This window comes from Salminus brasiliensis, chromosome 21, assembly GCF_030463535.1.
Source record: "Salminus brasiliensis chromosome 21, fSalBra1.hap2, whole genome shotgun sequence".
Taxonomy (NCBI): domain Eukaryota; kingdom Metazoa; phylum Chordata; class Actinopteri; order Characiformes; family Bryconidae; genus Salminus; species Salminus brasiliensis.
The window spans coordinates 25,374,979-25,661,923 of record NC_132898.1 but is presented as its reverse complement, the minus strand read 5'-3'; the positions used below and the strand labels follow the sequence as shown (position 1 = coordinate 25,661,923).

General features: G+C 41.4%; 16 protein-coding genes across 22 annotated transcripts in view; 6 read left to right on the top strand and 10 right to left on the bottom strand.

Moving 5' to 3' along the window:
• dnah1 (dynein, axonemal, heavy chain 1) overlaps window positions 1-29,405 on the bottom strand; it is a 54,456-nt gene extending 25,051 nt beyond the window's left edge. Inside the window, exons 1-49 of the mRNA XM_072665445.1 lie at window positions 29,328-29,405; window positions 28,662-28,874; window positions 27,529-27,601; window positions 26,974-27,148; window positions 26,405-26,624; window positions 25,927-26,056; window positions 25,335-25,472; window positions 24,988-25,234; window positions 24,442-24,599; window positions 24,148-24,359; window positions 23,726-24,024; window positions 22,760-22,910; window positions 22,468-22,661; window positions 21,926-22,151; window positions 21,523-21,642; window positions 21,319-21,401; window positions 20,793-20,934; window positions 20,371-20,526; window positions 19,070-19,268; window positions 18,707-18,960; window positions 17,629-17,841; window positions 17,345-17,509; window positions 17,147-17,268; window positions 16,503-16,608; window positions 15,912-16,091; window positions 15,603-15,743; window positions 15,082-15,245; window positions 14,882-14,995; window positions 13,737-13,925; window positions 13,215-13,320; window positions 13,011-13,124; window positions 12,732-12,881; window positions 12,502-12,588; window positions 11,586-11,772; window positions 10,847-10,938; window positions 10,475-10,629; window positions 9,787-9,964; window positions 9,079-9,273; window positions 8,812-8,931; window positions 8,512-8,670; window positions 7,624-7,728; window positions 7,349-7,489; window positions 6,522-6,682; window positions 6,272-6,429; window positions 5,882-6,055; window positions 4,434-4,612; window positions 4,053-4,283; window positions 3,591-3,787; window positions 57-192 (exon numbers count right to left, since the gene is read on the bottom strand). Of these exons, the coding sequence (XP_072521546.1) occupies window positions 57-192; window positions 3,591-3,787; window positions 4,053-4,283; window positions 4,434-4,612; window positions 5,882-6,055; window positions 6,272-6,429; window positions 6,522-6,682; window positions 7,349-7,489; window positions 7,624-7,728; window positions 8,512-8,670; window positions 8,812-8,931; window positions 9,079-9,273; window positions 9,787-9,964; window positions 10,475-10,629; window positions 10,847-10,938; window positions 11,586-11,772; window positions 12,502-12,588; window positions 12,732-12,881; window positions 13,011-13,124; window positions 13,215-13,320; window positions 13,737-13,925; window positions 14,882-14,995; window positions 15,082-15,245; window positions 15,603-15,743; window positions 15,912-16,091; window positions 16,503-16,608; window positions 17,147-17,268; window positions 17,345-17,509; window positions 17,629-17,841; window positions 18,707-18,960; window positions 19,070-19,268; window positions 20,371-20,526; window positions 20,793-20,934; window positions 21,319-21,401; window positions 21,523-21,642; window positions 21,926-22,151; window positions 22,468-22,661; window positions 22,760-22,910; window positions 23,726-24,024; window positions 24,148-24,359; window positions 24,442-24,599; window positions 24,988-25,234; window positions 25,335-25,472; window positions 25,927-26,056; window positions 26,405-26,624; window positions 26,974-27,148; window positions 27,529-27,601; window positions 28,662-28,865 (7,800 nt within the window). The 5' untranslated portion in view covers window positions 28,866-28,874; window positions 29,328-29,405. The remainder of the gene's footprint in view (window positions 1-56; window positions 193-3,590; window positions 3,788-4,052; window positions 4,284-4,433; window positions 4,613-5,881; window positions 6,056-6,271; window positions 6,430-6,521; window positions 6,683-7,348; window positions 7,490-7,623; window positions 7,729-8,511; window positions 8,671-8,811; window positions 8,932-9,078; window positions 9,274-9,786; window positions 9,965-10,474; window positions 10,630-10,846; window positions 10,939-11,585; window positions 11,773-12,501; window positions 12,589-12,731; window positions 12,882-13,010; window positions 13,125-13,214; window positions 13,321-13,736; window positions 13,926-14,881; window positions 14,996-15,081; window positions 15,246-15,602; window positions 15,744-15,911; window positions 16,092-16,502; window positions 16,609-17,146; window positions 17,269-17,344; window positions 17,510-17,628; window positions 17,842-18,706; window positions 18,961-19,069; window positions 19,269-20,370; window positions 20,527-20,792; window positions 20,935-21,318; window positions 21,402-21,522; window positions 21,643-21,925; window positions 22,152-22,467; window positions 22,662-22,759; window positions 22,911-23,725; window positions 24,025-24,147; window positions 24,360-24,441; window positions 24,600-24,987; window positions 25,235-25,334; window positions 25,473-25,926; window positions 26,057-26,404; window positions 26,625-26,973; window positions 27,149-27,528; window positions 27,602-28,661; window positions 28,875-29,327) is intronic.
• A 14,910-nt stretch (window positions 29,406-44,315) lies between these two features.
• LOC140542966 (netrin-4) lies at window positions 44,316-57,483 on the top strand. Its single transcript, XM_072665932.1, has 10 exons — window positions 44,316-44,672; window positions 47,474-47,919; window positions 48,587-48,910; window positions 50,415-50,541; window positions 52,273-52,461; window positions 53,230-53,446; window positions 54,089-54,216; window positions 54,361-54,429; window positions 56,071-56,241; window positions 56,323-57,483. The coding sequence occupies exons 1-10, from the start codon at window positions 44,615-44,617 to the stop codon at window positions 56,457-56,459; spliced, it is 1,866 nt and encodes a 621-aa protein (XP_072522033.1). The 5' UTR covers window positions 44,316-44,614; the 3' UTR covers window positions 56,460-57,483.
• Window positions 57,484-57,772: 289 nt separating this feature from the next.
• chchd4a (coiled-coil-helix-coiled-coil-helix domain containing 4a) lies at window positions 57,773-63,784 on the bottom strand. The gene is made up of 3 exons (XM_072665868.1): window positions 63,665-63,784; window positions 62,154-62,252; window positions 57,773-61,226 (listed from the first exon to the last, which is right to left on the bottom strand). Exons 1-3 carry the CDS (start codon window positions 63,684-63,686, stop codon window positions 60,886-60,888), a joined length of 462 nt encoding a protein of 153 aa, XP_072521969.1. The 5' UTR covers window positions 63,687-63,784; the 3' UTR covers window positions 57,773-60,885.
• A 4,283-nt stretch (window positions 63,785-68,067) lies between these two features.
• On the bottom strand, window positions 68,068-78,115 carry ldlrad2 (low density lipoprotein receptor class A domain containing 2). Its single transcript, XM_072665875.1, has 5 exons — window positions 76,770-78,115; window positions 73,909-74,409; window positions 73,308-73,454; window positions 73,064-73,201; window positions 68,068-70,930 (listed from the first exon to the last, which is right to left on the bottom strand). The coding sequence occupies exons 1-5, from the start codon at window positions 76,864-76,866 to the stop codon at window positions 70,662-70,664; spliced, it is 1,152 nt and encodes a 383-aa protein (XP_072521976.1). The 5' UTR covers window positions 76,867-78,115; the 3' UTR covers window positions 68,068-70,661.
• A 1,191-nt stretch (window positions 78,116-79,306) lies between these two features.
• On the top strand, window positions 79,307-94,589 carry usp48 (ubiquitin specific peptidase 48). Of its 5 annotated transcripts, none has more exons than XM_072666052.1 (28): window positions 79,313-79,453; window positions 79,961-80,095; window positions 80,336-80,456; window positions 81,935-82,076; window positions 82,439-82,566; window positions 82,762-82,886; window positions 83,368-83,476; window positions 84,655-84,788; window positions 84,908-84,990; window positions 85,118-85,297; window positions 85,550-85,684; window positions 85,957-86,106; window positions 86,479-86,679; window positions 86,764-86,878; window positions 87,069-87,214; window positions 87,331-87,402; window positions 89,315-89,439; window positions 89,852-89,974; window positions 90,088-90,149; window positions 90,766-90,876; window positions 91,075-91,205; window positions 91,321-91,427; window positions 92,364-92,468; window positions 92,766-92,957; window positions 93,270-93,395; window positions 93,488-93,536; window positions 93,628-93,654; window positions 93,851-94,589. In XM_072666052.1, the coding sequence occupies exons 2-28, from the start codon at window positions 79,962-79,964 to the stop codon at window positions 93,871-93,873; spliced, it is 3,156 nt and encodes a 1,051-aa protein (XP_072522153.1). In that variant the 5' UTR covers window positions 79,313-79,453; window position 79,961; the 3' UTR covers window positions 93,874-94,589. The 5 variants fall into 5 exon arrangements, with proteins under 5 accessions (XP_072522157.1, XP_072522155.1, XP_072522156.1 ...); XM_072666053.1 differs by lacking the exon at window positions 79,313-79,453 and adding an exon at window positions 79,476-79,687; XM_072666054.1 differs by lacking the exons at window positions 92,766-92,957; window positions 93,270-93,395; window positions 93,488-93,536; window positions 93,628-93,654; window positions 93,851-94,589 and having other exon boundaries at window positions 79,308-79,453; window positions 91,304-91,427; window positions 92,364-92,452.
• A 2,366-nt stretch (window positions 94,590-96,955) lies between these two features.
• zbtb40 (zinc finger and BTB domain containing 40) lies at window positions 96,956-109,645 on the top strand. The gene is made up of 15 exons (XM_072665978.1): window positions 96,956-97,574; window positions 98,593-98,714; window positions 99,800-99,983; window positions 100,635-100,780; window positions 101,447-101,609; window positions 101,965-102,083; window positions 103,022-103,199; window positions 103,352-103,699; window positions 104,321-104,527; window positions 104,613-104,777; window positions 105,876-106,090; window positions 106,776-106,935; window positions 107,964-108,008; window positions 108,157-108,368; window positions 108,709-109,645. Exons 1-15 carry the CDS (start codon window positions 96,956-96,958, stop codon window positions 108,907-108,909), a joined length of 3,084 nt encoding a protein of 1,027 aa, XP_072522079.1. The 3' UTR covers window positions 108,910-109,645.
• Window positions 109,646-113,882: 4,237 nt separating this feature from the next.
• Window positions 113,883-120,673, bottom strand: cyb561d1 (cytochrome b561 family, member D1). The gene is made up of 3 exons (XM_072665905.1): window positions 120,122-120,673; window positions 117,419-117,456; window positions 113,883-114,960 (listed from the first exon to the last, which is right to left on the bottom strand). Exons 1-3 carry the CDS (start codon window positions 120,327-120,329, stop codon window positions 114,457-114,459), a joined length of 750 nt encoding a protein of 249 aa, XP_072522006.1. The 5' UTR covers window positions 120,330-120,673; the 3' UTR covers window positions 113,883-114,456.
• A 1,255-nt stretch (window positions 120,674-121,928) lies between these two features.
• atxn7l2a (ataxin 7-like 2a) lies at window positions 121,929-136,878 on the bottom strand. Its single transcript, XM_072666327.1, has 10 exons — window positions 136,747-136,878; window positions 134,505-134,573; window positions 133,426-133,762; window positions 131,887-132,134; window positions 130,341-130,423; window positions 125,863-126,074; window positions 125,305-125,482; window positions 124,259-124,380; window positions 122,602-123,508; window positions 121,929-122,310 (listed from the first exon to the last, which is right to left on the bottom strand). The coding sequence occupies exons 1-10, from the start codon at window positions 136,874-136,876 to the stop codon at window positions 122,293-122,295; spliced, it is 2,304 nt and encodes a 767-aa protein (XP_072522428.1). The 5' UTR covers window positions 136,877-136,878; the 3' UTR covers window positions 121,929-122,292.
• A 1,532-nt stretch (window positions 136,879-138,410) lies between these two features.
• sypl2a (synaptophysin-like 2a) lies at window positions 138,411-152,905 on the bottom strand. The gene is made up of 6 exons (XM_072666312.1): window positions 152,749-152,905; window positions 152,433-152,507; window positions 142,973-143,091; window positions 142,086-142,281; window positions 141,497-141,670; window positions 138,411-141,020 (listed from the first exon to the last, which is right to left on the bottom strand). Exons 1-6 carry the CDS (start codon window positions 152,761-152,763, stop codon window positions 140,898-140,900), a joined length of 702 nt encoding a protein of 233 aa, XP_072522413.1. The 5' UTR covers window positions 152,764-152,905; the 3' UTR covers window positions 138,411-140,897.
• Window positions 152,906-156,356: 3,451 nt separating this feature from the next.
• psma5 (proteasome 20S subunit alpha 5) lies at window positions 156,357-163,842 on the top strand. The gene is made up of 10 exons (XM_072665801.1): window positions 156,357-156,414; window positions 157,045-157,089; window positions 157,223-157,289; window positions 157,977-158,103; window positions 158,346-158,413; window positions 158,542-158,649; window positions 159,447-159,505; window positions 159,616-159,718; window positions 161,566-161,652; window positions 163,441-163,842. The coding sequence occupies exons 2-10, from the start codon at window positions 157,061-157,063 to the stop codon at window positions 163,516-163,518; spliced, it is 726 nt and encodes a 241-aa protein (XP_072521902.1). The 5' UTR covers window positions 156,357-156,414; window positions 157,045-157,060; the 3' UTR covers window positions 163,519-163,842.
• Window positions 163,843-165,337: 1,495 nt separating this feature from the next.
• On the top strand, window positions 165,338-193,373 carry sort1a (sortilin 1a). The gene is made up of 20 exons (XM_072666043.1): window positions 165,338-165,755; window positions 176,288-176,347; window positions 179,976-180,049; window positions 181,108-181,210; window positions 181,310-181,471; window positions 182,527-182,600; window positions 182,944-182,993; window positions 183,121-183,248; window positions 183,340-183,484; window positions 183,927-184,082; window positions 184,417-184,523; window positions 185,580-185,682; window positions 185,879-186,050; window positions 187,171-187,361; window positions 187,633-187,822; window positions 189,046-189,162; window positions 189,287-189,395; window positions 190,197-190,309; window positions 190,667-190,787; window positions 190,920-193,373. Exons 1-20 carry the CDS (start codon window positions 165,495-165,497, stop codon window positions 190,932-190,934), a joined length of 2,451 nt encoding a protein of 816 aa, XP_072522144.1. The 5' UTR covers window positions 165,338-165,494; the 3' UTR covers window positions 190,935-193,373.
• Window positions 193,374-196,258: 2,885 nt separating this feature from the next.
• Window positions 196,259-199,772, bottom strand: cav4a (caveolin 4a). The gene is made up of 3 exons (XM_072666204.1): window positions 199,465-199,772; window positions 197,041-197,228; window positions 196,259-196,794 (listed from the first exon to the last, which is right to left on the bottom strand). The coding sequence occupies exons 1-3, from the start codon at window positions 199,681-199,683 to the stop codon at window positions 196,644-196,646; spliced, it is 558 nt and encodes a 185-aa protein (XP_072522305.1). The 5' UTR covers window positions 199,684-199,772; the 3' UTR covers window positions 196,259-196,643.
• Window positions 199,773-207,350: 7,578 nt separating this feature from the next.
• Window positions 207,351-217,791, bottom strand: LOC140542972 (probable G-protein coupled receptor). Its single transcript, XM_072665941.1, has 3 exons — window positions 217,702-217,791; window positions 210,503-211,310; window positions 207,351-209,045 (listed from the first exon to the last, which is right to left on the bottom strand). The coding sequence occupies exons 2-3, from the start codon at window positions 211,220-211,222 to the stop codon at window positions 208,443-208,445; spliced, it is 1,323 nt and encodes a 440-aa protein (XP_072522042.1). The 5' UTR covers window positions 211,223-211,310; window positions 217,702-217,791; the 3' UTR covers window positions 207,351-208,442.
• A 1,351-nt stretch (window positions 217,792-219,142) lies between these two features.
• rrp9 (ribosomal RNA processing 9, U3 small nucleolar RNA binding protein) lies at window positions 219,143-227,703 on the top strand. 2 transcript variants are annotated; one of them, XM_072665958.1, is made up of 15 exons: window positions 219,143-219,342; window positions 220,746-220,831; window positions 220,926-221,044; window positions 221,323-221,390; window positions 221,489-221,530; window positions 221,629-221,755; window positions 222,836-222,960; window positions 223,732-223,824; window positions 224,369-224,469; window positions 224,592-224,726; window positions 225,064-225,126; window positions 225,667-225,812; window positions 226,311-226,390; window positions 226,780-226,853; window positions 227,462-227,703. In XM_072665958.1, the coding sequence occupies exons 1-15, from the start codon at window positions 219,262-219,264 to the stop codon at window positions 227,553-227,555; spliced, it is 1,434 nt and encodes a 477-aa protein (XP_072522059.1). In that variant the 5' UTR covers window positions 219,143-219,261; the 3' UTR covers window positions 227,556-227,703. The 2 variants fall into 2 exon arrangements, with proteins under 2 accessions (XP_072522059.1, XP_072522058.1); XM_072665957.1 differs by having other exon boundaries at window positions 225,667-225,821.
• An 862-nt stretch (window positions 227,704-228,565) lies between these two features.
• On the bottom strand, window positions 228,566-263,591 carry grm2b (glutamate receptor, metabotropic 2b). Of its 2 annotated transcripts, none has more exons than XM_072665480.1 (6): window positions 263,154-263,591; window positions 254,532-255,166; window positions 239,397-240,234; window positions 237,414-238,477; window positions 232,476-232,656; window positions 228,566-231,484 (listed from the first exon to the last, which is right to left on the bottom strand). In XM_072665480.1, exons 2-6 carry the CDS (start codon window positions 255,042-255,044, stop codon window positions 231,411-231,413), a joined length of 2,670 nt encoding a protein of 889 aa, XP_072521581.1. In that variant the 5' UTR covers window positions 255,045-255,166; window positions 263,154-263,591; the 3' UTR covers window positions 228,566-231,410. The 2 variants fall into 2 exon arrangements, with proteins under 2 accessions (XP_072521581.1, XP_072521582.1); XM_072665481.1 differs by having other exon boundaries at window positions 231,395-231,484; window positions 232,435-232,656.
• A 9,500-nt stretch (window positions 263,592-273,091) lies between these two features.
• Window positions 273,092-286,945, bottom strand: part of tex264b (testis expressed 264, ER-phagy receptor b) — a 61,294-nt gene continuing 47,440 nt past the window's right edge. Inside the window, exons 3-4 of the mRNA XM_072665506.1 lie at window positions 283,558-283,729; window positions 273,092-275,831 (exon numbers count right to left, since the gene is read on the bottom strand). Of these exons, the coding sequence (XP_072521607.1) occupies window positions 275,521-275,831; window positions 283,558-283,729 (483 nt within the window). The 3' untranslated portion in view covers window positions 273,092-275,520. The remainder of the gene's footprint in view (window positions 275,832-283,557; window positions 283,730-286,945) is intronic.

Below are 286,945 nucleotides of genomic sequence, written 5' to 3'. Positions count from 1 at the left end.
AGGGAAGTCATCACCTGTGTGTAGATGGTGTACTGATAGCAAAGATAAAACCATACCTGCGTATCAACAAACAGGAAAGTGATCTGAACGTTTTGCAGGCCGGCCTTCATCATAATGCTCTTAATGTCTTCCCTCCACTCAGCTACGCCATAGTTCTTAGACAGCTCGATCTGGAAGCACTCGTACTCAGATCTGATGAAGCAACATGACAATGATGACGACAACAACAACAGGGACAGCAGAAAGTACACATTAGTCAAGCTCTGAAACCAGATAGAGCAATGTTCATAAAAATAAAAAAAAAACAATATATTTTAGTTATACACTATATGGACAAGAGTATTGGGACACCTGCTTATTTATTATTTCTTCCAAAATCAAGGGTATTAAAAAGAGTTTATTCTGCTTTTGTTGGATTAACTGCCTCTACTGTCCAGTGAAGAAGGCTTTCTACTAGATTTTAGAGCTCTGCTGTGAGGATTTGACTGCATTCAGAGTGTTAGTGATGTCAGGATTTTGGATGATCTCCACCCCATCTCATCTCATCCCAAAAGTTTTAGGTGGAGCACTATTGTTTGAGTGAACACAGTTATAGCTCTTAGTCCTAACCTCCCGTTTTAGAGACTGTAATCAGCAAAGCTTGAGAACTTTATATCATTTCTGGCATGCAAAACCTTGTATCTAAATTTCCAACTTCAATTCGATTTAATTCAAATGTATTTTTATGGTGCTTTTCAACAACAACGAATGTTGTCACAAAGCAGCTGTACAGAGATTCGGGTTCAAGCCTCTTTTAAGCAAGGAAAAACTCCCTCAGATCAAGAGGAAGAAACCTTGAGAGGAACCAAGAATCGAAAGGGGAACCCATCCTCCTCTTTTCGACACCAGATAGCACAAAACAACTTTACAGGAAAAAAAAAAAAAACTTAACTTAATTGGAAGTCAAAGTAAAAAGAATTCAGTTAAGGGCAAAAGAAATAGAGATACGATGCTCTTGCGTGGCAGTGACAAAATATTAGTAACGGCACATGAATCTTTAGTTCTAGATAACTTAATGGTCAATTTTAACATCAGATATTGAGTTCTACTGAATGCTTCCAATTCACCCCAGCTTCTGTTTGCCATGTGGCCAATATAAGAGCAGACATGCTAACGATAAGCTGCTGTACATGCCTGCCTTATAAGACCACCACTTTTCTCTCATGTGGTGGGAAATGCTGAGAAAAATCCCCCTGGTGTGTGGCAAGCGCTGATAGTGTGCATCATTGGGGGGGCACTTTTGTGTGTGCGAATGACCCGTCATGTGCTAAAACCTTTAATGTCCAACATGTGTGGCCACATTATGCGCATGCACTGTTTCATGAGCTCTGCTTTGTATTTATGACACTAATTGATGGCTTCGATTTCACGTGTATGGTTCTGTACTAAGTATTATGATCACTAGCACATGTTCTGAGTGCTCAGATATGGAACTTTTTCATTTATAATGACAGGTTGGTTTTCATGGTGCGGTCAATGTGCTTCGGCTTTGAGGCGTACATGCTGGGGGGCCAGTGCTGCATGTGTGTTCTGACCCTAGTTTACTAGAGTGTGCTGACTGGAATTGGAAATTTTGACAGTATTAGCGCAATACTAACCAGAGGTGTGTTAGATAGATAGTTCTCTAGATGATCCTTAATCCAAAAAAACACCTGAGAAAGCTGCTTTTAAAGAGACTTAGATAAAATAAAAAATATGAAATATGATTTATGAAGCTTTGATGTAGTTTTAAATCTTGAGCTCTGTTTTATCTCGCACACAAATGCAGCAAGGTAATATGTTCAATATTGGGAAACATTGCTAAAGCTCTGCCTCTTCTGTCATAGAGTGACATAGAAATTTGTACATGCAATGGTCTTTTAACTGGGATTATTAAGAAATACATTTTCAGCAACTTCGCCCCATTCAGAAAAAAACATCTGCACATCTGTAAAGGTAAATCTCTTCACTTTACCTTTTTTGGTTTTGTTTTATTTTTGCATCAGTTTCTCCCAAATTTACTCATTTTAAACTCCCACTCACTAGCTAGGACTCTCCCTTCACATGATGCTACCAGAACTGAGGGGCACTTGTTTAGCTAGGACTAGCTAGGACTTTAGCAGTGTTCTCCCTCCTGCCATCAGGAAGAAGGTACCGCAGCATCCGGTCCAACACGACCAGACTCTGCAATAGCTTCTTTCCCCTAGCCATCAGACTTCTCAACTCAACTCAACTTCTGAACTGATGTCTTTTTCTGTTACATCTCTCTCTCTCTCTCTCTCTCCAACCGTTTACCCCAGATAAAATGGGAAGCATTTTTGCACAAAGCATTTGCACTAATAACTTTACTACCTCACTGGACTCAATATTTATTACACACTGCATAATTTGCACACTACCGGCAATTCTTTATTATTCTCTGTCTGTACTGTGTTGTGTTGTCTGTCCACACTTGTATTGTGTTGCACTTGTGTTCTGTATGCACTGTCTATGTTGCACCATGGTCCTGGAGGAACGTTGTTTTGTTTCACTGTGTACTCTGTATGTAGTTGAAATGACAATAAAACCCACTTGACTTGACTTGACTTCTACTTTCTGTTCAGGAATTCTGTTACTTCAGCTAACAGATGACCACGCTGGCAAGCACTGAGCTGAGAGATAGGGGAGAAGGAGGGTCGTCCTACCCACCCAGAGAGAGCGAGTTATGTTCTCTTAATCCTTACAGCCATAGCCACATGGCTGTGGCTTCACTGTGGATTGAACCTGATGATAAGGTCAGTGCATAGACGGCTGTGCCACCAGGAGCCCCTAATTTAGATTTAATTAAATTTCTACCTTTTTACCATTTATATTTTTTATGAATATTGTAAATGAATATATCATAGTTTTGAACACTAATACATTTAGTACAGTCATTCATATCTAACTCAACATATATTAGAATATAATAAAAATAATTCAAATAATACAATAAAATTGAGAAATTAAGGCTGACTGAAACAGATCCCTACTACTTCATTAGCATTGCACTAAATAGGGGGAAACTATGTAGTTTACTAAGTACCGCTAGAAATACAGATCAATTCGGGCACTTCCTCATCATCGACATGCGTTGTGAACCGGTCGCACGTGAGTGTCTGAGCCGTGTTTAAAGCTTCATACACACACTAACTGAATTCAGAATTAAAGTTTGCAAAGGAATTGTCATGGAATAATCCACCTATTAATGAACTACATGGGAAAATATCTGAAATGAGCAAATGTCATCGGCTTTACTGTCTGTTGCTTAGTAACGAGACACAATGCATTTTGGTCCACATTCAGCTACTGTTGTGAGCTATACATTACAAGGGCATTTTGGGAGCCCTCAAAATCACGCTCAAATACCACTTCATGATTCGGACACTCTGAAAAAAGGCTGACCTAAAACATAAATAATGACCATTTTGGTCACAGCTAGAATTTCTATTTCTAGATAACAGAATTCAAATTACAATTCTAATTCTACAAATCTAATTCTAATCCTAATCTGATATCTCTGATTTATCTGCAGGCCCCATGATGTGCCTTACATGTATGTGGCGAGTTTCGTGAGGGACTGGCGTCCGCTGCCCCCGACCCCCAGCAGCAGAGCGTTCCCCAGCGGCTGACGAAGGATCCGACTTATCCGGCACACGTGCTGGATGGCGTCCATGAAAAGCACCAGCTTCATCTTAGTGGTGCTGACCTGATTGTAGTCCTCCATATACTCTTCCATAACCTGTACCAGCTGCAGGAGAAGTGGAGAGAGAGAAAAAGAGAAGGTGATTAGAACATGTCAAATGTATTGTGTTTAAAAAGCCTAACTACAGATTTAGAGCATTATCTGCAAGACCTGCTGTCTAACTGAACGAACTCTCAGAAAATTGTTTTGATATGTGCTCAAGTTTTTAAAATGTCTACCACCGGCTTCTATGGACAGTGTGAGAATGTGCAGTACATTTTGTGTATAAAGAGAAAATGTGGGGTTAAATTAGGCAAAAAAGGCCTCACACCTTCTCTCTGTCTTTAATAAGTTGGTAGACTTTGTTGTCAGCACTGGGGATCATAAAGTCTCCGAAGAGGAGCGGCTGGTGGAGCACCACCTCCTGAAAGCTGCAGCCAAACTCCTGGATGCACTGCTGGAGGAGCTGGTCAAACCAGTCCCGGTCCTCTGCACTGACCAGCCGGTCCTGGAACACACGGCAGCTCTCGTGGTACCACAGCTGCAGCAGCTGGACCTTATCCTGGGGGACATACAACAGGGTCAAACACTAACAGAGCTTCATAATGCTTCACTGGTGTCCAATCTGCAATGTCTCAGTACATAATCTGATACACTTTGTGCCATTTGTCCTTCCATCCTTATTAAGATGTATCATATTTGCCTCAAATACCTCTATCTTTCCAGCCTCAGCCATGAGAAGGCCCTGGAACACCTTAGAGAGGTCACGTAGATTGAAAGTGTAGTGGGATTTGGCAGGGGTGGGCAGGAGTCCAGAGCTGATGGTAGAGTACACCTTAATGGTGGCATCCACCAGTGGCTCATTCAGCGGAAGCAAATGAGAAACCTTTTCTGCAAAAATAAGATGTAGAAACGTGTCACACAGTTTCTGGTTCCAAAACGCCTGATGTATACCATCAGGATTAGGTCAAGATTTATCCAACAAGTTCATCCAACACCAAGTAAGTAAGTAAGTTATTGAAAACTTCAATTTCTCTTTCTTTATGTCTTTTGAACATATTGTCATCTCTCTCATCTCTCTCTCTCTCTCTCTCTCTCTCTCTCTCTCTGTCTTTTGAACATATTGTCATCTCTCTCATCTCTCTCTCTCTCTGTGCTGTAACTTACTGCCTGGCTCCTTTTTGCTCATGTTGCCATCTGTAAAAAAGCAAAACAACATTTGCAAATGCCTCTAGAAACCACCACCAAGTCCAAAGGAACCATCAAGAGATTCAAAACAAAAGTGTAAGGGCTATTGCACAAACTCTCAAGGTTTAGAGAGACAATATTAACTAAACAATAGTAGTAGTTTTGCTCATTTTAGGTTCATTTAAACATTCACAGCTGAAATCTTTCTTGAGCACAGTTCTTTTTTTGAAAACTTAAAACATTTATAACTAAAAAATGTATTTGGAGTTCAATATTGGAATGTTTGCTTATTTTAAACTTTCATAACTAGAAAAGTATTTAGTAGGTTTTAAATGTTCTCAAATGCTCACTTTTATTCCTATTTTATTGTTTGCTCAACTTTATTTAGAGCACAGTTCAGAATTTTTGCTAATTGAAAACATTTACAACTGATTTGGACCACATAAGACAATATTTTGACAATATTTGACGCAGTTTTAAATGTTTTTACATTTTACGCATTTGTGACCAAACATTTTATATTTCTAACAAAAGCAACCACTGAAAATGCATTTTAGACATTTTTGCTACTTTACTTTAGTACTTGTTATTTTTTAGTACAAAAAATTTGCAGTATACCTGTGAAGCTTTGCATAGCTGTGTTAGCTTAATGGAAGCTTTTGCTTTTGTATGATTAATGGAAATTCATGAAATAACCTGATCTGATGTGATTTGGTGGGAAATAACCAGTAAACAAAGCAGAAAAAAATGGTTGTGCTTAAAAGCTATAATGACAGTCCAGGGGGAAAACTGCACTGCCTATTTTTGTTTTGTTTATGCTTTAATACACCTACACCAACTCACAAAGAGAATGACAATTAGCTGATGAATTGAATGAAGTGGTCGAACTTAGAAATAATTCTCTGTGCAATAACATAGGACTAGCACCTGAACTACTCTTCCCTTAGATACTCTCAAATGGCTTCAGCTCACCCATCCAGCTGCCTAGGATGGTTGAGAAGATTCTCCTCTTGCTGGAGTCCTCCATCTCTGTGAAGGAGAGGATGTTAAAGTGGCGGGTGAAACGCTGGGTGATGGGGTTTCTGCCTCCACCGGGGGGACCCATGGCACATGCAAAATTGATGTCCACCAACTGCTTAAACATTCCTGGTGAAGGAGAATGTGTGTTGTTAAATCACTTGGTTAAACTGCGTAGGAGAATCATACAGCATAAAAAAGCTCATTTGAAGGCTGACATGGCTTATAGTATTTTCCAGTAGTGAAGGTGCATGGACGTGTATGTTTATTATTTAAAAACACTTATATCCAGTGTAATAGAAGTACATATTATATATTGTAAATGTTACATATTAAAAGACCAACCTATCTGCTTCCTGTCATACCAGCCCCCGTGGTCCATCCACTGGCGCAGGAGCTCAATAGGCGGCTGAGCTCCATATGTCTCCAGCATAGGCATATTAAGGTCATCAATGAAGAAAATGAAGTACTTTCCCAGAGGAGGTCCAAATACACCCTTTCGCCTGGTACACACAAGCACAATGGGTATGACCAGAATATTCATTACCAAATAAAAAAATGTATAGATGAATTTGAAGTTGAAACTGAGGCTCACCTTTTGTCCAGCTTGCTGTCGATGTAATCCTGTGTCTGGTTAGCAGAAGTGCGAGCAGAGAACATAAGGAAATGTGTGATGTATTCAGCCGACATGTTGTTCAGCAACTTGTTAGACATGGTCAGGGTCTTCCCTGTGCCTGTGGGCCCAACACACAGCACCTAAAACACACAGGGCAGATGGAAAGATTACCACAAGATATCCACTGTTGCAAACAAAATATTATAAATATGTTGCACAAAGTCAGTAAAAGCATCTGCTAAACTGATGCTACTGTCACTATGGATAAATGTGGAAAATCACATTGTGCCAGAATTCTAAAACGCACAACCAGATTTACTGTGACATTAAGATCAAATAGCACTGCAGTAACTCTCATTTTGCTCATTTATAACCAAGAATTACCAGCAGTTTTAATAGAGGTTTTACCATTTTGGGCATTCCAATTTCCTTTCCCACATTTGCATGGGCCAATAGTAAATCTTATACCATCCGGTCACAAAAACATATATTTCAAGGATGAGCCCGATGGTAAACATTATGGTACAAAGCTGAATAGCATTTAATCACATTTTCTGATCACACCAGGACAGTCCTGATTCATGATCACATACTCAGCTGACTAATCCATATATTTTGAAAAGCGGTTAAGCTCACCCTAACTTTCTTGAGAGGATTTCAAAGCATATTAATACAGAGTTTGAGTATTTTACAGCTTCAATGTGGCTCTACTGTAACGTTTTAAATATTAGAATTTCACAGAAAACGTGCTACCAAAAATACATGCTGATTGATGTATTAGTATTATACATGTAATCTATACATACTGGCTTCTTATTGGCCAGAAGCATGTCCATCAAGAAGGACATGCGCACAGTGTCTGCTGTGGGCACAATGATGTCAGAGTAGCTGGTTTCTGGGGTGATGACAACATCTGCAGCGTACTTCATCCAGTTGACCCATTGTACCTAACAAGACACAACAGTGAATGTATAAATGACCTCAGATTAACAAACCAATCACAACACAATCAATGCCCGAATATGTCTTAAACAAGCTCTCAAACCCATTTAACACAAATAGCAGAAAACACTGTCTGCACCTTCCTCCTTTTGGCATCCTCCTCATCCTCATTCAGGTTACTGATGCCTGCATCGTCCAGTTGGTAGTCATACACCAGCCCCTCCTCTGGGAAACACAACTCTATCTGTGTGACAAACACAACTGTTTTTAAGCTATGTTACTACACTAAATGTAGTAATGTAACAGTGGCATTTTAAGAATGACAAAAAGCATGAACATACAAGTTATTATTTTTACTTTAATAACTAAACTTATACATTTATATAGTAGAAATCTGCTGCCCCAAGGTCAGCGTATGCCCTAAGTGGGCTATATGGAGTGGTGGCTCTACTGGGAAGTGACAGGTGGAGGTTTTAAACAGTAGATGTTGAAATGAATTGGTCTCTCAGTCAGGGAATATGTAAATAAAAGCAGACTAAGCAGAGTGTGATCTCTTTTGTGTTTTAGGTTTGTATAGAAATATGGTCTTATTATGGAGCTCAGTGAGGCAGTATGTAGTTGTGTTTGTATAGAAGTATGGGCTTATTGTGGAGCTCAGTGAGGCAGTATGTAGGTCAGGTTACTAGAGCAAACCGCTGATGGTCAGAGGGTCGGAATACTTTCCGAGATTCTGCTGATCTGGTAGCCCTGTGGATCCATTAGCTAGTCAGTTCAGTCAACATATGTACTGAGCATATGAGATGCAGAATCAGCAGAATCAGGGAAAGAATACAGAAAATAAAAGGACAGTGAGGTATTCTGACCGTACCGAGTTTATGGTGAATCTGGAGGTTGTGTCTAGTGTGTTGTGGAGTTTAAAAATGGTGCAATTTCTTTAATCTGTTTAGAATGTATTATCAGCTCTAACGAATAATGTAATTTTATTCAATAACATCCCTAATGGCAATGATCTGTCTGGACTAAGCACCTTCTCCTGGACCATCTTGGCCTTGAGCCAGGTGCTGAAGCGTTGACGGCTGGCGGCATTTCCGGTGGCCCCAACACTCCATACCAGAGAGAAGATAAACCACGGCTCAATCAGCTCACACACGCGCTCCAGCTTCTCTTGAGAAGGAGGCCTCTCTCCCTGCACACAAAATACAAAAATATATTCATTCATCTCACATGCAAACGTGTACAGATATACACAGTAACTCCATCAACACCAAGGTTATTTTGTTGGTGTTGTGCCAATGAATTGTAATGAAAATCACAATGTGTCCCAGACCTCTTGTGGAATGAAGGGCTGGAAGAAGCAATCCAGGAGTTTGAGCAGAGAGCAGGTCAGGTTACTGTCCATTGAGGTGATCACCTCAGTCACTGATTTCCGCACAAACGTGATAGAGTCCTAAAACCACATACAAGCATACATACTCATAGACTCATTTGGGCACATATAATATTCTAAGACTGAAATTTACCAGGCTCTACCCTAAGACTAGGTTTGTCTCTGCAGGGGAGACTCTCTCTTTGTATTCAAACCACTAAGACTGACCTGCAGAAATCTGGTGAAGAGTGAGTCCAGCAGCTGAGTGTGAGGCTGTAGCAGAGTAGGGATGGTGCGTAGCCAGCACTCAGTGAATGGGGAGAACCCCAGTATACTGGGCTCCAAATACACCATCCCACACCGAGACACTGTGGCCGGGGAGGCCACGGCCAGGTCCTGCACCTCGAACATCAGCGTCATTACCTGCAGACAAAGACAGAGCCTGAATCCTGTATTTGTGCTGTCTATATTCTACTATAGTGCAAATTCACCCTGTTACTTTAGTGGTTTTTTAGTGTATATTATTAAAAATCTGAATTGAATCAAAACAGTCTAATCACCCTGCTTTAGTTCAAGACCAGATTTTGTTGGTATATGATTTCAGATGGCCTAAACTGGTTGGATTATCAGGGTTGTTGAAAAGCTGGTCATCAAGATAAAAACATACCCTAGATTGGCCCAACAAGCCAACAATCTTGGTCATGCTGTTTGACCAGCTTCGTCATATTGGTCATGCTAGTTAACTAGCTTAAAGTAGCTTTGTTGAAGTTGTTCACACTGGTAGACCAGGCAAACCATCAAACTCTTACGAAAACATAAACTTAGTTTAACAAGCTTAAGTGGACCTTAAGTTGGTTTAAAGCCATTCACTCATCCAACAGAAATAGGTATAACATATACACACACACACATGCACAAGTCAGTGTCAAAACTCACGTCGCTAAGTTTGATGATCTCCCCTGAACTCAAGCACAGCTTCTTATTGTCATCCAGCACTGTGTTCATGTTCTCAATCCACACAGCGTCCACTGGACCATCAAACATGTACCACTTCTTCTCCTCATCCATTGCGGCGGCCCCAGCGCGGATCAGAGATGACAGAATACCATCAGTCCTGATCACACACACCCACACCACAGTCAGTAATCCCACCTTGATCATTTCACTGCGATAAATGGGGATGCTCTGGTAGGATTTCTACTTTGGTCAACCTGATGATTAGACAAGACCACTAATGGTGTGCAGTGATACCATGTTAGCAGCAGATCTTTTAAGCCCTGTAAGTTATGAGGTGGGACCTCCATGGACCACATCAATGAGCCTTGGATACCCATAATCCTGTCGCTGGCTCACCAGTTATCCTTCCTTGGAGCTTTTTGTAGATACCAACCACTGCATACTGGGAACACCACACAAGACCTACTTTAGGTTTTGGAGATGTTGTGAAGTCATCTAGACATCCCAATTTTATTTCTGCTGCCAACACAACAACTTCAAGAAGTGACTGTTTACTTGCTGGTTAATAAACCCACTCTCTGACAGGTGCCATTGCAACCAGATAATCAATGTTATTCACTTTGATCTGTGCTTGTCTGCTCCTGTGAAATGTTAACCAGCAACTCACCACTCATGGGTCAGAAGGTCAAACTCCCCATACAGCTGCCCCATGGTGATGGACTTTGGGTTAAGGACGTACGTCTGCACAGCCTCGTACACACCGCCGCTGACCGAGGGCTGACCCTGCAGAGCGGTCATGGCTGTCCCCAGCACCTCGTAACACTGACAGACACCGACAAAAATCATGAGACAATGGGGTGAGTGATCATCACTGCCTGGATAGTTTTAATGATCAGTTTGTATCTTAAAACTGCAACCAGACAGACTTGAGAGCTGCAGTAAGATCAAACATGATTACCAGATAAACAATGAACGGCTTTGCTAAAGCACTTGCAAAAGAGTATGACACTGGTTATATGGGTGTGTCTAAAGTCCTTACCTTAGTTTTACCTGAGCCAGATGGCCCCACCAGCATCAGGCCATGCCTCACCACTGTGGTCTCATATAGCTGAATAATCTTTGTGATGTAGCCTGAGAAACAGCACAAAACTCAGATGTCACTAAAAGAAAGCATGTTATATCTTCGCTGTCACACAAAAACATTATATCTCAATTTTTGCCGTTTTTCACGTTTTTACATAATGTGAATCTGGCAACTACTCCGTACAGTGTTTCAGAATTTTATGATGAATGACAACCAGAAATGCTCCAAAATGACTGAAGGTCATGAAGGTTTTTCCTTCTTCTGTAAACATGCCGTGTTGGAGAAACAAGGTTTTAGCATGACAGCAACTATATGACGTTGAAGGGCCTATACAGTCATATGCATGGATATGGATATTTGGAGGGTTTCTTTTTTTTTTCGGATGTTTGGTTCACATCCTCTACAAAGACACAATTCTGCAAATTGTAAAGCAGAATTACTGGGGTTTTTTTATTAAACATTGAAAAATAATAATAATAATAACAAAAATAAAAATGTCAAGCAAAATAATCGAAACTGTGTCTAAAATGTGCAGAATATTTAAGTGTGCTACTCATAGAGGAATTGTTTGCTTATTTTCAATCAACTTCATTTGAACAGTGGTGTCCAAACCTTTGCACAATTTTAACTGTATAATTACAGCAATTTCTGGCTGGAGTTTCATCCTGAATTCAAAACAGCCCACGGGTCTTACCGTCAACATCTTTTAGACATTTGTCATTGCAGACATTGCGGATTGACTTCTCCAGGCTGCCGTAGTCGATGGGTTCCTCACGGATTTTGGGGAAGAGGTCAGACACAATGCCATTAAAGAGCTTGAGGTCGTCCTGCAGGAACTTGGGCACGTTTACGTCTCTGATTGCACGCAGACAGATTAGCTCCTACAGCAGAAGAATCCTTTCATCAAAACTAGAATTGTACCTTAAATATGGATCCACTGTGTTTGTTTTCTTGTTTGTTTGTTCAAATTACACTTAAAGAGCCAATATCCTACATTTTACCTGTATTTTATTTTTGTATCTCAAAGACATTTATGTGGGTTTGTGTATAAAAGGATGTCATAATTCTTTTTTACAACCTCTCTGTTTTAATTGGAATTAAACAGGCTGTTTTTGTTCGTTTACATATATACATACTCTACGCCAATCTTGGTTTGGAATGAAGTCTGCCCTTTATATCAGCTCCAATTAGTATATATAAGCACTTTGTAGCTTCTGTCTCCGACTTTACATGCACAAGGGGGACCAATTATGTTGGGGTGTCTAATAGAGTGGACAGTGAGTGGAAAAAGTGTTTAAAAAAAACAGCAATTCGTACTAGTAATAGTACTAACACAGACTAACACATCACCCAAATAATACTTGCTCTGTGGTGGTCTTCTGGGGCCCTGGTCATTGAAGTACAGGGTGAAATGAGGCTAATAAAGTATGCAGGGAAACAGATGTCCTACAGTCCAGCAATTACAGAACTACAAAGTGGTTCTATGTGCTAAGTGGAGCTGATATAATGAGCCAAGTTCATTCCAAACCGTAATATAGTGGTCATCATATTCTGATATGCATATAACATACAACACCTAATGTTACAGTTATATTAAGTGTGACCATAACCTCATTCATCTCAGGATTCTCCCTCTTTAGGTTTCCCGCAGCAGAAATAACAGTTTTCACAGCTCTCATGCCAAAGTCATAGTGATCCTGCTCAACAAAGCACACAACAACATACGCACACAGTAAATGGATCAGAGCTGCTGGGAGTGTGCTAAAGCAAAAGGTCCACATAAAATGTGGGACAGGACACTGTACTAGTCTATACATACTTGAACACATAGAAAAGATACCTGAGAGCTGAGCTGCTCAGAGGACAGCTTGAAGGTACTGGTGATTTTTTTGGACAGCACTTTGGCATCACTGAAGCCGAAGGAGTACAGTGAAATCTCGGCAATCATGGCATAGTCAGGAACCATCATAGCAACAGGACGGAACAGAGCCTGAAAGTCAGAGCGCATCATTAACAACACAGCAAATAGTCAACATAATGCATCATTCCAGGTGGAAGCCACTCTAGACGCTCATACTATGATTCAAATATCATGGTGGCCTCAACGTGCAATGTTTACCTTTAAGTTGTCAGGCAGTTCGGTTCGGCCGGCATACCCTGGGTTCATAGTGATGAAAACGGCACATGAAGGAACCAGTGGGATCTCTTTTCCTTCAAACACAAATCTCTCTGCCTAAACACATTAACCAGTAACAGTTCAAAACTGAGCAAATCATCGAAATCTAAAAAATATTAGAGTTTTAGTGATTGTGTACACGCTCACTCTTTGCTGCTGGGCCTTCTGAATGGTGGTAATCTGTTGGGCCACCACGGACAGCACCTCCACATCAATGCGGTTAAATTCATCAAAACATGCCCATGCACCAGAGCTGCAAACCCACACACACACAAGAGTATTAATATAGAATTTGACTGACTTTGCAGTCTGATGTTGAATACTGCAGGTACTGATGTTGGATGAATAGCTCTGGATCAACACCACTCCAGTTAATCCCAAAGGTATCGAATAGAGCTCTGTCACTTCAGAGAACGCAGCTCCAATGCTCCACAGCCCAACGCTTGGAGGCTTTATACCCTCTATCCCTTTAGCATTGGGCATGATGACCTTAGGCAAGTGTGTAACTGCTCCAAAACACCCCATTCTGTTGGTCAGTGCTTTACTAAGAAGATTACACAAACAGTGAGTGCACACCTTCTCTAGTACATCTGCGTTTAGAGCGTAGTGAGCATCAGTTCAAGAAAAGCCTTCATCAGTGTCTTGGTGTGCTGTTTGTGCAGGTCTCACCTAGCCAGACCCTTGAGAAACTTGCCCATGGCGAGGAAGTCGAGCTGATCAGAGCAGTTGAAGACGACAGTCTGGATGGCCAGTGCTTTGCCCAGGTCCTTGGTAGTCTCAGTCTTGCCTGTGCCTGCCGGACCCGCTGGGGCTCCTCCAAACTTCAGGTGCAGAGCGCCCGTCAGGGTGAGATAACACCTGAGTGAGAAATTACAAAAAACAAAACAACAAAAGAGTCTACTTTAAATGTTTGCCTTAGGTTTTACCCCTATAGTGTCTGCTTTTCTGCAGGGGCGGATAGGCACACAGATTAAAGGAGTAGTTCATCAAAAAATCAAATGAACATGATTTATCACTTATCCCAGATGCATCCGGTCAGCCATGACAATTTTGAAATCTGGAGTTTGCTTTTTTAGTTTAGAACAGAAGATGCTAGGCTAAAGTTGCTAACAAACACAGGACTTGAACTGTCACCATCTTTGGTCAATGTGATTTAGAGTCCTTAAGACACATTGTACCCCATTCACACCTGTAGTTTGTGCTGGCCACTTATGATCAGATCACCCAGGACACATGTAATGCCAGGTGTAAATGTGGTCAAAATTTGTGTTATTCATATGTGGCATTATTCCTCACATCGTGGTCCAGTGTCAAAGAAAAATATTATTACAAAACAGAACATTATGCAGATGATAATGTAGTTTCCAATCTAAGCTTAAATGGTAAAATAATATAATACTAAATAGTGTATGGGAAAAATTGTTTATGTAAAATTATGTTAAGCAAATAAATAAATAAATAAGATTTGAGGTTTATATGTACCAAGATGAGCAAGGTGACAGTTCAGTGTTTGTTAGCAACATTAGCCTAGCATATACCATTGTAAAGAAGCAAATTAAAGATATTAAACATGTTTTGGCTAATCGACAGCATTTGGGGTCAGTTATTAATCATAGTCACATTTTAGGACCAATTATTCCTCTAATACAAAAACCTATTTATGATTTGTGTTTCAAGTTGCTGTATTTAAGTTTTTTTATATTTTATAAGATAATATTTTACTGGTATGAATAAGATCACATGTCAATCAAGTTAAAATTCAACTAATTTACAATAACTTTCACTTTAGAACCATATGTTCCCATTGGTTTTACCGGTCTGTCAGTGGGGTGATGACCAGTCGCCCTGAGTTACCCAGGTACTCGTAACCATAGAGAAACTCTGCATTCACTGCCCTGATGTACAAGTCATCTCTCGTCCAGTAATATCTATAAACACACACATATAGACACATGCTCTGTATGCTGTCAAATCATAAGACAGAAAAACATTTTAGGAGTTAGGCTCTCCTCACCTGAGCTGGCTAATCCACTCAAAGTCATTGACACTGGCCACACCCTCCTCTACCAGCTTGGCAGCCACGTCTTTAGCATGCACCTCGATCACAATAAGAGCAGAGAGGACAGCCCGCTGCATTTTAGACAGACGACCCCGCACCAACTGCACAAGGTCACTCAGCTACACACAAACACAAAGACACACACAAATATACATGATATGGACAAAAGTATTCAGACACAGGATTGTTCATTGTTTCTTCCCAACTCATTCCAAAAGTATTAAATGGAGCACTATCTTTCCAGAACACAGTTCCACTGCTACACTGCTCAATGCTGGGAGCCCTCTAGCCCATGCCTGGCATTAGGCATGGTGCCAACAGGTTCCTGTTTATCTGCTTCATAGTGCAACTATCTGAAATGATTCACTAGAAGGCATATAGTCTATACTAGAGCTGTAATCAAGACCATTATTGTCTATAAGTACGAAACAAGCCATCGCATGCTATCCTACACATTAACATGCATAAGACAGAACCTGTATCTGGAGCTGAGGGTAAAGGCTCTCGGCCAGATCTCCTCTCTCCAGAGCCTCTGAGACTTCTGTGGTCCAGAATGTCTGACACCCTGCGATCACCACCTGCCCAGGCCAGGACAGCACCCAATTTGTGCGAGGTTCCTACAAAGAAGTGTGAAAAAATATATGGTCATATTTGATTATACAAAACACTTTATATCTACATTTATTTATATTGATTATTATGTATTTATTAGTTCATCCTGAGTGAGAAAAGTGAGGAACAGCGCTGGCATAGCTCTGGCAGTTCCCTTGAAATGGCAAACAGACCTCGGGGTAGACCCTCAGGGATCGGTCAATGCAATCCCGTAGACTGAGCTTCATGGACTTCTCCACATCACGCAGCCAGTCCTCCACATTCCCAGAAGGCCACACAGGGAGGAACAGCTTGACCTCCTCTCCTTCTGCAGAGTACATGTGTGTGATCTGCAGGTCCGACTGGAAATGGAGCTGTATGGTACAATAGGAACAAGTCATGTAATTTGTGAGGTGGGGCCTCCACAGATTGCATCAATGAGACCTTGGGTGTCCAAAAGCCTGTCGCCAGTTCACTGGTTGTCTTTTCTTGGACCACTTTTGGTAAATACTGACCACTTCATATCGAAACACCCCACAAGACCTGCCTGATGTCCTGGAGATGTTCTGAGCTATCATCTAGCTGTCATAATTTGGCTCAGATTCTTATGCTTGTCCATTTCCCACCCCTTGACAGATGCCATTGTAGATGGCAATGTTTTTCACTTCACCTGTCAGTGGTAGTAATGTTATGGCTAATCTGTGTATATAGATGCGCTAAATTAGAGAAAATAGGGTCTGCGTCTACTTATGTTTGTGTGTGTGTAAGAGTATATGTTGACTGACCCGGGCAACATTCTCAAAGCATTTGCGCAGGTGAGGCTGCACAGCTGTTGGGTCTTTGGTTTGAGACAGAATCTCCAAAAGCTCATCATCAGACAAGAAGTAGAATCTAAAAGCCAAGAATAAACAGCAGTGTCAAATATACATTCATATATAAGTCTATTATATAGAATATTACATAATATGCTGTTCATTACAATATTTCCTGTACTGTAAGAACTAAATGATGACTAATTTGCTCTTATAATGACTTTCAATTTTACTTAATTGGAACTTATCGGTGTTATCAAAATATAAGTTCTTTAAGGAGAAGTTATCTCACATTTGAGTGCTTCGAATGACTTACTGGACAACCTTTTGGCACCTTAGACAGATTGTCTGCTTAATTAATTTATTTATTAAGTGAAATACAAACATCCTCCCAGTCCCATACAACTCCATTCAAAGGCAAAGTTAATATTATGTCACATCGTAGATGACATTGTTATATCTCATAGTCATATCTAACTTAATGTTGTCTTTGCTGGGACACAATTCTGTGATTTTGGGTGAACCGCCCCTTTAAAATCATTTTAGCTATTTAAGTAACATAATCTCAATTCATTGCAATTGTAAATACGTGTGTTAATGATTAGTGAATTGCTGACCTGGGAAAAGCTCCGCGTTTGGTCTCCAGGTATTCACTCAGTCCTTTCTGTACCTGCTCCAGAAGCTTGTTACAGTCCCTGAGGCTGTCCAACAGACGAGTGTCCGGGCACAGTTCAATCACCTGTAAGTTAGAGGTTGCACACACTGTCAATAATGTACATGTATCCTTTCGTTTTAAACAGAAGCTGTTCGCTCACCTGTCTGTTGTCATTAGCCCCCTTCATCACCTTCCTCCAGGTGCGCTCCATGGTTTGGTACCTCCTCCCCTCCAGGGGCAGCTGCCTGTTGATGTCATCTGAGCTGAAGATCGGCTCCAGGTAGAGCCAGGAGCGCTGGCACGTCAGCCACTCTTCCAGAACATCCTGCCAGCAGGGGGCAATGAACATGCACACAGGCAGTTTACAGTAAACACACTCAATAATATGTTTTCATAAAACCTCACATTTAGCTATCAAGTATTCTAACTGCATCCTGTTTGTACCTGAGTCATCCTCAGCTTGCTCTCCCAGGAGTTGATCCTGTCCTCAAATGGCTTCTTGTATGGAGAGAAGGACATACTCTGGGTCATCACAATGTGGTCATCCAGCAGCTGAGAGGCCTCTTCAGGACTCTTTAGGATGTAAGTGCCAGTCTCCTTATATGGCAACACCTCGAATTCCACTGATGACCACTCTTGTTGCATCTTGTCCAGAGCCTAATCACACATACACACACGTGATTGCTTAATATGCATTGCTTTGTATTACAATTCATTTTATTACATATTACAGAGATTGTTTGAGTTAATTTAGCTTATTTGAGTCATTTTTTTATTGCTGCAGTTTGGCCAACAATACATATTGAGTTCAGCTTCAAAAACATTATTAAACAAGCTACAGCTGATGTTTGGTCTATGTTCTTCCCCCTCAATTCATTTACTGTTTATTTCCATCTGCAGATTGGAACCCCTATCACATGAGGCGAGCATCCCATTCTCAGATTCCTGATCTTGGAGGACTGTGGTGTTGATGGCATTCAAACTTAAGAACTCCTGTCTCTTGACAGGCTGGCAGTTAGATGATTGTGCCACTCTAGAGCTGTGAAGCCATGTACAGTTCTGTGCCCAAGAAAGAACAGAAAGGTAAATTTACTCAAACCTGTGTTCTGATGTAGTGTAATTTCACAGTACTAGAGTGGCGCTACGGTCTAACTGCTGCTTATCAAGTGTGAGGAGTTCACAAGTTCAAATCCCAACAAGGGCTCAGAGATCCTTTGTCAAAAGATTCCCAGGCTGAGGATGTCATGTCACTGAGGGGGTCTTAACCTGGAGACGGTAATGAACAGTAAATAATTAAGTTACAGACTAAACAACTTACTCAACATTCAATCACTTCCAACTGCAGCTCATTAACTAATGTTTTGAGGCTCAATTCAGTGTGTATTGTTGACCAAACTGAGTAAGCTAATGTAAATTAACTCAAATAAAGCTCTGTAATCAGTTACTGCATCATTTTAAGTTGGCCTGCCTTCAAACTATGTGGCTTTGTGCCCTACACACATCTGCGTATCATGTGCTGCACCTGCTCGATGCCGTACTCTTTGCCGGCCACCTCAGCAACGTGGGCAATCTCGTCCACATGCTGCTGCAGGCCGAGCTCCAGACAGCGGGAAAACGTAAGACTGGCCTTGGGCTTCACATTCATCTGAATGCGCTCTGACAGCAGCTCCCAGTGACGGCTACGCATACCCGGGTTCCGCAGGCCCTGAAACAGCGGGATGAACGGACGGAAGTTCTCGATAATGCCACGAATATAGGACGCCATGTCCTGACAGGCTGGGAGAGAAAGAAAGGAGAAGAGTGGAGAGGTGATAAGAGGAGAATTATGTGAATATCTTGTAATAAGGCGCCTGTAATTGCATTGTAATACTGATGTTCTATCTACCTGGTATGTCTTTGAACAGTTTGACACACTTGTGCATAGTTTTATAGGCATCGTTGACATTGCGCTCTAGCTGTTCTGCGTCAATAGTGGACAGTGGGTCATTTAGCCAGCTCTCATGCCACCGTAGCCAATCCGAAGCGGTCAACCACAGCTCCTGAAATGGCTGGAAGTCTCGGATAAGTTTCTGAAGCCGCTCGTACTGAAGAGATCAGAAAAATGGTGCAAACAATTATAGTGTGATGTTTCTATAGATGCTACACAGTGTATTATATAGTATTCATGTGTTCATTATTTTTGGTATTTTTTTAAAAACAAACCCAACACAACAGCCATCATAGAGGTAGTTTTCATTAATAATGGGCACAGAACACTGATGTACAGTGCTGTGCAAACGTTACTGAGAAATTAAAATTATCTGGGCAGTAGGTGTTTATTTACTCAGTTAAGCACTGATATTAGAATAAACACAATTAACATTCATTAAAAAATTGTTATTTTTTATCACTGTATTCAATACAACATCTCTAAAGCTCTCCTCATGGGTGTCTAGTATTATTTAGCGTTCGCATCCAACACCTGGTTTGGTAAATCAGTGCTTAATGATGGTAAATCAAGGGAGCTGGTGATGGAATTGAACACATCTACACTGTGCTGGCTGGGGCCGTCCAGGAGAAATCTTGAACCAAACTTTATTCTTTATCAGAATCAGAATCAGAATCAGAATCTCTTTATTTCACCAAGTATGTTACCCATACAAGGAATTTGTCTTGGTGAGAGCAACACGCATGACAAGTAACAAAGAAACACAGAACACAGTCTTAAACTAAAGGAAAATGACACTAAACAATAAATAGGGTAGGGGATAAATTAAAAAAAGTAGAAAGTACTAAAGGTAATAAAGGTAATAAAGAGCTGAAAAATATATTTACAGAAAAGAAAAGGACATCTGTACAGGTGTGCAAATAGTCATAGTGCAAAATAGGCAGAGTGCAAATAACTGTTCAGTCCGGTTTGGTTTTAGACTAGCTTACAAGATCTCAACTACTTTCTTCACAGAATGTCACATGAGAAATTCTTCCCTTTTACTGTATTTGTGCTCAGGTGCCTAAAACTAACCTTTTTGGTTTTAGTGCCAAAAAATACACAGCATTTTATAAGACCACTAATTAGTGTCGTATGTCAAGTATAGAAGTGTGTGGTTTGAGGCACACCCAGAATCCAAGTGAGAGAGTAAGACACCGATCAGCCCAGTAAAATGTGTTGTCCAATGTGTGTGTGTGTGTTAGGGTTTGAACACGTACGTTGGTGACAGGGATGCCGAAGAGGCGTTCGCGGTTGTTGTAAACCTGTGCCATTGTCTGAGACTCCTTCAGCTGCTTTCCGATGCGCCGCACTTCATTCGCTACCTCATGTGCTCGATTAACATCTGAGTAGGCAGAGAATCCTGCAACCACCATCTGAAACACACACACACACACACACACACACACACACACACACTATGACAAGCAAAAGAATGTAGTGCTATTCCTTAAGCTGCCACTAGGTGGCCATTAGGTACTTCCATTAGGTACTTCTAAAACATGGAACCACTGTATTTAAAAGCAGCCCTTACTTGTCATATTAAGTTCAGTTGCTTGTGTTTGATGGCACTCTTACTTTCAGTAACAGACTGTTTCACACACCTGCAGATGTTTACAGGTAAACTGAGAGAGGCTCTGACCTGTAAGGACTCCAGGCGCTCCTGGAAGTTGTTCTGGTCGACCAGCTGGATCTTATGGAAGCGGTCCTCATCTTCTTCATGCTTTACTCGCACACTTTCCATCTGAGTGAGGATCTTATGGGGCCAAGCCATCGCCGTCCACCTCCACACAACACAAACACACCATTATTTCCTGTGTATATGCTTATCTACAACCAGCTTCTGCAGTTTTATGGCATTAAGGACTTTTGCAGTGTCCTGTAAACACATTATTTTATTTAATTATTTAAGCACTCATCTCAGCAAGTTATGAAAAGTTAACATTAATTTTACTCTAACTCTAGATCACAATAAAACAGATGCTTGTAAACATAAATACAGTAAAAAGGAACAAGAATTTCTCATGTTCAAGAAAGTATCTTGTGAGTCTGAAGAACTAAGCTTGGTTCCAGAATGGATGAGAACTATAAATAACACTAGACTCCCATAAAGAGAGCTTTAGAGATGTTTAAATTAACACAGTGATCAACAATGCTGTTTGACCTACTTTGCAGCAAAATCATCTTTGGAGAGATTGTAGAAAAAATCATCTATTAGCTCATAGTCAGCCATGGCCTTGGACAAAAGCTCCTGCCCAGCAAAGAGAAACACAGAGATGCATTAAAACATGAATTATTATTATGCCCTACAAAATCCTATGCCTCACAGCATGAGGTGAGTAAAAGTGTAACTTGAAAGCATGGCATTTTACCTTTTGAGTTCTCAGCTGATCTGGGATCTGTATCATCCACTCCCTCTGCTCTGTCAGCTCCTCGATGCTGTCAGGCTTTTCATACAGCTTCCTGCTGATAACTTTGCACTCCTCACAGGCCTGAAACACATATCATCTCTTTATTCGCTAGCAACTGGAAGGTTGTAAATTCCAGCTCTGCTGCTGGAAACCAGAAACCAGATTCTAACCAGATCTTCTGGCTAGCTAGCAAACGAAGGGTTAGGGGTTCAAATTTCAGTAATGAATGGGTATGCATTTTTGTGCCCCTTGTGGAGCTGGTAAATTCACATCCAGACAGTAAAAACCCATCCCCTGGACAGCTCTCCTACTGGAAAACAGAATCAGGTTATCTTCTGGTTCTGCATTGCTCAAGTGAATCTACCTCTTCCACTTGTTTGCGGAGCTTCAAAGCGAGGCTGTCCAGCACGGCTTTGGCCAGGGAACTGCGTTTCTCAGACAGATTCTGTCGCACAGCCTCCACACTGACCATGAAGGGCCCAATCACGATGGAAGAGGGAAGAGACTGATCTAATTTCTCCTTCTCCATCAGGTGCATTACCACCTCCCGCTTCACCTCCGCAGGGGTGGTATTCTCCTCACTGTGATGCCTGGAAAGAGACAAACATAGTAGTAATAGGAGAACTCCATCATTCTACACTTAATACCCCATAATATCAAAGTGAAAACAGAAGTTTAGTATTAGAAATTCTTTTTTTATTGTATTTTTATTGTAGGCTGCGACATAGCAAAATGCAAAAAACTTAAAGGTCTGAAGACTTTTCAAATACATGCAATAATACATGCAATAATACATGCAATAATGTAAGTGCAATAAATAACATCTACCCTGACTGACTGCCCTTTATTATGTCTCAATCAAAAATCAGCCTGAAAGGAACAGAAAGTGGAAGGGATACTGAGTACTTTAGGAATGTGTTGATGTTGGAGTTCTGCAGCTCAAGGTGGCACTCGTATTCTCGGGCGTAGGCTCGAAGCGGAATGGTAGCCTGGCACAAGGCGAAACTCACTCTCTCTCTCAGCTCTCTCACTGCCGGCTCATACAGACCCACTGACTCCAACAGAGGAACTCCACTGATGAACAAATTCTGCATTACAAACTGAGACAGAGAGAAAGAGAGAGAGAGAGTCCAAGGTTGTTATCGCTCAGAGAGAACAGGAACACAGTTGATGTGATATCAATGTCTCTTTTTATAACCTTGTCCAGTTGAGGGACATCATGTGTAGACAGGATCCCTTTGTCCAGCAGGTTAACAATGGATGTCTCAAAGTTTTCCAGTGGGGTGCTGTAGTGGACTCCAGTCTGATCCAGTACTAGATCCACCAGGAAAAGTGGGCTTTTCTTGGGTCTATAAATCAAATGTAAACTCACAAGTGAAGTAAAGCATTTCAAAATGACACAGTAATGGAAGTGTACCCACCCAACATACCCACGTGGGGCTTACATGGTTGGAACATGGGCTAGGTGGATACCATCAGGCATGGGCTCTGAATGGATTTATTCATGCATTTTTACTGGGACCCATTGCTACAACCCACCTTAATCTGACATAGGTCCCATATAGGCTCCTTATGTAGTGTGCAACCCAGACAGGGCCTATTTTTAACCCCTCTTGGTCCCATCACTGACCCTGGTTGGCATCCATATGTGGGGCCAATGTGAAACCAAAGGACAAATGTTCTCTAGTTAGGTGACCCATCCAGGCACCACAGGGGGAATGTTAGCTGAGTAAATGTCCTAACCAAATAGCAGATGTTTCCAAGCCAAATAAGGTAAAGTTAAGGCATTTATGGGTCAGTTATGACAATGGCAAGTTCCCTATGGGCCTAAATTGGTGTAGCCTAAAAGGGTAGTAAGAATGGGCCAGAATGAGGTCATGATTTACGTATGTTCACATTAGAATTGGTGGAATTCACATTCATGTTTGTAAATGCTCTAGTGTGAACAAACCTGTGCCACTGCTGACTTTTTGGATGAGCACAGTAATATATGTGTACTCAAGTGTAATCTGATTTGGAAAAGGGCAGATATTGCATTTACACTGCTATGAAAAAATCCCATCTACATAATACAGTATTTAGGCAAAAAAATGTTTTTATGACATGATGTAGGGCATTCCACCCTGTATTGTGAACGCAGCCACAGAAGTGTTCTGAAGCTTACTTGTATGGGCTGTTGATTAGGTCAGGGCCCCAGGTGAGGTCAGAGGGGCAGTCCAGCACACTGTGGCAGGAATCCAGCAGCAGCCGGGTCAGGCTGGTCAACGAGTCCTGCACCAGGAAACGCAGTGAATCCTGCAGGTTGTAGCGCACCAATGCCATCAGGCGGCACATCTTGGACATTCGGTACACTTCCCAGCGGGACTCATTCAGGCTGAACCAGCCTGGACCCACGTGCCGCAGGCTGGAGCAGATTCCTTTACACAGAGTGGACACCCAAGAATCTTTCAGGAAGAGCTGCACCTGAGGAGTGACAGAGGAGGAGAGAGAAGGGTCCATTAGAGAACACTGAAAGAGCAGTTATTGAGACTGTATGTCTAAACAGCGTCTGTTTTTATGGATAACCGTGCATTGGCAGAACATTACCTGTGTGTGTGTTTGGGACTGTGCCAGCTCAAACTCCTCCAGGCGTAGAGGCTTGGTAAAGCTGACATGGAAGAGGCTCATGGCTGCCACTCTGTCGCACTCTGCTCTCACTTTCGACAGAGCAGAGATAACCTCAGGCTTGGTCAGCAGGGAGTTAAAGGCAAAGGCAGCACGGTTCTTCTCAAACGGGAAGTCAGGCACAGCCACCAAGCCTGCGGTTTGAAGAATCGGTTATATAAATGCTCTATCCATATATAGTATACTACCTACCTGCCTTACTACACACACTCATACCTTTATAGGGCACTCTCACTGGTTCTTCCTGGGGCAGGGTAATGTAAGAGAACTCCTCAGGGTTGTCCTGCATGACCCTGTCAAAGCTGATTTGGTTCATGGTGCGATTGTATTCCAGCTGAACCTCCTCCTCTAGACGCTTCATATACTCCTGCAGACTGTTTAGCACACACACACAAACGTAAACACACAGCACAGACATTATGGGTCACTAGATAGCAATCATTCTGCCTTTCCTTCACTAAAATGCACTAATTTTTAATTATTGTGTTATCTTTTATTTGTATTTATCCAGTAAGTTATTTATGTATTAGGTCTTAAAATCCATATTATCACTGTGACACCTGTAACCCTGTATCTCCATTTTTTTGTAACACAAATATTTAATGATAAACAGACCAACAAAAATGCCCAAATGTTTTTACATTAACCTCTCTTGTAAAGTTACAGTTTCAGACTTTCAGATCTTTTTTTTTTTAATGCTGTTAAACAATCAGGTCACTTTTCCTATCGCTTTTTAGTCTTCTCACTCCCTGTGCTTCTTACCCTGGAAGCCTGAGGCCCGGTGTGCTGAGGGCAAAGTTTCTGATGCGCTGGAGGCTGGTGGGATCCAGGGTGAGTGTCCCACTACAGGAGGTAATGCAGTCCACAGAGAGATGGTAGAGCAGCAGGGCTTCAGTGGTCTTCCTGGAGTTGTGGGCAAACTGGACCCTCTGAGCAAAGAGGTGTGGGTCTTCAGCACAAAACATCAGCCTGATGCGTGGAACCCAAAACTGACCTGCTACCAGCGGAGCTGTAGGGTGGGCAAGGGGAGAAAATAATTTTAGATAGACTATGAAATCTATAAGGATATATTAAAGAAATGATGTACAAAACCCTTCCTCTGGACTTGCCTTGGGTCCTCTGCACTTCAGTCACAGCAGGCTTACCCTTGCTGTCTCTGACCAGACCGTCTGGATCTGCTTTTTGCACCAAGTACTGATTCTTCTCTGAGCAGTAGTCCAGGACCCCCACAGACTGCCACAAATAGTCTGGAGTTGGAGAAGGAGAAAGACAAGGTGATGCCAATTTAAAGCCATAATATCACAAATTCAGTGTTGTGATGGATCTTCAAGGGTTCTTTACTAAAGGCAATGGGTCTATACAGAACCATGACAACTCAAAGAATCATTTGAATGCATCAATGATTCTTTGCCTGGTTAGATGGGTCCTCAGACACAAGGAAAATGGCTGGTAGATGGTTTTTCGTTTCCCAATTTTGTACCCAATTTGAAAGGCCAATTACCCACTCCCTGTCCATGTGAACTCCCTCTATCGCTAGCAATGCCCCCAAACTGTGAAGACTAGCACATGTCTCCTCCAGCACAAGTGAAGACCAGTCACCGCCTCTTTTTAAAACTGCTGCTGATGCAGCATCTCTATATGAGTACTATATACAACTTTTTTTTTGCTTAGAGTTCAGCAGGGTTCAAGAAAGCTCTGTACTTGTTGAGATGTCACTGGTAGGTAGCAGGGCCTTGGCTGGGACGGGTTTGCAGTCGGCTGAGTCTGGCTCAAAGCCCAAAGCTAACCAGTCCTCTGGCGTCCGGCAGTCAAACTCCTCATTGTCAAATATCTGGAGGGCTCAAACCAAAACAAAATCAGGACACACACACACACACACATACACACTTAGTAAAAAACATTCACCAATTTAATTTCATGATCAAAACAACAAAATAAAAATGAATGATGTTGTTTTTGTTGTTGTTTGTTTAAAGTGCAAGTAAACATATCTAAGTTTCTTCACACACATTCCTTGTAGCATTTTGCTAAAACTGTTATATGCCAAAAAATGACAACCCACCCACTCCTCAATAAGCCCCACTTCCACACGCTAATTGTCGACATCTGTAAGAGTTAGCAGTGTGACAATCTACCCATGTGACAACCAGTCTACTATGCCTGCAGTGTCAGATCTCACCTCCAGAGGAAGGTAGTTAGAAACTGGTGGGCAGGGTTTATTTGCCAGAGATGGACAGGGGTTTTTAGAAGGAGGTAGACAGGGGCTTTTAGAGCTGGGTGTGTAGGCGTCCTCTGTGTGATGCTCACTGCTCAGCTCTCTGGGTACCAGCTGGTTGGAATCGATGCCAAGATCAGCCAGGAGCTGAGCGATGTCTAACTTTAGATACTCCCGTCTCCGTCTGAAAGTTCAGTAAAACAGCACTTCACTTAGAGCAGAGAGAAATGGAGACAACCAAATTTTAGTTTTAACCAAATCTCTTCTGTTTTATTCACTGCACACATCTGTGCCTGAAATATTTGCTGCAAATATTCACTTTTGTTATGATAATTCATGGAATTACAACAGGATGGATATTCCCATTTTAATTCCTTAGATGAGATATGAAATGGGATGACTTCATATAAACTGTACAATATAAACTGTAATTTCTGATTTCAGTTACAATGTGTTAAAATACATGTTTGGAATGTACCAAAACAAACTGAATTGATAGTGGATTGTGCATTTTAATGATGCATTTCTCTCACCTCTCAATCTCAATCTTGCGTGGCATCTGGCCAGGTGAGCATCTGTAGGGCAACTGTACTTTAGCTGTGTAGCCCCTTGAGGAGAAGTCCGACTGCTGCAGGATCTGGGTGGTTGGTCCATGCCTGTCCCTCTCCAGGATATTAAAGAGGTCAGTGGGAGTCTGGAAAGTGCTTGCTGAAGTAAAATGTATACAATGAATGCATATATAAATAGATACATAAATAACTAATATAATATAATATAATATATAAATAATCTGGCAAAATGCTAAATCAGAAACTGATTACACTTGACACATTTTGCCTTCTTATAGTGGCGAGATTAATATGACTAGGAACATGAACTAACAAAATAAACATTTGACCATGTTTCTATAATCCATGATACCCTGGAAAATTGAGAGACTTGTAATACTATAAAATGTTTCACATTCAGAATATTTTCTTTCATATCCAATTAACACAGCAAAAGACCATCTGGAAACTGTCCCAAAACATCTTTTAAACAATTATCTGATAACATTGATCAATGTTAAGTAATTTGAACAGTTTTACCTTTAGGGGTGTTGGAATCGTATCCAGCTTGGCACAACAAACTTAGCTCAGTCACTGCACCCTGTGTGCAAGACTACAACAAGCGCATATTGTAAGCAATCAGGATGTCTAGACAAGAGTATTTTTGAACACTGTGAATAGCTATACAGACATTCTTGTCAGGCTAGGAAAACTCTCATCTGGTAAAATATTTCGGAAGAACGGCTGAAAAACCTTCGAGGCTTTCTAGCAGCAACATCAGCTACCAGGCCACGTATCTGATTTCTATTTTACCTTATAACTCCCCACATGTACTGCTCCACCTGGGATGTATTTTAATAAATATGTTAAGCTTCAAATTTATTGTAAAAGATTTTTTCACATATCAGGCTGTGTATTTGTACACAGCACCAAGAGCCCTTCGAGCTTCAAGTACGGCTCGGCTCGACCCGCCATCCCTCAAAATCCACGGAAGACAAGCGTCCAGACTTTTTTCTGTCTTGGCACCAAAGTGGTGGAATGAACTTCCACTGGGTGTCCGAACGGCCGAGTCGCTCGCTGTCTTCAAACGCAGACTGAAGACCCACCTCTTCAGAGAGTACTTGGACGAATAGAGTACTATGGTCACCTTATTGTATTGTGTTTAGTAATGTCTAAAGCTTAGAGGTATCTTTGATTTATTAGTCTATTCTAACTAGCTAAGGTTTCTTTCTTGGGTAAATAGTAAAGCACTTTGTAAGTCGCTCTGGATAAGAGCGTCTGCTAAATGCCATAAATGTAAATGTAAATGTAAATGTACACACCTGGTTCCATTCACTACCACTGTGACCAATTCTGGGAGGACCAGAATGGAGTGTTTCACACCAAACCACCCTGATTTACTGTGTTTAATATTTATCTTATTCATTTAATTGTTTATTTAATACAAACTTTTTAAAAATGACATATCTATATCTATAAATCTTGCATTTCTTCCCCATTTTTGATGTCCATGTGCATTTATGTACCACACACAGCATTCAGTTCACCAGAAATGCTTCGTTTTCTGTGATATGTTCCCTAATAAAGTGTGCATGAGAGTGAAAGTGAGACGAATAGCAAAACAGAGAGTCTTTTTTTTTTTTTTTTTAGGAAACGTTATTTTTCTCTTTTACCTGTACATGTGGCTTGGCTGCCGGGCTGATAAGCTCTGAGTAGAAGATCTTCTGTTCTGTGGTGGGATATCTCCTCACAGGGGGCAGCTTGGCCCTGTGGCACAGTAGTGGGGTGGGCTTGTGTTCCCCAGGTTTGGTGCTACTGGGTGGGTGTGGCAGGAACACGGCACCGGCCTGGTTTTGGTGTACCTGGCTTTTTCTCATAGTAAACAACTGCCAGGATCAGATACAATAGCAGGGTTACAGCAAATTAGGACACCTTTAGTCTACACATTCAGGTATTTTTAGAGCTATAAAGACCTACTGAACAGTAAGTGGAAATATAAGTGGAATATTATTTAAGAGATATTGTCGTTTGACAGCAACTTTTTATGAACCATAAAGAAACTAAGCGTAACTACAAATTAAAGTACGTAGATAATTCAATTATTTTACGAGGCTTAAATTGTCCAGTTATTGATTTCCTTACCTATCCACCTTAAATGATGAATGTAGCACTAGATATCTAACTGAATTGAACGGCCTCGCATTTAAGGTGGAACGGAAAACTCGAATTATAAAGCAGGTGAATCCAACTTCTTAAATTCATACATGTACATGTATAAGTCATATATCTTCCTGTGACAATAAAACCATTATTATCCCCCACATTTATTAGAATCGTACCTCTTTCAGCTGTAAACAGTGCACTCAGCTGTGTCTGTTACTGCTATAAACTTTGCAGTCCTGCAATCTCTGCGTCCCAGCGGTAACTAGCTAGCTACAGGACGCGGCAACGGTTGTTAGGGTAGCACCATTCCCAACGGAGGGGGGTCGAGGACAGTACCACTCCTAAAGCCGTTCCTCGAGGACCATTCCCACAGGAGGGAACTACCACGATACTACGATACTTTTAAGGTGCTTAAACATACAATAAATAGCACAACTAAAAAAACAAAAATATACACACAATTTACACAGTGGATGATGAAAATATATACAATATAATTACAGATATTGCACAACTGTTAAGAGTATTCAAGTCAATTCAGTTTTATGTATCTAGCACTTTTTACAGCAAATGTTCTCACAAAGCAGCTTTACAGAGATCCGGGCCCAAGCCTCTCTCTTTGAGCAAGCTAGTGACAACAGTGGCAAGGAAGAAGTCCCTCGGGTCGAGAGGAAGAAACCCTGAGAGGAACCAAGACTCAAAAGGGGAACCCATCCTTATAATAATAACCCATCCTTATAATAAAGACAACAATAAAACAAAACTGAATTAGGAAAAAAATGGTAAATGGGGCGTCAAGCCATATAAGATGAAAATGTGAGTAATGCATGTAAACAACCAGAAACATAATCATGCAGTGAGGTGAGGATGAATCAATGCGAGGCCTCAGAGCAGGACAGTGGGCAGAAGGGCTGTAGTGGAGAGCCAGGTCACCCAGAACCAGGATGGAACAGTTGGGCATCTCAATACATGCCAAAAAAACAAAAAAAACAAAAAAAAAAAAACACAGAGAGATGTTAATTAGCTTGTTTAGGGTTTAGGGTTGCCCATAATTTAAATTGTAATGTATATACAAAAGTCATTTTTGAGAATAAATACTTGTACTTAGTAATTGTATTTGTAATGGTAAGATTTTTTCCCCCAGTGATTTTGGATCATTTCAGATGGTCCATTCATTCATTACAATTTTAACACAATGCAAGTTTTCAAGTGTTATAACATTATAAAATGGAGATGATCCAAAATCTTTTACACTGCAGTGCAAAATCTTGCATCTAGCATATTGATTCTTTATTAATGATCATTCAACTGAGTATTGGTTCATATTACAACCTGGCCAGATTCTGCTGCTAGGACTCCTCACTTCTCTTCACTGGCTACACAAATTCCTAGACATTCCATACAAATGTATTCCACCTTGTACTTGTGTGTACTAGCTATCTAACATTTACTTCACCTTGAGTTCACACTCTCCATCTGTCTCTCTTTGTATCTCTCCCAGCTGTTGTCTGCGGTAAATGCCTTACTGATAATGATATTCATGTAACCTTTTGGTGGTATGTGTTTCTTTATAGTATCCCAAAAAATGGGCCCTGCAATTTGACAATTTTTATCCATGGCTGCTTTTTTAAATGAGTTCAGTTTGGTGTGGAAACCACAAACCTAGCAAAGCTGGGCTCATTGGTTCAAGGGAATTCCTTTTTCCTGCTAGCTGGTTGGCTGGTTGGCTAGGCCAGGCTCAATCCTGCAATAATTTAATTCCATTCCATTGTCTGATTGGGCAATTGGAATTTCAGTCTTGCGATTTGATTGGTCCATTTTTGCCATATAGAACTTTTGTAGTTCTAGGGAAACACAAGAACCTATAGATTGAAGATATAGAACCTATAGACATTATTGATTGTCATCATGTACACTGTGGAATGCTTTCTCCACCAGTTCCTTCATCTTCCTCTGCCCTTTCCTGCTTGAATGTGTCTTCAGAGGCCGATCTCTGTTGATCGCTAAGGCCCTGAAGGGTAATCCCCACACCCTTAGATCAACAGGTCACAGAATCACACTGAGCCCCTGTGGGAGTTCATAGGCATCACTTATAACCTATAACCTATAATTTCACCCATCACTGTACTCCTGTGCATCGTCCTGAGCATGCTCAGTGAAGCATGTGAGCTACTTCACAAGTCTGAGCTCACGCGTCACTCACAGGCAAATGCATTACGGCACACCCAAGGTCAGGGCCGGTTAAGTTCATAGGTCAAGCTTTTGTGTGAAACTCAAAACTAGACCCCAAATATGCCTTTTGACTCTGACCGCAACTTATGACTCCCATCACTTTAAAGAAGCGGAAATGGACGTGACAGAGAGATCATTAGGGGTTAGAGGGACCAGAGGAGAGACATAGGCCAAGCTGACAGGCCATTGACCCTGTGTATAGAACTAATGAGTATAGACTTAGGGCTGGGGGATCATGTGCTATACTTGCAGCTGCATGCTTTTTATCCTTAATGTGCCTACATTTAAAACCATAGTCTGTGATTTATACCCCTGTCACTTCTGCTAAAACCCTAGAGAAAAAGATGTGGAGGTATGTTGTCCTGCTGAAAATCAGACACAGCGTTACTAATGCAAGAAACAACCATAGTCAGAAGCACCTCTTGCTTTGATCACATTAGCATTGTTTGATAAAATGAGAAAATGAATGAAAATAAAATGTCAGAAACTGATTATGGAGAGTAGAAGTGGGTAACAAAAAACATCTAGAAGGCTGTGTTTATACTACACGCTCCTTTGTGTAACATCAAACCTGGGGAATTTCTTTAGGATTTCTTCTTAAAAACACATTTGCATAACCCTTTAAAATCTTTATTGTATTTGAAAATGCTCAATATACAAATATTATATCCATATTGTCCATACACATGAATTAGGTATGTGCTAAGTTATGAAAGGTGAAAAATGTATAGAATAACATTATACTGTTATGTAAATTTCTGTTGATCCATTCTTTACAAAATTGTAACACAATGCAGTGAGAATTGAGAGAGTGAGAGAGTCCCTGTTTGTTTACTTCACCTTGAGTTCATATCTCTTTCTCTCTCTCGCAAACTCTCTAACTGAATCTGATTGGCTTAATTCATTTGTCCCTTCTGCAGAGTTGAACTTTTGTTGAGTAGTTGAACATTTACCTATTTATACCTACCTACTTCTTTATTTCTCTCCTGCAATGTGATTGGTTAGTATAGTATTTCTTCCTGCAATCTGATTGGCTAGTTAAATTATCCTTTTACGGCTGTTTTCTCTCTCTTTCACCTGGTTATTATAAGACAATAAGATTAAAATTATATTACATGGCAGCCATAACACACTGTTAATGAATTGTATTGCATGGCATACATTACAATACATTAGTCTATTGCAATTCTTATTAGTATATTATTAATATTCTAATAGATTGGCACATATTATTTGTTATTTTACACTTGAGCCCGTCTGCTACAGTGATTCTAGAAGTTATTCCACAAAAAGAAATCACTGTATCGCATGACTTATTGCTTTAGTGTACAGTGTGGTGACTGTGGTTGTCCCCTCTACTGCTTCTCCCAACGTCATTTGATCTTGGGATCTTGAGAATCCTGATCTTGAGGAACACTGCTGTGCTGAAGGAGACAGGAATGATTAGATGACATTTTGAACTCATTATTTTTTCTGTTCTTCTAGAAAACTAACACTTCTCTCATCTCGGTCCTAAAGCTGACTTCACTCGGCCGTGGGGACCGATCTGTACTGATCTGCTGCAGAGAAAAAGTAATGCTGTCCACCGGGATAGCATTATCTGTACAGTTCAAACATGGCTGCAGACCAGGGCTATTAGTCATTAATTACTGACAGGTGTTTGACCTTGCTGACAAGATGTGCACAGAGATGTGGCTTGTGGACCACTACTGGCCTAAATGATTAAGGCTTTAGGCTTTTATTCGTGAATGGGCATGTGTTTTCGGTCTGTTCATGCCAGTTGACGTCATACCAGCACGTTTAATTTGTTCGTTAGTGTTTACTGTCAGCAGGAGGCAAGCTTCTATAGCTTAGAGACCTCTGGCTAACTGCTGGGCATTACTATCGTCTCAAAAAGTCTCTTGGCCCCTCTTCTTTTTTCCCAGTACTACTATATTCATTGTGAAGGGAAGATGTTACTGAGTTAGCTAGCTTCATTTGTCACACCAGCAAACACATGTAGTTAAGCTTACCTGTGTAACCTGGATGTTCCTTAACCCCTTAAAAGGCCTATTATTCAGTAACTACAGGGACAAACTGGTGGGTATTAATTCCTTGGTAGTAAAAGTCAGCCATAGGCTGTTTAAGGGGTTAAGTGATGCTGGATATCCGCTAAACTAAATCATGCTAGTGACTGCATAATATTATACAGTCAGGGTCCCTGTAATGCCACTGTTTTGAAAACAGATGACATCTTACTTCCAATCTCCCAAATCTTATTCTACTAAACACAAGTCAGAAGGAGACCACTCTGCTGGGTGGGTCTGGAGAGTCTTTAGTCTGCGTTTGAAGACAGCGAGCAACTCTGCAGTTTGGACACCCAGGGGAAGCTCGTTCCACCACTTTGGTGCCAGGACAGAAAAGAAGTCTGGACGCTTGTCTTCCATGGATTTTGAGGGATGGCGGGTCGAGCCGAGCCGTACTTGAAGCTCGAAGGGCTCTTGGTGCGGATCGGCTTTTGACCGTTGCCATAAAGTACGGAGGGACTGGCTGGACCGTTCTTGGCTTTGTAGGCCAGATTCAGGGTTTTGAATCTGATGAGGGCAGCAGCTACAGGAAGCCAGTAAAGAGAGAACGCAGCAGTGGAGTGACATGGCTGAATTTAGGAACATTGAAGACGTCCCGTGCCACTGCATTCTGGATGAGTTGCAGGGGCCTGGTGGTGCGCAGAGGGAGACCAGCCAGAAGAGAATTGCAGTAGTCAAGTCTTAAAGTGATGAGAGACTGAACGAGCACCTGGACGGCCTCTTTAGAGAGGAAGGGTCGAATTCTCCGGATGTTATACAGGAGAAATCTGCAGGACCGAGTTACGTTTGCAACATGGCTTGAGAACGATAACTGAATATCCATGACTAACCTATTGGCACTAATGCCAGGCCTGGGCTACAATGGTGTAAAGCCTCCCCAGCATTGAGCTATGGAGCAATGCAACTGTGTTCTCTGGATCATCCAACATCCTGTCCTCACTAATGCTTGCGTCACTGAATGCAATCAAATCCTCACAGCAATGCTCCAAAATCTAGTAGAAAGCCTTGTTCCATAGACAGTAGAAACTGCTACTCCAACAAACGCAGGATATGATCTCGGGAGAACCAATAACCTGGTGTTCCAATATTTTGTCCATATACTGCAGCCATAGTGCGGTGGATACTTCTACCGCTGCAGTTGAGAGAATGAGGTTCGACTTCTTCACCGGATTAGAACACCAAGCTATATTATTAAGGGTCTGCACTCTGCATATACCTACCTCTGTAGCATGATTGGATTGTTAGTGTTCTGAATAGGAGCATCTGCCAAATGATGCATGGCTTTGCATATATCGGGGAGGGGGACGTGTGTTAAGACCTTACCCTCCTAGCGTCAGGAGCATTGTTAATGCTAGGGGGGAGCTACTTACAGGTGGGTCAATCCATTTTCAACAGGCTGGCAGATGAAATCCTCTCCTCCTCAAGCGCTTCCCCTTCACTCCCTTTGCATTCCGTTTTTACAGCGCTTTGCGGCAGCTATGGAGGTCACGCCTGTTTGAGTGTGGCAGCTATTTAACAGTAATGAGAGCAGCATGTGCTTCTAACTTTAGCCCCTCATGATCCCCAGATGAAGGCTCTTTTTTAAGGGGAGGGTGGGTGGTTTGGGGGGTTAAGAACTAACTTATGAAAAGGACCTGGAACAATATAAAGTTGCTAAACCTTCGCTAAATCTATCAGCCCTTGAGTGCTTTACATACAGCTCAGTAAATCTAGCCAGATTGTCTTACAGCAGTAGGGGGCTGCTATAGGATGGTACGGTAGCGTGCAAGTGGCTTGCGTGGGTCGCCTACCTCTAAAGACTTATCATGTAGAGTCAAATGTAATCGATGCACAAAAGTACAGCATATCAAACGACAGCCATGGACATTACTACACTGAACCTTTGCCCTGTATCAAATGCTATCGATTTTGGAAGGATGCACCTTTAGGCTTATGATATTTTCTTAACCCATCTGGGTAAACTCAGTATGCCAGCTAATCAATCCCTGATTCATTTGGCTCATTCAGACGGTATATGAAGTTTATTGCTTATAATACTAGTGTACTTTTTTATATTGAAATAGACTATATGGACAAAAGTATAAGGACACCTGCTCACCCAGTGTAGCATCGACAGCAACATTATTTTCTATTACAAGTCAGGGAAGCATCAACATGATTTTAAGTTATAAATTCTACATAGTATTGCTTTAATGCCTGTGTCGTTTACGTCAATGTAAGTTTTATTCATCAATTTTAGTAAATAAATGAAAAAGGACATTCTGGCATCTGCCATCAGTAAAACAGTTGGTCCTAATGGACCATTCCAATGAACTCAACAAGTCACAACAAGTGTGACGTGTTTAGGCTTTAAAACACAGATGATGCTGGATCTCGTTATGTGTGGTATATGTGAGAGAAGTGTGTGCTCTAGTTCAAGCTCAAATAAGCACTGCATTGTGAAAAAAGCCAGAAATGACATGAAGCTAAATCCTGAAATTTATTAGAGCTTTCTTAGTGCTTTATGCACAGCTCAGCTCTGCCAAAATGGAATACCAAATGAACCTATTCCCAATACCAAATGGCAATAAACACAAGCTTGTATGGATAACCTACTATGCATCTGAACAAAAAAGGCTGTAAATGCACATACACAGGCGCATCAAATGTCATCAAACAAAGTTCCATAAAGAAATGAAGAAATGGCAACTCCAATTAGCCCGAGCAGTTGGTTCTAATAAACCATTTCAATAAACTCGACAAATCAAGTTTTACAACATGCAGAAAGGCTTTGAAGCACAAAGACATGCTGGATCTCTTCCAAATGTTTGTAGCTGTAATTTGAGCTGGCATATCAGGTGAGCCTCGTGCCTTTGCGCTTATTCATACCAAACAATTCACAAGCTGACAAAAGTGATCACTTTCCCTCTTTGGCTCAGTAACTGATAGCTAATCAGTTAAATGTGGAAACACGTTTGAAATGCACTAAGCCCGTTCTCTACAGGCTACAGGCCCTCGAGAAGCTTAAATAGGCCCGCAGTGGTATACGACCATCATCTATCCTAGTTAATGGGCGAAACATAAACACCATCAGGCCAGCCAGTGTCACAGCACTAAAGCAGAGAGTGTTTTATGAGGGAATGAAAGAAAGAGGCGCCTGTTTGTGGGGTGAACATTAATGGTGACTCCATGACCTTCTGAGAAGCTAAAGTGGCCTTAAGGTCAGAGTGGACACCAGGTGGACACTAGGGCCAAGATTTGTAAAGGAGAGAGACGTTAAGATGGGTGGAGGTCAAGTGTAGGCCCAAGTCCCAGGTGTTCTTGGCTGTTTCTTATTTGGACTTTAAGTGACAGAACTCTGGGTTAAAGAACAAAGATTAGAACCCAGAGAGGTCATAAAAACACTCAGCAAAATAGAAATGGTGTGTGTGTGTATGTGTGTGTGCATGTCTGTGTGTGTATTTGAATTGGTACAATTGCAGGACACAAATGTCCTGAATTTTTTGGGAAACTAAAAAAGACTAAGACTATGTTTTCATTAATGGGATATATTATTATTACACATGGGTTCTTACCTACATATAATACATATAGGATATATTATAATTCAGTGGTGTTTCTAGACAACTTGTACCGGGACACATACAGAATATAGTCTTGCCTAATACAATTTCTAGTAATTAGTACTCATCAGTTCGTGTTAGCTTGATATGACATTCTTTAAAATTAACAGTTTATTGTTATTTTGGATCTAGATGCTATTTTTTCAAGCTTGTATTATCAGTGTCCTACTAGCTAGCATAAATGAGGCCTATGCTAGCATAACTGATGCCTTTGTTTTGGTGGTCTAATAGCTTTGTATTTTTGGTTGGTTACGTGGTTAAGTTTCTATAACTAAATCATACAGCCATAAGCTTTCATAACCTTGTCAGCTGAGTTTTGGAAAGAATGATGGGGGCATTATGGTGCCTACAGCGAATTTGTCCTGCTCAGCATGTGCCCCATATTCCTGGAGCATGTGCTCCAGTAAATTGTGGCTGATGATGCCCCTGTTGTAATTTCATATAGGTATTTACACATATACAGTGAATAAGAACCTTGAAAAGAGGGAGTGGCAGTGGCTAGCTTCACGTGTCGGAGGAGACATGCGCTACTATTCACTCTCCTGGGTTGGGGCATTGCTAGTGATAGGGGGATTGGGGCCAATTGCCCAATCCCTATTTGTGTAAATCCCCATCAGATAAATGGGGATTGGGTAAATGGCCTTCCAAATTGGGTAGAAAATGGGGTAAAATTAGAAATTTTAAAAAAGTGTTCAGGGATCAGAACAGCCAGAGCAACATACAGAGGGAGCACTGCACCTGATAGAGCTTGCGATGTAGTGGGTTAGTCAAATATAGAGGAAGAGAATGGGCTGGGCCCTATGTGTAAGCCCAGGATTTTGTCAATGTCTAGTATTAAGTTACTTGATAAGATAAATGTATTTCAACATGATTAACACTGGTAAATCTCTGGTCTTCGTGGTGAAACTTCCTTTAAAACCCCTTCAAAAGTGGTGATGCTGAGCTGTGCCACATTTCAGCACAGTATACTACATCCAGCCTACTCGATATTACCTAAATCAGTACTGAGACTGTGTAAACGCATCCGTGTGCGTGACTGTAGCTTTAGCAAGCTGTAGATGATCGGTTCTTGTGTAATTGAGCACTGAAGAACGCTGCCAGTGCCCATTGAATCAAAACATTCCTCCCAATTCTGGCTTCTTAAAAGCTAATCGGGTTGAAGTTGAATGGATTTTGTGAGCGAGCACATGTGTGAGTGTTTATGAATATTGTCTCAAGTGCAAACACACATGCAACCAACCATCCCCACAGACACGCCAAGTGGCCCTATATAAATGTAGGGATTACTAATACACTGCCTAGCATGCACACATGCATGCACATAACCTCCAAACGAGGTACCATGTGAACCAAAAGGCATGCACATTACACAAAGGTACTGAAAATAAACACACACTCTCACACACACACAAGCTGAAACTGCATTTCCTTGGCAGTCTGCCTGCGTTTTCCACAGGGGCAGCGGCCTGTCACAGCGCCTCATCTGGACTCTATCAGCAGTGGCCAGTCTGACAGCTTAATCTGTGTCATTCATTCTCTCAGATCAAAGCAGTACACTAAACCTATTACTCACACACAGGAAAGATATTTGCATGGGAGTTTCTCACACAAACACACACACACACTCACACACACACACACACATGCAGGCACATATGCAAATACACGCATGTTCACATGCAAGAACCCCAACCCAATTATAAGGGATAAAATACACACACACACACACACACACACACACACACACTATATGCATGTATTATAGGGCCACTCTGTATCTGGAAGTGAACCAGAAGTGGGTGTGGCCAAAACGTGCATTTCATTATACCCATATTAAGAAGAACAACAAAAAAACATGCTTTTATGAGATATACTATATGGACAAAAGTATTGGGACACCTACTCTCACCTACACTGGAGTAACTGTCCAGGAAAGTCCAGGGAAGACCTTCTACAAGATTTTGGAGCATTGCTGTAAGAATTTGATTGCATTGAGCAGCAAGAGCGTTAGTGAGGCCAGTATGTTGAATGATTACCACCCTACCCCACCTCATCCCCAAATCCCCAACTCCCCAATCCCTTAAGTATTGATTTGGAGAACCAACCATCATTCCAGAGAAAACAGTCCCACTGTACCCCAGCACTGTGTTGGGGGGCTTTATACTCTGACTTTAGGCATGTGGTCAATAGGTTCAAACTTTCCCCACACAATACATTTGCACATCTGTGTCATCAATGGGGGCAACCTAAAGTAGCTGAATGCATTCATTAGAAGGGGTGTCCACAAACATTTGAACATATAGTATACAAGTATAGAAGCTCCTCTGACTGTCCCATCTGGGAGCCAATGGATAATAACGTTTGGCCTGTTGCTCTCCCCGTTACTGTAATGAGCTGGTGAAAATGCATGGGCCCTGGCTAAATCCCAGCTGCTTTCCCCACACAATAAATCCCACCCAATTACCGCCACTTCAATTAACTCCTCAAATGCATTTCACTCTCAAACCAGAACCAGCAGTCAAATATAAACGCTGGCATGCACACGGCTTTTATTGGAAAGAGTTTAACAGCTGTTTACATTAACCTGAACAGCGAACACACGGCTGTGCGTGCCATCTGCAGTAATGAATCCACAGTGGCAAACAACCACGTATGTTTACTGGCCACTTTATTAGAAATCCCTCCTTTGTAGCTCCACATTGCTGGATAGAGATCGGTTTCTGACCACAGAACGGCTCTCGACTGGAACCAGTGCCACCAGGAACACTAACAGGTCTTTATCACAGATGTGCTGAGAATGGTCCACCACCTAATGGTCCTGCAGGTCAGAAACTGACCAGGGATGACTAAGGAAGATGGGGGTTGATAGATTGTGCCGCAACAGATGGGCTACGGCCTGTATTTGCATACCTATAATATAGAGTGGAGCTATAAAATAGGTGGAGCTCCAACCTGGTTAGAACTGAAATGTGTTATACTAGCTTAGTTTTTACACGATATGTCCAAATGTTTGTGGACACCCCTTCTAATGAATGCATCCAGCTACTTCAAGTTGCACCCTTTGCTGGTTGACAGCTATAGAGAAGTTTTGCCAATATAATAGGAACTTCTGGAGCAGATAAATATGAATCACCAGGCCTAATGCCAGGCGTGGGCTAGAGGGCTATAAAGCCTCCTACTGGAACTGTATTCACTGGACTGATGGTGCTACATCCAATACTGGGAGTTGAGGATGAGGTAGGGTGGTGATCATCCAACATCCTGACCACACTAAGGCTCGTCACTGAATGCAATCAAATCCTTATAGCTATGCTCAAGAATGTAGTATAATGCTTTCTTCCATGGACAGTGGAGATAGTAGAGTTACTACAACAAAAGCAGCACAATCTCTTTTTTTAATATCAGAGAAATCAGTGATAAATGAGGTGTCCCAATACTTTTTTTCCATATAGTGTAAGTCATGGTTTGAGAAAGTGCTAGTGCTCCACTTCTAGGTTTAGGATCATATTGCAATGCTCTGATATAGTACTGTACATGAAGCAGGTAATGAGTTAAATTTTGCATGTAAAGTAGACTAATAGCAGCCCCTGTTCACCATGCTAAACCTACTGATGTTAGCTTGGACTAGCTGGAAAAACTTCTATTCATCTTACTGTACTACTGTCCTACACACCTCGGCTTTGTCAGTTTTATTACCTGTTAAATTGACTCATCAAAAGGTCACACTGTTCAGCTAGATTGGGTGTAGCGTTTTATGTTGTGTAATCAAGCCAACATTAACATTGATCATTCATTACCGTTCACAACCTGCCCTGTTTTAATTAGCAATTGATGAGATTCTTTATAGACCTGTAGTTAACAAGAGCCATTTGGGTACTTAAATGTTTTTTGTCTGATTAAAATGTTCTTCATATTGCTAACATTGAGTTTCCGATTTCAAAAGCTATGCTAATGGTTGTATGTAGCACCAAACGATCCCTTTTAAGTGATACTGTGGCTAATGTACGAAAGGGATCATTTGCTGCTATATACAACCATTTGCATAGCTTTTAAGGAGTATTACTCAATAACTACAGGGGCTATTCTCTGGTAATATGAGGTTAAATGACATTTCTGCCGGTGTTCTGTAAAGCTTGTCATTAAATGCTATAAAATGCATAGATAGTAATCGCTTGTTTGACTATAGGATGCATTTACTTTTACCAACAAATACTTGAGATCCATTTGTATAAATGTAATGCTATTGAAAATTATATACACTATTTTCCTACAAACTGTTGACAGAAGAGAGGGAAAACACACATTTGGCTCCACTTCTGGTTAGCAGAACTTTTTGGCTCAATCTCAAGCACACGCATAAGCCTATACATTCAAAGAAACCTCTCCCAGATCCCTCATCTCCTTTGATTTTCTGTCAAAAAGCACTAACAGTCTTTAACTCATGCCAAAAACAGTCTGTCACATCTGGAAATATGGAATATTAACAGCTGATCTGCCACCAGAAGGATTAATGTGATCACCCATAAAGACATTGTTCACACACACAGCTTGTGGGGCGGCGGAAGTGAGCAGAGCTGAGTGGTTGAAGATGAAGGAAATCTCTCTGTATGGTTTAAGGCCTGGAAAAGAGCCAGACATCAGGCAGAGTGCTGGGGAGACGGATGAAAGGAGGGAAGAGGGAGACGCGGAGGAGCAAGCTGGAGACAGAGGGAATTAATAAAGAGCAGATCTGGAAGTCAAAGAAATAAAGAATGAGTTTTAAATGTAACACAGATAGGCTGACGATTTGTGGGATTCAAATAAAACACTGAAAGAAAAGAAGGATTTAGGAACGTTTTCAAATTGACACCATACAATTAGTCTTGTTTATGGCCAATAACATCTGACCTACAGCTAAATATTAGCCAGGCAGCTCACACTAGCACTTTTTCTTTGGTTATTTGAAGTAAATTCTCTGCTTTCTATAATCTTCCCACTTATCTCAAATGTTGTGGGTCAGCCAAGACATGTTTAATGTCTGAAATGTGATTAGTTGTGCACTGGAATTACAGGCTAATGTAGCTAACAGTAATGAAAGCTGCAAGTCTAGGAATTAGTTTCTTATAAACTTCCTAAATCATCTCATATTTTTTTCAAAACAAATCAAATAATGTAAAAATGACTTTATGTTTATGTGGTTTCTGACACACATTCTGACAACAAATGGACAAATGTATGTTTTTAACATATCTACGTATCTAAAACAGTAGTAGCAGCCATGTAGAAGCCTGCTGACCTGCATGTGGTATGTTTTTCTTTGAGTTTGATGGTTTATCTGGTCTACCAGTAGCTATGACCAAGGTGGTTGTCCTGCAATACTGGCATGAGCATCACGGCCATGGTGATTGACCAGCCTGGCTAGCATAACCACGCTGGTCCACCACGGGTCAACCAGCTTTACAACCAGCTTGGCCTTGCTGATAGACCAGCTTGTCCATCAAACTCAAATGACAACACATGCTATGCTGGCCAGGAGCTAAGCTAATTACTGTTTTCACCTGGATGAGCAGCTTTCTGACCACCTTGACCATCAAAGACTAGCTTAGACCGTCTGAACGCAGCTATCAGCAAAAGCAGGGCTGAATGGTGCCTGTCTGAAAGTACAAATGAATGAATTAACTGGGAAATCTTTCTATTTTTGTACTTTTTTGTCATCTTTTGTTCTTTTCTATTATACTACATTCTTTCCGCTCATTAGAGAGTGAGCGATAATCGCTTCATCCTGCACAACTAATCCAGTGTCAGTCTTCTCCTAACAGGTCACACTCCAGCAGTGGAAAACTGTCAGCATAGGAAAAAACTCATGTTGCAGTTTAAACAAAGCCTTTGTGTGTGTGTGTGTGTGTATGTGTGTGTGTGTGTGTGTGTGTGTGTGTAAGGAGAGCTATTATTTTATATTATACCAGGCCGCTGCAGGCTTACAGAACCATGAGAGAAGCTCTCAAAAGAACCCTAAAGTAGAACCGCCTCCCTTTATTTGCATATCGTCTGCCAGGCGTAAACAACTTTGATGTGACTTTACTAGAACGTTCCGTGCCTCTTGCTTTTACACTTGTCCATAAAACTGGTGGACCTCAGAGTGTGTAGTGTGTGGCGAGGAGTGTGCAGGGGGTCTGGAATGCAATGGTATTTCCTCAACATCAAGCAGAGCTTCTGGATGTTCTTTCAAATCTCAACGCTTTGCTAAAAAAGACTCATTCAGCCAGCCAATGAGGATGGAGCAGACAAACCCAGGTAGAGGAGAAGAAATCATCAGAATCATTCGTATCTTAAATAGTGACTAGTTTTCACAAAAATGGAGCTTTTTCTTGAATAGTGAAGTGAAAAACATTGGTTGGATCTTCATCTACAGTGGCATCTGTCAAGGAATGGAAATCAGGCAGTTCTTCAAAGTGTTGTGATGGAAGCAGAAAAAAAATGGGTAAGCATGAGGATCTGAGATACTTTGACAAGGCCTTTTGATTGTGATGGCTAGACGACTGGGTCAGAACATCTCCAAAACATCAGGCAGGTCCTGTGGGGTGTTCTTGATATGCAGTATGGTCAGTACCTACCAAAAGTGCTCCAAGGAAGGACAACCAGTGAACCAGCGTCAGGGCCATAGACACCCAAGGCTCGCTGATGAGCATGTGTAGTGAAGGCTAACACGCCTGGTCCAATTCCATAGCAGAGCGTATGATTTATGAATTATATCATATATATATATATATATATATATATATATATATATATATATATATATATATATATGTTTTGGTGGTACAGTGGGGATCGTCACAGTTTCAGGCAGATGGTTTTAATGCTGTGGCTGATCAGTGTAAGTTGCTACAAGCTCCTTCAAGCAACATTAAGGGGCCTCAAAGCTTAAAATAGCATCTACAGAATTGGGTTGACGGTACACTGACTGTAATAGGGGTGAATGCTGACTCTGTCATAGCTGGGAAATCCTTTGGTGGAGCTGTTATTCTGAGCACTACACATTAGCAAGGAATCGAAAACTGCATCCATTCACCTCATAGAGAAAACTAGCTCAGGCCTGGATTCCTTATATGGGGACATCGCCCAAATAATGCCTTCAGGGAATCCTATACGTCCTAGAACACGAATACACTTGCTGGTCGGTTTATTGGAACGCAGCCCGTGCCTGACCAATCAGATCACACGGGGCGTTGCAGGGGTGCAGAAACCAAAACAAAACTCGGTCAGTCCAGACGAGCAGCACAAAGCAGTCAAAACGAGCAGCCCTCAGCTGTGCATCGCATCACTTCAGCTGAACCCAGTGAGATAACCACTCTCTGTGAGCACCAGAAGAGCACGAGTAGACCAGCTGCTGTGTTTGAGGGGCGACGGTGCAGGAAACCAGCAGCCTCTGCTTTGGAGGCTTTCTGACAGGTGCGTGGAGCGAGGTCCCAAAACAATGAGAGAGGTATGGACGTCCAGGACGCGCAGACTGGCAGCTGGAAGCGGATCTCTGCAGCCATGCGTGTGTGACTTTGTTCGTGGAGGGTCGTGGGAGTCCCAAGCATGAAGTGGTCGACTCTGTTGATGCTCACTGTGGCCTCCATCCTGCACGGTGTGACAGGTGAGCGAGCGTGGGTGGGCATGGTGCTGTGCATGGGGTTTAATCTGAGCTCAGATCTGAAGTAGTGAAGAAATCCATTCAACCATAAGGCTACAAATGAGCAGTTTTGGTCACATGGGTTGATGAATATAACAAAGCAAGCAAGAGAAACCCCCCAAAAAGGGGAATTCATAAATAATTAAATAAACTAGACCTTGGTGTATTGTTATATGTTCATCCAACTATACAAATTCTGTAATTATACAAATAATTGTATAATTATGAAAGAAATTTGAAATAATAAACATTATTTTAGACCAGAACAAGTTCTGAGGCTTTTCTTTTTTATACCATAGTAAATTTGTGAAATATAAAATGCCTATTTTTATCACTTGCATTAATACATCAAGCTCCCTAAAATATCCAAAACACTACAGACGTTCTATTGTAAGAAAGACTAATTGTTTTTTTCATTAAAAAAAAAGTTAATCATAAAAAGCTTGTCACACAGTTAACTGTAGCATGATGTCATTAGACTGAATGTTTAAAGGCACACTCTAGCCCTAATCAAAAATATATTGATCACTGCATCTATTCTTAACATTCCTACTCATCTTCTTGACCAGAGCCACAGTACGCTCCACAGCAAGATTCTCCAGTCTAAAGACAAGAAAACCCACCTTCTGATGATGTATCATGAAGGTGGGAGGGACTACCAGCACTCTGTGGCAGCTTCTTGCTTGATTCTTAGCTGGATGACTTTCATATGCAGCCAAATAAACTAACTGTGCATAAAAAACAGTAAATAGGAAGGAATAAAAAGGAATTTCATAAATAATGAAATAAACTAGGTCTTGGTGTATTGTTAAATGTTCATCCAACTACACAAATTCTCTAATTATACTAATAAATGTTATAATTATGATAAAAAAAAAGTTTTTAGACCAGTCTGAGGCTTTTCTTTCTTACCATAGTATATTAGTGAAATATGAAATGCCTATTTGTATCACTTGCATTAATACATCAAGCTCCCTAAAATATCCAAAACACTACAAATGTTCTATTGTAAGGAAGCCTACTTGTTCTTGTCCATGAAAAGTAAAAAAAAAAAAGTCACACATATTTTTTTTATTTCAAATCAGCTCAGTGAAATCTAACCCATCTGAAAGATACAAATCACTGCAGGTCAGTATGGCTGAAATCGACTGTGACAGAAATAGTGTAAATGCCGCTAATTCGTGTCCTGTGTTTAACTCTGCAGCCTTTCATACGCAGCCAAATCAACTAACTGCGCGTTTTGTCCGATTACTGTCAGTTGCATAATCACTGGAGGGAATTCGGCAGATCGCTGCCAGGGCCACAGATGCAGTCGGTCAGCAGTAAAGAGGGGTAGTAGGGGGTGGTGGCTGTTGCTTAAATTCTGACTTGGTGCCATCAGGGCCAGTCTTACCCAGCCAATAAATATTTGCACTTTCCGATAACACTCATTGCACAGGGCTTGAGAGCTGCACAGAATTGTTGTTATTCTAAGATAATAAAGGTGTAGCGATTTTAACGATTGGAAATATGAAACAATGAGCATTGTGTGGAAGTGTAGAGTAAAACTCTACTGCTGATCCCAAAAATGCAAATGCTAGTATATTGTTTGGGGCTGTATTGCCCTACTGTGTCCTGTATACAGTCGTTATTACAGAAATCCTGCAGTAATCTACTGGAGTCCTTAAATTAGGGATGTCTGTATTCTAAACTGTACACTTTATGGGACAAAAGTATTGGGACATCTGCTCGTTCATTATTATTATTTTTTTAAATGCATCCTGCTTTTTGCTGGAGTAACTGTATTGTGGCTGTGTTGTGTCTCGTTCAAAAGGCAGTCTGGGCTGAAACACCCCTTATAACTTGTGGCTTGGGCTAAATCAATGTAGGCTGAATAGGTGGATTTATGTTAATATGTTGGTTTTCACACAATCAGTGGGTTCCAAAAATTGGCAGTTTTTGTAGCTTCGTTTTTTTGACAGTGGATTATATGAACTGAGGAGTAACTGGTACGTTTTTCATGATATACTGTAGCTTAGGAACACGGACACTACTTATTTTTGCTGTATTACATCTGTAACACACCTCTGCATCAATTGTACTGGATCGAATCTTCAGTATCATTAAACCCCTGGTATATGGTATAGGTTGACCATACATTTACAGCATAAATAATAATGTTATTATTGTAATTATTATATAGTTATACAGTAAAGAGGCATTTTAGCAGACCCTTGTATCGAAGTACCCAACCTTGTGTTCAATAACCCAGCCCTCTAACCACTTGACCACTACTGCCCTCTAAATGCAACACAAGTAAGCGGATGGCGGATGTAGCCCAAGGACTTTTATTGGTGTAGCTTGCCCAGCTGGGGAACTGGACCCTAGTCTGGAGAAGACTCCTAACACTACATTTGTGTCCCAGCATTACTTTCTTTACATGTAGAGAGCACTGGGTTAATACTCACAGGGTTGTTGGTTCGCTATCCATTGCAGACGGTTTGTAGAATTGCAGTTTAAGATCACCAGTGAGTATGAAACAGCATTGCATATGGATCAATCCCATCTGACTGAAATCCACCGTTTCGTGAGTAACTGCAGCCTTCTCCGGCTGTCAAACACAACCCTGCAATAATGCAGACCCTGAATGTTTCTACTCGTTTAGAATTTCAGAACTACTGTGTTTCATTTGAAGTAAAGGCCACCCCTTATTTGATGTTTTATCTCAGCATCAATCATTCTTGTGTGTTTTTCCCCACTTCCCTCTCTCTCTCTCCCTCACTCAGCCTCCAGATGTGCAGGCCATGCCTGCAGCCCCCCTGTGGGTAACTTGGCCAGTGGCAGGACCCTCAGGACTCTCTACACACGCACATCCTGCTGCTTCAACAGCTCTGTAAAGGAGGAGCTTCACCCCCCTGCCCTGATGGTGGACGACCCTTTCCTGCACCCCGGTACCTGGTGGGGCTCGGAGGCAGTGGCAGGGGGCCGGGATGAAATCCGCCTGGACCTGGAGGCCCGGTTCTGCCTGACCCATGTGGTGATGGTGTTCCGCTCGCCCCGTCCCGCCACCATGAGCCTGGAGCGTTCGCAAGACTTTGGACGCAGCTGGGAGACGCTGAAGCTGTTCGCCCAAAACTGCAGTGCTGAGTTCGGGGTGGCAGACGATGTGAGCCAGCAGGGGGCGCTCTGCACATCCAGATATTCCAGTGCTACGCCGTGCACCGGAGGAGAGGTAACTCCCAAGAGTTGTGGGCTGGGTCCTAATTCTGTACTGGGAGGAGACACTGGGAGCACATGAATGCTATATGTATTTACAGTGATTGAACTGGTCAGTGAAGAACCCTGGGATTAGCTGGATCAGGTGCATTAGGTGCTCTGATCTCTGTGGAAAAGTGCATCTCTGAGATTTGGCAACGCAGAGATTGTTAGAGAACATGTAATCAGATCTGGCCCCTTTAAGCCAAATCCACTTCTTCTTATCGCTGAGAGCTAATAGTTAGAAAGCAGTCTGTGCAATTGTTTGACCGCTGTATCTACAACTCCTTCGTAAATGGAGGGTGGGAAATCTGTCTGACCTTTGAGGACTGGACAGAATATTCCTGGGTTCAATTGCTGCTTGTTTGAACACTGTACAATGCTTTTTGTAGTAGGCCTTTGGGAAAGCCTGGTGGCTCTGTCCCAGAAACCTTTATATGAGCCATCATGAGTCAGTCACAGTATGCATTTCTGTCCTGTCAGTCATATCCCCCCCTTCATCTGTTCTGCTTTCATAAAACTTGTTATTCTGGCCCCAAAGGCCTGGCGGAGCAGAACAAGCCTGCCCCATATCTTCTTCATCCATAATATAGCATTTAAAGTCCCAGTTTTTGACCATATTGACCATAATAAGTTTTGTCTAGGTCATTTACCGTTCTATGGGTCAAGCCAGCTGGATGGATGACCCCTACAGCCCTGAAGCTCTTTCCATCCTGACCCTCACTAACCTCCGCATACGCCTCCTGAAGCCTCACCGCTGCAAGCACGGTCCTCCACACCACAAAACCAGCCCCAGATTCTCCCCCAGTGTCCCCGGACGGTTACTGCGCAGCCCGATACATCTGGCTCATTCTGCTCCGTATGCCGTCTATTCACTCCTGGCTCGAGGGACCTGCCTATGCCATGGGCATGCAGAGCACTGCCTGTCTGCTGGAAGAGGATGGGACACAAAGCAAAGCAGCACTGTGGTGAGTGAGAGTGGGACTGAGTGATGCCAATAAATGTACTACTGTGTACTGTAAACAATAGTGATTACTGATTCCTTAAATTAGGGATGTATGTATTCAGAAATGTACACTTGCGGGACAAAAGTATTGGGACATCTGCTCATTCATTGTTTTTTCTGCAATCAAGGGTATTCAAAAAGAGTATCCTGCTGTTGTCCGAGTCCAGATAGCTTGATAACTCTAGATTTTGCTGTGAGGATTTGGTCACATTCAGAGACAAAAGCATTAATGAGGTCAGGATGTTGGATAATCACCACCCCACCTCTTCCCCAACTCGCCCACGTATCCCAAAAGTATTGGATGGAGCACCAACCATCATTCCTGAGAACACAGTTCCACTGCTCTGTAGCTCAATGCTGGGGGGCTTTTTTAAGCCTTGGCATTAGGCAAAGGGGCATTAAGTTCATGTTTGTCTGCTCCAGAATCAGAATCATAATCAGAATCAGATTTATTGGCCAAGTATGTTCACACACACAAGGAATTTGTTCCGGCTGTTTGTGATTCTCTAGTGAATCTCCTATTCTATACTATATTGGAGTTCAATAAATGCATCATGCATCAAACATGCCCACACGGGCGCTCAAAACATACCCTTCATAACATTCATGATGTACATAAACCTGGCACATCTGTGAAGCATCTCATAGACCTGGCTTTTGGCGTTTCTCTCTCATGTTCGATGCATTGATGTCGTAGGTCTGTGTACTACTTTGTTTGGAATAGTGTTGGATGATGGAGGCTCTAACAGCAGCACAGCGGATGTATTTTTCTTTCTCAGTATATAATTTGTGTGCGCAGTGTTTTCACTACATATATCTTGCAGTGGCGGAAATAATTTTATGAAATCTCATGAAATCGCAAAATATTTATTTAATCATTTAAAACTTCAGAAAGTGGAGGCGTGTCTTCCTATCTCTACTTAAATAAGAAATATGCAGATCAAGAGAGAGGAGGACTAAAAGAGTGTATCTGACCGGATCCAGTGACTGTCCTGGCATTAAACCCCCATTAACTCACTAACTTGCCGCACAGAGTCCAAAAATTCCAAATCTGTAAGTGTTTATAATGGACACGCACACCGGTGCCGGTACCGCGCATTAACGCATGTGCTTCATGACTCTGGGCACTTTTCAATTCCTTAGTGCATCACAAAACACCACACAGCTATTTCACAGTACTATTACACATTAAAATGGACTCCCGGTGAATTGGATCCACTGCCATAGTGTACATATTAGCTGGATCAGCAGTGCTAATTTCATTCACTGTTGTCCACTTTGAACCATCATCTGGACAAATGACTGTTTGATTTGTGTTGTTTGGTTACATGAACCATTTAAATGACCTTCTTTGTGTGAATAATACTGTAGGTTATGGCAGATGCTCAACAGCTATGATCTGCCCTCTGTTGTCGTGATCGTTCACGAGGATCACCTGTATGCGCTTCTGTTTGTCCTGCTAACAGGTGCAGGGCAGGTGTGTTTGCGCTCACCACACAGCAGGTGCTCACTGCGAGAGGTGTGCCCCTCTCTACAATGACCGACCCTGGAGAGCAGCCAACGGCAGCAGTGGGGAACCGAACCCCTGCCAGAGTATGGATCTTTTCTCTTTAACCTTACTTAGTAAGCCCACCATGCATGTACAGTACAGGCCAAAAGTTTGGACACACCTTCTCATTCAATGCGTTTTCTGTATTTTAATGACTATTTACATTGTAGATTCTCACTGAAGGCATCAAAACTATGAATGAACACATGTGGAGTTATGTACTTAACAAAAAAGGTGAAATAACTGAAAACATGTTTTATATTCTAGTGTCTTCAAAATAGCCACCTTTTGCTCTGATTACTGCTTTGCACACTCTTGGCATTCTCCCAATGAGCTTCAAGAGGTAGTCTGAAATGGTTTTCCAACAGTCTTGAAGAGGTTCCCAGAGGTGTTTAGCACTTGTTGGCCCCTTTGCCTTCACTCTGCGGTCCAGCTCACCCCAAACCATCTCGATTGGGTTCATGTCCGGTGACTGTGGAGGCCAAGTCTTTTTTAATTTTCTGGACTTCATTTCTTAAAGTAATGATGGCCACTCGTTTTTCTTTAGTTAGCTGATTGGTTCTTGCCATAATATGAATTTTAACAGTTGTCCAGTAGGGCTGTCGACTGTGTAGTAACCTGACTTCTGCACAACACAACTGATGGTCCCAACCCCATTGATAAAGCAAGAAATTCCACTAATTAACCCTGATAAGGCACACCTGAAAACCATTTCAGGTGACTACCTCTTGAAGCTCATTGAGAGAATGCCAAGAGTGTGCAAAGCAGTAATCAGAGCAAAAGGTGGCTATTTTGAAGACACTAGAATATAAAACATGTTTTCAGTTATTTCACCTTTTTTGTTAATTACATAACTCCACATGTGTTCATTCATAGTTTTGATGCCTTCAGTGAGAATCTACAATGTAAATAGTCATGAAAATACAGAAAACGCATTGAATGAGAAGGTGTGTCCAAACCTTTGGCCTGTACTGTACCAACAGAACCAACAGTTTGTGAGGGGCCTGGCTGCATCCATTCCCTCACATTACTCCAGAACACCAGAGGGCGCCCCAGAGCAAGTCCTCAATGAATGGCGGTGAATGGATCTAACAGCTAAAACAAAATTGGACATGTTTCTAACCATTGAGTAAATGACTCAAAAGCACTCAGAAAGTTTGCTTCTGGGTGCTGATTGGTCAGCATTACTGCTACTGGCCCCTCACTGATGTCATGAATGTACATAAGGCACCTATAACTGAAGCGTTCAAGTGTTTTTTGTGAAAATAAGGACATTTGCCTGAAAAATAATGTACTTTTTACAAATTAGGACACAAAATCTCAAAAGGAACCCATTCTTTTCGACTCTTTGGAGTGTCAAGTGTTTAAAGGAGGCATATAGTATTTTGCTTATGTTTTAGTTTTATTATAGTTCCCTGTCCTCTTTGACAAGACAAGTGAGAATAGTATAAAACCAGTAACACTTGTATGATGTTTTTACCCATTTGCTCCACTAGGCCGGTTGTTTCTGCTAGCCTGGTAATAGAAATTTGCTACGGTTAGCATTAGGCTAATATGTTTAGCAGTTTTATAGCAGCTCTGGACAGTTCATTTTATAGCAGTGCGATTTTATAGCATTTCTCCAGATTGCAGATGTTTGAAGCTCACAGAGATTCAATAATTTATACTTCGTATTAATGGAGCCTGTTAGCGTAGCTAAATACTTTGAGTAAAACTTTTCTCTCTCTCTCTCTCTCTCTCTCTCTCTCTCTCTCTCTCTCTCTCTCTCTTTCTAGAGTGTGAATGTCACGGCCATGCACAGAGCTGTCACTTCTCCCAGCGGGTGTGGCGCTCCACAGGGGGTGTTAGCGGAGGGGTGTGTGATAACTGCCAGCACAACACAGTGGGCCGCAGGTGCCAGCGCTGTCGACCGGGGTACCACCGCCACCCAGCCAGACCACTTAACTCGCCACAGGCCTGCACACGTAAGACAGAGATGAGGATGGAGGGGGACGGAGGGGTGGGCTGCAGTGTTAAAGACACCAGAGGATGTACTTTGCTAATTAGGCATCAGCTTAGATTTAAGGAGATGTTTAGATACTACTGATGGTTTACTATATATATTAATTACATAGACACATAATGAATGAAGGTACTGAGAATATTAGTTGATATCAAGAAATGTAACATGAATTGATGTTTGTAAGATTATGTTGAGGATTTCTGTTTTTTTACTTCAATTAAACCACAAAACACACCAGCTGGAGGGAGATCCAATCCCATGAACTGTTTTAGTTAGTAGTTTAAAATAAGGTTACATTATATACTATAATAAAATAAGGTTTATTATTATTACTCTGTCGCCCCCTGCTGGTAACAGTAGAACAATACCCTTTTATCATGTGCAACCCAAAAAAGGTTTACTTTTTTACTGATTCTCTGATTAACAAACAGATCTGAAAATAGCTCTTCTAGTAAGATAGGAATGCAATGCAATGAAGAGGAGGACAGATTTTTTGGTGTCCAGTCGACGCCTTTTGCATTAATGATGTTATATCGTCATGGATATTTACTGCTAGTACTTTCATTTGACCAATATTTGAGATTTCACATCGTAGAGCTGTGTGTGTAAAAGACAGCAACAGTGGATTTCACTGGACATCAAAAGCTCTAGAAAGAGAACATTAGTAATGTATGGGTACAGGTATTAGACATAGAATGCTGCTCTTACCCACAGTGCCTCTCTTCAACAGGCTGTTGGTGTGATCCAGTTGGATCCTTTCCAGCACTGACCAGCACAGAGGGGACCTGGTGCCACCCCAGAAGTGGGCAGTGCCACTGTAAGCCAGGGGTTGGGGGCACAAGCTGCAATCATTGCCTGCCTGGACACTGGGGCTTCGGGTCGGATGGCTGCAGGCCCTGCATGTGCCCTCTGACCTGTGACCCCGTAACAGGGCACTGTTTAGACAGGTGAGACCAACTCTGATTAAACTATATCCAAGTCTAAAGCCTAATGGAAGCTGAGTCAGTTTAGTTTAATTATATATATATATATATATATATATGTGTGTGTGTGTGTGTGTGTGTGTGTGTAATTCTATTATATTTTCAGAGCTGTGGTTTTAATCCAGTATGAATATACAGTGTGTGGAGCTTTTATAGCCTGACCGTATTAATTGTGGAGTGTTTTTAATCCAGTATGAATCTGCTCTGTAGAAAGCTTTTACAGGCTGACATGAATTATTGCAGACTAATCATATTCCAGTATGAATCCACACCTGTGTAGCCCTTGCAGTCTGCCATTTATAAATGTGTAGTGTTTTTAATCCAGTATGAATCTGCAGTGTGTGTGTAGTTTTTTTTAACTTTCTTACAGTAATAATTATGGAGTGATTTTAATCCAGTATGATTAAAATCTGCAGTGCTTCTACTCTGGAGAGGCTTTATACTCCTCTAACTGAAAAGAGCCGTAAGCTGTTGTTTGTTCGTATCACTGTGAACTTGGCCTTAAGAGGCACATTCGGTGTCCAGTGTAAAGAGATCCTGAATGTGATGTACTGTCTTTTGATTCTCTTTCATTGTGTTTGTGTCGTATCCTGTTTCTCTTTACAGCAAAGCCAATGGCGAGTTTTACAACGTTCCCATTGGAGGCAAAATTCCTGACCTGACCCACTTTCGGCCACACGAGGAGGACAAGGTGTGGTCCAAAGAGCTTGCTGTCTCTGCACTGTACTACACAGGTGAGCTAACAGGGCCCTCTTGTTTTCTGAGCTGTTCTTTCATCAGTGTTTCTCTGGTCAAAAGTGGGCTTCCAGGAAGGGCTTCTGAAAGTGTACCATGATGAACGAGCTCTGGGTGTTTGTGTGTGTGTTGTTTCTACACAGGGAAATGCAGCTGCAAAGAGAGAAAGCTGAAGAGTGTGTCTGACCTGTGTAAGATGAAACATTCCTATGGTAAGATTTGGAAAATGAACACATATCTTGCAATATGTGCTCTTTTTGTCAGATTTGTGAATTAGAGAAACTTCTAGAGTCTTGAGAGATTTGTTCACAGTGGTGGATTATATATATTTGGACCACCAATTACCTAACCCGTACATACTTTCTCCCCCCCATCACACGCAATGCCCCCCAACACTAGTGAGGGTGGACCAACACACACCCCCTCCGACACATGCTCAGTCAAGCCCCACTTGTTTTTCAAATTGCCGCCGATGCATTATCACCGTGCAACCAACGCCCCTGAAGGGAAGCACTACATACCAGGCTGTGACGCACCAGCCTGCAACTGCCAGTGACCGCCAGCACTGCAGCGAAGCAATGTGAGGACAGAGAGCCATCTACCCACCCTGGAGAGAGCGAGGCCAAATGAGCATTATGACCAGGACTCGAACCAGCGATCCTCTGATCATAGCGACGTGGTGAATGATTCCTAATTTCTTAAGGCACCCTCACAAAAAGTTATTACACCAAATCATTATAAATACACTGTCTGATGCCTGACAGTGTTCCCAATTTGGCACTGCCAATTAAGCCACCCCTTGTAGCTCCCCTTAGCACTAGCAATGCTCGCGACTCTAGGAGGATAAGAATTTAACACGTGTCTCAGTCGATACATGCAAAGCCAGCTACAACCTCTTTTCGAACTGCTGGCAATGCTGCATTGCTGGGTAGCCAACACGCTTGAAGGAAAGTGCTAGGTCCCCAGCTTCGTTGCACCAGCCAACCTCACGCGCCCGACCATACGCGCAGCTGTTGGATGTCGCTGTGCGTTACCATAGAAAGTAGGTTGTAAGTCTGTCAGCTAATAGCTGTTTTCCCTCAAAGACTGCACAGTTCCGGTCCAAATGGACTTGGTTTCAAAGCCACATTCCACAGCTCCGGAGTGGGAACAATTTGGCCTTAAGCTGAATGGGCATAGAGAGCTTCTTAACCTGAACGAGCCGGAATGTAGACTTTGTTGAAAAGCAGTAGGTTTTTTTTGTTTGTTTTATTTATGTAGGATATTTACACATTTTTATATTTCAATTCCAGTGTCTGATTATTCTTAATAATTAAAGGTTCACTGCTCTTTAAAAGGGTGGAATTGCATGATTATGCTTTATATAATCATTATATCAGTGGCATAAAATGTTCTTAAAATGACAATATGATCATTTATTGCAGTTATTTATCGTGATAGGCCTAGTACTGACCACAGCATACCAGGAACATCCTTAGGAACACCTGCCTGATGTTATGGAGATGTTCTGACCCAGTCGTCTAGACGTGACAATTTGGCAATTGTCTAATATGGCTCAGATTCTAAAAATTTTTCCTGCTTTTAACACACATCACCTTCAACAACTGCCTAATATCACCACCTCTTGACAGATGCCACTGTAGATGAAGATAATCTCTCCACCTGTGTTAATGTTATGGCTGATGTCATTATTTATGAACTCTTTATGTGATTGCTGTGACAACAGCATTAATTAAACTTGTAAGGGTTTATGAAAGGCCATCAATCTGGTTTCGTTATTAGTCCGACCCCTGTGGGACCACATTTCCGTGCATGCATATATGTAATATTCTTTTCTGTTCTCTGTCCTGCAGTGATGAAGGCCAGTGTGCTGTCTGCTCACGACAAAGGCACCCATGCGGTGGTGCAGGTGAAGGTGAGGAAAGTGCTGCGCTCTGGGCTCCTGCCTCTCTCTCAGGGTACGCACAGCCTGTACCCCCTGTCCTGGACCAGCCGGGGCTGCACCTGCCCCGTCCTCAACCCAGGTACTGTCCTCATGAAGATGAATGTATTTAAGATGTTGTAATGTGACTGGAATATGAAATGAGACACTGTTTCTTCATCAGGAGTAGACTACCTGCTGGCAGGCCCAGAGGAGGTAGAATCGGGACGGCTGCTGGTCACCCTGCAGAGCCTGGTGGTGCCGTGGACCCCAACGCTGGGCTTTTTGGTTTCTGAAGCTGTACGGCAGGGATGCTTATGAAAGTGCTGGACGTTAACAGACATATGGAGATACCCAGCCGTGGAGAACTCCCAAGCCAAACTACTTGGTAGAATTGGTAGAAGCCCATGCATATCGGTGGTACAACACTGGTTGAGTGGACTAAGCTGTATAAGGGAGCACAGCAGTAGAGCTCTAGGGCAGAGCCTTCCGCTATCCACACTTAAGAGCTGTAGGGCAGGGGTACTCAGATCTGGTCCTGGAGGCTCAGTGTCCAGCAGTTTGGTAATCCTTTTTCCTGCTCAGGGAAATCAACTGTCCTGAACACCCACTCTCCAGACTGGAATAAATACCCCTGTTTAGAGGTTCCTTTGCACTATCCTTTGGCCATATTGATCAATTTACAGGTACAGGGAGAGACCTGGACTCTGGACAGTAACTGATACGGGAGGTCACATGGATGTTGGATTTTTTCCAAGCCTGGATTTTCAGAATATACTGAAATATGTGGTTCACTTTTACTATGTAGAACTATTTGTACTGATTTTGTACTTGTGTAGTTAGATTACACATTTTTTAAAGGCTATTTGTAAAGCAACATCACTGGACTGCTGATCATGCTTGGAGGAGAACACTAACTGCCAGTTCTGTTACATCAGCTAACAGGCACTTACACTGGCTTGCATTGTGCTGAGAGATCGGGGGAGAAGGAGGGCCATCCTACCCGACCAGAGGGATTGAGACCAGTTATGCTCTCTGGAACTTACGTATGGCTGTGGCATCACCGGCGATCTCCCAACAATAGAACCAATGCTTTAAATTGCACCACCCTGTTATTTATTTTTAAAGACCATTTTCAGCCGTTCTTTATTGCTAGACCATTTTTGTCACTATGCAAATCACCTACATTTTGATTGGCCCTTTAGATAAATACTTTACCTTGTTTAGGTCTAACTACCTGTGCCCATCTTAACATAATATGGGTTTCTCCAGTGACATTGGTAATTTAGTAATTGGTCATTTATCCTAGAACTAAGCTACACTATAAGGACAAAAGTATCTGGACACCTGCTCATTTATTCTGAAATAAAAGGGTATTAAATTCATATATCATGCTTTTGTTGGATTAACTATCGCTACTTTCCAGAGAGGGCTTTCTACTAGATTTTGGAGTTTTCCACTGCTCCAGAGCTCAATGCCAGGGGGCTTTAGACCCCTCTATCCCATGCCTGTTAACATGTTGCCAGTAGATTAAGGAGAGAGACCTATTCTATTGGCAATACTTCTCTACAGAAATTAGACAACAGTTAGCAATAGGTACAGCTTAAAGTAGCTGAATGCATTCATTAGAAGGGGTGTCCACAAACATTTGGACCTATGGGATACATATAATATGTTTGAAAAGCAGTACCTAAAACACAGTCAGACCACAGCATTAAGAAACAGAGGGGCGGTATATTGAGAGATTCTGATCATTCTTACAACTCAGCAGTACTTGTCTGATCAATGACATCAGGATAGATGATAAAACACCACACTTTGACAGACGCTCTATACGAAACATTAAACATGTAAACTGCCATCTTCACAAAGTGTCTCAGGGTAGTACAGCTGCTTGAGGGTCAATATAAAGAACTGTCTGATCCAGCAAGAGCCAACAATCTTCAAATCCAGTCCTGGAGAGCTGCTGTCCAGCACAGTCTGGTGAGTTCTCTGCTCAAACACACCTGTCAAACCTGACAAGTTTACCTATTGTGGAGTTGGAGTTTGCAAAGCATGAGTTCTCAGTTTAGCCGGATAATCTAATCCCAGAATCCAGTCTGTCCAGTGGGAGAAGATCTGACAGAACATTTGATATTCAACAATCTTCAACTTTGGATTGGCAGGAAAGTCACCAAACTGTAGGGGTCACCAGCTTTCCAGGCCAAGATTTGAAGAACCCAGGTTTACTGTTCAGCTGTACCAAGGGTGGGTTGTATTCAAGTTCTTTTAAATTACAAACTGACTGAAAGGGGGTGTGGCTTAAGACAGAACTGAGAGAAAGATGTTGTAAGTAGGTGCCTTTCCTAAGCCCAAGAGATTGCTGACCCAATCAACAATCTAGAAGGCTTTTGTAGAAGGCTTGTTTATTGGCTCTCTGATTCTTTTAGGAATTCAGACAATATCAGACATTTGTGATACTTGTAGTATAGAATTAGTTTAGTCTATGCCGTAAAGGCACTGAATTTTGGTATAAACAGCCCTAAATAACAATGCCAAGGCCTGAAAACGAAGAACGCATTTAAAATTATGACCACAAACATGGAAATTGAGTCTGCAAAGCCTGAGACACTTTATGAGTCTACCACCACAATACTTCCCACCTCAGGTCCATAATAGACACCTATGACAGATTAGGCCTTTCATTCCATTTTGTGTCTCCATCCACCCCCACCTTCTTAATTAGAAACACTGAGCCATTCATATCACACACATTAACAATATATTTAGGTAAAATGGTAAAAACCAACCTAACTGGACACAGCCTGAATCTCAAATGACTCCCCTAGTCCCTACACAGTGCATACAGGTCATGAAGTAATGAAGCTACAGTACTGTGAAGTCTTAGACAGCTAAGAAAACTGTTTATCTAAGCAGTGAACCCGTTTTAGACTGTAAAAACACTAGATTACGTTGCAATAAATACAGTGCTATTGGTCAGTCAACTTATGGGCATGTTGGCTAGGACATGTTTAGAAGAACACAGGTTGAGTTACTGATCTCTGTGAACTCCAGCCACTGTATGAATGTGTACAGCTCCACCAGGAGCTCACCTCATTAACTTTAACAAAGGACTGGTTACAAAAACTAGGTGTTGGAAGGGAACTAGAGCTTTGGTGAACAGATTTCCATAGTCTGTATTTTCTCAGCTTTCCAAATACTTTGCACAGTACTGTATCCATAGGCAGAGAATACTGAGATCCAGGCACAGAGAATATTATACCCATTTCGTTTTAGATTTGGTATCCATCTTAAATGTCTAAAGATGTATAATGATCTAAAAGAGGACATGCCTGCATATGCCCTTTGTGAACCTACCTGTACTGAAAATGGTCATTCAGACAGATGAGTGGTCTAGTATGCCAACCTTAAAGCAATGTTATTTCAGCAGTACGAGCCCTCTAAAGTACAGAAGCACCACTCAGGAGAAGTAGAAAAATACACTAGCAGTGTTCGGAGATCGCTACGTGAGGAGGACAGAAATCTGCAATCTGGACAGGAACTACAGTGCTGTGCAAACCTCAGTGACCACACTTTACTTTCTTGGATTCCAGTCAAAACAGGACATATCAGGAGATTAAATGTAGGATAAGGAAAGAGAAAGCTCTAAAAAATTACTAAAATCTACTAAATCAGAAATAATGGGACCCAACAACCATGCATGACCTTCTAGACCATTACATAACACCCCTATCAGATGACCAGCAGTTTTATCTTTGAGAAACAGATGACAATCAAGCTCCATTCTCTTTCCAAAGACATTCACAGGTCTTTGTGTCCGTCCATCCTTTCTTCCTTTAGGTCTGAAAAAACATGGAGCTGATCAACAAGCTCTTACTGAGAAAAGCAAACAGATAGACAGACAAAAACTGCTGAAGCTGCTGCTCTCAGAACAGTGGATCAACCTGTCCAAAATCCACACCTCATTATTATTCAATGCTTTAGGGAGGGCTTGGATTGAGAGACTTCTAAGACTGACCTTTGGAGGTGTGGAATAATCTCATTGCAAAATTTCAGAACACACCCACCACCATGTTTAACAGATGGTGTTTAACAGAGATGGTAAGCCCTAGATGTTGTGAAAGAGGTGGGGGAAGATTATCCCTGAAGACTGCTGAAGAATCTTTTCCTGATGCTGAGGAATGACTGACTTGTAATTAAAAGGGGTTTTGACTGGAAATCAAATAAATCAGGGTCACTTTGACTTTTGCACAGTACTGCATCAAGCAAACCTAATTCTTGTGGCTTTTAGCTGGGAAGTCGTGAAAAAAGCAGTGCACATGTAAATGAACTCATTTAACATTAATTACCAGAACTTCTAATATCTGACGAACATTTAGCATTATCAGAGGCTCATAAACACATCACTCCTTCATGTTCTCCTACAGTGAATAACTCACACAGATGTGTCATTCAAGAGCACATCAACCCAGGGATGCCCCTTCTATAGCACGCCTTCTCAATATTTCTCTACTACTGTCAGTCTGCTTCTCTTTAAGGAAAGAGCTGAAAGTTCCTCAGCAGCTTCTTCCATTTTCAAACATCAGTGTATCCTGAGGGCAGGTGGAGGCAGTCGGTTCGGATGTCTTGTTCTGTGTGTGTGTGTGTGTGTGTGTGTGTGTGTGTACCTCTGTGCAAGTCAAAGAGTAGCTGTGAGATCAAGATTCAGATCTTGAGGCTGAAAGTTAATGTGAATGTGTGTGTAACATTAGCTTGTAGCAGGGATTTCTGTTCCAGACACTACTTCCTCTGAGGTAGGAACAGAAACAGAAGCGGAGTCAGTGGCTGTGGGGTCGGCGGGTGGCGCCGCCTCTGCCTCTTCAGAGGGGGCGCTCTCGTTGTCGTCCTCCTGCGGGTAGAGTTCGGGGTATTTCTGCATGCATTCCTGCATGCCGCGGAAGTGTTCTATGCACTCAGAGCCCTTCACCTCCTCGTTGCTGTAGTGGAAACAGGAGAAGGCGTCCTTGAACTGCTGACCGCAGGGGCCACTGGCCATGCCGCCCAGACACGGGCAATTCCAGTTGATGTCCCCGTTGGGCAGAATCAGACCTAAAGGGAGTCACAAAGTCATGATATGAATGCAATCGCTCACCTCCTGAAACCAGCTGATAATAGCTTAGTACTTTCTCCTAAAATGCTAAAAAAAAAAAAAACAACAACAAAAAAAACAAGTGAAAGTTAGTTGGACCGGTTAGCATTTTTAAACATTTGCTGTTTATGCAGTTTAGTCACTACCTTTGTTAACTGTCTTAAATTAGCATGGCCAATAAGCGTGACCAAATGGTAGTCAGTTTATGCTAATAAGTTGCTAACTGTCATTTCAGGCATTGGCTGAGTTTCTGGACTGACCAAGACAAAGCTTTTAAAAAAAAAAATATTATAAAAAATTATAATAATTAACAAATATTGGGTGGGCAAATAAGCGTTATAAAACAAGTTAGCATGCTAATCCATCCATTTTTTAAATTTTATTTTATTGCTTATTTTGTGAAGCATCCTTTTTTTAAACTAAATTTATTTCAGTTCGCCAATTCTCCCCTTTCCTGGAGGAAAGCACTGGTTACCCAGCTCTGATGCATTGACCAGCAGATGCCAGTGACGGCCAGCATTACACTTGAGTGATGTGGGGGAGAGAGAGAGAGAGCCATCTACCCACCCTGGAGAGAGCAATGCCAACTGTGCTCTCACAGGGCCCTGGCTGCTGATGTCTAGCATCATGACCAAGATTAAAACCAGCGATCCTCTGGTCACAGTGACCACGCCTTATTCTGCTGGACCACTCTGGGCCCAAATTAAAGGAAGAAGCTTGTTTTTAAATATTTTCCAATCATTAAAATGTAGTCTATGAGTCAAGACATGTTTACACATTTAGTTTTACACTGGACATCTATTTAACTTCAGTGCTTCAGCTTCAGAACTAGGATTGCTTTTCATTTCCTATTGTACTAATTCACTAAATTTAAGTTAAGAGCTCACCGTGATCTTCATAAGGGTCATTAGGGTCATCTTCTACAAGCTCAGCATTGCTTGGTGCCTCATGGTCCTCCTTGGTCACGAAGATGATCTGATCTTTACCTGTCATAAAAATGAACAGGGGGAAGGTTTAGCTTGTGAAAAAGCAACTCAGCAAATAGTCAATGTCAGTGTAACCTGTATTAAATATCACAATATTGTTTATGTTTTTTTTAGTGTGTGATTTTATCATTCATATAACAATATTACAGTATTATTAATGGACACTGTCACATTGTCTATTCCAATCATTCTGATCAACTTATCTAGTGCAATTCCAATGCTGGAGGCCCAGTGTGTTCTCTGGTCTAATGTATACATATAAACATGAGCTTGTGTTTCAGGTGACCGCTGAATAAGCCATGATTCTTCACAGCACAGGTGACCAACCCCAGCCAATCCCTGTACAGTGATGTCATATCCACTTCCACTACTACAAGCCAATATGGAAGCCATAATGCATCAAGTTGCGTAAAAATATTTCCATGACAACCAATATGTAGAAGGATATTTTGACACAAAGCCAAAATGCACCAATTATTCCAGATTTTAAAAACTTAAAAACCAAGCAAAAAAACATTTAAATTAATAAATAACAATAACCATGATACACTAACAAAAGCATGCTGCGTAACAGCTTTTATCACGATAGCGATACAATATGCTCATGATAATGATAATACAGTAATATCGTCCACCTGCACAACCACTTCAGCTCCTCACAAATGGCTCGGGTGCCCCAATGGCAGATTAGTCCAAAGAGCAACACCCTGAATGCACCTCTCCACATTTTCTGAAGATACTTTTGGAAAGTTTGGCCCGGATTAGTTGGACCAGGTGTGGAAAAGTGTGGGAGCTGGTGGATATAATATAGCTGGCTCTATAATATGCAAAGCAGGGCCTGGGTTGGGATACCACCACTTACAGTAACTTTACAGTAATTTCAGTACAGTAGACTGAAACAATTGACAGTCACTGCACCATTTACAGGTGTGTCATCATCATCATCATCATCATCACCATCATGATGAAGATCTAATGGGCCTCTGTCAGTAAGAAATATCTGGCACTGCCATGGATCCGAAAAGCTGATGACATACAGTTCAGACTTGCCTGTCCGTATTAAACCCACACCGTGACACTACAAAACACCATGGCGGTCAGAAAGCGTGACCCCAGGAGCAGGTAGATGCTGAACTCAGCTAGATAACATGCTGCTGTGTTTAGACCTTCACCATATCTAACTAGATCTAACTAGTTTGCAGACCACGTTACGGCTACACACCACAGTAAAATCGACAATGTGGAAGTCTATACTCTGGCTATAGCAGAAGTTTGAGCCGAGCACAGTCGCGCACATCGGCTGTGCGTAACATTAACACATGGCGAGCTAACAGGCTAAAGCCCAATGACATTGAGAAGAGAAGAGCAGCAGGAGCGGCAGATCTGAGCCCCAACTCATAACCCAGCCATACCTTCCTGCTTGCAGTAGGACATGTTTGCCAACGGAGAGAACCGGTCACCCGAGGAAGGTCCTTTTCTTCTCCGTTTTCAGTGTTTGGTCCTGGACAGCACACCGGCACCAGCACGCCTGCTCTCGACACCGGACATTGAACTGAGCGACACGGCTTCTACCATACTGGCCTCCACGTTTTCATAATAAGAGTCCCCGGGCGAACATTACATTAATAACATACAAATCTAAATAAATAAAACCTCAAAAAGTGGGAAAATGTCAAAGTAATGTCTAAGGCAAAATAATAATAATAATAATTATTATTATTATTATTATTATTATTGATTTAAATGTATTGATTACTAATGTGTAAATGTTTGGAATATCCTGTGATGTGAATTAATTCTGAATCTAAATGAATGAATTGTGGCATTTCTTGTGTTTTCTCAACATTCAGTTAGTTAATTAAGATAACTATTGCCTTTAACAGTGAAACTAAGCAGGTTTGCAAAGTGATGTTGGAAACACATCGGAAGAGAATTGCTATTTAAAAAAAACATTCAAAATGATTTAAAAAGATTAATATTAGACTAATATTTTGTTATTAGAAAAGCGGTACGTTTACATGACTCTGGGTTAAAATAAATAAAAATATCTGCATTGTATTCATTTTTGCTACTGTTTTAGTCCCCTAAGGAGGGCAAAGGGCTATTAAATAAAGTAATAAAGGCTTATTTGTTTGAAAAAACAAATCTCAAAAAGGACGAGAAAATTTAATACAAAAAAAAAAAACCCACAAGGTTTTAGTGGGTTGAGCATGAAATGTCCTGTGATCTAAAAGGAACTGTGGCCTTATCACACCAGTAAATATTAGCAGTATGTATGTATTTATTGCTGTACAGAAGAGCAAAGCTTTGAAGTGACTCTGGGCTATGGGGCTAAAATAACTGCATTTTTTTTTGGTAATTCCTCCACTAATTAAAATATCAGATATTGGCCCACAGTTCCCATATCTGTGCATCCCAAGTGAAAATACATAGCACTACCATATTGCACATTAAATAATTCATATAGTATACTGACTGCTTATTTTGTACCAAATATGCCATCTATTTAGCATTTATGGATTCATTATTTTAATCAGAATTATTTTATCAAAGCTTGATTTGAAATGTTCTCTCATCACAAAAAAACTGTTTCAGACTACAGCATATTTAACTATATCTTGTTAAACAAAACACACTGAAATAGGCCAAGGCTGCTGTGTGTGTGTGTGTGTGTGTGTGAAAGAGTGAGTGTGTGAGTGAGTTATAGATGCTTAGCTGGTGTGTGTGTGTCAGAGATAGCAGCAAAAACAATGTAGTGTCATCAATCCTGAACATGAGTGAGGATTCATGAATGGGGTCCATTTTAATGAGGCCAAACCAAACAAGCCCCAATCTAGCCTGTAAACCTTAACAGGTTTAACTCTGTACATGGCCTGCGCTTGAGGACACAGAAACGTCAGAGGTCACGCCAGTGTTTTTAGGCAGAGCTGAGCATCAATTCACAGCAATCCGCCCGTGACAGTTTAACAAAGGCCTCAGATATTAAACCTGGAGAGGGATGTTTGGGCAAAGGGCGAGAGATTATATAAATCATTTGAAAGAGAAAGGAGTGAGGATTTGCTCTGAAAGGTTGCTCGTAGTTACAGTAGCAACACACACAGTTTGAAGTTGGAGCGCTTGCCAAGCTTTCCCTGTGCCTATTGTCAATACCAAACTATTCTGGAGGCGAATGTGGTGGAAAGAAACATGCAGTTAGATTGAAAACACACTCAACTATTAGCTCATTGAAATGCACTGAGCAAAACCCCTACTGTATATACAGTCATGCCCGAAAGTATTCATACCCCTGGCAAAGTTTGACTTAAATTTACTTTTATTTAACCAGAAGTTATATTTTTGCCTTGAAACGACACAGGCATCTCCCAGGAGATAACACGATGATGTACAAGAGGCATCATTGTGGGAAAAAATATTTCTCAGCTTTTATACACATTTGAACAAAAAGTGGCATGTCCAAAATTATTCATACCCTTTGAAAACTGTCACAGTATATGGGAAAATCCAAAGTTCTATACCATTCCAAATAGTCCAAGCTGTTTTAAAGCATCCTAATTACCCTGATTCATTGGGAACAGCTGTTTTAATCAACTCAACAGGAGAAAAACAGCAGCTCTCTGCAGTTGGTTTGTGGACAGTCATGGCTAAGACAAAGGAGCTCACTAAGGACCTGCGGCTGTGCATTGTGGCCGCTCACAAGTCAGGAAAGGGCTATAAAGCCATATCAAAATGTTTTCAAGTTCCAGTGGCTACAGTGCAAAGTATTATTAAAAAATACAAGAAGTTCCGCACTGTGGAAAATCTCAGAAGATGTGGTCGGAAGCCAAAAGTGACACCTGTGCTGGCCAGGAGAATAGTGAGAGAGGTGAAGAAAAATCCAAGGATCACCACCAAGGCCATCCTGGTGAATCTGGACTCTGCTGGTGGCGACATCTCAAGGCAGACAGTTCAACGGACACTGCACACTGCTGGGTTCCACGGACGCAGGCCAAGGAGGACACCACTTCTCCAGAAAAGGCACACAAAAGCCCGCTTGACCTTTGCAAATGCTCATCTGGACAAAGAAGAAGACTTCTGGTGTTCTGTTTTATGGTCAGATGAAACAAAAATTGAATTGTTTGGCCACAATGATGTGTGCACCATTTGGCGTAAAAAAGGAGAAGCCTTCAACCCTAAGAACACCATCCCCACTGTCAAACATGGTGGTGGGAACCTAATGTTTTGGGGGTGTTTTTCAGCCAATGGACCAGGGAACTTGATCGCAGTAAATGGCACCATGAAAAAAGAGCAATACATCAAGATTATCAACAACAACATCAGGCAGTCTGCAGAGAAACTTGGCCTTGGGAACCGGTGGACATTTCAGCACGACAACGACCCAAAACACACAGCCAAAGTGGTGAAGAAATGGTTAGCAGACAAAAACATTAATGTTTTGCAGTGGCCCAGCCAGAGTCCTGACTTGAATCCAATTGAGAATCTGTGGAGGGAGCTAAAGATCAGGGTGATGGCAAGGAGACCCTCGAACCTCAAAGAGTTGGAGCTCATCACTAAAGATGAATGGGCAAAAATACCAGTGGAGACATGCAAAAAGCTGGTCAGCAATTACAGGAAGCGTTTGATTGCTGTAATAGCCAATAAAGGCTTTTCTATTAATTATTGAGAAGGGTATGAATAATTGTGGACATGCCACTTTTTGTTCAAATGTGTATAAAAGCTGAGAAATACTTTTTCCCACAATGATGCCTCTTGTACATCATCGTGTTATCTCCTGGGAGATGCCTGTGTCGTTTCCAGGCAAAAATATAATTTCTGGTTAAATAAAAGTAAATTTAAGTCAAACTTTGACAGGGGTATGAATACTTTCGGGCATGACTGTATATATATATATATATATATATTATTTAAATAGAGAAGCAGTAAACACTGCCTCTGTTAAGTACAATATTCCCAGTAAATCAAGTATTTCATTACATAAATATCTTGAGTTTTGTTACGAGCTCACAGTTAAGGTTCCATGAAGATCCATGAAGATCACAATTATGTAAGCAATGCTGCACAGTTGAATAGTGCACCACCCTTTTAATATAGTTAAGCTTTATTGCAGGTTTTAAGCATATATGCTAAACATGCTCATGTGAGGCTCACATGGGTGACGCATGGGCTCTAAGTGAGTTTGTACATGTGTTGTTACTAAGACCCAGTTGGTCTTCCCAAATGGGCCCCATCCTAATCTCACATGGGTCCCATTTAGACCCCATGTGCAGTGTGCAACCAAGATGGGCCCCATGTTTAACCCCTCTTGGTCCCATCACTGACTCTTAACCCATGGACAAAATCTTCTGCTACCCAGTTGGACTAACCATACAGTCCCCACATAGGCATCTTATGTGGGACAGGTGGGGGTTGGGCTTTGCCTTTCTTACCGGCATTTGTGTATTTCTGAGAGTTTTCTTTGTCTTCCAGATCTTATCATAACTTTGATGAGGCATCATCAAAGCATTGATTACTTTTGTTATTGGGTCTTTAGATGTTTGAATAATGTTAACAAAAGGTTTGAAGAGTCTGAGAAATTACAAAAATGAGATATTTGATTTAGCCGACAGTTTCTGCTTACAACTGGGTACATGCCTTTAAGCCTGATTTGTAATCAAAGTCTGAAACCTTGTCAAAACCAGTAAAGTATGTAGTGAGTTGATTTTTATAAAGCATAATTGTAAAGATTACAATTATGCTTTATAAGATTATTAAGAAAAATGACAATATTGTGATGTTTGTTCAATACTGTTTTAATGTGAACTGTATGAAAAGCATCGTCCTTTAGCAGCCTAAACCTTGTCACCATCGTTCCATCACACAGTTGTACTTACATCATGAAATATATCATAATAGATCAACAGCAAATTTCAAAAATCATCTACAGTGGGATCAAAAAATCTATCTGAGAAGAAGATAAATCCACGAGAGGAGAGGTACTTTTCAAATAACAGCAAAGAGAGCTATCCTATCAGGTCTTTTTGGTATAATGTTTGATCGTTCTTGAGATTATCTGTGAAATTCACTAGAAATTACATTATTTATCTCACTTCCTACACAGCCTTAATCCTCTCTATCCAATCTACATCCTTCGATACACATGCACGCCATTAACCAGCTGCTAAGAGGAACAACAGAGCAAATGCATAGTAGAGTACAGCAGTACACTCAGTGCCACTCGATGACCACTTCAGACGGCCTGAGTTTTACATGGGTTATACAATGGTGATTTTTTGTCCTTATTACCACTTTATCTGTGTGATCTGTATAATAACCTCAGGATAAATCAATCACATATGAATTAAACATGTTGATAAATATAATGTGTGTAACCATTTTCAATCAGAATAGAAAAAAATCTATGGAATTCAATGGAAACCACTGTCAAGGATGACAGGTGGAACATTGGCCTTAAGTGGGTTTGCACATGTGCTCTTACCGGGTCCGATCATTACAGCCCACCCTAATCTCACATTGGTCCCAGAGTAGAAAACATTTAAATGAAATTCAATGGATACCACTGTCAGTAATCAAAACTAGGTATCTAGATGCGTCCTATCAGTAAAGTGGGTGGGGATGAGACAGGGTTAATGCTATGGGCACACCCACACTGAATACCATGCATTACTTCCCTGAGGTCCACTTATGGTTTTGTGTACTAAAATCTAATAATCGTTTATCTTTATTTGACCATTTTCCCAACTTTCCAACCTTTATCCCCATTAAACAGGCTAATTGGGCTACAGTGCCTTTAATGCTGGTATATTTATCCTGGTATATTCAGGCTTCTGTTCTGACTGGCTTTTATTGGTTTTTATAGATTAGTCGACGATTTTGATGAATCTGTAGAATTAAAGCTGATTGTTGGGTCACATTCGAAGCTGAGCTTTCGGATCCTACAGGTGGGACTGTACTTGGAAAGGGTTAAACTTGAATGAGAGTGGGTGAAAGCAGTATAAGCAGGTTTCTATGACATCCCATTTTTACCAATGTTTACATACCCAGTTTTTAATGTAAAGCAGTATCCTGCAGCTGCAGTAGAGAAACCCTGATCCTTTCCTTGCGGATCCTTCTCAGAGTAGGGCATACGCTTCAAGTCACAGCTTAGTATCTGAGCAACAGCTGGGAGAAAAATGCCTCAGATCACGTCAAAGATATGCACCGTGTTGACACCCAGACTAATCGGCGTGTGTAAGCATCTTTAAACAATGGCTCGAGGAATAATGGAACTGTTTGTGAACAAATATTTTTAGCGGAAACAGAACCCGGGGAGAACCTGAATGGCTTTAGTTCCTCAGACCTTTTGTTTCTGTAGCCGGCAGTGGTCATTCTGCTCCTTCTAAGAGTGGGAAAGGGAAAGGCGTTTTCAAGCTGTAAGCTGAGAAAAGCACATTCAACAACGTTATATACATCAGATTAGCCATAACATTAAAACCACTGAAGTTGAAGTGAATAACACTGATCTGCTTCCAATGGCACCTTTTAAGGGTTGGACATATTAGGCAGCAAGTGAACAAAACAATCAGTTATTGAAGGTGACGTGTTGGAAGCAGGAAAAATGAGCAAGGGTAAGAATCTAAGCCACTTTGAGGAGAACCAAATTGTGATGGCCAGACGACTGGGTCAGAACATCCCCATCAGAACAGGTCTTGCGGGGTCTTCCCAGTATGCAGTACCTTTAAAAAGTGCCCAGAGGAAGGACAACCAATGAACAGGTTTATGGGTGCAACCCATGGAGGCCCCACCCACAACTTAGGGGACCTGCTGCTAATGTCTTACCAAAGGACACATTCAGAGGTCTTGCGAAGTCAATTTGGGAGCTTTGGAGTTGTGGAGCTGTTTAGCAGGACGAGGGGGGTTACACAACAATAGGCAGGTGGTCTTTTTGACTGATTGGTGAATATATACAGAGTGGACCTGACCCAATTTTTGAGGATTTGATTTCACAATCACTGAAAAACGGGGCAAAACCTTAGACAGCTTGGAGGCCCGAACACTTAAAACAAAGGTTTTTCAAGGGTTCTTTAGTCAAGCGTTCCAGACAACTCTCTTCATGTCCAATGGTTAATGATTCCTTTTAATACATTGTTCTATATAGCACCAAAAAGGGGTTCAACTATTGGTACAAGTCAAACAGCCAGTTTCCAGTACTGTATAGAAGCCTTTTTGTCCTGGTTGACATTTTCAGCTATTGGAATTCTGAACTCTTCAAAATCAGTATCAGTGAAAAAAGGTTCATATTGGTCAAGCCCTAATCATTACGCACACTTTACCAGTTCAACGGCCTCCTTCATCAAACAAAAGCTTCCCTTTATTGAGTCCATTCTGGAGTGCTGCCTGCTTCCCGCCAGTCTCTGGTCCTTCACAAATCTGAGTCTACACAGCCACGGTGGTCGCCGAGGCCACGGGCGTGGGGGCAGCCTGGGGCGTGACCTTGGCCAGACGGTGCTCTTTGTTCGGGGAGCAGCTCCGGCCGCACAGCTGACAGGAGGCACAGCAGGAGTTACAGCAGGGCAGGAAACGACACACACTCACCCTCCACAGAAACCAGCCGGGCGACCAGCAACACCAGCAGAGCAGCACAGAGCTGGCTGCCACGCCAAGAACCACATACAGGGCCAGCAGAGAGACGTATGGCTGCGAGTCTGAGGGAACCACAGGACAGAGGATTAGTGAAACACACACTTTAATCATCACACACTCCCCTTAAAACACACTGAGTTGTCCAGGAACCCCTAACAGACTTGTATATGTGGTTTCTGACAATGGCTTTAAGACGCCTGTTAATACTGTGTTTAGCTATGCTAATGTACGCTTCATGTCCAAATGTTTGTGGACGTCCCTTCTAATGAATACATTCTGCTACTTTAAGTTGCACCCATTGCTGACAAAGTTGTGCAAGTGCACACACAGCTTGTCTAGTCCATGTAGAGAAGTAGTGGCAACAGAATAGGACTCTGTGGAGCAGATAATCATAAACCTATTGGCACCATGCCTAACACCATTGCCAATGATCCTTGGAATAATGGTTTGTGCTCCATCCAGTACTTTTAGGATGAGCTGGGGAGTTGGGGATGAGGTGGGGATAAGGTGGGGTGGTGACCAGCCAACATCCTGACCTCACTAACACTCCTGTTGCTGAATGGCATCAAATCCTCACAGCAATGTTCCTCCAAAATAGAAAGTAGAAAGCCTTCCTCCCTGGACAGTAGAGACATTTACTCCAACAAAAGCAGAATAAACTCTTTTTTAATGTCCTTGATTTCGGAAGAAATAATGAGTTAGCAGGTGTCCCAATATATCTGTCCATATAGAGTACTTGAGTCTGTGTTTATAGATAACAGTAAGTCATTCAGTATATAAGCAGAAGCATAAGCAGTTTTTTAGACATTACTGAGCAACTTTAAGAGTGCAGTTTACACAATGCTAACCTGTTATAGGCGTTATAGACCTCCTTTACTTGCTAACTCGTGGCTTTGGTGCTTGAATTGGCTGCTTCTATGCCTTTTAGCAAAAAATGATGACTTGTTATCACAAATGTTAACTTCGTATCTTGGAATTCTGACTTACTATGCACCAAAAATATGAATAAATATATAAGAATTAAATAATACATATATAATTAATAAATAATTCAAAAGAAAATAACATAGCTATTTCATTTATTAAGTCTCTGTTTCTGGAAGCAGGATATAAAAGATTTAACCTTTTAAATGACCATTTACTTATACTTTTTCTACTTATTCACTATACTTTTGACGGCTTTGGGTTTTTACAGTAAATATAAGTGCCAACACTTATACTGGTACTCACACTTATACTGATGTAAAGGTTTAACTATGCAGTTGGCACAGAAATAATTAGTGTACATAAGCTTCTATTGCTTGTGTAAAACTAAGGAAGGAAATTTCAGACACCAAAAATGTCTTGGATGATGGACTACAATTGGGGTGACGGGGAGGAAACAGTGTAAATTTGATTTGTGGCTAAACAATGCATTTAATACTTTTGTCATGCAGATAGAGTATTGATGCCACTCTAACCCGCCAAGTTTCATTACTACCGGAGTACATTGCTCTACTCTTTTCAACACTTGTGGACTTTCCAAATACAAAGAACCAATTTGGGGGTAACCAGCGTAGCATCTATTTGCAGACACATAAATTGCACAATGGTTTTAGGGCACTATCTGATCCTTGTCTCTACAGCTGACAGTTGATTTATTGCTGTGTCTATAGGAAGATACAGTGAGCATTCATGTGTTTCCCAATTAGCTTTATTGCCTTTGTCATTCACAGTTACACGATTTTAGTGGACATAAAAAAAAACAAATGGCCAAAAGAACAGCTGCAAGCAGATGGGTGGCCAGTGCTCGGTCATTCATTTTAAAGTACGTAATTCATTCACATTTCTTTTGGCTAAACAGAAAGGATAGATCTTGAAGAACACTATATACAGGGCTGGCTTTTGAAATACAGGACTTCACTGCTGACATGTGAGACATGTGATAAGTTTTCACCCTCATAGTGTTGGGGGCATTGCTAGTGATGGGGGTTCACATATTAGGAATTGGGTAATTGGCCTTTCAAATTGAATAGAATTCAGGGTAAAATTAGGAAACGTATATGTATAAATGTGATATTATTAATAATAATTAATATGACAACTAATTTAAACCATTTACCTGTTACTGGACATGAAATCAGACAGTCGTATACCCTCTTACAGGCCCCTAAATTTGCATTTGTGCTCACAAAAGAACCATCTTCTGTAAGTACCTGTTACCGAGTTCAGGTCAGGGATGGCATTTGGCCCGCTACACTTCTCTAGAGTCGATGCCCTGAGGGTAGGCATGTTCTGCACGGTTGGAGGAGGAGTCACTAAGGGTTGACGGGCAGCTGCTGTGGACGACAGACCTAAAACATAAAACAACGGCACCCCTTCCCTTTTAATAATGTCAAGTTGCGGGGAGCTGAAATCTAGGTCATTTAAATCAATACAAATAACGACTTCTGTACTGACCGAGGCATCCCGGGTAGTCCTGCAGGTCAGTCCCGTCGCCACAGTTGTCGATTCCTTTGTCGTCGTTACAAACCAGACTCATGGGAATGCACTTTCCATTGCGGCAGGTGAAGTAGGGTTCCCCACTGCATTCAGACTGATTAAACCCTGCAGAGCCAGAGTCAGTAACATTCACTCATTAGGGAATCCACACAAAAGCTGATATGGCCTACATGGCTTAACTGAAGATTTCCACCAAATAGATCCACCGACTTTTCATTCTCAGTGGGGCAATAATTAATTGGCAGTGTGTATAAGGCTAATATTTGACACATCATGTGCCTAATGTTAACCCCTGATCCCTAAGGGTGTGTGTGCAGGCCCATGATTTAATTACTTGTGCTTTAAACACTGCATTAATTACGTAATAGTTTTATAGCAGTTACTAATTTTAAAGTCTACATATGTAAATACTAAGGCTTAGGTCAGTATTGGGTCATCTAGCATTAGTAATAAGTAATAAAAGCCATCTTTGTTTATCCTTCAGTTATGTTTTGAATGGACTCCCACTGGGAGGGTTAAGGTTATCCAGATGTTTTCTGCTCAACACCATATATCTTACCCAGCCTGAATGATGTGAAGTCACCCACGAAGTCTACCCGAGGCTGGGTCCCCCTGGTCACCAGCCGCAGGGTCAGGTAGGGTCCAGTCGACAGGACGGGACGAGGTGGGCTCTTGCCACACAGCGGCGGGCCAATAGGAGGAGCTGTCTTATCCCGGCCATCGTAGAACTGGATGTAGGAGCCAGCATGGCAGGGGTCCACCGCACCCTCTCCGGGAGTAGGCTCCATTCGTGTCTCAGGCCGGGTCGGGCCTGAAAGTGGCAGCCCCTTAGCTGACTCAGCCGAGAGGGGCACAGGGCTGAAGGGGGACACTCTCAGCAGGCTGTAGACAAGGAAGAAACGGAAGTGGAACTGCACCTTATCCCGGGGCGTCGCCGACTGCATGGTGAGGCGGCAGTCCGTTCCCATGGTGACAAAGTAATACTTGCGCGACTCCTGATGGGATCTGACGACCATGCCATCCGCCTGAACTGTCTGGCCGCAGAAGTCGGCCACATTCACTGTTGGGACATTTACCCACCTGTCAGATTAATGTGCATTCCGCAGCCTTTCCCTACAGTGATATAGGACTGTACGTACAGTGGCCGTAAACAGACATCCGTGCCTCTCTCCTGACCTACTGTACTCCTCTGTACTCCACCGTTCTAATGGCAGATGAGAGCCCAAAGCAAACCTTAATTGTTTATCTAGCAAGACCACAAGGGGGAGTTGGCTCTGCGTCCCCCCATCTGCGGCAAGAACCAAATAATAGGAAGATTTATAACCGCTCCAGGGTTTATTAGCTTTGTCGCCAGGGGCAACCGGTGAATCCCTGATGCCTGACTTCCTGGAATGTCCTGAGAAAGCCTCCATCAGTGGGAAAGAAACAATACTTCAAAATATTCCGTAACCATGTTCCCTGAACTGAGTTTGCTAAAAAATGAGCAGAGCCAGAATGGCGGGTTCCTCGTAAAGGGTTTTACTGGTTAAAATAAAAACGCAAGCCTAAATCCAACGTAGGTTCCCACTTGTAATCAGGACCAGTAAAACCACAATAGAGAAAGTACCAAATGTAATAACGAAGATGTCATTAGCCACAACATTAAAACCACCCGCCTATTATTGTGTCGGTCACCCTTGTGCCGCCAAAACAGCTCTGGAGCACTTTTGGTAGGTACTGATCACTGCATAACAGGAACACACCACAGGAACACCTGCCTGATGTTTTGGAGATGTTCTGACCCAGACGTCTAGCCATCACAGTTTAGCATCTTAGATTCTTGTGCTCACACATTTCATTTTTCCTGCTTTCAGCACAATAACTTCAAGAACTGACTGTTCACTTGCTGCCTGATATATCCCAACCCTTGAAAGATGCCACTGGAACCAGATCATCAGTGTTATTTACTTCACCTGTCAGTGGTTCTAATGTTATGGCTGATCAGTGAAACATTAGTAACATCACATCTAAAGTCCCAGGTGGATTTAGTCGCAAAGCCTACACTTTAGAAATGTGTATTTATCAGCATGAATAACTGAACTAGTAAACCTAAAGAAGGCAACAAGAGATAATCTGGCTGATTTTATTCATTTTAAGCCACACTTACATTTTTTCTGTGCATGACAGCGTGGCAGTCTGGGTTATTCTCACAAAACATAACAAATACTGGAAAATAATAATAAAAAAATCTATTTTTGTGGATACAGTGTCCAGTCTGTTTTATTTTTGGATTTTAAAGTAATTTATTAACATATACACTAATCATACACTATACACTTATCTGAAATAAGGCTTAATAAAAAGTCCTGTATAAATGTATATGATTATATAATGGTAAATAATAAAGTCAAAATTAAAATGAATGAATTCTCTGAAAAATAAAAAAAAGTTGTCCAATGATGAGCAGAGCTGCAGATGATTCTAAAATTACTTCATGAAGTTAAAATTATAATAATATGAATAATCTCAAATCAAATGAATATTCTCTGTACTTTAGAAGTATGTTACAAAAATATTGTAGACAATATAAATATATATATAGGTATTATATGTAGTGAATATGTAGCGAAAAGTACCTTTTTATGTGTAACTTTGACTGTTTTGTAATTTTGCTGTCTAATTGCTCTGAATATGCTTTTATTGGATTTTTGAACTTTTCATATATAGTGAATATTGTGGGAAATATACTTTGCAATATAAATACTTTTGTGATACAACACATTATGTTGTTTTCCATATATTACAGTTTAAAAAGGATTAAAAAGCTAAATTTAACAAACTTCTTTTTCTCAGTCTTTTTTTTTTTACTTATATTAACTTATAAGCAGCTGTAAGCATCGCATAAAAATAACCAACATATGGGAAACATTGAATATAACATCTTTAATTGTTTTATATTTAATGTTTTATAAATTTGCTATTTAATTTGTTAATTTTTTTGCAATATTAATAATTTCTTGGCACAAAAGCTTAATAAACTAATAGGTAGAATGCAGTAGTATATTTTCCAATATAGATCATTTTGTGTCACAGAAGATTATTAAGCTTGTAAGCAAATAATAAAAGAATAAAAGTCACAGTGCAGCCTAGTTTAACTCAGGCAGATTAGGACTAAGTCTAGATCTGGGGACTGTTTTTAATGGGGATTCATCTGCTAGAATCAGGTCCACTGGGGCCTGTAAGCCTCTCAGGACCAGTAAAAGCAGCTTCTTGCAGGATAAGACAGATCATTACCCACACAAAGTGACCTCACCTCTCGCTGCTAAAGCCAGGACCAACAAATAAATTACACACACAGGGATGGGAGCCATTTCCCCGAGTGGCCAGAGGACAAACCAACGTTTGGAATAAATCTCCAACACTGAACCTCCATCTCCATACCTGTCTCGATGGCGTGAGCCCGCAGTGTCATTACGCTGAGAAGAACAAACCATCTGGACAGGAGATGAACGCGCTGCTGGTCGGTCGCTCTGGCCATCTCGGTCCTCTGAAGTTTGACTCCAAAAAAAAAAAAAAAAAGTCTCCAAACCCCCTTTAGGTCCCTCTGGGGGCTTTCAGCGCCATCTTACACTGAAATCTGCCCACGGCTGAGTCTCTGGGAGCGCTGAGCCACGCAGGTCTGGAGCTGCCCTCTCTGAGCTTCCAGCACTTCACCCGCCACGATGTGAACCCTTCATCATCATCATCATCCTCGTCCTCAACATCACCACTTTTGTCAAGTCCACGCGTCTGCGCCGTTTCCATGGCAGCGGCCCCCAAAAGTGGTGGGATGAGGTCTAAGAGGCGGGGCAGCAGAACCCCAGATGGCTCCATTCACTACCACTGTCCTCCATCCCCAGTGTGTGTGTGTGTGTGTGTGTGTGTGTGTGTGTGTGTGTGTGTGTCTGTGTGAACTCCTGGTTAATTATTTCTCACACAGGCCGACTACTTTTAGCCCCTGATGCTGCATATTAATGGAGGCCCCATACATCTTTCAAGGGGGGCTTCCACTTCTTTTCTGTTGGTCTAATTAAATGGTCAACATCAGGGCAGTTCAGTGGATTGGGATCAGACCCATATTTTGATTAGATCGATGGTTGGCTCTTTTAGGCCCAATCCAACTCCGACCCTTTGTTTTTGCCACTGTGATGGGGTTTCTTGGATCGGCAGTTGATTCGTTTACAATCTGGACATTGTACATGTCTTCAGTGGACAGCGGTACTTTCAGAAGACCCTGTATTGTAGATATGGTGATCTGGCTCACATGTTTCATGTAATAGCTTTTTTGTGAAGGAGCTTTAAGAGGCATTCAACTCCTCAGACGACGGGTTTCATTCACCACCACCGGACACAATTATTACTAGGGTTTCTCTAGGAATTCCCCTTTAGGTATAGGGAATCGACTAAGACCTTGTGTGACATTTGGCTCTCTGGTGACTCACAGACCTTTCCGTGACCCCTCATAACCCTAGTTTAGAGGTGAAGTTAAGAGCCTTGTTAAAAACGTTTATTTCACAGCTGTTTCTTTTTGCTTTTGTGTTTTTGACACTTTCAGTTTGGGGCGTTCTCGGTGTAACGAAACGCACTAGAAAATGTTCTTCCAGGTTTTCTTTCCCAAAATAAATATAATAATTGTGAATATTATGATAATGTGCATATTTACTTAAATGTTCTGCTTTCTTTTCATTCACTTTGCTTTATAAAACGTTTATACATGTGTGTTTGTGTTTACATATTTTTATTTTTATATAGACATATAGACAGAAAGATAGATAGACAGATAGATTGATAGATAGATAGACAGATAGATAGACAGACAGATAGATAGATCAATAGACTGTTAGATAGTTAGATAGATAGATAGACAGACAGATACATACATACATAAATAGACTGTTAGATAGATAGATCAATAGACTGTTAGATAGATAGATAGACCAATAGACTGTTAGATAGATAGATAGATAGATAGATAGATAGATAGATCAATAGACTGTTAGATAGATAGATAGATAGATAGATCAATAGACTGTTAGATAGATAGATCAATAGACTGTTAGATAGATAGATCAATAGACTGTTAGATAGATAGATCAATAGACTGTTAGATAGATAGCTAGATAGATAGATAGATAGACAGACAGACAGACAGACAGTAAATTGATCTAATAATAAACTATAGCAGTGTCCGACTTTTTATATAGGGGCAGTGGTGGCTCAGCGGTTAGAGCGCCGGGATATCGATAACAGGGTTGTGGGTTCGATTCCCGGGCTCGGCAAGCTGCCACTGTTGGGCCCTTGAGCAAGGCCCTTTACCCTCTCTGCTCCCCGGGCGCTGGAGTTGGCTGCCCACCGCTCTGGGTGTGTGTGTGTACTCACTGCCCCTAACACGTGTGTGTGTGTGAGTGTGTTCACTACCAGATGGGTTAAATGCGGAGGACACATTTCGCTGTACAGTCCACACTGTACAGTGACGAATACGTGCACCTTTATCCTTTATCCTTTTTTATAGGAATCCTGTAGAAAGTTTGTACTATTACTATAGTTCTTGCAATAGAGAAATAGTTCCATATATTTAAATATAACTTATTAATAATAAATAAATATATACTACTACTACTACTAATGATGATATGTAAGTTTTATTGTATAATTAGCTACATTTTCAATGTTACTTAATTTCTAAAATATTTTTTTTAATTGCATACTTTGCCAGAAACAAGGTTTTAAATGGTTTTGTCCTTTAAAATAAATGAATAAATATTTTTTGCTGAATCGCAGGAAAGCAGTCTCATTATGTTAGGAAAGTAGCTCGGTTTGGAGCGCAACAGCAGAAGCCACGCTCCCTACCTAGGCGCCTTAGCTAAGACCCGTACGCGAATCGGTACGCGCCCATGTGCGTCAAAAGCACGTCAGGCGTCATCACGTACGCCTCCAACAAGTTTGAAAGTGAGGAAGGTAAAAAATATATAATTTAAAAACAGAGAGAAGGGCGCTAAATACAAACACCCCCCCGAATAAAATGTGAACAATTAAATTATTAAAGCAGCTCCATTAACACAGACTTCTGGCAAAATACACGCAAGGTTCGAACTCCCATTTTTTTTACTGATGCTTTGGTAGATAATTTAGTCAGCGTATTTTATTGGCTTTTCAAGCTAAGCTAAGCTACTGCGCAGCACAGCACTAGCTACGACTGAACACCTTTAGCTTCGTGCTAATGCTAAAAGAGCAGGCAAAAACAGTGGGGAATAATAAGTGAATAAGCTAGCAGGGATGCTCGTTTGCTAGTCGGGTAGACGACTGACTCTGGGTTTGGAGTAAGTTTCCACTGAATAAATGATGAACGAAATATCAGCATTATTCTGTTGCAGCTATGCTAAGCTAAGCTAGCACAGTTGGTCTGAAACGCAGAGAAAGTGTTTACCGGCTGGCTAATGGAGTTACTGCAGAGTTCAGCGCACGCTGGCTCTGCTTCTCTGTGTTGTGGACTGTTGTCTGTCTGCGCTATCTGTAGGCTAACTGCCTGCACTTTCGCCTGGTTTCGGTGGGTTGGTTGTTAGTGTGTTGTTTGCTTGCTTGTTTGTTTGTAGGATGGCTCCTCGTCTACAGCTGGAGAAAGCCGCTTGGCGATGGGTCGATTCAGTCAAACCAGAGGACATCACCGAGGAACACATCGAGTTAGCTTACCGGATTGCTGTACCAGCATGCAAGAGGGGGACATGCAGGTGGGTTGACTTGCAGCTGCAGCTTTTATTTCTCATGGATTGAGTGATGCCAGATGTGCAAACCTGATCAACTTCATTGATCAGCACCACTTTCTCCCCCTCAGCAGCTTCGATTGTTGAGATTCTTGCTTGAACTTGCCATTGATGTTTATGTGGAAGATGCCAACAGCAGCACACTACCCACACCTACACAAGGGTGCTCTAATAGTGTGATTTGGTGGTTTGTGTCATGTCGCACAGGAGGAACTGCAAAGGGAACCCCAACTGTTTAGTTGGGATCGGAGAACATTTGTGGCTGGGGGAAATTGATGAAAATACCTTCCACAACATCGATGACCCGAACTCTGAGCGAAGAGATAAGGTATGGTCACATGCCATGTTCCTGTAATCAGAATCTGTGTTCACCAAGGATGAGGTGCAAGGGAGCAAGCACCATTACATTCAGTTGAAAATAGTAAAGTGCATCTAGAAATGAGATGAACATAACATAAATAGATGGTTTAGTATTTTTGATAAATCATGTTCCAGACATGTGCAAATCGTGTTCACGTTAGTCTGATGGTGTCCTTGAATGCCGGCTGAGTCTTTAAAAGCACTGTCTGGACGTTTTCTGAGGAGAGTCAGCGGATTCCAGTTAGTCACTTTTACAGAAGAGGGTGGAATTGAATGGTTGGTGTGTCTCAGCCTTTGTGTGTAAACTCTGGCTTTGTGAACATCACTGATTCAACAGTCCTTGACTGGGACCTTTTTGGGCAATGAATAGGTGATGCTTCATGGCATGGTTGTATGTCCGTGTGACTGGACAAGATCCTATTTTACATTTCATTGTAAACAGCATTTTTGTAATCAGCACACTGTTGTTTTTGTGTCCAGTAACCTGCTGTAAACATGCTGTCATGTATAGGAGGGATAAGTCGACAGGTTTATTACAGGTGTATTTCTGATAAAGTAACTGTATATGCATGTGAATTTGAATATGGAAATTGAATGGGGGCAGACACCTCCTCCAGACTCTTCCAAATGTGGTTCGAGTAGTATGAACAGTAATACGGCCACAGTGCTCTTTTATGCCTTAAAGTATCCATGGATGGAGTATAAGGTCCTTGGAACCAGTGGCTGGGCAGTTTAGGGGGATTCCAGTTAGTCACACTAACAGGGGAGGTGAAACTGGGTGGTCGGTGTGACTCAGCTATAAGGCAAAACAACACTGTCTTTGTAGAATAATGCACGAATCAAGCTTCCACACAATTATATAAAGGCTGGGTGCTTAGTGCTCCCCTCCTAGCTTGTGGAGGGACTGATGATGTGGCTGAAGAACTTGAGTGGTCTTAAACAATCCTGTTTAGCTCAGGTTTGTCCACAGTACTCATGCTGTCATACAGGATGGATAGACAGTTCCTAGTTTGTTACACACACTCTGCAGCTAGACGCATTGGCAATTCTATCTAGTATATACAGTTTTTGTCTGTATTACTGTCATAATAGTCAGGGTGTAAGTAGTTGTACATGATGTCCACCTCTGTGGAAAGTGTAATTACTAAACATCCAGTTGTGTTTAAGTCCCTAAAGAACACGAACAGCAGAATTAAAGATGATTAAAAGTTAAAAAGACAAAGTCTCCAAGCTTGTCCTGGGCTGCCAGTGTCCCTGATTAGGATCTTAATTGGGAAAATGAACAGGTTTAGGCTTAGGTATGATACTGCTAAGGTAGGTCCTTTCAGCCATCCAAGGTTTTTATGATTGTGTAGCATCTACTGTTGAAAAAAAGATTAATTGAGTTGGACATTGCTCTGTGGGTTTTAGTTAATACCTCCTAAATCTTTTTTTTCTTCTTTTCAGAACACGTTCGTGGGCCTGACGAATCTAGGTGCCACATGCTATGTAAACACTTTCCTCCAGGTGTGGTTCCACAACCTTGAGCTGCGCAGGATGCTCTACCTGTGTCAAAACTCCAGGGCTGAAGGGCACAACATAGAATCAGGTACTGTCTTGCTGTTTGCACAGAGTGGATCATACAGATGCTAATATTTGATTGTTTTAATGAAATGTTTCAAATTTATTACAAACCAGTAAAATCACATTCCACCCAGGTGACAACCCCATAACACTTAAAGTTGAACCCTGTGATTGTTCAGTTGTGCTGTATGAGCATGCAAATATGAATTATTTCTGCAGTGTTTCACAATAATACCTTATCTATGTTACACACTGTTGGTTTGTTGACTGGTGCAACATATAAAACTGTGAAAGTTCTGCAGAGTGTACAGATTGTATCGAACAATTACTTCAATAGAATCTCCATTACCCTGGCTTTGTTTGTCTGCTTTTGTACAATCTCTACAGACTATGAACCGAGGACGATATGTGAACACCTACAGTACCTGTTTGCACTGCTGCAGAACAGCAACAGAAGGTACATCGACCCCTCGGGTTTGGTGAAAGCACTGGGGCTTGATACAGGGCAGCAGCAGGTAAACCTAACTTTTGGTTGTGCTGTCATTACTTTGTGATAACTTAAAATTGATTTTCTTGTATTTGTGGTACCCATATTAGATTTAGTGCTATTAAATCACAGTGTGTCTCACTATTAGAAGGTGGCATGCAAGATATTTTACTAATTATTTTCTCTTTCTTTACCACATTCTTTTCTAATTGTCTGTATCTAGGATGCACAGGAGTTTTCCAAACTCTTCCTTTCCCTTCTGGAAGACACTTTATCCAAGCAGAAGGACCCAAGCCTCCAAAATGTGATCCAGCAGCAGTTCTGTGGACAGTTTTCTTATGTTACAGTGTAAGTAACTGCTGGTAGGACAGAGGAAAAAGTACTCTTCTGATACATTAGGTTAGAAATGGTCAAACATAAACACGCAAAGAGAAGGGTGATGTGTTTGATCTCTTCTTTATAGCTGGGTTTTATAAAGTCAGATGTCTGCATTTTTTTCTGCTTTAATATTAGACCGGTTGCTGGCCAGGATCCTGGATGATTAAACTTTTATAGAGGCTATTTTTATTCTTGAAAAGCCAAGTTTTAGGTTTACTGTGCACTGTATATCTGTTCAAATGGCATTTATTTGTTCATAAGAGTAGATTTACTTGTTCAGTGGAATTTGTGTTCTTTTTAGCCTTTTATATAGATTAAGATATACAAGTCTATAGGTATAGATTTTATATAGAGTGTTTATTCAGTGCCGCTGGACATTCAAGTTTTCTTCTATTTATTTCTATTCTATTTTTACCTCTTAGTGTTATTAATTGACTGTGTTTGAATGCAGATGTAACCAGTGTGGACGCTCGTCTGCTCTACCATCTCGGTTCTACGAGCTGGAACTCAACATCCAAGGGCACAAAAACCTGACTGAGTGCATCACTGAGTTCCTTAAGGTGACCCTTTTTTCCTTTTTCAGTACCTTATTCAGACAGCAAGCTGTCTATTGTTTATACTGTATTATAAGTAATGTATGATATTGTAGGAATGGTAAACACATTTCTATGTAAATGTATTAATGTGGTTAAGTGGTGCAGTGGGAATGAATAAGTCAAAGGTGACCTATAGTCCATTTCTAAGATGATTATTACCATTAAAATATTCTACAAAAGAGCTCGAAAGGTAGTCTTTCCAGTCTTTCCCTTTTCCTGGTTATTGCTAGTTAACCCACCCCTTTGTAACTAGCACTAGCAATGCTCCCCACGCTGGAAGGGTAAGGACTCTCCTCCGATACATGCAAAGCCAGCCACCGCATCTTTACTGAGTGCTGCCGATATGGCACTGTCAGGCAGCCGACACGCTCAGACGAAAGTGCCGGCTCCCCAGGTCTGCCACGCCAGCTAACAGATGCCTGTGCCAGCCAGTATTGCTTAAGAGAGATGAGGGTATAAGATGATGAGAGTCCCGCCAATTAGGCTCTCTCAGACTGGCTGCTGACGGCATAGTGGCGGCATGGTTTGTGATTCAAACTCACAATCCCGGGCCAAAGTGGTAGTGCATTAGACCGCCGAGCCATTCAAAGTTTTAACTGATAATTACTTAATTCTACTTTTGATAGTTTTTTTTTCCTTTGAAACTATCAAAGTACAACCCTGAACACCTTTAGCATTTTTTACTTCTATTCTTACAGTCATTAGAAACATGTAAGCCTTCTCTTACACCTGGACTCCAGACATGGTTCCGAGTAGATGTAGATGCACACACACAATTATGCAGTATATCCATTAATGTCAGTAAAAAGTAAGGATGGTTAGGAAGCCAATGCAGAGCTTTTAGGTAAATATTCCTCTAAATGTGTTGCAGCACCCAGTGACAACTTAGATCTTTTGTTGTTTTTGTACGACTCATGCCGATCAGTTTTATATGTGCTTACTTCAATGAGAACCCCTCAATTTCATTTTCTTAAGTCCGTTTATTGTGACCCAGGATTATTGGGATTTAACAAGTGTGGAAAATAAAATAATTACATAATTGCAATCTGGTGATATGCAATAATCCTAACATGGCAGTTTCATTACTTTGTAAGTACATTAAACTGCTTTTGTCATAAACCATGTGTACTGTTGTCATTTAGGAGGAAAAGTTAGATGGAGACAATCGCTACTACTGTGAGAGCTGTCAGAGTAAGCAAAATGCCACACGTCGAATCAAGCTCCAAAGCCTTCCACGCACACTTAACCTTCAGCTTATGCGCTTTGTGTTTGATAGGTAAGTAAGACATTCTTTTCAGCAAGTGAAAGTGGTCAAGGGTCAGTTACTGTTATGTAAATTTGATCATTTTGTCACCATAATGTTCCTTAACAATGTGTTGGTCTTGCTTCTTTCAGGCAGTCTGGTCACAAAAAGAAACTCAACACCTTCATCAGTTTTCCAGAAGTCCTCGACATGGCCCCATTTTTGGAAGCAAAAGGTATTTTTCTTAAGCCGCTGCCACATACTTTAGTTACATCCTGCACTCGTGTGCTGCTGGACTGGGTTGCACTGGTTGTGTATAAAAACACTGACGTTTTTGTTCATTTCCTGTCCTGTCTTTTCAGATGAGAAGTGTACATATGAGCTGAGCGCTGTGCTGATCCACCGTGGTGTGAGTGCCTACTCCGGCCACTACATTGCTCATGTCCGGGACGCCTGCACCAACGACTGGTACAAGTTCAATGATGAAGAGATTGAGAAAATGGAGGGAAAAAAGCTACAACTGGGAATAGAAGAGGATTTAGGTAAAAAAAAAAACACACAAAGCTGGTCCTTTCATCTTACCCTTTGACTCTGCAGTAAGTGGCTTTCACCCCACACGTGTCTTTTAAGACTGTGCAGATTGGTTGTGGCAAGAATCTCCCTGTACCTCAGCTGCCCTCAGTGAGCCACAGTACAGATATTGCAGTGCCTGTGTTGTGAAATACATCCAATGCTTTCAAGCATCTGACCTCTTTTCTGTGTTTAACACTACACTCTTTCTTTTTGTCTCACAGCTGAAACAGGTAAATCTCAGACTCGGAAACCCAAATCTAGCAAAGGCTATCACTGCTCCAGAAACGCGTACATGTTGGTGTATAAACGTCAGATGGAGGAGGCAGACCAAACTCAGATGAACGTGGAGGTGCCAGGTATAACCAGGGTCTTGCATGTGTCCTGGATGTTTGTCAGTGCAGCCTTAGCTTACCTTAGTTAGCTCAGTCATTATGTTGTATTAGCTCTGGGATGTTAATGTGTTAAGTGTGTTAATGTATAAATATAAATTATTATAAAAAGTGTTATGAAAATAAATACATTGACATTCACATAAGGTGCATTTTCCGGCAATCTTAGTTTTCTTTTTATTTATTAACTTAAATTCATTGTTACACCCCTTTTTTGTCCTGTCTGTGTTATCCTGAAGCTTTTCTCCAGAGGCTGGTGGACCAGGACAATAAGAAGTTTGAAGAGTGGTGCAGTGAGATGGCAGACATGAGGAAGCAGAGTGTGGACAAGGGAAAAGCCAAACACGTGGAGGTCAAGGAGCTCTATGAGCTGTTACCTGCACAAGATGGTACATAAAATAAGATACATTTTTCTTTGAATTCCCTGAAATTGTGTAGTAAATTTTACTTCTTATATATGTATTATTCAGTTATTAATCCTTAATTGTTTTTTGTTTTTTTTGATATAGCATATCTAGTGGAAACCCACCAGGTTCTATGTTAGAGCCTATGAAACTGATGTTAAATATCACAGTAATGTAGTTGAAAAGCAGCTAAAATGTGGGGGCTATAATAGGGTTAAATATCCTCATCATCCCACACATGTTCTTTGGTTAGCAACTGTCTTACTTCCAGAGAGCTTTTATAAAATATCCGTGACTTGGCTTAGAGGAATAGCACCATCTACTGGAACGAAAAATGTACATCACTCTGCCCTGTAGGTGAGTCTTATGAATTTGTGCCCGTGGAGTGGCTGAAGAAATGGCTAGACGACTCAACGGCCATCAAAGCAATCGACAACAGCCATTTTCTGTGCTCGCATGGCAAGCTGCACCCAGACCGCATTGGCGATGCTAAGCGCATATCTCACAAAGCTGCAGAGATCCTCTTCACTCGCTACGGTGGAGGACCCAGAGTAGACCGTAAGTCTAAATAGACATTTATATTTTAGAACTGTTGTCAGGTCATTAACTAATTTGTAATGTCACTGGTATGTTAAACGTCAGGATCCTTTCTGTGTGGAGACTGCGTCACCCAACGATGCCAAGTACTCAGGCTTAAAAATCAACTTAATGAAGACCACAGAGAAGTGACCAACCTCGCCAAAGCACAGCTGAAAAGGTGTGCCTAATTCACAAGTTATTATATTGAAATTGAACTTATTCCTGTTTAGCAGGCTGAAGATTCTCCACAAGGGGGCGCAATTAGTATTTTTCAATACAATTTATAAATTGTCCTTGTTTTACCACAGCAGATAATAATGATCAAATTTGACTGAATAATTTGTGGTTATTTTTTGTTCTGTCTTTAGTGGGGATGAAGGGTTCTGGGTAGGGAAGGCATCTCTGAGGCAGTGGAGGCAACTTGCGCTGGAACAGCTGGAGGAAGAAGAAGAGGAGACCAAACACACCAACTGCAAGACCAATGGGGAAAAACCCACCAGCACAAGTTCGAAAGGTACTGATGAAATTGACTGTCACTCAAAAAGGCTTTTTCACTGTTCTGTTGATGGTGTGTCCATCTGAGGTCTGTCTTTTCATTTGTTTGATGTCTACCTGCTATCTTACACACAGATTGTGTAAAAGAGAATGACGGAGATGTTGATGAAATGAAGACGTTTAATGAAGACATTCTCTGCTGTCATGGTGAGTAAACATGAACAGCTTCTTAAGGGTTTCTGTAGCCCACATATAACTTTCTCATGTGTATAAATGTAATAGTGTTGAAAAATACAGTTGTACTAAATACTATTTCAATACTTCAGTCCTTAATACTTTTTTTTTTTGTTTTTAATTTTGCCCACATTTGACTTAAATAATATATAAATATATATTAATATATATATACACACTGTGTGCAGAATTATTAGGCAAATGAGTATTTTGATCACATCATCATTTTATACATGTTGTCCTACTCCAAGCTCTATAGGCTTGAAAGCCAACTACCAATCAAGTAAATCAGGTGATGTGCATCTCTGTAATGAGAAGGGGTGTGGTCTAATGACATCAAAACCCTATATAAGGTGTGCTTAATTATTAGGCAACTTCCTTTCCTTTGGCAAAATGGGTCAGAAGAGAGATTTGACGGACTCTGAAAAGTCAAGAATTGTGAGATGTCTTGCAGAGGGATGCAGCAGTCTTGAAATTGTCAAACCTTTGAAGCGTGATCACCGAATAATCAAGCGTTTCATGGCAAATAGCCAACAGGGTCGCAAGAAACGTGTTGGGGAAAAAAAAGACTCAAAATAACTGCCCATGAATTGAGGAAAATCAAGCGTGAAGCTGCCAAGATGCCATTTGCCACCAGTTTTGCCATATTTCAGAGCTGCGTTACTGGAGTATCAAAAAGCACAAGGTTTGCGATACTCAGGGACATGGCCAAGGTAAGGAAGGCTGAGAAATGACCACCTTTGAACAAGAAACATAAGATAAAATGTCAAGACTGGGCCAAGAAATATCTTAGGACTGATTTTTCTAAGGTGTTATGGACTGATGAAATGCGACTCTTAATGGGCCAGATGGATGGGCCTGAGGCTGGATCAGTAAAGGGCAGAGAGCTCCACTCCGACGCCAGCAAGGTGAAGGTGGGGTACTGGTATGGGCTGGTATCATCAAAGATGAACTTGTGGGACGGGTTGAGGATGGAGTGAAGCTCAACTCCCAGACCTCCTTCCAGTTTCTGGAAGACACCTTCTTCAAGCAGTGGTACAGAAAGAAGTCGGTATCGTTCAAGAAAAACTTGATTTGCGTGCAGGACAATGCTCCCTCACATGTATCAAAATACTCCACAGCGTGGCTGGCCAGTAAGGCTCTAAAAGAAGAAAAAATGATGACATGGCCCCCTTGTTCACCTGATCTGAACCCCATAGAGAACCTGTGGTCTCTCATGAAATGTGAGAGCTGTGGTGTCTGCTGCACGCAATGTTGATCGTAAACAGATCAAGCAACTGACAATTTATGAATGGAAGGCTTTTGAGTGTCATCGTAAGGAAAGGTGGCTATATTGGTCACTGATTTGTTTTTGGTTTTGTTTTTGAATGTCAGAAATGTTTATTTCTAAAGTTTGTGTTATATTGGTTTACCTGGTGAAAATAAACAAGTGAGATGGGTATATATTTGTTTTTTATTAAGTTGCTTAATAATTCTGCACAGTAATAGTTACCTGCACGAACAGATATCCTCCTAAGATAGCCAAAGCTAAAAAAAAAAAAAACACTCCAACTTCCAAAAATATTAAGCTTTGATATTTATGAGTCTTTTGGGTTGATTGAGAACATAGTTGTTGTTCAATAATAAAAAGAATCCTCTCAAATACAACTTGCCTAATAATTCTGCACACACTATCTATCTATCTATCTATATATATATATATATATATATATATATATATATATATATATATATATATATTTATTTATTTATTTATTTATTTATGAAATGCTTATTTTAACAAGTGCACAGTACTGAATTAAAACATTGGAAATGCAGAAAGATACAAGTAAAAACGGCAAAAGCAATGTTGCTGCATTTTTTGACACTCACACTCTCGTTTGAGGTGGTCTGAGTATTCAGGAGAGTGAGAGGCGACTGGTCTCGACCGAGGTGTGGAGTAAGCTGAAGGTGTATTTTCCCAAAGCACCAGAATTCACCCAACAACAGGACTCCTGCCAGCAGTGCATGGTAATCACACCTCAAACCAGTGTTTCTCAGCCCAGGGTTCCCAGCCCTGGTCCTGGAGGACCCCTCTAGCCTCCACATTTTAGTGTTTGCTCTACTAACGTTCCAGCTAATGAGCTAATTAACATGCCCTTTCTGAGTTGATGATGGTGTAATGGAGCAGAAAACCACCAAAATGTGAAGGTCCGGGACTGTGAGAAAACTATTGTAAACTATTCTGTTGTGTTTTTTGAACTACATATAGGTAGCAGAGCAATAGGAGGGAAATCCACTTCTAGAGTGGCAAAGTAACCCATAATATACTCCACTTACTTAAATTGTAACCTAAATTACAACCTATGGAAAACTACTTTTCAGGCTTTTGAGTGATATGCAAAATGTATTAAATCAAGATCTCTTCCTGTTTGTATTTCAGAGGCTGGAGAGGGAAGGAAAAGAGAATGAGGCTCTGAATCGAATGATGGCCAGTGAACAGAAGAGCTCTCTACTCAACCTCTTCCAAGAGAAAAATCGCCCCTTGCTACAGAAATGGCCTCAGGTACAGTCGCACCATCTTGTGTAGTTTAACATTATTTTCCATTAGAGGTGATATTTTACATCATGTCTGTAATATATTTAAAAATATTGATTCCAGCATTTATTTGTTTTCAGGACACTGATATTCTGTACATTGTTCCTCTGTTCTTTGTTGATGAGTGGAGGAAATTTATCAGGTAATTATATTGTTTTTCAGTGGCAATCTGAGAATCTTTACAGAAAGGTTTTCATTGAAGGGACCATCCTACAAATAACACCTTGTTATTTGTATGTTTTTTTTGTTTTGTTTTGTTTGTTTTTAACATTTGCATGAATACATGGCCATTTTTCAACCTTTTGTGTTGTTATATGTAAATGAGCTCAGGAAAACACATTGTTCTGTTGCTGCCTTGTTGATGCTTTATTTATTATCAGCTTGTTTTTAACCAACAGTCACCTAAATATGTGAAATGTAGCAGAACTGAAAGACAATTACTTTCTGTTATCTCTGAATTTACCCTGAAACTTAATCCTAATTCTAACCTTAACTTCAACCCCAAACCTAACCTTAACCCTGTTGAAAATGAATGGAATTTCAATATTCAATAATTTGTTTACAATTCAAGCATTTGTTAGATCATCTATAGAACACCAGCAAAATAAAGTGTGATCCAGCAGTTTGGGTGCTCTTTATTGGCCCTCATTTAAAAGGCATTCTGGGCTGAAACACTCGTTATAACTGCATTATAAATGAATAATAATAACATAGTTCTGTTATTTCTTTGTTCTGAATCACGACTTCCCATACCACAGGAGGCCAGCAAAGTCCAATCCAGTGTCCAGCGTGGGGAACAGCATCCTACTGTGTCCTCATGGAGGCTTCATGTTTACCTATGACTCCATGCTTCAGGGAGACGCTCAGCAGTGAGTAGCCTTTCCCCGAACCTCAGCCAGAGCCTTGTCTCCCAGAAGATAAAGTGGTAGTTTGGCCTTAGCTATGAGGTTCACAAGTGGTGAAATTTATGATTATCATATAGAGCTTGTCTGCCTTTCTTTCGCACAGTATGTGTGTATGTGTGTGTCTGTATGTGTGTATGTGTGTGTGTGTTTGTCATTGCACAGTATAGCTCTCCTCTGGCCTGCTGAATGGGAGGTGGTCTGCAGGCTGTTCCTGGTGGACCAGACTATCTCCATATGCAGGATTCATGACCCAGCGCAGGACAATGGGAACGTGCAGTTTCACACACAGCCTGGTAAACACATAGAAGAACTATTTTTGGTTCCATAAAGATACCATTTTTGTAAAAGAAATGCAGAAGTGTGAGAAGAACCTTTTAAATGCTTAAAGAAGTCTGTGTGTTTTGTCAGAGCTGTGTCGAGAATGCCGCGAGGGCTTCATATTTCAGCAGCAGAGGGATTTGCGGGAGTACGCGCAAGCCACTGTTTATGTGCGGAAGGTCATCGACAACAAGAGGGTAAGATTTCCCTTGCTATCCGACTGATTGCACTTGAATAGGGAAGTGATTTTTGATCCAGTTCTGGGAGCAGCTAATTCTCTAATTGGGTAAGAGTACAGTCAGATTCTGGGAAACACACTGGGCAATTTAGAGTGAGTGAACAGAGTTGTTTAACACTCAATTTTCCCACCCAGTTTTAGGTAGCCAATTACCCAACCAACTAGTTAGTACTCATCCACTATCACATGTAATGCTCCAGTCACTGGGCGGGTGAGCACTTACACATGCCTTTTCCGGCACATGCTCCCTCAGCCACCACCTGTTTTTGAACTGCGGTTGATTTTATTATTTTATTTATTTTATTTTTATTTTATTTTATTTTATTTTATTTTCATTTTTACATATATTTTTATATATTTATGTATATTTTATTTATTTAAGTACTGCTGTCTGGGTAAAACTGGGTCCTTGGGTACCACAATTTCGTTCCACCCCATGTACCACATGTGATGCGAATGACAATAAAGTCTCCTTGAATCCTTGAATCCTTGATGCACTATCAAATGGTCAAGCAACGTCCTCAAAGGAAAGCACTGGGTACCCAGATCTGATGCATCCGCAAGGAGATGCTCATGCTGGTCAGCATCACAGTAAAGTGATGTTGAGAGAGAACAAGCCATCTACTCATCTGGCCAATTGTGCTCTCTTGAACTCTGGCTGCTGACCCGAAATTCGAAAGAGCAATTCTTACTGGATAACTCTGAGCCGCCCTAAACAAATTAAGTTGTCTATATTTAGTCTTGTACTAATCCTATATAATCATGGGCTTCATTTGGCTTCTCCCACATTAAACTTTGTTTTAGTTTGTTTACATTTTTAAATCTTGCTGTTCTCCTTTCCCTTTTCATCTCCCTTCCTGTCTGTCTTCTTTCTTGTCTTTCGTTTCCTGAATAGATGATTAAAGAGGCTCCTCCCGAGTTCAGTATGAGTGGATCTGAGGCAGAGGAAGAGAAAGAAGAGCCCAAAGTGGAAGGAGAGAAAGACCCAGACTTTAACCAGGTAGCTTGTAGGAACAGTAATCTAAGCACATGTTCTTGATGAAAGCATGGAGAGACTACTCCTCCTTTTTAAAGGAATTGTTCCAGAAATTATAGTATAGCTATTACTGAAAGAAAGCTAGCAATTAAGTGTATTAACCCTTACCAGCATAATGTATTGTAAGCAATGCTGCAGTTCTAACTGATGTTTTGAATAAAGTCATTCATTTAATCAATAACTTTTTAACATAATTACTTAAATAAAAGTATTTACAAATGTGTGTTTGTATAATATCCCTCCTTTCCTACCATACTGCAGTCTCAGGATGGGGCAAAGAGGCAAAAGCTCAGTGAGGTGAGTCCTGCTGTGGCACTCCCCTCTGCTCCCTCTGCCGCTACCACTTCTGTGGGGAAATCAGGCATCCGCAGGAGTATGCGCCACCGGAAGCTGCGTGGGGAGAAAGCCCTGATCGTTTCTGCCAACCAGACCCTGAAGGAACTCAAGATCCAAGTACGCTTTCTGGTTAAAATGCTTGAAATATTATGAAACAGGCACCAAAAATCTACTAGAAATCCTCCTTCTTTGGACAGTAGAGAGTTACTCTGACAAAGGATAAACTCTTTTTAATGTCCTTGATTTCAGAGGAAACATTGAATGAGCAAGTGTCCCAATACTTTTGTTCATGTAGTGTATCTAGCTTGAAATTTGGTCAAACAAATCATTTTAGATATTAATTCTGGTCACAGTGTAGAGTTATACAAAAATGTCAAATTCAAAATGTCATCCACATTCTTTGTTTCTAATGTGACTTTCTTTCCATAGATCATGCATGCCTTCTCTGTCGCGCCGTTCGACCAAAACCTGTCTATAGATGGGCGGTGTTTAACTGATGACTCTGCCACACTAGGAAGCTTAGGGGTATTTCCAGAAAGCATCATATGTCTAAAGGTATTGTCTTCAACATGTTTCCAGTGCATTCTGACGCATTCTGTACAGAAATGTAAAGTGTCGCTTACCACACCTTATTGTCTGTGCTGTAGGCTGATGAGCCTATAGCAGATTACGCAGCTATGGATGACGCGTACCAAGGTGAGAACTATGTGTTTCAAACCTGAACAAACCTAAGTTTAGATGAGAGGTTTTCAAGTTCAAATGATCATGAATGTGTTCTTTTTCACAGTCTGTTTGCCTGAAGAAGGATTTAAAGGTAAGAAGCAGTTCTGTGTTTATTTACTTATAATAATTGTATGGGGAGATTGTATTCCTGTCCTGTGCCATTGGCTCGCTGATCTGTACTTTGTAGGCTTAGTCAGGTGTGCAAAAGCATGGAATAACAAAGCAAGACCGATAATCATTTGATTAGTCCATTAATATATATATTTTTTATATATATATATCTGCAGGTACCGGGCTACTAGGACACTGATGGGTCAACAATACCAACTTCTGTGTGAAAAATTAAAGTTTAATTTAGGTTTAGATTATTTTTTTTGTCTCTTGTTATTTTTATTTTTATTTCTTTGCCTCGTAACTTAATGTTGCACCTCCTTTAAAAAAGTGTCTCTCTCTGCATTTGAAATAAAATGTGTTTGATGGCTTTTAATATTCCAAGATGTTGATGCATTCTGTAAGTGCATACCATGACTGTGAACAGATACGGGTCGAGACTTGAACTGATCTTTTACGTAACGAAGACTCCTTCTTGTCTGTGGCAATGTCCTGTTATCCTGAGACGGCGGCTTGGTGTTTAGGTACCCATCGTGTTTTATTTGCTGGACAAACAACATTTTCTATAAACGTTTTCAGAGGTTGTTTCATTTCAACAGAGTCACATGGTTACACTGCACTCTCGCTCAGATATACATAAGAATGCATGAGCAACTTCAATATTAAAAATGTAAGCGTCTGTTTAGCTATGATAAAACCTACACCAGGAAAGAATACCTTCGGTAAAAGTGATGAGAGAGGATGAGGATGCCTATAAAGACATTTCCAACACAGGAAAAATATACAAACTAAATAAAACTTTCCAAATAGATTAGAGCTGTTCTGCTACTACTCCAGATGTTATGCAGGCATTTGTGTGAACTATTCTTTTCTGTAATCTTTCATATGGGCAATAAAGTTACTTTTTTCCACATGCTTAGATATCCTGCTGTGTGAATATGTGGACTGCTTTGTCCCAACAGGTGAATTGTGCAGTTGGTCGTGGCCTAAAGGCCAGTAAATTCATGGCTAGGCGGGTTTAAGTATATATGTTGGGGTTTGTAACATCACAAAAACGGGGAAACACTGAACCTGTTTCATATATGAATGCTATGGACTGGGCAGGGAACTATATCTGAAAAATTCTGAAATCAACATTTCAATTTAAATGGTACGGGCCCTCCAATCCAACCACACCGGTCTAAACTTGCACCCTCTTCACTCTTCATGAAACTGCCTCTGCTTTCCTGCTTCAGTTGGAGCTGAAGTTACACTATAAGAGCAGAGGTTCTGGGACCCCTGCTCATTCATTGTCCTATTCTATTGGCAGTACTTCTCTGCAGTTGAGCATTTCACACCAAACCAACCAAAATATATAATATTTTTTTAATTGATAAAATCCTATACAAATCACTATAATTCCCAAAGACGAGCTGCAATGTTGTAGCTAATTTCCCCTTCTTACATAAATAAGAAACCCTTAAATCTTAAATATCATTGAACACGGGCTGTAACACTGCAAATGCGCCCTATTCCCTACAAAGTGCACTACGTACATTATAAAAACAGTAGCTTTCTGCAGCCTCGGAGTTAGACAGGGATTTTTCTGCGTACCGAACCAATTTCCATTCGTCATATGTTGAATTATTTTTTTATGTCCAAGTCGTTATTGTATGACCTACATAGTGCACTACATAGTGAGCATGGAAGAATTTGAGATGCAGCCGATGGCCGCAGACACAGAGCACGCATGCGCAGTAACGCCATCGCCATTTTCAAAATGAATCTTTATTGCCGAGCTGTTTGTCCATCGGAGGAGTTTAAATAAAGAGCCGGATTTTTTGAATGACACTGAAGGTAATGAAGAGGTCCGTCCAGTCCCGAACACGAGCGATGCGTTTGGGCCGGGAAAAACCGCCCCCATAGCCCACCTGTGTCTTTCTGTAGAGGACGCCCTTGCTCCGTGCCCCTCGTGCAGCCTGGGTGTCGGAGGCTAACGTTAATGGAGAGCCCCTGTAGAAGCGCTGCTGTTTATAGGCTGCTTTACTGCTTAACAGCAGCTGTGCAGAGCTTTCTATTAAATGGGTGAATATGAGAGTATATGAGGATGAGCTCATTCTGTGTTAATTAGCTAAATAAACATGAACCTGAATGATTTAACTGACTTTAAATTAATTATCATATTTTCAGCTTAAATGTCTGAATCCTGAACCACAGTAAAAGTAAAGTAGATGTGAATAATGTTTCTGCATTTTTTTTAATAATCTATAATGTTATGATGTTGGTAAATTAAGTATTTTTAAGTGAATTATTATGAAAGTTATTTTTGATGTGGATCTTTTGATCTCGACAAAACAATCTTTAGATCATGAGAAAACCTTTATCTTCAATAAAGTAGCATTTGTTATCACGACAAAACAAGTTATCATGTTGTGATATAGAGAAAATATGTATTTAATAAAAGCAACTGTTGTTATTTTGACCAATTAACATGTTATCCTGAGGTCACATGAAAAGTCCTGATCACAAGATAGCAGTACAAAGGTATATTAATTATGGATTTTCATATATAATTTTGTTTGACAAAATATGATGTTTGCAAGTGTATCTTGTTAATTCTACAGACTGTCAGCCGCCGAGGACTTTCTTTTAACGTTTTGTTGGTTTGGGGTCATGTCCTTAGAGTTTACATGGAGAACATTAAAGGGTCCACATCATGCAAATCAACTTTATTTTCTAGTTTTTAAAATAAATATATTTTCATATTTGTAGATACATAAACATTTTTTGTAGTTTTCAACTTTTAATGAACTTTACAGGAGGTTACGTCATTTTGGAGCATTTCTATTGGTTCATTCATCATAAAAAAAATGGGGACAGTGTTTTTGCCTTGTTGAAATGATATATAAAGTGTTTGTTTGTTAATGTGGAATTCACACTAATTAGTACTGAATTTGATTGCATTCAGCCCAACGAGAGCATTAAAGAGGTTGGGTATTGACGATGAATGATCCAAGCTCTTCTCAGATGACCTCCATCACAGTCCCATTGCTTCACAGCCCAATTCTGGGGGCTTTATACCACTGTAGCCCACACTTAGTGTTTGGCATGATGAACTAAGCATAGGTGCGAGTGCTCTCAATGTGTGTATCAGCAATGAGTGCACTTTAAAGTCCATGAATTTGCTTATTTCAAGGGTTGTCTGGATACTTTTGGACATGGTGCATGGCCTTTCATATGGAAAAAGCCCCCTCTGCTAATTAGCCTTCAAATCTCACATTTTCTGCCTGCACAGGTGCCCGATGGAGCTGCCGAACTACAGCAGGCAGCTGATGCAGCAGCTGCAAGCCTTGCGTAAAGAGTGCCAGTTCTGTGACTGCACCATCCTGGTGGAAGGCGTTCCCCACCCGGCCCACAAGGTGGTCCTGGCTGCTTCCAGCTTGCTCTTCAAGTCTCTCCTCGAGAGCTCGGACAGCATCTCCATCGACACAGCTGTGATGACCTCCCAGGAGTTCTCCTCACTGCTGGACATGGTCTACATGGGCAGGCTGCCGCCAGGCAAACACAACTTCACTCGGGTCATCGCTGCAGCAGACAGCTTGCAGATGTTTGACGTGGCTGTCGGCTGCAAGAACATTCTCAACAACCTGATGAAGCAGGCCCAGCCCAAAGGCCCTCAGCTTTCAAAGGAGGAGCACCCAGACCTCCAAAGCAACACTACGTCATGTGGAAGGGAAGAGCCAACCGAGCTAGGTTCTTCTGAAGGCCAAGGAGAACTTGCTTTAATACAGGGTGCATCTGACTGCCCTGGGCTTTGTGAGGATGGTGTGAAGGACCCAGCACGAGGGTCTGATGATCTGAAGGCCAATGCAAAGGGTTCTTCATGTGATGGAGCCAGTGGAGAGTCATCCAGAGTTGATGGTAAAGTTTTCTACACCAGACTGATGAGTTACAACACTGGCTCTAGATTCTGCAGCCATACCTAACCTCGGTAGTTCAATTAGGGAACTGCCTGGTGTATAACTGTTGCAATTCTTAGTAAATATCATCTGATCAGCTCTGAGGATTGGCTAAATTAGAGAGATGTCGTAGCATATTGTGCATAGTAACAACATTAATGTTGATTAGAGATGGAAAAATTGGTCAGCTGTGTATGGGCCAGTTTTCTGCCAAAATATGCAACCCACAATCGGCTGATACTGATACATAGCTGATCAATTTTTCTATCTCTAATCGATGTATATGTGTTGTAGTAATGATGCACAATATGCTTTTTCTGAGTATATTGTGCAGCACATTTTGAATAAATGAGATAGTGTTTAAACAGCAGTTTTCAAGAATATGCTGCTACTGATAAATGCTGTTAGTGAGGCTAAATATTACAATAAATATCGTATATCATCAAAATGTCTTTAAATACCATGTATACCATTTCTACTCACTGCTCAATTCCCATTGAGATGTTTTTAGAGTGAACAAACGTGGTTCTTCAAGGGTTCTTGAGCAAACGCAACAGTTCTGTGTAAAACCATGACAGATCAACGAACCATTTGACTGCAGAAGAACCATCAATCCAAACAGAGCTTAGCTGTTCATTAGAGCAAGACAACCTTTGAAAAAAGAGACCATCATTTAGATTGGACTGTTCTCATTATGATCACATGATCAGACGTCAGATATGCATCTGATATATATGAACGTGGCTCAGGTCTGATTTAAGTTCTGAATTTTTCAGCCTAAAATGAGAGATGACACCCCCCCCCAGCTTTATCTGCAGATATCGGCCCGATACCCATACTTATCAATACCTAAAAGCCATCTCTAACTGTACTTCTGCCTACTATGTGTCTGCTCATTAAAAAATCTCAGTTCCCTGTCACATTCTGTAGTCATGTTCTGATCAGACCCCAACATGTGTTGTGTAACGTTATTTTCCCAGAAGAGGGCACTGCAGAGCTGCTTTCTCAGAAGCGAGATGAGATCCTGAAGACTCTGCAGGAGCTCCAGCCGTGGATTAAAACCCTGTGCACCTGGGGCGCGCTCCCCACTGCGCACCGACAGGTGAGAAGGACATGCACACCTTTAGGTTTGGATTGGAGTTAATACTGCAGGAAGGTCATCCTCCAGAAGCAGGGTTTGCACCAGACATTTATAAAATACTAGAGACTCAGACTTGAGTAAAAGTACAAGTGCTCTATCAAAAAAAAAAAAGTGTTCTTTAAGCTCCAGACTTAAGTGGAAGTACTAAAGTATTCAACAGTTTTGTACTAGGTTAACTAAGTATTGCAAGTTGGTTATTCTAAAAAGTACTACTTAAGTACTGAAAGTAAAAGTACAGTACTGTGTTCTGTAGTAATTACAGAAATCAGCCAGAAGATTCAATATTATTGTTTATATTATTTTAAATGCTCAGACTTCAGGACTGTCTCAGTTCCTCTGGCTGTAGTAGAAGGACAGGACTGTAGAAGACAAAGTTCATGAACACGAGTCTTCAGTTCACTCTCTAAACAAACTCGACCAAAAGAGAGAAAGCTGAGCAGACCTGACTCGACCCGCCACATACAAGAGTTTCATCTGTAAAACCAGTGAGGAGAGCAGCTTAAACCCCTGAGCTTCACTCTGTAAACTCAACTACAGCTAAAAGATCTCAGGCCATTCGGACGCATACGAGTATTTGAAGGTGGTGAAGATAGTGTTTCTTCTGGTGGTTCTTCTTCATCTGGAAATCAATGAACAGAGCTCTAGTGTTAGTGTCCTCACCTCAGCAGCAGAGTGTTGCTCAATGTTGAGGCGGCTTCATCAAACCTGGCGACAGTGCCATCAACCGCTCTGGCGTGATGATAATGTGGGTTTGAGGTGATTCATACATCATTTTTATAATTGATTTTTATAAACGATGCAGCACATAAAGCATGTAACGGAATAAAAGTATTAAACTCATCCAAATATGTAGTGAATTAAAAGTGGAAGTGGGAAAAAATTCATTCTTCAGTAGATACAGATACAGCATTTCAGTACTCCAGTACTGTACTGAAGTAGTTCTACTTCCTTACCTTACATCTCTGGTTTGCACCGATGCTATTTTGATGCTACTAGGTTTTCTTCATTAGCATTTTTCTCAATGATTGATTTCTGCCCTTTCCCAGATCATGCTGGAATGCTTTGTGGGTGACGAAGGGGTGGATGTGGTTTTCCAGCGCCTGCTGGAGCGACTGAAGGATGATCGTAGTATGTCAGCTCAGACTTTCCTCACACTGCTGGAACAGGTTAAGAGCCTACAGCTTGATCTGGATATGACGATAGTGCACCAGAGTGGTCCAGAACTGAAGGGTAAATACATACTTAAAAGTAGAAAGTGTAGTGAAAAGGAGGAGAGGCCCAGAGACACTACAAGAGTGGCGTGAACTGGGGTGAATGTTTCGGTAATCTAGTAATCGGGTAATCCAGTAATTGACTATTTATTTTTGTCAGTTAATTTGTGTAATAGGCAGTTAGCCTACATAATTACAGTTGAGTAACTATCACGTATATATCTATATTTATATAGAAAAATGTACTGTTTAATTAACTGATGGATTAATTATGATGCAGTATCAACTAGTATCTGTAGTATCAACCTGCCAATATTACAGATTCATTCCAAAAATAAGAGTTTTAGGCCAAAATGCATTTGGAATTACATACAAATTGAAATACAAACCCCTTAATACCATAAATCACCTTTTTCTCTCTATAATTAATTTGTCAACGGTTGACTGATTTGTCAGTGTATAGCACTGAAATATCTGTAAAACCCAACCCTCAAAGTTTGTGTACTTGAGCTTGTACTTGAGCTCAAAGCCAAGCCAGTTCACTGTCAGTCATCCTGCCAACTGTAGCGTGATATTATTTAATGGGGATTGAAAATAATTAAAATTCTTACAAGACAAAAGCAGATGTTTGCTGTGTTATTTTACTCAGTTGTTTTTTTTCCCATCGCAGGCAAATCTGGATCCATGCTTGAGAGGTCTTCAGGATATTCAGGCAAATGTGCTTTGAAACTATCTGACTACCTCACCAGTGTTAACAACATCTCTGAGCTGTTGATGCAGGCAGCAGACAAGTGCGAAAAGGAAGCTTTAAAAGAGGTGTGTGTGTGTATCGTGTGTCAGTTCTGTATCAGACTGTAGGTTTGGAAACTTTAGCATGGAGGCTAAAGGAGTAGTTTGGCAACATGATTGATCACTGAGCCCAGATGTAGTCAATCAGCCAGAACATGTTTAATATTTGTCATATGGTTCTTCGGTGTAGAACGTAGATGCTAGGCTAATGTTGCTAACAAACACTGGACATGGACTGTCACCAATCTCCTCTTGGTAAATACATGCCAAAATCTTAATTGTTTTACTTCATAAACCTATCAAAAAAAGCTTAAAGTAGGATTAAAGTAGGTCATGCTGTGTTCTAAACCCCATCAATTTGCCTGTGCCACACAAAGTAAAATCTGAATATCTTTTGAGAGACGGTTGGTGCGTCATTTTTAGGTGTGTAGGTTCACCGAGATTAGATTGGTGACAGTATAAGTATAGTGTTTGTTAGCAGCGATAGCCTAAAATCTCCCATTCGAAAAACTACAGAAGCAAGCTTCAGATACCAAGCATGGCTTATTGGCTGATCAGCTGTATCTGGGGGCAGTGATCAAGCTTGATATTTTTGCTGAACTGTTCCTTTAATGGGGGCAGATTAGCACAGTCTCATTTGTACATTGCATCATTAGTAATGTAAGCATCCTTCAGGTGACCTGATCATTGCAGGTGCTGTTGGAGTGTAAAGGAGAGAAGACCCGTGAACAGGTGGTAAAGAGGCTGTTAAGCACACTTAGTGAGAGAGGGATAGAGGAAAGCTCTCTGCTGGAGCTGCTGCAGGAGACTGGGGAGAGTGTTATAGACCAACAGGAGGAGCCCAGGAACACTGCAGGTATGCTATGGCTGTGTGTGAATTTGTGTGAATCTGTGTTTGACTGAGTGTGTGAGAGTACACATGAAAACCCCAATAATGGGATTGCATTGCAATAATGGGAGCAATGCAAATACAGTACAGCTATATAGTAATAAGATACTGTAACAATTACAATATAATACTAATGCCGTAAAAACAATGTAAATGACATGCATCATCGATGTAATGGTTGAGGCGTATTTTTTTTGTTATTGTACAATAAGGCACCAGTAACCCCTCAGCCTCAGTTAATCCTCAATACTGAAATTTCTTATCCATAGATATACCATAGATTGGTATAGTACTGTAGTGTGTTGTCTGTTTTTCTTTCTAGCTGCTCAAGTGGACGTCTTATTAAAGCACAGAGATCTGATTTTGCAAACGTTTAGTGAAATCACTGACCTGGAAAAGGCTGCCGGCTGTTCGGAGTGTGATAAAGACAACGTCCGTGGGGTAAGTATGTGTGAAATGCACGTACAGCAGTCTCAGTCTTTAGTGTAGTGATAGTATCTCCCCAGTCCACCCACCCACCATCCTCTCTTGTCTAGGGAGAATGTCAAAATTAGTTCAAATCTTTGAGCACCACTTTGTCATTTGGATGGCCTGTACATAGAGTTTTATGAATGGTTAAAATACGTTTATTAATGTTTATTTATTAGATCATAAGTAAATCATTAGTAAGCAGTTATAACACACAGAAAAAGCACAACAGCGATCCACATTCATTCCTCCAGATGTTTCTGATTCCTGATCTTACTGCGTGTTCTCCATCAGTCAGTCAGCAGAGATATGTTACTACTAAAATTTAACACCAACAGGAGCTCTTATTGGTCATAAATGATCATCTGGTCAGTCTACATTAACATATGAAGTGGCTACATTCAGATTTGAAGCTCTAAGCAATATTGTTGACATATATTTTCTGCATTGCTGATGTTTGGAACTTATTAACAAAAAGTTTTACAATAGTGTTATATCTGGTCTTTATAAGTGATAATATAGCACCTATGGATGTTTTCCTCTTCTATTGCTTTTATTAATACAATTCTGGTTGATATAATTTGGTATTCTTTACAAAAAAAAAGGATTTCTACAAAGTAATGTCAATTTTAGTGGAGGTCACCTGAGTGAATTGTTTCTCAAGTGATTGTTGTATAAAGACATCTGGGGATGTCAGGAGATGGATAAAAAAAAAGTACTGGGTCACTAGTCACTGAACATCCCCTGGAGTTCAGATAAATCCATCATAGATAGAATCATACATATTCATAAGGATGGTCTTATTTTAAAGGTCTGTCATTTAATGTTTTGTATTTTAGTTTTGGAATTGAACACTATCTTTATCTTTAGCTAATATATTTGTTGACATTTCTAACTTCTGTATTTTCCAGTTTCTGCAGAGCTGTCAGAGGACTGAAGGAGAAGCAGAGTCCATGGAGCAGGTTCTAGACAGAGTGTTGAGCAGAGACGTGCAGCATGTCCCCCCGCTTTGCTGTCTGCTGACCATGAGTCAACAAAGCTTCCCCCAGCTCTCCCCTCTGACTGAGGAGCTCAAGCTCAACAAAGCAGGTGAGGGTGTAGCGACACACATTGCATTACAATGTTACAATTGTAGTTGCATTATCCACTTAGTCCACTAGACCAGTGAATTGACTGTTCACTTTTAAGCACATACTGAAAAGCTACATGTAATCTGTCTTCTGTTCTACAATTTTAAACAGAGCTCGTCACACCTTCTCAGGTTGTAGGCTCAGAAGAAGAAAAGGAGGAGGAGGAGGAAGGAGAGCGCAGGCGGACTGCTTTGCGGAGAAAAGGTGTGGTTGTTTCCTACAGCTGCCAGTGGTGCAACAAAAGCTTTGACTTTAAGTGTCGTCTGATGAGACACAGGAAGCGGTGTGCGCTCTCTCCGGGTAAGGTCCAGCGCTGCACCGACTGTACCCTGGTTTTTCCTTCCCTGACCGCTCTGCAACAGCACTGCAGCCAGGCCCACGGCGCTCCCCCAGCCAAGAAGAAGAAAACGCAGCCCGTAGCCTGCGAGCTCTGCAGCAAAACCTTTAAACACCCTTCAGGTGAGTGGCTGTTGGTCTGACCACTGTATGGTTGGCTGATATACTGACCACTGGCTGATATAAATGCTTTGAAGGTGCTCAATAATGCAATTTTTGAATAAACTTAAACCTTATAAACTTCTCTGATTGGCTGGTTTACAGCACCAGCAACAGCTCACAGTACCCACATATTATTAGCATATTATTACCTCTAGGTTGTGTCCTCTCAGCACGATGTACTGTTACTGCACAGGAGAAGCCAAGGTCACAGGGCTTGGTTTTTGTAGCAACCCCTATTCCCATAACTAGCAGAGTCTGGAGGTGATGAGCTGCTCTCCAGTATCAACACCACCATATTCTGCCAAAGTCACCAACACAGGCTTTCTTTTGTGGGCAGGGTTTATGTAAATTTCGGGAGTATAATTATAATGAGCCAAGACTGTTATGTATGTTATGTTTTGGGGTTTTGTCATTGACCCGTCTTCCAGCTCTGTTTTGGTTCTGCTGGATGTTCTGTTAGAGGCCGCACAACAGTGTCTGTGGTTCATGGTTTGACACTTCCATGTACTGAACTCTCATTATTCAAAATGATAATTCAGAGGAAAGTTCGATTTTTCTGAAGGATTCGATCTTGTGTTGCAGGTTTGTTGTACCACAGACGTACAGAGCATTTGGAGGAACGACCGTACGCGTGTGAGGAATGTGGCGCCAAATTTGCGGCCAATTCTTCACTCAAGAACCACATGCGGCTGCACACAGGGGAGAAGCCCTACCAGTGTAAACACTGCGACATGAGCTTCGCTGTGGCTGCCGCTCTGTCCTATCACACCAAGAAGAAACATGCAGAGGGTATGACACTCCACACTGGAGAGGATGTTCTGGTACGCTGCTGGGCCTGGGTCTCGGCCTGAACTGCTCTTTGTCTCTCTTTCAGGTAAGATGTACTCATGTCAGTACTGCTCGTCTACGTTTGCGCAGTCCATCGAGCTGACGCGGCACGTCCGAACACACACCGGTGACAAGCCATACGTATGCAGGGAGTGTGGGAAAGGCTTCAGACAAGCCAATGGACTCTCTGTCCACCTGCAGTCCTTCCACAGTGAGTACATCCAGCAACTCACATACATACAACAGTCATGAGGATTGTGGACATTACATTCTTTTATGTTCACAGCATGTAGTGTGGAAGATAGTTCTATCACCTGGCAGAAGAAAAGTCTAGATGAAAAGTTTGAAGGGCTCTAGGTATGGATCTGATTTTGAACATTGCCAGGTTATCAAGTAGGGATGAGCTGGTCCACGTCTCTCTAGTGAAAAATGGAATGGTATCCGGATGTAGGAGCTACCACTATGACCCGAGGATCCCTGATTAGAATTCCTGGTCATCCTGCCTGCCATCAGCAGCCAGAGAGAGCACAACGCTGGGGTAATAGCCGGCTCTCTTTTCCCACATCACGTCAGTGTAATGCTGCCCAGCATGGGCGTCTGCACTGCTTTCCCCTGAGTGCGCTGGTTGCCTTGTGACACTGCATTGGCTGCAATTTGAAAAAATGTGGTGACTGGTTGCACAAATGTCGGCAGCTTGTTTCAGTTCTCACCTTCCAAATGTGTGGAGAGTACTAATGAGTGGATTTGTTAATTGGCTATCAAAAATTGGGCAGGAAAATTGGTCTAAAAAAAATTGTATCTGGATGTTGGAGAGGAGAAATCTGTGTAACTGGGTCGAGAACGAGCTAAAAACAATCACTGGTCTAGAACTACGGCAAGGCTTGGAGCATCTTTGGACACAATGACCCGGAGTGTTTGTTATTAATGCAACATGCTCATCTAGCAATTTCAAATAAAAAATTAATGTTACTTTATTATGTTTTCCAAAATAAATAATAAATCTGAAAAGTTGTGGATTTACCATGGCAAAATTGTACCCTTTGTGTATAGTGTCTATAAGAGACCTGTGGCTAAAACGTAACTAAAAAATCATAGTGATGACCCTTTTGGTTTTTGATTTCTTTAAAGGTTTGATTTAGTTTCTTTCTTGGTATCAGAGATGTAGACATTTTCACAGCTAGACTGTGATGAAAATGCAGAAATGTATGAACAACCCATCCATAACCTTAGTAGCCACATTGAAGCAGTGGTCCCAGGGTTAAATCCTAGTCCTGACTGTAATGTCTATTCATGTTTGTCTCTCTGACAGACGTTGCAGAACCCCACGACTGCCAGAAATGCCGCGTGAGCTTCGGTTCGCTGGACGAACTCCGTGAGCACATCCAGGAAGTTCATCCTAAAGAGCTTCACCAATGCCCTGAATGCAGCCGGATCCTGAGCACTGCAGCTCAGCTGGAGAAGCACATGAGCGTCCATGATGGCAGCAAGCCCTACAGCTGCAAGAGCTGCCACAAATCCTATCAGGTCGGTGGATATGATATCCACATATTCAAAAAGTGACTTTGTATTGGGGAAAATGGCTGGTTGTGGTTTTACAAGCCTATTTACCACCCTGTTATTTTAGCATTGGAATGTTTTTCCTTTTGTGGTGGGCTTAGGAATAATTTAAAGAGCTTGACTCTGATTCGCTGGTTTACGTTACCTCAGTGGCTCACCTGAGACACTTAGCATAGCATAGCATAGAATAACATTGCATAGCTTAGCTTTGTTTTTCGCACATTGCAATTCCTTTGTTCTTTCTGTATAGTGTAGTGGTGCTTCCTCTGGTTGGCTAGGGCTAGCTTTTAGCCTAGCACAGATATACACTTATATTCTCTCTAAGAATTTTGTTTTACTGTACCCACAGCATTGACTGAGGTTAGCAGTAGCGTTCACTAGTAGGTAGTAGTTTCTTTCATTGGTGTTTGCTACAACACCTGCATTTCACTGCTGTGTTAAACTCATATCAGCTCCATCAGCCAATTTAGTGTTCAAGAGAGGTGGAGCACAGGTACTCACAAAGAGAGCTTCAGGTAAAGGAATCAGTAGTCAGTTGGTCAGTCAGGACACAGCTCTGTTAGCCTGTTAGATATAGCACAAAGTTAAAGAAGCAAAATTCAGATATGTCAGCTAAGAATAGTCAATAACGTATTTGAACTATGTGTAACAGACTCTCTCAGGTTTATGGTACCACAATCGCACCACCCACCCAGACGTGGTCACAACGGAGGGCAGCAGATCGCTCTCACACCCACTGCGCTGTAAAATCTGCGACAAGGCTTTCTGCAACAGGAGCAGTCTGTTCAAGCACCACATAACTAAACACCCAGGTGAGGAAGATTCTGGTAGTAGGGGACTGCGTTCGTGCTGGGACAGTGGTGGCTCAGAGGTTAGCGCACCGGGCTATTGATGACAGGGTTGTGGCTTTGATACCTGGCCTCGGCAAGCTGCCACTGTTGGGCCCTTGAGCAAGGCCCTTCACCCTTGCCGGAGCAATGACTGCTTATCGTTAGGGGCACGTGTGCTCACAAAAACTGGCGGACTCACATTTCTTTACAGTGGTGATCAGTGGAAACGGTCATCGCCATGACTGCAACACAAATATAGCCATTTTCGTAGATATACAATGGTTAAAATTGTGGCAGATCTGAAAGAAATAAGTTTTCTTTGGGGACTATTTTGCCTCACAGTGCCCTGCATGGATCCCTCCACCATTCTAGGCCAGAATTGTCTCAAAGCTATCATAAAACAACACAAAGCAGTGTATTCATAACCATCTATTTGCATTTCGACCAGTGAACATGCCTCCTCCCCTTTGTAACATGTCTGTTACGCTATATGGACAAAAGTATTGGGACACCTACTCATTCATTGTTTCTTCCAAAATCAAGGGCATTAAAAAGAATTCATCCGGCTTTAAGGGCTTTCTATTATATTCTGTGAGAGGTGCATTGCTGTGAGGATTTGATTGCATTCAGCGACAAGAGAGTTAGTGAGCTGCTGGATGATCAGCACCTCACCTCAGCCTCATCTCCCCAGCTCATCCCAAAAGTATTGGATGGAGCACCAACCATCTTTCCAGAGAATACAGTTATAGTGCTCCACAGCTCAATGCTGATGTGCTTTATATCCCTCTAGCACAGCCTGGCATTAGGCAGCATGATGCCAATATGTTTATCCGCTCCAGAATGTCTTATTCTACTGGCAGTACTTTTATACGGGGACCAGACAAGCTGTGTGTGCGTGTGCATTCATTAAAAGGGGTGTCCACAAACATTCAGACGTATGATGTGTAATTCCAATATTTACAGTTTTACAGCATTTCCGTTTGTTAAATGCTCTTTATTTTTCCTTAAAGAAACTCGCTCTGCTGAAGGGTTGGATGAAAAGGAGGCACAGGCAGGTGAGTAATTGAGTGAGTTTGTTTTAGGCGAAAGATAAATATAATTATGGCTGGCGATTATAATGTTAGCTGCTGTACTGTTCATTTTAAGGTGTCTGACAGTATTATTGAAGCTTCAGTATCTCTTCTATTCACATCTCACTCCCAGAAGGCTCACTGTGGAGGTGTGTGTACTGTGCGTGTGCAGCGAGCAGTGAGGAGGAGTTGCAGCAGCATGTGTCCAGCGAGCATGTGAGCCAGCAGGGGTCCGTGTTTGGCTGCGTGGTCTGCTCCCTGACCTTCCCAACAGAGGCAGAGTTTCAGCACCATTTCCTCACCACCCACGTGCAGGTCATCCAGGAGGAAGAGCCCACCCAGATGGTAATGTCTGGACCTGCCATTGTTGCTTTAGTTGCTTTAGTACTAAGCTAAAGTTCATGGTATTCAGTCTATTAAGGTTATTAAGTGTATTGCCTATGTATCTGTGTTGTAGAGGCTTAATAGCACATGCATTTCCTTATAATACTGTGTTTATAAAGCATTACTTTTTGACGAGAATTTATGAACATATGTTTATATATTATGTTATATACATTATATATCATTTAGAAATGGACTGGTTAGTGTGTTTGAGGCCAGTACCTATGGTCGATGGCAAATAATCATCTGGTTGACTTCTGCAGTTCTTGACATGTTATTAATGCTCTTCTTATCCAATCAGGTGATCCACACACAAGACACCTCAGCCCCAGAGGCGGAGCAGATGGCCGAGCTGGACCAATCGCAGGTGGACTGCTCTCAGCAGGTGTTTGTTGCCCTGAGTGATGGAGGCGAGTCAGCAGCTGGCTCAGAGATCGTAGCCGTCAATATGGAGGACCTGCTGTCGGGCAGAGTCACACTGATTTGCGAGGAGAATCCGTAGGGTTGTGTTCACACGCCACATCTGTTTAGTTTGCCTTCACATATCTGACACAAAAAAACATCAGAAACCAAATCCACAACCTGTGTTTCATTCTCTGCATCAGCTCGACTTCAGCTGGCGTATTCATAGGCTGTGAGATCATGCATAAAAAATCATGTTCAAATGATTGAATATCGTCATCAAACACTACAAAAGATGCTCTTGGAGCAAATGACAGCATCTTAAACGTAAGCAATACGGCTGATATTTCTCACTGTGATACTATTGTAAAAATATTAAGATTGGAGCCAAAATATAGATTATCTAGGAGGGCTGGGTTAGATCATTTTATTTGATAAGAGCACATTACGTATGTACAAATGTCTAGTAATGGTCTGAGCACACACATCTGATTATTAGAAATATTAGATTGAATGGCATTGACATTATTGCTTACATTTAAGATAATTGAGATGCTCAAACCTACAAAGATGTCATTTTTGTAGTGAATAGACAGCAGTGAAATTAACACTGAATGCAGGCCTTCATCTCCATAATAGAATAAATGTTTTTTGGTAACATAGCTTATTTTTGTCTTATTTTATGCTGTTTATGGAATCATCATGTAACTAACTGCATTTTTCTGCTTTTACTGATGAAAAGATGCATCTACAGAGGAACACTGATATGTGTTTATTTCAGAAATCTAATTGGAAAATATGAAGTCTGCTTTGTGAGAGATACTTAGTCATAACAAGAGTCTACAGAGAAATAGCGAAGTAGACAAATAAGGGTAATACCTTATTACCCTTATTTGTCTACTTCGCTATTTCTCTGTAGACTCTTGTTATGACTAAGTATATTTAAAGATAATAATAAAAACAGATAGCAATGATGCAGTACAGTAAGTACCTTCAGTTAAAGCAGCATTATGTGGCATTTGTACCTTAAAATAGCAGCTTCAGAAGCATGCTGATGCTCCACTGACTGTAACAGGGAGATTGGTGTCTCAATCATAAGAACTATAAGAAAAAAGGGGACGTTTATGTGATATTTTAAAATAAATATTCCTTTACATAACCTGCTGTTAATATCATCTGAGCTCCATTTAAGTTTATTGACTGTAGCCTAAAAGCATATTGTTTTTCCTCTGCTTTTAAAATAAACTACATCCAAATGTTTGTGGACACCCCTTCCTTCTAATGAATACACTCAGCTATTTTAAGCTGCACCTATTGCTGTCACAGATGTGCAAATGCACACACACAGCTTGTCTAATTCCCTGTAGAGAAGTATTGCCAATATAATGTGACTCTCTGGAGAAGGTAAAAATGAACATATTGGCACCATACCTAATGCTGGTTCTCTGGAATGATGGGGATACTTTTGGGATAAGTTGGGGAGTTAGGGTTGAGGTGTGGTGCTGATCATCCAACTTCCTGACCTCACTAACGCTCTTGTCGCTGAATGCAGTCAAACCTTCACAGCAATGCTTCTCCAAAATCAAGTAGTGTAGCAAAATCTAGCAGTAGAGACTGTTAACAATTTAAAAGCAGGATAGACTGTTTTTAATACCCTTGATTTCAGTAGAAGCAATGAATGAGCAGTTGTCCCAATACTTTTGTCCATAAGATAAAGAAGCATTTCTGCCACCCATTTCTGGTGAGCACTGACCCAAGACTCACTAGCACCTTTGTTTTCATGTTCCATGAATGGGTGATTCTCCTTATACTGTATTCTTTTAGGAGTTTTGTGAACAGGTCAAAAATTATTTTCAACCTGGTTTAGGTAAATAATTATTTACTGGATGATAGTGAGTGCACTTTGACCTAATCTTAAAGTTAATGTTGCAGGTGGGTTGATCATTTAAAAGAGTCAGGTGCGTTTTGAATAGAGTAACCTGCATTGGATGACCTGAATTTATGCTCTCACCACTGTTCGTTCATAAACTGGATAAACACAATCACTCCTGGATCACTGCTATTTTAAAGTTTAAAGACATTACATACATTTTGAGATGAAAAATATACTAAAAAAAATCACATCTGCGTCCAAAGTTAGGCTTTTCAAGTTTCCATTCCAAGCTTTCCTGTCAAGTTGCCATTTTGGAGATAGGAGCCTTTTGCGTGACAGCGATGATATTAGAAATGGAAGGATTACTTGTCTATGTATTGGCCGATCGGATGTTTGGACTGATAATTGGCCAAAAATTAAGGCCAATCCTGAGAGCTGCTCAGATCATATGATCCATGGTTTGCAAGTTACTGCGGCTTCGCAAGATCACAGCATGCATCTTCATTCAACCGCTAGATGGCGTTTTTTTCGTCTGACTTAAACTCACAGATGATCACATATCTGAATAATGTGTAAAACTTACACGCCTCATGGAGGACCACCACTAACTGGATACCCCTCTTGAGAGTCATCACTCAGCCCAGTACAGTGAGTCTCAGACACAGCAGAGCTAGCAGTTAGTCCACTACAACAGCTGTCCCAAATATCGACCACTTCCGTGTATTGCACATTTCCACTCTCTCTCTTTGCCAATCGCTTGGATGCAATTAAAACAATGTAAGCTCCCACCTTAAAGAGGCATTTAAACTTTATTCTTAGTAATATTTAAACATTGCTAACAACCGGTGTAATCTCGCACATCTGAAGCAGAAATGTTCAATACGTGGAAGTGTCCGATATTGGGGAGGCTGACAGCTAACGATGCTAGATATTGTTGCCGTCACACAAAAAGCTCTTTTACTTTTTTGCATTTTTTACTGTTTGACAAAATCTGAATCCATCAGTCGTTATTTACACTTTTACCCCATTGCGTAACTTTTGCATAACTGTAAAAAGTAACTGTTTATTTAAGTAGTGATTTTTCATCACTCTGTTCATTAAAACATCTCCAAAGATCTCCACATGGGAGTCTGGTTTACCAACACCTGCTTTGGTAAATCAGTGCTTAATGATGGTAAATCAGGTGAGCTGCTGATGGAATTGAACGCATCCACATGCTGATCCAGGCTGATGGGGGCATCCAGGAGAAATTTGGATCCAAGCTAAGTTCTACTTACTTGGCAGTGAGAAATTCTTGCTCTTTGTACTGTATGTGTACTATTATGTTTTCCTGTATCTGTTCTAAGAGATCTGGAGTCTTTAAATAATGTACTTATGTGCCTAAAACCTATGGACAAAACCATGTATGCAATTATTGCTTCTTAAAATGGGTTATATCCCCCATTATATCCCCATCCATATAAGATGCACATCCTGACTTTATACATTCATTTTTATTTTTCATTCATTTCACAGCAAAATGTTTACATACATGACTGGCTGAAAGGTCAATGTGCAAAACTGGAAGTTGACTGGAAACAGGGATTTTACCAGAGTATCACCAGAGTAAATTCTTTTTAATCCAGTAGTAATCTCAGCAGGGTGACTACAGCACACAGGAAATGAAGATACAAGAAATATGCAACAATAAACTGTCACCCACACATAAATGTAGTAATTAGTGAATAAGACATAACCAGACAGAAATATGTTAAATAAACACAACAAACAGGAAACAGTTGACAGGAAAAAAGGGACAAATTAGGTTTAAAAATATATAGTGTCCATCAAATCAGGTACATTGTCCAGTTTTAACAGTACGTAGGTTAATAGTGGAAGGCTTTCATCCCTCTGAGAGGATTAGCGTCATAGGGCAAAATCTTAATAAGCTAGTCATGTGAAAAACTTAGGACACCCCAGACAAACCCTTTTTAGACATTTTAATGATCTTTATTTGAACAATATTAACATGGAGGTAACATAGCTAAACACATAAACCTTTTTTTTTATTCATTAGAATCAGGTGCAGCACATCAGCTGCAGATGATTAGATCATGGTTAGAGAGGAGCCAGTCAGATCATTCTGAGTCTGTTTACACCTGGCATTAACATGCATTTTATATCAGGGCAGCATCTGCAGCTGCTTTGGCCGGTTTCTGTTTACACTTGTCACTAAAAATGCGTCTGTATGGGGCCCTGGGTGGTCCATCATGATCAGAGGATCGCTGGTTTGAATCCCGGACATGCTGCTAGCAAGCTTCGGCAGTTAGAAAAATAAAGGGCTTGACTACACTTATGTAAACGATTTCTCATCAAAACTGCCCTGATCCAGGACTCTGTGAATGGGTTTGAGGAACGGTGGGGGGTCTCCAACACAATGGTGGGAACAGCAGAAGGTTCTCGCAGTCCTGTTATGACTCTATCAGAAAATGCGAAGGACGGTTTAAAGAGCAAGGGAACAAACTCTGTAATTGGTGAGAATATTATACAAGTACATAAGCTCACATTCACATGCGCAGACATAGAAAGTGGAGAAAGTGAGAGGAAGAGCGAGCGAGAAGATCCATTACCACTTGCTGGAAACCGTTTACAGAAAACGCATCCTGTTTACACGTATTCTCAGAATATAGTTTGAGCGATCCGGTCGTAATCTGATCACAGTGCATGCTGGGGTGTTTACACCTGGCTTTTTAGGTGGACTACTGAAAACAGGCTCTGATTGTGAAGTGAGTGGTAAAGATCACCATGGCCAGATCCAAAGAGCTCTCTGAGGCCTTCAGAAAGAAGGCTGTAGATGCAGAGGGGTCTGCGGATTAAATAATGTGGGGTGTTCTAACTTTTTCCTCATAAATGAAATTCCATTTTACAAACAATGTTTAAATCAGTGTTTAGTTATAGTACCTCCAGCTTTTAATGCTGTTCATTTTGTCGCTGCCCAATGAGAAACATGTATCTTAAGAATGGCGACTTTACAGGAGAAGACAAAAATGTGAGTCAGTTTCAATGGAAGTCAAATAAGAGTAAAATAAGAGTTAATTCCAAGTCATTTAGAGCATTTCTATTGGTCCATTCATCCAAAAGTACTTATACAGCATACAGAGCAGCTACAGGCTTCAAACAAAGGAGAGAACCAAAAATGGACAAAAACGGAGACACAAGGGTTTTCGTTGGACAGCAGCGATATGAAGATCGAATGTCCAGATGTTTATTGTATAAACTGTAGAAGCAAACTGAAAGTTAAACTGTAGCTTAAAACTACTCCATAAAATAAACTCCTGACAGAATAAATGATTTGTAGAAATATCTGCACCTAAGTTTAGAGCTCTTGTTGCTGCAGAGTGTGTTAGTTGTCCACTGTTTCTCCTAAAGGGAAATTTCCACATTATTGGATTGTTGTAAACACAGGATTCGGTGTGAAATGCTCTGTTCTAGAGAAATCTACCGTCTTAGAATTCTTCACAGTGGTGCTGAATAGAATCAGACAGCTAAACAGCTTAGTGCCTCTAAAAGCTTTCTCAAAGTTATTGCATTCTAAAAAAAATGGGTGAAATTCCCTTTTGACGCATTTCGAAAATATGCTAATTAGCATTAAAGCATTTTGAAAAGCTATGTGCCCCCAGACTTGGCCAGTGCCAGTGTCAGTATTAGCCTTCAAATTGCAGCTGCAGTGCTGTTGACTTACACATTCAAATGAAATCGAGTCTAACTCGAGGCAGTCTGTGCGGTCGCAGTGCTTCACGTCGTCAGCTTCTTCTTAGGCAGGAAGGCATTAGTGATTTGGTTCATAACCACCAGCGCTGGAAAGAGCGGCAGCAGCAGGAAGCCATACCACATGGCTCCCTTCACTGTGGCCTGGAACCAGTCCGTAAACATGGCCCCCATGACGGTGACGGTGGCCAGCAGGTAGGCCACCAGGCCACAGGTGGCGTGGTAGAGCCGCAGGCGGGGCACGGACGGGATACCCAGGAGTTTGGGGAAAAGCAGGCACACGCCACAGGCCGCCTGCAGCGCTGTAGCCGCCAGGGTGGCCACACCCAGCAAGCTGTGCCATGAGGCCAAGTGCGGGCGCTCCGAAACGTTCTTACTGGCCACCATGAAGCCCAAGCCGGTGGCGGCGGACAGCAGCATCAGAGCCTGCAGGATCCAGTGCACGCGGATCTTCCCTTTGCGGGACTTGAAGCACAACAGGGTGCCCTCAGCTGAGAAGAGCAGGATCCCCTCCGTCATACAGAGACAGAACTAAGAAAGGAAGAGAGACAGAGAGTTCATAAGAGCCTTATAGAGGTTACTTCCAGCTTTAATACACCTGACTTGGACGATCCTGGTCTTAAAGGTGTCCACGTGTCCAAGAACAAATAGCCTTGCTCTGTCTGGGTGGATAGGATGGCCCTCCTTCAATCACTCAAGAGAAGTGTTAGCCAGTGTGGGAGTCTATTAGCTGATGTAAGAGAACTGGCAGTTAGTGCTCTCCTTGAAGTTGCTGGTAAGATGCTCTTCTCAAACTGGTTTCTTCACACACTAGATCTAGGTCTCCTCCGTCACAGGATGCTACCAACACTGGGAGAGAAGGCTAGCATGTGCTTTCACCAAGAAAAGCTGAGCACCACCACATCTTTTCAATCTACTGATACCTCAATGTCAATGTCTTAACTGGACAGCTCAACTGGGGTCGCCATCTGGACCTCTCAGAGACAGCAAGGTCTTGGAATGGGGGTCAATCTTTCAGTTAACAGGAACTGTCCTAGAACTATTTGTATCTCGTCAAAGTAAAAGTATGCACAAAAATACACTAATCAGTCATAACATTAAAACCACTGACAGGTGAAGATACAAACATTGATTCTCTTGATCTACAGAGCCATCTGTCAAGGAGGGGGTGGATGTGGCCGCAAGTAGGCTGCAAATTAACAGTGATGTGCCACTTTGACAAGGGCCTAATGGTAAACCGGCGACAGAAGGCTCCTTTATGCTCATGAAGGCCCCACCTCACAACTTACAGGAGTTAAAGGATCTGCTGCTAATGTCTTAAGAGCCAGATACAACAGGGCACCTTTAGATGTCTTGCAGAGTCCATGCCTGCGTCATGCCATTGTGGCAGCACTAAGAACATCTGCTCAATATCAGGAAGGTGGTGCTGATGCTTTTATTGCTTGTTAGCCACATTAGCCTTGTAATCACACAGCTAAACTATAAAAAAAGACTAAAAGTCATGTCAGAACAGCTGCATTCAGAGTGTGAACTTGACTTTTTAGTAAACTTCATTTTCACCATTAGCGGTGCCCTAATGAAGTGCACCATTTAGCTCCAGCATCCTCATGTACAACTACGAAGTACGAGCAGGAGCACCCGGGCCAAACACTAAGATCCCAGTGTCATTTAATATCTGTGCTAAGAGAAGAGAAATGGACTGTGGGGCCGAACATTCAATAGGAAAATCTAATTCAGTTCAACTTGGCCAGAAGCACAATAAAACCGCCAAGCGGCGTGTTGGTGAAAGCTGCTGCAGAACAGTAGCAGCATTACCAGGCACCGTCAGCCAGGGTCAGATTTATTGGCAGCTTCTTGTCAGCCGAAGCCAAACGAGCCTCAGTACCAACTAGCATCCTTTACAATTCTACGGCTAACAATGCTTCCTCACAGCACAAAGGCACGTTGTCTGTATGGGAGGATACGCAGGCCGGGGTATCACCAGTACGGAAAAGTGCATCACACCGCAAAGGTCCGCTGTGTTTCAGGTCAAGTCGTAACTGTATACTCCGTGGTAACATGCCAACAGGGGCCTTGCAAGCCTAATTATTTCAGTACTCGGCCATGTACTATTCATTATTCAGCGAGGAGATGTATTATTCATTTACTGCCCTCGAGGCTGTGCGCCAGTCACACTCGCATCATTTTTGAACAAAAGCGAACAAAAAGAAGTGGAGCATTGAGCTTCTCGGGATTTCATTTCATTGCATGAAAGGAACAGACGACTGTGTGTGTGTACCTTAGGCTGGATAAGAGCTAGAACTTGCCAGGCCTGCTCGATATGCATACCGTGTACGGATAAGAGTATTTTATACTGGGTAAGAATCCACATAAGCAAGTCTATTAGATACACTATATGTCCAAAAGTTTGTAGACACCCTTTTTAATGACAAGACGACAATCATTAGTGCTGGACACTGATGGAATTTGGCCTCCGCCTTTAACCCATCGATGCAGTGAGCACGTGTGTACACACGTACACACTACTGATCAAACACACACACAGTGACAGTGAGCACACGTGCCCGGAGCAGTGAGCAGCCATTGTTTGCTGCGCCCAGGGAGCAGGGAGGGTGCCTGGGTTTAACCCACAACCCTGTTATCAATTAACCGCTGAGCCACCACTGCGTTCAGCTACTTTAAATGACATTGCTGAAACTGACACACAGCTTGCCTGGTCCCTGTAGAGAAGTACTGCCAATAGAATAGGACTCTCTGCACATATTAGATGTGATGTAAGTCAAATCTAGAATTTTATGCCTCCACCTATTAAACTAACTGTAATGCCTAACTAGACACAATTACTCAAACATTTCCCACCCTTGATTTGCTGGTTTATGCTAGATCCTGTGATCATGGGACTGCAGAATGAACTGGAACTGTGATTGGTCAGGATGTACGAAACGCTCAGTAAAACATTCAGGGATTGGGGTGCAGCTCTGAAACTTACCGCAAATGACATGCAGAGGGGGTGCCAAGAGAACAGACCTGCAAATAAACAAAACATCAATATAAATGCGTATCAGGACACCTGCTTGTTAATCAAGAGTGTTAAAAAAAAGAGTTTATAGTCTAGTCCTAATGACAGGCGTGGGCTAGAGGGGTATAAAGCCCCCCAGCATTGAGCTGTGAAGCAGTGAACCTGTGTTCTCTGGAATGATGTTGGTGCTCCATACAGTACTTTTTGGATCAGCTGGGGAGCTGTGAATGAGCAGGGCTGGTGATTATCCAACATCCTGACCTCACTAATGCTCTTGTCTCTGAATTAAAATGTTAAAGGGATTGTTTTAAAGGGGTTGTTTTAGCAGTTAGGTTTCAAATCATAGACTGCAGAGTGAACATTACGCTTTGCAAATGAGTCCAAGTGCTAAATAAAGCTGGTGTATTCAAATAAAGCGAGGGAAATTCGGTTTTGCATGATAACAGTGTGCATGTGATGGACGAAAACAAGATATAGTTTCTTCCTGGTTTTTCTTCCATGCTCTAACATACCCGGTTCATCTCATGAAGGACCTGGTCATAAGCTGATGACTCAGCTCTGAGCTGGCAAAACATGAAACTGAGCATGAAAAGGTCCAATTACAGATATCAAGATGAGCTACAGTGGGTGAAAGTTTGGGCACCACTGGTCAAAATCTCTGTTCCTGTGAAAAGTGGATAAAAATGACTTGCTTTCCGATAGGAAGTCATAAATATTTGAAGCAAGGTTAATTTTCTATTATCATCTTTTACAGTTGGAAAATAACACAAATGACCAAACGTTCAGGCACCCCTTTGGGCACCCCTATCACTTTTAGTTCTTGTCTGGGGGATGTTTCTTTCCGCAAAAGGATGGATTTCATGGAATCCATTTTTACCTCTACCAATGCAATGTTCCTTCTGCCACTGGCTGCAACACAAGCCCAAAGCATAATCCACTCACCCCTATGTTTAACAGTTGGGGAGGTGATCTTTTCATGAAACACAGGTTTGCTCCAAACAAACTTTTAAAGCTTTATTTGAACTTCATCAGTCCACAGGACATGTTCCCAAAATGCATCAGGCTTGTGTGAGCGTTCTTTGGAGAACCTCTGATGCTGAATTTTGTAGCAGATGTGCAGGCGTCGCTGCACAGTAGAACCGTCTGCTAAATCTTTATGAAGATCTTTTTCAGAGGGTTTTCTAGCAAGGGTATTTCTAGCAATCTTATGAGCTGTTCTGTCTGGAAGTTTCCCTGGTGTTCCAGACCTCAACTTCACCTCTGCAGTTTCAGTTAACTCCTATTTCTTAATGACCGGCTTTTTAGGCTGAAGCGTAAGAAAAGCCTATTCAGACAGAATTCTGAGGCACGACGGCACCCAGTCATGTCTGAATCGAAGTTCAGTAATCTAGTATCCTACTTTACTAGACCACACAGCTAAACGCTCATACCTAGCAGTGAGCTGTCGATACCTGGGCCACGTCAGGGCGTACTGTTGCCTTCATGGTTCGGTTACAGGGATCTGTATCACTACACTGCCTTCTCAAACACTGACTTGTGAGACAGTGTGGGCAGCCAGGCATCAAGACAAGTCAGTTACCTTCAGTTTCGGACACAGCCATAGTCTCCTCCAGTTATTTTCATATCGCTGCTGATTTGTGGGATAAGGATCATGCAGTCCTAACATTTGCATTACCTGGCCTTTTCTAATGATGATGGTTTACACGAACCCTAACAAGCTGGTAAAGGCCTGAGAACTTGGTAAATGTTATCTGGGCACTTAATCCTCAATCCCTTTTTTTATTTTTGAAATTGTACAAAACAATAGTAATACACTAATCATGCTGGAAATGTGAATGGTCTATCTTTAACCTTTAGGCCTTTTGGAGATCCGTCCATCTTCTACTCACTTAACTATTAACAGTAACAGATATCTTGACCAGGGGGGTGCAAAAAATTATCTATATAGTTATCTGTATTAATTATGAATTATTGGTTGGTGTGGCGCAACAGATAACACCACTACCTGCCAGTGAGTTACACACCATGTGGGAGACTGGGGTTCGATTCCCGGTCTATGTGGCTATGCTGCGCTACACCAATAGGAGTCCTTGGGCAAGACTCCTAACACTAGATTGGCCCTCCTCTGTAATACCAGTAACCTTGTAAGTCGCTCTGGATAAAAGCAACAGCTAAATGCCAATAAATGTAAATGTAAATTTAGATAGATCGATAGATAAACTATTTGAAATGTAAATAAAGAAATTTAGAGTATTTACAGAGAAATAAACTTCTATAAATAATGTAAATTTTCCTGGAAAAGTTTCCTAGAAAGATTTCCTGGAAATCAGCTCTGTGGGTTCAGCTGCAGGGAACCACATGTATGTACATGACCCCTATATAGCTGTCATTCAGTGAACCCTACTGCACCTCTGTATGGGTGAATTTGCCTTCCTGGAATCTGGGAATGCTCTTAGGCAAGAGTTTCCCAGTCCTGATCCTGGAGTGGGTCACTCCCGCACAGTTCGAGGAGTTTTCCCTCTCATATTTTCATCATTATCTACTAATCAAGTCACATACGAGGTCAATTAGTCTGGCCTGGTCTTTGACCAGGAAACACTGAACTGGCCCATGGCGACTCCTGGAGCTGGAAAGCACTGGAAAAGTGGGGGAAGGTAGATTGGATGGACTCACTCGTCCCAGGTCGGGCAAGCGCGGACACGAGCACGGTCAAGCCGAGCGCGACCCCGTGCGCGCCCACGACAGCCACCTTGCGCAGGCAAGCGTACAGCCAGTAGTCGCGCATGCCCAGTCCCTCCCCGACCGGGCTGTACTCCACATCCGAGCGCATCTCCCCTTCTCCTCTTCCCTGTCTCAGGATAAAGCGGAATACACGGGCCATTCCTGATCCAGACTGGAAGCCGGTGCGGTCATTATGGGGGTCTGCTCACAGGACCGCGTTAGGGGGTAAAAACAATAATAATAATAATAATAATAAAACACACAGTCCACCCACAGCCCCACACGCCGCGGGTAAAGTTGCACACGTTAAACCGGTTAGTCCTAATCTCCACTGCCGCCTCCGGCTCCCAGACGCGTCGCTTCCTCCTTCAGTCCAGGCAGTGAGCTGGATCACATCCCCAAACAGGTCACTTTACTGTGGTCAGACACCCGGGACTCGGAAATCAGCTCCTAAAGAGAAGCAAACTCTGACATACGAGACAGTTTAAACCGACAGATCCACAAAAAAAAAAAAAAAAAAAAAAAAAAAACACACACACACACACACACACACACAAAGTGACGTCACGGCCCAGCCCACTGGCTGCGGAGGGGAGGGGTCATCTGGGCGATACCACTAACCCCCAGACACAGGGACGGCTTTTCTAGTTTTAGGCTTCCTCACTGAAACTCCAGAAAAACACAAGGTGTGGTTGGAGCTGTTCTGCTGCATTCTGTACAGATTAGTGAAATATCCTAATAGTTTCCAAGAGCACACTCACACTTTGATATTTTACTACTACTGCAATTACTACTATACCTATTACCACTGCTGTTACCACAGTATTACTACTGCTATGAATAATATTATTACTATACCTAGTAAAACTACTACAAAATGTATTAATACCAGCACTGCTGTTAATACTATTACTAATACTAAAACTAGGTTTGTGGGTTCAATACCCAGGCTTGGCAAGCTGCCACTGTTGGGCCCTCGAGCAAGGCCCTTCACCCTCTCTGCTCCCCGAGTGCCACAGCAATGGCTGCCCACTGCTCCGGACATGTGTTCTCACAGTCTGATCACGTTTGATCACGTGTGTTGGTGTGTGTTCACTGCACGAATGGGTTAAAGGTGGAGGCCAGATTCCATCAGTGTCCAATATGGTCATCTTGTCTAACTATTACAAGTTGTGGTTGGTGTAGCGCAACAGATAACACCACTACCTGGCACTGAGCTACCACACCGTGTGGGAGACTGGGGTTCGATTCCCAGCCTGGGTGACTATACTGCTCTACACCAATACGAGTCCTTGGGCCAGACTCCTAACACTACATTGGCCCACCTCTGTAATATGAGTAACCCTGTAAGTCGCTCTGGATAAGAGCGTCAGCTAAATGCCATAAATGTAAATGTTATAAGTATTACTAGAACTTAATAGTGTTACTACTGAAAAGACCATTACTACATGTATTACTACCATTAGCACTGCTATTGAAAAGTGATTGTATTACAACTAAAACTATTAACACTAGACCTTGACATTACCTGCAATTGTATTAATATTGCAACTATAAATTAAAATGAATTCTGTTGGTACTAGTAAAACTTAAACATACACGATTGTGAGAAGCCCTTTCAATACAGTTATATACTATGTCTACTAGTAAAAGTATTACTCTATTAATACTATCTTAACTATTACTATGAGCACTGTAATTACTCCCAGTTATGCTACTATAACTTAAAACGTACATAATAAATAACAAACATCATGGGTCAAGTATAAAGAATATTTTAATTCATTTTATAAATCAACATTTATATAGCAGCATATCCAGTAGATTGTGAGGTATTTCTGAATTTACGGAGAAATTCACTCCCCCATCTTCTGTCATACACTCTCCCATGCTCACAGACATTCACATATTGGCCAAAGAAAAAACAAACAAACATACAAAAAAAATAATAAATCTCTCATCCACACTGACCTAACACATCCAGACTCACAACCAGTTTGTCAGTTTCTGACAACCAGTCACATACTGGTCATACACATTCACACACACATTTGGAGTCTTGAGTCCACAGTCCATACAGTTTAGCAGGGCTCCTCAGTTAGTGGCTTGGAAGGCTGGCCTGCTCAGCGATGCAGTTTTGGCTGTGGAGAGAATCAAAGACAGTTGTTAAAACAGATTATACTCATGAATTAGTCCAGGTTATTTGGATTTAGTGTAGTAAAAACACATTTCTACTCCGTTATGATTAAGGCCACCATTGGTTCGTATTTGTTCATTATTTATACATTATATAAACTTAATGCTTAAATTTCTTAAAAATATTGATTAAAAAGTGATATTTATAAAATGCTTTTAAAGAGTTTTTCACCAGCATTAAAACATCAAAAACAAACATGATAATTAACACCCTTCAAAAACCAACCAACCCTCACCTTCGGTGCACTGAGCTTCTTCTCCCCTCCTACAGGTAGTGCCGACCCTTTGCTCTCTTTCCAGGGGTAGAAGCCAGAGTGAGGAGAGGTGGGCAGCCGGTGGGCTTTGGAGGGAGGTGATGAGTCGCTGCTTTTACGTTTCTTCCCCAGGCCTCTGTGCTCGAAGCCGGGAACCCTGCTGTGGTGTCCTGAGTTTCCCCCCCGGCCGTGCGGGTCCGGGGGCGAGGTGTGAGTCCGCTTAAACGGCCAAGGCGAAGGGCCGTGGGGTGACTCGGCCGAGGAGGGGCCCAGCTGTGGCCGTGGAGGCTTGCTCCCCGGGGAGAGCGATCCATTGGTCTGTCCGTGAGATGGAGGCGTCGGCCTGTCTGTCTGTATTGAAGTTGGATTAGGAGCTGGGGATGTTTTACTGGACACAGGTGGCCGGACCCGGTCCCGGTCCCTGTCCCTATCTCTATCACGGTCCGGGCTCAGACAGTTTCTGTCCGGGCTGACCGTGTCGGCCTCGCTCAGAGAGGCCTTCCGCTTTCGCAGAGCGGCTGCGGGCGTAGCCTGCTCTGCTTCCCTGAGGCGCAGCTGCTGCTTGCTGGGTCGACCCACGGGGTTCTTGGGCCGCCCTGGACCCCCCGGCTGGCTGGCTGTCCGAGGGGTCTTGGAGTGAGCTGCCGCAGACTGGCTGCTGCCCCCGGACTTCTCAGATTGACTGTAGGCCCTGCTGGTGGAGGAACTCTGCGAGTGGGCTTCCTTGCCTGGTCCCTGGGAGGAGTATAGGGAAGTCTTGACTGAGGGGGAGCTGTGACTTCCTGCCTTTGACTTGGAATGATGGGAAGTGGAGGAAGGGGAGGCAGGAACAGCTGAAGGCTTGGCAGAGGGACTCTGGGATTGAGGCTCTGACGCTTGAGGTATTTTCCTGGTGAGAGGAAGAAGAACGTAATTAACACAGCAATAAGTAAACCTAGCCAGAGAACAAAAAACCCTTAATGCTTAATAACTGGCATATACTACAAATCCAGCAACAATACTGAAGTATATTCATTAAACCTTTAATAATATACACTTTAGAACAGGAACCATCTATTTTTGATAGATATGGATACACACCACCACTCAACAGCAAATGAAATAACACGTTAAAAACACAAATCAGAAGCAGTTTGGGAAGTTCAAAAACAAAACAAACAAAAAAACCCCCACAACTCTGTTAATGGGTTAGAAAGGCTCCTCAAGGGTAAACTTCAGTAATTGGTTTAGGAGTTGGGTGGCTCCTGAACAGCTTTCTAATCAGTTAAACTGGATTAGGCTCAGGATTAGGCTTCATTAAGGGACAGCCACAGTAAGAGTGGCTTACAAAGGGAACCCCAGCAGCAAAAGATCACTGCTGCTGTTCCTAATCAGCCCACCACCACCCTTCAAATATCCCTAACATACAGTCATAAGACAAAAATCACATCAAATCACTCAAAAACAACTGCAGTACTTTAACTTTGTCCACTTTGTTAGAAAGTATGGCTATAGATAATTCACCCACAATATTTAAAAGGTCTGAATGAACGGCTGTGTCAGAATCTAGTTAAAAAAAGAGGATACAATCCATTACAAGCCATTAAAGAAACCAACATAGTGAAATGTAGACCATGTGTAGAACAAACAAGGTCCTTACTTCCACAGGTGAGCACTGAGATGGCTCTCCACCATGGCACTCACAGCAGACCGCAGATGGTGCAATCGCCGATCAAACGTGTAAATGCCGTGACCCAGAGCACAACTGCCAAACGTACAGTACTGAAAGAGGACAAACACACTGTGATTAACACAAATAACTGTGGTTGGTGTCCAGCTCATACATGTAGTAGTAGTCTCACACTGTAGGCACTTCACAATGTTTGGAATCAATGGTTTCAATGACCTTTATCTGGTTGCAGCTTAATTAATAAAAAGCAATAAAAAGATGCCAATCCTGAACATCAACAGTTTACATTTTGGAATGTGTTTTATTTAATAAATACAATACATAAATATCTAATAATATAAACAAATATAAGAATATAATGAATACATTTATATAAAAACACTGTAAACAGTAAATGATTAATTAAATCACTAAATGTTTACAAATACGCCATTTGACAGAAGTTTGTGGACACACCTTCTAATGAATGCATTCAGCTGCTTTAAGTTGCACCCCTTGCTGAAACAGATGTGCACATGCACACACAGCTTGTCTAGTCCCTGTAGAGAAGTACTACCAATAGAATAGGACACTCTGGAGCAGATAAACATGAAGCTATTGCTAGAGGGGTATCAAGCCCCCCAGTATTGAGCTGTGGAACAGTGAACTGTGTTGTTGTGGAATGATGGTATATATATAATACTTTAGGGATGAGATGGGGTGGTGATCATCCAAAATCTGGACCCCACTAATGCTTTTGTTGCTGAATGCAATCAAATCCTCTTTCAATGCTCCAAAATCTAGAAGAAAGCCTTCTTCCCTGAACAGTAGAAACAGTTATTCCAACAAAAGCAGGACAAACTATTTTTTAATTGACTGCTGCTTTCAAAATGAACAACGAATGAGCAGGAGTCCCAATACTTTTGTCCATATAGTATAAACGTTGGTGTCCAGTTCATAAAATGTATCAGTTTTATAAGTCATATTTTTATTATTATATTAGTATGTAAATAAACAAACAAACAAAAAAAAACTACCGCAAGTGGTTTGGGATGCCACGGGGTGGAATGCCAGTCAGCGGGCTCCTCAGCACCCTCTCCTTCGCTCTCGTCGCTGGAGATCCGGCCCTGAGTGAGAGGTGAAGGCGCGCGTGCACCCCCCTCCTCTCGAACTGCTTTCTCCTCCTCAGGGGTACTCTCCGATAACGTCCGTGTCCTGTTGGAGTGAGAAAACTAGTCTTAGGACCTGTTCACCCTGTTCACCGTGGACGTGTGCATTGTGATGTTCTATATGTGCCATATTGCCTTCTCTTACATTTATGCAATTTGGCAAATGTTCTAGAGATAGGCGGATATAATGTTAGGAGCCTTGCTTAAGAACTCTGGACAAGTGGTACAGTGTAGTGTTCTTGCCCAGGCTAGGTGGGTAGCAGTGGGTAGTGATGTTACTCACCAAGCTAAATATACACATGCACACTTTTCAGAAACCACCTCTAAGCGGTTTGATAACTAGCCTATCACACTTGACTTGGCACAAAGAAAAAAGCTTCAGACAGAAGGACAGGTTAGGCCAGAGTGCTCCCATGGTCTTCTAACCTGAAGGCAGGAGAGTTGGTCAGCGGCCTTCTGCAGTGTGGGGAGTTTGTGGGTTCTCTAGGAGTCTCCAAGCTGGGGGATGGGGCGGCCGGACCCTCAAGGGTTTGAGCTACACGCTCACGGTTCTTGGAACTCATCTTTAGCTCCGCCAACAGCTGGTTAAAGTTTTTACTTCTGCCTTCAACCTTCCGCCGCTGGTGAACAGAGTGGATCTACAGGGGCAGAAACATTACAACTGTGTTTAGTGCTGGCATTAGCAAATCTGTTACTGTGAGCTGATCTTTGAAGTTAGGACCTATGGATACACCAATTTGGTAACTAACCAACATCCGCTATAGAAAAAGAACCAAAATTAGGGTGAGACTTTATTCTTGTTTCTGCATACATAAGATAAGATAGTCCTTTATTAGTCCCGCAATGGGGAAATTCCCAGTGTAACAGCAGAAAGGGATAGCAAGACATTCAGTTACAAAAATTTGGATAAATAATTTACACTATATACACAATATAAATAAGAAATAAAAATTAAAAAAGCAATAACAATATTATTTACAGCAAAAGACTCTTAATTGCACATAGTATTCCCTGAACACGAACATGTGTGTGTAGTTAAGTGTGTGTGTATGTGGTCCGCTGGGAGCAGTGTTGGTTGTGCAGTCTGACGGCAGCAGGAAGGAAGGACCTGCGATACCGCTCCTTCACACACTTGGGGTGAAGCAGCCTGTCGCTAAAGAAGCTGCCCAGTGCTGCCAGAGTCTCATGCATGGGGTGGGAGCTGTTCTCCAGCATGGATGCCAGCTTGGCTGTCATCCTCCTGTCTCCCACCACCTGCGCTGGGTCTAAGAAGCACCCCAGGACAGAGCCGACCCTCTTTATGAGTTTGTCCAGTCTCTTCTTATCTGCCGTCGAGATGCTACTGCCCCAGCAGACCACTCCATAAAAGATGGCAGATGCCACCACTGTGTCGAAGAACGTCCTCAGGAGTGCTCCCTGCACTCCAAAGGACCTCAATCTCCTCAGCAGGTAGAGTCTGCTCTGGCCTTTCTTGTAGAGTGCAGCAGTGTTGACTGACCAGTCCAGTTTGTTGTTCAGATGAACACCCAGGTATTTATAAGAGTCCACACTCTCGATGTTCATACCCTGGATGTTCACTGATGGAGGGGGGTGTCTGCACCTGCGGAAATCCACCACCAGTTCTTTGGTCTTTCCAGTGTTTATCTGAAGGTGGTTCTGCAGACACCAGTCCACAAAGTCCTGAATAAGTTCTCTGTACTCGCTGTCCTCCTCATTGGATATGAGGCCGACGATCACTGAGTCATCAGAGAACTTCTGGAGGTGACAGGTCGGTGAGCTGTACATGAAGTCAGCAGTGTACAGGGTGAAGAGGAACGGTGCCAAGACCGTTCCTTGAGGGGCTCCTGTGCTGCTGACCACCAAGTCAGAGACACAGTCCCGTGCCCTCACATACTGTGGTCGGTTGGTGAGGTAATCCAGTATCCAGTTTGACAGGTGACTGTCCACTCCACAATGTCCCAACTTGTCCTTTAGAAGCCCTGGCTGTATGGTGTTAAAAGCACTGGAGAAATCGAAGAAGGTGATCCTCACAGTGCTGCCAGGCTTCTCCAGGTGAGAAAGAGCTCTGTGTAGAAGATAGATGACAGCATCATCCACCCCGACACCAGGCTGGTAGGCAAACTGAAGAGGGTCCATGGATGGGCTCACCAGAGGGCGGATGTGGTTGAGGACCAGCCTCTCCAGTGACTTCATCAGATGGGAAGTCCGTGCCACCGGCCTGTAGCTGTTTAGGTCCTTTGGGTGCTGTGTTTTGGGCACAGGTACCACACAAGATGTTTTCCACAGCTGTGGTACTCTTCCCAGTTTCAGGCTCATGTTGAACATATGCTCAACTACCCTGCACAGCTGATCAGCGCAGGACTTGAGGAGCCTGGCACTGATTCCATCAGGACCTGTAGCTTTCTTAGGCTTGATCTTCCTCAGCTCATTTCTCACCTGGGTTGTTGTGAAGGACAGGTTGGAGCAGGGGGGCTGGGTGCTGGAATGTGTGAATGGGTGGTTGATGCTGCCAGACGATGAGCCATTAGGGGATGATAATGGTGATGATTGTGAGCCAAAAGTTCTGAGAGAAGAAGAAGGGGGAGGGCAGCATGATGGTAGTGCTGCTGAGTGGGGATACAGCAGGGGTATCTGTGTGGGGGCAGGGCTAGGTGATTGATCAAATCTGTTGAAAAATAGATTGAGATCATTCACCCACTTCTGGTCCCCCGCCACTTGGGAGTTGGACTTTGTGTGTCCAGAAATGGTTTGAAGGCCTTTCCACACTCCCCTGACGTTGTACATTTCTTCCATCTGAATATAACTGCTTTTGCGGTCTTTAAAACATTCTAATTGTTGATGTGGCCACTGTGCACCAGTGAGCAGGGCTTAATAATAATAATAATAGTAATAATAAAATTAAAATTAAATATATGTATGTGTATGTATACACAGACACACAGTTTCACCCCCCCCCCTTTACCAATCTCTCCTATGATTAGGCTTGGTCATTATAACAGTATACAGCATAATCACATATGCTGACTCTCTCAAAATGAGGACGAATTTCAAAATCATGAGATGTCCGATTTCTGTTCTTCGTCAATTTAATACATGGCCAAATAAGCCATGTACAGTTAAGAGAGCCATAGTTTAGAAGGGCTGTGCAAGCTCACCTATTCGCTCCAAAAACAGTGTAGTTTAGTGTCACCGAGCTCGACTGAAAGACAGAGCAAGGACGAACCAGTTTATTTAAGAGAGACCCTTCCTGATACTGGTGTTTCCCCATTATGGAAGAAGAATGGATGTCCAAGTTCACCTCAAACAGTGCAAATGTCCAACCTGGTTTTTACACAGACAGCAGTCTTAATATTGAACCATGCAAACATCGCGCATTGTTCAAAATACTGGGTCTCATTTTCGAAGTTTCCTTCCTTTGGAGCGGGAGTTCAAAAAGTGTAAAAGCACTAAAAAGAGTCTTTTCCTGTAATTCCTTCCCCATTTCCTGCAAGTCATCTCCATGCAACTTCCTGTCTGTCTACAGAGGCAGAACCAAATCCGCTCGTATCGTAGGATAACCTGCGGTACGAGACGACAACACTCGCCCTCAGAAAAGCAGAAACAAGAGAGAATTCAGAGAGAATACTTGCTTTTGTGTGTTCATGGTTTCAAAGGCATTCAAGACGGCGGATAGGGAACAGTATGTAATGTTAAACAAACAACTGGTGCCCTGAATTTACTGCGTAATTAAATGTGGGGTGAGATGTACATAACGTCATTGCTTAAAGTGAAATGCTCAGATCTAGAGAAGCTCTAGATTGTGGTAAACAGAACCAGACGTCGGGAAAGCTTGTTGAGTCATTGCAGAAAATTGTTGAAAAACCCCTGAGACATTGTTTTAGCGTAGTTTAAAAGATTTAGCAATTTTTAACAAGCAATTTATGACAGAGGGATACACGGAAGGCTCAGTACAGCAAAATAGTCCCCAAATAAAACTTACTTTTTCAGATTTATCCCTTTAAACCCCCCCCAAAAAAACCCCACTGTCAACACTGCATATACTAATCAGCCATAACATTAGCACCACTAATACGGAGTAGACCCCTCTGTGCTACTACAACAAAGCTGACCGTTCAGGACATGGTATTGGGCACCAAAAGCTTCTGCTGCTGCTAACATCCAAGTCCTTTAAGTTGTGAGGTGGGGCATCCATGAGCATCAGGTGCCCATGACCCAATCACAGGTTCACTGGTAGTCCATTCTTTATTCTTGGTCCACTGACCAGTGCATACCAGGAACACCCCACATGACCTGCCTGACAGTTTGGAGATGCTCTGACCCAGTCGTCTAGACATCACAGTTTGGTTCTTGTCAAAGCGGCTCAGAATCTTACACTCGCCCATTATTCCTGCTTTTAACACCAACCTCACCTTCAAGAACTGACCGTTCACTTGCTGCCCAATATCCCGCTCATTAACAGATGCCACTGTAGATGAAGATAATCAATGTTTGTCATATCACTCGTCAGTGGTGCTAATGGCTAATATGGCTGATCGGTGTAAAACTCAGAAGGCATGTGTGCATGTTCACGTGTGGGTTTGGATAGTAAATAAAATGGCTAAATTTGTATTGTAGTCATGGTGATGCCTGGTTCCATTCACTACCACTGTAAAGAAGCATGAGTCAGTCAGCATCTCTACAATGAACCAGCTCACATCAGATCCTACTCAGGAGGACTGTTTACATCTACCACTGAAATATGTAGAAATCTTTAAAAGTCAGCCAGTAAAATTCCCCATTAATGGTATTCATTCATTCACTATGGTCAACTATGAAAAGCTTACGATCCCTCAGTCTAGTCCATTAGCAGCAATCTTCGTGTTTGAGGGGAAATGTTCCGGAAATGGTCGGAGAAGTAAACTTACATTGCAGGTTAACAGCCGTGTACAAACTTTCTTCCTCTCTGGATCCAACACGCCACAGTGTTTGTCCAGGTCACATTCTTTTTCTGCAGAAACAGATACAGGTACATTTTAGCTTTTTTTAACAAGGCAAACAGCTAACCACATTAATACATTAACCACGGCGAGCAGTACGTTAATACAATGATGATAAACAATGAATACAAGAATATATCGATATATACATATATCGTCACGGCCACACAAAAACCTTGCATCTCCAAATGACAAATTTAAAGAGGAAGAAAATAAAAATGCTTTCAGTGGAAGTCAGCATAAAAAGATTTATTCCAAGTCATTTTGGAGAATTTTGGGCCCGTTTACACCAGGCATTGGCATGCATTTGGTTTCTGGACAGCATCTGGAGACTGGATATTCGCTGCCCAGATTCTGTTTACACTTAATCATTAAACTACATCCCTAGTGTGACCAAATGAGATCTGATTTTCACAGAAAACGCATTCCGATCGCACTTGTATTAAATGTGGCCACCTCTGATCGAGTGATCCGTAATCTGATCACAATGCGTTTTGGGGTGTTTACACCTGGGCTTTTACGGGGACAACGGAAATTCAAATGTGATCCGATCACCAAAACCACTGCTAATGCCAGGTGTAAACATGCTCTTCTACTGGTCCATTCATCATGGAAAAGTGTGTGTGGGGGGGGGATTGATGAACAAGACTTGTGTGACAGCAACAACAGGGTTTAATATATATAGGTTTTAAAAAAATAATAATAAATAAACCCACAACATAAACAAACAGTACTCCAGCCTAGCCCCTAACTGCTAAAAATGTACTGCACATGTGATTCCAATGGACAGCAGAGTAGCTGGGTATTGGCAAGAACCTGGCTATGAGATTCACAATACAGAGATTAAGAATCAATATAGTGATATATATATATTGCAATACTGTAAACAAGGTGATTTTGCTTTTTTTTTTTTTTTTCTCAATCAAATTCTTAGGGGAAAAACCTGCAATGGGGCCTAAGAGATCTGAAGACCGTACAACACTTTCCAGCCAGTGGATGGTGTTTAAACAATACTAAATTACCTGTCTGCCACCAATCTGAGACAATACTGAGATTCGATACAGTATTGCAACACATATTACAATACTCCTGCACACCTAGTGTTATTTTATAAAAGAAAACGCAGTGAGTTGAAACAGGCATTACTGAAGCCAAGGGGCAGTTGCTGAAGCATTGGCACCTACTGTAAGCCTGTTTTGGCTTCTATTACAAATGTGTTATGAGTCAACAGACTTTCTGTTCTTTACCAAGCACAGGGAAAGTATTGTTCACGATAAACAATCATATGCTATGGAGGTGGAACAAAGAGATTAGGTTAAAAAACGCTGGAATATTCCTTTAATAGGGTCAATGATGATGAATTGTGCGGACTGCATACCTGGAGAAGCAAATTATATTTAGGATGCAGTTCAGCATCACTAAAACACATGCTGAAGGCTGAAAGGGGTGTGTGGTCTCTTTTACAGGTACTTACTGGACACCTTATAGGGCCTGGTACCTCGAGCGTGCCCAGGTGTGGAAGGGGCTGAGCCGGTCTCCGCTCTCTGGCTCGGTGACTTCTCTGTGGCCGCAGGTCGGCTGGGCGAGGGACCTCCGTGAGGCCAGGGTGGGTCTCTTAAGCTAGGGGGAGGAGAGTTTCGAGGAGGTTCCAAAGGTGGCGGCTGCTTGAAGACAGAGGACTCCGAGTGACCAGAACTGGAGGTCTTGTCCAGAGGAGAGAGGCTGGTGGAGAAAAGCAGACAGAAATTAAAAGGCATTCTATGATTTCCGTTAATTGACGCTGAGGAGCGTAAATAAGAGCAAACTATGTGGTGAACTACACAGCGCTCTCAATGAAGGTGTGCGACCAGTCACACCACACAAGATGCTGCAATCAAAACCTTGGGCAAAATCTGTGGGCAAAAACATATATGGTCTGCGGCAAGACAAATTTTCTGACAGATTCTCTGGTAAAAAGAAGACCGCTTTTTGGACCAGCATTCTATGAGTCATTCAAACTAAACAAGCCTCGGCATGCTGTGCTTTCAACAATACGTACCAAAAAAGACTTGCTTTTGATGTGCCATCACAACTGTCATCTACATGCAGGAGTGGTTCAATTCATACCACTTTTTTTTTTTTTAAAGCCCCTGGGAACCCAAATCTGAGTTTTCTTCCTAATTAAGGTAATCTGGCCCCTCAGGGCCCCTAGCGCAAATGTTCAAAGTATGTCTTCTGAATAACCAAACGGCTGCTGAATTTCAGCAGTATTGCTCTTCTCTTCATGTAGAAAGGGCTGTCCTCAAAATGGTCAGGCTTACGTCTGCATAACCCTGACCAATCACAAGTCTAACGTGGTGCCTCAGGTGAGCAACCTGGTGAGCTAAAGCCAACTTAGTAAGCATAGTATGCTAGCTATCCAACCAGCTGCACGTTTGGTACATCTGACATTCATTCACCCAGTTATGCCCGCATTACACGCGTGTGTGTGTGTGTGTGTGTGTGTGTGTGTGTGTTCCAATATATTAGTCCATAATATTAGCACCATCTGCCTAATACTGAGCAAATCCCCCTTCAGCCACCACAACCGATCTGATCATTTGGGGCATGGAATCCACAAGACCTCTGAAGGTCTCTTGCGGTATCTGGCAGATCCTTTTTCAGGCCTGCAAGTTGTGAGGTGGGGCCTCCATGAGCACCAAACAGTTTTCAGTGCCCAAGATCTAGCTGTCGGTTCACTGGTTGTCCTTTCTTGTAGCACTTTTGGTTGGTACTGACCACTGCACACCGGGAACATCCCACAAAACCTGTCTGATGTTTTGGAGATGTTCATTTCATTCAAGTGTCAGTAGTACTAATGTTACGGCTGTTCGGTGTAAGCGTTCATGTGTTACATCAGTACATCCACATTAAGCAGGCGTACACTGCATGACAGCCATAAATTTTCCCATTTTTTGTGGTGTAGAGTGAAACTGGTACCAGCAGAGCTAAAAAGAGAGACGTCTGCAGAACAGCAACAACGTCTGTGACTCACCGAACTGCGTCCTTGCTGGTCTTGCTGTGTCTAAACTGCGGGGGTGTGGAAGGCGACTGGGGCGAGGGCCGTGGTGGTCCGCCAGAGCCCTGGCTCCTACCGCTCCAGGAGGCTGTCCCATGCCCCGGGGCGGGCGGGGTGTGTCCATGGCGGGGGTGTGGCCGCTGCTGGGCAGCAGGTGGAGTGGAGCGCAAGTGTGCATAGAGCTTCCCCACAGACCCGTGCCTTCTCTCACAGTGCTTCTCGAAGGCCTGCGGCTTGACCACCTGACTGCAGTGGCTGCACACCACCAGGTAGAAGTCATCATGTCCAGGATAGTGCCCGAAGATGGACATATCTGCGAAGAGTATAAGTGGGAATGACGATCACATTGAAGGGACCAAGTTCTTCATACTTGCACGTCTCTATAAACATTATAAACATAAGACTATACATATAGAAGTATCCAGACTCTCCTTTTATTGAGCGAGCTCAGCTACTTTCCAGTACACCTATTACCATTACTGACCCAGGCCGTCTGCATGACCTGCTTATTTTTTATAGAAAATCACTGCTTAAATAACAGGAAGCTATGGAGGTGCCTCATACGCACTGGGCTGTGGAAGAGTGGAACTGACTTCTCTAGAACGCTGGAGCTTCAGCCATTACCTCTGGGATGAAGTTGAAGTGGAACTACAGCTAATCTTCCACTATGAGTACCTGGCATCACTAATGCTCTCATGGCCATCAAATTCTCACAGCAATGTTCCAAAATCTAGTGGAAGGCCAATTCAATAATGTAAAGCAAAGGCAGCAAAGGGAAAGCAAATTCTATATTATAATTCTTGATTTCCAAACCAACTCCAGAGAAGCGGGCGTGTCTTTTTTTTTTTTTTTACGTATAGTGCACGTCTATACAGAACCATGGCATCATGGCATCATTTATTGAACCTTTTGAAGCCCCTTTTATTTTAGGGTGCAAATATACCCTATACACTCTACCCTGTTCACTCGTTTCTTTAAGTGAGGGAAAGTCTGCGTGCAATGGAGTGCAATGGACGAACACCTGGGTAAGTGACTAGCGACTGGATGAGACATACCCTCCTTCCTTAATGTCATGGTTTCCGTCGTTTTCTTGCCATTCTTGCTGCAGTCTTCCCCATCGGACCCTGAAACAGAACAGCTTGGAGTGAGTTTGTGTTTGAGTTTTGTGGCTTTCTGTTCTGCTGGGAAGCACAAACACAGGCCAGATGAATACCTACCGACCGTGCTGCAGATTTCTCAGAACAGAGCAGGGCGTGCAAAGTAGGGCACATTATTTTTAGTGGATAAGAAAACAGCAGCAACAGTCCTCAAAGTACGACCCACGTATTAACTAGAGCTCTTCAACCAGCTATGAATTTGCGGTGTGTGACAAAAAGGTGCCTTATTGCACGCTGCAGAAACAAACACCCCAAAAGGTCTGAAGTAGTGTGTACAGATGTGTAAGGGTGGTTGGTGTGGTCATTGTGGGTAACACCATTACTGGTGTCCGTCTCCCAGGCTGGGCAAGCATACCACACTACACCAATAAGAGTCCTTGAGCAAGACTCCGAACACTACATTTTCACACCAGCGAAACGAGATTCAATACAACGTGACAATGTACCCTCATCATTTATACTTGAACAGTAATTGTAAAGCTCGGGGGATCAGTCATGCTACAGCACCCCTGGTGCAGACGGAGATAAGAGCCTTGCTAACAGTGGCAGCTTAGTGGACCCTATGATCAAAACCTCGGCACTCGAACCCCTAAGCCATCACTGTCCACTGAGGCTGCTGCGCATAAGGACACACATAAGCACTTCCTTAAAGCGTATTTTAATATACAGGACTAGATCAACCCTAACCCTTTATATTACTTTATATGCAATCATTTCATTGATTTATATTGACTTAGTTGCCTCTTACAAAGCAGAGCACACCCATAAACATTACCGTTTACAGTAGGGGTCTTCAGAACCAGTACTCAACACCCAGCCTGGCTCACAGCAAGCCTACGACCAATGCCTACGACAGGGTTGTGGGTTGAATACCCAGGAGGTCCACTAAGCTGCCACTGCTGGGACCTCGAGCTAGGCCCTCAAACCCTGCGCTGTAGCATGGCTGACCCTGTGCTCTGACCCTGGATTTCTAAGAAAAGGTGAATTCTGTTGCATGATTGACGTAAACTTGACAATAAAAGCAAACACACTTGAAATTACTATACAGATGTAGTAGTGTGCCAGTGGAGGATGTTGGGACACGTTGGTCCGGCACATCTTCCTCTGGGTGGGGCAAATGGGAGCGTGTGTGTGTGTACCTGGACACAAGTGCTGGACAATGAGGTCGGGGGGTAGGACCACACCACAGACCCTAAATATCAACTTATGCAGCGGGCACAAGGTTGGGAGGTGGAGGTGGAGGTGGAGAGGAGGGAGGGAGGGAGAGGAGAGATGCCAGACAATACGAACACGGGACACATTATTTTTTTCTCCATTTGCTAGCAGCAGGGCTAAGACACCGACCACCCTGACTTCACAGGCAGCACAGAGATGGTCTTAAAGCTTCTCCAGAACCCCGTAACCCACCGGGGAGAGAAAGATAAAGGACACAGGAAGTCCGGCGATGAGGTTTAGGAAACAGTGGCCGCCGTTTCATAAACCAGCCGTTCCCCAAAGCCAGATATCGCTAGCTAACTACAGCTCCGTGATGGCTACTGGCGATCATCACAACTCCTCCTCCTCCTCCTCCACCGGCGACTGTCTAGTCACAGCAAAGCCGACCTGGCCGGCAAAATAAAGCACAGCAGGCTGCTTATTAAGAGCATCTGCACAGGTGCTTAAACTACTGGAGCTTAGCCGCCGTGATGCTAATAGCTAGATTCAGCGTTAGAGAAGAAGTCACCCAGGGAGCTGGCTGGCTGGTAGCTAGCTAGCTAGCTCGGCGGCTAAAGCTAAAGTTAGCTAGCTATCTAGCTTAAGCAGTGCAGAAAGTTGTCTGGACTGTACACCCAGCTCTCCCACACAGAAAGGAATCACTCCGACTTTACTGGGAGAGGTTGTGGGTTGTCCTCAGGACCACCAAACAATCCCACCGCTTCAAACTGTTAGAAAATACTTGGGGAAACTATGTTAGGTTCTTCTAAGATTGAGTCTAAGCGGCGAGGAGGCGCGCTAACCGGCCAGCGCTAGGACCTGGCAGGTCCTTTGTTTGGGTAACATGGTTAGGGATGCCGTGCCTTTTCCAACGAAAATAAACCGCATCCGAACGACTTTTCCCGCCGAGACGTCGACAAATGTGAGCAGCGGCTTCAGCACTCACCGTCCGATGCTGTCAGGTTGATCCTTTCCGCCCAAACACTCCAGCTTTGGCCCACGAAGTCGTCGAGACAAAGCACCCGCCGATCCAGAGCAGCCATTACTTTAACTGCGCGTTCACGCACCGCCATCATCACCGCGCGGCAGAGACGCTTACGTCAGGATGCGCGTTCCCGAGAGCCAAACGAGTACAAATGAGCACGGATGTGCTGTTAAAGGGGAATTCCGTCTTTTAAACCGTTCAAGAAATGTAAATATCTGCATAATTAAAACATAATTAAATAAATAAATAAGTCATTGGGAGTGCTTTATGCGAAATGTTAAAGTCTTAGAGACATTTAAATGTGTAAAGTGCATTTCTGTACACTGCTTGGTGGTGACAGGAACAGGGGTCATGATGTCACAAATTTAGCCAAGCGGTTTTAATACGTAATGTTAAAACAAAAAAATGTCATTTTTGAGTATTTTTTTCTTCTTTAGACATCCTGTATGAATCCATCCGCTGTGGCACTGGGTTTAAACATACATTTTAGGCCAAAACATGCTAAACATGCTTTTCTATTTCTATGTTAGATTTTTTTCTTAAGAACTGTGCAAGTGTCCCTACTACAGTGCATCACACTTTCATGGACTTTGTGTGTTGTGAAGAAACCTTCAGAAAGTGTTGACAAGTGTAAAAAAAAAAAAAAAAGCATAACATTGTTAGACAGATACATCCACCCCCATGCTTCACAGATGATGAAGTATTCTTTCTGTGAAAGGCAGATCCTTTTCTTCCAAACATACCTTGGTTGATTTTACGTAATCAGTCTGCAGTGCCTTTTCAGTGCAGTGCTAAACGCACCTGGGTTCTCTAGAGGTTCTGCAGGAAACCGGAAATGTTGAGTTTTATGACAAGGTGACGGTTCAAGCAAGTTTATTTCCATGCAGGCAATTCTGCACAGTGAGATGGTGCACCAAACTTTTGACTCAGCTAAACTGTCTGCAGGCAGTCATGTGGGAGTTTTATTTGCCTTGCCTTTGTCTTACTGTTCCCAACTAAGCAAAGGCATAAGACTTTTGTTTTGATTGGCTGTGCTGCAGTTGTCTTCTCAAAAAACAGCCCAGGCTGAAATATGCCTTCTAACTGGGCATAGGTAAAGTGCTAAAGACCAAATATGTAAATAAGTGGCTTTTTGTGAGCTTTGCAGCTTGACGTTCACATACATTCTTAGAAATAAAAGGTGCTACACAGATTTCTTAAGAAATCTGACATTTCTTGATCCAGAAAGAGCCTAGTTTTGCTTAAATAAATAAATAAAGAAAGAAAAGGTTCTTCATACTGATGGCTCCTTTATAAAATAATTCTTTATAAAACTAAGAGTGGTTCTTCTAAAGGCATCGCTCAAAGAAAGCTTGGCAACACCTTTCAGTGTGTGTGGGCTGGGAGTGAATAGTACATTGTGGAGCTTTAACTACATTTACACCACATCACACTCAAGGAGGGGGAAAAGTCTAATATTTGCATCTTAAATCAGGTCAGCGCTCTGACTGCATGTTGTTTGGACACTAGAGATTTTCTGTGATGCTGTTACTGGACAGCTCATACTACCACCCAGTGGCTAAGAGATGAACAGCAGCTTCCTTCACCATAAAAAAACCCTCAAGAGAACACACAGAACACACAGCAATGAAACTCTCCTCGTTTAATCCTCTACATCACAGAAATGAGAACAAACTTGCTTAATATTTTTCCTCCTTATTTCATTAATAAGGGTACAAAGAACAAGTGCAATGTATCCCCCCAGACCCAACTGTTAGGAAAATTAGAGTAAATCTACTTAGAAAAAAGGCGCTTCGGAGTTGATATTTAAAGGCTGTTTGTACAGAGATGACTTCGAGCTTCAAGACATAACCTACTGTAGTGGCACTTGTGTTTTCCTTAAATACTGCTGAAAAACAGTCCGACTTCTATCAGGGCCTTTTTTTTTTTCAAAGCAAATCTCAGTTTGGCCTCTACACTACTGAAATTAGGGACGAAGGCATAGCATCTGCAAGTCTTTCATACTGCAAGAGTAAAACAATCAATGTTAAGGCAAAATAAAAGGTACAAAGCTTGACTGATTAAAAAAAAAAAAAAAACTAAGGCAATACTTTAGAGAGGACTGAAGAAAAATCACCTTCTACAGGTTTCTCATTCTACTTACTACCACCAAAAGATATAAAGCTGAACTTTTGCAGCTTCAACAGACTATTTCTAATCGCCAGTTTACACAAAAAAAAACAAAAAAACAAAAACAAACCCCAAACCCTGTTGTTTCATAAAAGAAACAAAGCCAAAAAGGCATGCAGGCCTAACAGGAAAGCAGGAAAGATGACCATACAGAATTACGCGAGATGTTATTCATATCAAACACACAGACAGGCGGGCAACATCGCCACTAATAGCAATCAGATTGCATAGTGAACAAACGCAAAAAATAACAACTATAAATAAGGATATTTCTTAATTTTGAACAAACTATGTTAAAAAAGTGAAGGAAGTTAGTGTTTAACATTTTTCATTTTTCCTGAAGTGCTAAAGAACACATTTTGGCTTGAAGTAATGCATCACCATTCCATCAAATCTACAAAGTAGTGTAGATTTAGGTTTGGTGATCTGTCCCTGCCTTATTGAGCACTTTCAAAAGTATGGCATGGATGTACTGTAAAGGGAAGGAGTTCCACAGACGATCAACATTGCTGAACAATTCAGCGGCTGAGCTTGAGGGTGAGGGTTTGGGTGAAATGGAGCATTGTATAGAAATTTACAGACTCAAATATCTTTACAGTGGTGGTTATTGGAACACCTGGTAATGTAATGTTGCTAATGGTCAAATAGTGGAAAATCTATAGCGACCTGCCCGTGCCCCTTTCTTTTAATCCAAAATAAATATGTTTTAATCCAAATCTATCAGGCAGTGTATTCATTTCTTTCTATGTGGGAGCTTTTAAAGATTCTGAATCTGATTCGCTAGAATGGCGCATTTCACACCAAACCTTCTTGGAAAGACTTGGTTAACATCATGCAGATATTCTAAAATGCAACTGGTGGAGCTCTCCTAATGCATCAAATAACGGATGTAAAGATCAAGGCACTTATAGAAGTATAAACAGTGCATACACCTACACTATAAACGTCTACACTATTAAGGCAAGCTTTTAAAGTGGCTTTAGCAATATGTTAGTGTCTTAGTGCACACCAACATCGTTGGAGGTTTTTTTAAAAGCAACATTTGGGTTTTGTGAACCTACGAGTATAGCTGGCATTATATTTAGAAACAGTAACACAGGAAAAACTGACCAGACGGAGATTTCAATTGGGCTCCACCCACAAATACAGTCTTTCCTAGCAACTGTTGCTAGTTTGGACAAGCTTTACAGAATTTCAGTAAAAGTCCTACTCAATCCAACAGCAAACTGTTGCACACACACTTCAGATGTTAAACATAACGGATAATAATAATTTAGTGTTTCATATCAAATTAGAGATTCACTTGGTATATGTGTGAAGGCTCGTGGAGAATAGATCAGGTGTAGTGTGTTTTTCTAGTTGTGTAATTAAGCTAAATTTGGTATTTCCAACCTACAGATTTAATTACTTACAACACAGTCTAACAGGAAGCCTTCAGTGACGCTTGTCCAACCCCACAACATTTATGAAAAAACACCACCTGTGATTTTTACCTGGCTGAGGAGATCCGAGGCACACACACATAGAAAACAGCTGGCTTCAAAGACAAAAACAACATCAGTGAGCAAAAGTGATTAGTAAGAGTGTGAGAATTTGCAGATTTGCAGTTACATTCCAGGAGATTCATCTTTTTTTGTTTTTGTTTTTTAATAGAACCTGGATGTAAAACACTTGTTTCAGATGACGCCACCAAACAGGTGTTGACTGATATTGACTGACGAGTAAAACCACAAACAAACAAAACAAAACAACAGAACAAAAAACACCTGTAACGCGCGTTCCGCTCAGTGCGTGTAAAAGCAGCGGACTGCCCTGTATCAGCTGGACCGTTTGGCTGAGTGAAAGATCAAACTTCACTATAGGAGGAGTCAATGTGAACCCGACAGTGGCGTCCTCTAGTTTTGATTGGCTTGAATGGCGAGGGAGGAGTCTGGTTGATCCAATTAGGAGCTTGGCCTGCCTTCCTCTGGGTTGGGAGGTGGGTGAGCAGGCTTGTGGAACGGGGTCTCCTTGAAGATAAACCAACAGTTACCCGCCCACAAGATGAGATTAAGGAAGCCGAAAATCTGAAAGAGGATTTAAGCACAAATGAACATCAAAATTTGGCAATCTTGTGTCTATACATTAAAAAGGAGTGGCTGAACTGTAGTGTGTTTACTTGGGGAGTGTTATCTTAACCATTTCCAAAGCTCTCCTTGCAGAAGGCCCAGTATTCCCAGTTCTCTTTCAACAACTATAATCAGTCTCTCCATTTAGGGTGATTTCCCCATTTTCCTCCAAATGCATTTTTCATGTGCCTATGACAAACAGCTCAATGTGTCTATGTACTTATACATCCACACCTATTGAATTAAAATTTTAATCCTTATGGAATAATTAATTTACTGACCACTGACTACTGTTGTTGTGCTTATTCATGTTCTATTGTGTTTTATGCATTCATACAATATGTAATCTACTGTTGGAGGTAATGGCAACCCCCCCCACTTTTTTTGAGGGGCATATTTGTACATAGAACTGAAGTGAGCAATGCTGGCCTTACCACAGAAGCATTAAGGCGTCCCATTGCTGGATGGTCCTTGGCTAAGCAATGTGGATTGCACTGTTTGGTCAGCGTCTCCAGGCTGGTGGCATATTTCACATCAGTCAGTCCTTTTCCCCAGGCCGAAGACGACACCAGCCACAAGAACACAAAGATTCCGGTCAAAACCAGGTCCTGAAGAGACAACAACAGAGGATGAGCTGGAAGAGGGTAAGACAGAAAAAAACAGAAGAGGCGCAAGAGCCCTTTTTCTTTTTTTTTTTTTCTTCAATCTTCGTAGGCTGGTACAGTGGTGGACGGCGGTGATTTGTTTCTTTTTTATTTTTTTTATTTTTACATCAGACCTTGTTTGGTAAGCCTGCTTTATTTAATACTTCTTTAATATCCTAACACAAATGACCACAGAATCAAAACGTAGGGAATAGAAAAATCTGTTTACTTAAAACACTAATAATTAAAGCCAAAGGGTAGGTGCTTCAGTGGCACACTATTGTACACCAGCATGCTAAAGATTAATTAGATTGAAAATGCTGCAGTATTCCTTTAATGTGATTGACTTGGCAAATATGACTTACACACTCTTACTTACAATAATAGGTCCTCGGTTGGTTTCTCTGTAAACATGCTGGTAGCCAAGGTACAGAACTAGGGTAAAGGTGCAGTACAGGAAGGCGAAGACACCCACACACACAAAGAACTCGGCAGAGGAGGAGAAATCCCCCATCAGGTAGGTCTTGCTCTTGGTGCCGTTGCACTCGGGTATTTCAAACGGCTGACTTGGAAGCCTAATAAAGAGGCAGTAAAGTTACAGCGGATTGGCATGTAAACATATAGTAATAAGTAATTTTAGAGCATTTCTATTGGTTGCCGTCATCAAGTTCTTTATAGGTATATGTCAAACAACTGCCAGATTCAATTTGTTAAAAAATACAATAAATAACAAGTGTGTGTTTGTGTGTGTGTATATACATCAGCAAAAATGGCCATACAAGATTTATGGCCCATCAGTGGAGTATATTCTGCTAAACGAACACATTAGCATTTAACATTTGAACATTAACCTCAAGTTAACACATACAATATTCAAAGTAACACCCATGTAGAAAAATGAACAATGACTGGGAAAGGTCTTCAAATCTGGAATTGAATCCAGTTTCCAGGTCTGGATTTTGTTCGTACTAGAAGTTAAGGGAACAGTTAATGTAACTGGCCACATAGTGTCAAAACCTACCAAGAATTACAAGTCCAGGATCGGAAACTGAATTCAAGATCCATATTTGAAGACTTCTACTATAGACTAAAATCGAAAACCATAATTTGCGATATCCGATATCATGGTCAATTGGTTCAAGCCTAATAAACTTTATGTTGTATTACTACTAACTGCGAATATTACATACGCTATACAATTACTAGAACTATTACTACCACTACCAACATTATGACTGACTGTTTCATACATTGCAAGTTACTTACCTAAAAGGATAGCCAAATTTTGCAGTAACGACATTAGCTGTTGCGTTTGGACAGGTGGTGGTCATGGAAGAGGAACCGACGTAGCCGCCAGTAGTAGCAAAGGCAAAGATGGTGAAGAGCTGAAAAATAAAATGCAAAGGTGACCTTAGAGTGTGGCATGAATAAACATTAAAACTGCAGTTTCCTGTGTTTAACTAGTGACACTTTAGGAGACATCTGCTCAAATGCTGAAGTAAATAAACTCTGCATAATGAACATCTGCATCAACATCATGTCCATTTCGTCTCCTACTATAAATCTTTTCAGAATGATTAATAAAGACACATTTACAGAAGTGTGGGCTGCTCCAAAATGTACACAATTGTATATATTTCATTTCACAAAGCTTAAAACCAGGAATTTTGGTTTTGGCTAAAAAGACAAAACATTTACCTTAAAAACAAACATACAAACAAAATCCATCACACACACACACACACACACACACACACACACACACACACACACACACACACACACACACACACACACACACACACACACACACACACACACACACACACACACACACACACACACACACACCAAGTCTCTACAAGGTCTACAGCATGTCAATCTATCAAATTTGAAACATTTTGAATGCTAATGAAAACAAGACCAGGCCAATCTTGGGTTGGAGAACGGTGATTATGAATAGAATGGCAAAAACTTAATTATAATCAAATTATTAGCAGCAGTCTTGAATTTTAAATCACAAATTGTACATCATAAATATCTTTATAAGACTATACATCTTTCTAACAGGCTAACTTAACAGAAGAATAGAAAATTATTTTGAAGATCTAAATTTATTTTATACCCAGGTTTGAACAAATTCTGGTCCTCTCATTATGAACTGTTTACACCATGTAAAAGACATTTTTCATTTCTATAAAAATATAAAACTAAATACCTTAAAAACCTTAAAAATGTAACTTTATAAATGTACTTTTTAATAAGATTTGTACATTTATAAATTTAGTTAATAAATAAATATGAACATGACAACCAAACACTCAATTTTAAAGGTGAACATGAAGAATCAAACAAGGATATTGGGGCACCACCTGTGTAGATTCGTTATCATATTTTTATTCTATTGTATAAAAAGAAACCTCTTTCACATTATTGCAACAAGAGGAACTGTCCAACATTTTTTCCAATGCAATGTTTCTCTTCCTTTCCTTTCTCACTCTCCCTCAGTCTCTCTCTGACTCACCCTACACATCCAAACTTCCTGTTTCTAAAACAACCCCTTCTGCACAGAAGGATCCTTCGGTCATGTAGGTTTTACTGAGATCAGATAAGCAGCGGTTCAGGTGTTCCAGATGGGAAAACTAGAAGCAGTGGCCTTAACAGCACTGACAAAAGACAGACAAATGTGTGTGTGGGGTATTGTAAACAAACTTAGCAGAGTGACTAATGAGGAATTCCTTCCAGGACTGTCTTCCATCACCCAGCTGGAATTTAAACTCTGCATTTCTACTCTCCGAATCGGACCAACACTGGACTAACTGCAGCAGTAGTCACATAGAGAAGCACAGCGTTATCATTTTCACACTAATAATACAAACTACATACATACATGAATGAAGAATGTGAAACGAGGACTTGCTGCAATGTGAAACACCTCATTGCTGTTTGTGTCTAAATGAATGTTGTTGAGTGGATGTCCAGTTTCTCCCCCACGTTCAGTGAATGACTCACTAAGAAAACATGTATTTTAACGCAATGCAAGCTTCGTTGTCCTGCCAATAAGAAGCATCTGGATGCTCTGAGAAAAAAAAATGGCACCAATAAACAAAAGAAAACATGAATCGTCCTGTGCAGAGATACACTTCGAGCAAAAAGAGTTCTATACAGAACTGAAAAGAGTTCTACATTGAAGAACTATCTAAAAGACATTTTCTATGTATATAAAAACCATAACTATTCAAATGGCTCCTGAAGCCATTGAAGAAGCCATTTTTTAAAAACCTTTAAACACTTTAAAGTCTGCATGCAAGTCCATACATCATTATGGTCATGATCAGTTTAATAGGTCCTAAAATAGAACCCTGCAGGATTCCATAAAATCTGGTTAGCTAAACGGCTATAATTAAACCACTATCTAGGGTTTAAGAGGTTAAGGACATTCTAATACCCTTTCTTAATATCATTTTTGCAGCTTCAACACAAACACCCCTAAACCTATCTGACTCCCATTAGATACTTCAAATTGTCCAATTACGCAGAAGACATTCTGACTGAGTCTCTGATTCCCTGCAACGATTTCACAATACTCTTTCCAAGTCATCCGACCGTACGAGGCGAGGGGTGTTGGCTTCTATGTTAATGATGATGACACCCTAAAAGACTCTTCTAAATATAGTCCTGAGTGTTTGCCAGTTCTCCACATTACAGAGACCCCCTCTCCTTACCCGCATACCATACAGATTTAACTTTTCTGTGAAGACCTGAAGATTCTCATGCTGCTTATTTAATGAGCTTACCACAGAGGTTCACGGGAGGGACAGGGTGAAAACCTGACGTTTAGGTCAGGATGAATGTGCAATTTCTCTATAAATCCTTCATTAAAAAGAAAACTACCATATCAAGCAGACCTTCTGACTTGAATCGAACAAAGCCATCAGGCTCAAGAATGCGGCCCAACATAGAATTTGCGATTCTGATTCGACCTGTTGAGACTTGCCTGAAAATAAGACAGTGGCTATTAGTGCTGCTCTATTCAGCTTTCTTAATAGCGGCAGACATAGCAGTAACATAAATGAACTAGGTCACTTCCTCATCATCAACATGCATCAGCACCAGTCACATAAACAAACTGAATTCAAGTTAAAAGAATATTGCTTCACTGTGGTGCGGGTCAGCACTGGTGTCTGCGGGCTGGTGCATCGAAACCGGGTATGCGGTGCTTCCCTTTAGTCGCACTGGTTGCCCGGTGATGATGTATCGGTGGCAGTTAAAAAAAGGAAAGGCTTGACTGCGCATGCGGCAGAGCCGTATTGGTCCACCCTCACTGATGTTGGGGCAACCGAGTCGTTGAGACTCAGTTGAGACTGGCAGAGAGTGTGTTTAGAAGTTTCCTCGTTTCCTCCTGCCTATCAACTACTTGAAGATCTCATTTCTCACAGACATCTATTCCAGAAGATCCATTTTTTGGGGATATCTACTGGTGAAGTCATGTGTGTACATGACATGAGGTGACATAATGGGATGATCATGTGTAGTAAAAACGAAGAAAACTGGGTGATCATGTGTAGTATTTTTATGTTGCGATCACACTGACTAGTTAAACTTTCTTTTGAGATCTTGAGATCGACACACAGAGGCAACTATGTGCAGCCCATGCAATGCTTTATACTGCAGAATTAAATTCTGGACCTCCAGTAATGTGAGGGAGTGGCATGGACTGTGGACATGATCAGGGTTAGCAGAGCCAAGTATACATGAGCCAAGTAAACAGCAGCAGTACTACCATCTAAAAATAATTAAAAACGTACAAAACATTACAAGACGGCTATTTTTATATATATTAAAGTCCAGCAAGAGTGTGAAATAATTTCAGTTCAACCAGTGTGTTTAAAGGAATACTCCAGCAGCTTTTAACCATCTCTTTCTGCCAAAGAACTGAAAACCCACCAACTCAAAATTCAGCATATAATAGAAACCAATTGGCAGCTGCTGAATTCTGACAGTAAATGTTAGTGCAATGAGGAATGTGTGTGCATCAAGCTGTACATCTATATAACTACTTTTTAGGTAATGTGACTAGTTTCCAGAGGGAAAAATTACCAGTGCAGCGATATGGGAGTTATCAAAGGTAACTGAGAAAAGCAAAAAAATAACTGGAACTACTGTTCACTGAAGCTGTGTTGGTCCAGCGTTGAAGAGCTGGATAAATATTAAGGGCCAACATCTGTACTTCCTGTATTATGTATTTGTCTTTAAAGGCTCACATACAGCATTTTAGACTGATATTAGATAACAGCACACTTGAAGTGAGCTGAAACACTCCTGAGAGATGCAGTAGTAGGAGTTGAGTATGTGGTGGACTTAGGCTGCAGGTGGAAATATGTAAGGGAGTTGGTTCTTCCATCATCAGGTCAGGTTATACTCAGCAACAGCCCATAGATGTCCATGCCACGCATGCACGTTTCTTGCTGAATCTCAAATACCCCCTTAATCATTATTTAATGAACTACATAAATCATAAAACTGCAGCGTCTACACAGAGACAGAACTAGATTTCAGATTTCGACATACAAAAAAATACTGTCCCATTACAAATCTATAATTCTCTATTTAGATTTAGAATCCATAACCCATAATTCATGACTTGCATTGTACCCTACATAGGGATTAGGGTGTAATTTGGGACTGAACCTCTGTGCTGTCTTCCTTGTCATGTCTTTGTGTGGACGAGAACATTTCCAAGAACGAAGGGAAGAAAATCTCAGTTTTTAAATATCCAAATACATAAATATAACACCATGCAGTTTGTCTCTTGAAGGAATAAGGAGATAGCTCCCATTTCTATTTCACACCTGAATGTCTGTTTGCCGTCAAACACATGATCGTAGATAGTTCTACTACTTAGATATGTAGATACAGACCATCTGCAATTACAGAAACAGAAGCCTCTTACAATTAGTCAGTCGCTACACAGAGTTCAGAGAATTCAACACCATTCATCTGTTCATTTTACCTTTACCTAAGTTTGGTTCATTATCATGTGCTTGTATCCTAGTAACCTACCACTCCTTTGATCTGCTACATGTAGGAGGGATGATCTAGCACAACCAAAACTATTGTTATTACTAATATAATTTTTATTATTGTTAATTCCACTACATTCAGTCTGTCTGGAAGCTCCACAGCGACTCAGTTTCTCCACAGCAGGTGGGCCAGGTGCCGTGTGTGACAGATGGCAGAGAAACAAGCCAAGAGAGGGGCGGCCTGGCACCCAGCACAAGCGCATGCTGCAGCCGGCGCCATGTTCACACCTACACACTGCAAGAGCGGCTGTTAAAGAGAAGCTTTGTCTGAATGAATTGCTCGAGTACAAGCCGCTTGTTTCCGTTTCTTTCCCTTTTTTCCTGCAGTCTGTTCTGAATCAGCTGATGTGATGTTTCTCCCTCACTCAAACAGAAACTGCACTATACGTTTCTTTAGAAGGCATCTCTTTATGCAAACATCTCATTAAAGGCAAATTAGCACCACAATCTTTACTATCTTTACAGTATATCCATTTATTCATCCAAAAGCAGTTTAGCTCCACCCAGTCACATTGACCCTAAGGAGATTGCAGTGCAGAGAAAAAGAAAAGCTGTCATTTATAGAAAGTGCTGTGCAGAGGTTTTAGGCACCTAATCACACTATCTGAAATAATTTCTCATTGTAAAGAAAGTCGTTGAGATCTTGTAAGCTAGTCTGAAGAACAAAACTTGGTTCCAGAGCTCCTGAACTTCCCCAGCCATTGGAATGTGCTTGATTCAATCACCAGCTCACCTGATTTACCACCATTAAGCACTGATTTACCAAACCAGGTGTTGGATGAGAACCATAAATACTACTAGACTCTCATGAGCAGAAATTTGGAGATGTTTGAATGAACACATTGATGAAAAAGCACCCCTTAATGTAGGAATGTTCTTAATATTTATTCTAATATTAGTGTTTTACTGAGTAAATAAACACTTACTGTCCAGATAAGGAGCTTTTAACCTTAATCTTTACAGTCAGATAAACTTTCGCACAGTACTGTACATCAGTCTTAACGGCACAGTAACAAACAGCCTGTTTAATTATTAGGGTCAAAAAATTATTTGGGGTTTATAAACCTACAAAAACTCTGTATGTAAATCTCAGAGATGAAAAAAAAACAATTCTTAACTTTCAATGGAAGTCAATGTAAAAAGATTTGATTACAAGTAATTTTGGAGCATTTTTGTTGGTTCAATCATGACATTTAGATACAATGTAAAAAAACACCTGCCAGATTCACAGCAAATTGAACATGGCAAAAATGGAAGTACAACTTACAAGAACAATGCAGGACATGACCTCATTAATGTGGGCTCCAAGAGCCAAAGGTCTATAACTTCACACTCAACAGTTTGCAGGTTGCAGAGGTTGCAGAAACAAGAATGAAAGAAAGCCATAACAGCACAAACACTGGGAAGACAAGCAGACTGTTTGAAGTCTGGGAGCGGCTGGAATCTGCACATGCTAACATACACAGTTTTACAAGAAAAAAAATATATTAATGCATGACCACAGACCACCCAAGGGTTTTTTTATGCTGTTCAGTGCATAATCCTCTGAAACAAAATGGGGGGGGGGGGGCAAAAACCATATCCTCTCTCCATTCTACCTTACAATGAAGCCGTGTTAGTGGCTTGAACAGGATGAACAACATTTCCTGGTAGCTGACCACTCCCCTTCTGCCCGAAGCTGACACAACAGTAAAGAGGGAGTGAAGACAAACACATAATTTCTCAGGCATGCTCCAGCGGGATTTCGTGGAAAGCAGTGCACGGTGTTGCACTCTAAAGCCAGTTGATGTGAATGGCATGAATTAATGATGCATTCAATTAAGCTGGAATTAGTTTATTTTGAACATTTTCACAAATTTTACCAATATTTCTTTTTTTGTTGACTATATATGACAGTTTAGGTTTAGCCTACAATGTTTAAAGGCTTAAAAATGAAAGAAATAAAGAAATTAATACCAACTTAATGAAAGAATCTGCTAATCGGCCAGGTTTAGTTGTTAAGATCAATTGTAAATATCAGTAATAGTAGTGGTACCTTTTTAGGCCTGCTATTAAATATGCATTACAAATTGTAATTCTGCAACAAAATGACATATTTTAAGTACTAATCAGTCAAGGTCAATAACAGTACCTATATCGATCACAGATTGCCTATATCGATCGATAACTTTTTGCAATAAACCACATTTAAAATGATGTGGAACTCCGAGCACCAGCTGTGAAAGCTGCAAGTTCCTGTGCAGGACTTCACTGTGGAGATCAGAGTGGAAACACAACTGACAGAATATCGCACATGGAGCGAAGTACAACACTGGAATTAAGGCGTTTCTGCAGTCGTGTGTGAGCTCCATAGTTCCATCTAACAACGGAAGAAGGAACTGCAGTGTCTTGTGACCGAGGAGCCTCACACAGAATTTTAAGAACCTAAATTAGATATCTAAGTACTAACTGTCCTATATACTTTAGATTAATAGCATGGAAAAGGAAAAATAAAATGGATGAAATCACCTGCAATCATGTTGTAGGCTTAGGGGGTAAATACATTTGAAAATATAACATAAATCAATAACGGATGCTGCCTCTTCATATAAGCCAACACAGCAATCTCTGATTTCTCGGCTCACGGCTTTACTTTGTAACACACTGATGTTAAGGCACTCGTGTTTAATAGTAGAAAAATGTGCATATCATCGCTGACACGCAAAAAACAAAATGATAACTTAACAGGAGAAGGAAAAACTTTAATTTTCAATGTTGACCAATGTAAAATATTTATTCCAACCAATTACAGCAGCACCACTGCGTTTCCTAAAGAACCCATAACAACCTTCTTAACTTTCAAATGATGTCCATCTAAACATTTCGATTGGTCTTTTCATCGTGAAAGTTTAATAACCGCTAGATGTAAATTATGTCCAAAAAAAAAGTGAAAATTGGTAAAAATGACTAAAAAGAATTTCACCACTGGGTTAATGAATCATAGAATTGTCTTCAGTATTACTTAGCCCCTGTTTTGCTTAGAGAATAACAGTAAAAAGGGTCTATGACAAGAACTATTGCAAATGTTAGAAGACGGGCCTGCACAACATTGGATAATAAAATTGCTCTGCTATTGTTACAAGTCATCGAACCCTTTATTTTTCTAGTACTACATAGAACACTGTATGCTAATTGTGCAGGCTTGAATCCACACCTTAACCTGAAGAGACTAAGCGCCGGTAAGCATTTACCTTCCAGTCCCGCCTTAAGCAAACAAAAGGAGGCCAAACTGTGAACTTTTGTTTCTAGGATCATTAACTCCAGCTTTCCAGAACCATTCAGAAGAAAACTACAGCCTTGGAGTCCAGTACATCTTAAAAAGTCTAATATACATGATAGCAAATCTGTGCTATTTGTAAAACGACAGCCTTTTCACCTTTTCTTTTCTAAATACTGCTTATTCTTATTGTAGAAGTATTTCATTGCCATTTTCAGCACTGTCTGAAATTGTACACCTGCTAATTAAGGAGTTCATGAAGGTAGTAGAATAGTGGGCAACATATAAATGTCTGAACTTCCCCAGCTTACATGTACCACATCTTCTGTACTAGATTCTGATTCCTACTTGAGGGGATTCACATTACAATCTATTTTTTATGTTACTAAACTGGGAGACAGCTACTGTACCATCACAGTATTTCTACTATGCGGACAGTTGACTTACACACATACACTGGGAATGTGAAAGTAATGTACAATATTTACAGTGTAAACACTGGATCCCTTTATTAAGCTGTTGTATCTAACTGTACATACGTAGTACAGTGCATTCGAGAATCTATGCAACATGGCTGTATGTTTACACCATACGTGCCTTTAAACTGGGTTTTTTGGGGGGGGTTTTGGCCTCCAACCAACCTAAAGCCACTCAGGATCTTATTTACATTAGATTATCCAGAGCGACTTACAAGGTTACTCATATTACAGAGGTGGGTCAGTGTAGTGTTAGGAGTCTTGCCCAAGGACTCTTATTAGTGTAGCACAGCACCCACAGTTACTCAGACTGGGAATCGAACCCTGGTCTCCCACATGGTGTAATAGCTCACTGGCAGCTAGTGGTGTTATCTGTTGTGCCACACCAACCACGCTGGTGGTTACAGTGACGGTCACTGAGAATAATGGAGGTGTGGACCTACTGATCACAAGGACAGGCAAGTACAGAGCCTCTCCGCGGTTCTGGGGGTTAGATGCCTTCTGTAATTTGCATTGTGAAAATTTGCATGGCCCACAGTATAAACGGTCGAATGGTTTATCAGTGGGTCACCCAAAATGCTTGAGTGAGCAAGTTTCTACCCATGAAAAACACTCAAAATGAAACATCTTTTAAAAAAAGGGTGTGTTTTCTATGCTAAAGAAGCATATGCATGGTTTCAGACGTCAAGCAGCTGTAAAAGCCAAAGCCATTGAAATGCTTATTCATGCCACTTTCAGCTGGATCCAGTTTCAGCCCAGCCTGCACCAATACAGCGCAACAGCTGGCTGACCAGAGAGCCTGCTATTTCACTAAAGCTGGATTCAGAAAGACTTCAAAATGGGTATAAAACACTGATACCACGACAAAAGACCTTAATCTGTACTTTTTATATGAGAAATCAGACACTCACCCACTCCAGGACTCGAATAAAGCCCAAAGGCTCCTTCACAGGACCCAGGTCCAGTCTGAACCCCGACAGCAGTTTCTGCACAGAGCATAAAGTAATAAACACAGGCTTTTTAAACACTCCACATTGCTAACTTGAGGAACCAGCAAGCTTAGTTTGCCTCATTCAGTGTTTTTATTTTAAAAAAGTAAAGTTTGTTAAAGTCACAGCAGCTGAACCCAGTACTCTCACTCACTCACTTAGCTAGCAGGCTAGCCAGCTAGCGATAGCATACATGCTAACCTACTAACTAACTTCGCCAAAAGCCAAAGAAAGTTACCTGAATGAATTCCATGGTTCTAAATCTGATCTTCTCTGGTGATAAAGGCGACCCTGCGTCCAGGAAAGAGGGGTTTCAGTGATTTCTGGAGGGAAAAAGGAGGTCTGTTCGTGACATTCAGGGGGTGGGTGGCGCGGAGACGGAGGGAAGATTTGTGTCGGTTAACATGTCAAAACTTTCTGACCCGATGTGACCCACGTGATCCGCCGACTTTCTCTTAAAGACACACACACACACACACACACACACACACACACACACACACACACACACACACACACGCACACACACACACACACACACACACACAGCCCTTAAGTTTCAAAGTAGATTACTTTATTTATTAGCTAAATTTAATAAATCCGTCCCCTTAAATTATTAATGATTAATTATTAATTTATTAATTTTAATTTCAATTTAGATAATTATCTCAATTTAATAAGTAACATAAGATAAGATAGTCCTTTATTAGTCCCGCAGTGGGGAAATTCTCAGTGTCACAGCAGAAAGGGATAGCAATACACACTAATAAATAATTACCACTATATACACAATATAAATAATAGAAGTAAAAAAAGCAATAACAATATTATTTACAGATTATTTACAGATAATTGCAAATTGACTCTTAATTGCACATGTGTGTGTATGTGTGTGTGTGTGTGGGGGGGGGGTATTGCACATTGTATTGTTACATTGAGGGACCTCTGTTCCCTGAATATGTGTGTGTAGTTTAAATGTGTGTGTATGTGGTCAACTGGGAGCAGTGCTGGTTGTGGAGTCTGACGGCAGCAGGAAGGAGGGACCTGCGATACCGCTCCTTCACACACTTGGGGTGAAGCAGCCTGTCACTAAAGGAGCTGCCCAGTGCTGCCAGAGTCTCATGCATGGGGTGGGAGCTGTTCTCCAGCATGGATGCCAGATTGGTTGTCATCCTCCTGTCTCCCACCACCTGCACTGGGTCTAAGAAGCACCCCAGGACAGAGCCGGCCCTCTTTATGAGTTTGATCGTTTCCTTTATTCAACAAAATTCTTCCCTCAACTCAATAAATCATTCCATTAATTAAAAATTATTTCCTCAATTTAATAAACTGTTCCCTCAATTTGACATTATTCTTCTCTCAGTTTAAAGAATTGTTCCCTCAAGTTAACAATTCATTTCCTAAACTGACTAAATTGTTCCCTCTATTTTATGTAATTCTTCCCTCTTTTTAATAAATTGTCCCTCAACGTATTGAATTACTCCCTCAGTTTCACTAAAGCGTCCCCTTTAGTGAAACTGAGGAAATAATTTATTAACTTGAGGGAACAGATTGTTAAATCAAGGATGGGTTTCCACAAATCACCTGACCCTAGCCCTGCTTTTACACTTGTAGATACAGTGGGGTCCAAAAGTTGGAGACCACTATAGTTCAAATGAGTTTGCATTCTTTTCTAATTGAGAAGGGTTTCCAAGCTTCCAAAATATTTATATAATACTTTAATGCTTTATGTGAACATTGTTCTTTAGTATGAGTGGGCGGAGCAATATGGACTGAATCCAGCCCAATTAACTCCTTCCACCCCCCCCCCCTCATTCATACTGATACTTCTAATACTCATACTGAAGCTCCTGTTTGTGACTAGAGGTTGTATACATACATCAGCCCTAAACACTCAGTAACAACAACAGCCAGTTTATAAACAACAACAACAGTTTATTTTAAAGAGACATAGAGCGGTTGGAAGATGATCATGAAGAAATGGTTCATGATCAAATACAAAAGGAGTAGAAGTTAAAATGGAATGTGAGAGAGGAGATCAGAGTCAGGACCTCCTGCGCTTGCAGGGTTGGCAGTCCTCCTCTTCCTTCATCACCACATCAGCATGGCTACGTTTGAGGGGCGTAGATCTGCGGATCTGGCTCAGCCACTCCGTCAGGGACAGAAAGCAGAAGGACGAGCCTTCAACCTAGGAGTGGACAAGATGGTAATAACATAGTGTCCCAATAACTGCAGATGTTCTCACATCGCCACATTGCTTGGAACAGACGCTGTACTAGATGTTCCGTAGTTAAAACCTGCAGAAACTCTCCACCAAGTCCAGTTAAACAGCGCTAATGAGGCTCTTGTCCTATTGCTCACCCCTCCCTCGCAATCCGGAATCACAGCCGAGTGGCAGTACGTGGAGCTTGAGGCCTGGTTGTCCTGAAGCTCTTCCTCCTCAGCCTCCACGTCTTCCTCATCTATGTCCTACAGTATATAGCAAAGAAAATGATCACCCAGATTCAGACATTTCTAAAAGTTAAGAAAGTTTAACAAACGTACCTCGTCCCACTCCTCCTCCTCCTCCCAGTCTGGAAGCATGCTCTCTACTTCATCCAGAAGGGGCATGAGGAGCTGATATAGGGAATGCTCTTCAGCAGGGCTGGAATAAGGGGCTGGGTGGACTCCTGTAAGGAACACAGCAGAACACTGAACTTTCAATTCTGAACCAGATGGAAACTCTCGGTCATATAAGCCATTCATATTTTAATTATTGAATATATATATAATATGCAGTGTATTATATATGAACACAGTGCATTATGGGAGACATTATAGCCTATTTATTATCCACTCTAAGTGGTTCTGTATCTACTATGAATGATTCAGTATTTATTAAAATATGATTCAGTGTCTACTATAAATGATCCAGTAACTCCTATACATTACTGTTATACATGATTCAGTATCTACTATTAATGATTCAGTGTCTACTAGTCTACCAGTAAACCCTCAGAGGTTAAAAGACTCAAGACTGAAAAGGCGGTAAGAAAGCCTGTGACCTACCGCGGCCGTTAACCCAGTCTGAATGTGAAGTGGACATCATTGTGAATGGATGAGATGAAGTTATTGTTGTAGAGCAGAAACTCCTTGCTAATAAAGTGTGGGTGAAATGGCAGCGGGTGGTGCTCTCTCAGTATCACCGTCTGATTGAGTTCAGTGGAATGATACTTTTTAAATTGAGTGGTTGCCATGGTGACTAAAAACCTATTCTGGAACTCTTATGATCTGAAAACCTTTGTGACTCTGTGATGTGCTCTGTGATTAGAGTGATAACGTGTGTATTAGTGTTTAGACTACATATTATATTCATAATAGAGTAATCTACGGATACCATGTCAGCTGTAACATATTTTATAACATATTTTGTTTATTACAGTTAATTGTGTATTTTTTTTATAAAGTATTATATTATTATTTATTATTGTTTAAGTTTCTGAAACATTAACATTTGAAAATGTTTGTGTATATGTGGGGTAGTCAACATGCAGAAAACCATGACATAATACATCACATGTAATTTAACCGGCTGAAGATTCACCACAAGCTAATAGTGGTGCTAAGGTCATTCTTACTAAAGCAATATTTTTTGTGGATTAAAATATCACATTATTAACGATAAAAGACTAATAAACAATGATAAAAACAACAATTATAATAATACTTACTGTATATTATTATACATAGTTTAGTAATCTGAAATATCTATTTTTTCATTATGACACTAAAGTGCCATTATGTTCTCTATCATTTTTCAGCACGTGGGAACCAAAAAGTCCCGGGTCTCGTTGTTTCTTCGGAGCAGTTACACAAGCCCGCTTCCTGCACAGTTGAAACAAGCAGACTCACTCTTCAGCCGCAGGTTTGTCCTTCTAAACTCTTTTATTCTGGGAAAGTTATGAATCCAGGTGTTTGTCTACAGTCTCGGAGGATTTACCGATATTTCCCAGCCTTTCTGAGCTGATTTCCATGCTCTGCTAAGCGAAGTTGTTGTAAATAGAGCTTGAGCGGCTAACGCGGTGACTCACTGGAGTTGGGAGTTCTGGGGTTAGCGGGCTATGCTACACCTGGTTTCTCTGCTTGTATTCAACGGTCGCGGGGGTATGAAGGACCAGGTTATGCGTTCCCGCCACTGTGCCAGCAGTGCACATCTGCATAATGAAATAAAATCGCTCAGATTTGGTGTAAATGTCTAATAAGCGGTTATGAATGGAGTGATGATTTAGCAAGTGCTTGCTTGAATGGGAGCACGCTTTGTGACTGACAGAACGTTCAGCCAATCGTGCGGACAGAAATCGCACTGGCCCCGCCTCCAGTCTCTAAATCGCCCAATCAGCTACTGCGATGTCCTTCTCTGATAGGTTGAAGGCTTTTTCGCACGGTCAGGCCAACAGCGCTGCACTGTTTGCTCAACTTAACTGTGAACTAGTTTCTTTCGTGTTTTCTCTGTTTGTTAAAGTTTATAACGCTTGTTTTATTTGTCTCCTTTTAGACATTTCTTATTCAGGATGTTCCTGACGAGATCAGAATACGACAGGTGAGATTTGCAAACCTTTTAGAAGTTACTTTCACTTTCAATTGGGAGCTTTTACTGTTATCAGATGCAGAGTCACGCTGGACCACAGTAAGTCTGTTATGTGTTGTTTAACATGACAAATTTCTGTCTTCAGAGGCGTGAACACTTTCTCTCCAGAGGGAAGACTTTTTCAAGTGGAATATGCCATCGAAGCTATCAAGGTATTACAGATTTGTTTGCTTTTGCAAATACACATGATCAGTATATAAAGTCTTGTCTGTTGTACTTAAGAAGTGTTCACATGGGATTAGAGGTGTGATTAGACTGTCCTAGTGAATTTATTCACATCCGACTCTGCCGTGTCAGTTTTTTTTTTTTTTCTAACTTTTTGTACTTATGCATTATTAAAGAAAGTGGCTTTTACCTGCTGTAATGTAAAACATAGAAATAAACTATTAAAAATATATAATATGTTGTGATATGCATTTTTAAAGTAAATGGCAAAAGAAAAGGTACTTAAATTACGTGTATGTGCATTTTGTGTTGCCTTTGTACAAGCAATGTAATGGGTAGAATAACAGTTACGTAATAAAATTATGTGGCAGATAGATTTATACAGATTCAATTTTATACAGCTGTAAGCTGGTAAAAGTTTAAAAGGGCTGTTTATTGGCACTAGTGGAGGTAAACATGAAAGTATCACAACTTTTTATTTTTTTATCTCCACCAAATTTCTGCCCAAATGCAAATGCCCAAAACATTTATAGTTGAATGCACTTTAGACATTGCATTATGAAAACAGCCAAGCCAAATGGTCTTGGTATGGAAGGTCACGAGTGCAGCAGTACTTAGTAGATTTCTAATGTTGTTTAAACCTTCCCGTCACTCTCATTTTGTGTGTTTTGCAGCTAGGATCCACGGCCATTGGCATCCAAACGTCAGAAGGAGTGTGTCTCGCCGTAGAGAAGAGAATCACCTCGCCATTGATGGAGCCCAGCAGTATCGAGAAGATCGTAGAGATTGACACTCACATCGGTAAGGCAGCCACTGTACAGGTGCTGAATCCGTTGAGCTATAGTCGATCTTTAGGGAACCACTTAAACCTATAAATTATTTAATGATTTGTTTTTATTCTACTATTAAAAAACACTTATGTCACTTGCATATCAGTATTGGGGACAGTATCAGCAGAAAGTGCTGGATGAAATATTTGTTGGAAGTGGTTTGATGCCTTGGTAAAGTGGTAGTTAGTCTGATGTCTGATGTTTTTACCTCAGGTTGTGCTATGAGTGGATTGATAGCTGATGCCAAAACGCTTATTGACAAAGCACGAGTGGAAACACAGGTCAGTGCATTTCTTTGCCATTAGAATGACACACAATTTTGTATCCAAGTCTACAATAGTACTACTTTGCTGTCCATCACGTAATGTGTCTCTTGTCTGACGTGCTGTTTCCCCCTCCCCAACTGCAGAACCACTGGTTCACCTACAATGAGACGATGACGGTAGAAAGTGTGACTCAGGCGGTGTCTAACCTGGCTCTTCAGTTTGGAGAGGAGGACGCAGACCCTGGTGCCATGGTGAGACACATTAGAGGGCTGATGAAGTTCTGAGTGTTGGTATGGTTAGTGAGGTTGCACACAGACTTGTCACAGTTCACTTTAAGCACATTCACAGCATCATATCATCATAATATCATCATTATTACAAACTTTTCAGGCCAAACAAACTGTGAATGGAAGTTTTGAAGGTTTGAAGTTAGTTTCAGAAGGGGTTTAGAAGAGAAAACCTTTTGTAAAAAATGGAGCTTGATGACCATATTTAAGGCCTCCAATGCATTTCTTTATATCACTAGCCACTGAGGGTAATTTAAAAAGATTTAAAAAGATTTTATAGATATTTGTTACATTAAAAACAACAAAACAGTACTATATGGATTTGTGGAATATTCGTATTTGTTTAAAATGTGTGCCGCGTATTTGTTTAAAGTAATGTTTTTATTTTTTATATCAGTTTAAACATTCACATCACTTCTTTAATAGGATCATCCTGCTTCTTTATTTAACATAAAATTTTAAACATAAAATAAATTAGTCAAGGTTTGTATTATTTTCATATAGAAAGAAAAATGATAGACCTGACAGAAATTTACCCATTTACCCAATCTGCCCAGATTGAATGACCACCTATAGCAATATGTGAAATGTTGTTGACTGATAAGTGAATTTATGCAGACAGAGCTCACATTTAAGTTTTCTGGGATTCTCCAAAAAAAATGTCTCCAAAAATGTGCAGCTTTCAGGGGCAGCCCTCATAATAATAATAATAATAATAATAATAATAATAATAATAAGCATTTTGTTTGTCTGTCACCCAGAGCCGTCCCTTTGGTGTTGCCTTGCTTTTTGGAGGTGTGGATGAAAAGGGACCCCAGCTGTAAGCATACACTTAACCTAAGACCTAAGAAATCTGTTTATTTTATGTATGATATTTCTAATCATATTATAATTTACAACTGCATTTTGTCTCATTTATATGTTATAAAGGTACCATATGGACCCCTCGGGCACGTTTGTGCAGTGTGATGCCCGGGCCATTGGATCAGCGTCTGAGGGCGCTCAGAGCTCTTTGCAGGAAGTCTACCACAAGGTACAGGTTTGGTGACCGTTCACAATGTACACTATGTGTCCAAATGTTGTTGAATGTAATCGAATTCTCAAAAAAAAAAAAAAAAAATACAAAAAAAATAATAAATCTAGTACAGAGCTTTCCCTGGCCTGAAGAAGCGGTAACAAAAACATAATAATATTTATTATGAATGAATTAATTCTCTTGATTTTTGGCAGAAACTATGAATGAACAGGTGACCAAATACTTTTATATATGAGCTTCCTCTATCATTTCTACAAAATTATGAGTGTGTGTCTGTGGAAATTTGTGCTCGTTTGGTCAGACACCTGGGTTGGATGTGAACGCCTGGCTCAAAAGATGCTCGTCTTTCCTAGTATGTTTTTTTGTGGAAACGCACAAATCGCCCAATGCTCAGTTCGTGTGCTGATGTGCTTTCAGAGGCAGTTTCGACCTCTGTAGTTAGAGACAGAACAGATTACTAACCCCAACCACAAAATATTGTGATTAATGTCTTCTTATTACACTAGTATCATTCACATCAGCCAACCGTGCACAGAGCCATGTCACACTGATGCATGGTGTTGTGCTAATCTGCCGGGTAGGGCGTGCTCCTCTGTCATTCTGATGGCTTGTGCTTAACAGAGAGTCATTTGGACAGAGCGTTCACAGGCGTTCTAGTACCTCCTTAGGAAGAATGGCGTCATTGTTTCTGATGTTGACTGGGAAAGGAGACAATACTGACTAGGCCTCAGTTGCTGCTTTTGGATTCGGTGTGGTTAGACCGTCCCTGCAGGAAGATCTAGAGTAATGTATGGTAATTGGAAGTTTGGTGACTTGGTTCATGGCTTTAATGTTGTGTAGTAGCTAGGACTGCACTGTGTATTGTGCTTTAGGCTTATGACATCAGTATTGCAGAGTAGTAGTGTCAGAGTACTGTGCTGTTGGTGTCTTAACCAATCACAGTTCTGAAGAGGTGTTTGAGTGTTTTTATGAACCAAGGTATTCATGAAAACCAACAAAAGTACATTATTTTGGCCAAGCAATCAGGCATATCTCGGAGTTGCACAGTAATGACCATGTAGTAATATATTTCTAATAATTGTATGAATGACATGCAGCCAAAATAGCAGCTAGTACTTTAATAGTAGCTCTATGGACCTTATCCAGTTTAGTCTTGCAGAGTTTAAAGAAGCGAATCTCCTGGGAGCAAATGTAACCCTGGGCTGAGGTAATGAGATGGACAAGGGCCCCTTTTATACCCCCACCCCGCCTACCTAACCGTTTCCAGTACAACATACTTACCCAGTTTAACTTCGGTCACCACTTCGTTCATGTGATCCTGCAATCTAATAAGCATTCAGTGGCCTTCAGATCATCAGGGTTGTTTTAGGCTGCAGACAAACAGAGACTAACTGATAACTGCATCCTGTTTCCTTCCCTTTTCTTCTTAAATCTGAGAAGACAAAGTCTGATTTCACTTAGAAATAGCCCTGATCAAGAAGCCAATTCAGAATGAACTGGATAGATATTACTCATACTGGATGAATCCTTATGTAGCTTGTGTTAACTGTTCACACTGAGACTGTATGTACCTCAGTACAAACGGCAGATAATAATACAGTAATAAAGTATTAATATGGCATCAGATTACTGTCAGGCAAAAACCTTGAGTCTCCATTTTTTGACGTTTCCCACTTTTTGACACAACCCTTGATCATTATATTGTGGCATATATATTTCATGCTGAATGAACCAATAGAAATGCTTAAATAGTTCTTATGTTATTATGTGGGGATTGAGAAGTGCTAGTCAATCAGAACAATCTAAATGTGCTTATGTTTGTTATGTATGTTATTTTTTTCCAGTCCATGACATTAAAAGAAGCCATCAAGTCTTCCCTCACCATCCTGAAACAGGTTATGGAGGAGAAGCTGAACGCTACTAACATTGAGGTAATCTACAACATGCACTCAGCCTCAGATGCTCCTTCCTTTATTGTAAACTCTGGTCAGCAGTAGTAAACATCTGGACACTGTGATGAAAAATTCTCATGCTGGAGTAAGATACACTCTAGGTCCAAATGTTTGTGGACACCCCTGCTAATGGATGCACACGCACATAGCTTGCTTAGCCCCTGTAAAGAAATGCAGCCAATGGAATCATACTCTCTGAAGCAGATAAACATGAACCTATTGCCACCATGTCTAATGCCAGGCATGGGCTAGAGGGGTATAAAACCCCCCAGCATTGAGCTGTGAAGCATCCTGCATCCTGACCTCCCTAACGCTCTTGTCGCTGAATGCAGTCATATCCTCACAGAGATGCTCCAAAAATCTAGGAGAACTACTCACCTCAACTATTGTACCATAACAGTACATACAGTTGCTCCAACAAAAACAGGATACACTTAAATACACTTGATTTTGGAAAAAAACAGTTGTCCCATGTGTCTCAATACATGGTAGTGTGTATCCAGATGTCGTCCCAATTGCCTCCCCTTAAAACGGCACTCCAAAACAGCAGGTTGATTTGTGATTTTGCATGTTGTTTGCATGCATCTTCTGTCATTGTAGAATGTAAAAGATACTAGGCTAATGTTGCTAACAAACACTGGACTTAGTTTGCCACCAGCAAAGTGCCAAAACTAAGTTATTTGCTTTGAACGTGCACACACATGCACACAGGTTTAGTACTCAGAGTTCTTCTTTGCTTGTGTTGATAATGTGATGATGAACATTGCTTTCAGGTCATCTACAAATCTATTGGTGCTCCAAAGGTTCTTTGGTCATGGTCAGACTGCCAGCCCAAGTCCGATTTTTGGCATATCTAGACTGTATCCAGATTGATTTTTGGTAGTCTGGGCAGCCAAAAACCAAATGAATTTTTTTTTTTTTTTTGAAAATTGGATCTATATTACTTTTGTATGTGGATTTAAATGCAATCCATCCATAAATCCATTTAAATTTCAGTCTGATTTATACAGATGGACACATTGTTGCACTGTACTTGACCCAAAAGAAACCTTTTGACATCCGATTTGAGTGTCAGAGCGACCTCCATCTCTCCTGCTTCAGTGTATAAAGGCAGTTCGCCTATGTTAACACAGCGACCCATTCAGATAGGTTTGTGCTGTCTGGACACGCAAATATGATCTGATCACTTACAACTAACAGTGCGGACAGTCCGCTCACCTGATCTGATTTAAGAAACCTATCTGATTTGCTTGCATTCTAAACAAGACCTTTAAAAGGCCTTTCAGAAGTCCCCAACTTCTATGTTCTTTCCACATTGCAAAAATACTAGGTGCTACACAAGGATTCTTTAAGTAGTTCCATATACAACCATTTACGTAGGACGTGTGACTGTGAAGAACCGTTAAATTAGTAATGAACCTTAAAATCAACAACGTTCTTTAAGCCATTAAAAGGTTCCTCACTGTCGCACATCTCTATTATAAAAATGGAAAATGGTTCTTCATGGAACCAGGTGCACCAAGTTGACATGTGCCTGGTCCAAGTCATATGAGAGCTTGGATGGGAAGTCTTGTCTTTGGGAAATATCACATGGTCCTGCTTCTTCTCCTAAAAAAAGTACTTTTGTATGGACTGCGTTTCTAGCCAGTGAATGGAGTCTTAAGATTCGAACCTCCAATAAAAAGGCTTTATTTTTTGTTTAGACCACAAACCTGCAGGAAAATCTCTTCCTAATCTTAATATCCTTCTGATTTGTATCTTTCTCAGCTTGCTACAGTAGAGCCAGGCAAGACCTTCCACATGTACACAAAAGAGGAACTGGAGGACGTGATCAAGGACATCTAGTGTTCTCCTGCGCAGACCTGACTGATGTTCCTTTGGAGAATCCTCACGCAGCTCTGTGCATATTGTCACCGAGTAACAGCCAACCTACTAGCAGCCTGGCTGCGTTTGAAGGTTTGCCTGTTCAGACCACAGTACACTCTTTATACTGTTTTTTTCCCCTTTCTTTCTTCTGTCAATCCAGAATTGTTTCTACAGTTCTGTACAGGCAACAGAACATCAGTACTTGTAGTGGAGTGAAAAAAAAAGTAATAAATGGGGAGGGTGGGGGGTAGGTTTTTTTTGTTACAAATCAATACGTTAATAAACTGTTGTATTCTGAAAGAATTGAGTGCTGTGTGAATTCTGCGCCCGAGAGTGTTTCTTCATCACAGGTCTGGACACTTCATGCACCGCCACATCTAACCCCACCTGATTCAGCCTATCAGATAATTATCAGAACCTTCTTGCAATGGTCAGCTGTGTAGGAGTATGAAAATATCCAGTTAAGCTTGTTGGAAGTTAGTTTTGGATCACACACGCCACTCCAGCTCATCCCAAAGGTATTGGTTGGAGCTTATTCACTCCTGAAAACACAGCTCCTCTGCTTCCACTGCATTATACTGCCCTGGTCATTGTTTGGCATGTATTATGGTGAGCTTATGTTGATGTATGGCTTCTCCGCATTGCCACATTTTACTGGTCCATGTTTTTCAATGGAGATTATACAAGGTTTCGTCTCCTACAGTAACCATGAGATTAGTAAGGTTCCACTTATATGTGTAATGTGGGTTAGTACAAGTGCGCAGGATAGTGGTACCTTATTTTACATGACTGTTGTTCAACCGCTATCCTCAAGTATAAAAACATTAGACTGTATGTTAGTGTACCATTAGGCATGTTATATGTAAATGAGCACTCTTTTGATTGCCTGGGTTGTTCAAAAAGCAATCCAGACTAAAGCGGTTGTAGCTTCAGTATACATGGGTGGAGCTGAACTACAGTAGGTGGAAAATATGTGTATGTAAATGTGTTGGTTTCGTATCATTGCAAAAAATTGCTCAGTCAAAATAATCGGGGCTCAGTTTTTTTGATGGTTAAGGGAGTATCATATTGATCTCTCAAATGATCTTGAATCCCATACCGCTCTCTCTCGTACTCTACCTCCAAGTTAAGATGATCTTAATATGGTGCTTATGGGAAACAGCCCAGCTTGCTTATGATAACACCACTATTTCATGGGGAACATTTCACTATTATGATCAGTTTATATAAAATACATAGTGAATATATAAAATATCACTAAATCTGGGAAATACCTTTACTGTATATATTTTTTGGACAATTTGTGGTCCTGCTCTGCTCCTGTTTCTGCCACCCCTACTTTGACACGCCCACTTCAACTCATTAAGTGCATATTAATAAGTTGATAAGTTGGCCCAGCTGTGCTGGAATCAGGTCAAATACCTAAATGTGCAGGATGGTGGTCCTCCAGGACCAAAGTTGAGAATGGGAGGTACTTAGTTAGCAAGTTATTTAGTACATTGTGGCCCGTTATATGGACCCTTTGTCCTCTTTAACAGGGAGAAGAAGAGGTTGGTGCCGCCCTAGCCAATCAGGGCCGGCACACCGAGCACTAGGAGGCAGCGGCTTACCCACTTTCAGAGCACTGGTTCGCTTTAACTTAACTTCACCTCGCCTTAGGGCAGGCTGTGTGGAAATGACACGGCAATTGTCCAATAAAACACGAGGGACGGCCTAGCGCGGCCAATCACGTCTGCGAAGTTTAGCGAATGGGCGGTTTGAATCGACCAATCGGTGCACGGCCCGCCCCTACTGCTCGAGCTCGAGCTCGAGCATCAGTGTACACAACGGCCAACGGCTTCACTTTAAGCGAGATGAGTCGTGGAGTGACCGTTGGAAACGTCGTTGAGATGTCCAGTCCTGTCAAACGTTTAGAGTAAATTAGTACACAACTTTTTGTGTCATTTAGAGTAAATATGAGAACCGTTTGCCACTGTGTTACGGTTTTGTTGTTTTCCGTGGCGCTGTGTGTGCATTTTGAGGACGGAGTGCGGCTCGCTCGGGGGTCCCAGGCGACGTTCGCGAAGAGCCACACATGGAGGACCGCTCCCGGCGTTAAAGGGTTACCGCCGGCGATAACGGGCCACAGGAAGGTGAAAAGGAGCGAAGGGTCCGCTGGCGACTCGTGTGGTTCCCTGCAGGGCTATGGGTCCAGGCTAAAGGACAACACACACACTGTGAGTGCTGTTTACTCAGCTTTAGACGGACCCTGTTGGAGGTGGAGGAGCTGTAGCCTCACACTGTTCTGTGCAGTACAGTCAGCTTTCAGTGAGCTCAGGGTGGTCAGTGGTAACTTTGGGACACATTTACAGTTGTTAGGGACAGTTTGGACATCCTTGTCCAAATTACACAATCTTTGCACATGTGGACACACGTGGTTGTCTCAGGTCTCAGGTCTTCATTAGCAAATCCTCATGGGACATGTCACTAATTGTAATTAGCATCTGTCAGCTGAATCAGATCTCACCCCTCAAACCTTGTGCTAACATTTATCAAACATTAGGTATCCAGTGCCCACAAGACTGGAGGGCTGGGCGATATGGTTAAAAAAAAATAAAAAAAAAATAAAAAAATCACGATATTTAAAACCATTGGTTGCTTTAGGCACTGGCCATATCCTCGATATGCTTAGAAAAGCAGATTGTGCATCACGATTACAAAATGTATCACTATACGATAGAATATTGTCATATTAGCCATGCCTAGACTATAGATTTACAGCTTTTTACACATTTACAGCTTTTACAGGTTTTTACGGTGAGATTGTTATTAGGAAATAGCTGATCTGGAGAACTATGAAAAGAACACCTTGCCAACTGTGAAGCATGGGGGTGGATGTGTCATGCTTTGGGGTTGTGTCGCTACCAGTGGAATTGGATGCAAACTATCTGTTACAGGAGTGATGCTGAGAAGAGGATGCCTTCTACAGCAGGGTAATGATCTAAAACATACACTGTATGGACAAAAGTATTTCAAAATCCAGGGTATTAAACAGGCTTTCTACTCGATGTTGTAGCATTACTGCGAGGATTTGATTGCATATAGCGACAGGGGTGTTCAACTTGTCCCAAAAGTTGGGATCACCTAAATGGCTCACCTAAACATCTTACGCATTCACCTTGTCCAGTTTTACTGTCAAAATCTTGGTTCTACTTCTCTAGATTTGCCTAATTAGCATATGTCTTCTTTTACATCAGCTTTGCCACATACATGCTTCAGATTTGGAGTTTTTAGTTAGGCGATCTGCTGCATATGCATAACTGACGTCACTTGCCGTGATCCATATATCTGTACAGGCTGCATTTCAAATGACTCCCTGCTCCCTGCATATTTCACTGTGTAGGTCATGAAGCAAAGCCTCCTCCACCCAACAAGTCTGGCTATATGGGCCATTTGGTATTCAGCTATAAATAAAGAGTTGTCTGTGGTGGAAAGACAAATACAAACCATCGGAACTTGCCACGGACTCCTTCAGATGCTCAGGGAACATGGGCTCGGACGATAAGATCTGCCTGTATGGTGGCGTATTCCTTTGTGTGTACACTTGCCCAGAACACTGATAAAATTCCAGGCCCCAAAAGCATCTCTGGATGCAGGTATAGCCGGGTTAGGAACATGTGGTGATCTAGCACACATCAGACCTCACCTCTCCTCTGATCTGTTGGTTCTTAGTCACAGAAAAAAACCCTGCAATACGCCAGTGTAGTCTTTCCTCTTGTTGAACTGACCCTAATTCAGCAGACAGAGAGAATACAGTACTAATGGCCCAGTGCCTAAAAGCAGGAATGTCAAACTGGGTTTCTTCCGGGCCACAGCATTACAGAGATGATTTTTTTCTACCTTGTCTGAAGCCCATTTTATATATCGCATATGTAACAGCAATTTTACAGGTAAATCCTTCTTAACTTTCAATGGAACTCAATAAGTGGAGCGTTTCTGTTGGTCCATATATCATGAAATCTTGACAAAATGTGAGTGTAAACTGAAATATTGCAAATAATGCAAATATAATAAGCTATTTATGTATAATATAAGGCTTTTTAACCTCACTAATTTGTGTTTTGGACAGAGTTTCTCAAACAATGACTTTTGACTAGGAGTTCAGCTGTTCACTGCCAAGAACGTTAAACAGCCAGTACCTGCAGAGATAAATAGCATTCATAACAAGTGAAATAAACAAGTGTAATCTTGGCCTTGGCGCACAACTTGAAATGCCTAAACTAAGTTTGTGTGTGTGTGTGTGTGTGTGTGTGTGTGTGTGTGTGTGTGTGTGTGTGTGTGTGTGAGTGAGTGATTAGGCACTGACCTTAAGGAATCAGATGATTCTGCTTTGCCAAGGCTGCACTCAGCATAGGAGGAACACAACCAAATCTTCCTTTAATAAAAAAAACTACCCATTTTAAATGTAGTATTTCAGATCTTTAGTGATTTTTGGTATTTGTGGTGGTGTTTACATTTTCAGTGTTTTGAGAATGAGCTTGTTATTGCATATTAATAATTAGGGCAGCTACATCACTGCTTGTCTTTTAATGTCTAATGTCAAGCCTACTATAGTGGAAAATTTAGCAACATGCCGTTTGATTAAAAGTGAAAGCAAGCAAACCTGGATGATCCGATCTATTAAATGTGCTTGGAAAGAGTTGGGCCTCAGTTAGCTGGACGTTCCTGACTACATATCAGTGTCCATGAACACATTGGTTCTTTGGTCATTTGGATGGACCAGCTGCCTTTGATTTGGGCAGATAGTCCCTTGTTTCTTTTCCGTTTTGGCTGTTTTACCTAATAAACGCTGCAGGCAAATGTTTTGCTGCTCAGTCCGACTAAAGGGGGTGCTCCAGCAGATATGTGACGTCAGTGCATACCCTCTATTCCCACAAACACAGTATTGTATTGTATTTTTTAATGAATCATTTACATGGAAAAACTCTTAAGTGTTGGAGAGCAGCGTTGTACTCATGAATATGTAAATATGCATATTCCTTTGCTCAGGTTTTATGCACATAATGACTTGTTTTCCTAAAATTAGATTTGAAAACTCGCAATACATCGCAGCGTATTGAATCGTAACCCCTGTCTCGTGATACGCATCATATTACCAGGTCCTTGCCAATACACAGCCCAGTGTTTGAAGAATACGTTTTTAACCGAAGCTCTTCTGAAGCTCTTGAAGCAGGCCATTATCCTACCCCACAGGTAGTTACACACAGCTAACAGAGTTTCACATGATCTCTGCTCATCATCTTGCCCCCCACCAACACCCCCCCCCCCCCCCCCCCCCCCATTGATATACCATCCAGCATGTTCTGCAGATATCTGTCCAATGCCAAAATGCCAGCTCCACAGTGAAGCCATTTGAAACTTTGTGGCACCTCTGACTGACACTTCTGCCAAAAGGGAGCGAAATCATGGTGCACAACAGTGTGAACTGGTGACGGGAAGCACCCAAGTGTGAAAATGCGAAATGCAAACACCGGCACTTGGTCTTCAACTGGTCCTCCACTGAAAGTTTACCTGTAAAATAGAAGTCATTACAACAGATCCTGAAGTTCTGCTAACTTTTCTTTTCAGTCTTTCTCCTTTTTTTTTCTTTCTCATTTCTCTCCGTCTTCAGCCCTTTCTCACTCTATTTCTGTCTCTTTCTCGTGTTGATTCAATTAGCTACATTCTTCCAGCGTTTCTGCCTCTCCTGACCTTTCCCTGTGCAGAGATTGCATTAATAGCGCAGGCATTGTGAGAAAACGGGGATGAGCATCCTCCGTGCCAAGTGAACTCTATGCTGAGCGTTTTTCTGTTTGTTGAAACAGCACTGGAGCTCGGTGCTTTATTACTCCAGGCAAATCCAGAACATTCTGCATGAAAGCGAGGGGAAGTTTAGCACAGCGCCGCTGATCAATGCCGAGTGGAAGCGGAGCCAGTTCTTTTATGGTCGGCCTATTGGCGCACACTGCCTTGTATTCTTTCTGGCAAAGATGAGTGGCAGGCTGACAAATTCTTAAAGCGGTGGAATGGGCCTGAATGTAGAGAGCGTGTGTTTGTCAAGGAGACCGCAGTTTTGCTGCTGCTTCACTGTCCATGCTTAAAACAGGAAAGTTTGGAGGCAAGGCTATGATTCAGCAGGGCTGCAAAGTATATTTATCTGTTAATCTTTATCAGATTATTGTTTTTTCCAATGAGCTTTGATATGCAAACAAGCCCTTTAACCCAGCTCAGTGGGTTTTGATGAATTAAAGTGCAAAAGTAAATTATTTGCCTCAGAGTAAAGCAGAGCAGTCTTTAACAGTTGGGATTATTGCTTGACCAGTGTGTTTTTAACAAGGGTGTAACAGTTTTAGAGGCACTATATATGATTTCAGCCCATTACAGTTTTTGTTTTCCTCACAGCTTGCTAGCTCTCTGGTATTTTCTCAGTACATGTACTGGGGAAAAGTCCAGTGTCCGTACTCAGCCCTGGCTTCGTAATTTGGGAAACAAAGAAACACTTTTCCAGCCAGTCAGCGACAGGGGGCGTTTGTCATCATGCATGGGGCGGGTGATTGAGAGGGCATTGGGAGGGGGAGGGGGAGCTGTGTGTCTTGACACTTGCTTGACTTGACGTGTTGAACTACACGCATTGTCATGAAGAGATGGCTGAGAAATGGCTAAAGAGTAAAATATCTGAAACAGAAGAAGAATAAAGCTGAACAAGATGGTCTTATATCAGACAAGGGCAAAGACACATGTAAATATGGTGAGGCAGTGGAGAGACCACCAAATGTTGAAAGACACGAAAAGGGATAGGGGTGTTCCTCTATTCTGGCTCGATAGGTGGGTAACATTGACTTATTTTTGTGCGTGCATGGATTTGGTTGGGGTCTGAGCTTCTGAAGGAGCACTGATAGGAGGGGTGTATTTGTTTTGATGTCGTTCAAGTTTGAGTGTTCATTCATTTTGGATCAAAATTGAAAGCTGTATCGCTAGTTTACTTCTTGACCAGACCAAAACCAACGGCTTCTGGTTCCCAATGGCTGGTTCCCAACGGCTGTTACTGTTACACTGTTTGTACATTGCATTATCTGCACTTATTCGTGCCATACTGGTATGAAGGTCATGACAAAACCTATACCATGGGAAAAACACCATAAGTGAGAATGCTGCCCCACTATTCCCTTCTAGGACCATGTTTCTCTACAGTCCTGGAGGTGCTATTCAGAAGTTACACCCATTCCTGTGAACATGGCCATGTAATAGCAGCCTCGTCTGGAGGCCAGCATTTTGGCCCTGTTTCTTTTGCCACTTCATGCTTTCTAAGATATGGATCTATTGGAGCTAGTTGAGGCCCTAAAGACATCAGCAGCGCAGCCAAAGGAAACTCATAATTTTACAATGCACAGCAAGTAACAGTCTCCAGAGGCGCTGGGTAAAGAATTTGTGGAATATTGCTCAACGTCCACAAATTCTATGACTAAAGCATCACTAACTTTTAATCCATGCCCTTAATATGAGTCCAATATGAGGTGCAGCAGAGTCTGGTCTCCACAGCTGCTTGCTGGAATCCAGCTTTACCAAGAACATTTAAAGAGTTTCCTAAAACCACTTTCTGTTTTTTCAAGGACTGAACCGTACGAAACCTCACACCCTGCTCCCCCGACATTACCTAAAATGTGCAAACATGCAGTAGTAGTAGTCTCTCAATATTTCCTCCTGCCCTGTGGAATTTATGACCTGCGAGACGGACCGACAGCTATGAGCACACTCACAGTTCGGCCTTTCAACAAGTGACCATGTTGTTTTGCTCTGAAATGATTGTGCACCCATATAAGTACACATTCTGGACTTGGCAGCTTGTGAGTTGTTCATAGGACAGGTTCAGTAGATGGTGTCTGAGATGCACTTTTACAGAAGAAAGGTAACTCTAATGTTCGGGAGAACATTTTTTTTTTTTTTGACCTTTGAATGTCAGTCATGCCAGCAGGGAATGCTTCATGTTCATCCAACTAAAACACAAACACAGTCTCCTGCTTTTGCTCTTAGTTTTTTCCCCCCTCACATTTCTGTATTATTGGCTGCACACCTGTCTAAGGGCAGCTTACTATTGGATAGGCCTTTTTTTCTTTCTTGCTTGCCTGCTTTCCCCAAACCTCTTAAAAATGTTTTTTTTGGGAAAGTCTGAGAAGGAGTAAGACGAAAAGTCCCTTCTATGAAGCCTAGAGCTGTGGTGATTCTTGGAATTGGGAACCAGAAGAAGCAGAAGAGAATGAGGATCCTCCTAATGATTGAATTCACTGGAAAGAAGTAGTAATAGGGGTAGGACAAAAGAGAAAGGAAGAAGGATGAAAAGAAAGACTTCATTATGGTTTTTCCAAGTATTTGAGTCTCATGTTAGTTGTTTGTTTGTCTCCAGTGGCTTGTCTCATGAAATACGTTGAACTGACCCAAGTTTTAGCTTCACAGAACCTATCAAATGCAGCTGTGGTTAACTGCTTCTACAGCTTTCTCTGTTAACCCAGGTTTAAATGCTAAAGTCCTCCTGAACATGGGCAGGAAAGTCTGTGTTCAGTTTTGTTAAACTTGAAGAGAAGTGGAGTAAAGTAAATACATAGACAAAAGAATTGGGACCCTTTTTTACTTGTATTGAAATCAGGGGTATTAAAATAGTGTTAGAGTAACTGTTTCTACTGTCCAGGGAAGGCTTTCTGCTAGATCCTGAAGCTTTGATTGCATTCAGTGGGGCCAGGATGTTGGATGTTGGATCACCACCCTACCCCACCTCATCCCCAACACAAATCCACTGCTCCACAGCTTAATGCTGGGGAACTTAATACACCTCTAGCCCACGCCTGGCAGCAGGCATGGTGCCAATAGATCTGACCATTCAAGGATGAACTCCACAAGACCTCTGAATGCATCCTGTGGTATCTGGCTTCAAGTCATTAGCAGGAGATTCTTAAAGTACTGTAAGTTGTGAAGTGGGACCTGGACCTGGGTCACGTCAATGAGCCTTAGGAGCCCATGACCCCATTGCTGATTCAGCGGTTGTCCTTTTTTTGACCACTTTTTTTGGCAGGTACCGACCACTGCATACCGGAAAACCCTGACAAGACCTGCATGTTTTGAAGATGCTCGAACCCAGTTGTCTAGCCATCGCAAAGTGCTAATGAGGTCAGCAGCCATAAACAGCCATGACTTGAGAGTTTACAGCCTGGCGTCTCTAAACGCTACTTCAGGGTGAGTTTGAGCCGCCCTGAGGCTGAGCGTTCGTTTGAGGAGATGTTTGGTTATACAGCCTGTCCTCCATAAAGCCAAGCCAGGCTTGGCAGGCCCGCCAACAGTTGGCCAACATCAAAATGTCAGCTAATCCTACTGGGTATCCGTTTGTTTAGTGTTTCTTATGTTTGTTTGTTTTTGGTTTTGTTTGTGTCCTCCAGCATGGAGAAGGCGAGACGTCAGCTGCTCCAAATAAAAAGAAGAACATTGGAGAAAGCGAACCCTGGCTGTAGATTTGGTGCAGGTGTTCCGGACAAGTTGTTTTTGTGGCATTCTCGAGAGCACGTGCTGCTTAACCCAGGGTAACGGGCTGTCTCAGAGTGGGTTACACGAGACAGGAAAGGCAAACGGGTGTGCGTTCGCTAACATGGAAACTTTTGTTCACACTTGGATCGGTCGAGCGCAGGTTTTCATTGGACCTGTCTGCCAGCGGTTTCCAAACATGCAGCGCTCCTTCTGTTTTTATGGACTTAACTGCCTTTCGTGGGAACGTGTTCAACTTTTTAAATAGAATTGTGAATATTGCAAGCAAGTGTGTGTGTGTGTGTGTGTGTGTGTGTGTGTGTGTGTGTGTGTGTATTGGGGGGTTGAGTCTGGAAAGCCATGTAAGCTGTAGAATGGCGGTGGTCCCTGGGGAGCCGGGTGGAATTGCAGAAATGCTGTGAAGGCTTGCCCCCGAGGCTGCAGACTCTGCAGACTGCTGGGGCCATATGGGCTGTAAATGGGCAGATGAGAAAGGCGAGATGGGGCAGTTTGTCTGCAGGTTTTCAGATTCCTGAAACTCCTTTAATTTCACTTACTCTTGTGTGTAAGAGTCTCTCTCTCTCTCTCTCTCTCTCTTTCTCTTTCTCTCTCTGTATATCTTTCTTTCTTTCCTTGTTCCTTTATTTCTTTCTCATTTTCAGTCCCTTTCTCACGCCTTCTTTCCTTCTTTCTGTTTATTGTTTTCTACTTCTGACTTTCTTTTTCTACCCTTATCTCTCATCTCGCTCTCTTCTTTTCTGTTTATCTCCCCCTCTTTCTCCTTCTGTCCATATCTCTCTCCCTTTTTCACTTTTTCTGTGCCTCTTTAATTCTTTCTCGTTTTTGTCTTATTCTACCCATTTCTCTTTCTTGTTCTTGTTTTCCACTTTTCTCTCTCTCTAACTCTCATTTTCTGGTTCTCTCTAATTTTTTTCTCTCATTCGCTTACTCACACGCTCATACACAGACCCACACATACAGAAAACCTCTTGGTTGCTGTGCTGTATTGTAGCTTGATTCTGCATGCATGCCACTATGCTCTCGTACCTTAGGGGAAAGTAAACCTCAGCCCATCGCTCGCCTCTCGTGCTTAGTCAGTCCACATGTCTCTAAGCCCCCTTGGACCACCAGTGTGCAGCACTCACCTTTCTGCAGTGTTGGTTGTAAGTAAGTAGTATCTTCAGATTTTGCCCTGATATCTTACTGCTGGACTGTATGGAGCTGGCACTGAGCCATGCAGGGCATATTACTTCTGCCTCATCTGAAGTCACAGGAAGCACGACCCAGATAGCCAGAATGAGCAGCTGAGTGTGAGCATCTCTTTCTCCACAACTGCATAACCCCGGTTATGTGTGTATAATCCAGTTCATTACTCTGTCACTGTCTGTCCCCTCATCACTCCTAAACCAGTGTTGGCCAGCACAGAGGTCTGTTAGCCGTGCTGGGGACCCAACCTGTGCTAACCCCTGTCCACTGTAGAAAGTGCTTTCAGTGGAGATGCGAGTATCAGAACAGGACCTCGGAGTGTTGGAAGAAGGTGGACTGGTCTGATACGTCCTGGTTTTTTTTTTTTCGTCACATGGACGGCTGGGTACATGTGCACTGCTTGCCTGTGGATAGTGCTGGCATTGCTTTTTTGCTAACTTGGCTAACTGCTCTAACTAATGTTTAGCTAGCTGAAGTCACAGTGTATCAGAAACAGTAATAGTATATATTTTTAAAAAGCCAAAATAATGGTACATCGTCGACCGAGGAGAAAGTACCACATGCAGACCTATAGATTGTTTTTAGTTCTCTCATGTTTCCATAAGATAATAAGATCTACACATCCACCATACTCTACACACTTATTTTCACTAGTGTGTAGCTGTTTGTGTGCTCTTGTGAGAGAATGAGTGTGTGTGTGTGTGTGTTTGTGTGTGTCTGGTTTGATGCCCTAAACCGCTTCCAGTGTTTTCTTTTTTCATACTCAGGATTTTTTGTTTTTTTTGTTTTGGTCCCTCAGGGCTGCAATAATAACTGCTGTTGGAGCTTCTAGTTGCGCTCTGCAGAAGTGGTCAGGGAAAAAAAAGAGGGACAGAGGACGAGTGCAGAAAGACGGAATGGACGTTTGTAGTTAATTTTACGTCTGTAGACATGATCTAACCAGTGATATCTTTAGGCTGTGTATCATAATCTCTTAAATCCAAACTATCCACTCTGCATATCTCCCATATCTCACACAACAGCAGCAGCAGATCTATCAGAGAATATGAGGTGAATCTGGTATTAAAGAAATAGGTTAATTACCATGATTGCTCACTGACCCCAGATGCAATCAGTCAACCAAGACATGCTTGGTTTGCTGTCTGATGTGTTTCTTTAGTTAACCACAGGAGATGCTAGGCTAATGTTGCTTACAAACACTGGACTTAGACAGTCACAAATATAACTTCTTTAAACACATGCTAAAATCTTAATGTACTTGCTTAAAACCTTACAAAACGACATAAACAACTTATAATTAAGGAATAATACACAGGAGTGAGTGCTATAATGCAAGATATTGGCCTGTGGTTGTTCAGTGCTGAAAACCAGTACACCGGTTCCAATATCCCATGTTGTATAACTTTAAGTATTATAACACAGTTCCCATTATTAGTAATATTAAAAGTCAAATGCATTCATTAGGAGGGTGTCCACAAACATTTGGACATATAGTGTATTTTGGTGAACAATCAAATGTGCAGTTTTCCTTTGAACTCAAATGGAGTCGATCGGTCAAATCATGCTCCAGTACGCCTTGGCTGATCGACTACATTTGAGTTAAGGGGGAAATTATGTTCTTCACCTATTCCTTCATGATCTGACCTGAAATCTTTTCGTGTTCTAGTAACACAAGAGAACCATCCCTCAGGACATACCTCAAAGAATGCAATTAGAGACATGAATAAACAGTGAAACAGGAGGTTGACACAAAGGCCTTGAAAACAAAAAAGCACTGTTATAAATGTTGTTGTATGGATATGTCCCTCTGAACCACTCTCTCTTCGAGGTCTTCCCACAGTAATGTATCAACCCCCAGGGCTCCCATATCCGGAATGAGAAATGCCCAAAAACCATCTGAGATCCGAGTCATGCTCAAAATATCATCAACAAACCTTGTTATGTGTATGACCTATTTCTAATGCTGTTTGTATTCAGTTGTTATGCTTTGTTCATTTTCTGCGTTGTTCTTTTCCAGTATGCCTTTAATGACCTGAGCGGCTCTGTGTCTCTTGCCTGGGTGGGAGATGGAACAGGGGTAAGTCTCTGCATTGCTTCGCCATATCTCATTAAAATGTGTTGTTATACAGTACAGGTCAAAAGTTTTTTTTTTTTTTCTACATTGTAAATGAATACTGAAGTCATCCGGACTACGAAGGATCACGTAAGGAACATGTAGTAAACTTAAAAGTGTTAAACAAACTAAAATACTGAAGCATTAAGGTGGGCTGTTATCTGGGGTGCTCTTAACTTGTGATTTCTGAGGCTAACTCTGATGAACTTATCCTGTGCAACAGAAGTAACGCTTGGTCTTTATTTCCTGGGCGGTCCTGATGAGAGACAGTTTCATCAAAGGCTTGATGGTCTTTGCGACTGCACTTGAGGATAATTTCTTGAATTTTTTCAGATTGACTGACCATTATTTCTTTGGCTGTGGTTTTTATTTACTTAGTTGAGTGGTTCTTGCTATAATATGGAATAGAACATGGGGCTATTCACTGTATACAAATTCTGTCTCTTCTTAACACAACTGATGGTCTCCAACACATTAAGAGGGCAAATTCAAGTAATCAACTCTTGACGAGGAACAGCTGTTAACTTAAAGCCTCTCCAGGTGATGACTACCTCATAAAGCTGACTGAGACAATGCCAAGATATGCAAAGCTGTCATCTGTCTTACTTTGAAGAATCTAAAATATGGTTTGTTTAATACTTTTTTTCATTTGCTAAATAATTCCAGATGTCTTTCTTTATAGTTTGGATGACTGTAGTATTACAAAAAACACTGAATTTAAGGTGTGTCCAAACATTTGACTGGTACTGTATGCTGTCAGTATATTCTAAAATATGAGCAGAATATGTTGTAATATGGTTTTAGAGCATTATTTGTCTCCTCGGGTTTAAACTCTCAGGCTTTATTTATGAGTCCCTTAATTTGCAGTCTGTTAGAGCCGGATACTGCAGATTATCCAGCAGAAATAGCAACTGCAACTGTCCAGCCAAGTAGTTGCATAAATCATTCACTTAACTGGGATTAGATAACAGTGATTAAAAATGGAGCAGATTTGATTTGGTTTCCAGATTTGGGTTCCCTCTGCTTTAAGTACTTCAGCTGGGTTTCACTCTGCAAGATGCAAACTACATGGAAGACACATTGTTAACGCCCACGCGGCTAATGCAGGACTTCACTGCTTATTAATTATTAATAGCTTATTCAAAAATGTTTGCTGTCTGAAATTTGCGCCTTTAGTTTAATCAGAGATGCAAGGCTAATGTTGCCATCAAACACTTGATGCCCAAACACGTCTTTCAACCCATCTCTCAAAACGCATCCGAATCTTCATTGCTTGGTGCAGACAAATTGATAGCAAGTATAATTTTGAAAGTTGAAGCTACGTTATGATCTGCGTAAGCAACGTTCAGCGCTGTAGAGAGGTCTGTGTGTTATAGACTAAAGTACATTATATGCACAAACGTATTGCGACACCTGCTGATTCATTTTACCCCCCGAAATGTATGGATTGTATGGACAGGGGAGTGAATGTTTATATTTTGTGTTGGAAAAAGGCATGGAAAAGTCCTTTTACACTCTTACAAGGCATTCTCTTAGATTTTGAACTTAAAGTAGCTGAATTCATTCATTAGGAGGCATGTCCACAAACATTTGGACAAATACTGCAAGTCATACCTTGTTCTAAACTTTATGGATTTGCCTGTGCCACACAAATAAAGATCTGAATGTTTTGATGGGTAGGTTGAGATGTGTTTGAGCACGTGTTTACAGATATTGGATTGGTGACAGTCTTAAATCCAGTGTTTGGTAGCCTAGCGCCTCCTGTTCTAAACTACAGAAGCACACAGATCGATTGTTTTGGCAAACTACTACTTTCAAACCTTCTCAGTATATATATATATATATATATATATATATATATATATATTTTAAATTGAGATGTGGTACCTTCTTAGCTGTTTGAGGCCTCGTAGCCTTGTTGTGTGTGTGTGTGTGTGTGTGTGTGGAATGTGACCCTTCCGAATGGAATGTCATTGACAAACCAGAGCAGCACATTTCAGCTTTGCGCACTGCATGCTTTCTGAAAGGACGCTCTGCTTCTTTAAACCGCAGACCACTACTCTAAATCTGACTGACGGAAATAGCCAACAGCCCTTAGTCAGCAATTCCCCGGCAGTGGATTTCGAGCTAGGAATATCAGGAATGCTTATGAAATTGCTTGCTCAGAGTTTTATCGTGAACCACAAAATAATTTGTTGTCTCGTATTTCATTAGATGTTCAGGGTTTTATTTTTATATCTTTAACCTCTTCAACTCTGAGGTCCTTCTTACATCCTAAGGGATGTCGTTCAACGAGTAGTAGATAGAAACCTGAATTCCTCCCACATATTACCTAAAAACTTAAGTCTGGAACCACCAGCGATTCTGTGGCGAGAGAATAGGTTGAGCAGAAATAGTAGTGGGAGCCTCTTTTTCAGTCTGGACATCTAAATAATGATGAAATCTGGGTGAACAGTGTCTAATTGGCCCTGCAACTTGAATTCTGTTCTTCAACAGAATACAAATAACTCCAATGATTTGTGCTTTTCTGTAGCCAGTGAGGGTTTGAGCTTCAGCTGAAGATCTAAATGAAAAGCTGTGTGAGTCTTTAAAATCCTTAGGAGGCGGATTTGCTCAGGGCTGTGCTCTGTGGTGTCTGTCTGGCTGGCTGGGACTCTGAATCCCTATTAAATGCTTCAGTGCACAGCTAAGCCTGGGTTCCCTTGTCAGCTGACTTGCCCTGAACACACCTCTTTCTCTGTCTCATACAGCGACATACACCAACCAAACACACACTAGGATGAGGTTCTCCAAGTAAACATTCAGCAATCGGACCACAAAATCAATCACAGTAATTCAGTTTTGCTTCCTTAGAAAACAGCCTAAAGCACCATAACAAGCCTTTCTGGGTGAACTTTTATTTTATGTAGAATTTTATTTTGGCCAAAACAGGGAGTTCACACGTAGTAGAACAGTATTAGGACCTATTGTAGTGTATTCTTCAATTTAAAAAAGCAGTGAGACTCTTCAGACTGATGCATTTTATGAGCTGCAGAACAGGGCAGCGCCATATTAATGCCCATGGTTTGGAAAAGGAATGTCCTTCATGCTAATATACACGGACCAGCAATAACATCAACACGACCTCTTTTGTATCTACACTCACTGATCATTATATCAGCTCCACTGACCGGATAGGAGCACCTAGTAGTTCTGTAATTACAGACTGTAGTCCATCTGTTTCTCTGTGTACTTTGTTAGCCTCCTTTTACCCTGTCATTCAATGGTCAGGACCCCACAGGACCACCACAGAGCAGCTATTTATTTGGTTGGTGGGTCATTCTTAGCACTGCCGTGACACTGACATGGTGGTGGAGTGTTTGTGTGTGTCGCGCTGGTACTGATGGATCAGACACAGCAGTGCTGCTGGAGTTTTTAAACACCTCAGCGTCACTGCTGGACTGAGAGTAGTCCACCAACCAGAAACATTAACTGTGGGTGTGATGATCGAGTGTCCATACTTTTGGCCACACATGTATGTACAGTGCCTAAGGTAAATAGCTGTTTTACATTACACAGGTATTGAGACAGGGTGCTGTATTTTTGTGCACAGGTGCTGCTGGTCCTCACCACTTTTCAGGTGCCTTTCTTCATGATCCGCTTCGGACAGTCCAAACTGTACAGGAGGTAAGAGTTTGTGCAAGCTCAGGGAGCACCCAGACCTCTGAGGTACCTTACAGGGAGCACTTTTTAATAACCGGAACATCCTCTGGACTAAAACTGATGGCCAGAAAGCCACAAACAGTTCATAGCAGTAAAGAAACTAGTCGAATTAATAGAGTCATCTCGATGTGATTCAGTGGGGCTGAGCCAGGCATTATTTTTAAATTGGATTGGGTATCGGCTGTTTTAATCATAATCTAGTTCTTGGTCTTTGTTTTAACCATAATGTTCAGAGCACCATCCGGTGGCCTCAAGGCACCTTTAATGGACATTATTCTCAGTAGTAAGGTTCACAGAATTTCACACATTTTACAGTGGAACATGAAAACAGACCATAGTATCTGAACCTTTTATAAAACTATCACTGAAACACTCTTATTTACTGGCGGGAGAACCGCTCGTCTTTCTTTGTTTTTAAACCAACACTGAAGAGCACATTCAGATTCGAGTGGAGGCTAACGCTAATGCTAACACACACACACACACACACACACGCTATAGAAACCCAAATCACACACAGCAAACTCACCCACTATAAACCAGTTATTATACACCAGTAAACCAACAACAACATATATCAGCCCAGAGTAGTTGTGGTGGTGTACCACTACACACACACAGACACACCAAGTAATTTGACTGCAGTGTTGTATAAGAGCTAGGAGCGGTCAGGGAGGTGAGTCAGATTGGATTATAAGACACCATAAAACAGTCATTTTAAATAAAAGTCTCTACTAAACTAAATCAATCAATCCAGAATGTATCTGCTACTAAAAATAAAATAAAGTAAAAATGAATTACTTCACTATTTATTATCTTATCTAAACTGTGTGGCTGTATTATGTATACAAACACTAAGATCGGATTGGTAACTGCTGATGCTCATTAAAAATTGGATCAGATCCGGCTCTACTTGTTAATCAAGTAGAGTTTGGTTATGTATTCTTTCTAGTATTATCATTTAACTATCATTTAAATTGTTTATTAATAATAACTCTTGTGTGTTTTATCCTGTGGGTCAGCGAAGACTATGGAAAGTCCTTTCAGGATGTCACCGACCTCATCAACAACACCTTCATCCAGACAGAGTTTGGCATCGCCATTGGTCCAGAGAACTCTGGAAAAGTGAGTCAGATTATGGTGCCTCTAGTTCTCATTAATGATAAGTTGATGAGCTTTCTGTGGGTGACAGACATTTAACAGCGTGTTTTTCCACTCTCTCAGGTGATCCTCACAGGTGATGTATCTGAAGGTAGGGGCTCCCGGATCTTCCGCTCGTGGGATTTTGGGAAGAGTTTTTCTCCCTCTGACCTACCTTTCCAGCCCATAATGCAGATTGCCTACAATCCAGAAAACAGCAGCATACTCACTGCCATCAGCATCACGGTAAGAACATATGCGCACCTTGTCCCACCCTTAAAAAATAGTTAATTATTATTTTAAATATATTTCCTACTGTAGTTTAAATGTCCTGTAGATGGCAATCGAATCTTAGATAATCTCAATGTGGACGTGGACGATTCTGAAACGATTCTCAAATGTCAAAATGTTAATGGATAATGTAATGTTGATGGAACTCAGAAGTGTGGAGGAGTGTTATCTTCATGAATGGAAGCTAGAACCTCGTGTGCTTCAGGCAAGAGTAGTGAAGGAGAGCCACATGGGTGCAAATCTGGCTGAGCTGTCTACGAAGATAGCAAGGAACGGCAGATCGCTAAGAAAGATGTAGTTGTAGTTGATGCTGAATTGGGTAGATTCCTACATGTGAAATGCTTCGCCCACATGATACACCAGGGGTGCACCCCAGCTTTTTCCTACTGATCCTCCTCCGCTCCTCTGTGACCCAAAAAACGATTTTGTGACAGCATCTTGCAGCCTGTCCAAATACCAAAGGAGACGTAAGAAGACTCTTAAAACACCCACTGAAGTGGCTTATGACAGAGGATACACGAAAGTATGCTTCCCAGGAAGTATTTTAAAGAGTTTGGAGTGACATCACTGTGTGCATACCCAGAAAGTACACAGTGCCATTGATTGCCATCAAAACATAGTCAAAAAGTATAGTGTTTGTTTTTTTAGCTTCCGTGTATTTAGCATTTTGAGGCAAGGTGACATTGATATCTAGCCAAACGTTTTGATGCATTAAACAAGTTAGAATGATTTATTATTAACATTTTCCATATCCATATATTAATATTAACAATTTATTGTAGTTTAGGCTACAGGTCTGTAGCTTAAAAAACTCAAAAGTAAGTTTTGTAATCTAATATTACAAAAAAATAATAAATACAATAAGCAATAATAAAATAATACATTTACCTGGTGAAGATTTGGGTTAAATTAATTAAGATGTATGATTACTAATAAGGTTATGTTTTACAGAGAGATACAGATGCATGAGAGTGTTTACAGTGGAAATTTCTGTGTCTTTTCTGTTACAGTATGACCTGTGGCTTTCTACGGATTTTGGGGTCAGCTGGAAGAAGATTCATGACACAGTGTGTCTGGTGAAATGGTAAGAGAGAAAAAATAAGCACAGATATATCTTACAAGTACATGACAGCCCAGAATGTGAATGTGATCAGATGAAAGACCTGGCAAGTCTTCAGGGCATTTGTAAGCATGCGTTTTTCATTGAGAGGTGTCAGCAGAGGTACATCTTGTCGAATAACTAAATAAGTTATATTAAGCAAGAAGTAAAACCTATTAGAACGTGAATAAGAGGAATGTATTGTTTCTTTTCTTATAAAACTGTCTTCGTAACATACAACCGAAAGATGAATAAGTCCCAAAACTGGCCAAATTCACCCTTTTTACTTCAAGCTTTATGATGATGTATATTTTGTGTGTGATTTCAGGGGCACTGCTGACACTCTATTCTTCACTGCAAATCCCAACGGATCTTGCAGTGAGTGACCTATTGTCATATCAATAACGTTAACAGAGAATTTAAATCATTACGTTTAATACACAACAACAAGAAGTCAGTTGTTCTTCTGAAATTATAACCAGGTGTGTACTGTGCTTCTGCAAAGGTGACAAGGGAATGCTGGAACTGAGGAAGACGTCAGACAATGGCCAAAGCTTTAAGACTATAGGGAGCAGGATCTACTCCTTTGGGCTGGGAGGTCGCTTTATTTTTGCTTCAGTCATGTCTGCTACGGTACGGTTCTGAGTGTTTCTGATGGTTTTCTACACAAACAGTTGCAGCCATTAGAGCAGGAAATGAGTCTGTCTTTGTCTCTTGACCTTAGGGTTCGACACGTATGATCCACGTGTCTGTGGATAAGGGGGAAGTGTGGAACATGGCCCAGCTGCCCACAGTGGGACATGAACAGTTTTACTCCATACTGACTGCCAACAATGACATGGTGTTCATGCACGTGGATGAACCTGGAGGTCAGTCACCACTCAACACAGGGCACTTGCATACACTGGGAGGACAAAAGTTTTGGGACATCTTTCATTGTCTCTGCTGTCCATGAGAGACTTAGTGTTAGTGAGGTCAGGATGTTGTATTAACAAGATCTCAGGTCATCCTAAAAGTACTGGATGGAGCACCACAGCTTCACAGCTCCACAGCTCCACAGCTTAATGCCTGGGGACGTTATACTCCTCTGGCCCACACCTGGCATTAGGAAGGGGGCTAACAGGTTCAAGTACTTTTGGGGCATTTGGTAGGCAAAGGCAAGAAGTAAACAGAAGAGAAGAGTAGTATTGCTCAGCCTCAGGTACCTGAAAGTACTTCTGTGAAATCTCGGAGTACAATTATGTAGTATAATCCATAATTCACTAGTTTGCATTTACAGTTGCTTCTGTCTCTTATTCCCTATCTCTGCAGACTCAGGGATGGGCACCATCTATGTGTCGGATGACAGAGGCACCGTGTTCTCCAAGTCCCTTGAGCGCCATCTGTACACGTCCACTGGGGGTGACACTGACTTCACCATTGTTTCCTCTCTCAGGGGGGTCTACATGACCAGTGTGCTGGCTCAGGGTATGTCTGTGTCAACACACACACATACACACACACATACTTTGGGAATGTACCCCTTTAGTAGATACTGGCAAGACAAAAAAAGAAGCTGACTAGGCAAGTCGAATTTCACCGTGATTGGCCTATGACTTTAGACATTAGTTTGTTGGTTTTTAGTAAAAAAACCTTATTTTTATATTTTATCACCAAAATGTCTTCAATAAGTAAGTTAACGTTGAGTCTAAACTTCATACAAGTTTTTTTTGTACTAATTGTGCTTGATCATGCATATAGTGTTGGCTAAATGCTCAGTGATGTGAGCTGTATTGTGCTGCTCTTGTCTTTGACTTTGCAGACGGTTCTGTTCAGACTGTGGTGACATTTGATCAAGGGGGTAAATGGAAACCCCTCCGGAAACCCTGGAATGGGGAATGTGACGCCACCACAGGGGACCCTGACTTGGTGAGAGCCCTTCCACACACAGCAAACCAGCAAAGGTTTAGAGAACCTACTGCAAAATCAGTGTATATTATCACCTCTGTAACAACATTTGTATATATTGTATATATTGATTAATTGATTGTCAGTGCACCATTTACACCCAGATTGGTTCCTGGTACATGCAAATGAACTTGGGTGGTGAAATGATTCAAATTATTACTAATTGACTAAAAAAAAGCTTTAATTTCCTTGTAATTAAACCAATTAACTTACACAAATGCTAAATCACCATAACAGAGATACAAGGGTTTGTTATGACAGCAACAGTAAACACGTTTTACTTTGCTTCCACTTCTTAACCATACAAGGGTAAAATAATGTAGCCGGTTTGTGGCCAGAACGGTGCCATACTTTTAGTTTATAGCTGACAGGGTGACTGCTTTAAGAGAGCTAAATCTCCAAGCCTTTGGAAATACCACCAGCAGATCCAGCAGCTGGATGTCTCTAAGGACATCAGTGCTGCCATTACTGCCTTGTTTCTTTTAATTTCCAAACAAAACAGAGCAAGTCGAACTGAATTGTTGATCAGTTACTTTAATGTGCTGTCCAGGCGTTGCGATTTGGGTGTTATTGTTCTGTTTGTGTGTTTAGTGGTTTTAGATCGATGTCAGAGAATTAAGCAGCACCTAATTTAAGCCCCTTTCACACTCAAAACCTGGGAAATTACTGAGTTACCAGGACTGTCCAGCTTTGTATCATTCAAATATGCAGCTCTTAAAGCAACTTTATGTAATAATTTAACCTTAAAACATCGGCTTCAGAATCACTGGTACACTCATTGTATTTGGGAGAATGGCGTATCTGTCATTGCAATTCTGGGCTGGAAAGCTGCTTCTGCACTACAGAACTTTGGTGGAGCTAAAAAGCGTGATTTGTGTTTTTTAAAAACTGCTTTTAAGGGTAAACCTATAAATGTGTCAGAGTTTTTTTACTCAGGTGTTTAAGCAAAAAGGTATGCAGTCTGCATTGAGTATACCTGATGTTTGTGTGTGTGTTTTGTGGCTAATGCTCCTACAGTGCAGTCTACACATCCACGCCTCCTACAGTACCTCCATGATGCTCAATGTGCCGATGCTGCCCCTGACGGAGCCCAACGCTGTTGGACTCATCCTCGCTCATGGTATCTGTGCCAGTATACATCATGTGCACCACCAGCTGTTCACTTCAGATTTGTTGCAAGCAAAACATATCAAATTTCAATTAAATATTTTAAATTTGGTTTTATCTGAACTTGAATTGAATTTTTAGGGAGAATTTTAATCTTCCCTAGTGTTGTTAACCTGCTGTTCCAATAGTCTTCTGCGTCTCTCCTGTAGGCAGTGTAGGGAACGCCGTGTCGGTTTTGTCTCCTGATGTCTTTGTGTCCGATGACGGTGGATACACATGGGCAAGGGCACTCAAAGGACCCCACCACTATGCCATTTTAGACTCGGGAGGACTGCTGGTAGCTGTGGAACACAACCCAACACAGCCTATCTACCAGATCAAGTAAGTCTTCAGTTCTGTGACGTTAAGTGTAACAAGATTGCTTGTTCACAGCTTGTTCACAGGATTACCTGTGGTTTTACAGAAGGTTTTGTGAAATTTTGGCATTGTCGTTATTTGTGTGTGCTGAAATAAACCACACCGTCATACAAAAAAATACTGCGTGAATGTACCTGATGGTAAATGTCCTGGTAAGAAGTTCTGCTGTCCTGTCCAGATTTAAAATAATGACTTTTTATATCTTATCAAAGTGGATGAGGGTTTGCTCACAGATTAAAAATACACCAAAATGTTTCTTAGAAAAGGAACAACCAGGGTCAAAACTAGGAGAATTAGTAGTCTAGGCATGGGTAAAGGCAAAAGAGGAAACCAAAAAGTCAAAGTCAAAACCAGGAAAGCAAACTTAACGTTCTTAGAATTATGGTCCCATAATCAATGCTCTGAAAAACAGTAACAGTAATTTGCAATAAGTGAGACCAACAGGTAGGTATTAATACACAGGTGTGACTGATGAGTATTAGGGTGACAGTGAGTGGGAAAACGTGGTGTGATTGCAGTCCAGCCTGTAAGAACAGTGTTTCTCATCCCTGGTCCTGTAGGCCCCTCTGCCCTGCACATTTTAGTGTTTTCCTTGCTCCCAGTACACCTGATTCAACTAATCAACTCCTTAACAAGCCCTTTCAGAGATTCTGAGACATCTGGTTAGGTTTGACCCCGTCAAACAGGCCCCTCTGCCCTGCACTGCCGTGTTGGCCATTAATATTCATTAGCTTATTAATGGCAAATTTGATTGACTTTTACTGAGGTCACGTCTTAAAAGACAATAGTGTTAAAAAGGCACGGTAACCCTATAAATATAACTTAAGAACAGCTGGATAATTAAAGCTAATCACTTCTTTCAATTTTTATCTTCTCTTATTTCTTGTATTTATATCATCTGTCAGATTGCAAATTTATTCACCACTGATTTTTGCAGAAACTGTTAGCTGATCATACATTTTGTTTGCTATTTGAAAGCATATGTGTTTACAAAGCTGACCAGTATTTATATAATAATAAAAAATAAATTCTATAATACTTAACTGACTTAACATTTTATTTTCATTTTTACTTTTGATGTCAGATTTTCCACAGACGAGGGCCAGTGTTGGCATGTGTACAACTTCACAGATGAACCCATATACTTTACGGGATTAGCCTCTGAGCCTGGAGCTCGGTCCATGAACCTCAGTCTGTGGGGTTATAGGGAGTCCATGCTGAGTCAGTACTGGGTCTCTGTCACCATAGACTTCAAGCAGCTTTTCTCCAGAGACTGTGAGTATGTGTATGTGAATATGCCTGTATATGTTTTAATGTGTGACACAATCAGGTATAGTGAGTTCTTTATGACCACTTGTGTCACATGCTGTTTTGAACAGCTTGGAGAAAGAGATCATTCTAGCTGGGACTTTGCTTATTAGTGTAGCATGTCTGTGTTTATAGTGTTTCTGGGTGCTTGAAATTCCTCATTCAGATAACACAGAAATAAACATACTGCAGGTTTGGCTGTGACCTGAGCCAGGTTTCTCTCTGTCTCCCCCTGCAGGTGGCGAGGGGGATTACATACAGTGGCTGGCCCACTCTGACAACACCAGCGATCCGGCTGACGGCTGCTTGCTGGGGTACAAGGAGAGGTTCCTGCGGTTACGGAAAGACTCTGTGTGCTGGAACGGAAGGGATTATGTCATCACCAAGCAGCCAACGCCATGCCTGTGCACACTGGATGACTTTCAATGGTGAAAAGGCTGTTTTACTAGCTGTAAACACTTTCTGATTGTATTTGGATAGTACAGTTTAGATGGTTTGTAGATCAACAAGTTAATAGTTTATGTATTGGGAGTTAAAGTGTGCTATCCAAATAAAATTAGACCCACTTTTATTCTTATTGGCCAAAAATCGAATGAACATGAGCGATCAGTGCCCCCAGATACAGTCAATCAACCAAGACATGTTGATGTTGGTTCAACATGAGACATGTTAGGCTAATGTTGCTAACAAACGTTGGGCTTAGAGTTGTCCTCAATCTCATCTTGGTAAATAGATGCCAAAATCTCAATTTATTTGCATTACAATCTGCTATTACAACTAATATAACTAATTTTTAAGGCCTGTTCAAGCTGAAATATTTGATTATCAATCCATAATTTTATTCCACTATAGATCAACTGTGTGCAGAGTTTTGACAGGTCTGCTATGTAGTATGCAGTAATTCCAGAGTGAATTCTTCCATAATTCACCCAATCTTAAGCTCTTTTAGTAATTGTAATGTAATGTAATAACAAAACCTGCCAATACAGAACCACGTCTTTTATGGTTAACTGCGAAAACAGAGCTCAACATAGGACTACTGCCGTAGTTCACACCTGTTTACAAATGTGTACCCCATGCTTTTAATGATGTCTTAATTAGAAGGAAAAAGAGAATGAAAAGGATCTCCTGCAGTGCAGTATGATTTCTGACTTATTTAGGTGACATAAACAGGCCCACTTTATTAGCCTAATGCTGCTCTATCTAGCATTGACTGTAAATTTAGTTTTTGTTTGGATATGAACATCCAGGCTATGATGTATTAATCCAGGCAATCTCTGGTTATGTGGGAACATTTCATAGATTCTTAAGATCCTTCAAATTACAAGTGGCAATTTCTGGGACCAAGCACTGAGGTGGTGTGAGTACGATTAATGATCAGTGTCTGTAGACTAGCCAGAACCAGAATGTTGCAAAATTTTCATGTTAAAATCACTGATGATTTCCTGCTATAGGGCACTGATTGCTGACCTTGTCATGTCATGAGTTTTCATGTCTGGTAGTCTAACCCATGTTTGGATTCCAGAGACATTGTGTTTCACGCTTTCCATTCATTATCTATAGCTGGTTTGAAAAGCCATCGGTAAGACATTCGAGTGTTTGATGTAAAGGCAATATCCTTCCTCTGTTCACCCCTCTTACTTTCTTGCAGTGACTTTGGATACTACCGTGCAGAAAACAGCTCTGAGTGTGTGGAGCAGCCGGACCTGAAAGGCCACACGCTCGAGTTCTGCCTACATGGCCGTAAAGAACAGCTACAGACCAGCGGGTACTGCACCCCTACTGAAAGATTTCAGAACTAACTACAATTACAAAAGAGTATATAGAGTTCTAATTATAGTAATGTACCTAACCTGTTTTTTTTTTTTGCTTTAATGTTTGTGTTGCAACAGATACAGGAAGATCCCAGGCGATCGGTGTGAGGGAGGCAAAGTGCCAGAGAGGCGGGTGATTGACCTGAGCAAAAAGTGTGTCAGTAACCTGCTAAGACCAGAACTGCTGGTGAGGAACCTTTTCAGTCTGATTTTGTAGCTTTAGCTGCAGCGTAGAAAAACATAGATTTTGTAGGCTTTATGTACAGTCGTATGCAAATGTTTGGCCACCTCAGGTCAAAAATATGTTACATTAAGTTAAAGACACATACACCTCTTCCTGGACAAAACATTTGTCCTGCAGATGGCTTGCCCGATGATCAGGCTAAAAAAAGAGGTGGAACAGTGCAGAAAATGTCTCATTTTAGGTGTGGGAAATAGGTTGCAAAGTAGGTGTTAATAATGGGCAAAAGGGAGTAATTGTCAAAGGCCATAGTGTGAAGGAAGAAGCTGAATTTGCAGGTTTATCGAAGCATATGGTCATATAGTGGCAGTGGCAGAAATCCCAGTGTCCAGGAAATTCTCATCATTCTTGAGCAGAAGTGAGTAAAGGCCTCTCTCTGCGTGCCACTCTGCTCCACATGTTGATGGTATGCAGTTTTGCATTTTAAAAATACACTTTGATACACCTGCAAATTCAGCTACTTCCTTCAAACTGTGGCCTTTGGCACCCTCAAATGCAAGCACTCCTTTTTGAAAGTCATCTGCTTTGCAACACATTTCCACACATCCATAGAGGCATTCACTGCACTGTACCGCCTCTTCTCAATGAATAAATCCTGTTGCACATCCTGCAGATATTTATACCCAGATCATCCTCTTTTAACACCATCTACAGGAGCCTGAAGTTAATACCACCTTATATATAATGGATTTGTTCACATCCTTTTTTTCTTTCCTTACCTTATATATTTCACCTTTGTCCTCTCAGTCGGAGGCTCACTCTGGCAGTGTCGCTCCAGTAATAGCTGTAGTCATCATCATTCTGCTGATCAGTGCTGTGGCTGGGGTTCTGCTCATCAAGAAGTATGTCTGTGGAGGAAGGTTAGTTCACTTAAACATTAATGCTTTAACTGATTGATTACCTATATGAAGCTTTGTCCGTTCACATTCAGTTCTAGCCAAGCCATGATTTCATATTTCTTTCACCTTATGTAACCTTTCTTGCCTTGTTTTGGTTCAAATTTCAAGCCCATGCTGCATTGTATTATTTGTTTCATAGTAATACTGATAATAATAACTGTATGATTCATTGTAGCCCCAGAATTATAAGTATTAAGCTTACTAACTGAATATTAATAAGGCAGAGGTGTTAATTATTCATTTATGATGATAAAGCCATGCTTAATGCAGGAGTTTTACTACTGTTGATATTAACATAGGTATGTGTATGCCTGTCAGGTTCCTGGTTCACCGCTACTCAGAGATGCAGAGACATGTCGAAGCTAATGGCATTGAGGGAGTGGACGACCTGGACACTACAGAAGCAGGGAAGACGCATTACAATGACGACTCGGATGAGGTACTAAGAACTTAAAGCTAGGACAGTTTGAAGTGTTGTTGGCTTGATGTTTCTTGCACTGGTTTGGATTAATATAGCAGTGACACTATCACAGTTATTCACAATGGATTTTGATATTTTGTGTTTCTGTAGGACCTGCTGGCCTGAAGTCCAGCAGAACACAACTTTAGGTGGAATCCTAAAGCCTACTAAAGACTAACCAGGATGCCTACCTTTCCAGTCCTGTGTTTCGACCCTTCCAAGTGTGTGTGTGTGTGTGTGTGTGTGTCATCATTAATGTCTCTTCCTGTCTTCATTCTCTGAGTAGTGTCTGTTAAACCCTGTGCTCCTCAGCTTCCTGCGTAAGTTCACCAAAGCTCTGGGGCTGAAAACAGACTGGACCGCTTTTCTTGAGAACCGGGAAATGAAAGGATAGACGTTTTCCAGTGGATTGAATCCAGCCACTGGACAAGAGCACAACTAAGTCATTGGCAATATTTTTGTCTTGACAGTTTTATTTCTCAGTGCCTATTATTATTTTTTCTTTCCCTGTGTTTCATCTTCTGCAGGTGTGGAACAGATGACTTGACTTGGTTGGTTGTGGTTTGTGTGTGCATTTGATGTTTTTAGCAGTGAATTGTGAATTTTCTAGCACCTTCTGGTTCTAGCATATACCTTAAGACCTAAGGACTGAGCGTCCAGTCACAGATTAGTCTTAGTCTTATAAGAAAGGAATCTATAATGGACAATCTTCAGTAAAAGGCGTTAGTCAAATAGTTTGATCCGTATCCAAGCGATACTGATTAAACAGAACTAGTGAGCTTTGGTACAGATATTGGTAAAATATCAGATGATGGCTTGTAATTAAAAACTATTACACACAGTGATGAGACCAAATGAAATGCCCTGGTGTTAGCATAGATAGTAGGTCTTCACCAAATCCTTGTTTTTCTTTTCTTTTTTTTTTTCTTTTTTATTTGTTTAAAAAAAAAAACAGAACTTTTTTGGTTACTCAGCTTGAACACCTCTTGAATAATTGTTTCCACAGATTACATACAAGCATAGAGCAGTGGTTTCCAATCTTCTTTATGAAGAGCTACTGTACTTTCCAGCAAGGTTTCAACTCCAACCCAGATCTAACACATTCAGTCAAAGACTTTTGAAGGCAGTAAGTCACTGGTTTGGGGGTGATTGGGGGTTGATTAGGGTTGGATCCAGAGTCTGCTGGAAGGTAGCTCTCCAGAAGAGTCGGAGATCACTGGTGTAAAGCAATAATTCATAATTAAGTAAAAGAACAAGGAACGTTTGCCATTAGTGCCTTTAGTGTTTATACAGGCTAAAAAATGTTGTCATTGTCACACGGAAGTCTTGTATCTCCATTCATCATGATCTTTTCACACAATGTAAAGACCAACTGCCAGATTCACATTCATGGCAAAAAGTGGAAAAAAGGCAAAAATGAAGATGCAAGGTTTTTGCATGACAGTGATGATCTTCTACACTGTGCTGTTAAAAGTGTTTTGGCTCAGAATTGAAGGCTGTATTTACGACTTAAGCTACAAATCAGCTGATGATCTGATGACAATTCTGGAGTCTTGTTTTGAGAGTTGGGTTTGTTCTTTAGCAGACAGAGAGAGAAAGGGAGAGAGGGAGACTTTCTTCTCTTACAGAGTGTCCTCTGTTTAACTGCTTCTAATACCTTCCCTGTTCTGTTACTTAATGGGGGATTCACACCTGCACACCTGCACTGCAGTTCCTCACTGATGATCCAGAATCTTTATTGTACTTAAAATAAGCTGATTCGTTTAGAAATTGTGCACTGATAAACAAAAGCTCCTGATGGCATGATTGCAGGGTTTTCTGGTCATTTTCTTTTTTGTGAATCGTCAAGATTACAGGTTGTGATTACTTTACATTCTGAATGACATTAATGCATTAATTAAGCAAAGCTATAGTTGTTTTAAAACACTTAAGTTCCCTCAAAGCTTATCGGAACTATATACCCAATTAATTATGATCCTAATAAAAAGAATAGCAATAATTATGTCTTAGATGAAGACTGTCTTAATGTTAACTATAAACATTTAGTGTTTTGACAGTGTTGCAAAACACCCAGTCTACTACAATTTATGGCAATAAAAGATGTGTAAAGCCCAGCATAACAATACAAGGACTTAATTTCTTTGAATATGACACTTAAGGTTCCCAGCTGAACACGTCACATAATGACACGAGTACAGTATTTCTTATGCACACCCTTACAAATACATACCTCAGGGGCCCTTATACTCCCTTTAGTCACTTCACAGTGTGATGGGTAAAGCTAGAGGGTTTAAACGGTTGTTTACTGGATCTGTTTGGCTCTGTGGCGTAATGGTATGACTTAAAACAAGCAAAATATATGCAGCAATCCAGCCTTTGAATGTAAAAGGGAGTAGGAGCGAGTAACAACATTGTTTCCAATGCTGTAAATAAAATGTTAACAGTAAGCTACTGTCTGTAACTACCTTTCATATGTTGACGCCGTTTGAGTTAACATATTAAACGTAGTTGTTTGTCCTCACTTGTTTGTTTTTCAATCAGAATAAAGACGTTCAAACATTTTTATCCAGTCCTTGAGTTTCTGTCTAACTGCAAGCCTTAAGACCTGCAAGTGCCATATAGGGAAAGGCACCGGAAAGCTGACCACACACTCCATGTCTGCTTTATTAGAAACCTATATCTTGTGCATCCACTGACTTGCCACTTTATTAGAAAGCGCTATCTTCTGCTTCCACTCACTGGCCAATTTATTGAAAACCCCTTGCCTTGTGCCTGCACTGACTTGCCACTTTGTTAGAAACACCTACTTTGCACTTTCACTTTCTGGGGACTTTATTAGAAACATCTCATGTGCTTCCAGTTACTGGCCACTTTATTAGAAACCCCTGCCTTGTGCTTCCACTCACTGGCCACTTTATTAGAAACTCCTACCTTGTGCTTCCACTCACTGACCAATTTATTGGAAACCCCTGCCTTGTGCCTCTTTTCACTGGCTACTTTAATAGGAACACAAATGATTTTGCTCCACTTTTGGGTGGGCTGAGTGTATGTATATGGGGTATAAAAATAGGTATAAGTGCTGTATGATTTTTAATAGACTGAATGTGAATCAACAAGGAGCCTCTTTAAGTGTCTGGGTAAACATCTGCCGTGTTTAATGTTGACTTTATGAAAGAAAAGTTGGTGTGTTCTGCGAGGGTGTGGATGCTTCTAATCTTGGACCTGGCTTGTGTGTTTCTTTGCCAGGCAACTAAGATAGCATTCCCACAGCATTCTGAAAGAACTGTGTTTATATATAGATGCACATCCAAATGCCATGCCTGTACCCCTGAGATGTGGTCTGAATTGGATCAGGATTCTGCATTGGAACCACACTTTGAGTTGTCACTTCTGGCAGCAGTTCTTAAATGCTTCTTTGCCAGAACTCAATGCTCTGGACTTTGACTGTGTTTTCCAAAAAGTGAAGAAAAAAGGCCCTTTAAAATGTACAGCAATTGTGAATATTTTCGGAAGTGATTTGCAGGCCTCTAGTTCTATTTCTTTACACATGTCTTCTCCCAACCACTAGAGGGTGACAGTCCGAAGAGAAATGGAGATATCCTCAGTAACACGATTATGATCACGCTGTGCACCAGTCTGAAAAGCAGTACATCCCTGAAATGAAGCCCATTTATGCAGATCTAGGAACAGCTTTGCCTTCCCAAGTGCCAACCTTAACCGTCATGAAACGACTATCAAAACTGGTCTCAGATCAGTGGAAAAATTCAAGCGTCCACCAGCAAGCACTCACTGCAGCAGCTCTTGTTAGCTCAATAGCCATACATTAGCATACGAATGGTGAGTCACATAATCAGGCCTGTAACGGCGAGGAATAATTTGTTCCATTTTAAACAAGAGGTCCTTCATTTGGTGAATACTTCAATAGGCAGTCATTGTGAACGCTCATAGTCCTCTGTTGGATATTAAGACAAAAGAGGACATGCAGGAGGACAAACCTCGCTAACTACCCTGCATGTGTGGTGTTTGAGATTTTAAGGAGTAGGAGTATCCACATCACAGTAAAATGAAATAAAAACATGGCCGCTGTAGTTACACTTCACAAACCCGTGGTGCAACAACAGGGACACTGGAGCGATGAGGCTAATGTAATCAGCAATGGAAGCTTCCATTACTCCCATTAGCGTTGTGAAAACATGCTTCACACATGCGTGTAATACACTTGCCTCAAATGCCTTGATGATGATGTGCTTATATGATTTCTGACACTGACCTCTATAAAAGCAGATTAACGTATAGATCAAATTCAAGCTTCCAGATGGCAAGAGGATAGCTTGCTCGTCATTTTCCAGGTGGTCCAGGTGGTGAAGAAGAGATTTACATCAAATGAGAGTGAGAGATGGATAAAGGCTGAATAGGGAAGGGGTGGGAGGGTAAGAGAAAAGAGAGAGAGGGAGAGAGAGATGTGAACTCAAGGTGAAGTAAATGTTGGCTAGTTAGTGCAAACGGACAAATGTGAATAATGAGAGAAGTAATGACTTCGAGAACTGGATCCTGGAAAGGTTGCGTTTTTAGGGAAATGATGGCTGGACAAGATTTACAAATGTAGTGATTCCAAACACTGTGCTGAGTACTGGGTAACTTCTAGATCTGCAGTGTATGTTTCTTATGAAGTATCTTGATCCTTCTATAATTATATCAAAGTTTTATATATATGCATATATGTATATCATCACTGTCACGCAGAGCACTTGAGTGCCTCCCAGTGGTGGCTATTGACGCCAGAGTGGAGCGACTATATACGTATATATATAATTGTTCCCCTTTGGTATCAATGGCCTGTGGGCCACCACTTGTATGACTCAGGGTGACACTTCCGAGAAATCCATTCTTGGTACACCACTACAGCAGCTCTAGATCATCCCACATAGCGAGGAGGTGTATCGAGAATGGACGTCTTGCACACTGAGTGCCTCCCAATGGCATAACGGTGGCGCCTCACAGCCCATTGAGACCAGAGAGAAACACCAACTCTGGTGAGTGGTAGAGAATAATCGTTCCACTGTGGAGCAGTTACCCTCCATAACGAACACCTACAAGTCTCACTAGTGCCATCCAGCCCAGGTTGATTATTCCCACTAGTATGTAGGTGGCCATAATATTCAGATATGACTGTGTACATGTGTGTATACATGTGTATAATGCATCCATCTGGTGGGTTTTCATCTCTGCTTGTGCTGGCTATTTTTGCATGCAGCACGATAGTCAGGAGGTGGTCCGAGGTTGGATCAGCAGTGGCATACAGTCAGCGTGGGTGCCCACCAGATTGAGACAATGGACCACGATATGCTTGGAAACAGAGGGACGACCCCAGTGTTTGCATGATTTTCGTTTGCTTACTGTTGTTCATAAGCTTCCATTACATAGTTTTAGTTATTTTAGCCTTTAGCCGACTTCGGAGACTAAAAACATGCTAATACAGTGTCTCCACTAATGTACAGTATTCAGTGTTAGCATACTCTGTTCTATTATTAACACCAGCCCTAGAACAGATGGCAGTGGATGCGTCTTGGCACATGCTAACTGAAGCTCCCCAAACTTCCATTCTTGCCGGTTTACCACAACAAAGCTCATGTAAGTGTCCATTTATTTCTGTCTTTTTTTTTGCAGTTAGCAATTGTCACTCCTCCACCAGTCCTCTCTGGCCTTCACGCCTCCACAGAGACGCTGGGGGTCCGTCACCACATCCAGTGACTCTTTTGCTCTGCTCTGTGTGGGAGTTGCCATTTAAAAAAATCATAAAAAATAAAAAGCATGGTCCTGGTAAGTGTATGTCCCTCATTGGCGTGTGAGCTGAACGCTGATGCCTCCACAGCACTTGGCCACACTTTGGTAGAAAGGGAGGATGATGATGTGCAAAACGCTGCTCCATAAAGTCTCCAGCCAGCCAGCGTTAATAAAGATCACCTTTACACATGGAGTGAACAGCCTAGAGAGGAAGAGAGAGGTGTGTATGAGTGCGTTTTGCCAGCAAGTTATTGTCAAGGGTTCGGTATTCATAATTTGCTTTTTGAGTTAAGAACTAACGATGCTAACAAACACTGGACTTAGACTGTCACCAATCTCATTTCTGTAAATACAGGCCCAAAAAAAACATCGTTTAACATAGTTTAGAACATGGTATGAATTACACTGATCAGCCATAACATTATAACCACTGAGATCAACTACACACCAGATGTGGAGGCAGCTGAGGATAGCGAAGAGAATCCCGGCAATGATGGAAACGGGCACGGCCAGCAGTGCAGTGATGATGCGGTAGAACCACACCCGGGACACCTCAAAGAGGGCATGACTCCAGATCCACACCCGATCTCCACTCCGCACTGACAACGGCTCTGCTATTACATCCTCAAAACTCACCTGACCAGAACACACAGACACACCACATATACATCACACAGGCTCTTTTAACCCCTGAAACACTATATGGGCCCATTCTGCAATTCCTTACCCTCATAACTACCGAATTTCTATGATGGTTCTATCGCAACCCTAGAACTATTTTCAATAGGTTCTGCAGAGGTTTTCAGCAATCTGAAGAACCAGTTAAGTATGCAAATGTTTTTTTAGGTTGTCATGGTTCCAATATAGCACCATGAAAAAACCCTTAACCTTCTCTCAAGAGCTTGGGGAACTACATAGACAGAGTACACACTACATAGACACATACATGAAAAACTGTGGCTGTGGTCCATCTATATATCGGAGGTCAGATGCTGGAGCTGATAATTGTATACTATTTCAAAACATGTTACTGGTTTGACAATCGTTTACCACTGTTTAACGGCAAATCTAACCAAAATATGTCCCACTTTTTATGTCCCAGGTTAGCACTGTTTGCCTTGTCCCAGATTAGCACTTATCAGTACCAGTTTATGTAGTATTTTGCGCATCCAAATGCGTCCAAGTTGGACAATACTGTGTGTATGGCTGATTTAATGAGTCAAATACATAGAAGTGCAGACATCTTGGATTTTAAAGTCTCCTGATTTTCCGAGTAGGAAATCCAACGTGGGGTTTCCAGGAAATTCCAGAAATGTCCTACTTCATAGTTCAAATGGCTCACAGCATGTATTTGAAGGCTACATTCATACTTATGTAGCAAACTCCATCTGTCATCCTTGACTGCTAATACACCGCCCTTATACTTTACTCTGCTAGCTCACTTTACTAGTTAGCAAGCTAAAGGCTTGTACAGTTATTTACAACATTTATCTACATTATGTTCAAACTTCTCCAAAAATGTGCTGGAGTACAGAAGTATTGCCTGGCTAGCTAATTAGCTCACCGTGGCTAAAATAACTGGGTGACTACAACCTTGTGAGTGTGTTGCTATAAACTATTTTAAAATGGGACCTTATATGAATTCCCACTCCCATTGAGAGTCGAATTGAGCTTTCAAGGAACAGCTGTATGCTACCAACCTCCACCACCAACAAGCGTCCACTGAACCAGCATCTACTGAACCAGCTCTCAGGTCAACAGTAGTGTCTTAGCATAGGAATGGACAATGCTGTTTGGCTAATTCAACACAGTCTGGAAAATTCAACACAGTCTGAGCTGAGTTGAGATAAAATGGACAGAACGTGCGAGAAAAGGTGGGCCTGTCTGGAGTGTCTTATGTAAGTGATTTTCTTTTGATCACTTCTTTTGCTTTAGAGCCACCTTTAAAGTGTATGAGGGGATTCCCTGCACACTGTGTCGGCCTAGAGTGGACTAAAGTAACATATTGAGTACCCCTGGGTTAATTATGTAAGAACACAATCATAATACATACAAATGGCTTCACTGTGAGAAAATGAGCTCTTTGTTATGGGACATTGCACTTAGTACTGGAGTACTGAAAAGGCCTTATTAGTTTTTCTATAGTTTCTGAACTAAACTAAACTTGGCTGAGCACTGCTTTCATCCTCCATCAAGTCCCCAGCTGTGGTTGTCTACAGTATCAAGAGCAAAAGTAGCGAAATCCCAAGAGGAACTATGTTTTCCACCCTGATTCCAACACATAGGTTATGTTTGGTACCAATCCAAATGGACTGGTTTATCCTGGTTTATCCGGCTCCAGTGGCACTTGTCAATAGCTGGATATATTAGGCATCAAATGAACAGTCTTGAAGTTCTTGAAGTTGATGTATTGCAAGCATAATCTGAATCTGAGCAAGATGAGCATCTCCAAAACATCAGGCAGGTTTGGGATATTCCTGTCATACCGTGGTCAGTACCTACCAAAAGTTCTCCGTGGAAGAACACCTCACAGGCCCCACCTCATGACTTACAGGATTTGTTAAAGGATCTGCTGCTAACTTCTTGGTGCCAGATACCACAGGACGCCTTCAGAGACCTTCTGAAGGTGTTCTGGTGGCATGAGGGGGACCTACACAATATTAGGCAGGTGGTTTGCTAATGCTAATCGATGACTATAAGCCTATATATTCTTGTAGCTCCCATGCAAAACTAAAGACGCAAACTACAGACACCAAACATGTCTTGGCAAATCAGGTTTATCTTAGGTTGCAGGCCAGTAGTCTACATTTCACCCAACTGCCCCTTTAACTTCATTAAGTGTGAGCTCTAGTGCTGCTGTGTGAGTGAGTACCTTTAGGCATTCATTGATCTGTCGTGGGTCTCTCTCATTGAGCAGTGGCCTGGTGTCGCTTTGCGTCGACACAACATCTTCCTCCTCCTCTTCCTCCAGCACGGTCTCCAGCTGCGTCTTCCACGGTTGCTGACCCTCGCTGTCCTCACTGTCGCCAACGTCCTCCAGGTCAATCTCTGTTTCTACTCCAGCCATGCTCCGCATCATGGTGCCGCTCATGAACTTAGTGGCTCCAGGCCACTAAACAGACGTCCAAACAGTCACACGCACCTCAGTTAACGTTACCTCAGTTACCTCGGTTACCTCACATACCTCAGTCACCTCACGTACCTCAGCTACTCTCCACTCCAACACTCCACTGAGTGCTGAGGAGCTTTAGTTATGTTGCCGCTCTGCTGGAGTTGAGGGTTATATTAAGAAAGTGACCATGCTCTTACAGGAATTCCCCAACAGGCCCCCATGGGAAGATCTGCACCCCCCTCTGCACCAGGGGCTATAAATACTCTGGGATGGGTCGCCTCTTGTTCAATACGACCTCACTTCGCACATAGCTCAACTTCAATACTGGCAAAACTGAGTGTCGTGTTACTTCTTGACCATGAACCTTTATGGATTTGGGAAGTGTTTAATGAAAGAACTTACATGTTTGGTTCCATTACCCTCGAGGGAACCTTAAAGTGCTTTCAGTGTGAAACGGTTCTCTCTGATTATTAGCAGTACTGTTCATTTACAGATCTGATGGTCTCTTAGATTTATAAGAGCAGAACATGTGGAACATCATTGGAGCTTATGGAAAGAGCATGGGGACAGTTTTTATCATACGTTACCATTACATGAACATATACAGTATCACTCACACTATATGTCCAAAGTATCCACTTGGACTTAATTAGATAGGATGTGCTGGGCCTAAGGTTACTGTGTCCAATACCAGGTGTGGGCTAATACCAGGCCCCAGCACTGAGCTGTGAAGCAGTTGTGGGTAGCCCAACTGGGAAGAAGAACTTGTGGGTCCTACGTCTGGATGCCAGGTCAGTGATGAGACCAGGAGGGGTGAACATGGTCCCTATCTGGGTTGTACACTGCAAATGGGGCCTATATAGGACGTATTGATGGGAACCATTTAGAAGCCCACATGGAACCCACCTAGTCTACGTTACACCAATGTGAGCCCCACATGAGCATGTTGGCTGGGTTCTCTGGAGAGATGGAGCACAATCCAACACATTTGGGATGAGTTGGAGTGCCCGTACTAAATGGATAAAATAGAACCATAGCCTTCTGTAAATAACCTTCTTTAAATATGTTTTTAATGGTTTGGGATCACAGAAAATATTGATATAAATTTGACTTAATAGAGACCTCCCTGCCCAAATTTCCACCCAATGTCCAACCCAGTAGCTAAGACACAACACCACTGATCAGCTCAACATTCTTGCAGAAGAACACTAAATGCCTGCTGGTTTGGTTAAACCTGTGTGTGATAGGACTGATAGGAGAGAAGGAGGGCCGCCTGACCCACCTAGAGAGAGTGAAGCTGATAATGGGCTTTGGGACTTATGGATGGCTGTGGGATCACCAGGATTTAACTTCTGGAGCCACTCAGGTGCCCCAGAAATGGATTTTATGTTAACAACATTTTGAATTTTAGGTGTTCAGGCATACACTCTTGTTTCAGAGATTAAATTGCTTTTTGCAAACCATCCGTTTGCTACGAATTCAGAGTATGAATGTTCACATTCAGATTTTGCATCTACAATAACTCCATAATCCACAGTTAGAAACCCAACTGAATCACATATGCAGATATGGTGGAGCCTCAGAAGTGCACTGCAGTGAGACTGTAGATGCTGGAAAAAGCTTTACATGATAGTTAACATGACAAATGGTTTAGAGATTGGTGCCGGCCTGTCAGCTCTGCATAAAGGCAAATGACCACTTAGCGGAGTGCCCATCAGCAACACAACAACACACTTCTGACCCAAAACACAAAGACCAGAGTCTGCAGAACAACACTGCACAAACAGAGGAGCTGATTACGTCACTCTCCAATCTCCTCAGGGCTGGGATAATGTGGAAAATGCTCTGCCGTGTTCAGAGGATTTCACAATATGCTTTTAAAGCTGTTCCTGTCCAACCACCGCTGCCATTAGCAGATCATCCTTGACCTTCTATTTATAGCCCCATCGGCCGGCTTAGGGAATAAATCGGAGGAAATATTGCACTTCTTCTTTGTCTCTCAATTTGTGCGGTGACATCTCTTCCTCTTAAATGATGTGATCCACTGAAAATCACATGATTAAAACATATCACATCAAAAGTGAGTCACAGGTAAAACTAGGCTGATATAATGTTTTTCATTTGGAGGCAAATTTAATGCAATGTAGTACAATTCAGTGCTTCTGTGCTACAAAGCTTAAAATTATTATTCTGTGTGTTACTGTGTTTTGACGTGCAGGATTGAATAGTTTTGGGATTAAAATAATTTGCATCACAAAATAATTTTCCACACTACAATCAGCCCAGCATGCATTACACACATACTTCACATCGTGCAGTCACAAAAGTCCCCACAAAGAAGTTTCTTCCACTTAAAAAAATATATAATATAAATTATATATTGTATAATTGTATAAATTAATAATAAGAGTGAAGTTCTCATAAATTAATATCCAGAATAAAGATTTTACAGATTAATATCCAGAATGAAATTCTAATTACATAATATTTAGAATAAAGTTCTAATAACATTAATATCCCAAATACACATAATATAGCAAACCGTTCTAGCAAAAATATCCAGAGTAAAGTTGATATAAATTAATATCCAGAATGAAGTTGTAATACAATTAATATGCGGAAAGACATTGTAATTAAATTAATATCCAGAATGAAGTTCTAATGAATTCATATTTAGAATAAAGTTGTAATAAAATTTATATCTAGAAATAAGTTATAATAACATTAATATCCAGAATGACATTTTTATACAGTAACATGCAGAATCCAGAGGTGATTATATTTGGAAGGCGATAAGGTAAGTAAAATGTAATGATAAAAGTATTTTACCTCTTGTAATATTTTAACATATAGTTAATATGTCATAATAGAACACAATAATAGCAGTTATCAATTAGGTCAATCATTATTATATTACTGAAGAGGATGGGAAGAAATGTGTGTGTGTGTGTGTGTGTGTGTGTGTGTGTGTGTGTGTGTGTGTGTGTGTGTGTGAGAGAGAGAGAGAGAGAGAGAGAGACAGAGACAGAGACAGAAAGAACATCTTGTGATAACAACAGCACAGCATCCTGTCTCCATGCTGCGTTTAGATACGCTGGTATATGAAGAAGCTAATGGATTCTATGTCACCACCAGGCAGATGGCTGGAAGTGTGTGTGTGTGTGTGTGTGTGTGTGTGTGTGTGTGTGCAGTCATTAGGGCCAGCTGAGTTTACCTCTTGGCTTAGCTGCAGTGGGTGGAATCTAGTGATGTAATACTGTTGGATTAATGTTTTAATCACTGAATGTTTGCAATATTTAGAAACCTAAAGCACAGAACAGGACATATCTTCATCCCATGATGATTCCAGCACAGGCTCTCCATATAAATCCAAGATAAATTACTTTTAAATGAACCTTTTCTGGAATTCAAGCCGGACCAGGCTGATATAGCTAGTTAGCTTTGCTAGTTGTATCACACACAGATGGCATTGTGGGATATTGGAGGATGGAATGATCTCAGTAATTGACTAATCTGACAGTTTGTCCTCTTCTCTGTGTGTTCCCCTTAGTTCAGCTAGGACAATGTACAGATGAGGTCTGCTTATAACATTTGTGCCATAGTTTATTTTCTACATGAATATTATCTGACCTCCTTTTATCTTTTGCAATTAAAAGGCCAAACTATATGGACAAAAGTTTTGGGACACCTACTCATTCCTTTTTCTTCTATAATCAAGGGTATTAAAAAGAGTTTCTCCTGCTTTTGTCAGAGTAACTGTCTCTACTGTCCAGGGAAGAAGACTTTTTACTAGATTTTGAAGCATTGCTGTGAGGATTTCATTGCATTCAGCCATAAGAGCGTTAGTGGGGTCAGGATGTTGGATGATCACCACCTCACCTCATTCTCAACTACTAAACTCATCCCAAAAGGGGGATGAAGCACTGATAGGGGGCTTTATACCCCTCTAGCCCACACCTGGTATTATGTTTTTTTTCTCTTTTTATTTAAATAAAAAAAAAAAAAAGATCACATTTTTTCTTTTTCTCTCAATTTGGTACTGCCAATTAACCCAGCTGTTTGTAGCAACCCCTTGCTCTAGCAATGCACCTGACAATTAGAGGGTAAGGGCTTAACACTTCTCCAAGCAAAGCCACCGCACCAGCTAACAGACCAGCCAAAATCAAATAGAAGTGATGAGGGAAGAGTGCACGGACAATTGTGCTAGCTTGGGAGATATATATATATATATATATATTCCGTTTACACTATAAAATTATAGTAATAATACATGATTGCACAGTTAGTCATTTCAATTCAATGGTATCAAAAGTTATTTTTGCACAAAATTACAAAAATAAGAGGGTGGAGCTGTTGACTGAATATCTTTGGTCAGTTTTTGTGATATCATAAAAAGGATTTTACTCCATTTTGGATCATTTGTACAGGCTTATTCATCATAGAATATTTACAGAATCAAAGTTTACAATGTACAATATGCAACAAAGCAGTTGTTTTCAGTCTCATCCCAACAGGGAAAGTTGAAATCAGATATAAGAACGAATGCTAAATTCTAACTGGGTTGTATTTCATTGGAAACAGAAGGAATTTCACTGTAACTGAATTCACAGAAGCGTTTTTTTCTGGGCAGTTCTCACGGATGTTGGGTCAAGGTCTTTGGCCTGCTCTAGAACATGCTGTATAAAAGTGTGTCATCCTGACCTGTAATATCACACGATGGAGAGGAGGTAGTGTGTGTTTACCCCATCGCATCCCATTTGAGTGTGCGAGCACATCGGCCTGCTGCTCCAACAGCTGTTCCTCAGCAGATTTTCTCTTATATAAGTGCAGAACAGGGCCAAGACTCAAGACTCCTCCTAAATCCTCTACTCGGACACGGCAGATGTAAATGAATATGAGCTGAACTTGGTGAACTGGATGATGTTATCTACTGTTAATGTTGGGTTTATTTAAGAGCACAGTAGCGACCATAATTACAGTACCTCTGTTATCTCCTCAGATTTTGTATTTAGTGTCAGAGATCAGGGTCAATGTAATTAATGCCGTAATGAGTTATTAATGCACTTTTGCCATGCATTCATTTTATATTACATCATTTTTAAATGGAATTGCATAATTGTTTACATAGTTTCTTATATAACGAATTACATTTATATCTGACTTGGGTTTTGAGTTTTTTAAGCAGGAGATTTATCAGAACCTGAATGTGATCATGTTTTATGGAAAAAACTAATCATGAAGTATTTTTACCTTATTATTATTATTGCTATCATTTTTTTACATTGAAGTAAACGGAAAATCTCAGGGCAGACTGTAATGTAACCTGCCTCCAAATGTAATTTATTACATCACTAACTATGAAACAATGATAATAACTAATAGTTATCTTGGAGTTAAAGGGTGCATTTAATGAAAAACAACCTTTTCCACTCTTTTCCACACTATTAGGCTTAGGATTTGAACTTGCGACCTCTTTTATATATATATATATATATATATATATATATATATATATATATATATATATATATATATATATATATATTCAATTTACATTATAGAATTATAGTAATACTGCATTGCACAGTTAGTGCTGTCATATTTAAATTCAATGGTATCAAATGTTTTTTGCACAAAAAGTACAAAAATGAGAGGCTAGAGATGTTGACTGAATAGGTAGGTATATGAAAATACGTTGGTCAGTTTTTTCATATTCACATTTTCTTTTACTCCAGATCATTGTGGATCATTTGGCCAGGTTTATGCATCATAAAACATTTACTGAAGCAAAAGTTTTGATTAAAATACAGATAATATGTATCAAAGCGGTTGTTTTTAGTCTCATCTCAACAAAGTAAAGGGTCCATATAATGGAAAACAAGCTCTTCCAGGTGCCTAATACATGTGCAGCTTTTTTGTGCAGCTTTATTATTCTCGAATATTATTATACAACTCATCATTATTTTTATTATATTATTTATTAGACTTCTTCTTTTTCATTTAAAGGCTAATACTAATATGCTGTACTATACTGCATATTGTTGTACTACTACTACATCACACTTCACACTGTATTACAATTGAATAATATTCCATACTATTCATACTGAACTATATATATTTTTAAAATATTTATTTCCATTTTTAGTAAAAACTGTATCCTTTCACTGTTATAAATATACAGAAAGCACACTAACTGCCACAGCTCCCTGTTTCCTTGTATTTGTTTAGAAGCAATATGGCGGACTCACTGACGTATTGCAGCAAAGTGCATCTAGCTAGCTATATATGTCTATGGTTACACAGCTTTTCTTCAAAACGTTTCGTATATTGGATGCTGCTACCGTTCTTGCGTAGCCATTCTAATTTCTGAGGGTGTGCAAAACGGATGCAGCAAACAAATGCAGGATACACAATGCAACCATCAAGGGTACTCTCCAGCCTTAAAGCCACAGTAAGGAAAACAGCCTGAACATGGAGAATGTTCAAATTATTTATGACTGTTTTTGGTTTGTTAATCGAGAATAATTCAAAATATGGGCTCTTTAAATAGCTTGGACTTTGACTCACCATGAAGTGATGAAGTCATTGAGAAATTCCAAGGTCATGCACGAACAATGTGTGAAACCTATCCACAGCTTGGCAGAGAACAAGTCAAGCATTGTACTATGTTGCAGTATTGCATTGTATCGTATGGTGATGTATGGCAGAATCCAACATGACGTATATGCAGTAGATTAAAGGCCAATGAAAGAGTGTTTTGAGAACTGACGAGGCAGGATGGACGGCGAGGCTTTAGTCCACACATTTCCAGCCCATGACCTACTCCTTTCCAAACAGTCCACACTGTAGAGACTACGTCACATTTATTTAGAGGTGAAACAGGAGAGCGGAGCTTCATTTCAGAGTTGATTGTTGCACCTGTAGCTAAAGTAAGAGACGTTGAGGTGCAGCAGATGTGCCAGAAACAGATGACCAAAGCATTTGCACTTGAGTTTTTCAAATAAATATCGCTTTACACAATAAATAAAGACCCGATAATGTACAGAGAAATCAAACGTCCAATAACAAAAGAGTTTCTCAGTCAGAAACGTGTCTGTTAAGTTCCATAAATGCCTTGTTTTATAAAACAACACCAGATATGTGTTACTGTGCAACTGTGTGAAACGAGACACTGATAGAATTATAGAATTGTAGCAAAACTGAGGAAATGTACATGTGTAAATAAATACTAATAAAGTGGATGGATTTTAAAGGGGTATAACAAGTAGGCTGGACAATCGCTCAGGTGTTTGTTAAGGCAGTCAGTGAAGGCATGCTCTTACATACAGTCGCACATCTCTTTTTTTTGGAGAACATTTTCTCAATCTCACTGTGAAAAAACCCTAGACAGTAAAGCTCCTCCCACACTGCAAATAAAATAGGTGCTTTAACATGTTGAATTACATTTTTGAATGAATTGAACTTCTATATACTTTTAGTATGAAAAATATAACATTTTCTCATACTATTTTTAGTTCAACAAACTCAAATGTAACAAATGCATCCTATCATAGTGGTGATTACAAGGATAAACAAGCTAGTCAAGAATAAACATATTAAAAAATAACTTGAATAACTTGAAAAAATGTTATTTGAATATTTCAGATTTGATTAAAGTTAAAATGTGATGCAGTCTGAAATATTTCGGATTTGATTCAGGTTTAAACATTTTAGATATGAACCTGATTTGAACATTTCATATTTGATTCATTTGAATATTTAATTTTTTTATTTCAGATTTGAACCCAACTTTTTAACCTGCAGTAAAAATTTAAGATTGAAATGAATAACCCTCTGCAGTCTCTTTGTAGTCTGGTAACGTGCTACAGTTTCTCATTACGTAAATAAAAGGATGCATTTGTGAGCAGAGCATGGATCAGTTCTCTCATAAGCTGTAACTCCTGATGTCCAATAAAATGAACAGCCCTGAGTATTTGAGGTTGAGCTCAAACATCCTGACTACCTGGCTTAGTCTTTTTTTCACATATCAAACGAATGCCTGTTGTTTTTAATCACTTCATTAGGGAATTAGAAAGGAGAAAAGTTCAGGCCCAGATTGGACCATGTCTACAAAGATTGTTTGTGAAATTTCTGAATCATAAAATAATGGATCTGGATCCATTATTTTAACAAGTTGTTACATACCAATATCTATACATAGCTGATACAATAGAGAGGGCAAATGTTCTTTCACAGAAAATTCAGTTGATTAGATACTTTGGGTATCTGGTCACAGATGGAAAATATATTTTCACTTCTTTTCCTTTTAGTCCAAGAAAAAGATCGTATAAACCCACAAATTTAGATTTTTTCCCACATTTATTGGATTTCTCTGAAGTAAGCCAGGAATTTATGTCAAAGAAGACAATATTACAAACACTTCTGATTTTTATCCAGTTTGAATTTTTTTGTTTTTTTACTGTTAAACCAATTCAAGCATCTCAGATTTATATCGGATTTTAACAATTTGAATACAATTTGGTGTTAAAACACCTTAGATTTGGTCTCCAATGTAAACACTTCAAATTCAGTTTCAATTTAGACTCTTCAGAGATAAATCAGTGTAATCACAGCCCGACACCTTCAGAGATCTCAAGTAAATAAAGTTGGATGGAATTCTAAATTGAATCTGATTTGAATACTTCAGGTCTGAATCCAGTGTGAACACCTCCTATTTGAATCAGTGCAATCATAGTCTAAGTGACTTCCTCAGGGATCTGTCCTGGTATCCTGAAGCCAGTTTGGTCCAGCGTAGTTCTGGGGGTTGCTGTATGGAAACTGCTCCTCGTCCCGTCCACAGAGGTGCTCCGGTTCAGGAAGTGCAGAAAGTCCTCGTGGGCAGAAGGCTCATGTCCGGAGGCGGCAGGGGGTCGCACTGGTCTGCCCGGAGAGCGGCAGCAGCACATCATTTTACACAGCTCCTCTCGGATCTGCCGGTTCAGCAAGCCATAGAAAAAGGGGTTGACTGCAAAGGAGGAGTACGCCAGCCAGGTCACGGGTCCCTCTGCCTCGTCTGAAGTGCTGTGGGAAAAGCCCAGTGACAGGTGCAGGTGAAAGGCGAAGTAGGGCAACCAGCAGAGCACGAACTGACCCACGATGACGGCCAGGGTGAGGGCCGCTTTACCACCCACAAGTGCCCTTCTGGGCCTGCGGGGGGCGTGGCCTGCCCTCCTGGCACTTGAGCTGGTGGTGATAATGGTTGTCTGGCTATTGACGGAGTCAGAACGCCTTTTGGGACGGGGCGTTGCGGTCACCCAGCTGGGTAGAGGCCCTCTCTGCCGGGCAGCCGTATGAGCCACCTTAAGGAGAGAAAGGATGAGATAAGTTAAGATAACACAGGTTTGTTGCCATGCATTACAAGTTTAATCAAACACCAGTAAAAAGTTTTTCATAAACAAATAAATAAATCAATAAACAAACAAACAAACAAACAAACAAAGGCCTGAAGTGTGATTAACGTGATTAGTTGGACAGAATTGAAGTTTCCCTTTTTCCCATCCCGACTTGCTCTCTCTGAGGGGGTAGGATGGCCCTCCCTCTCCCCTGTGAAGCATTGGGTACACTATAGAACTAAAACCATAGCATATTATAAAAAAGACTGGGTATCTTACACTTCCCAACTGAGTTTTGCTGATTTTCCCCAAAAAAGTTCCATCACACACTAAACCGGACCGGACCGAACCAAATATGGCCGAAAATATGTGTGCCTCGTGTTACCAAGGAGTCACAGATTTGTGCCACCATTTGCACCGCTGACCCAAAACAAAAGAAAGGTGAGCTCATAGGTTGGGAAACGTCTGCCAGGTCTGTACAGACTGCAGAGTGAGTTGAAGGTGGGTAGCACAGCACGTGTTGAAGGCTACGTTATGTACAAGAGAGATGTTGGTTTCTTTTACGAATTTCCATTCCACCTTAAATAGTGCTGCAAGATCAGACATGTACTAGAATGTAGCTGCTGCACCTGCACTGCAACGTAAACTTAGAAACTGCCTAACAACTGCCTGAAAATGCAACTTTTTGGCTCTATTTTCATTGGCCATTGATTGGACCCATACAGATACAGAGCCGCTGACCACTAGTAGATTATGCTCAGAAACAGGTTGAAAAAATCAAACGTTAATATGCTCCAACTGGTTTGAGACGTAACCCCGGCTTTAGTCTGTAAGCTAATAAATCAGAACTAGAACAATATGGTACAATATGACTCTATGACAATATGACAATATGACATTTCTAGGAAACTAGAAATGAGTAAATTGGGGTTTATTAACAAAGACATCCAAAATAAGTGGGCAAACAAATCAACCCCTAAAACTGCTATTTGTGTAGTAATGCTCTTATTTCATTGTTAAGATTTTAGATGGAAACAAATGAGCTGAGATCTGGAAATTCCCAATGGAAAATTGTCCAATCAGGAATTTCCCCCCTGTAGATAGATAGAGCCACACATGCTTTCCCGCTGGTTAGGCCTTTGGGACCTAAACTTACACATTTGATGAACAATCAACATAATTTGGAAACTGATCAAATTTTGATATCCGAAAGGTTTTCATGCTCTAGAAGGGGTAAAACATGTTCATATGCAGTAATATTAGCTTTGTGCTAACTTACTATTAGAAATCCCATAGAGATGCTATCAGAATTTAGCATTGTTGTTAAGTTTTTTTATGTTACTGCCACAAACTGAAGGCCTTTAACAGAGGAAGTTCTCCACTGCTTCCGGTATGTACAACTGTATGTATGCATGAAAGAGCACCTTGTACACGTTCCCATAGACGGCCAGGATGATGGCAGCTGGCACACAGAAACAGACCACACAGAAGAGGATGGAGAAGACTCGCCGGTGCCCACTGTGGCTCCAGTGCAGTGAGCAGTGTACGGCAGCAATGGAGCTCCGGCGGCCATAGTCAGGCCAGCCGAAGACGGTGGCCAGCCCGAGGATGGCGGCCGCCACCCAGACCAGCACCATGGCGATGGCAGCCAGCCGCGGGGTCATCTTGGCCTCATAGCGCATGGGGTGCACGATGTAGTAGTAGCGTTCCACACTGATGACCGTCACGGTGAAGATGGAGACGGAGATGAGAAAGGCATTGAGGAAGACGTAGAGACGGCACTCCAGGACGGAGAAAATGACGCCAGCGAAGAGTGGAGAGCCGCACACGATGGCCAGCGGCATGAGGAGAGCAGCACACAGCAGGTCCACCGCGCACAGGTGGCCCACGAAGCCAAACTTTCTAAGGTGAGGTGCCTTCAGCACCACGGCCAGCACCGCTGCGTTGGCGAAGAGGGCCACAGCGTTTAGGGTCACCATGGCGACCAGCCCGGTCAGGTCCCGCAGGCGGGACTGAGGGTTGGACATGGTGCCCAGCTGCATGCTGGGAGGCAGGTGCACGTGGGTGCCGTGGCCATGCTCCAGCGTATGGTTGAGCTCTGTTTCGTTCAGGTCGGAGCTTCGAGGTAATCCGGACGCTTCCATCTTTACTGCTCACATCCACACAGTAGGGGTGAGAGTCGAAGGTTCCTCCATCCTCCAACAGGCGGTGCGCAGATTCGTCAGGTCAGCTCTGTTGATGCGAACATGGAGAAGTTATGGGAAAGTGTTTCTGCTAGTTTTTTTTAACATGCCTTCGCGGACATGGCCTTGGCATTTGGCATCACACTGCCCTACTGCTGTAACCCGGGCTCAGTAGGATGTAAAGTGTAGGCATGCTTTAGGTGCTGGAATAGTGAATTAGAGCCTGGGATCCACTGGGATTAAAACCCTTTGCATTCAGACCTGAAATAAACTAAGAAGGTTTGATTTGGGAAGGTCAATCACAACCAAATCTTACTTAAGTCTAATATTTGGTCATTGTGGATGAAGCGTTGAGGAGCTGTGGGTTTGATGTTTGGGACACTGAGAGTGGGAGGCTTGATCAGTAAGAATAATTCATGATGCTCTCTTACTCAACCTCTCTCTCTCTCTATTAAGCATCCATATCTACTCATAATCCATATATTAATCCACCTAATAATAAAGTGACACACAAAGGAAGTAAAATACATAAAATAACACTAAGTATTTTAAGTAATATAAATAATAATCATATGCTATTATTATTAATATATTCTTTAACTATATTAAGTAAACAATATGCTCTTATTTACACTGACTGGTTTGATCAATTAGGATTTAATGGGAGGGGTTGAAAGGGTGAGTGGGGTGCTGGTGTAGGGTGTTACTCACTTTCACTCTCTCTTACCCTCCCCCCATTCAGCTATCTCTTTCGCTCTTTCTCTCTCTCTCTCTCTCTCTCTCTCTCTCTCTCTCTCTCTTTCGCTCTTTCTCTCTCTCTCTCTCTCTCATCCCAAAGCATTGGATAGGGCACCATCTACCATTTCAGAAAATCCAGTTCCACTGCTCCACAGCTTAACACTGGGGGGAGAGGGAGGGTTATAGCCCTCTAGCCCACATTTTTGGCATTAGACAAGGTGCCAATAGATTCATGTCCTATTCTATTGGCAGTACTTCTCTACAGGGACAAGACAATCTGTGTGTCTGTGTGCATTTACACATCTGTGTGAGGAATGGGTGCAACTTAGTGTAGAGAGTAAAGAAGAGTAAACTTAAAGTAAAGTAAAGTAAAGTAAGAAGGGGTGTCCACAAACTTTAGGACATATAGGGAATCTATTTGTCTGTCTATTTAGCCTCCATTTCTCTCTCTCTCTCTCTCTCTCTCTCTCTCTCTCTCTCTAACCTTTTGATGGGGAGTATAATGAGGCTGCTTGTTTTGCTGCAGCTGAGGGAGGCTTTCTGCTGTGAGCTGCATTAGCATTAGAGTGAGGTCACTGTCACCTGCAACTCACTATCACACACCCTCCTACACACACACAATCCACCCACGCGCTCACACACAAATATACTCCCACACACTTTCGCACACACACTGGCCCTCACAATGCAATGAATTGACTACACGCACACACACACACACACACACACACACACACACACACACACAAATCAACAATCACGGCTTCAGACAGGCAATCACTCCTCACACTGCTAATGTAATCACAACAAAGCATACAATTGAGCTTATTATCATTCTAATAATAATAATAATTATTATTGTTATTATTATTATAGGTTTAGAACATGCCAACATTCACATACCCACAAACAAACACTGACACCTGTCAAGGCATATGTCTTAGGGTGGATACATGAGGCAGCAAGAAAACAGTCAATTCTTAAGAGACAGACAACCTGGGTCAGAAACTCAGGCAGGTCTTGTGAGGTTTTTCTGTTATGCTGTGGTCAGCACATTACAGGGTTACAGGGTCAGGTGCCCCAACTTACAACTTACAGGATCTGCTGCTAATGTCAGATAGCACAGTCCACCTTGAGATCTTGTGGAGTTCATGCCTCAATGGTTCAAACCTGCTTTGGCAGCATGAGGGTGACCTACACAATATTACACAGGTGGTTTTAATGTTGTGGTTGATTGGTGTGTGTTTGTTTACTTTTTGGGTGAGGGGGCAACCTTGGTCCATAGGCCAGACTTTAGGCAGCGCTGTCTATGTGGGAAAACATGAGTGCAGACATGACCTCCATGCTGGTGTGACTCTACTTTTCCATGGATTTTACAGAGGGGTCTTTATCTCCAAACACACCCCTCACCCATTCCATGTGGAATGCAGATAAGGACGACAGGCACAGGGCAATAAATATCACCCAGACTTTCTCGTAATTAACTCCCACACACATGTGCACACACACAAACACTTATCTGATGTGAGGTCATCTGATTTGGATAAATTACTAATGACACCCACCTGTTCGTAACTCCCCCTAGAACTAGTAGTGCTCCCAACACCAGGAGGGTAAGGACCTAACACGTCTCCTCCGATACATGCTAAGCCAGCCGCCACCTCTTTGCGAACTGCTACCAGGCTGCCAGCATACTCGGAAGACTCCTGTGCTGGCCAACATTGCTTTAAGAGTGATGAGGAGAGAGAGCGCAATCTATGTGTAATTTGCAAATTGTGCTCTCTCAGACTTCGGCTCCTGAAGGCAAATTCACCAACTGGTGACGTTACTGGAGAAGGTAAAAACCTGCTTAACTTTCAATGGAAGTCAATGTGTTGATCCAGAATTATTCACAAAGTCATTTAAGGTGTTTAAAGGTGTTTAAGGCCTAACCCTAAACCATTGGACATTGTCCTAATAATTTGCCAAAACAAGTGCACACAAATATGCACACACCCCCTCATCCACACATGCATGTTCTCCATGCATAATTTCCCAAAATGCTGTGGTCATACACCCACAGCACTCTGTGCATGTGGCATGTTTTTGCCAGTCCTCAGTAATCTGCTTTGCTGTCTCCAGTTTAGCATGTTGTGATTATTAATGTGAACAGGACTCTGTGAGTTTATGGCTGTTATATAAGACTGATAGGCCGGCTATCTCAAAACTATGACACATTCTAACACTAAACTACAAAGAGGAAACAAATGTGTGAAATCCTGATTTCTTTTTTCCATTTCCATTTACATTATCCAGAGCGACTTACAAATGTGCTTCGCTGTTTACTCTGAATAATACCCTTAGCTTGAGTGTATAGACTAAGATCCAGAGATACCTCTAAGCTTAAATACTACTAAATACAAAAGCCAGTATGGAGACGACAATAGTCAACACTGCACTTCGCTGAAGTACTCCTGAAGGAGGTGGGTCTTCAGTCTGAGTTTGAAGACAGCGAGCGACTCAGACACCCAGGGGTAGTTTGTTCAACCACTTCGGTGCAAGGACAGAAAAAAAAGTCTGGATGCATGTCTCCCGAGGATCTTAAAGGATGGCGGGTCAAGTCGAGCCATACTTAAAGCTCGAAGGGCTCTTGACTCTTTTGACGATTACCATCAAGTACGGAGGGGCTGGTCCATTCTTGGCTTTGTAGGCCAGTGTCAGGGTTTTGAATCTGATACAGACAGCCACAGGAAGCCAGTGCAGAGAATGCAGCAGAGGAGTAACATGGCTGAACCTAGAAACATTGAAGACGACCCGTGCCGCTGATTTCTGGATCAATTGCAGGGGTCTGATGGTGCGCAGAGGAAGGATAGGAAAGCCTTTCGTCAATTTCGATCAGCAATCACCCAACCCATACATATTCTCCTCCTTATCACATGCAATGCTCCTAACAGAGAGAGCATTGCAGAGCAACCAACGCACTCAGAGGAAAATGGTGTGTATCCAGTAGATGCCAGTACTGGCCAGCATTGCCCTTGAATGATGTGGGGAGAAAGTGCCCTCCACATGCCCCGGAGAGAGCAAGGCCAATCATGGTCTCCTGGGGCTTCCCCTGCCAATGGCTAGCAGCATTTTCAGTATTCGTGGCAGCGCCTTATTCCGCTGGACCACTCAGGGCCCCTAAGATCACTTTCAGTTATCACCGTCTCTGGTGTTATTACTGCTTACACCAGTCAGCCACAAGGTGAAGGTGGCTGAAGGTGTCCTGTGGTATCTAGAACACCAAAATGTTCCTGTAGATCCTGTAAGCCCTGTAAGTTGTGAGGTGGGGCCACCATGAGCATCACTGATGCATTAAGTGCCCATGACCCTGTTAGTGGTTTACTGGTTGTCCTTCCTTGGAGCTCTTTTGGTAGGTACCACCCACTGCATGCTGGGAACACCCCAAAAGACCTGCTTGATGTTTTGAAGATGTTCTGACCCGGTCGTCTGGCCATCACAATTTGGTTCTGGTCAAAGTGGCTCAGATTCGTACTTTTGTTTCCAACACATCAAATTCCAGAACTGACTAATACATCCCCGACAGATGCCACTGAAACCAGATCATCAATGTTTTCCAGACCTACCAGATCTGATGTACCTCTGACTGACCATCAGCTGTGCTGAACACCATCTGACTGCACCCAGAAACAACAACAGCTGAGGTCAGGAATCGACTGAATCCTTCAGAAGCTCAGCTGACCTAGCGTTTGATTTGATGCTGAGCTGAGAAGCGTGACCCGTCCAAAATAACAGCACATGAGGACAGCTGTCATAACCAAGATTAAGCTCAGAAACTACACACACAGATTACGTCCAGAAACGAGTGACAGGTTCTGTAGACACAAACTAATCCTAGTGACAGACTGAAAAGGGACGCTGGGGAGAATCCCTATTGGTTCTTTTGTCTGGACACTTGGGCCTGTCTTATTTTTTATTTGTCCTTGAGAAAACCTAAGATTTGCATGAAAAGACCACCATAATTTGTCACATTCTTGGCCACATCAGTGTCCACTTGCATAATTCAGCTTTTATGATGTAAACAAAGTCATTCAGAGTGGGTTTGAAACGTTGTGAAACGCTCCATTCTAGAGAGACGAACAAGGTCAGAATTGTACACAGTGGTGGTGAGTGGAACCAGGCGTCTAAAGAGTAGAAATGGTTATGAATACAGTGCCTAATGCCTGAGACACTGTTTCATCATAGCTTTGAGAAGATTCTGACCTGATGAATCATTTCACACCAAACCCACTTTAAATGACTGTTTACAAGCATTTTAGAAAAATGATGGAACTTCCCTTTGAAATTGCTTTGGAGAACTGGTCTCTAAACTGGTGAAGTAAACATTTAGTGCTTTTAAAAAACTTACATTCACAATGGAACCAAAAAGGGTTCTGTTTAGAGAGCTGTTGTTCTCAAACCAGGGTGTTCAGTTTCTGTTTTGGGTTCAAGCAAACATGTGAATCATCTGAGGGCACTGACAACCAATTTGAGAACCACAGCCATAAAATACCTCTCTACTTTCACTAAAGTGGAACCAAAACTGGAACCAAAAAGGGTTCTTTTGAAACAACAGTGGTTCTCAAAATGGTGTGTTCAGTTTCCCTTTTGGTATTAACCAAGCTCTGAATCATCTGAGGCCCCTGAGAACCTGTTCGAGAACCACAGCCATTGTGAAACCACACTTGGTTCCCTAAAATGGAACCAAAACTGGAACCAAAAAGGGTTATTTTAAAAGAACAGTGGTTCTCAAAAAGGGGTGTTCAGTTTCTGTATTGGTTTGGTGCAAAGTTGTGAATCACATGAGGGCCCTGAGAACCACAGCCATGGAAAATTCACTGTTGGTTCCCTAATGTGGAGCCAAAATGGAACCAAAGTTCCTTAAAGAAGCTTTCAATAGTTGCTTCCTTAGTGATTCATTTTCATAACTGAGGTTTATGAGTAAGAAGAACCTTTTAAAAAGTTTAGAGAACCGTCACCAAACGGTTTTAAAGAAGTAAACCAAACAAGCTAAGAACCATTAAAATGATTCTGAATCAAAACTAAAAGAATAGAATCAACCTGAACTGAATCATGAAGTTTGTGCCTAAAGAATCATAATCTAATCGAATCACTGTGAGGTCAGAGATTGACACCACTAATAATAAGTAAAGGTTAAGAGGTTGTGTGTAAGTGTGTGTGTGTGTGTGTGTGTGTGGTGAAGCAATAGTGTTTGCTCTTCATCCTCATTAGGGACTCTGCTGGACACACAGCGCGCTTTCATTAACATCCATTAGCCTCACACAAGCACAGGTGTACCATAATCCTGCCTGGACCGGAATACACACTCACACACGCTCACACACACGCTGTTTACTCAGTACTGAGCTTTCCGCTGTGTGTAATTCATGAGTATAGTGTTGTGCACGTGAAGTCACCCTTGTTTTCCTATAAGTGGGTTGTATTATGTTATTATTACCATGTTATCATAACTTTATTATTATAATCTCTGTATTATCATTACAGCAACAATTTTAACAGCACTCTCTGCTGTTATCTAGAACTCTCTAAAAGTGAGAGAACATTATAAATAAATAAAACATAATTATTATTATTATTATTAATAATAATAATAATAATAATAACAGTGAGAAAAAAATATGTATATAAATATATATGTATATTGAGTCATGCATAAAACTCACCTGGTGTCCAGCTCGGAGGTCCCAAATCTCCACTCTTAGTATAAGCGATCTTATGGCCAGATGTGGTTTTGGTGTGCTTGGCTGTCCGGCTCTGTCCTGCTGAGATCTTTTGTTTGGTTGCAAACACAGATCTGTGTGGAGGCTCTGTGGTGACGGACCCAGCAGGCGTTTATCACAGCGTTTATCACTGACCAGTGAAGAGCAGGTGGGTTAGAGGCAGCAGGTGAACCACAGCAGGGATGCTCCGCGACTGATGGAGCGGGGCGAGAGAAAGAGAGAGAGAGAGAGAGAGAGAGAGAGAGAGAGAGAGAAAGAGAGAGGGAGGGAGCAAGGGAGAGAGAGAGAGACAGAGAGGGAGGGAAGAAACAGCTGGCCAGATTGTGTATGTGTGAAGGGGGGGGGGGTAAGTAACCCATAGCAACAGTCAATCACATATTCATGTGAAAGTGAGAGCAAGTGAAGATGCCCTCTCAGACTCAGACTCTCCCACACACACACACACACACACACACACACACACATACACACACACACGTGTATAGACTCAGACTCTTCCACACACACACACACACACACACACACACACACACACACACACATACACACACACACACGTGTATAGAAGTGTAAATTTCTGTCTGAAAAAAAAATATATATAAAAAATAAAATAAATAAATACATGAGTATTATTATTATTACTATTACTATTACTATAATAATAATAATAATAATAATAATTATTATTATTATTATTAGTAGTAGTAGTAGTATATTACTATTATTATTGTTTATTGATGCTGATAATAATAGTGATCCTGTATTTATAATTTTATTATTGTTATTTGTATCTATTGTTGTTCTTCTTCTTCTTATCATTATTATTAATAATAATTAACATAATATTGGAGATATTAACAACATATTATACAATATAAATATTTGAAATAAATGAATATGATATGATGTTAGTATAAATGTGAACATGAAACATTATTTAGATAAAAATGCATGAAACTATTATTTATATATAATTCAATATTGATAATAATAATAATAATAATAATAATAATAATAATAATAATAATAATAATTTAAAGCACATTCTAATAATAATATTAGTTTTTTGTTGTTGTATATGTGAAGAACAGTTATTGTTAACAAATAAATTAAACATTGAACAGATATTCATTATTAATGGTGTGTTTATTAGAAAATGATATACAGCTTGTTTGAGTCGCTTTGGAGACTCTTAGCTTTAACAGTGCAGGGCAGTGACAGGCGCACCCTGTCTGCACTGCCCCGCTCTCAGACAGGCTGCTGTGTCAGAGCCTCAGTGCGCTTCTGTTGTGTGAGTGTACCCCCCCCCCTCCTCCTCCTCCTCTCCGCTGCTGTAGGGGGCAGTAGTGAGGAAACACACATGTAACGCAGCCCACACGAAGAAGCAGAGGGAGCTGCATGTGCGAATCCCCCCATGTGGAGTTTAAAAGTGTAAACCGAGGCGAAGACAGAAGAAAAACACAGATTATTAAAAGCAGAAGCGGCTCTGGACTGTAGAGGATCATGTCTTCTTTCTTTATAAAGAAGAAATCCGCCTCTGCGGCTCCCGGTAGAGGAGACAAGACGACAGGGCCGAAAAGGAAGGTAAGAGTTGAGTTGTAGTAGCTGAAGCAGGAGCTGTGATGTAGCCCTGCTTTTCTCCGTGGCTGCAAAAACTGTAAATATTCAATTCCTCTCAGTTTAGTGCACTAGAGCTGGAAATGCTCTACGTTTGAATGTGGTTTGGTTTTGGGGTATATTTGTTCTTTACAGGAATCTAATCTGAGGGACTGATTTTAAATGGGAGCTAGTAGCTTTACCTCCAGCTACTGCAGTGCATGATGTGTACAGTATGTGTACAGAAGTGTAGAGCAGCTCAGATATCCATAGTCGAGCAATCAAGAGTCACTTTAATCAGTAACAGCTTTTTTTTTTATTATTATCAAGAAGTAAAACACTGCTTAGGTACTGAGTAACCTTTTGTACTGCAGTGAAGTTTTTAGTCCATCTAGAATCTATTAGCATAAGGTTCATATTGATATATATATATATATATATATATGACAGAAAAACTGATATTGTCTTCTTTTGGCAGTTGGTCTTCATTAATGGCCATATAGAAATGCTTCAGAATTACTTGAAACAAAGTATTTTTACATTGAACATTGGAGAGGTAATCATCCAACATCTTGACCTCACTTGTCACACTGAATGCAATCAAATCCCCACAGCAATGCTCCAAACTGTAGTACAAAGCCTTCTTTCTTGACAACAGAGGCGGTTGCTGCAACAAAATAAGGACTATAAATTATTAATACCCTTGATTTCAGAAGAAACAATGAATGAGCAGTTGTCCAAATACTTTTGTCCATACAGTGTTCTTCATGAATGGACCAGTAGAAATGCTCCAGAATGTGTGGTCTCCATGACTTTGCTTGTGGCATAATTGTTAGTGTCAGAAGGGATGTTTTCAGTATTTCTAGAACTGCTGACCTTCTGGGATTTTCAGCACAATCCGAAAGACCATCCAGTGAGTAGCAGTTCTGCAGCCGAGAACGCCTTGTTGAGGTCACAGGAGAACGGCCGGATTGGTTGCAGCTGTCAGAAAGACTATGGCTTTTGATGAGCTGAAAAGCATCTTGGAGTACACAGCATCGATGAGCACGTCAGGTTTCACATCTGTCAGCCTAGAACAGAAAGCTGAGGCTGCAGTGGGCACAGACTCACCAAAACGAAATGGAAAACGTAGCTTGGACTGATGAATCTTGGTTTTTGCTGAGGAAGATGGTAGTCAGAGTCAGACTTTACCACCTAACAGCATGAATGAGTGCACCTAATCTGTGTAGTGTCCACGGTCCAGGCTGGTGTTGGTTATGTAGTAGTGTGGGGTCATTGCTTGAATGCCATGTTTTATGCCATGTAACAACACTGTGAATGAGTGTTTGGTTGTTTGGCTGTGTGGAACACACAGATTACTCACTGATGCTCTTCACCTTTGGTGTTTACAGGGCGACAACGATGGTGAAAAAGGAGGTCGGAAAAAACTCAGCAAACGATTGAATGAGGAAATATCCAGTGACTCCGAAAATGAAAAGTAAGCCTATTTCCACTGTGTGTGTGTGTGTGTGTGTTGCTGTTGATGTTGCTGTAAGATGATGCTTCACTTGCCCCTCTTTATTCCTGTGTAGTGATGATGGTCCAAATAGAAAACGCAAAGGCAACGAGGAGGACGAGGAGATTGAGGAAACTCCTCAGGAGAAGAAGCTGCGATTGGCGAAACTTTACCTGGAGCAGCTGCGAGAAGAAGGTGAGTGAGGAAGGACTGTTGATGAAAGCTGGATCCCAAACCATAAAGGAGACGTTTAGTGGAGGGGAAAAAAATTAATTAAAAATAATTTAAACATATTTGATCACTGACGCCAGATGCAGTAAATCCACCAAAATATGTTCACCAATGTCATCTCTGTAAATACATGTACAGAAGTATAGCTGTCCCAGGTGTCCTTTTTAGACTGACAGTAGGCCTCTGGAGAAGCTCTTACAGCTGTTTTGAAACTTACGCAAACCTTTCTGTGATCTGAACAGAAGAGAAAAAGGCAGAGGACGAGGAGTTCGAGTCCGACCTGATTGCTGGACGATTGCAGGAGGATGTGGTGCGGTATCTCAGATTTGTGTAGTGTATTTTTACTGAATTGTTTTATGCTTGAAACAATCAGGCTATAACCTTTCTATCCTCTGTGCCTTCAAATAGCTGGAGCAGAAAGGCAGACTGCAGAGATTAATAGCTGATGAGGTATGGTGTTTTGGTTATTGTGTGTATATATACATTTTTTAACTTCTCTCCTGTGTGCTTGAAGCTGATGTTTCTATGTTGTCGTTGTCCATGTCCAGCTTGTAGCCCCAGACCCTGCAGAAATCCGGTTGTTGAGGGGACACCAGCTACCCGTCACATGCCTTGTCATCACCCCAGATGAAAAGCACATCTTCTCCGCATCTAAAGACTGCTCCATTATTAAGTGTAAGTATCATAGGGGTTTTGTTTGTTTGTGCCTTGTTAGATTTGATTATCAGGTATAATTTTATCACGTTTGAAGATCCCAGATTTGTTTGTGCAGCTTTTGTTGGTCAGTAACTGTCCTCATTTTCCAACCTCTCTATCCTTTGAGCAGGCCATTTGGAACTGTATATTTAAAATGGTTAAAATAAGATAACTCTCTTCCCTGCATTGTGCCTCATTCAAAAAGCACACTTGTGAGAAACGCAGTGTGAGTGGGCAGTGCTAGAATGCAATAGTACATGAGACACTATAAGGTACACTATATGTCCAAATGTGTGTGGACACCCCTGCATGTACAGGAGGAATGGAACATCAAACATTTGTTGTCCTTCCCTGGACAACAGAAGCAGTTATTCCAACAAGGACAGGATGAACTCTCTTTAATATATCTTTTATATATTTAATATAATACCCTTGATTTTGGAAGAAACAATGAGTTAGCAGGTGTCCCAATACTTCTGTCCATATAGTGTACTAGCTTGTGGTTAGATCATTAGATCATTAAAATAAAAACATCATCTTTTCACATGAAAAACTACGCAATGGACCCGAGACAGGTTTTACTTCCGCCTGATTTCAAGTAAACCTGCTCGGTACTGTTTATGGAGGAGACCACACACACTTGGGTGCCAAACACTTTATGATAACTCTAATCAACTCTAATCTAGCGGCAATGTTGAAAACGTAAATGCCTTCTGAGGTAAAATTGCACTTGCGCACAGTACACTGTTTTTACTGCTCACATTCTCACACTCTTCCCTGCACACGACAGCGTGCTCACTCTGCTCTGGTGACAGAAGCCAGTACCGCTGGCTATCAGTACCGGTATTGGTTCAAATGTTAACAGTACCCAACCCTAGTAGTCTCTCAGTCTCTATTCAAGTGCACTTTTCTGTAATTCATCCTGTGTGTGTTGTGTATCTGTGGATGGTGAGGGGCTCTGTGAACTGTCTGCAAATGAGTCTGTGGTCTCTAGTGGATGGAAATGTTAAAGTGTGTGTCTGTGTGTGTGTATGTGTGTCTCTCTCTGTCTGTCTGTAGGGGATGTGGAAAGTGGGAAGAAGGTGCAAAAGATAGCCGGAGGAAGAAAAGGAACAGAGAAACGGCACATCGGCCACACAGGGCACATTCTCTGCATGGCCATCTCTTCAGATGGCAAATACCTGGTGAGGACAGATGTCATACTGGGTTTTTGACCAAGTAGCCTATATTTCCTTTCTGGTGGTTGTAATGGTTGCAACAGCTGGCCTGTTCTGACCAATCAAGTGACCACATTTTAGAAACATCCCTTCATGCACATGCATGTATGTAGTGTTTATATATACAGACACCAGTCAGCCATAACATTTAATACCACCTCCTGGTTTCAACACTCATTGTCCATTTGATCAGCTCCACTTACCATATGGGAGAACTTTGTAGTTCTTTAATTCCAGACTGTAGTCCATTTGTTTCTCTGCGTACTTAATAGTTGGGACCCCACAGGACCACCAGAGAGCAGGTCTGTACTGTACAGCAGCAGATAAGCTTGTCTCTGCCTTTACATCTACAAAGTGGACCAACTAGATAGGCATGTCTAGACTAGAGTGCACATGGTGTTTAAAAACTCCAGCAGCACTACTGTGTCCACTCATATCAGTGCCAGTGTCACTTCAGTGCTGAGAACGATCCACCTCCCAAATACTACCTGCTCTCTTGTGGTTCTGTAGCAGCAACTTGCCAGGATAAGAGCGTCTGCCAAATACACCATTTAGACATCCAACTTTTTGTATAATTTTTCTGACTGACATTCGTTAAGTCAGAAGATGAATCGGGTTTGATTCAGATCTGCCTTTTGTCATAAACATCTACATATAGCCTTTCTACACCCCACCAGTCCGGTTGCTTCTGAATGCGTTTGCTCTGTACTGTGTGTGAACACTTCTTTTCTCCAACAGGCCACAGGAGATGTGAACAAGCTGATCATGATTTGGGAAGCAGCTACATGCAAACACCTTTACAAGTTTACAGGACACAGAGGTGCTGTATCGGTAAGAGTGTTCTGCCGTCGTCTGCCGCCAATCACCCAGCACACTCGTTAGTACTCTCCCTCTATGCTTTTTTTAAACCCGATGCTGAAGGCATCGTCACCAGGCAATCAACGTGCTTGGCGGAAAGCATCGGTATCCTGCATCGGATACTCTGCCGCATCGGCTATCAGATGCCTGTGCCAGCTGCCATCACGCTGAAGTAGCCTAGAAAAAGAGATCAATTGACGCACCTGGAGAGAGCAAAGCTAATTGTGCTCTTTCAGGCTCTGGCTGCTGATGGCAGGCAGCATGAGACAGGATTTAAACCAGCGATCCTTGGGGCTTAGTGGCAGCGCCTTAATCCCAACTCCTCTGCATCTTTAATCTTTGATGGACTCCTGCTTTAACGGTGTGTTTACAGAGAGAGGGGGAGAGAATTAAAGAGAGTGTGGGTGGAAGTGTTGGACCCATTCCTCTAACTGTGTTTCTATTGTCACTTCTTTGAACTGATCTTCCATGTTATGATACCATATTTGTGTTGCTGAGTTTCTTCTTTGTCTGTCAGGGTTTGGCCTTCAGGAGAGGAACGCATGACCTGTACAGCGCCTCCCACGACCGCTCCATCAAAGTGTGGAATGTCAATGAAAATGCTTACGTGGAAAGCCTGTAAGTACCGGTCCACTCTGCACCTGAAGAGCAGGGTTTATTGCAGTGAGCTTCTCCTGTCTAAGGCATGAGCTGGACAGTGCATGACTTGTGTATGTGTGTGCTTTTGTGTCTCTCTTCAGGTTTGGTCACCAGGACATGATCACAGGTCTGGACTGTCTGGGTCGGGAGCGGTGTGTAACGGCGGGCGGGCGTGATCGAACAGTCAGAGTGTGGAAAATAGCAGAGGAGTCGCAGCTGGTCTTTCATGGACATGAGTAAGTCTCACTTCGAGCACACACAGCAGAATGGTGTACTACACCCAAGTGTCTCTTTTATGCAAAGCAGGAGTTGAGTTGTGAGGAGTTGTTTCATTTGCGCTGTTGTACTGGCAGGAAAAGACCAGAGATCAGCATTTGTGATCTGAGATGTAAAACAAATAAATAAATAAAAAATCGTAAATCTGGATTCTGAGAAAACCCAGTGAGCATTTAGAGTAGGAATGAAAACATCAGGGACGGAAATGTAGGATCTCCTTTTACATGCATTAAAACCATGACATGGCTGCAAACTTTAACAGTCTCCATCTCTCTTCATCCCAATCTCTCTCTAAAGGGGCTCCATCGATTGCGTTCAGCTCATTAATGAAGAACACATGGTGTCGGGGGGTGATGATGGGTAAGAAGATATTGACTGCCTGTGGTTGTCTGTAATGCCTTGAACACAAGGTTTATTTGGTAGTTTTACAGTTTTAAAACACTACTATTCAGTAACTTAGGATATACAGTATGTGCTGTAAAATATTCACTGACTGTGACATCGGTTTCTGCTATAACATAATCAGGATCTATTACAAATAATTCAGTATCTGCAACCAAATGTTCAGTATCTTCTGCCAATTATTTAGTATCTGCTACAACATGGTCAGTATCTACTACCAAACAAATCAATATCTACTACAAATAATTCAGTTTATGCAACCAAATAACGCCTATAAATATTTACTATAAAATAAAGCAAAAATAATATCTACTATAACTGTTGATGTGCTATGAAACTAATGTTTAGCAAATGTTGCTTGATGTCAGGGAACTGAAGTATGGGCCCAAATACAGGCCTTTAGACTTTAATAGGTTTCGGCACTTGTCACCATATTCTCCTTGCTAATGGAACCTTTACATATTTAGAGATGTTAATATGTCTGTGTGTGTTTTGTAGCGCTGTGTGCATCTGGGCCGTGCACAAAAAGAAGCCATTGAGCACGGTGAAGCAGGCCCATGGTCTCCATGGCAACGTGGGACTAGAGATGCCCAACTGGGTCTCATCAGTGGCAGCGCTGCACAACTCTGACACCGTGGCCTCAGGTGCCTCAGGTGCACACACACACACACACACACACACACACACACACACACACACACACACACACACTTTTCATTCTCCCTCTCGCCAAGGACCTGCAAACACTCTTGTATTCATTTTCCTTATTAAGTAGACATGCACTCATTCTTATGCTGACTCGCTCACAGAAGCGCTCAAGCATGCACACACTCATGTTGTACACAACCCCGCACTTATCCTTTCCTCTCTTAATCCTGTTCGTCTCTTCTCTCACTCTCTCGCTCGCGCACACACACACACACACACACACACACACACACACACACACACACACACACACACCTGCTCGCAAACGCAGTATCACCATGATGAGCTTTGTGAACGGCTCTGTTGTTCTTTCTTTTTGCCGTGAAAGATGTTTTAATTTCCTCACATTTCCATATGAGAGAGAACGAGAGCCTGGTCCCGTCTCCAAACGAGCCATTTCCATAACAACAGCGTGTTCTTCTCCTTTTTCACAGGCTCCCATAATTCCGCGGTGCAGCTGTGGAAGTGTGGACAGGGCTTCCGAAGCTTGGAACCTCTTTTTAGCATCCCAGTGGTGAGCAACGCTAATATCTCTCGCTCTCTTGCTCTTTGTTTCTGTCAGATTACTCTATTTCTCTGTCTGAGGCTGGCTTTTCTCAGGAAGCTCGATTTAGTGTAAACTCCAATATCTTACTTAAAACCTGTGAGGAGCTGGAACCATCAATCTCACACATTTTCCTCATCGCATGGTTTTCATATAACAGTTAAGAGAAGTTGGAAGACCTCAACCTAGATAATTTTGTCTTAACTGATTACGTTGCTTATGTGCTAACAGTTAAAGGGTCATTTCACCACCTTATCTTTTTCTGCATAATTTAATGTAATTACATAAATCAGATCTCCTCAAAACTGTCTTATGTTTTTAATTTGCATCTAGCTCACTCTTTCTCACTCTTCTTTTAGGCTGGTTTTGTGAATAGTTTGAAATTCTCAAATACAGGCAAGTTCTTGGTGGCCGGCGTCGGACAGGAGCACAGGTACATACCGTTTGACAAACGTCATGAATGCAGTCAAATGCAGGGCTTGGAATGTTCCTCACAGCACTTTGTCCTTGACTTTGACTCATTTGGTCCTAAGTGATGCATACTGAACATCCTGGATGCATCACAGGACACAAATGGGCTCGTCCTGATGACCATGCATTTATGTGCACATTTGTATTTTGTCTTTTGTGTTTATTGTCTAGGCACCCTCATTATTGTCCCACGTTTTTATCCGTTACTGTACCGGGGATTTATCCTACGTGTTTCAATGCACCGTACAACCCTGTACTAGCGTAATGGTAAAGTTGCATTGAATTGTGTTAAATTATTTTTTGGACACGAAGCAGTGACAGAATGCAGCCACATGGTGGTGCTGATGGCCTGTGCATATACTTTGATTTAAGTTTCTAATAGGTGAACACACCTAGTCTTACATCAGATTTTCAGAGGAGAATCCTGAATGATGTCATTTTAGCAGTATAAACATTAATCTGCACCCAGTAGGTCACACTGGCATACAGAGGTGTGTGTTCATATATATATATGGTGGTGTTGTGCATGATACTCAATGAGCATATCCTGTTGTGTTATCTGTGTTTCAGACTGGGTCGGTGGTGGAGAATAAAGGAAGCTAAGAATGGGCTGTACATCATTCCTCTCAAAAGACAGAAGAAAGAGCAAGTGCTTGAGCAATAATGTGCATACTCAGGACTGAACGATTGTTCAGATGTGGATGATTTGTTGTCTCTTTTTGTCTTTTATTTTTATTTTTTTTTCCATGTTGTGCCAATGATAAGTCGAAGCCGAAATTTAAGATAAATTTTACGTTCCTTTTTGGGTTGAATGCATTTTGAGTCGTTATTTTCTATGCACCCTGTTCATATTAATAATGTGCAATGAATGGATTGCACTGGAGGTGTTCTGTCAACTCCACAAGACCTGTATACCGTTTTAACGCTGGGGGAAAAAAAACACAACTTAGTCATTAAAAAAAAAAGTTTATTTACATATTTTACAGGAAGATCACTGACTGATTCACCAAAATTCACATTTAAACACATTCGTTGTATTGTTAGCTACTTTCTGCAAGTCTGACACACTAATGCCCTGTTCGGACGGGATTCATTTAATGTGGGCCGGTGGGGGTAACGTAATTATTACCTGAGATTTTAGTCCAGTCCACGTGTCATGTCCGTCATTTTTTACGGACTGTGCGTTTCCGCATCAGTTAAGATTACGCTGTCCTTTTATCTGTCCCTTTTTTTTTCTATGAGCTGTAAAAATAACTTTAGGTTGAAAGAAGTTTTCCATGGTTTTCTTAAGTATGGAGGCGCCTGGGGAGACGTTTCGTCATTCATGGCACAGATACCTTGGGTCCTTCAAATCTGTGATCAAACCCTTAAGGTGTTGTACAGTGTACTTCTCTGAGGTGTGACGCTTCTGTGTAGCGTACCTTATAGCCTACCCTAAAGCGTATATTTGTCTTATGAACATGTAGTTAATTTAGACTGAATTTTCCTAATTAATCTAATTGTTCGATCGTAAAATTTTTATCACATTTTTAAGGTGACGGCAGTGAGTAAATGGAGAAGCCACTCCCATCTCAGTCATTAATGCCAAGATTTCTTCGATTTTACAGATGTCCTGTAGTAAAATTTCATTACTCCACCTCCCCATGTAAAACTAATCCCGTCCGAATATCTGGGCTCAAGATTTAATTTTCTAGTCAAAAAAAAGAAATACTGAATATAGTATTTTTTGTTCTTGCATTGCCGCTATACTAGTGCATCAAAAGAGAACATGGGACATTTTTTTATTATTATTATCAACACTTATAGAACAACAAAAATCTCCCAATGACATTTACGATTTGTACTACTAAAGTAAAACATGGCAACACTGTAGTGCACTGAAGTTTGAGAACTTTAGAAAGTCAAGAATTCTGCAGTAGTCTCCCAAAGAACCACCATGTGGGAGTAAATTGATTTTAGATTGCAGGGTAAATTGAGTACCTCCCACTGTTCCATGTCTTTTTAGCCGTGAACACTGGTGTGGCAAAGTAAATACGCCCCCTGAAAAGTTGCTTATTAGATCTAAAATCATTTACCACTATGAATTGCTGAACTTCATTCCAGTGCTATCATTGGACAACAATGAACTAACCTAACAGATAACACTGAAAAGATACGCCTGGCCACTTATTCAGCTAAAAGTACTAGCAGTAATCTATTACAACTTCTCAGGAGTGTAATTACAGCTGAACACTGCTGTATCTACAGTGGAAATGTGTGTTCATCTGTTTGTGCACTGCCTTTGTCGTCAAGCACGGCAGTCTGGAGACTGTAAAACAGTGTCAAATGACTTGTGCTATTGGTGGATTGATCGAGGAAGACCAAAATACATTGGGTCTAAATGCAGATTAAAGAAGTATACCAGTGTTTTTTAAAACCTTCAGCTACAGGATAGGGATGATTACCACACACCGTGATTCTTACTTGTTTCCCTGTCTTTAGAAAAGAACCGAAAACATGTTCACTGAAAATGGAGGCCATTAGGCAGTTACTGAAATCCTTTGACTGAAAAGTGACTCGATGGCAAAGCTTAATTTATTTAATTCATTTTTAATCATTTTAAACAGCACTGGCTACTAAAATGTGATGTTATGTAATATTTAATTCTCTTTAGTTGTTAAAACAGTGGATTATTACAGGGCATTAAAAAGCTGTTAGGCTACTGCAGAGTACATTTATTACTGCCTCTGCTGGGCAGTGTAACCATCTAACTATCCAAGCTTAAGTCTCAGCGTTTTTGGTACCTCAAGTGTGCTGATGGGTAACATGAGCCTCCCACAGGCATTATAGAAAATCTAGACTTCCTCTCTGAGATAACCTCAGCTCCTAGTGTAAAATCATTATTTACAAGTTACAACTTGGAGTTGGTTGTCGACACTAAATCAGTAGCGGCCCTGAATCAGCGGCAGCTCGCAAAAAAACAATAAAAACATGAGGGCAGTGGAAGACTAATAATATTAATGATTAATATTAATAATTCTGATGTTGCTTCTTATTGTTCTCATTAATGTTATTTATTTACATTTTTTCCCTTTTCTCCCAATTTGTTACTGCCAGTAACAAACCCACACGTTCGCAGCTCCACCCGGGACTAGCAATGCTTCTGATACTAAGAGGGTAAGGACTTAACACATGTCCTACAACACCTGGCCAGGCCAACATCGCTTAAGAGTGATGAGGGTAGTGAGCACCACCAATAGCAAAGCAACTCACATCCTCTGTGCCACAGTAGTAGTGCAATAGACCGCTGAGCCACTCTTTTTTTTATGAAGGTATATATATATAAAATATATATATAAAATATTTTAACTAATAAAACACCATGGAAATGTGTTTAGGTTGCTATTAATGCTCGTGGTTATATTGTACTTACTAACTTAAGGCAAGACTGAATAAACCACTTTAGAGTACAAACGAATGAACAGATCAGCTCAAGGCCAGAAAGAAGCCAAAAATCATTGCTCTTATGGATCAACAGGGGTGGTATATATAACAATACACGGCTCAGAATGAGACGCACATGGGAATGTCTTATCTGGTATCCACAGTATATCCATGGTATTCATCACTATGCTGGTAATGAGTATGTTGCAAATAAAGGTTTACTGATGGAGTTCCCTTAGACTTCTAATAACAGTGTATTTAGATTCTGCATGTTTTCTGTTCTTTAATAGGCAAACACTTAAAAACTGTCTGTGGTAACTGACCATTCACAGATCCATCACATTTGATATTAGGTCGAAAACACTGGGATACTCCTTTAGGGTACAGTTGTACAGAAAAGTTTTGGCACGCTTGGTCACATAAGTGCAAAGAAGTTAACCAATCCTCTACAAAGAACACTGGACTGTGCAAATGCAATTAGCTTAACATCAGAAAAAAACGGGTATAAAGATCATGGCACATTTTGTGCTCTTTTTTCCAGTTGTGCTCCAAGATATTTAGTGTCCTGCAGAGGCTTTGTTCACTTATTTACACTTAGAAAAATCATCATTTGAACAGGGGTGTCCAAACTTCTGCAAACCATTGTTATCTATGGTTAACATCATTTCATCCCTGATGTTCCAACGTAAACCCCAGTCCTAGAAGGCCCAGAAGCACAGATTAGTATTTTCTCTCCTCCAATACAGTTTAATTATGGAAGGCTTGGTATTTGACTCTAGTGGGTTAGAACAGAGAAAATGTTGCACAGCCAAATGTCACGGCCCTCTAAAACTGGAGTCAAACATCAGCACTTTGATACGCTACTATAATCCAGTCCAGCCGGGAAAAATTCAGTACTTACTTAAGTGTAGTGCCATGTGGCACATGGTTTCAATATAGTCACATTTACAGGGTTTTTGTTCTTAAATACTCTTACAGGATCAAGTATTCATTTATAATTTAAGACTAATTATCTGAAATGGATGACTAAAGCACCCTTGTTGGAAGATATTCATCCATGACATCACCAGAGATGCGGTTTGTGCATTTTTATCCCTCACAATGACGACGTTGTAGAGTCCACTACCTCTCGTCCGTTGCACACGGTAGGGACTACGGTCGCGGAGGAAGCTGTGGTAAAAGAAAAGGGATGGTAAATGATGATTACGGGAAAGTAATAATTCAGCAGTTTCTCACTTAGTCTTAGTTGAGTTGTAGCACATTTGCTGATTAGATCATGGTACATCATGGTTTGTAAATAACCATATAAACACTTTTTAATGCTGCTGTGCAAAAATCTTGATCTCCAAAATTAAAGAAGGAAAAAAAGGTCGCTTGAAGTCAGTGTAAAGAGACTTCAGTCATTTTGGTGCATTTATGTTGTTCCATTTGTTATGAAATTTGATACAATGAAAGGAAAAAATTGATTTAAATTATTGGAAAAATAAATTGGGAAAATGGAGATACAAGGTTTTCGCATGACAACTTGACAGTAGGTTACAATTTTTCTCAAAAAATAGTGGTGTATTGTAGCCTAATATGCTTAATATGGCTAAATGTCCAGATTATTACACCAAATGCAATGGATCAGCCAAGACGTGTTTGGTGTAAAAAAAAAAAAAACATGAGCTAATGTTGGTAATAAGTAATGGAAGCTTATGGCCACCTATTAGCACTGTCATGCCTGCTTCCTTATCATCACACGTTCACCTTAAACTGTATTGTATTAAAACATTTCTTAGAAGGGATTATCTGTCATTATCCTTTAAAATCAAAACTGGAGAAAAGTACCTGGCTCTGGCAGCAGAGTGCAAACATTAGCAGCAGCCATATTGATTTAAGATGACTTAACATCTTAGTGTGGTTTTAACAGATGACTATAAGCTTCCATTATTATTTCTTAGCTACATTTTCCTTCAGTTATAAGTTCATAAGTATAAGAAGCAAACGTAAGATACCAAACATGTATTGGTTGATTAGCCAAAATTTAGCACAACTGTGCAAATTAGATAGACTTTACATCCTATTGTGCAAACTCTCACTTAAAGCTTATGTAGAGTCGAGTGTGGGTGCTTCCTTACAGTTGGTCTTCACTTTAAAGTTGCAGGAAGAGGTTAGCTACCCTGTGAGTAGGTGGAGCTGGGGGCCGTAATGGCCGTGGAGAAGCGGTTGTCCTTTGCCCTCAGCGAGGTCACGTTCTTCTGTGGCTGAAACAGGATGATGTGGATTTTGGGAGCGAAGAGACAACCCAGCACCACCGAACCGCTCAGACTGACCGAGATACACATGGTGGTGGTCTGAACCTGTGAAGGGAGACATATTGTGACACAAAGTTCATTATGGTTCTGTTTTTTGGGGTTCCCCCCAATTTTCCTTCCCAATTACCCAACCCACTTGTTAATACTGTCCCCCATCACATGTAATGCTCCCAACACTGGGAGGGTGAGGACTGACACATGCGCAATCAGTCACTGCCTTTTTGAACTGGATAACCAACGTGCTCAGAGGAAAGTGCCAGGTACCCAGCTCTGATGCATTGCCAATGCCAACCAGTATAATATTGGCGTTATGTAGGGAGAGAGTGCCATCTGCCAAACCAGTGAGAGCAAGGCCAATTGTGCTCACTCAGGCTCTGGCAGCTGGTGGCAGGCAGCAAGTCCTGAGATTTGAACCAGAGATCCACAGGTCATAGTGGAAACACCTTAGTTTGCTGAACCACTCAGCGCCCCGCAAACAAATACATTTAATACAGTAATGGAGGAGAGAGAAACAAATACACCAAGTTCTTTTTAGTTTAATAAAAAGTTTGAGAATGTCTAGTCTAATCTAATCTAATCAAATCTCAGAAGCAAAGCAGATGAACCTCCACCGTCAAATCAGTGCATCATGCATAATAATGCCTCAATAAATTTTTACATCCCTGTTGTTTACCAACTGATTTATCAGGACATCTGTTTGTCTGTAATAACTCCACTGAATGACTCACCAGTAACTGCTGTGGGCTTCCTTCTTAATACCCACCGTTATTGCACAGTGAGCTGATAACTAAGCCACACCTGCAGCATGCTCCTATGCTGTGGATCCTTAATACAAGATGGCTGGAGTTTCACCAGAATGTCTAGTCAATCTACTAAATCTACTATATGATTAAGTCAAGAAGTGCCAATGCCATCTTTGATATTATGGGCACCCATACAAAACTGGCTCTGAATGAATAAACTAATGACTATGAAACTTGTTTACCAACAATTGCTATGGTGCTCTAATGCAGGGCTCTGGACTAGTTGTAGGAATGAAAACGGGAAAGAAACTACTTGGAATGAAGGTGCTGAAAATGAAAACAACGTTAATTTCATTTTGTTAAAAAGTGCAGTGCTTAATAACATTTATTAAAAGTTTAGTTTTTTATTTATATTCAAACTCACAAAATCTTTTTGCACCAACATAACTTTTACACCCTTTCATAGCTGTATGTTAAAGCCAATGACTGCAGAATATATAGATGTGGTTCCATTCCCTTCTGTTCTTTAAAATTAAGCCAAAATTGTTCGCAATGTTGTCAAGTTTACAGCCAGAGTCTGCGCAGTAGAGACCAGATGCGGATACAGACACATCTACTTATTAGGATAGATAATAAGATAATAAATTTGTTGTGATTGTTGGCCAAGACAAGAATCAAGTACAAAAATCAAGTACTACCGAGTCCAGCATGTCTAATTATACAAACTACACATTAACCAGAAGTTAACAACTAATTAGGCCATTTCACGCTAACATCAGACATATTGATAAAATCTGTGAGGAACTTTGTACAGAGTGTCTGTTAACCCAAACTGATTAACTGGCTAGTTGCCTGACAGCTTGACTACAACTCAACTACTTCACGCAAACAGAAAGCAGTATGACCCGGGTGTCGCGAGTTCAAATCCCGAACAATGCCGTTTTGCCTTCGGCAGCCAGAGTCTGTAAGAGCACAATTGCCGTGAGTGTGTCGCCTGCCCAGCGATGCTGCAATGGCGACAGTTTAACCAGAAGCGGTGTCTGGCTTTGAATGTATTGGAAGAAGCGTGTTAAGTCTTTACCCTCCTAGTGTTGGAAGCATTGCTAGTGGGGGAACAGGAGGGTGAATTGGCAGAACCAAATTGGGAGAAAAAAAAAGAAAACATTCATCAATCAAAATTATAATAATAAAAAACCCTACCCAACCTGTAATACACTGTTACACCTGAAACCTCTCCTCCCAATCTTCAGTCCAGTCCAGACCATAATTTTATCTCTACCTTGCTCACGTGTCTACAGCAAAGTCTTTGCAACCCTCCACCACCCTGTATCCTCCCTATTAAACCTGTCATCTCTCATTCTTGGCTCCACTGATCAGAAGGGGGGACTGGCTTCCAACCAAGCCACTCAAACTCCAGTCCCTCTATTATAGTCTTCTCCATAAGCTACAGGCATGGTCCCAACTAGCAACATGCGTTTCAGACCATAGGCCAGGATGGTCAGTAGCCTTTCATGCTAATGTTGCTAACAACTAATGTAAGTAAATATTCAATAGTTACTTAGCATTACTTAATGTAATCAAACTAATTGGTGACAACTTACTTCCATCCATTGCTAGCAAAACGAACATGCATGGCTGGACTATTTCTTTAATGCATTTTCTTTAGGTTCATTTAGTCTGATGTGTTATTATTCTGCTTTTCTTTTACCTGTCCTTTTTCAAGCACCATTCTGAAAAAGAAAACAGACACCAGCAGGTGATTTTTGGACAACTTGGCAGTGTCCCCGCCGCGCTAGCCGGCGTATGCTTTTTAATGCTGGACAGAATAACAAAGCACGGCTTTGACAGGAGCACACAGCAGATCAACTGCTTTGGGAAAGGAGAGAGAGCAAAGAGCAAAGAAAATAAGAATCTCTTCGTTCCACTGAAGATTGCTGCACTTTGCACCCATCTGCGAGGCCAAGGGTTCAGCGTGCTGCGCTGCTCTGAATCACACCGCCTGCAAGCCTGTCTTTTATGTCAGAATATATTAAAACTAATTCCCTTCCAAACTGTTTCCATACAGAGACAAAGCTCCTCGTTAACTATGACTCCTCATTTGAAATGGGCCTGAACGTTCCCTGAATACATTTTTGTTTTGGCTGCTGTAAACATTCACTGCATCTCGGCAGCCTGGGTCAGGGATCACTGTGGCTGGAACCTTTCTCTGGAACAACTAAGACTTTCAAAAACCACAGCACCACTCTGCTCCCCTAAGCGCATTGTTAACGGATTAAAAGACTGTCTTTGAGAAGTTACTTGCACATCTGAAGAGTTGCTATATCTCCTCCGAATTAGTAAATCTTTTTCAGAGCTATGTGGTAGGAGAAAACTTAATAACAGTGACCATAGTCCTTGGATTCAGATTGTGAGAGTGATCTGAATAATTTGAATATTTTTTTATGCTTGTTTGATAGTTGCGAACACATTAGTCGACTGTTGGACTGCTGGGTACCATCCAATATACCTTTTTGATAACAGTTGTTAACAGCAGTTCAAAATGAGTCATAGATCTGAGTCAACCACACCTGCAAAACATACTGGAGATGCATCTCCTGAAATATCTAGATGTCCCTTCTAATAAGAGTATTCAACTATTTTAGGGCGCACCCACTGCTGAAACAGCCCTTAAACTAATCTTTATGGAAAAGCACTGCCAATAGAATGCAATGCTCTGAGCAACGAGCCCAATGCCAAGTGTGGGCTAGAGAGCTATAAAGCCCCCAGCGTTGGGCTGTAGAGCAGAGGAACTGTGTACTCTGGTGTGATAGAGCTCCATCCAATAGCTTTGGGATGAGTTTGAGTGGCAGAACTAATTATCCAACATCAGTACCTGACCTCATTAATGTTCTTGTGGATGAATACAACCAAATCCTTATAGTGTTAATGTTCAGGCATGTAGTGTAAAGCCCTCCCAGAAGAGTAGAGGCTGTTACTACAGCAGACAGAGGACAAACTCTCTATTAATACCCTTGGTTTCTAGACAAAATGTTGGATGTTCAGGTGTCTGCAAACCTTTGGACATACAATATAAAAAAGCAACAAAGACATGGAGTATCTACAGTGAATACTTGGCAATTATAGAACGTCCAACCCTTCCAACCTTGTTATTTACTCATTAGCTCACTTGCTCCCAGCATGATCTCCTTTGCATAATGCTAATTAGCTTTTCATAGCTTTTATTTATTACCATTACCATTCACATTTATTTATAACCTATTCCCATAAATGAGTGATGTTGCCCAGAACTTCACCCTTGCTACTGTCATGCAAGTCACTGATACAGAAACAGAAACAGCTCCCTCTTTATACAGAACAGTTCTTCCTTCAGTGACACCAACCCTCACTGATCTCCCAATACTGTCTCCATACAGTGTGATTCTGTCTTGATGCTGCCACCATCTCATGCTGATCTAGGACTACTTTGCTCTATATACAAAGCTATTTTTTCTTGCTACTCACACTGCCACACACTGATCTGGGAACACTCCTCCCTGCTGGTGGAGTGATTGTTTCTGACAGCTGTTTGCCATGGCAGTCCAGGCATCGCCGCTTACACAGCCACGGGCCGTTCTTGATGACTGTGTTTACCATGTAGCTAACCGAGTTCTGACATCTCGCACCTCACAGCGAAACGAGTTCACTGATAAAGTGTGACAGGCCACCCACAACCTCCCATAGGGAGTTGCTAACACCCGCTACAAGCTAACGTCTATGTAGTGTATGTGCGTGTTTGAGACTTGCTGGATTTTTTTGGTTAAACAAAAAAGCAGCTATTATTTGATATCCTGACCATCATGACACTTTTAAGCGGTATGTAAATGAATTTGACATTGATAATTGTGTTTTTTCTTATGCTAAACCTTTGCTATCAGAGTAAATGCATGTGGTTTGACAAGAGGCCTATCAATGTAAATTAATCATCCCGAGATGGACAAGCAGGACAATGACACAAGCTCATTCTAGGCACAATGGCAATGGACTGTTGTGTAAATCAAACGAAGCATAATCACCACTCACCCTGTAATCACTGGCAGTGACATAAAAGATGGGCTGGAAGGCCAACCAGATGATGCAGGTGGTATACATTGTGAATCCAATGAACTTGGCCTCGTTGAAGTTCTCTGGGCACTTCCTGGTCTTGAAGGCGTAGAAGGTGCACAGGATGATGAGAATGCAGTTGTAGGTGAGTGACACCAGCATACTAGAGTCCAGACTATTGCACTTCAGAGTCACCACATCCCGTCGTTCGGGGCTCATTTCCTTCCGGACTCCAGGAGCCTCCACCAACAGCCACACCAATGCCACTAGAAGCTGAGCAGAAATCAACGCAGCGCAGATCGCCACCTGGGATGCAGGGCTGATGAAGCGAGGCCGCTGGGCACTGTCCCGAGCCCCGCCGAATATCCTAGCGATCCGATTGGTCTTGGTGAGGAGGGCGGAATAACAGACAGCAAAGGATGTACCCAAACCAAGACGTCGCAGGGTGCAAACAACTGCTGATGGCTTGGCGATGTAGATGAAAGTCATGGCATAGCACAGAAGGACTCCCAACAAGAGGATGTAGGACAGCTCGCGTCCACTGGCCTTCACCACTGGAGTGTCGTTGTGGCGCAGGAAAACCCCAGCCACTGCCATGGTACACAGCATTCCCAGACAGGCAATTGTCACAGGCCCAACCGCCCATGCATCTGACCAGTGAATGTACTCTTCTGGAAGTTCATAGCAGCCAGTGAGGTTGGCCAAAGGCCACTCCCCAAAGCCACAGTCCTCACAAGTGAACTCATCCAGAAGGTATTGGTGGGGCTGGCAAGGGATGCAGATCCAGCAGCAAACATCCCCAGGTTGCATGCTCTTGGCCTCATTGGGTTGGCAAGGGTCACTGCACTGGGAGGTGGGAAGTACACCTCCAATCCAGGGCACCAGACTGGTGTTAAGGACTAAGCTCTGGGCCCAATAGCCCACCTTCTTGTAGACATACCTTCCATGTTCTTGGCGGTAGTGGAAGATGTTGTAGCGGCCCAGGCTATCCCCCAGAGAGGTGAAGCGCACGATGTTCTCTGTGTCAGCGGGCCTGAATGGAGCTAGTTAAGACAGAGGATGGAGAGGACAGAAACAGGCTTAGCAACAAGATAAGAAACACACAACTTAGAAGTGGCCTAAAGGCATTACTGACTAAGAGGACTCAGAGTACAGTTCCATCATTAACGCCTACACAGTTATTGGCCAGATAATGCTGCCTTCAGCAAACTATTGTTGGTAAAGTTCTGAGCTATGGTTGCTAACGAACATCATCTGCCGGACAAAAAAGTCTACTGGACAACTCTTACACTCACACTGCTTAAAACAAGCTCTTTATTAGTGCCCAAAGTCACAGTTAACATCTAAACCAATTAAAGTAACTTCAGAATCAAAAACAACTGTGAAGTGGATTAATGAGCGTTTTCTGGCTGGTTTTACAAAGATGAAACAACATCAATGGGCTTCTGTGCTGAATCTGCTTGCATTATCTCTGATGTATACCCTTGATGTCCTAAAGAGGTACTTTTAATGGTAAAGAACACTCCTCATTTCAAAGGATCTTCTTGATAAATCGGGATCATTTTTCTTGCAGGCTCTAACCATCTCAAACTCTGCTCCTTGACTGTTGTTCTTAATATAAAACTAGTTTCTCTTTTAACAGCTAATGTGTAACCAGGCTGAGAGGAACTATCTGATAACCCCTATTATTAATTTAAAATGTAATAACATCTTTTTATCTGCAGTAAAAATGACTTACAACAAGATTCATTGATCTGACTAAAAGGTTAAATAAAGCAGCTTGCGTGTCTTTACAAAGGGAATGCTTCACACTTAATGAATGAAAGCCAGTGAGTGCAAATTAGCTTCATGCAAATAAGATCTTGTTAAATGAACCCTGATGGCTTTCAGTAGCTGTTAGGCGTGTTAGTAGTTTGGGTATTCTTTCATTAAACTTCTGTACGTGTATCCAAAATCCCTCACCATCAAACTTGGTCTTGAGGATGAACTCGCGGTAGAACCTCTTGCCGTTGCCTGGTTTCATAGCGTCACACACGCGGGTGGTGTTGGGGCATACTGCCTGCCGCATGTTATGTAGTGCGTGGGCCATGGCATAGACTGCATTCACAACGAACATGATCTTAGACTCCTGCTTGAATGAACCATCCCTCAGGCTGTGACTGGCACAGCCTGGCTCGTGCAGCCGACATCCAAACTTGTGCTCCCAGAATTCCCTGAACCAGGGATTCCTGGTGTTGAGGTCTGGGGTGAGCTTGGTAAAGTAGTCCTCGAATTCACGGATGGAGTAGGATGCTAGCTCGATGGTGAAAGCCCCATTAGCTGCCTTCTCACTTCCATGCACTACACTTTCTTGTGCTCCCCAGCCATCACTGGCCACCCAGATGAAGGTGACGTTCATTCGGGCTGCTGCCACAAGCAACTCCCTGGCGTCCTCACTGCGGGTGAAGAGGATGACCACCTTGGCGTTGGCCTTTTGCTGCAGGGAGCGGATCACCGTCTCATAGTTAACCCGGTTCATGGAACGGCTGACTTTGACCGATGTAGCGATGCAGATCTGGCGAACCCTCGCCTCTTGCTGGAAGGCGTCAATGCCTGTCTCACCATAGTCACCCTCCGAGGCCACCGTAGACACGTAGGTCCAGTTGAAGTAGCGCAGGATTTCGGCTATGGCTTTGGCCTGGTAAAAGTCTGGGGGTACAGTTCGGGCGAAGTAGTCATAGCGGGATTTGTCGCTTAGCTTGGCACTAGTGGAAGCATAGCTGATCTGGGGGATCTGGAAGAGCCGCAGCAAGTTGGCCACCTAGAAAGATTTGTGGAACAGAGAGGAATGTTGTAAATCTCTAGAGTGAAATGGAAGGGCAGAGTATAAGAATCTGGCCCACCACTATGCAACTCATGGTCTCCTTGAGTTGAACTTAGTGACCTAAGTTCTCATCATCAAACATTAAAGTGTGTTAGTGACCCAATGATAATGAGTCTCGCCAACCCCTCAACTATCACCCGGAACCATCACCATGTCAACTCATGAAGTGTATCGATTTAGATAAGCAGAAGTGCAAAACAACTCTGAGTCTGACCATTGCCTCATCTTGGACACAATTGCCTCTGGGTACATCTGTTGGGCAAGGACAGGAGATAGGATTCTGGTTCTACAAAACCTCCATCTTTACTTGTTATCTAATTCATCTAAGTCAATCATTTCTTGCTGCTTCACCATGGGACTCAGGCAGGACTAATTCTGATGGGTCGAGATAAGGACTCCAACAAAAAACAACAGATAAGGTACATTGTTAGGGCCTTACAGTCATGTTTACTGCAGGGCATGATCCATCTCTTGAAACAGGTTAAATCTGGGTGCTCAAATCTACCATCTGCGTTTCGCTATAATGGTTGCCGAAGGACAAAAAATATGAATTTGACGCTGAGTATCTGCTCTCTTTTGTCTTAACTTTCTGTCCACTGTCAGTGTAGAGCATTCATTCATTAATTTCAAAGGCTACAGAACATTAGCATTCAAATAACATAGAGAGTTCTTCATTTAGCTCTGGGTACATGCACAACTATGCTAATGCACTGCTGCACTTTGTTGTGGTTGATTTCAGTTTGCTCATGAACTTCTTGTTTAGGGTGTCTGGAAAAGTGCTGTACGTTAAGGAGGATAATTCCTGTGCATTCTTATTTCCCCAAGGTGCCAGGCAATCCCTGAAGGAGCTGTGTAGTGGAATTCTGGGAAGTTGCTAGCACTGCAAATTGAAGTGACAATTAGGCCCACAGGGAGAACAGGGTAATGACGGAAATCCAGTGTCTGGGGGGCTGTATATCCTGCATCAGACAACTCAGAGAAGTGTCCATATTAATAAGAAGGTTTCTCCATGCAATTGTGCTGATTTAGGATCAGTTTCTGCAATTAATTACACTTAAACAGACAGGTTGCACTGACCTTAGGTCAGCATTCTCAGAGATTGGAGACGCTCTATACATTTGGCCCCTAGGAAGTGAAGAGAGCAGAACTTAGCTGCATTCAGTAGACTAAATGAGGTAACAACGTTCCCAAGGGCTTACTGCAATTTATTCCTCCTCCGATTCAAATTCCAATTTAGAATTCCAATTTGGAGTCCCACCTGAAGCAAATCAATTCCAATTCAGCCCCCAGACACACACTGATGCCTCTATGTGCCACATGTGTGTGGCTAAGAGATTTTTCATGCAAGCATGAGGCCGTTATTTACACCTAAAAATATATGCCACATTTATGCATATGTTGTTTACTGTCCTGCTTTTTTTTCGTGTACCACCCTGAAAATACCACCCTGGATGCATTCCATCTGGAAAGAACACGACTGCATCTCAGTGGCCAAAAAGCAAGTTATACGACAGGCATATAGGATGACCGTTTGCAGACGGACCTTAATGCTTTATTGCTGGAAGAAGTCATGTTACAACCATTGGCTAATAAGCAGTGGCCAGGGGGGGCATAAACCCTGTATCACTAGTAGTACAGAAGTCATGTGACAGCCACGGGCCAATAAAAAGTGGTTAGTATAGCACAGGCAAGCCACTGAGCTGACGAACATTAGATCTGATGTATTCAACACTCACATGCCTAAGTCTGTGTGACAGCCATTTTTAAGGAGCCCAGTGGGTTCAGGCCCTTTGAATAGAGGGACTCTCTGCTTGCCCAGAGAGGACAAACAGTGTAAATATGATTAATGCAGACAAGTGTGAGTTTGAATACTTCTGCAGAATACTGTTTCAATAACTCTGTCTGTTTGATATCTGCTGCGTCTGGGAATAGACTGATTTAAGCTGTAGTTTTGTGATTTGGACCTACATGCTAGCTAACATTAACTAGAAGTAAAGGTTTCATTATACGTAAAAGCTTAAATACATGCAAAATTAGACCATTTACAGTTTAAGAGTGGTCTGAACACTATTTTTACCATTTGTACCTAATGACTATACATGATATTTGCTTGAAAACTGCAGCCAGTTATTTGATTACACCACTGAAGATACTGGTTGGTAAGTATTTGGCCAGCTGGCCTTCAATGTTGACAGATGTTGATATCTGGTTGAATGTAGGTCGGGACACTGGGTGATGTCTATTGTCAATGTCATTTGACAGAGAATACTGACAACAACTGATGTTGATATTTTGTTGGTTTTGATCATCAAGTTGTAATGTTAAGTAACCAATATCCAACATCAAGGCCAACGCCATGACAACATCGCTGTCAGATGTTGAGATGTTGTTGGTGTTACAGTGTTAAGTAACCAAAATTGTCTAATGTTAGAGTTTGATGTCAACAGAATGCTAGTTTTTGAAAGATTTTTGACTTACATTCATTAATACAATGTTAGCTTTTGACGTCAACTAAAATTCATTTTCATTTTTAGCTAATATTCAATATCTGTCCAACAGGTTAACTCAACAGCAGCTCTACTACGTTTGGAACTGCTAACTGCAGTATGTAACTTTGGATAAGCAGGCTGGATAATGCTCTTGACAACTGTGTAAAGTTGCGTAACAGTCATGTTTGTGTAAAATCCTGTAATATTACTCATCCGCCTCAGTCCACATGCTTCTTTCACTTTCAGCGACAGTTTTGTATCTCTCAGCTTGTCCAGAAAGACATGTCCTTCTTGAGGGGTAGCTGAAAGCGCAAATTACACTTCCTGACTGTAGAGGGAGCCCAGGACCAAGAAATTACAGTTTCCAAAGTGGTCCAAAGGCTTTTACCGCAGGTTTTACTCCTCAGATAAGGTGTATTACAAGTGCCACCTACTAGATCTAACAGGGAACTGAATAAAACCGTTTAGGTTCAGTTTGATATGTTCATAGTTACTGCTGCAAAATCAAATGGGAACTATTCACCCAGAAGAACCGTAAACCTGTGTGTTTACAGGTTCTGATATGGTCTACTGCTCTGGCTAGAACTTCAGCTCTTGAGTGTGATTGACACTGACATCCTGTTTGTGTGTCACTGCATTGTTTTTTTTTTCGGCATCCCCAACTTTGAGAGCACTGTGTCAGGACTGAGATAACCTCAGCTGGTGTCTGTTGCCTGTTCATCCTGCTGAGGGTGACTTATGTGTCTGTGTGTATGTGTGTGTGTGTGTGTGTGTGTGTGTGTGTGTGTGTATTGGTGTGTCAGTGATGCATCACGCTGCATATTTCCCAGACAGACACCAGCAGCACAAAGTGACACGTTCAATGCCACTGCCTCTGAAGGGACCCTTGACAGCACTGAGGGGAAGCCATACCATCCATTTCTGTCTCCTTAACCATCCTTCTCTCTTTTTTTGTCTCCCTCCATCTATCCCCTTCTCTCTGCCCCCCATCTCTCTCCATCCAATGATCATCAGGTGGTAAAGGATATCTACCATCTAACATCATAATAGAAGAAGAGAAAAAAAAGAGAAGAAAAGAGAATAAAAGAGAGAGAGAGAGAGAGAAAGAGAGAGATAAACCGAGTGATGGACTGTAAAGCTCCAGATGGGCATAGAGATATGATACCTTGACCCCATGCAGGACTCTGGATGTGTGTGAGCTGATTGCGAGCGCCTAGTGACGTTCTACAGTGACCAGTAACGTCCCGCTTTCAACATGAAAGGCCCATCTGTTTCCACGGCTACCAAGCCAGCCGGCATCCCACACAGCCACATCGCGCCCCCCACCTGCCTCCCTCCAGCAAGAAGCAAAAAAAAAATCCTCAAATGAAATCTACAATCTTCAGGTTAGGAGTATGAAACTGAGAGTAACAAACACTTTGTGGCCAAAAGTATGTGGACACCCTTCTTAAGTCTTCATAGACAAACACTGGCAGTAGAATGCATATTACTGAACTGAGCTCAGTGATCCTAAATATGACATCTCTGACCTGCTAGAGCTTCCCCAGTCAACTGTAAGTGTTGTTAACATGAGCTCAAAGCATTTTGGAGTAACAACAGCTCAGCCACGAAATGGTGGACCATGTAAAAACACAGAGTGTAAGGTCCAGCAAGGGCTGAAGCATGCGGGATGCACAAACCACTGTTGCATCACTTACTACAAATGCAATGGCTGAGCAGCTGTGACTAGGCTAAGATCTCTATGCACAATGCCAAGTGTCAGCTGGAGAGGTGTAAAGCACACCGCTGCTGAACTCTAGAGCAGTGGAATCATGATCTCTGGAGTGATCATTCATGCCTTACTACATAGAGTACTAGAGTTGAGGCTCTTATAGCTAGAAAAGGAGGTCAACTCTATAAAAATATCCTTAGATTTTGAAGGTGTTGTCTGTTTGGACCTGTGTCACAGAAGATGCACCTTTGGTTCCTTAAAGAACCTTTTAGTGGATGGTTCTTCAGAGAACTTTTTTGTAAATGAAATTTCAGTTTTCAGTGTCTACACATCATTGGGTTCTTTATAAAATAAAGGTATTTAATTTTTCATCTTGTTCTAGCTAACACGCAGATCTCCACAACGAGGATGGCTTTCTCTACTTGCACATTGACCCTCCTTGGCCTGGGGTGTAACCAGCAAATGGATGACATTGATTTGATATTTATAACGTCTCTAGCTGAACTGTTTACTTCGACATGGCTGGCTCTATCCGTACCACAAAGGTTGACCCTTATAGTAGTTTTAGCAGTTATCTAGGACAGCATCCAGAGCTTAACAGGTACCTTAATGAACCTTCACTTAGTCTGTGCTGGTGTTTTGGAATTATAACAGTCAAATAGCAATAATTCATAACTCATGCAATAACGCAAAACTACTTTTTGGCAGAAGGAACTGACAGTATTTACTTTATTTTGCTTCTTTATAATAACTGTTGTATAAAAGCAATAGGACACTGCTATTCAGGATAACGCATTCCCTTCATGTTCTATTGCTTAACTATATCTATATATTCTTAAACATAGCCTCATAAATAATGGTTCTATATAGATATAAATAAATAGTTCTATATAGATTTATTTAATATGTTTTAAAGCAATTTTGTGAATTGTAAAGTTACGGAAACTACATAAGGCACAAAAAAGAAAAAGTGCAGCACTATTAAACCCTTTTTACTAAGACTGTGCTTATAAACACAAACGTTGTGCAGATTAGAAGTTTATTGTCTTCAGTGATGAGTAAAAAAAAGATTAATACACACATTTGGCCAGAAATGTGATGAAAACAAGAAGCCAAAAAGAAAATTAAATCATCCATCAAATCTGCAGCCTCAATTTAGGAGTGTGGTGCTTGATTCAACACTGGATGCCAGTTCATTTCATGAATATTGGTCCTAATATCATTGCTGTTTATCTGTGCTAATGCACAAGCTCTCGGCTGGACATGTGCTCAAGGTAAGAAGCCAAAAAGATTTTATCTCTTCGATATCTCTTAATATTAGAGCTTATTTTGGAGATGGCATAGAAGAACCAGTTTCACTGTCTTAACCTGTTGAATTCAATTTATCACATCTTAAGAAGTATTATACGGAAAACTCAAACTGTCTGTTATTCTGGTGATTGTATGACATTTTAGGTGTTACAGGTCTTTTTAATGGATGACTAAAAACCTCAGTTGAATAATGGAATGAAATCATGTGTGTCTGCAGCAGGCTCCCGTCATCTGGATCATTTGGGGTAGGATGGTGTTTTTTTTGTCTTAACTCTGCATTTAAGTCAATTGTGTTTAATATTGTCAGTTTTTAGTCTTGGTTCATGCAAATTGTGCCATAAACGTTTCTGCTCCACTGTTCAACAGTTTCTTGCTTCTTTTGCATTTCCACCAGGAGCATGCTGGGAAATAATCTGTAGTCTTGTTCTCAGTCTTTGCAGAATTATAGTGTCTGACTGTGTGACTGTGAGAGAGTGTCAGACTTTAGTCTTTTAAAAGGATTCATAGAGTCTTTTCAAAGGCTTTGAGTTAGCAATAGTTCACAGTGGAGGTGAATGGCACCTTATGCTAAATAATGCCTGAGACTTTTTTCCCTTTCCCCCCATTGGTAGCTCTCTCTAGCTCCCACTAGCAATGATACAGGCACTAGGAGGTAAGGATTTAACACATGTAAAGCCAGCCACCTCCTCTTAGAGGAAAGTGCCGGGTACCTAGCTCCACCACACTAGCTAAGAGACGTGTGTGCCGGCCAACATCGCTTTGACAGTGATGAGGGGACAGAGTGCCATCTACCCACCTGGAGAGAGCACGGCCCATTGTGCCCTCTCAGACTCCGGCCACTGATGGCAAAGCAGCATGGCTCGGGATTAGACTGCTGAGCCACTCATAGCCCCTGAGACTTGAAGTCGTGCCGTAATACGTACATTTTTAATATATTCATTCATGTGGAGGGATATACGCATGGCATTAGGAAAAATAGTCCCCAAAGAAAATGTGATTTTTCAGATCTGACACTGTTTAACCATCATCAGCATTCCATGTTAAACTCAGAAGCATGAGACGGTTCACTGGTGGGTTTGGATAGTAAATAAAATGCTATATTTGTGTTGTCGTCATGGCAACACCAGGTTCCATTCCGCACCATTGCAAAGAAATCAGAGTCTGTGTTTCTGTAAAATAGAGCATTTCACACCAAACCCACTTTGAGTGACTGTTTACACCTCAACCTCTATTATGCAAAAATATGCGATCAGTGAAATTCCCCTTTAATTGAATTAACACTTTAATTACAAGGTTCTTTAGTGAACCAGTGTGGTTTTCCTAAGATGTTGCTTCACACAACCTGTTTTGGCACCTTTTCTGCACAAGTGTATGCAGATTTCAAACTGAAATCCCACTCAGTTTCATGAGAACTGACTCTGAACTCTGTGTATCTGTTTTAGTGCATTTTTTGTATAAATGGTTCAAAACAAGTTCATGCCTGGTTTGCATCTGCTGATGCTCTTTTTGCTTTTGTTTTGCCACCTAGCGAACACCACATGCAGTTACTGCTTATTAGCATTCATTCTAACTCAAAGCACAGCAGAGCTCTCCACGTGAGTGACCTCAACACACACACACACACACACTCGCACACACACACAAGTAGACTTTTTTCTGTCAATACTAAAACAATAGCCAGCTCTTTGTAATGACAGTAAGTGTATGAGTAATCCTCTGTAAACACTCGCTGTCTTTTAAAGACCACATCAGTGCCCAGCCGCCTCGGAGGCCGTCCCTGGCTGTGAAGTTCTGTGCTGCCCTAAAGGACACGATTCTGCCACGCATATTTCTACACGCCATTATTATTCACAATACTGTGCGAGCCACGTGAGGGGCTATTTTTCTGTGCGCAAAAAAGAAATATGGTAATTTATTCTGTCACCTTGTAGAGGAAGAGGAGAGTGAAGGGGAAGATGAAAGAAGCGGCACAGCTATCGATTGGTTGGCATTATCAGTGCCAGACTGAACAAACACACGCCTGGAGAATCTGCCAAACTTTCATGCGTTTATTCACACACACACACACACACACACACACACACACACACACACACACACACACACACACACACACACACACACAAGCAACCCAGACATTTCACATCAATTAGTGAAAAAAGTTGACAGGAATACATTCAGTAAACAATAACAGCACAGACGCTACAGGCAGAGGGTCTTGCCACTAGATGCAAGACTTATTATTATTATTGTGTAACATGACATTGAGCTTATCTCAAGAACGGCAACAGATGTCCCCTAGTTTCACTGGAAATCAATGGGATCAGATTTTTTTTTCGAGCCATTTTAAAGCATTCCTATTGGTCCATTTATCATGAAATCTTTACAATATGTAAAGAAACAGCTGTCCAGTGAGTGGGCGTACAGGGTGGAGGTTTTTAATAAAGTGGGCAGTGAGTGGAAGCACAATGTGTTTCTAATAAAATGGCCAGTGAGTGGAAGCACAGTGTGTTTCTAATAAAATGGCAAGTGAGTGGAAGCACAAAGTAGGTGTTTCTATTAAAGTGGCCAGTGAGTGGAAGCACAGTGTGTTTTTAATAAAATGGCCAGTGAGTGGAAGCACAGTGTGTTTTTAATAAAATGGCCAGTGAGTGGAAGCACAAAGTAGGTGTTTCTATTAAAGTGGCCAGTGAGTGGAAGCACAGTGTGTTTCTAATAAAATGGCAAGTGAGTGGAAGCACAAAGTAGGTGTTTCTATTAAAGTGGCCAGTGAGTGGAAGCACAGTGTGTTTCTAAAAAAGTGGCCAGTGAGTGGACATACAAGATTGGTTTTTCTAATAAAGTGGCCAGTGAGAGGAAGCACAAGGTTGGTGTTTCTAACAAAGTGGCCAGTGAGTGGAAGCACAATGTGTTTCTAATAAAATGGCCACTGAGTGGAAGCACAAAGTAGGTGTTTCTATTAAAGTGGCCAGTGAGTGGAAGCACAGTGTGTTTCTAATAAAGTGGCCAGTATGACTGCCAGTTCACTATTGATTAGAGCTGGTATAGCTGTATGAGAGAGAGACCCATCACAGTGTGAGTTCTGTTGGGGTGATAGATTTTGTTTGTTCCATAAGTTCCTCCTCTAAGGGGCTTGTCACTCTCAAAACAACCACATGGTCTGCCAATCACACCCACTCACACTCTCAAATATAGAACAAACACCATCACACACTCACACACACCCAATATAGTACAGCCACTCTCTGCAACCCTATTCACCAATCAGAAACACAGTTATCGGTAAACACATGGAGGAAAAACATGAAATAAACTGGGTTGATTAAACTGTTTACATCATTTCAAACTGAATATGATAGATCAGCCCAGTTCTGCCTGTCACACACACTACACACCCACTGAATGAGCCTTCGTAGCATCATTTAGTGATGGCTAATATGTCCCCTTCCTCTCCATCTCACAACCCAGATGGCATTCAGGGGAAGAAAGTGCGAAAAGCTCCTAAAATGGCTGAGACGGTATTTTGCCATGTGAAGTGTGCTTTATATTCATACTCATTCACGTCATGTTTGTTCGGGGTTCTTGCCAGGTCGCCTCTCTGACGCTAGCAGGCAAACTGAGCTCCAGACAGCCCGAAGGCTCCTCTCGGCTTTCTCTCCCCAGTGAAGAACAGGTGGCTTGGGCTTTGCCAAACAGCGATCCCCCAGGCCCCCCCCACCCTCGCACAGACGGAGTAAGCAGCTCGAGGAACTGCTCTGATTCACCCACTGTTGTCCGAGTCAGCTGGGGCATGATCTACAGGCAGGGACCTTGCTGGTTCTGGAAGAGCCTTAACCTTAACCAGTTCATTACTGATGTGTTATTGATGTTCACTGAGGAAGTTCACACTGGTAAACCGTAGAATACCATAAAAGAACGTCCATGTATAGAGATTATAGATAATAATAATAGAGATTAGTAAGTGTGAGGAACCTTCTAAAGGTCTAAAGAGCATTCACTTCATGCAAGGTTTCTTTACCAATTTAAAGGTTCTTCACACTCTTCACACAAGGTTCTTTATGGTACCAAAAGTAGTTCTTCTATGGCATCACTTAAATAACCATTTAGTTTTGCCAGTAGAATAGTAGACTCTCTGGACATGAACCTATTGGCACCATGCATGATGCCAGGCGTGTGCTAGAGAGGAATGCAGCTTCACAGCTTAATGTGCTCTTTGGAATGATGGTGCTCCATCCAACACTTTTGGAATGAGTTGGTGAGTTGGGGAGGAGGTGGGATGGTGATCATCCAAAATCTTGCCTTCACTAAAGCTCTCGATAGGTTCTTGTTTAGTTTAAAACGGGAGATGCTATGAAACTTAGCTAACAAACAGTGGGCTTAGACTGTCATCTCATTTTTTAATGTAGTTGCAACAGTTTTAATGTGAGCCACTGACCATCATCATCATCATCATCATCATCATCATCATCATCATCATCTTCTTCTTCTTATCTGCTTAGTCATATTTAGGGTCATGGTGGCAATAGGGTGAGCAAAAAAGCCTTGGCATCTTTGTCCCAAGCCACTTTCACCAGCTCCTCCTGAGGGATCCCCATGCACTCCCAGGTCAGCTGGGAGATATAATCTATCCAGCAGGTTCTGGGTCTCCCTCGGGGATCTACTCCAAGTAGGTCATGTCTGGTACATCTTCAACAGGAGGTGACCAAGGGGAATCTTTATCAGATGCCTGAACCACCTCAGCTGGTTTCTTAGTGTGAAAGAGCAGCAGCTCTGCTTTCAGCCTCTCTTGGGATAACAGAGCTCCCTATCATATCAAGAGAAGATCAGCATTTGTTAATGGAGCAATAGTTTAATAATCTCCAACGGAAGCGTGGTTTCAATCCATCTGCTCAATAAACACCAATAATAAGAAGCAGAAAAGTAGTCTACTTTCTCTTTTCTGTTGTGGTCTGACCCTAGACCAGGCCATAACACATGTATGCTTATTTAAGGAGATCTCATTTAATATACACTACATGGACATAAGTATTGGGACACCTGCTTATTTATTGTTTTTCTAAAATGAAGGCTATTAAAATTACTCTGCTTTTGTTGGAGTAACTGCCACTACTGTCAAGGAAGGAAGGCGTTCTACTAGATTTGCTCTGAAGCTTTGCTGTGAGAATTTGATTGCATTCAGCAATAAGACTGTCAGAATGTAAAGGTGCACATATTTGTCACTGTACAGCGAAATGTGTCCTCCGCATTTAACCCATCTGGTAGTGAACACACACTCACACGTGTTAGGGGCAGTCAGTACACACACACAACAGGTGGGCAGCCAACTCCAGCGCCCGGGGAGCAGAGAGGGTAAAGGACCTTGCTCAAGGGCCCAACAGTGGCAGCTTGCCGGGAATCGAACCCACAACCCTGTTAGCGATATCACAGCGCTCTAACCACTGAGCCACCACTGCCCCTGCCCTGGATGATCACCACCCTATCTCACCCCCAACACCCCAACTCATCCTAAAACACTGCTCCACAGCTCAATGCTGGGGGGCTTTATACCCCACACCTGGCATTAGGTTCATGTTGATCTGCTCCACAAAGACCTAGTCTAGTGACAGTACTTCTCTACATGGACTAGACAAGCTGTGTGCACGCATTTGTGTAAACAACAGGTGCCACAAGTAGATCAATGCATGGATTAGAAGGGGTGTCCACAAACATTTGGACATATAGTGTAGTTGTAGATACGTTATTTGGGCATTGGCCTTGAAATTAGTCAACTTAAAGGACAAATGGTGTCACACAATCAGTCAGACAACAGGAGATGCTAGGCTAACATTGCTAACAAACACTTAGACGCTTAGACTGTCCCCAATCTCATCTCTGTAAATACAGGCCCAAAAATACATGCGAACACACAGCTTGTCTAGTCACTATAGAGAAGTGCTGCCAATAGAATAGGACTCTCTGGAGCAGATCAACATGAATCTATTGGCATCATGCTTAATGCCAGGTGTGGGCTAGATGGGTTTAAAGCCCCCCCCCCTGGAACTGTGTTCTCTGGTGCTCCAGCCAATACTGTTGGGATAAGTTGGGGAGTCGGGGGTAAGGTAGAATGGTGATCATCCAACATCCTGACCTCACTAACGCTCTTGTCGCTGGACAGTAGTGATGGTTACACCAACAAAAGCAAGATTAACAATGAATGAGCAGGTGTCCCAGTACTTTTATCCATATAGTGTAATTGTAGACTAGCTGTATTGGTCCATTCGCCTTAAAATTAGTCAACTCAAAGACCAAATTGTGTTAAAAGAAAAAATATCTAACAGTGTTTAGATATGACATAGATGATATCAGCACTGCAGGATGATTCTAGGCTTTGGTCTTTTGAAAAGCTGCCTTGGGAACAGCAATTATTACTCGTTGGCGAATGCTAGTCAGAGGCTCTTACTAAAACTACCGTAACTGTTGCAGCGGCACGAAAACCCGGAGCCCTGCACTTTTAGCAAGCTGACAGCTCCTTGACATTTAACATGCCACTGCTTCTTGCATAAGAAAACAACACAACATATCCTCATGTGGCCAAGGCCTGTCCAGGCAAACTCAGGCAAAGAGCTGACACATGCTTCCCTCCACAGCAATGGCCCCCCGAAAGCTGACATGTTTCTCGTGTGCACGTCGCATCATCGGCAGCAGCTGATGGAATTATTAAGCAGCGAATCCCGCGGAACAGACAGTGGGAGCGTAATTAGTGCTCGGCCGTTTCTCTGGCAATGACAGCCTAAAGGAATGGGGATGGTAATTAACCATGCTTACACTAGTAGCTCCTGTGCTCTCTGCAATAAAGCCCAGCAGCCTGTATGCAGGATGCTCTACTGCTGTTAGACCTGTGGGGGTTTAGGTTGAAAGCACCAATCAGGGATCCCCAAACCTTATTGTACTGAAACGCTGTCGGCTTTCCTACAGCAAAGCCTTGCACTGTGCTCAATTCAAAACTGAATTGTGGGATTTTAAGGATTGTTCTGGTGATTTAATATGAACACTATATAGACAAAAGTATTGTGACACCTGCTCATTCGCTCTTTCTTCCAAAATCAAGAGTATTAAAAAAGAGTTTATCCTGCTTTTGGTGGAGCAACTAGAATTTGGTACATTGCTGCGAGGATTTGATTGCATTGCGCATTAATTATGTTGTCACAAAGCAGCTTTACATACTTAGTAATTAGTAAAAGACAGAAAAGAAGAAATAACATTAGAAGACATGAAGGATCCAAGACCCCCAGTGAGCAAGCCAACTGCGACAGTGGCAAGGAAAAGCTCCCTCAGAGCTGGAGGAAGAAACCTTGGGAGGAAAAAGCATTAAGCATTAAGCATTAAGAGTGTTAGTAAGGACAGGATGTTAGATGATCACCACTCCCCAGCTCATCCCAAACCTATTGGATGGCGCACCAACCATCATTCCAGAGAACACAGTTCCACTGCTCCACAGCTCATTTTTTGAACTCCACTGTACTCCACGCCTGGCAATAGGCATGGTGCCAATAGGTTCAGGCTGATCTGCTCCAGAGAGGCCTATTCTCTTGTCAGTACTTCTCTACAGAGACTATCCAAGCTGTGTGTGTGTGTGTGTGTGTGTGTGTGCATTTGCACTTCTGTGTCAGCAGTAGGTGCAACTTAAAGTAGTCAAATACATTATTATGAAGGGGTGTCCACAAACATTTGGACCTTTAGTGTATGATAGCCATCCATTCTGGTTCTTGCAAAGCCTCAACATGCTTGGAGGAGAATGCCAGTTACTTAGACTTGCCACATGAACACTCTGGGATGTTATTATTGGGATGTGATTTGCCACTGTATCTGTTATTTCGTACGTTACCCAAACATACAGATTCCTCAACATGCTTGGAGGAGAAAGCTAATTACTAATGACTACATGCACCTGTGGTACCTGGCCAAAACGATCCAAACTAGTAGTTGGACAGTTGCGATCTGCCTTTCTGGGAAAACGTGTATTTGAAGGGAACCATTCTTGAATGAATATCACTTCTTTCACTTCTTCTCTGTTTCAGGCAGCAGAAACCGTTTTACTTATTTTCTCAAACTTTCGACTTAGTAACTCTAATTAATGACCTACAGGGGCCTGAGTGGCTTAGTGGTCTAATATGCTATTACTATGGTTCTGGTCATATGTTTGAATGCCCAGCCCTGCCACTTCGGTGCCATCGGTGACTGAGTCCAAAAGAGCAAAATTGGCTTTGCTTTCTCCAGGTGGGTAGATGGCGCTCTTTCCCCGCATCACTCTTAAGCTTTGTTTGACCAGCACAGGGGTCTGGGGACCCAGTGCTTTCCTTTGCATGTGTCGGCTGCCTGGTGGCTATACTTCACCCCTTAGTTGTTGGTGATGTCACTGACTGTTGTTGATGTCATGAACTACTGTTAATTTTATTAAACAACCTGTGCAATGCCAAATCTGAACATTGCAAATTGTCATTTTGCGAATCCAATTCTTTGAGAGATGGCTGTATTTTCTTTTAAACTTGATGTAATGTCTCAAAAGTAATTTTAATTAACACTTTTTTTAAACGTTTGATCTCAGAATTTTGACTGATTAGATTTTTGTCATAGCACTTCCAGAAGGTGAAATCTCATCTAATTAATTATCTATACTGGAGTCAAGTACAACAAGTACAAGTGTGTCAACAGACTAAGCTTTAGACAGCCCAGTCCCACTCTACCTGTATGGAAACATCACTATATGAGCCTCCGATCACTCCTGATATAGCCAGAGGGACCTCGTCTGGAACAGGGTTGGAGCCATCAGGGCAGATGAAGCCAGGCTGGTGCACTTTGGTGAGTGACGCCCGGACGAACTCCAGTGACTGCTCAAGCGCGTATGTGTCCTTGGAGCAGGTGTCCAGGATGTGTGCCCCTAGCTTGATGCCTGGTAGGATGCGGTTATCTTGGTTGATCTCGTCCAGGGCCAGCAGCATGGCCTCCAAACGCTGGATCCCGCGCTGCTCATTGATTTTCCCACAGTCCTGCATCCCCTCACCTTTCTCATGCACAGGGAACAGCCCACCAATTACCAGGTCGCCGTCCATCACAATCTCATGCTTGGTGCCAGGCAGTGCAGGGAGATACCTGGGACTGGGATGGACCTGGGGGAGCATTAGCAGCAGACAGGCCACAAGGGGGAGCCATGGACAAGGGATGTTTTGCTGGGGAATCCCCATTGAAAGCCCAGCCATGTTAGGGGGTTGGAGTTGGTTAGAGTGCCCTCTATGGAAACAGTAGATTTAGACGTGTTGGATTTGAGGGACAAGTGAAGTTTCCAGTAAGTGTTGTAGCATCTTGTTAGGCTTTCAGGGACCTGGAAGAAGACAGGAAGAGAACACGTGAGGGAAAAGTCCAGGTAACTCCACTGCAATCCATTCAACTCCGTCCAACTTAATTTGACTTAACTCAATACAGTTCAGCTCAGCTTAACTCAGTTCTGGCTTAACTTAATTCAACTCAACTAGGCTCAATTAAGCCCATCTCAGCCTAACTCATCTCCACTTAACTCATCTTAGCTCAACTCAACCCAGTTTAGTTCACCTAAGTTCAGTTAGACTTAGCTCAGTTCAACTCAACTCAATTCAACTCTGTTTAATTTTAATCAACATAGGTCAGCTCAGTTCACCTTTGGTTAACTAAGCATAACTCAGTTCAGTTCAACTCAATTCAACTTAACTCAGTTCAGGTCACATCAGCTTGACAAAATGTGGATCAGTTTGACTCAATTCAACTCAACTCAACTCAATGCAATGCAGTTCAACTCAGCTCAGTTCAGGTCAACTCAACTCCAAACAACTCATTCCCATTAAATTCTAGTACAGATAGTCTTGGTCCTCCTTCTGCTCCCAAAAGAACCCTTTTGACCCCTTTCCAAGTGCCAGAATGACAAAATAAGAAGCTGCCAAAAAGACTTTAAGTTTGCTTCCACAAAGAATCATTCTCCAAACATAGCTAATCATTTGAGCCGTAGTATTTCACCACCAGTTGAAGCTCTTTGATTAAAACCTGACTGAGCTAATGACTCGTCATCACAGCAGACAAACTTAATATACAGATTCAAAAAGAGAGCATGTCTAGCCATTTAGGTGGACTGAACTCTGTGTTACGGAGGGTGGGCTGGTTTTATTGGCTCATTAGTTTTATGTAATTAATAAGAGCTGGAGCCTGCACAATATTCACAAAGTGCCAGCAGCTCATGAAGAAAGGTGAACTTTGCTGCTGAATATGGAGGCAAAGACATAAGAGACTGACTGTTAATTACTACAATAGTGTACATTTAACAATTTCCATATATTTGGTAGCAGTTTTTTTTGTGGACAGTGATGTGACTTTGAGTTGAGAAGCACTAATCAAATGCAAACGTTCACCACATATGAACACTTGTACTGCATTTAAAATCATGTTGGGCAAATGTTACATGCATATTCTATGGGCCACATCCTGAGACAAAACCTTGAGGCACCGACAGAGAATTCACTAATTTAGACACTTTTAGAAATGTCAACCATAATTTATTATTCATATATAATATTTGCATTCCACACAGCCCCCTTTCTCCCCTGCAAACTCCCACAGTTAATCTAATGAAGCTACATTTCTCACGTTTATTAGGGTGTTCCTCCTCCACCTCTGTTACCATGGAAACTAGCGAACGTGGGGAAGTTGGGGGAATGAGTTGTCCTGATGAAGGTAAGGACTATATAGCAATTAATTTGAATCTTTCATCTTGCCGGAACATGCAGCGCACACTAGAATAAAGAGTTAATTTTGATAAGTGAATGAAACAGACACCTTAATGAAGTTTGCCGTGCTGAATAAATGTAGGAGCTAAAAGTTCTGAGGCTGCCTGGAGAAAACTTAACCGAGCAATAAAAGACATAGACAGACAGAGTGACAATGGTGGCTTGACTCACAAGCTAAGCGTGAGGTAGAATATTAATGTTGCCTATCCAAGCTGCTGACAGATGCTAATTTGGGGTTAAGTGCCCGGAGTCAAACGGCAAGACTAAGATGCTAACAGCTGGATTCAAATTCACAACTTTCAGATCTGCATCCAAGTTCTCTGACCACGGGGTCATAGCACACTGTTGCTTTTTAAATATAAAAAGCTCAGCAATTAACCTATCCATGCTCCTCTGCTGTTGCAACCAGTGCAAATTCCTATTTAACCTAATGAGCAGATGTTCTAAACCTAGCATCATTATGTCATGTTGAATTTGATGTTACTGAGCTTTGCTGTGTTGCAGCTAATCCAATCTAGACTAGTTGAAAATGCCACCAACCCCAACTTAGTCGTGTCCAATGCCACCTTCTAGCTCGGTCTTCCTATCACACAATGCCATCAGGTTAGGAGGGGGAAGGCTAGCTTCATCATGCTTCCTCCAAGGCATGGGAAGCTCCTTTACATCTTTTCAAACTGATGCTAATTCAAGCTAATACATTTCCCCATGTTTCCGTCACTTATTTAACTTTATATTAGGTATTAATATAGCAAGACAAAAGCAACGACTTTACGTCAGCTCACGCACAGCCTCTTCAGTTCTGGAACACAGAATAGCTTCCACAGATTTTTGTCTAAGCCTCCACATCTTTGGCCCAGAGCTCTGAAGACGACCAGCAGGGGCCACTGACCAGAGCTGCACGAAACATTTAATTGACATTAAAATCGAATCATGGCTTTCCTTCTCTCTACAGAACAGATGGGACCAGCAGGGCTCTCTGTCTCCTCAACAAGGGTGAAGTCTCAAGTTAATGGCCTAATCCATGCCAAGGTAATATACGGGGATCTGGACAGGACAGACATTGTTAGGAGCGAGGAAAAACAATCATTTCCCCCCATCCAGATCTAGCTCTAATGAGCAATACAGGCATAATTCTGGGCTCAAAAGGCCAGAATGTTCCGGTAATGAAGGCAAAGGTGATAGAAAGTGATTTAAAATCATGTTTTGCTCGTTTATGATGCAAACGCAATCTGCAGTTTCAACCACTCTGAAGCGTATCCGACTGTCATGGTGTCACGTTGTTTCTGCAACATGATGCAAACAGCAGGATATCGCTGGAAAGCTTGAACAACTTTTCTGCTGAGAGTTAAATTATAGCTTTGGGCTAAGTGGTCTAACTATTAGGAAAGTTGGAGGTTGAGTTATATTCCATAGTGGAGGGACCAAAACCATCTGTCCAAAAGATGAGCTGTGTACAGGGGTGAGCAGTATCTACACTATATGGTATGTGGAGTGTGGATACCCATTAAATTAGCCATGCTCATTGCTAAAGGGTGTCTAAAATCAGGCATACAGCCAACACTGCCAGTAGAACGGGTTTACATCAAGTCAGTTCCTAAACGTTTTGCCCTGCTCGAGCTGCCCCGGACAACTGTAAGTGCTAGTATTACAAGACTCGAGTGAGAACCACTTAGAAACCTTAGACATCAACACACACTGACACATGAACCATGTTTGTAATAGAAATGTATGAGTGTGAACCTTCAAATGGTTGGTGAAGAACCCTTGCATCAGACCTTTATAGAACCAAAAGAACCATTTGCAGAAGATGAATGCACAAGAGTTGTTTACGTTGTCAGTTTAGGGTTTGTTCTACTGGATATTTTTAATCTTACCCAAACTATCTAAAGCACACATTCTTACTGAGTCCCTAAAAAAAAAAAAAAAAGTGGTTCTTTAAAGGAATATTCCAGCATTTTCCTAAGCACAGAAACAGAAAATGGTAACTGACTATACAATAAAGATGCAGCAGACAGAGGTCAGATTGAAAAACCACAAAAGAAGCATTCATTGAAATGTTCTTTTGTTGGACTAAAGGTGGTTCTTCACTGGAATCGCTCCAAAGAACTCTTTTGACACCTTTAATTTTTGAGTGTACATCAGTTCTCTGCTCATGATACTCAATGCACAATCCAGCATCCAGCATGTAGAGATTTACAGCAGAATCCAGCTTTTCTCTTATTTCCACAACCATCTCTTGACACAAAGCCAGAAAGAATGGATAAATGCTTACATTGGTGTATGGAATAAACCAGGACGGAGACTGCAATAAGACTGATTGCGTCCCTCTGAAATTTGCACTATTGTCTCCTAATTTTCTGTCACTTTACCAACTGATAATTATGATTAATGGGTCGGTTTGCAGTGGGTTTTTCTCGGGTGTAATTTGATTGTGGGAGAGAACTGTGCTGGTGTCATCCATATCCAAGACCCCCAGGCAGCACTGGCCAGAGAATTCAATAGTCAAATATGCGCGTTGTGTCTAACGGTGGGGAAGCCGGATAATGACACAGATGATGCAGTCATGGGAGAACTGAAGCACTTGATCTCTGCAGGATCTTTTCCTTGGCCAGGAACGAGGATTTCTGAAGCGCTTGTGTAAAGAAGACATGCTTCGGCTTTTGTAGTTTGCGCCATGGATAACTTCTCCGGAGGTGTTTTGTATAAAAGTGCTTGCCAGTTTCAGCCAACGTCAACTTATAAACAGATCTGTGTTGTTTTGAACAACCTTATGTCCTCTCTGTGTCAGGTCTATTTTCTGCTGCTAGAAGCATGCACTGATAGCATTCATAGACATTTTGGTAACTGTAGCATAAAGGTTAGTAAAACAGGCTTGGGACCAGAAGGGTGCTGGTTTGATCCCCAGGACTGGCAGGATTATCTGTTACTAACATTCATCGACCTGCCAATGGTTTCAGGCCTCCAGTCCTCACTCATATACACCTAATGACTTATGTTTTTGTATGTGGTTGCTGAATTTGCTTATCACGGTCCGAAAATACATATAACTTAAAAATCGTAACTTTATAGCAGAAGGCAAAACTTCTAATGGACAACACTGGAAAAACATTTTATTCCAAATCATTTTGAAGCATTTCTATTGGTCATCATCAAATTGATGCAGCCATACACTGAAACAATGTAAAGAGCAGTTCCTGTGCTTGAATGATGTAGAAACATTAAATTAGTGGAGAAAAATGCACATACATGCCTTAGTTAGATGTGGATGTCTGTAAGGGTATGAGTTAAAGGAGTTAAAGGAGTACTTAAGCGCTGTTCAAACTAATCTTGATCTGAAGAATATGTATCATGTAGTTGGTTACCACTGATATCAATCAATCAAAACCTTATCGTCTTATACAGAAGTCAATGGACACTTGTCCATTCAGCACCCGGCTATTGGTGGCTAATATCTAAGTGTTTTGAGCCCCCAGGTTTGTTTTGTTGTTGTTCACTTCTAGGTAGTAGACCATTGTGCCAGAATTATTGCCTGTAGTTAATCAATTACTACAACAGTAATTTCAATGTACTTAGGATAGAAAACCAAATGACTTACAATACACTCATAACAGAGCAGAACAGAAGGCGCCTGCCATTTGGATTCTATTATGTGTATTTCCAATCAGCAAATCTTTAGTTCTTTTACAAAGAACATGAAATCATGTTGAGATTCTCGCCCATTATAATCAACCACACACTGCAAATGTACCAAACACAGATATGCTGGAAAACCACTGAAGTACTCCTTTAAAACAACCCTTCGTTTCTTTAACAGCTCTTCTGGACTGATCCCAACCCAGCCGAATATCTCATCAGAGCTTCCAGGGCTTCCATTCAGACCCTCTGAGCACTGAATGGGGTCAGTGTTGACTCTGCTTTAGCTTTTTATGGTTGATAGGCTGTAGGTAAAGAGCTTTTGGCTTGTCTTACTGAAGGGGACACTTGAATCAGAGAGGTTTCTCACAGAAAAAAAACTCCCCTCCCCCGATCTATTCACGTCTGGCTGTGCGAAAAGTGCCTGAATGTGGTATTCACAGTGTTTTGTTATGAGGGATTTGAGAGGTGAAGTGGTATTCATGCTCAGAAGAATCAGCTGAAGAGTGTTTGCGTTAAATGAGTGGCAGCGGGACTGAAATGAATGAAGCCACTGCTGTCAAAACAAGTAAAGATGTTGTAAAGATGCCTTACTATAGCAGAGGCATGAGAGCCATGAATAAAACACACAGACACACAGAGCATCTTGAAAGAGATCATATGGAGGCGGGCGGCTATACATACACTGTTATGTAAAATAAGTGCGATGTTTCTTGGCAGAGGTGTGTGTATGTGTGTGTGTGAGTGTTTGTGAAGACTTCCTGTTCTTGGTTCTCTAATTAAAGTATTAAAATTGGTGGATGTGACCTAATGAAATCATTTGCCAGCTGGCTAAGCCACATGAAAAGTGGAGATAATTAAAAAAAAGTCCTATAAATAGGGTGACATAAACACATGGACATATGAGCTCTTTCCGCTGTGTGAGGAAAAGTTATATAAGTGTGTATATAAATGATCTTCTAGACTATTTCCAGAGTAGTCTTTATTAGCTTTAGTAACCCATCACTTTCTTACAGTAAACAGCAGGCTATGAACATGCTGGAGTGAGGGACAGGTTGTTATTGTAATCCTACCCATACGTTTAAACTTATATGTGAGGTTTGACAGTGCTTTTTAAAGATGCTAAGGGGGTTTACTTTCAAATGTGCGGACTTCAGGTAGAGCAGTCTTTTGTAAGGCAGACCAGCTTTTATGGTAACAGACACTTGCCGGAATAAGCTGTCAGTGACACAGACATACATTAACATATATAAAGCCTTTTTCCAGCAAGTGTCACAGACATAGACCTATATAATCATATATAAAGCCTTTTTATAACGACTGTCAGTGACACAGACCATAATAAGGCTTATTATAAAGAGTTTCACTGATTGAAACCTACATAAACATTCATAAAGGCTTGTTCCAATAAGTTTTCCAGACATAGACCTACATAAACATTTATAAAGGCTTATTCCAACAGGTGTCACTGACTTAGACCTATATAACCATTTATAAAGGCTTATTCCAACAGATGTTAGACATAGACCTACATAAACATTTATGAAGCCTTGTTATAACTAGTGTTAGTGACAAATACCTACATAAACCTTACAAAGTCTTGTTATAACAGGCGTCAGTGATATAGACCTACATACACATTTGTAAAGCCTTGTTATAAGAGGTATCAGTGACATAGATCTATGTAAACATTTATAAAGATTTGTTATAACAAGTGTCAGCAACATAGACCTACATAAACATTTATAAAGCCATGTTATAAGAAGCATCAGTGACATAGATCTACGTAAACATTTATAAAGATTTGTTTTAATAAGTATCAGTAACATAAACCTACATAATCAATGATAAAGCCTTGTTATAACAAGCATCAGTGACACAGACCTACATAAACATTTACTAAGGCTTATTTCAACAAGCGTCAGTGACAAAGACCTGCATAAACATTTATAAAGCCTGGTTATAACAAGCATCAGTGACAAAGACCTACATAAACATTTTCTAAGGCTTATTTCTACAAGTGCCAGTGACATAGACCTGCATAAACATTGAAAAAGCCTAGGTATAACAAGCGTCAGTGACATAGACCTACAAAAACATTTAAAATGCCTTGTTATAACAAGCTTCAGTGACATAGACCCTATAGACCTACAAAAACATTTAAAGGCTTATTCCAATGATCAAACCACTTTCTAGGGGGGCATGGCATCAGACCTGACAAAAGAAGCCTTTATTGCAACTGACGGTTGTTGGAATAAGTCTGACATAAACCTTTCTAAATGTTAATTTGACTTATTCCAAGCATCACTTGTCATAACCCTTCCTGGGGTGAAATGACATCAGAATAGACAAAAGTAGCCTGATGCTTGTTGGAATAAGCTTTTAAAAATGGATCATGTAGCCTTATATACACAGTCTTTCACTAAAGTAGTACCAGGACCTTCTTTGTTACTATTATAATTATTATTATTGTTATTATTAATAATCTATCTGTATCTCCTCTCCCATGCCATACAAACAGTGGCTGAAATATGCAAATTAATCTTAATGAAACATAATTCATTTGAATACTTACTTGATAAACACAGTGGGAGTGGCTCTTTGTTTATGGTCTCTTAAGCCTTTGATACAAAGGCGAACGCCAATCCCACCTGAATCAGCGTAAATTAGACGCGCAATTAGGCGCACGAGCTGTGTTAGAATCCTAACTACTACTGGATGCCTATGCATGCACACGGCTTTCATTTGCACGTGCATCATCCTAGAGTAGTTAAATAGCCAGACAGAGGTCTATATTTAAATGCGGAAACCATCACTTGGTAACACACAACCCAGCCCTATCGCTTACCATTAAGATCCAGCGTAATGTGAGCGTGAGGGAGTTCTCAGGTATGCAAAGGTGTGTAATACTGTCAGATTACTTACCTGTAAAGACTTCCCTCAGTCAGAATCACTCCCTGCTTCGTTAAGGGGGGGGATAAAAACTTGGCTTCGCCTTCAGTCAGACGTGCAGGAGTGAAGTTCGCACCTGCAGCTGTCCGGGAGCGCAGGTGAGCGCAGCGGTGCTGTCCGCGGTGCTGAAGTGAACAATCCGTGGTGTTGAATGCGAAGGTGCCTTCGCCCACCTTGGCGAAGCTGGGGCGCACGTGCGCAACTTCGAGACGCGCACGAGAGGCAGGCGCGCGTCACGCAAACAAACTAGCCCACCAAGAAACGTAAAAGCAAAGAGCCACGCACGCGAGCGGTCTGCACGCGAATGAACTGATGAGCGTGGTCAGCAGAGGAGCTACTTCCTCTCGCTTTGCACCCCCGTGCGTCTTCCTCAGGTAGATTGCTTTGTGAGCTGTGAGCACGTTCAGCTGCTCGCTCTCATTGCTTCCCTCCTCTACACCCCCCCCCCCCCCCCCCCCCCTCAGCACCACCAGTACCAGCCCCCAGCACTCCAAAGCGATTTGGTGATACTATCCCATGTCACGAAGCTGCTGTTCAGGTCATTCATCCAGTTCTTTTGAAGAGCTGTGTGTTAACCACACATCTACACACATAATCTGAGTGTTGGTTTTTACAACATTTTAAAAAGAAACCAGAGCTGCCCGCTGTGGTTAGTGTTAATTAGGGGCTTCCGACTCACTGTCCATGTCCATGTCTTAAGGGAGGCACCCCCAGCGCCTCCTAATTTAGCCCTAATGTCTGCAAAAGGTGGAGCTTATGTGCAATGTGCATGTTCAGTGCATGTCCAAATGTATTCCGGCAACCTCACCCCCTTTACACACATATAAATATCCATGAAGAAGCACTCCAAATGGAATGGATGATCTACAGCAGCTACACATGAGATTAAAATCACCATGTCCAATGCTTAGCATCGGCTAGAGGGTTATAGAGCCCCCCAGCAGTGAGCTGTGAAGCAGTGGAACTGTGTTCTCTGGAGTGATGGTGCTCCATCCAATACTTTTGCATTTATGACACTTAGTAGACACCTCAGTCCAGAGGTAGGCGAATCTAGCATTCAGAGTCTTGCCCAAGGTCTCATATTGGTGTAACGAGGAATACTTGGCTAAATCTGATCTCAGGGAAGGCAGTCTGAGACACGCTGGGTCTGGGAATCTGGCTCCAGCTCCAGTCTGTACTGCGCAGACTGTGGTTGCAGATTTGGCCACGTCAGACAGTTTTGGCTTCATGTCTGAAGACCAGAGGGGAAGTGCACCACAGGCTCCATGTTTTCTACAGTCATTGGTTCAACCATACATGCTAATGTTGTGCATGCAACAGTGAACTGATGTCAGTAGTCATCAATTAGCATTTCTATAGCAATTTTACTCACTGCAACTCTTTGGGGGGACTTTACTCGCAGCTTAGAACCTGCTGCTGTATTTCAACAGCACTGCTGTTCAGCAAAGAGCAGAAATGGTGAAACAATGGTGCCGAGGCAGCTGGGTTAACAGCAATGCACACCTACAGTTCAGATGCTTTTTGTACATGCAGTACTGTGCTAATATAATGACAGTGTAGCCTACACACACTCACACACATACACACACACGCTCACACATACACATATGCAGCATCATATTGGACAATCTGTGGGTGGACTGAATGGATTTCACTGTGAATTCATAGTGTTTCACCATTTCACCTGTTTACATCAGACACCTGCCATGTTACCACTCCTGTAGAAGAGACAAAAAGACGCACACCAGACTGCAACAGTTCCTGGTATGCAGCATTCAGTGCCTTCCAAAAATGCTCCAAGGAAGGACAACCGGCGGCAGGGTCATGGGTGCCCAAGGCCTCAAAGATGGCCTCTTTTGGTTCCTTAAAGAACCAAGCTTGCAATAGAGATGTGTGAACAGTGTGAAGTGAGTTTACATGAAGTGAAGGTTCTCCAGGCCTATAAAAGGTTCTTTACACTCTATCTCTATTTCAAACACCGTCCCTTAAGGAACCAAAAGTGGTTCTTCTATGGCATCATAATGACCCTAATGGCTCTATAACCTCTGACACACTAGCCTGTCCAATCAGAACGGGCTGTCCAGCTTTTGTGAATGGAGTGCGATGATGGGAGGAAATCAGGCGTGGGAATGTGTGAGAATGTGGGAATGTGGAGAGGGACGTGTGTTGTTGAGAGGTGGGGCTCAAGGGGGCACAAAGCTTGCTCTGTTTGTCATACACCCCTCCTCTTTTCACTTTTTTTTTTTTTTACAACTACCAGCTCAGATATTTTGGGTAGAACACACACACACACATACATACATACACACACATTGTGTATAATTACAGTGGTCAAGGCTTGCTACGGGTTATGTAACCGATGCTCTGCTCTGCTAATACAAAGGCAACAATATTCTCCTGAAAGACAGTACAAGGCAATCTACACGATATGGACAAAAGTATTGAGACACATGCTCATTTATTGTTTCTTCCAAAATCAAGGCTGTCAAAGAGTTTATTCTGCTTTTGTTGGACCAACTGTCTCTAGTGTCCAGGAAAGAAGGCTTTTTACTAGATTTTGGAACTTAAAGTAGCTGAATGCATTTATTTAGAGAGGGTGTTCAGAAACAGCGTGCAATAAACCGATCAGCATGTCACTTGCCATTCCCCAGAAGAGCCAGGGAAGTTTTTTCCACACCTTCAAAGTTCTTAGAGAAAGACTTACCATCCGAGTCCTCCTAAACACATTCAATGATGTTGAGGTCTGGACTCTGGGTTGGCAGTTTGATTTGACTGTTTGCTTTTCTCAGTAGGATCTTCTTGATCACCTCCACGTCCTTTCTGATCCACTGTGTTGAGTTGTCTGCTCACAATGAAAGGAGGGATGCACACCTGTGGATGATTTTAGATCTGAAGCGAGAGTGGAGCTTGATTTTTCTCCTCTCTCTCAAAGATGAAAGCTTTACGTGCTGTGGAGCAGTGATGGTGGTATGCTAGGTCTGGCATGATTGTTGCAATGAATTTCTCTGTATGTTTGAGTTATTTCTTAAGGTCCTGTTTTCTTTGACGGGTGCTTTTCAAAATTACTTGTTGTACTGGGGCGCAGCCAGAATATAGATTGGCACAGCTGCACCCCCCTGCTTGCCTAATAATATTATTAGTTAATAATATTAATAATAACCGATAGCAACTGATGCCTTTGCTGGTTAAATTAATGTCTTTGCATTACTTGCCTCTGGAGAGACACTGGGGCATTATGGGAAATGTAGTTCTGCTTAGCAATCCAGGATTTGACTGGGCCACAGCAACACTTTCCTAGGACTTTCACATCCCAGCAAATTGAGCGTAATGACACCCCTGCCCTTTGACTTTCCTTTCTTTATGAAAGTGGGTTATCTTCTACTTGATCTTCTCAGAAAGATCTCCTGACGTGTACTTAATAGCAGTAATAACTGAAAAAGAAATATTGAAAGTTGTAAAGATGACATTAACTCTTGACTTGTAAAGGATGAACTGCCTGAAAAGTGAAATTGACTTCCTGGGGCTGACGAAATATTAAGTTAAATTCTGATGCTTTTCTTCCTCAAAGGAGCCAACGTCTCCTAAGAACTCATCCAGTTTAGTCTTTGTGAGTTAGAATTCACTTTCCATTAGAAACAGTACATTTGAAAGGGTCTATCTGTAAGGAGAGGGAAAGAAAAAGGCGTGAAGATAAGTTAGCAGTGGTTGTAAAGTGTCAGGACAGCAAATGATAAGGAACAAACGAACTTCTCAAACACAAAGCCTCCACAGCTGTCAGTCTGAGAGCTGTTAGCATGGCTGCTTGTGCCAATCAAACTATCAGTGCCATTATGACATCAGAGGATTAACTCAATTCAGCCAATCAAGATGACAGATGAAGCAGGCAGGCCGAAGGCCCCTCCTCCCACAGGCCAGATTGTCTATGTGATTGCGTGTTTGTCCATATTCTGTCTTCTGCAATAGGCAGGGTTTTAATCAACTCTCTCTGGCTGCCTGAGAATTGATTAAACAGTGGCATATTCATTGTATGAGTGAGTGTGTGTGTGTGTGTGTTCTGATGGCTGGTTGAGACACTTTGAAGTTGACTATGTAAACACGCCCACGTGTGGTCTTTAGAATGAACGAAAGAAAAGAAAGAAACTCTCCAGAGATCAGTCTATTGTTTTCACCAGATAAACAAAGGCTGCTGTACAGGATATGACAGTTAAAGGATAGAGGGGAGTGAGGGCGAAGTGGGCTGTGTTTGGGACATGTTTAGAGCGAGGGGCTTATGAATACAACATGCAAGACCTCTAAGATCATTTTACACCGTACAGACCCATCTTAGACTGATAGAAGCTGCCAAAGTGCACAGTACCTTTTCATTTATATTCATATCTATGTTATGCAATACTTTGGAGGGGGAGGGGGGGGGCACATATTGTCACTTTCAGATCAAACACTTGTATTTTTATACCTTTTGAAAGCCAGAGCTCTGGACTGATAGGAATGTGTATTTTTGACTGTTAAACCTCTGTTTTTGGTTAATTATATTCATTCTTTTGATTCTGTGCAGCCAATTAGCTGATTATTCATGGCTTACCTTCAAATGACCAATTTTTGGAGTCAGCATCAAATTTTGCCTGATTTCATACAATGAATCATCTTATCAGGGGGGTAAAAAGAACCAGGCCAGCTTAAAATGATGCAGTAACATGATAGCAGAGTGTTCTTTGAGTTAACTCAACTTAGTTTAGATTTAAAGTTCGTCTAACTCACATTTTTTTTTACTGTTGGTCAACAATACATATTGTGTTGAGCCTCAGAAACATAAGTAAATGAGCTGCGGCTTAAACGGATTAAATATTGTGTAAGACGTTCAGTCTGTAGCTCCTCCCTCTCAATTTATTTACGGTTTATTCCCATCTGCTGATTAGAACTCCTCAGATCACATGACATTCCCTAGACTGTGAGACTTTTTACAATGGAGCGCTGAGGCATTGCTTGAAATTTAACTTACAATCTTCTCACACTTGATGAGCAGCAGTTAGACCGTAGGGCCAGTCCAGAGCTGTGAAATGTCTCTACATAAAAACACAGTTCTGACTAAATTGACCTCTCTTTTTTTTTTTGACACAGAAATGTACATGGCATCACAGCTCTAGAGTGGAGCAACTGTCTAGCTGCATATTTGCAAGAGACAAGAGATCATAAGTTCATATCCCATCAATACCTTCAGACCTCCATGGTCAGAAGCCTGAAAATAGGAAGGCCCCCCACCATTTGATAAGGGGAGGTCTAACCTGCAGATGGAAGTAAACAATAAACAGATTGAGGGGGTGGAGCTACAGACGTAGCATCTTACACCATGACACTGATGAGTTTTAGGGCACTATTGAGTTGACTATTGATGTCAGACATTTTTCTCAGAATCGAGTGTCCGAACCCTAAAGAGGAAATTGAATATGATTTTAAGGGCATTATAATCTCCCACAATGCACTCCTAATTTATAGTAAACATCATAGCTCACGTCATCAGTTAAATGTGGACCAAAATGCATTGGGAGTGGGGTTGCTCATATAAGCCAGTGATAGTTACAAGCAACATAAGGGTCAATGGTTATTGCATGAGCTATTAAGCACTACATGTCCAAATGTTTGCGAACACACCTTCTAATGAATGCATTCAGCTACTTTAAGTTGCGCCCATTGCTGACACAGATGTGCAAATGCACACACACACAGCTTGTCTAGTCCATGTAGAGAAGTATCGGCAGTAGAATTGGACTCCTATTGGCACCATGGCTAATGTCAGGAATGGGCTAGAGGGGTATAAAGCCCTCCAGCATTGAGCTGTGGAGCAGTGAAATTGAGTTCTCTGAATGATGGTTGGTGCTTCGTCCAATACTGTTGGGATGAGTTGGGGATGAGGTGGTGGGGTGGTGATCATCCAACATTCTGATTTCATTAACGCTCTTGACACTGAATGCAATCAAATCCTTACAGCAATCCAGCTCCAAAATCTAATAAAAAGCTGCCATCTTCCCTGGACAGTAGGAACAGTTACTCCAACAAAAGCAGGATGAAATATTTTTGAATACCCTTGATTTTAGACGGAACAATAAATAAGCAGGTGTCCCAATATTTTTGTCCACATAGGTCATGTTAAATCCCCAAAAGGCCCCTTGGGGTTCCCCAAAGCTAAAAATCCCAGTTGCCTTTTACATTGTATGCATTTCATGATGAATGGACCAACAGAAGTGACCTAATTGACCAAAAGACTGTTCATTAAAGTTTTCCTCCTCATCCAAAGGTTTCGTTGTGACACTGATGATATTTTAAAAGTTTTTCATGTCGGTTTTAGAAAGAGGTGCCAGGAAAATGCTGTCACCCAATGGATGGTGGCCAGACATTATCTTTGAGAGTGTCTTGCTGACTGCAGTCATTTCTGACAGTTCTTAATTTGTAATGCTGACGCCTTTCAAAAAGACACATTGAGATGGCTTAACTTGTGATAGGAAGGGCAGCTGAGAGAGAGAGAGAGAGAGAGAGAGAGAGAGAGAGAGAGAGAAAGAGAGAGAGAGAGAGAAAGAGAGGCTCTTGAATTACTGTTCCTTCATCTCAAAGTAAAACAGGCCCAAACATTGCCCTGGACCGTGAACGACCATCAATCTCCAGCTAGACCATAAATCCTTCACTACAAGGTCTTTACCTGGATGGCTCTTTACCTCCTGGGATCATAGTTTAACATGAACCTGACTGCAAACACCTCCGTTCCCCTTCAAAGTGATGGCATCTTTCTCACACAAGTCAGAAGACCAGCCCCAGAACTTGCTCTCCGGTTTGAGTCATGGCAACAATTTCTACTTGAGCTTTCAGGCAGCCGTGCTTTTTTGGAGCTCAGCTTTTTTCAGTACAATTCCCCAGCCAGCTCTGGAAATAACCAGCTGGGTGCTGGAGTGGATGGGAAAATAGTGCTCTGACTCGGCAGAATTTGCCATCCTTTAGTGCCTTTCATTCAAAATTCCAGCACTGTATGGAGTCTCGAGCTTAAGTTGGAAATGAGCTGCTCATCTTCAGGGTCTTCTACTTCTTTAGTGGCTGTCGGGTTGATCTGGATCTAGAACAGCTTTCTACACATTTAAAGTAAAATATTGCTATATTGCTGACATTGTGCAGCCGGCAGCCTACCACCCAATAGCCATTTGCTACCAAAGTTTTAATAATGGTTCTTGGATGCAGTACCATAAAAGAACCATTTTCAGATGCTAAAAGCACATTTTTAAAAGTAAGACTAGAATTCTTAGAGTTCTAAAAGGCTCTGTACCAATTGAAGGTTTTCCTAGAACCATACGTTAAACCTGTAATCATTTAAATAATGTGATTTTTAACAGTGTAGATGTGGATTGTAACAATGTGAACAGCATTTCTACTGCATTCATTGGAAAGAAGCTTAGCCATACATCCAGGTAGCTATCGCCCAATAGTCATTGGGTGGACGTGGATCCAAACAGTGTTTACTGAAGGCCCAGTGCATCTCTTATTTACATTCTGGTGTCTCTAGTCTGTGTCTGATTGTGAGGGGGCTGCAGAGGGAAGGAACAAGCTGTGGCTGTCAGACGGCACAAAACCGTGGAGCTGTTTAAATATGGCAGATACCGAATCCCCTTCTGTTAACAACGCGATGAGCACACAGACCGGCAACAGCTGGTAAAAGTGTAAACGAGGAGGGGTATGGGGGGGATGAGAAGATGAAATGAAGGAGGTACGAAGAGAGAACAAGAGAAAGGCTAAGAGTTCTTTGGTGTATAAATAGTAGGTATGTGACTAGCTACAGTGTGAAAATGCTCAGATGCAGTTTTACAAGCCTATTTACCACCCTGTTACACTGGCCTTGCAATAAAACAAGATAATTTTCCTTTTATTATGGAATTGTGAAATATTTGATGATATTTGATTGATCTGCTCTGACTGGCTCATAGAAGCCATTATGTTTATAGAACTGTAATTAGTTTTATAATTATCAGGTGAAGAAAAGGTAAAACCAGTCAGCTAAGGTGAGATTTAATTTAGCATGGACTTAACTAAGCATTTGCTTCCCCAGCTTTCAGTTCAGGGTTTGTTTTTCTGTGTTTTTGACCTTTTGGTTTTGTTTTCTAAAATTTGTCTATGGATCTGCTTTTTCTATTCCTGCCAACCTTCTGTTGACCCCTGCCTACCCTGAATGTGGGAAAGCTCATTCAGCGATTGCAGCCTACCTCACTGTCCCACTAATTACAAATTACAAATCCACTCATTATCAGGATCAGGCTAATAAGGAGGAAAAAATTAAAATAAATAAAATCAAATCCTGGCCAGCACATGAAGTGAGATTTGTACTTCTGATCTTGACTAAAAGTAGGTGGGCTTGAGGGGTATAAAGCCCCAGCATTGAGCTGTGGAGCAGTGCAACTGTGTTCTCTGGGATAAGTTGGGGAGATGGGGATCAGTGGTGGGGTGATTATCATTCAACATCCTGACCTCACTAACGCTCTTGTCACTGAATGCAGCCAAATCCACACAGCAATGCTCCAAAATCTAGTAGAATGTCTTCCCTGGACAGTAGAGACAACAAATGCAGGATAAACAAAATAAGTTGAATGTCCTTGATTTCTGAAGAAACAATGAATGAGCAGGTGTCCCAATACCTTTGTCTGTGAAGTGTACATTATATGAAAAACTGCATGAGCGTATGGAACAGTGTTTGTTAGTTTAATTCAATCCCATTCAATTCTATTTGGTCCAAACAGAGTAGAGCTTCACATGAGCCACAAAACTGGGTTTAGAACTGAATTTTTGATTGTCTGTTTATGATCTCAGCAGCTTTCACATATTAATAAGACCATTTTCATTTTAAGGGCGATAATATTCTGTCATTTGGTCATTTTGTCCTGACTTTTCCAACACATAAACAGCTCTTCTGGGAGATAACGGAACTGGTAATAATGTCACTGTGAGAATTTCCCTCCTTGTCTTGAACTGAACTCAGGTTCCCACAGTCAGTCCACAGCATTGGAGCAGCCAGTCCTGACAGTACCATCACTAACTACTAGCTCGTTACACACAGTGTGAAAAATGTACACAATAAAACACAAGGGAGATGGTTCTCGCAAAGAACATCACGGCTGAAGGTCAGTGCTATGGATCATCACAGCTGTGATGTTCGGGGAAACACACAACCTTGATTGTTCCATGAAAACAAAAAAATAAAATCAAAGAAGCCCTGAATTTCATACTTTAATACTAAGTAAGTTCCTTCCACCAAAAAAGTAGTTTCACAACAAATGAGTTATTGCTGTTCAACTGTAACAATATCAGAACACCAGGACTGACTGAGTGGAGGTTCGCAAAGGTACCAGTTGAGCCCTGTACGCAGTCCGAGACAACTGCTGATACTGTATGGCTCACCTTTTGTGGTACTGACAGAGCCGTAGATCTGTCCAAGTATCAAGCTCAGATGTTAAAAACCAGGAGATCGGCCACTGGTTGAAATATGAATAGGCGTTCTCATAAGGCGCAACATTACGGCTGTTCACAGATAAAGCCAATCAGTTTGCTGGTTATGCCGCAAGAGGAGGGGGTCCACATGCTAGTGGGGAAAGCCCCCTTTGATGTGGAGATCTGTGCAAGCGCATTAGCTTGAACAAGCCTAAGCTGTTTATGAGGGTTTTGTCAGATTTTATCAGTGATTTAAAATCTAGGTTCTAAAACAGTAATTTGACCTTCAGTTTCCAGTAGTTTGGTCTCTCCTAATTCATAGAGAGGGAAGCCTGGGCAAGCCCAAAGGCAAGTCTGTTCACTCGGCGGCCATCATTGCACCGCCGCCGGGCAGTTATTTCTAGTTATGGCATAACTAGAACACTTCTCAACCAATCAGATTGTGGGGTCGCAACTAACTTTTGTATGAACTTTATTAAATCACACACACACACACACACAAGGCTCATCAAGAGCTTGGTGGGACAAAGTAATTACAATCTCACACACAAGTCATTTTTTAGATATATGAACATGTGTTAAAAATATCAGTGGCATGGTCCAACTTTGTAAATAAAGAGAAAAGGGGAAAAACTCATAAAATGAACACATTATCTTTAAACTGAAATCTCAAACCAAAAATCAAGTGATTATTATGACCACTAATAAAAAATGATCTAAAACAATTATCTAAAAAGGTCTTTAAAAAGTTGAAAAAAATGAAATACAAAAAAAAATTAAGGTCACATGACAGTTAAGCTAAGTCACTAATTAAAATATGATCCAAACCCCAACACACTGACAAATCATTCATGGTTGAATCTGTTAAATAAAGATCTGGATTTGCTTTAAAACGTATAAATTATGTATAAATGTATATTATGCAAATGATATGGCTTTGAACAAATATCAAGTCTGTAAGATGTGTAAGTTTGCTTTGTTTTTTAAATGATTTTTCTAAATATTTTCTTTAATTAGAATGTTTATAAGTGACAAAATAACTCAAATGCTGCACAACAATCAGCCTAACACTGTATATAACGGAATGATCTTGAAAAAAAATCAACAATCAACTTTATCATCAACCAAAACTGAAAAAAACATCTGTAACACACCAGGCACCAAACAATCAAAGTCAGAACCATAAACAACACCGAAACGGTTTGATCTTTCATTGATAAATACTAAAGTAGATACTTTACGGAAATGCTGAAGAAGGATTTCAGGAATCCAGACTAGCTGGTTCATACGGTTTTCAAGTATTGTTTTGTTCAAGTCCTGCAGGTGACGCTCCTGAGGAGTTTATACTGGACCGCTTCACTGGAAAATCTCCTTTACTGAACTGAATCATGCTCAATCAGTTTGCTTCTTTAGTTCTGCACTGAAGCTACGAGGCTAATGTAGCTAACACATATGGGAAGTTTGCGAACGTGTGAGAAATGATATAAAATAAATAAACCTATTAAATAAGCCTTGAAACTTCCGTGCAAAACTATGGAAGCAAACGCTGACAGTAAATATGTCTTAATAAGGTTAATCAACAATGTTAATGTAAGATGAGCCCCCTTTTATTTAAAGGGGAAGTCTACTGTAATTTTATTATGTTAGGGAAACGTACTGATTCGGATTTCTCTACAGTGATGGTGAATGGAACCAGGGGTTGCCATGACTACAACACAAATACAGCCTATACTATCCAAATCCACCAGTGAACCGGCCTGTGTTACAGTATGTGTCTTTCTGATGATGGTAAAATAGCAGCAAATCTCAAAAATATAAGTTTTCATTTGGGACTATTTTCCATAAAATGCCCTGCATGTATTCCTCCACCATGAATGGATTTTTAAAAGATGAGCTTCTCACAGAAGCATCAAAACACAGTATCAGGAAGTATTCAACCATTTGGTGTAACAACGTTCTGTGAGGGAGCTCTTGGTCTCTTTCGACTTCAGACATTCAGTGATCAAGTAATTTTTAATATTCATTCTTGGTGGAAGGATACATGCCCTCATTGTAGGAAACAATAGTCCACAAAGAAAACACATGTAGAAGACACATTTGGGTTCACTGGTGGTTTAGATATCTTTTATTTTAAATTTGTAAAATGCAGTATATGGCCAAATGTTTGTGGACACACCTCTAATGAATGCATTCAGCTACTTTAAGTTGCACCCATTGCTGATACAGATCTGCAAATGCACACACACTTGTCTAGACCATGTAGAGAAGTACTGCCAGTAGAATAAGACTCTCTGGAGCAGAGAAACACCAACCTATTGGCACCATGCATAATACCAGGCGTGGGCTAGTGGGGCAAAAAGACCCCATCAAACTATGTTCTCTAGAATGATGCTAGTGCACCATCCAATACTTTTGGGATGAGTTGGAGAGTCCTGACCTCACTAATGCTCTTGTCGCTGCAAACAAATACTTACAGCAATGCTCCAAAATGTTTAAAACGTTTTTTCAGGACAGTATGTACTCTTTTTAATACCCTTGATTTTGGAGGAAACCATGAATGAGCAGGTGTCCCAATACCTTTGTCCAATTTGTTTATGTGGAATTTCCAAGAGTATTTGGTCAAAATAAAGAACGACCCCTTTTGAAATACTCTGACCATTAGCAAACAACATTTTAATACCCAATCAAACACAAAATAATTTAGGTGTCTCCCTAAATATTCTTCATTGTTCTTCCTTAATCACACCTGCATCAGTTTAACACCCAACCATCTCTCTACTCTGCTCCTCCTCTTATGTTCATCTCTTCATGTCATATACTGCATACATTACATTTATTGAGTATTGATTTGTAATATACCACCAATATGCTCTATGTATGTATCTCACTCCTCCCCCACCACCACCACTCGTTCCTGAGATGTGATTTTGTCGTCAACTGGGTTGCTGGGTGTCAGACTGTTCTCTGGGGCTGTCCGGTCTGTCTCCAGGTCCAGTTCTTCAAAGGACGAAGCGGAGGAGCTCCTATGGCTCCGCACACTGCCCATTTCTGACCCGCTGAGCTCCGGGGAATCTCGATCCCGCCGGCCTTCCCGATACAGGAAGGATGAGGTGTTGGACGGAGCTGGGGATGGGTCACGGCTGTCTGAGGGTAGCAGGTGGCTCATAGAGCTGCACTCACTGTAGGAGTCGGCACCTGGATGTGCATACATGCGCACACACACACACATATACTTTGTCAAACACAACCATTCAAAAGTTCACATTCAAAAAACATTAGGAATGACCATGCCAAAAAAAAAAAAAAAAAAAAAAAAAAAAAAATATATATATATATATAAAAAAAAAAATAAATATATATATATATATATATATATATATATATATATATATATATATATATATATATATTAACATGTACATATGTATTATATAAGTATCTCTATATAATTGTATAATATTATATGAAAATATACATCCCATATGTATTATTTATATTTAAGGACCTATTTGTAATAATAATAATAATAATAATAATAATATATCCCATAAGTATTAAATAAATGCAAGTACCTAGTTGTTGGTCGTTGGATTCTGTCATAACACTGAAAAACAACCAAAATATAGACCCAGATTTTTTGCATGACAGCGAAAATATGTAGGAGCCTGTAATGATCTTTAATGATAAAAAGCCCAATTTGTGCAGTCCAAAAAACACAAGTATCTCCATTTTTGTCCATTTTTAGTTTGTCCATAGTTTGAACCGTGTAGCTGTTCTATACACTGTGTAAATAAATCTGGATAAATGGACCAATAGAAACACTCTTGGAATAAACTATTTGAGAGTTAATCACGTTACCTTAAAAGTCCTAAAAGCAATGCACTTTACAAAGTCAGCAGCATTTTAGGGGTTAATTTTTGTCTTTAAAATCTACAAACACAGACTCACACACATGCACATAAATATTGTGCATACATGCATGTAAAATTACAGACAAGCACCCAGATAAACACCCTCAGTGTGCAGGTAAATAATTAGCGGGAGTCTCTGTGTGTGAGGCTCACAGCTAACAGGGCCAAATCCGTAATTAAGTGGTGTGTAAAGTTTTCCACTCTCATAAATCAGCAAGCCCCTGTGTGTGTGCTGAAGTACAGTTCTGGAGCTCTATTTACTCTGCTATTCCAGCTCTCTTTTCTTGGGTTACAGCTAGATAATTAGCACAACTTTCTGAAGTTAGCTATGGTGAGAGCTGTGTGTGTGTGTGTGTGTTTAGCTGTATAGCTGTTGAATGTGAGACCTTTCAGGATAATTAGTGTTCTGCAGAGCTAAAGACAACTATGTGTATGTCCGTGTGTGTTTGTGTGACTAAGCCAGGCTGCTGTGCTTGTGTGTGTGGCTGACAAACACGAGACCTTTCCAGATAATTAGCGTTCTACAGCCTCAAAGTAAACAGTATTGTCACACTTCTAGTGTTTTTAATTGGGGAGAAGCATCACAGTGCTGACTCTCGGCCTTCAGGAACACGCCAAGAAACGCTGGCCTGGTAACAGCATGCTAATGAGGGCCAACACACAGTTTTCAGAAGCAGACATGTCTAAAATGTTTATCTTTAGCCTGACGTCACCCAACAAATACAGCTATTCCCAATTTCCTTCACTTCCTCTTGCAGTCACCCTTTCTGTATTTTCAGATCACTACTCTACCTCTCAGAATGTCAACTATTAACCACGAGCTTTCTTAATGCTAAATACAATAGCTATTATAATGCTAACATTTACAAATACCTTATATAATGTTAACTAGCTTTCATAATGTTAACTACTGACCACTAGCTTTCATAATGCTAACTATTTACCACTAGCTTTCATAATTTTAACTACTGACCACTAGCTTTCATAATGCTAACTATTGACCACTAGCTTTCATAATGCTAACTACTGACCACTAGCTTTTATTATGCTCGATACCAAAAGCATTCATAATGTTAACTATTGACCACTAGCTTTCATAATGCTAACTATTGACCACTAGCTTTCATAATGCTAACTATTGACCACTAGCTTTCATAATGTTAACTATTGACCACTAGCTTTCATAATGCTAACTATTGACCACTAGCTTTCATAATGCTAACTATTGACCACTAGCTTTCATAATGTTAACTATTGACCACTAGCTTTCATAATGTTAACTATTGACCACTAGCTTTCATAATGTTAACTACTGACCACTAGCTTTCATAATGCTAACTACTGACCAAATAGCTTTCATAATGCTAACTACTGACCACTAGCTTTCATAATGTTAACTACTGACCACTAGCTTTCATAATGCTAACTACTGACCACTAGCTTTCATAATGCTAACATTTACAAATACCTTATATAATGTTAACTAGCTTTCATAATGTTAACTATTGACCACTAGCTTTCATAATGCTAACTACTGACCACTAGCTTTCATAATGCTAACATTTACAAATACCTTATATAATGTTAACTAGCTTTCATAATGTTAACTACTGACCACTAGCTTTCATAATGCTAACTACTGACCAAATAGCTTTCATAATGCGCAATACAATAGCTATTATAATGCAAACATTTACAAATACCTTATATAATGTTAACTAGCTTTCATAATGTTAACTATTGACCACTAGCTTTCATAATGCTAACTACTGACCACTAGCTTTCATAATGCTAACATTTACAAATACCTTATATAATGTTAACTAGCTTTCATAATGTTAACTATTGACCACTAGCTTTCATAATGCTAACTACTGACCACTAGCTTTCATAATGCTAACATTTACAAATACCTTATATAATGTTAACTAGCTTTCATAATGTTAACTATTGACCACTAGCTTTCATAATGCTAACTATTGACCACTAGCTTTCATAATGCTAACTATTGACCACTAGCTTTCATAATGCTAACTATTGACCACTAGCTTTCATAATGCTAACTACTGACCACTAGCTTTTATTATGCTCGATACCAAAAGCATTCATAATGTTAACTATTGACCACTAGCTTTCATAATGCTAACTATTGACCACTAGCTTTCATAATGCTAACTATTGACCACTAGCTTTCATAATGTTAACTATTGACCACTAGCTTTCATAATGCTAACTATTGACCACTAGCTTTCATAATGTTAACTATTGACCACTAGCTTTCATAATGCTAACTATTGACCACTAGCTTTCATAATGTTAACTATTGACCACTAGCTTTCATAATGCTAACTATTGACCACTAGCTTTCATAATGCTAACTATTGACCACTAGCTTTCATAATGTTAACTATTGACCACTAGCTTTCATAATGTTAACTATTTACCACTTGCTTTCAAAATGCTAACTATTTACCTTAACTTTAATAATGCTAAGCATTTTACTGAAACTTTTATAATTTTCCATATTTATCAAAAGCTTTAATAATGCTCACTATTTACCGCATAATGCTAAATATTAACCATTAGCTTTTAAAATGCGAACAATTTACCACAAGCTTTCATAATGATAAATACCAAAACCTTTTAAATGTTAACTATTTACCATTGACTTTCATAATACATAATGTTTGTATAATGCTCAATATGTATCAACAGCTTTAATAATGCTAACTATTTACCTCTAGCTTTCACAATGCTAATTATTTACCATTAGCTTTTATAATGCTAACAAAGTATTTTCCTCTAGTTTTTATAATGCTACCTATTTATCAACAGCTTTTATAATGCTATCCATTTACCCATAGCTATCAGACATTGATTTCCACACTTTTAATAATGCAAAATATTTATCACCTGTTTTCAAAATGCTAATTATCAATAGCTTTCAATCATAGTTTCCATGCTAAAGATTTACTGAGAGTTTCTTAATGCTCGTTAGCCTTACTAAAGCTAGTTTTCTACTGGTTCCCCTTCATTGTTGCCACTTGCTTCCATTCAGGTGTTTCTAACAGATTTCTTTTGTTGTCGGCTGCATTAGCTTATTTGGGTCATGTTTACTTTGCATAATACAAGAGGACAGGCTTATCTATCATCTGCGTGTGTACGCTGGAGAGCCCGTGACTACTATGCCAGTATCTAAGATTCACCGCTTACTGTAATTTTCACTGTACGGCTCTTACAGTGGTCAAACATGTGTTTGTTGTTCTCACAGAAATACATGCGTCTCACAAAAAGCATGGACATGTGTTGTTTTCGCAGTGATAAACAACAGGGAGTGTCCTGCTGTCCAGCTGTTTCTTGCTTCAATCAGCGCTTCCGAGGCTGATGCTGTGTGTTTATCAGCCGCCGTCTGTTTATGTGTATATATATATATATTTTCTGTCATGGAGGCAGAGCTGAGATTGACCCCAGATAGCTCAAACGACAAAGAGAGGGAGGGAGAGAGCGAATCTGCTACTTCAGAATGGACTTTTTCACCATACACAATATACCATATGTGTCCAAAAGTATGAAGACACCCCTTGAGCTGTTTTCTCAACAGCTTGCATCCTTTCCATAGCCATATAACTTAATGTCGCTACATCCAAGGCCAAGCTTGGGCTAGAGGGGTACAAACCCCTCCAGCACTGGGCTGTGGAGAAGTGGAACTGTGTTCTCTGGAGTAATGGAGCTCCATCCAATATCTGATCAGTTTAAGACAGAAGGTACTGTTACATTTGATACTGTGTTGATATTAATATTGTTTATCATATATTTCTTTAATTTCATTATTCTTTTCTTGCTGCTATTATTTTACTAAAGACTACGTCTGTTCCTCCATGTTTCTGCCTCAGTGGTTTTTGGTTCATTTTGGGACCCAGGCAAGAGCTGAGTGTTGGTCATTAATATGCAATAGCTCATTAGCATGTGAGTTTTAACAAGCTATTACTGAGGTCACAGACAGCGGTGTGCTGATCATGGTCACAGTGACTTTACAAAATGGACATTTCATGGTTTTATGAAGCTGGCCCTTAGTTTAGATCACAACAATCAGCTTTTCTTGGAATGAATCCCTTGAAATATTTAAAGAAGTAAAATGCTCCAGACAGCTTTAAAAATGCCTTGAAAGCTTAACAGACTTTAAATAATCTTAAAAAGGTCTTTAAAGGCATTAGAAGCCTAAGAAATGCATAAGAAACACCAAAAATGCTTTAAAAGACAATTAAAAAGCCTGAAAGAGGTCTTAAAATGCTTCAAAATGCTTAATCCCTTACCAATGTTTAAAAGGATCTTAACATACTTCAGAAAAAAAGCCTTAGAAAGCTTTGAAAATGCATTAAAGGTCTTTAAAAGGGCTATACAATGATTTAAAAGTTCTTAAAAATGCTTAGAAAAATGCTTAAAAGGCCTTAGAAGGCTACAGAAATACATAAAAATGTATTTTTCAATTTGTACAAAAGCCTTAAAATGCCTACAAAGGTCTTAAAGCTCCCAAAAGAAGACTTCAAAAGGCTAAAAAGGCTATGAACTACAACCATTAAAAAAAGGCTGTCCACCATAATTTGTGTTGCATTATTTTTGCACACATATTTTGATTGTCCATATAGGTTCTGAGACGGTTCCCTTATGAAATATTCATGTGTTCCCACACATGACGTCTGTCATGGTGAGGATGTGTGTTAAAATGTATAAATTGGTCTCGCTGATTCATTCACAGCACAGGTGTCTGCACTCGTGTGATCCGGAGTTAATGATAATAGCGCCACGGCTGGAAAAACACCCTCAGTCTGTCCCCCGCCGTAAAAGTGCTGCATCAATCAGTGGAAAAGTGATGAAGATCAGCACTTTCTAATGACACGTTTGAAGTCTTGGGGAAGCATCACTTTGTTACCCCATATGTAACCCATGAGGAGCTGAAGAGAGTGGACGGGTGACATCCTCACATATAAAGGCCTTTTACTACAGGGAAGGCTTTCTACTAGAATTTGGAACATTGCTGTGAGGATTTGATTGCATTCAGAGCGTTAGTGGGTGTGGTCAGGATGTCGGATAATCACCACCCTACCTCACCCCCAACTCCCCAACTAATCCCAAAAGTACTGAATGGAGAACCACCAATCATTATTCCAGAGAACACAGTTCTCTTGCTCCACAGCTTAATGCTGGGTGGGCTTCATACCCCTCATAGCCCACACCTGGCTTTAGGCATGGTGCCAATAGAGTCCTATACTATTAGCAATCCTTTTCTACAGTGACTCGTTAAGCTGTGTGTGTGCATTACTTAATGACTACATTAAAATGCTAGCAGTCTGTTTGTTCTCCAGCAGGTTTCCAGCATATGTGTTCTGGTCACTAGCAGAAGTCTCACACAGCAGGAGTGAACAGCAGGGGGCGATAGCAGGGAAGAGGCGTGTAAAACCATCTACACAAACAACAAACACAACCTGGACGATGTCATGGAGATAATTACAACACCTCTCTGCTCCGGCTCTATTAGTTAATAGCAAACCTTCCCCAGACTCGTCAAGAGTGGCAGACTGACAGGTGGGGTTAGCACACCTAGGAGAGCATCCCCACACACACTTACACACAGTGGGACAGCTGGTGTGTACAACACGTCCTTCAGCTCCTGCTGAGGGTATCTATCAAACCTCTCACTCAAACCTCTCACCTTGACACAAACAGAGCAGCCGTGTTTCTTTTTTCCATTATTCCAGTCCAGACCAGAAGCACTAGTGATCCAGTAACACACAGTACCTTCATAACATGCACAAACACACTTACACACACTCTTATTCTCACTTTCACACATGGCTAGAGTGTGCAGCTTTACAATAGAAGTGTTAGATTTCAACTTTGAATGCACCATTTCCATTACCTTCAGTGTGGTTCTTTAAGGGTACTTGAGTAGAGTAAAAAGGTTCTGGAAGGAAATGTATTACTTTAGTAAAGGCTATGGTTGGTTTAAATGGTTTCTTGCCTGGTTAAAGGGTTCTTCACATTTGTGGAAAACCTCTTATATACATTCAAATGTTTGTGGACAATGAATGAATTCATTGAGTTGCTTTAAGTTGTACACAAATGCACACACACAGCATCTAGTCCCCGTAGAGAGTATTGCCAACAAAATAGGACTCTCTGGAGCAGGTAAACATGAAGCTATTGGCACCATGCCGAATGCCAGAGGTAGGCTGAAGTGGTATAAAGGCCCCCAGCATTAAGCTTAGAGCACTGGCACTGTGTTCTCTGGAATGATGAGATGGTGCTCCGTCCAGTACTTCTGAGATGAGCTGGAGTGGTAATCATCCAACATTCTGTCCTCACTAATGCTCTTAGCGCTGAATACAACCAAATCCTCACAGCAGTGTTTTTACAATAAATGGAAACAATGAGTAAGCAGGTGTCCCAATACTTTTGTCCATATAGTGTACATGAAATGTGTTGTTTAAGAGAAACATGTTGTTCCAGTGATCATATTTGGATTTCACTTGACCGTGTGAAAAGTGAGATGTAAACATGCCCAGGCCGTGTTGTAATCAGATTAAGATCGGATCACTCAAATCGAAATATGCTTTCCGCACCTGGATACTGTTGGTAAGCGGGAATACGTCTGTTAGAAATGTTAGTGAGTAATTCTTATTGTTATGGATAAGGGTTTTTCAGCAGGTGTGCATGCTCCCGGACTGGTACCTGATCGACCACAGCTGGCAGTTTTACAGATTGCGTTCCCTTGTGGTTGAAACAGTTCTTTGGATTCTTCAATGGAGCCGTTACGGGAATGTGTGAACCACCTATTGTTCTACCACATTTTTTTTCACCATTCCTCAGAAATGTTCCTGGAAAACCCAGAAGTGTACCGGCATGTCACGCCAGCTTTCTCTTTTCACAGTATAATGGATCTGCATGTGGAACTGTACCCCATAATCCTATCAGGAACCCACAGATAACCCATTTTTCCCCCAAGAGATCACCTGTGATGTCAGTCCTCCCGTCTTCCTCTGACTCCTCTCCGTCCCGTGGTCTCTTTGGAACCTGTCTGACCTCAGGCACATCAAAGTCCCCCTGCCTGGCCAGTGGACTCATGTAGTGGATCAGCTGACCCCTGTAGATCTCCAGGAATGGGTGAGCGCAGAGCTTCCTCTCCTGAAAGAGAGAGATAGAGAGAGAGAGAGAGAGAGAGAGAGAGAGAGAGAGAGTGAATATGGCTGTGGAGTATCTTTCCGTCTGACAGTTCATCTGCTACACCCTTAGTTCTATATAGTCTTAAAAAGAGGAACCATGTCTGGTGCTTTATAGAACCAAGAAAAGGGTCGGGGGGAGTCTATAGAAAGAGTTTGCTCCTTAATGACCTCACAGCAGAGCCTCAGTTCCAGTGAAAACAGTAACAGCTCCATAATTATCAAGCATCTCAGACCACATCTGCTGATGCAGGATTGGTCCCAGCAGTGCAGTTGTATTGATGTGTAATGCTGAAAAACCGCCCCTTTCTCAGTGCTCTGAGAACGGTTAATAAACACACGCTCTCCGGAAGTAATGGATTTATTGGAACAATGCCATGGGAGAGCACACTGATCTACTCATAAGAGTGTGATGTTCCGAAGGCCAGGGGATTTGGAGTCAGAGGTACAGCCACTTCTCAGAGAGTCACCTGAGATGTTTTTCTTCACTACTACACCACCGGAGACTCTGCTTCTCCATGCTTGACTCACCGCTGGTCGCTCTGAATCCTAAGTGGATTTATTCAGCCTGCGCTAAGGGGGCTTTCAATACCAACAAGCCAAAATGAGCTGAGAGGAATCAAATGTATTGATAATCTCATGCAAGCAAATATATATCTATACACATACACTCTATGGAAAAAAGTATTGGGACACCTACCCAGTCACTGATTCTTCTGAAATCAAGGGTCTTAAAAAAACCTTATTCTGCTTTTGTTGGAGTAACTGTCTCTACTGTTCAGGGAAAAAGGCTTCTATTAGATTTTGAAGCATTGCTGTAATGATTTGATTGCATTCAGAAGCAAGAGCATTAGTGAGGTCAGGATGTTGGAAGATTGTCACCCTACCTCATCCCCATCTCCCCAACATATCCCAAAAGTATTGAATAGAGCTCCATCAGTCCATAGAACACAGTCCCCCTTCAGTGCTGAGGGGTTTATACCCCTCTAGCCCAAGCCTGGCATTAGGCATGATGACAATAGGTCCATGTTTATCTACTTCAGAGAGTCCTGTTCTATTGGCAATACTTCTCCACAGGCACTATACAAGCTATGTGTGTGTGTGCATTTGCTCATCTGTGTCAGCAATGGGTGCAATTTAAAGTAGCTAAATGCATTCATTCTCTCTCTCACACACAGGGTCTCTCGCCCGGAGGATGGCATTACGCTGCTCTTTACATGTTAACCACTCGTTTCTGCTGCACGCACATACACAGACACACATACCCTTGCAAACTGCACATGCACACACATATGCACACACATACACACACACAGACCCTCAGAGATTACATATTTACACACACACTTCAATAGGGAAAGAGATCAGAGGGGTAATGTTGGAAAGATCAGAGTTGTCTTTTTTCATCTTTGATAATACACTCCGCACCAGCAGCGTCTAAACACCAGCGTCTCTGTGATAAACAGGGCAGAGGCTACAGGGATTTCAGCCTGTCACTGAATTGAGAGCTGCGCTGATGTGCTGTAAAGAGGTCCTCAAACAGGACGGGTTTGAGGACACTAGTTTGTAAGAAAACAGCCCTGTATCGAAGTATCACAATAAGATTGCAATACTGTACTGATTCTCAAAAACACAGTATTGATTTTTATTAAATAGTTTACATGCAGGGGGGGCTTTGAGTGGCTCAGCAGGCTAATATGCTGATGCACTGGCTCGAGGATCGCAAATTCGAATCCTGGGTTAGCTGCTTTGGCATCAGTAGCCGAAGCCTAAGAGAGCACAAGTGGCCATGCTCTTTGGTGCATGCATTTTGGTGGGTAGATGGCGCTCTCTCCCCTGTGATGTTGGTTGGCACAGGCTTCTGTTGGCTGATGTATCAGAGCTGGGGATCCGGCACAGTGATGCTGCCTAGGCAGCAGTTCTAAAAAATGGTGTCTGACTTCATATGTATCGGAGGAGGCATGTGCTTGTCCTTCCTCTCCTAATATTGGGAGCACTGAAAAAGTGATGAGGGGAGAGTAACTGGCTCAGAAAAAAATGGGGAGAAATTTAGGTAAAAATTGGATAAAAAACAAAAAGTTTACATGCAAAGGTTGGGGGCAGTGTTTCATTTTGAGTTTGTGTTTAAACCCCGACCACTAGAGGGCAGTGGTGCAGTCAATCTTCAGATCCCACTGTTATGATTGTTTAAACAATATCCTTGATTTTACTCACATTTTATACAGAGGATGATGTGTTTTTTATATCCATTTCCTAAAATTCCTATAAAACAAATTGCAATATACCCTATATAGACAAAAATATTGGGACACATGGTGTTTTTATTCAGTCCTATTGCCACAGCTCTATAAAATAAAACCCCTAGCCATGCAGTCTGCCTTTTCAAACATCTGTGAAAGAACATGTCAGTTGGTGAAATTTTTCCCCTTCCAGATATTCAACAATCAACTGTTGAGGGGTATTATTGAAAAGTGGAAGCGTTTAGGAACCACAGCAACTCAGCAAGACCACGTAAATTTTCAGAGCAGAGCACAAACGCTCTGCCGACTCAAATAACTTCCAAGTTCCAAACCTGCTATTAGAGCTGCAAAGGGGGACCCACTCCATATTAATACCTATGCATTAATACTTTTCCAGGCTGTTTATCATGGCTGTCATGACAAAAAACTCCATTTTCACCATGTAAAAATGGCAGTTGCATTGTGTCAAACATTCATGATAATTAGAGCAATAGAAATGCTGAAAAATGTGGAATAAAAATTAATGGGCCAAAAGAAATGCTCCAAAATATGGAATAATGGATGGATAGGCCAATAGCAATATTGATAAATGGGCTCTCAAAAATGTCACACCAATGGATGGACCAATAGAAACGCTTCAAAATGTTCTTCAAATATTGCATTTATTCATATAAAATTTAGAAATTGTCCAAAATATGAAATAATGACAAATAAACCCATAGAAATGTCCCAATGTCATAATACTACATGGGCCAATATAAATGCTTCACAATATAGAATAATGATGGATGCACCAATAGAAATGCTCCAGAATATGTATAATGGTGGAACAATAGAAAGGCCCTAAAATATGTGATAATGACAAATGAACAAATAGAAAATGCTCCACAATATGGAATAACGATGAACTGATTAATAGAAATGCTCCAAAATGACTTGGA

Excerpts from the sequence above, each read along its gene's own strand:
- ldlrad2 (XM_072665875.1), bottom strand. The coding sequence starts at position 76,866 with ATGGCCAGAGCGACCGACCAGCAGCGCGTTCATCTCCTGTCCAGATGG. Across the intron at positions 74,410-76,769 it reads GGCTCACGCCATCGAGACAG|TGAATGTGGCCGACTTCTGC; the intron begins GTATGGAGATGG and ends ATGTCCCAACAG. Across the intron at positions 70,931-73,063 it reads TGACCTGAACTCGGTAACAG|ACTCGCAGCCATACGTCTCT; the intron begins GTACTTACAGAA and ends TGGTTCCCTCAG.
- cav4a (XM_072666204.1), bottom strand. The coding sequence starts at position 199,683 with ATGAGCGGCACCATGATGCGGAGCATGGCTGGAGTAGAAACAGAGATT. Across the intron at positions 197,229-199,464 it reads AGATCAATGAATGCCTAAAG|GTGAGTTTTGAGGATGTAAT; the intron begins GTACTCACTCAC and ends TGTTCTGGTCAG. Across the intron at positions 196,795-197,040 it reads CTCAGCTGCCTCCACATCTG|GCTGTTCACTCCATGTGTAA; the intron begins GTGTGTAGTTGA and ends CTTCCTCTCTAG.
- cyb561d1 (XM_072665905.1), bottom strand. The coding sequence starts at position 120,329 with ATGGCCCGTGTATTCCGCTTTATCCTGAGACAGGGAAGAGGAGAAGGG. Across the intron at positions 117,457-120,121 it reads GCTTGCCCGACCTGGGACGA|GTCTGTTCTCTTGGCACCCC; the intron begins GTGAGTCCATCC and ends GTTTATTTGCAG. Across the intron at positions 114,961-117,418 it reads CCCTCTGCATGTCATTTGCG|TTCTGTCTCTGTATGACGGA; the intron begins GTAAGTTTCAGA and ends TTCCTTTCTTAG.
- LOC140542972 (XM_072665941.1), bottom strand. The coding sequence starts at position 211,222 with ATGGAAGCGTCCGGATTACCTCGAAGCTCCGACCTGAACGAAACAGAG. Across the intron at positions 209,046-210,502 it reads TCTATGGGAACGTGTACAAG|GTGGCTCATACGGCTGCCCG; the intron begins GTGCTCTTTCAT and ends TCTCTCCTTAAG.
- rrp9 (XM_072665957.1), top strand. The coding sequence starts at position 219,262 with ATGTCTTCTTTCTTTATAAAGAAGAAATCCGCCTCTGCGGCTCCCGGT. Across the intron at positions 221,045-221,322 it reads GGAGCAGCTGCGAGAAGAAG|AAGAGAAAAAGGCAGAGGAC; the intron begins GTGAGTGAGGAA and ends TGATCTGAACAG. Across the intron at positions 221,391-221,488 it reads GACGATTGCAGGAGGATGTG|CTGGAGCAGAAAGGCAGACT; the intron begins GTGCGGTATCTC and ends GCCTTCAAATAG.
- psma5 (XM_072665801.1), top strand. The coding sequence starts at position 157,061 with ATGTTCCTGACGAGATCAGAATACGACAG. Across the intron at positions 158,104-158,345 it reads AGAGATTGACACTCACATCG|GTTGTGCTATGAGTGGATTG; the intron begins GTAAGGCAGCCA and ends TTTTTACCTCAG. Across the intron at positions 161,653-163,440 it reads TGAACGCTACTAACATTGAG|CTTGCTACAGTAGAGCCAGG; the intron begins GTAATCTACAAC and ends TATCTTTCTCAG.
- chchd4a (XM_072665868.1), bottom strand. The coding sequence starts at position 63,686 with ATGTCCTACTGCAAGCAGGAAG. Across the intron at positions 62,253-63,664 it reads GTCCTACTGCAAGCAGGAAG|GTAAAGATCAGATCATCTTC; the intron begins GTATGGCTGGGT and ends TTTTTATGACAG. Across the intron at positions 61,227-62,153 it reads TGACCCTTATGAAGATCACG|GTCTGATTCTGCCCAACGGG; the intron begins GTGAGCTCTTAA and ends GACTCCCTTTAG.
- sypl2a (XM_072666312.1), bottom strand. Across the intron at positions 142,282-142,972 it reads AAATTTGGCTATCCTTTTAG|GCTTCCAAGTCAGCCGTTTG; the intron begins GTAAGTAACTTG and ends CCTCTTTATTAG. Across the intron at positions 141,021-141,496 it reads GACGCCTTAATGCTTCTGTG|ATTTTCGGCTTCCTTAATCT; the intron begins GTAAGGCCAGCA and ends ATCCTCTTTCAG.
- LOC140542966 (XM_072665932.1), top strand. The coding sequence starts at position 44,615 with ATGAAGTGGTCGACTCTGTTGATGCTCACTGTGGCCTCCATCCTGCAC. Across the intron at positions 47,920-48,586 it reads CGCCGTGCACCGGAGGAGAG|GTCATTTACCGTTCTATGGG; the intron begins GTAACTCCCAAG and ends AGTTTTGTCTAG. Across the intron at positions 50,542-52,272 it reads GGAACCGAACCCCTGCCAGA|AGTGTGAATGTCACGGCCAT; the intron begins GTATGGATCTTT and ends CTCTCTTTCTAG.
- sort1a (XM_072666043.1), top strand. The coding sequence starts at position 165,495 with ATGAGAACCGTTTGCCACTGTGTTACGGTTTTGTTGTTTTCCGTGGCG. Across the intron at positions 165,756-176,287 it reads TAAAGGACAACACACACACT|TATGCCTTTAATGACCTGAG; the intron begins GTGAGTGCTGTT and ends GTTCTTTTCCAG. Across the intron at positions 183,249-183,339 it reads CTTCAGTCATGTCTGCTACG|GGTTCGACACGTATGATCCA; the intron begins GTACGGTTCTGA and ends TCTTGACCTTAG.
- usp48 (XM_072666052.1), top strand. The coding sequence starts at position 79,962 with ATGGCTCCTCGTCTACAGCTGGAGAAAGCCGCTTGGCGATGGGTCGAT. Across the intron at positions 80,096-80,335 it reads TGCAAGAGGGGGACATGCAG|GAGGAACTGCAAAGGGAACC; the intron begins GTGGGTTGACTT and ends CATGTCGCACAG. Across the intron at positions 82,077-82,438 it reads AGGGCACAACATAGAATCAG|ACTATGAACCGAGGACGATA; the intron begins GTACTGTCTTGC and ends CAATCTCTACAG.
- atxn7l2a (XM_072666327.1), bottom strand. The coding sequence starts at position 136,876 with ATGATGGCGGTGCGTGAACGCGCAGTTAAAGTAATGGCTGCTCTGGAT. Across the intron at positions 134,574-136,746 it reads CAACCTGACAGCATCGGACG|GGTCCGATGGGGAAGACTGC; the intron begins GTGAGTGCTGAA and ends GTTCTGTTTCAG. Across the intron at positions 133,763-134,504 it reads CATGACATTAAGGAAGGAGG|ATATGTCCATCTTCGGGCAC; the intron begins GTATGTCTCATC and ends TACTCTTCGCAG.
- grm2b (XM_072665480.1), bottom strand. The coding sequence starts at position 255,044 with ATGGCTGGGCTTTCAATGGGGATTCCCCAGCAAAACATCCCTTGTCCA. Across the intron at positions 240,235-254,531 it reads ATAGTGATGTTTCCATACAG|GTGGCCAACTTGCTGCGGCT; the intron begins GTAGAGTGGGAC and ends AAATCTTTCTAG. Across the intron at positions 232,657-237,413 it reads TCACTGCCAGTGATTACAGG|GTTCAGACCACCACCATGTG; the intron begins GTGAGTGGTGAT and ends CTCCCTTCACAG.
- zbtb40 (XM_072665978.1), top strand. The coding sequence starts at position 96,956 with ATGGAGCTGCCGAACTACAGCAGGCAGCTGATGCAGCAGCTGCAAGCC. Across the intron at positions 100,781-101,446 it reads AAAAGGAAGCTTTAAAAGAG|GTGCTGTTGGAGTGTAAAGG; the intron begins GTGTGTGTGTGT and ends TGATCATTGCAG. Across the intron at positions 108,009-108,156 it reads TGAAAAGGAGGCACAGGCAG|AAGGCTCACTGTGGAGGTGT; the intron begins GTGAGTAATTGA and ends TCTCACTCCCAG.